This window comes from Petromyzon marinus, chromosome 28 (assembly GCF_048934315.1).
Source record: "Petromyzon marinus isolate PM22_M1 ecotype Great Lakes invasive population chromosome 28, UKy_Petmar_22M1.pri1.0, whole genome shotgun sequence".
In the NCBI taxonomy this organism is placed as follows: Eukaryota; Metazoa; Chordata; class Hyperoartia; order Petromyzontiformes; family Petromyzontidae; genus Petromyzon; species Petromyzon marinus.
The window spans coordinates 10639558-10927915 of NC_133694.1; the positions used below are offsets into that span (position 1 = coordinate 10639558).

The 288358-nt window shown below is 41.6% G+C and overlaps 8 protein-coding genes across 9 annotated transcripts; all 8 read left to right on the forward strand.

The window, feature by feature from the left end:
* Positions 1-7327: 7327 nt before the first annotated feature.
* On the forward strand, positions 7328-30396 carry LOC142929271 (uncharacterized). The gene is made up of 3 exons (XM_076070178.1): positions 7328-8205; positions 19947-26496; positions 30264-30396. Exons 1-3 carry the CDS (start codon positions 8142-8144, stop codon positions 30394-30396), a joined length of 6747 nt encoding a protein of 2248 aa, XP_075926293.1. The 5' UTR covers positions 7328-8141.
* A 1673-nt stretch (positions 30397-32069) lies between these two features.
* On the forward strand, positions 32070-36084 carry LOC142929272 (uncharacterized). Its single transcript, XM_076070179.1, has 2 exons — positions 32070-35322; positions 36063-36084. The coding sequence occupies exons 1-2, from the start codon at positions 33017-33019 to the stop codon at positions 36082-36084; spliced, it is 2328 nt and encodes a 775-aa protein (XP_075926294.1). The 5' UTR covers positions 32070-33016.
* A 2917-nt stretch (positions 36085-39001) lies between these two features.
* Positions 39002-49628, forward strand: LOC142929273 (uncharacterized). Its single transcript, XM_076070180.1, has 2 exons — positions 39002-48181; positions 49590-49628. Exons 1-2 carry the CDS (start codon positions 39716-39718, stop codon positions 49626-49628), a joined length of 8505 nt encoding a protein of 2834 aa, XP_075926295.1. The 5' UTR covers positions 39002-39715.
* Positions 49629-49663: 35 nt separating this feature from the next.
* On the forward strand, positions 49664-100130 carry LOC142929274 (uncharacterized). The gene is made up of 6 exons (XM_076070181.1): positions 49664-52402; positions 69441-69611; positions 79187-79631; positions 88782-88981; positions 92996-93575; positions 100120-100130. Exons 1-6 carry the CDS (start codon positions 49940-49942, stop codon positions 100128-100130), a joined length of 3870 nt encoding a protein of 1289 aa, XP_075926296.1. The 5' UTR covers positions 49664-49939.
* Positions 100092-151947, forward strand: LOC116946999 (uncharacterized). Of its 2 annotated transcripts, XM_076070190.1 has the most exons (43): positions 100092-100512; positions 103974-104099; positions 105123-105236; positions 110325-110438; positions 111198-111308; positions 112782-112898; positions 114127-114240; positions 114746-114871; positions 115893-116026; positions 116535-116702; positions 117560-117757; positions 118194-118330; positions 118823-118914; positions 119185-119406; positions 119907-120140; positions 121236-121355; positions 123611-123819; positions 124969-125035; positions 126171-126338; positions 127762-127875; positions 128007-128270; positions 129327-129473; positions 130144-130331; positions 131710-131890; positions 132288-132413; positions 133693-133818; positions 134221-134343; positions 135351-135602; positions 135961-136077; positions 136224-136346; positions 137010-137138; positions 137529-137619; positions 140463-140749; positions 141680-141928; positions 142063-142242; positions 143370-143446; positions 145076-145134; positions 145470-145645; positions 146540-146708; positions 147175-147360; positions 147746-147795; positions 149372-149478; positions 150318-151947. In XM_076070190.1, exons 1-43 carry the CDS (start codon positions 100362-100364, stop codon positions 150381-150383), a joined length of 6309 nt encoding a protein of 2102 aa, XP_075926305.1. In that variant the 5' UTR covers positions 100092-100361; the 3' UTR covers positions 150384-151947. The 2 variants fall into 2 exon arrangements, with proteins under 2 accessions (XP_075926305.1, XP_032818227.2); XM_032962336.2 differs by lacking the exons at positions 100092-100512; positions 103974-104099; positions 105123-105236 and adding an exon at positions 107828-107918.
* Positions 151948-222246: 70299 nt separating this feature from the next.
* Positions 222247-238086, forward strand: LOC116946816 (uncharacterized). Its single transcript, XM_076070182.1, has 3 exons — positions 222247-223209; positions 231792-237930; positions 238080-238086. The coding sequence occupies exons 1-3, from the start codon at positions 223134-223136 to the stop codon at positions 238084-238086; spliced, it is 6222 nt and encodes a 2073-aa protein (XP_075926297.1). The 5' UTR covers positions 222247-223133.
* Positions 238087-238094: 8 nt separating this feature from the next.
* On the forward strand, positions 238095-244883 carry LOC142929275 (uncharacterized). Its single transcript, XM_076070183.1, has 2 exons — positions 238095-244411; positions 244863-244883. The coding sequence occupies exons 1-2, from the start codon at positions 238265-238267 to the stop codon at positions 244881-244883; spliced, it is 6168 nt and encodes a 2055-aa protein (XP_075926298.1). The 5' UTR covers positions 238095-238264.
* A 134-nt stretch (positions 244884-245017) lies between these two features.
* LOC116947013 (uncharacterized) lies at positions 245018-278412 on the forward strand. Its single transcript, XM_076070188.1, has 11 exons — positions 245018-252995; positions 254007-254126; positions 256412-256527; positions 258201-258259; positions 260880-261034; positions 263473-263541; positions 264455-264611; positions 265285-265461; positions 269059-269171; positions 273085-273146; positions 275737-278412. The coding sequence occupies exons 1-11, from the start codon at positions 245090-245092 to the stop codon at positions 275779-275781; spliced, it is 8979 nt and encodes a 2992-aa protein (XP_075926303.1). The 5' UTR covers positions 245018-245089; the 3' UTR covers positions 275782-278412.
* Positions 278413-288358: the final 9946 nt, after the last annotated feature.

Sequence of the window (288358 nt, forward strand, 5' to 3'; positions counted from 1 at the left end):
TTGGTGTACGTGCTTGAGTTCACTGCTTATGTGTTCCTGGTCGGATATGCATTGGGCTCTATGATACAGAGTCTTGATGAGAGAATTCTTCTGTGATGGATGGTGGTGGGAATCCGGTTTCAGATAAGCATCCGTATGGGTAGCTTTCCTGTAGACAGAGTGGCTCATTGAACCATCAGGTCTCTTTTTAATTAGGACATCCAAAAAAGGTATCTTGCCATCTATTTCAACTTCCATGGTAAATCTGATGGCTGGGTGTATGGAATTGATGTGGTCGAAGAATTGGTCTAGAGCAGGCCGGCCATGTGGCCAGATGACAAAAGTGTCATCCACGTACCTCTTCCATAAGGTTGGGCGCAGAGTGGCAGTCTGGATGGCGTCAGTCTCAAATTTCTCCATGAAAATGTTAGCTATAACTGGAGAAAGGGGGGAGCCCATTGGGGTGCCCTCAGTTTGTTTGTAGAAAGTTCCATTCCAAGTGAAGTATGTATTGGTTAAACAGTGTCTCACCAGGGGGGGTACCTCAGTGTTTAGTCCTTGATGAACCAAGTCTTCAATGATTGCAATGGTGTCAGGTACAGGAACCTTGGTGAATAAGGAAACTACATCAAAACCTTATGGAAGAGGTACGTGGATGACACTTTTGTCATCTGGCCACATGGCCGGCCTGCTCTAGACCAATTCTTCGACCACATCAATTCCATACACCCAGCCATCAGATTTACCATGGAAGTCGAAATAGATGGCAAGATACCTTTTTTGGATGTCCTAATTAAAAAGAGACCTGATGGTTCAATGAGCCACTCTGTCTACAGGAAAGCTACCCATACGGATGCTTATCTGAAACCGGATTCCCACCACCATCCATCACAGAAGAATTCTCTCATCAAGACTCTGTATCATAGAGCCCAATGCATATCCGACCAGGAACACATAAGCAGTGAACTCAAGCACGTACACCAAGCTCTTAGGGCTAATGGTTACTCCGACTATACAATCCGCAAAGCTATCACTCAAACCATGAAGAAGAACCCTCTTGAGGAGCCTTTCAAAACCATCACTTTACCCTACATTGCTGGGATCACAAAAAAGATCTCCAAAATCTTGAATAAACACAAGATCCAGGTCCGTTTCAACACATTACATAAAATCCGTGATCTGGTTCCGTCTGTAAAAGATGTGATTCCGGACATACAATACCCTGGTGTCTACAAACTAAGTTGCCTCTGTGGTAGTAGTTACATTGGAGAAACCAAACGCCATATCTCGGACCGCATTCGTGAACATAAAGCAGACCTTAAACACGGTAGGACCAACACCTCGGCCGTAGCAGATCATTGTTCTAATTCAGTAGGCTCACATGCCATTGACTTTTCCAAGACGGAGGTTCTTTGTAAGCCATCTGGCTTCCATGAGAGATTCGTTCATGAGGCTATCCACATATACAAACACAGAGACAATTTCAACCGAGAAGATGGATTCTATCTTAGCAATCATTGGAAAGATTTGATAAATCATTTCAGTTCTTGATTGATTGTTCACGCTTACAGTGGCTTTCAGACAGCATACATAAAAACAAATTTCGTCTCCCCCCTCCTCTTTTCAAAAAATAGATGGACTAGTCCTGGCAAACAGCCAATCGTTGCGCGTGACGCAAACGTTATTTTTATATAAATAAATAAATATGCCGTTTTCAAAATAAATTTATGCAAACCGACACACCTGATGATGACCGTTTGAGTTATGGTCGAAACGTCGTGAGAATTTTTTATTGTTTTATATATATTTTGTTATTTTGTTGTTTCTCTTCAACGTGACTTTACCGAAAAAACTAAGAATATGAATTACTGCAGTCACGAAAGCTTTAAATCAAAAAATACCTTCATGTTATCAATAAACTCTATATTCTCCAATCAACTAAGCTACCAACCATAAGTCGTTATATATCACAATGCTATATGGCGAAAAAATGGGTGGATTCTTACCCTCAAATTTCCGTACCACGGATAGCTACGGGCCCCGTTCAGACGGACGAGTTCGTCCATGGTCGGAACAGAGGAGGGGGAGAGAGACAGCTGCGAAGCCCTAGTATACTCCATGTTGTAAACCATACCATTAACCGTGGTGTGAGAGGTATTAAGAGGCAATGCTGGCGAAAGAGCTGCGGTCTGAAGGTCATCGTAAAATTACAATTAATTAAGAACAGAAATGATTTAACACATCTTTCCAACTGGCTACCATGAGAGATTCGTTCATGAGGCCATTCACATATACAAGCACAGAGACAATTTCAACCGAGAAGATGGATTCAGGCTTAGTAACCACTGGAAAGATGTGTTAAATCATTTCTGTTCTTAATTAATTGTAATTTTACGATGACCTTCAGACCGCAGCTCTTTCGCCAGCATTGCCTCTTAATACCTCTCACACCACGGTTAATGGTATGGTTTACAACATGGAGTATACTAGGGCTTCGCAGCTGTCTCTCTCCCCCTCCTCTGTTCCGACCATGGACGAACTCGTCCGTCTGAACGGGGCCCGTAGCTATCCGTGGTACGGAAATTTGAGGGTAAGAATCCACCCATTTTTTCGCCATATAGCATTGTGATATATAACGACTTATGGTTGGTAGCTTAGCTGATTGGAGAATATAGAGTTTATTGATAACATGAAGGTAATTTATATTTTAGTTTTTATTGGTTCACTATATAGTACTGTGAATAGCTCAATGCTAAATTCGCCTAGTTATTTCAATGCTAAATTCTCCTGTTTTGATTTGTACTAAGTGCCTCGGTGAATGTGTATGCTCTGACTTCAACGTAACTATTTCTGTAGCAGTTACAAGCGAATGCCTTAATTTAGCTATTTCAATGCTAAATTCTATGCTAATTCCTTTTAACAATGGGTGCCTCTGCGGAGGTGTATGCTTTAACTTTTAACATAGCTATTTCTGTGACCAGTCACAAGCTAATCATTCAGCCTTTTCAATGCTAAATTTTATGCTAATTCCTTCGTCAAGGCTCTTTGTTCCTCTCACACAGCTTAAAAGCCGTGATCTGAACGTGGCTCTCTCACTCCAGCGCTGTCCTACCAGACAGTCTCGCTCCCTTCACCTGATGAAGGCCGCTTGTGTTGTGGCCGAAACGTCGTGAGAATATTATTGTGTTATTTTATTTTATCAATTTATTATTTTATTCTCATTCTACGTGACTTTACCGAAAGAACCAAAGAAGGAGAGATGATATAGTCATCCGCTCAGCCGAAAGGACAATTCCACTGTCATCATGGACAAAACCACATATAATAACAAAATTCAGGACCGACTTAATGATGGCAGCTAGACCAAAATTAAGAGATCCTACCAACCACCTGGTTACGAGAACCAACAACATCATCACTGATTCGACATCTTTAATCGAACCAACCAAGCGGCTTTACATAAAACCCTCTGCTGCTAGACCACCCAGATTTTATGGCTTACCAAACATCGATAAAGAAGGTACACCACTTCGTCCTATCATCTCCACCATTAGCTCACCCACCTACAAACTGGCCTGATTTCTGTCTGAGATCTTGCAACCACTCATTGATAAGACCACCTCAGCTGTACTTAACCCAACTCACTTGATATCTTCAATTAAGGACATATCACTATCTCCAGGTGATTTGCTTGTCAGTTTCGATGTGGTATCTTTGTTTACCAAAGTTCCTGTGCCTGACACCATTGCAATCATTGAAAATTTGGTCCAACAAGGACTGAAAGCTGATGTACTGGCCCTGGTTAAACATTGCCTCTACAACACTTACTTCACCTGGAATGGAACATTCTAAAAACAAGTTGAAGGTACCCCAATGGAGTCTCCCTTATCTCCAGTTGTAGCCAATGTTTTCATGGAAAATTTTGAGACAGATGCCATCCAGGCATCCACCATATGTCCTTCCTTGTAAAAGAGAGACGTAGATGATACATTCGTCATCTGGCCACATAGCCTACCAGCTCTGGACCAATTCTTCAACCACATCAATTCCATACACCCAGCCATTAAATTCACCATGGAGGTGGAAAAGGATGGCAAGTTACAATTCTTGGATGTTTTAATCGAAAAGAGACCTGATGGCTCAATGGGACACTCTGTCTACAGGAAAGCCACCCATACGGATGCCTACCTAAAACCTGACTCCCACCACCATCCATCCCAGAAGAATTCCCTCATCAAAACTCTATACCATCGAGCTCGTTGTATGTCCGACCATCACCACCTAGCCAGCAAACTGGAATACGTACACCAAGCCTCAAGAAGAATGGATATTCAGACTACACAATCCGTAAAGCTATCACCCCAACCGTTGGGAAAGAACCATCTGAGGACTCAATCAAAACCATCACCTTGCCATACATAGCAGGGGTCACCAAAAATATTTCCAAAATCATGAGCAAACACAAGATCTAGGTACGATTCAACACAGTACAAATAAATCGTGATTTGATCCCATCTGTGAAGGATGTGATCCCTGACATGCAATACCCCGGTGTCTGCAAACTAAGCTGTGTCTTCGTCAGCAGTTACATTGGGGAAACTAAGCGACATGTCTCAGACCGGGTTCGTGAACATAAGGCGGATCTGAAATACGGTAGGACCAATATCTCAGCCGTGCCTGATCATTATTTTAATGCGGTGGGCACACACGAAATAGATTTTGCTAAGACAAAGGTACTCTGAAAACCCACTGGCTATCAGCAAAGATTCGTTAATGAAGTCATCCAGATATAAAAACACGGACAATTGCAACCAAGAAGATGGGTACAAACTGAGCAATCATTGGAAGGACGTTATTAACCAGTTTAGATCATAACTGGCTGTGATGTTCCCTTCCTACCTACCTATGTTAGCAGTTATTTTCGGCTCTCTGAGTTACATTCACTAACACAGCCACCGTTAGCTGTGTTAGTAAATGGCTGCTTGCCATCCATTTCCACCTCCATGTGGCAATTGCTCTTTCCGAGCTCTCTCCGAGCTTACATTTACAAGCAAATTTATTACATTGACATGCTAATCTCTCACAATACAATGGCCACCCCGACAGCTTCGTTTCTGAGTTACACTCACTAACACAGTCACCGTTAGCTGTGTTAGTAAGTGGCGGCTTGCCATCCTTTTCCACCTCCATGTGGCTCTTTCCTAGCTCTCTATGACCTTACATTTACGCCCATGTCTAAACCTTTATAGACAGCTCTTTCATTGGTGTAGACCTACTGCAGGTTACGGATACCTCTCCTACATTAACATTAGCTGCCCTGCCCATCTCTAAACCTTAATAAACAGCATACCTCAGCAGCTTTCCCCCTCTTTTTTCACCTGATGATGATTGCTTGTGTTGCGATAGAAACGTCGTGATGTTATTATTTTCATGATTTTTTTCTATCTACGTGGCTTTACCGAAAGACCCAAAGAATAAGAGTGGAAATGCTCTTTTGCTCCGTATATATGCACAGTAATCTGCTACCCAGTGCAAGCTGAACATGAACACAGTTCTCAAAAGCAAGAGAGAGAGGGAGGGATGCAAATGGAAACTTCTAATACAGGCACACATCAAATATAAGCAGACTTACTGCTTATATAAAATCCTTGGAAACTACCGTGCTCACTGTTTTCTATGACAGGACTTTTGCACGTTAGAGACGTATAAACCAGCAGAGGGCAGCAAAAGTCATTGTACTGTCATAACCCTCCGTAACTTCTTATATCATTCTCGTCGACTTTTCAACGAAGGGATGGTGGAACTAGCGTGGCGGGATGTACATTCTAAAACTAAACATTTGTTTTTATTTTACCAGGTAAGGCCCACCAAGCTATATAGCTCTTTATCAGAAGCGACTTGGCCACACATGATAACTCAATGTGGCGGCGTATAATGTTGACAAATACTATAATGCATGCTTCTCAATCTGGAAAGAAAAACTGGAGGAACCTGAGAAAAATAAAGCAACCACGGGGAAAGCGATTATGTAAACTCTAAATACACAGGCGTCAAGGTCGGGATTGAACCCACGACCTCCGGCATACCAGGCGAGGAAGATAACATCTCTCCCAGAAGTTGTCCTAGAAACACATCATCTTGGCTTCAAAAGAAAACGATCACGGTTGCTGAACACGGCCCCAAAGTCCCAAACCATCCAACGGCTAAAAACAAACAGCACCATGACACATGTAATAGATAATCGATACGGAGGCTTTGTTTTTTTACAAAAAATTAACAAGGTTATAATCATTTTTGGAAAAAGACGAACGGAAGGAGATTTCTAACCTCGAGCAGTAATAGGACAGAAACAATTGTTTTAATCTACAGTGTGGTGGTTGAACACAGTATAAAGTAGATGAAACAGTCTGGCAAAACTAGTCCTCAACGTGGGTGGAGGAATCAATTAGTTAAGTTCATGGGCATAGTAACCACGGTTGGTAACGATAAAAGTGGGATACAGACACAAGGCATTGCCGGTGATTGACTGGAGTGAATCAGTAAGTTCTGGATCTTTGTGGAGTACTCGTAACACTTGTTCAGAGTTAAAGAGGAAGACTTTGGTATGGGAAATAAAGTCAAGCTTCTTTGATGTCTCCATAGCCAAATTAGTAACGCTGCATAGTTATTGCATGACGGGTCAGATGAGATGGTTGTGTCTAGCAATAAATGGTTTTACTATGGCAAAGAATTATATTATCACTGTTTAATATAAGAATTGCCAGCCTTACATTATATTAACATTGGGGTTTTGTATTGTTGAATGTGACCATTTTTTTGTTATCCCCACTATAAAATGTCAAGAACATAGGTTTTCTTCAGCTGTATTTTTTTTCCAGATAAAAGGAGTTACCCAGAAGTGTGAGTACATTAATTTGCATTGGTAACCAGGCAAAAATGAGTTGTTTATCTGGTGGTTACTGACTCACATATGGTGGTCACTGACCCACTCTGGCTCATCCCTGTGTTGGGCACCCAGAAACTTACAAGACAAAATAATGAATATGTATGCTATTTAAACACAGATAATATCAAAACGTAATTCCCCACAGTAGCGGGAGGCAGAGGTGTAAGAGGGAATAGAAGGCAAGACATGGATATGAGTTGGGATATACAGGAGAGAGAAGGCAAGTGAAAGGTGAAGAGAGACAGTGTTCTATATCAGTTAAAAAAATACTTGTACTGGCTGGCTGGAACGGACGGTAATGTCCAAAGGACATGCATGGTTGCTGGTCTCTCTCTATATAAAAGATAATGCTGCGGCCTGAAACAAATTGAATGATTAAACACAGGGGCGGAGACAGGATTTTCAGCCCGGGGTGACATTCAACAAATTTTTATTTCAAGAATGATTAGAGAGTCAGGCTGTTGAACTGACGCCATCGGTTGGCGACACACTCTGACAATGCAGTTGCACGGAGTCCGCCAGACCGAGTGTCGTACACTTAAACGCAGAATGTCACCCCTATCACCCCCCCCCCCTGGCTCCGCCCCTGATTAAACAGCATTTGTTTTACATTTTCTGAAAACTTTTTAACCAGATTTATTTCCCTCAAGCCATCTGAAGGAAGCAAATATTTCTTCCCCTTTTGGTGAGAACGAAAATTGTATCGGCTTTAAGTAGAGTGGTACTACTCAATGCAGCATTAAGCAGGTGTGTTGCATGGGTTTATATGTGGTACTATTGTACAGCAACCAATAAATAAAGTAAGTATATTTCTTGACATTATACATAAAGCATCTCTAATATTGACATAACAGGTAAGACGCATTAAGGGAACCAAAATAGTTCAGTAATTATAAAACTCCTCCCCCAGCCCATACAGGTGGGTATTTAACTAACAGAGTTGGCAAATATCCATAGTTACTAGCAAGGTGCGTCTCGGCTATTCACGGTGTAAAGTATACCTGGGCTGTCACCAATATATACAGCCCCGTGACAGTTTTGTAAACATTGCGTGGACGCTACCTCCGAAGCACCTGCAGACTTGAGGACACTTCTTTCTGGTGATCGTTTACGTGCTGTTCTGTAATGCCCTTCGTGATTAATACGGTATTTACACTCTTTGGTTAAGTATTTATGTCAAGGAAAAAGAAAATATTTGTGCTAAGAAGAGTGGTCCATGTTAAAATTAAAGACGAATAAAACGAAGATGTTCTTCACTTGGTTACTCATGTTTTATGCCGGTAAGTACTTTGCGCACTCTTTCGACTTTTCATTTGCATCTCAAAAGTTGGATGAATTGCCCAGTCTATTGCCTAGCCTATTGTGTGTGATAAAAAAAAACCCATATACAATTGAATGTTTCATATGTGTAAACACTGGACTAAAAATCTAAACCATAATTATTCCTTGTAGGTATTCAAATAGTGTAACTTTAAATTTGATGACAACGATAGGATGGTTTAATTAATTGCGCATAAACATTGTTTTTCAAATGAAAGTAAGCTTAGTACCGCATTTTACAATGTGTACGATTGTAGGCATTCAATATTAATGAATAGAGACTGAATATTAATGAATAGAGACTGAATGTTTCAAAGCATGTTTTACATGTACGCATTGTCATTCCAGTACGATCTATTAACAATAATGCCTGTGGCCAAATGATACCACAATGTGCCGGAGCTTATCAGATCTCTGAAGTAAAGTAGGTTTGATGGGCATAGCTAGTGAATGGATGGGTTGACCATCTATGCACCAACAGGTTATCAAAAAAGGGGCTGCGAGGCTGCATTGTGGTGGGTAGTCGAGTGCAGTTGCAGAAATAAACATTGTTGTGTTGTACCTCTATGCTCCTACATCTATGCTGGTGTAGTGTAAAGATATTTTTAGATAACGACCCACACGACGTGGAGAGAGGCCCGAATCTATCAGTGGATTGACTCATGGGCTGTACATGGACATAAATGATAATAATGCAGTGTTTATGTATATGAGTAAGCAATGTTAAACCTTAAATTATAAGAATTAATTAAACAAAACATGTACATTATGGATGAAAATCAGCTCGTTGTTAATTAACATTCGATCTGGAGAAATACACGTGTGTTAGACATTTCAGCAATCGTGGTTGTGCACACATGCGTTTGTATATTTAAGTGAAACGGTCAATATTAATAGTTATTATTAGCCTTACAGTAGTAGGTGAAGGTGTAGCTCTGTGTTACAGGGAGCTCTAAACAAAAACTCCGAAAGAAGGTATTTGACCTGTTCTTCCATACTGGCCAGACGTATGGAAGAACCAGCACACGCGACATAACGATACCACCCATTTATACTGCTGGGTCGACCATGGCAGGGTGATTTAATAACCACAATATATACAAGGGAAACAACTGAAAACACATCAGCATATGCTTACATAGTATCAAAGTGACGAAATAACGAGGCGCGGGATAGCAGGTTAGAAGCAAATCTTGACTTGAAGCTTTCGTGACTGCAGGAATACATATTCTATGGGTCTTTTGGTAAAGCCACGTAGATAGAAAAATAATTTTAAAAATATCACGTTTCGATCTCAACCCTTTGCACCACTGATCAACAGCTACCATTATAACACGTAAGCTTTCACGACCAATATCCATAAAAAACACTTTTTTGTTAGATCGCGTGAATATATCGTATCGTTCACCCTCCCATCACCTGAAACAGCCGATTAGTGAGCTTTGTCACGTATACAAGACGTGCCAATTCGTTTCTTAAATCCCTCCACCTCTGTCTACCCAGCAGTAAAAATGAGTACACCACAATCAATCAATTAGCAGATTGCATGCAGTGGGGTAAAATATTGATTTCATAATATACAATTATAGATTTGTGGGGTCTACTCTCCAACACACCGGTTTGCTGAACAAGTAACGAATTTGCATGTTTTGTTTACGCGACGAGCCTTACTTATTGGCTATGTTGGGTGGTGGTGGGTGAACGACACATTTATATTGATGCAATATAACCCAAAAAACTTTTGTTATGAGCTACCATTATATATGGCAGAGATATGGCCCTGTGGTAGTGTGTTTGCAGTTTGTTGCATAAGTTCACGGTCCAGAGATCGACGTGAATAATATTGTGGGTGTTTGTTTATTCGTTTCTCAGTCCACTTGTCCTGATGAGGGTTGTGGCGGCAGCGTGTTGAGTAGGGCGGTCCAGACCTCCCTTTCCCTGGCGACAGACTCTAGCTCTTCCTGAGAATTCCCAGGCAAAAGTGCTTCTAACCTGCTACCCCGTGCCTCATTATTTCGTAATTTTGATCCTATGTAAACATACAGTGAGGGAAAAAATAATTTGATCCCCTGCTGATTTTGTACGTTTGCCCACTGACCAAGAAATGATCAGTCTCTAATTTTAATGGTAGATTTATTTGAACATTGAGAGACAGAATAACAACAAAAACATCCAGAAAAACGCATGTCAAAAATGTTATAAATTCATTTGCATTTTAATGAGGGAAATAAGTATTTGACCCCCTCTCAATAAGAAAGATTTCTGGCTCCCAGGTGTCTTTTATACAGGTAACAAGCTGAGATTAGGAGCACACTCTTAAGGGGAGTGCTCCTAATCTCAGCTTGTTACCTGTATAAAAGACACCTGTCCACAGAAGCAATCAATCAATCAGATTCCAAACTTTCCACCATGGCCAAGACCAAAGAGCTCTCCAAGGATCTCAGGGACCATATTGGAGACCTACATAAGGCTGGAATGGGCTAAAAGATCATTGCCAAGCAGCTTGGTGAGAAGGTGACAACAGTTGGTGCGATTATTCGCAAATGGAAGAAATACAAAGAACTGTCAACCTCCCTCGGCCTGGGGCTCCATGCAAGATCTCACCTCGTGGAGTTGCAATGATCATGAGAACGGTGAGGAATCGGCCCAGAACTACACGGGAGGATCTTGTGAATGATCTCAAGGCAGCTGGGACCATAGTCACCAAGAAAACAATTGGTACCACACTACACCGTGAAGGACTGAAATCCTGCAGCGCCCGCAAGGTCCCCCTGCTCAAGAAAGCACATATACATGCCCGTCTGAAGTTTGCCAATGAACATCTGAATGATTCAGAGGACAACTGGGTGAAAGTGTTGTGGTCATATGAGACCAAAATGGAGCTCATTGGCATCAACTCAACTCACTGTGTTTGAAGGAGGAGGAATGCTGCCTATGACCCCAAGAACACCATCCCCACCGTCAAACATGGCGGTGGAAACATGTTTTGGGGGTGTTTTTCTGCTAAGGGGACAGGACAACTTCACCGCATCAAAGGGATGATGGACGGGGCCATGTACCGTCAAATCTTGGGTGAGAACCTCCTTCCCTCAGGCAGGGCATTTAAAATGGGTCGTGGATGGGTATTCCAGCATGACAATGACCCAAAACACACGGCCAAGGCAACAAAGGAGTGGCTCAAGAAGAAGCACATTAAGGTCCTGGAGTGGCCTAGCCAGTCTCCAGACCTTAATCCCATAGAAAATCTGTGGAGGGAGCTGAAGGTTCGAGTTGCCAAACGTCAGCCTCGAAACCTTAATGACTTGGAGAAGATCTGCAAAGAGGAGTGGGACAAAATCCCTCCTGAGATGTGTGCAAACCTGGTGGCCAACTACAAGAAACGTCTGACCTCTGTGATTGCCAACAAGGGTTTTGCCAGAGGGGTCAAATACTTATTTCCCTCATTAAAATGCAAATCAATTTATAACATTAGTGACATTAGTTTTTCTGGATTTTTTTGTTGTTATTGTCTCTCACGGTTCAAATAAACCTACCATTAAAATTATAGACTGATAATTTCTTTGTCAGTGGGCAAACATAAAAAAATCAGCAGGGGATCAAATACTTTTTTCCCTCACTGTATGCTGATGTGCTTTCAGTTGTGTCCCTTCTTGTATATAGTAAAAAAAATTCAAATTATTAAATTGTGAAAATTATGGACTGTGTTACATTTTTTCAAATGTTAATGTAATTAAGTGTATGATCATTGCGATTCAAAATAAATAAAATAAATAATATGTATACATATGATTCGGAGCGATTATGCATAACGGTATCACGAATTATTATTGTCTCTCTCGTTGTCTAGGGGTATGCATTATCAATAGTGATAATATCCATGATTCTCGCTTCATAATTTACAAATTCTCGCTTATCATTTATGTGTAGTATAATTATGTCAGGTCTCAGAATTCAGAGATCACCGCAGGATACAGTTCTCGCAATTGAGATAAATGATGCATGAGTTTTGGAAGAAGCACTCGGACCCTTCTCAATCTAAGCAACTTTAATATCAACTTACTCTAATATCTAAAAACACTTATTAGAATTGCAACAACAGAACCTGTGCAAATATAAGTACTCAGAAATCCATACTAAACCTTTATAAAAAGCACCAGTGATCGAAACACAAGATTATGCATTGATAACTGAACACCAGGCTAACGCCTAACAACAACAGCATGCATCTAAGCATAATATACGTATGAAATGGTAAGAAAAGCATCAATGATCGAAACACAAGATTATTAATTAAGTCCTTGACAGTGTCAAAGTCCAAAAGCTCATTCCACCTTTGCACATGTGGTATATCCATCCGTTAAGCTTTAGTTCATCCCTGTGGCTGGCTCCGCAGACATTTTGGCACCTGATGTCATAAACCCTATCATACTCCCTTCACCCGGAGGTCATGCCAAGACTTGTGTGAACGCAGACCCACTTGCCCCTAGTGATGTTTGTCGACTCATAAAAGTAAGCCCCTATATGCGGTGTGTGTCGGTGTCTGTAGCACATGTTTTAAAGTCCGGAACAGCCTTCCTTCCTCTCTGGGTGTTCATGTCTCTATGTGTCCCCTATCCTATTGAGCCTGGTTTGCGGAGTTTGATTCCCATTCACAATCAACATGGTGGCGGTTATCTGAACTGTTTCTGGTCCCCCCCCCCCATGTCGACTCAGCCTTAATTTGCATACCTGGTGCGGAATGTAAAGATAGCGACTGGGAAGACAAAGGTGGTCGGGCACGGCTCTGGTTATACATATTATTTTTGGTCGTGGACAATTGGCACGATTAGTATTATGTATCTTATTCTGAATGATCCTTAGGTTCAATACTTCAATATAACTTCCAAAATTCATTATCAAGTTTCATATGCTTAACCCAAACCTCACGGCAATTATGTATGGATAAGTGGGTGTTAATAAAGCATGCAACGAGTCATATTCAAAAGCTCCTGACTCTGTGCTGTATTGTCATGAAACAATATAATTAGATTACCATGTAGATTATTCATATGCGGTGGTTGTCATTTTGAGCATTTCAACTTTCCAGACACCAGTATTTGTTAATTCTCAGACAGTCGTTGAAACAGCATGGGACATTCTTAAATTTGCCCTCGGGTTGTCAGCGAGTTTATTGTATTTTGCCATGGGTTCTCCATTTCGCGTCCTGTTCTACCCTGCTCTTTGGAGATGCTGATACCAGACCCCATCCGTAAACTTATATCTCAGAAATGTCTCTGGGTCACTCTTTGCCCAAGCAAGGGTAATTTCCTCTTTGGCCTGCCATTAACGTCTTCCCCCTCTGCTACATGAGTTGGGTTAATTCCTGGGAAGCAAAATACACTACGGCTTGACAAGACCATTCTTATCACATTTATCTGATCAAAGCCTCTAGTATTCTGCTTCACGCTTCCCATTCTGGTACTGTTTGGCTTTGTCATCTGGTTTTTTCGATTTTCGGTACACAGGGAATGCATATACAGTGAGGGAAAAAAGTATTTGATCCCCTGCTGATTTTGTACGTTTGCCCACTGACAAAGCAATGATCAGTCTATAATTTTAATGGTAGGTTTATTTGAACAGTGAGAGATAGAATAACAACAACAAAATCCAGAAAAACGCATGTCAAAAATTGATTTGCATTTTAATGAGGGAAATACGTATTTGACCCCCTCTCAATCAGAAAGATTTCTGGCTCCCAGGTGTCTTTTATACAGGTAACGAGCTGAGATTAAGAGCACACTCTTAAAGGAAGTGCTCCTAATCTCAACTTGTTACCTGTATAAAAGACACCTGTCCACAGAAGCAATCAATCAATCAATCAGATTCCAAACTCTCCACCATGGCCAAGACCAAAGAGCTCTCCAAGGATGTCAGAGACAAGATTGTAGACCTACACAAGGCTGTAATGGGCTACAAGACCATTGCCAAGAAGCTTGGTGAGAAGGTGACAACAGTTGGTGCGATTATTCGCAAATGGAAGTAACACAAAAGAACTGTCAATCTCCCTTGGCCTGGGGCTCCATGCAAGATCTCACCTCGTGGAGTTGCAATGATCATGAGAACGGTGAGGAATCAGCCCAAAACTACACGGGAGGATCTTGTCAATGATCTCAAGGCAGCTGGGACCATAGTCACCAAGAAAACAATTGGTAACACACTACGCCATGAAGGACTGAAATCCTGCAGCGCCCGCAAGGTCCCCTCGCTCAAGAAAGCACAAATACATGCCCGTCTGAAGTTTGCCAATGAACATCTGAATGATTCAGAGGACAACTGGGTGAAAGTGTTGTGGTCAGATGAGACCAAAATGGAGCTCTTTGGCATCAACTCAACTCGCCGTGTTTGGAGGAGGAATGCTGCCTATGACCCCAAGTACACCATCCCCACCGTCAAACATGGAGGTGGAAACATGCTTTGGAGGTGTTTTTCTGCTAAGGGGACAGGACAACTTCACCGCATCAAAGGGACGATATACGGGGCCATGTACCGTCAAATCTTGGGTGAAAACCTCCTTCCCTCAGCCAGGGCATTGAAAATGGGTCGTGGATGGGTATTCCAGCATGACAATGACCCAAAACACACGGCCAAGGCAACAAAGGAGTGACTCAAGAAGAAGCACATTAAGGTCCTGGAGTGGCCTAGCCAGTCTCCAGACCTTAATCCCATAGAAACTCTGTGGAGGGAGCTGAAGGTTCGAGTTGCCAAACGTCAGCCTCGAAACCTTAATGACTTGGAGAAGATTTGCAAAGAGGAATGGGACAAAATCCCTCCTGAGATGTGTGCAAACCTGGTGGTCAACTACAAGAAACGTCTGATCTCTGTGATTGCCAACAAGGGTTTTGCCACCAAGTTCTAAGTCATGTTTTGCAGAGGCGTCAAATACTTATTTCCCTCATTAAAATGTAAATCAATGTATACAAGTTTTGACATGCGGTTTTCCGGATTTTTGTTGTTATTGTCTCTCAATGTTCAAATAAACCTACCATTAAAATTATAGACTGATCATTTCTTCGTCAGTGGGCAAACGTACAAAATCAAATACTTTTTTTCCCTCACTGTATGTATACAAGGAGCTATGACATTCAAAATGAACAATACCACACTTAATATCATTTTTTTGGAAAAGGCAATACCCTCCATCAGAGAGCCATCAGATATCTTCAATTCCTTAGCGAGCTTGTTTTATTTGGCCTTTTTGCCTCTTGTATATAATCTGACTATGAATAGCCACGATGAGAGTGTAACTAGGTCAGCAAATTTAGTTTCAGTAGCTGGTCCTGCTTCTTTGATAAAGTGATGTCTGTAGTTATTCCATTCCATTGTAAACCGTACCGAAGGGCTTATTCAAAACATATATCTGAAACACCCTCCTATTTATGTTTTTTTTTACATTGTGTATATATTGCCATCGAGATCTACATAAATATTCCTCCACAACATTTTTTACTTATCATACATCATGAATCCACCGAGCAGTATAAATAGAGTATACGATTGTGATTGAATAATAATCACTATCATTTTTTATGCCTTCACGCTGCCAACGTTTATCTTCAACCGTTTTTGTGTGGTGATCTATGATCTATATTCTCATCTGTTTAATAATTGTTTTCCATATTTTAGAGTATGAAAAATTTAGCTGAGGATTGTCACTGTTTTATCATACCTCTCTTTTTATTCTATGATGCACTTTACGGTTTTAGATTAATTATTCTCTTATTGACTTGTATGTGTTGCCACTATCTATGACTATATATACATTTTGATTATTTATAACAAATGCAGGCTTTTCATTATTTGCGAAATTGTACTGAAATTGATTGTTGATAGAGGCTATCAGAATTGGTTAATTTCGTGCGTATTTGTGTATGTTGAACGTCTTTCGCGTCAAATGTAGCCAACCATGCTAATCGTGTAGATGTAAGTCCATATTTTTTGCGTTAAACGCTCCATCCGACAAAGGCAATCAAATAAAGTTATCACGTGGGCTTTGACAACCCATGAGCCTCCCATCCTCAGCTCCCTCCAACTTGTCTATGACACCCCAGGAGCCCCCCACCATCAGATCCTTCCAACGAGACTCTGACATCCCATAAGCCCCCCACCCTCAGCCCCCTCCAACTTGACTCTAACACCCCAGGAGCCTCCACCCTCAGTTCCCTCCAACGCGACTGTCACCCCAGGAGCCCCCCACCCTCAGCTCCTTTCAACGCGACTCTGACACCCCAGGAGCCTCCCACCCTCGGCTCCATACAACTCGACTGACACCCCATTCCCATGAGCCCCCCACCCTCAGCTCCCTCCAACGCGACTCTGACACCCCACGAGCCCCCCACCCTCACCTTCCAACTCGAATTCGGACACCCCATGAGCCCCCCACTCTTAGCTCCTTTCAACTCGACTCCGAGTTGAAGGGAGTCTGCCCGTTGCGCTTAACTGAAATGGGGACTATTTTTCAGATCCCCAAAAAATAGTCGACAATTTTAACCTTCATTTTTCTGAAGCTGGTGACCTTTTTGATAATGTATTGGGAGTCACCCCTGCTCATGCAATTTCCTACACCCATGTCCAAACATTAAAGAATTTAGTTTCCAGCCTATCCACAAAAGTAATGTTCTGAAACAACTGTCCTACCTCAAAGGGTCCTCCTCTACCGGAGCGGATAGTATTCCCGTCTTTGCTCTGCTAACTGTTGGTCACCTAATATACAAACCTATAGCCCATATTTTCAACCTGTCCATCAAAGAATGGAAATGGAAAATTCCTATGTTCGTCCACTTCACAAAGGGGGCCCTAAAGATGATCCAAATAACTACCGACCTATCTCAATTTTTCCCCGTTGATAAACATTTAAAAAAAAATATTAAACTACCAAATGAGCAGTTTCCTGTCCGACAACAATCTATTACATCAAAACCAATATGGGTTCCTAAAAAAATACAGCACCACATCTGCTGCGTTAGACTCTCTAAATCACATTTACAGTAGCCTTGATAATAAGCAGTACTGCTCCAGTCTTTTTTTTGACTTGTTCAAAGCCTTTGATACAGTGGACCACAACACCCCGCTTAGTAAACTAAGTTGCCTCCGTTTCTCCAAACACGCAGTAGAATTGTTTAAAAAATTTACCTCTCTTCTCGCACCCAAACTGCCTTCACAGATGGTTGGTCAAACAGTGTTAAGATAACAAAAAGGGGTTCCACAGGGTTCCATCCTCGGCCCCCTCTTGTTCTCTCTTTATGTCAATGACTTGGGCACTGACCTGGATCATTCCAGGGTAAATCTGTTTGCTTATGACACGATACTGATTACTGCTGGCCGCTCTCCGGATGACGTGATTGCTAAGCTCCAGGGTGATTTCAACAAACTACAACATCAGCTAGTTGCTTTTAAACTAGTCCTGAATACTGTACCTCCAAAACCAAGGTGCTATGCTTCTCACCACGACTAAAGCAGGAAGTTATTTTTCCCCAATTATATTCCTTAAATAATCATCAAATAGAGCAAGTCAAGATCTATAAGTATCTTGGGGTCATCTTTGATTCAAAACTGAATTTTCAAGATCACATTGATTATATTGGTAAAAACACAAAATAAAAAATTGGTTTTCTGTATCGACACAAGCACTGCTTCCCCCCTATGTTCCGCTTGGAATTGATAAAAAGTACCGTACTGACTCGTATATAAAGCAGCCCCCAGTACTTTACTCGGCCTTAAGATTTGCATTGAACTGCCCATATAGGACCCACCACTGCAATATCTACATTGGGTCAAACTTAACTTATCTTAATGATCGACGGCTTGTGCATCAGATCTTATTAATTTACAATGTACTTACGAAAAAATCAGCAGACTGCCTGCTGGATCTCATTACTGTTTCGAAGAACAAATGTGACCTAAGGTCTTCGCTCATTTACCAGCTTCACATTCCTTATTGCCGTACAAATACTGGAGGATGGGCATTTTCTATTGATGCCCCCAGGGTCTGGAATGCTATCGCCAATAAACTGCAACTTGGATCACTACCTGTGAGATCTTCACTCAAAACTGCTCTAGAGGAGTTGTACACCCCTAGCTGCCACTGCTATTCAGAATGGCCTGAAATCAAATGTATCGTTCCGGATGACCGCTGCAAAGTATGATCTTGAGTTTTGATTATAGTGTGCTGATCTTTAAAGGTGTATTGAAAATTGTTGATACTGCTACTGATACTCCTGCTGTTATGGAGTGACTCATGCAGCCAGCTATGGCTGCGAAGTTTGGTCGTACATGTTATGTATATCGTTAATTGTTAAAGTTAAATCACAGTTCCTATGATCACTGTTACATTGTTTTTATAGCTTTATTGTGGTTATTTTGAAAACGTTTTGGTTTAGCCATGTTTGTTTGTTGTAGTACAGAGTTAGCCTGATAACTTTTATCTAAATTATCTTATGGTTGTTATTGTTTGACTTGCATCTCACTGGGATTTTTTGCACACAGCGTTGGTGTACGGTGCTTTTTCTGCAATATTTTGCTGTCTTTTCTTTGATTTTCTGTTTGCACAAAGTCACATAGTCACTTTAAGATGTTTTCTTGTTCATGTTTTTGTTTTTTCTTTGTTGCGGTTGCACCCGATTCAAGAGCCGAATGGCTCACAGGGCTATACCAAATAAATGAAACTGAAACTTGCTATCTATTTCTAGTAGCTACACCTAAGGATGGATACCATCTCATAGTATTCTAAGAGTATCCTTTCTCAGGAAAATAAAGTATACGTTACTGCTAAGAAATAGGGTAAGACCAATGAAAAACTATTGTGTGGCGTTTTGCAAGCATAATCTATTGATTTTCGGGTATGATTCGGGTTAACCAAATATATTTTGAGCCAACAACGATTCAGTTGGTTAAAACAATCTCAGAAAGTACATGTGCAGTCAACGTATTAAAAACACCCAGTTTGAACCTGTTGAAATGTTTATATAAGCTCATCAATGCCGAAGAGGGTGCAACATTTATTGTACAGTAGAGAGAAAGAGATGTATTTAATCACTTCAACTGCATCTCTTTGCGTGTTGCAAATACATACACAGAGATGGATCTACAGAAAAAAATTGAAAAAGAGAGACAAACTGAGATACAGAGAGGCAAATTTAGGTACAACGTTTAAAAAAAGAAAACTCAATTAATACCGTTTTCATTTATTTAATTTTTCAGTCAATTCAACTGTCTGAATTGCATACTATCAAATGTTAGAATGCGTTATAACATAAGGCTCTGCGTTTGAAAATGTGAATGCAATTGCAGCTTTATTGGTCGAGCAGTGGCACAATAATCATTGCACCACACTATGAACGTAGCCACCTGAATCACATTTCCAACTATGGCTAGCATCAAAAGCGAGGTCCAACCCCGATTCCCCCCTTCCAAAGCTCCACTGACAAGTAATGTGAAGTATGGTAAGACAACCCACACGACGAACTGACATAGCATGGAGATGCCTTCATGAGATTGATAAAGGGCTTGAATTTATATTTGTTTATTATTGTTTATCTGCTATGAGTAAAATATCGTAATAAGTGATTATTAGCATGTTATAAAAAAACATTCCAATCATAATAAAAGCAATATACTCAACAATTTGTTTTACATAACCTTCTGTTAATGTTATAATTATCAACAGGAACGATGGCATCCACAACAGCTGCTTGTATGGATACTACATGTACCATTACATCAACAACTTCAATAAGTGAATCAAGTCCTGCCTCATTACTCAAAACAAACATAACTGCATATACAACAAAAGGAAGCGATAGCTTTTCAACATCAATATTCCAGTCATCTACAGAAAATGTTTCGCCATTGTCTACTCCAAGCACGGAATCTGTGTCAACAACGAGAGCACCAAGTAAATTGTCAACAACAACTCTACTATCACATACAGGAACGTTATTTTCAACAACACTTACAAAAGACACTACAACTGTTTCCACATCCACCATTACCTCTGAATTAACAACTTCAAATACTGAATCTGGCTCAACAGCAGCAGAAACTTTTACATTGTCAAAAACACCATTCACATCTGCGACTACAACGTTCTCTACGACAACACCTACGTCAGACACTTCCACTATTTATTCATCCACCATTACCTCAGAAGCGACAACTTCGAGCACTGAATCTGTCTCAACAGCAGCAACAACGCCTACATTGTCAACGACACCATTCACATCTGCTACTACAAGGTTTTCTTCCACCACACCTATTTCAGACACTACAACTATTTCTCCATCCACCATTACCTCAGAATTGACAACTTCTAGCACTGAATCTGTCTCAACAGCAGCAGCAACGTCTCCATTGTCAACGACACCATTCACATCTCCTACTACAACGTTTTCTTCTACAACACCTATTTCAGACACTACAACTATTTCTCCATCCACCATTACCTCAGAATCGACAACTTCCAGCACTGAATCTGTCTCAACAGCAGCAGCAACTTCTCCATTGTCAAAAACACCATTTACATCAGCGACTGCAACAACTACCAGTATACTAACGGTGGCAACATTCGGAGCGACATCTCCATTGTCGACAACATCAATAACATCACCAACAGCGCCGTTTTCTTCGACAACACCTACGGCAGACACTGCAATGATTTCTACATCCACCGTTACCTCAGAAGCAACAACTTCAATTACTGAAACGATTTCAACAGCCGCAAAATCTCCATTGTCAACAACATCATTCACATCACCAACATCACTGTTGTCTTCGACAACCGCTATTTCAGACACTACAACTCTTTCTCCATCCACCATTACATCAGAATCAACAACTTCGAGCACTGGATCTGTCTCAACAGCGGCAACAGCGTCTCCATTGTCAACGACACCATTCACCTCTCCTACTACAACGTTTTCTTCCACAACACCTATTTCAGACACTACAACTATTTCTCCATCCACCATTACCTCAGAAGTGACAACTTCGAGTACTGAATCTGTCTCAACAGCAGCAACAACGCCTACATTGTCAACGACACCATTCACATCTCCGACTACAACGTATTCTTCCACAACACCTATTTCAGACACTACAACTATTTCTCCATCCACCATTACCTCAACATCAACAACTTCGAGCACTGAAGCTGTCTCAACAGCAGCAACAACTTTTCCTTTGTCAAAAACACTGTTCGCATCCCCGACTACAACGTTTTCCTCCACAACACCTACATCAGATACTTCAACTATTTCCCCATCCACAATTACCTCAGAATTGACAACATCTAGCACTGAATCTGTCTCAACAGCAGCAGCAACTTCTCCATTGTCAAAAACACCATTTACATCAGCGACTGCAACAACTTCCAGTATACTAACGGTGGCAACATTCGGAGCGACATCTCCATTGTCGACAACATCAATAACATCACCAACAGCGCCGTTTTCTTCGACAACACCTACGGCAGACACTGCAATGATTTCTACATCCACCGTTACCTCAGAAGCAACAACTTCAATTACTGAAACGATTTCAACAGCCGCAAAATCTCCATTGTCAACAACATCATTCACATCACCAACATCACCGTTGTCTTCGACAACCGCTATTTCAGACACTACAACTCTTTCTCCATCCACCATTACATCAGAATCAACAACTTCGAGCACTGGATCTGTCTCAACAGCGGCAACAACGTCTACATTGTCAACGACACCATTCACCTCTCCTACTACAACGTTTTCTTCCACAACACCTATTTCAGACACTACAACTATTTCTCCATCCACCATTACCACAGAAGTGACAACTTCGAGTACTGAATCTGTCTCAACAGCAGCAACAACGCCTACATTGTCAACGACACCATTCACATCTCCGACTACAACGTATTCTTCCACAACACCTATTTCAGACACTACAACTATTTCTCCATCCACCATTACCTCAGAATCAACAACTTCGAGTACTGAATCTGTCTCAACAGCAGCAACAACGCCTACATTGTCGAGGACACCATTCACATCTCCTACTACAACATTTTCTTCCACCACACCTATTTCAGACACTACAACTATTTCTCCATCCACGATTACCTCAGAATCGACAACTTCCAGCACTGAATCTGTCTCAACAGCAGCAGCAACTTCTCCATTATCAAAAACACCATTTACATCAGCGACTGCAACAACTTCCAGTATACTAACGGTGGCAACATTCGGAGCGACATCTCCATTGTCGACAACATCAATAACATCACCAACAGCGCCGTTTTCTTCGACAACACCTACGACAGACACTGCAATGATTTCTACATCGACCGTTACCTCAGAAGCAAGAACTTCAATTACTGAAACGATTTCAACAGCCGCAAAATCTCCATTGTCAACAACATCATTCACATCACCAACATCACCGTTGTCTTCGACAACCGCTATTTCAGACACTACAACTCTTTCTCCATCCACCATTATATCAGAATCAACAACTTCGAGCACTGGATCTGTCTCAACAGCGGCAACAACGTCTCCATTGTCAACGACATCATTCACCTCTCCTACTACAACGTTTTCTTCCACAACACCTATTTCAGACACTACAACTATTTCTCCATCCACCATTACCTCAGAAGTGACAACTTCGAGTACTGAATCTGTCTCAACAGCAGCAACAACGCCTACATTGTCAACGACACCATTCACATCTCCGACTACAACGTATTCTTCCACAACACCTATTTCAGACACTACAACTATTTCTCCATCCACCATTACCTCAGAATCAACAACTTCGAGTACTGAATCTGTCTCAACAGCAGCAACAACGCCTACATTGTCGAGGACACCATTCACATCTCCTACTACAACGTTTTCTTCCACCACACCTATTTCAGACACTACAACTATTTCTCCATCCACCATTACCTCAGAATTGATAACTTCTAGCACTGAATCTGTTTCAACAGCAGCAACAACGCCTACATTGTCAACGACACCATTCACATCTCCTACTACAAAGTTTTCTTCCATCACACCTATTTCAGACACTACAACTATTTCTCCATCCACCATTACCTCAGAATTGACAACTTCAAGCACTGAATCTGCCTCAACAGCAGCAACAACGCCTACATTGTCAACGACACCATTCACCTCTCCTACTACGAAGTTTTCTTCCACAACACCTATTTCAGACACTACAACTATTTCTCCATCCACCATTACCTCAGAATTGACAACTTCTAGCACTGAATCTGTCTCAACAGCAGCAGCAACGTCTCCATTGTCAACGACACCATTCACATCTCCTACTACAACGTTTTCTTCTACAACACCTATTTCAGACACTACAACTATTTCTCCATCGACCATTACCTCAGAATCGACAACTTCCAGCACTGAATCTGTCTCAACAGCAGCAGCAACTTCTCCATTGTCAAAAACACCATTTACATCAGCGACTGCAACAACTTCCAGTATACTAACGGTGGCAACATTCGGAGCGACATCTCCATTGTCGACAACATCAATAACATCACCAACAGCGCCGTTTTCTTCGACAACACCTACGGCAGACACTGCAATGATTTCTACATCCACCGTTACCTCAGAAGCAACAACTTCAATTACTGAAACGATTTCAACAGCCGCAAAATCTCCATTGTCAACAACATCATTCACATCACCAACATCACCGTTGTCTTCGACAACTGCTATTTCAGACACTACAACTCTTTCTCCATCCACCATTACATCAGAATCAACAACTTCGAGCACTGGATCTGTCTCAACAGCGGCAACGTCTCCATTGTCAACGACACCATTCACCTCTCCTACTACAACGTTTTCTTCCACAACACCTATTTCAGACACTACAGCTATTTCTCCATCCAACATTACCTCAGAAGTGACAACTTCGAGTACTGAATCTGTCTCAACAGCAGCAACAACGCCTACATTGTCAACGACACCATTCACATCTCCGACTACAACGTATTCTTCCACAACACCTATTTCAGACACTACAACTATTTCTCCATCCACCATTACCTCAGAATCAACAACTTCAAGTACTGAATCTGTCTCAACAGCAGCAACAACGCCTACATTGTCGAGGACACCATTCACATCTCCTACTACAACGTTTTCTTCCACCACACCTATTTCAGACACTACAACTATTTCTCCATCCACCATTACCTCAGAATCGACAACTTCCAGCACTGAATCTGTTTCAACAGCAGCAGCAACTTCTCCATTGTCAAAAACACCATTTACATCAGCGACTGCAACAACTTCCAGTATACTAACGGTGGCAACATTCGGAGCGACATCTCCATTGTCGACAACATCAATAACATCACCAACAGCGCCGTTTTCTTCGACAACACCTACGGCAGACACTGCAATGATTTCTACATCGACCGTTACCTCAGAAGCAACAACTTCAATTACTGAAACGATTTCAACAGCCGCAAAATCTCCATTGTCAACAACATCATTCACATCACCAACATCACCGTTGTCTTCGACAACCGCTATTTCAGACACTACAACTCTTTCTCCATCCACCATTATATCAGAATCAACAACTTCGAGCACTGGATCTGTCTCAACAGCGGCAACAACGTCTCCATTGTCAACGACACCATTCACCTCTCCTACTACAACGTTTTCTTCCACAACACCTATTTCAGACACTACAACTATTTCTCCATCCACCATTACCTCAGTAGTGACAACTTCGAGTACTGAATCTGTCTCAACAGCAGCAACAACGCCTACATTGTCAACGACACCATTCACATCTCCGACTACAACGTATTCTTCCACAACACCTATTTCAGACACTACAACTATTTCTCCATCCACCATTACCTCAGAATCAACAACTTCGAGTACTGAATCTGTCTCAACAGCAGCAACAACGCCTACATTGTCGAGGACACCATTCACATCTCCTACTACAACGTTTTCTTCCACCACACCTATTTCAGACACTACAACTATTTCTCCATCCACCATTACCTCAGAATTGACAACTTCTAGCACTGAATCTGTTTCAACAGCAGCAGCAACTTCTCCATTGTCAAAAACACCATTTACATCAGCGACTGCAACAACTTCCAGTATACTAACGGTGGCAACATTCGGAGCGACATCTCCATTGTCGACAACATCAATAACATCACCAACAGCGCCGTTTTCTTCGACAACACCTACGGCAGACACTGCAATGATTTCTACATCGACCGTTACCTCAGAAGCAACAACTTCAATTACTGAAACGATTTCAACAGCCGCAAAATCTCCATTGTCAACAACATCATTCACATCACCAACATCACCGTTGTCTTCGACAACCGCTATTTCAGACACTACAACTCTTTCTCCATCCACCATTATATCAGAATCAACAACTTCGAGCACTGGATCTGTCTCAACAGCGGCAACAACGTCTCCATTGTCAACGACACCATTCACCTCTCCTACTACAACGTTTTCTTCCACAACACCTATTTCAGACACTACAACTATTTCTCCATCCACCATTACCTCAGAAGTGACAACTTCGAGTACTGAATCTGTCTCAACAGCAGCAACAACGCCTACATTGTCAACGACACCATTCACATCTCCGACTATAACGTATTCTTCCACAATACCTATTTCAGACACTACAACTATTTCTCCATCCACCATTACCTCAGAATCAACAACTTCGAGTACTGAATCTGTCTCAACAGCAGCAACAACGCCTACATTGTCGAGGACACCATTCACATCTCCTACTACAACGTTTTCTTCCACCACACCTATTTCAGACACTACAACTATTTCTCCATCCACCATTACCTCAGAATTGACAACTTCTAGCACTGAATCTGTTTCAACAGCAGCAACAACGCCTACATTGTCAACGACACCATTCAGATCTCCTACTACAAAGTTTTCTTCCATCACACCTATTTCAGACACTACAACTATTTCTCCATCCACCATTACCTCGGAATTGACAACTTCTAGCACTGAATCTGTTTCAACAGCAGCAACAACGCCTACATTGTCAACGACACCATTCACATCTCCTACTACAAAGTTTTCTTCCACAACACCTATTTCAGACACTACAACTATTTCTCCATCCACCATTACCTCAGAAGTGACAACTTCGAGCACTGAATCTGTCTCAACAGCAGCAGCAACTTCTCCATTGTCAACAACACTATTTACATCAGCTACTTCAACAACTTCCAGTATACTAACGGTGGCAACATCAGGAGTGACATCTCCATTGTCAACAACATCAATAACTTCACCAACGGCGCCGTTTTCTTCGACAACACCTACGGCAGACACTGCAACGATTTCCACATCCACCGTTACCTCAGAAGCAACAACTTCAAATACTGAAACGATTTCAACAGCCGCAACATCTCCATTGTCAACAACATCATTCACATCACCAACATCACTGTTGTCTTCCACCACACCTATTTCAGACACTACAACTATTTCTCCATCCACCATTACCTCAGAATCGACAACTTCAAGCACTGAAACTGTCTCAACAGGAGCAACTTCTCCACTATCAACAACACCATTTACATCAGCGACTGCAACAACTTCCAGTACACTAACGGTGGCAACATCAGGAGCGACATCTCCATTGTCAACAACACCATTCACATCTCCTACTACAACGTTTTCTTCTACAACACCTATGTCAGACACTACAACTGTTTCACCATCCACAATTACCTCAGAATCGACAACTTCGAGCACTGAATTTGTCTCAACAACAGCAACAACGTCTCCATTGTCAACAACATCATTCACATCTCCGACTACAACGTTTTCTTCCACCACACCTATTTCAGACACTACAACTATTTCTCCATCCACCATTACCTCAGAATCGACAACTTCAAGCACTGAAACTGTCTCAACAGCAGCAACTTCTCCACTATCAACAACACCATTTACATCAGCGACTGCAACAACTTCCAGTACACTAACGGTGGCAACATCAGGAGCGACATCTCCATTGTCAACAACACCATTCACATCTCCTACTACAACGTTTTCTTCCACAACACCTATGTCAGACACTACAACTGTTTCACCATCCACAATTATCTCAGAATCGACAACTTCGAGCACTGAATCTGTCTCAACAACAGCAACAACGTCTCCATTGTCAACAACACCATTCACATCTCCGACTGCAACGTTTTCTTCCACCACACCTATTTCAGACACTACAACTATTTCTCCATCCACCATTACCTCAGAAGCTACAACTTCAAGTACTGAAACGATTTCAACAGCAGCAACATCTCCATTGTCAACAACATCATTCATATCACCAACATCACCGTTGTCTTCAACAACACCTACGGCAGACACTGCAACTATTTCTCCATCCACCATTACCTCAGAATCGACAACTTCAAGCACTGAATCTGTCTCAACAGCAGCAACAACTTCTCCATTGTCATCAACACCATTTACATCAGCGACTGCAAGAACTTCCAATATAGAAACGATGTCAACATCAGGTGCAACTTCTCCATTGTCAACGACATTATTCACATCACCAACATCACGGTTTTCTTCGACAACAGCTATTTCAGACACTACAATTATTTCTCCATCCACCATTACCTCAGAATCGACAACTTCGAGCACTGAATCTGTCTCAACAGCAGCAGCAACTTCTCAAATGTCATCAACACCATTTACATCAGCGACTGCAAGAACTTCCAATATAGAAACGATGTCAACATCAGGTGCAACTTCTCCATTGTCAACAACATCAATGACATCACCAACAGCGCCGTTTTCTTCGACAACACCTACGGCAGACACTGCAACGATTTCCACATCCACCGGTACCTCAGAAGCAACAACTTCAAATACTGAAACGATTTCAACAGCCGCAACATCTCCATTGTCAACAATATCATTCACATCACCAACATCACTGTTGTCTTCCACCACACCTATTTCAGACACTACAACTATTTCTCCATCCACCATTACCTCAGAATCGACAACTTCAAGCACTGAAACTGTCTCAACAGCAGCAACTTCTCCACTATCAACAACACCATTTACATCAGCGACTGCCACAACTTCCAGTACACTAACGGTGGCAACATCAGGAGCGACATCTCCATTGTCAACAACACCATTCACATCTCCTACTACAACGTTTTCTTCCACAACACCTATGTCAGACACTACAACTGTTTCACCATCCACAATTACCTCAGAATCGACAACTTCGAGCACTGAATCTGTCTCAACAACAGCAACAACGTCTCCATTGTCAACAACACCATTCACATCTCCGACTGCAACGTTTTCTTCCACCACACCTATTTCAGACACTACAACTATTTCTCCATCCACCATTACCTCAGAAGCTACAACTTCAAGTACTGAAACGATTTTAACAGCCGCAACATCTCCATTGTCAACAACATCATTCATATCACCATCATCACCATTGTCTTCAACAACAACTATTTCAGACACTACAACTATTTCTCCATCCAACTTTACCTCAGAATCGACAACTTCAAGCACTGAATCTGTTTCAACAGCAGCAGCAACTTCTCCATTGCCATCAACACCATTTACATCAGCGACTGCAAGAACTTCCAATATAGAAACGATGTCAACATCAGGTGCAACTTCTCCATTGTCAACAACATCATTCACATCACGAACATCACCGTTGTCTTCGACAACAGCTATTTCAGACACTACAACGATTTCTCCAACCACCATTACCTCAGAATCAACAACTTCGAGCACTGAATCTGTCTCAACAGCAGCAACGTCTCCATTGTCAACAACACCGTTCACATCTCCGATTGCAACGTTTTCTTCCACAACACCTATTTCAGACACTACAACTATTTCTCCATCCACCATTACCTCAGAAGTGACAACTTCGAGCACTGAATCTGTCTCAACAGCAGCAGCAACTTCTCCATTGTCAACAACACCATTTACATCAGCGACTGCAACAACTTCCAGTATCCTAACGGTGGCAACATCAGGAGCGACATCTCCATTGTCGACATCATCAATAACATCACCAACAGCGCCGTTTTCTTCGACAACACCTACGGCAGACACTGCAACGATTTCTACATCCACCGTAACCTCAGAAGCAACAACTTCAAGTACTGAAACGATTTCAACAGCCGCAACATCTCCATTGTCAACAACATCAGTCATATCACCATCATCACCATTGTCTTCAACAACAACTATTTCAGACACTACAACTATTTCTCCATCCAACTTTACCTCAGAATCGACAACTTCAAGCACTGAATCTGTTTCAACAGCAGCAGCAACTTCTCCATTGCCATCAACACCATTTACATCAGCGACTGCAAGAACTTCCAATATAGAAACGATGTCAACATCAGGTGCAACTTCTCCATTGTCAACAACATCATTCACATCACGAACATCACCGTTGTCTTCGACAACAGCTATTTCAGACACTACAACTATTTCTCCATCCACCATTACCTCAGAATCGACAACTTCGAGCACTGAATCTGTCTCAACAGCAGCAACAACGTCTCCATTGTCAACCACACCATTCACATCTCCGACTGCAACGTTTTCTTCCACCACACCTATTTCAGACACTACAACTATTTCTCCAACCACCATTACCTCAGAATCAACAACTTCGAGCACTGAATCTGTCTCAACAGCAGCAACAACGTCTCCATTGTCAACAACACCGTTCACATCTCCGATTGCAACGTTTTCTTCCACAACACCTATTTCAGACACAACAACTATTTCTCCATCCACCATTACGTCAGAAGTGACAACTTCGAGCACTGAATCTGTCTCAACAGCAGCAGCAACTTCTCCATCGTCAACAACACCATTTACATCAGCGACTGCAATAACTTCCAGTATACTAACGGTGGCAACATCAGGAGCGACATCTCCATTGTCGACAACATCAATCGCATCACCAACAGCGCCGTTTTCTTCACCAAGACCTACGGCAGACACCGCAACAATTTCCACATCCACCGTTACCTCAGAAGCAACAACTTCAAGTACTGAAACAATTTCAACAGCCACAACATCTCCATTGTCAACAACATTATTCACATCACCAACATCACTGTTGTCTTTGACAACAGATATTTCAGACACTACAACTATTTCTCCATCCACCATTACCTCAGAATCGACAACTGCAAGCACTGAATCTGTCTCAACAGCAGCAACAACTTCTCCATTGTCAACAACACCGTTCACATCTCCTACTACAACGTTTCATTACACCACACCTATTTCAGACACAACAACTATTTCTCCATCCACCATTACCTCAGAAGCGACAACTTCGAGCACTGAATCTGTCTCAACAGCAGCAGCAACTTCTCCATTGTCAACAACACCATTTACATCAGCGACTGCAACAACTTCCAGTATACTAACGGTGGCAACATCAGGAGCGACATCTCCATTGTCGACAACATCAATAACATCACCAACAGCGCCGTTTTCTTCAACAACACCTACGGCAGACACTGCAACGATTTCCACATCCACCATTACCTCAGAAGCAACAACTGAAACGATTTCAACAGCCGCAACATCTCCATTATCATTCACATCACCAACATCACTGTTGTCTTCGACAACAGCTATTTCACACACTACAACAATTTCTCCATCTCCCATTACCTCAGAATCGACAACTTCAAGCACTGAATCTGTCTCAACAGCAGCAACAACGTCTCCATTGTCAACAACACCGTTCACATCTCCGACTGCAACGTTTTATTCCACAACACCTATTTCAGACACAACAACTATTTCTCCATCCACCATTACCTCAGAAGTGACAACTTCGAGCACTGAATCTGTCACAACAGCAACAACGTCTCCATTGTCAACAACACTATTTACATCAGCGACTGCAACAACTTCCAGTATACTAACGGTGGCAACATCAGGAGCGACATCTCCATTTTCTACAACATCAATAACATCACCAACAGCGCCGTTTTCTTCTACAACACCTACGGCAGACACTGCAACGATTTCCACATCCACCGTTACCTCAGAAGCAACAACTTCAAGTATTGAAACGATTTCAACAGCCGCAACATCTCCATTGTCAACAACATCATTCACATCACCAACATCACTGTTGTCTTCGACAACACCTATTTCAGACGCTACAACTATTTCTCCATCCACCATTACCTCAGAATCGACAACTTCAAGCACTGACTCTGTCTCAACAGTAGCAACAACGTCTCCATTGTCAACAACACCATTCACATCTCCGACTGCAACGTTTTCTTCCACCACACCTATTTCAGACACTACAACTATTTCTACATCCACCATTACCTCAGAAGCTACAACTTCAAGTACTGAAACGATTTCAACAGCATCAAAATCTCCATTGTCAACAACATCATTCATATCACCAACATCACCGTTGTCTTCAACAACACCTATTTCAGACACTACAACTATTTCTCCATCCACCATTACCTCAGAATCGACAACTTCGAGCACTGAATCTGTCTCAACAGCAGCAGCAACTTCTCCATTGTCAACAACACTATTTACATCAGCGACTACAAGAACTTCCAGTATACTAACGGTGGCAACATCAGGAGCGACATCTCCATTGTCGACAACATCAATAACATCACCAACAGCGCCGTTTTCTTCGACAACACCTACGGCAGACACTGCAACGATTTCCACATCCACCGTTACCTCAGAAGCAACAACTTCAAATACTGAAACGATTTCAACAGCCGCAACATCTCCATTGTCAACAACATCATTCACATCACCAACATCACTGTTGTCTTCCACCACACCTATTTCAGACACTACAACTATTTCTCCATCCACCATTACCTTAGAATCGACAAGTTCAAGCACTGAATCTGTCTCAACAGCAGCAACAAAGTCTCCATTGTCAACAACATCATTCACATCACCAACATCACCGTTTTATTCCACCACACCTATTTCAGACACTACAACTATTTCCCCATCCACCATTACCTCAGAAGTGACAACTTCGAGCGCTGAATCTGTCTCAACAACAGCAACAACGTCTCCATTATCAACAACATCATTCATATCACCAACATCACCGTTGTCTTCAACAACATCTATTTCAGACACTACAACTATTTCTCCATCCACCATTACCTCAGAAGTGACAACTTCGAGCACTGAATCTGTCTCAACAGCAGCAGCAACTTCTCCATTGTCAACAACACTATTTACATCAGCGACTTCAACAACTTCCAGTATACTAACGGTGGCAACATCAGGAGCGACATCTCCATTGTCGACAACATCAATAACATCACCAACAGCGCCGTTTTCTTCGACAACACCTACAGCAGACACTGTAACGATTTCCACATCCACCGTTACCTCAGAAGCAACAACTTCAAGTACTGAAACGATTTCAACAGCCGCAACATCTCCATTGTCAACAACATCATTCACATCACCAACATCACCCTTGTCTTCAACAACAACTATTTCAGACACTACAACTATTTCTCCATCCACCATTACCTCAGAATCGATAACTTCAAGCACTGAATCTGTCTCAACAGCAGCAACAACTTATCCATTGTCATCAACACCATTTACATCAGCGACTGCAAGAACTTCCAATATAGAAACGATGTCAACATCAGGTGCAACTTCTCCATTGTCAACAACATCATTCACATCACGAACATCACCGTTGTCTTCGACAACAGCTATTTCAGACACTACAACTATTTCTCCATCCACCATTACCTCAGAATCGACAACTTCGAGCACTGAATCTGTCTCAACAGCAGCAACAACGTCTCCATTGTCAACCACACCATTCACATCTCCGACTGCAACGTTTTCTTCCACCACACCTATTTCAGACACTACAACTATTTCTCCAACCACCATTACCTCAGAATCAACAACTTCGAGCACTGAATCTGTCTCAACAGCAGCAACAACGTCTCCATTGTCAACAACACCGTTCACATCTCCGATTGCAACGTTTTCTTCCACAACACCTATTTCAGACACAACAACTATTTCTCCATCCACCATTACGTCAGAAGTGACAACTTCGAGCACTGAATCTGTCTCAACAGCAGCAGCAACTTCTCCATCGTCAACAACACCATTTACATCAGCGACTGCAATAACTTCCAGTATACTAACGGTGGCAACATCAGGAGCGACATCTCCATTGTCGACAACATCAATCGCATCACCAACAGCGCCGTTTTCTTCACCAAGACCTACGGCAGACACCGCAACAATTTCCACATCCACCGTTACCTCAGAAGCAACAACTTCAAGTACTGAAACAATTTCAACAGCCACAACATCTCCATTGTCAACAACATTATTCACATCACCAACATCACTGTTGTCTTTGACAACAGATATTTCAGACACTACAACTATTTCTCCATCCACCATTACCTCAGAATCGACAACTGCAAGCACTGAATCTGTCTCAACAGCAGCAACAACTTCTCCATTGTCAACAACACCGTTCACATCTCCTACTACAACGTTTCATTACACCACACCTATTTCAGACACTACAACTATTTCTCCATCCACCATTACCTCAGAAGCGACAACTTCGAGCACTGAATCTGTCTCAACAGCAGCAGCAACTTCTCCATTGTCAACAACACCATTTACATCAGCGACTGCAACAACTTCCAGTATACTAACGGTGGCAACATCAGGAGCGACATCTCCATTGTCAACAACATCAATAACATCACCAACAGCGCCGTTTTCTTCAACAACACCTACGGCAGACACTGCAACGATTTCCACATCCACCATTACCTCAGAAGCAACAACTGAAACGATTTCAACAGCCGCAACATCTCCATTATCATTCACATCACCAACATCACTGTTGTCTTCGACAACAGCTATTTCACACACTACAACAATTTCTCCATTTCCCATTACCTCAGAATCGACAACTTCAAGCACTGAATCTGTCTCAACAGCAGCAACAACGTCTCCATTGTCAACAACACCGTTCACATCTCCGACTGCAACGTTTTATTCCACAACACCTATTTCAGACACAACAACTATTTCTCCATCCACCATTACCTCAGAAGTGACAACTTCGAGCACTGAATCTGTCACAACAGCAGCATCAACTTCTCCATTGTCAACAACACCATTTACATCAGCGACTGCAACAACTTCCAGTATACTAACGGTGGCAACATCAGGAGCGACATCTCCATTTTCTACAACATCAATAACATCACCAACAGCGCCGTTTTCTTCTACAACACCTACGGCAGACACTGCAACGATTTCCACATCCACCGTTACCTCAGAAGCAACAACTTCAAGTATTGAAACGATTTCAACAGCCGCAACATCTCCATTGTCAACAACATCATTCACATCACCAACATCACTGTTGTCTTCGACAACACCTATTTCAGACGCTACAACTATTTCTCCATCCACCATTACCTCAGAATCGACAACTTCAAGCACTGACTCTGTCTCAACAGTAGCAACAACGTCTCCATTGTCAACAACACCATTCACATCTCCGACTGCAACGTTTTCTTCCACCACACCTATTTCAGACACTACAACTATTTCTACATCCACCATTACCTCAGAAGCTACAACTTCAAGTACTGAAACGATTTCAACAGCATCAAAATCTCCATTGTCAACAACATCATTCATATCACCAACATCACCGTTGTCTTCAACAACACCTATTTCAGACACTACAACTATTTCTCCATCCACCATTACCTCAGAATCGACAACTTCGAGCACTGAATCTGTCTCAACAGCAGCAGCAACTTCTCCATTGTCAACAACACTATTTACATCAGCGACTACAAGAACTTCCAGTATACTAACGGTGGCAACATCAGGAGCGACATCTCCATTGTCGACAACATCAATAACATCACCAACAGCGCCGTTTTCTTCGACAACACCTACGGCAGACACTGCAACGATTTCCACATCCACCGTTACCTCAGAAGCAACAACTTCAAATACTGAAACGATTTCAACAGCCGCAACATCTCCATTGTCAACAACATCATTCACATCACCAACATCACTGTTGTCTTCCACCACACCTATTTCAGACACTACAACTATTTCTCCATCCACCATTACCTTAGAATCGACAAGTTCAAGCACTGAATCTGTCTCAACAGCAGCAACAAAGTCTCCATTGTCAACAACATCATTCACATCACCAACATCACCGTTTTATTCCACCACACCTATTTCAGACACTACAACTATTTCCCCATCCACCATTACCTCAGAAGTGACAACTTCGAGCGCTGAATCTGTCTCAACAACAGCGACAACGTCTCCATTATCAACAACATCATTCATATCACCAACATCACCGTTGTCTTCAACAACATCTATTTCAGACACTACAACTATTTCTCCATCCACCATTACCTCAGAAGTGACAACTTCGAGCACTGAATCTGTCTCAACAGCAGCAGCAACTTCTCCATTGTCAACAACACTATTTACATCAGCGACTTCAACAACTTCCAGTATACTAACGGTGGCAACATCAGGAGCGACATCTCCATTGTCGACAACATCAATAACATCACCAACAGCGCCGTTTTCTTCGACAACACCTACAGCAGACACTGTAACGATTTCCACATCCACCGTTACCTCAGAAGCAACAACTTCAAGTACTGAAACGATTTCAACAGCCGCAACATCTCCATTGTCAACAACATCATTCACATCACCAACATCACCCTTGTCTTCAACAACAACTATTTCAGACACTACAACTATTTCTCCATCCACCATTACCTCAGAATCGATAACTTCAAGCACTGAATCTGTCTCAACAGCAGCAACAACTTATCCATTGTTATCAACACCATTTACATCAGCGACTGCAAGAACTTCCAATATAGAAACGATGTCAACATCAGGTGCAACTTCTCCATTGTCAACAACTTTATTCACATCACCAACATCACTGTTGTCTTCGACAAAACCTATTTCAGACGCTACAACTATTTCTCCATCCACCATTACCTCAGAATCGACAACTTCAAGCACTGACTCTGTCTCAACAGTAGCAACAACGTCTCCATTGTCAACCACACCATTCACATCTCCGACTGCAACGTTTTCGTCCACAACACCTATTTCAGACACTACAAATATTTCTACATCCACCATTACCTCAGAAGCTACAACTTCAAGTACTGAAACGATTTCAACAGCATCAACATCTCCATTGTCAACAACATCATTCATATCACCAACATCACCGTTGTCTTCAACAACACCTATTTCAGACACTACAACTATTTCTCCATCCACCATTACCTCAGAATCGACAACTTCTAGCACTGAATCTGTCTCAACAGCAGCAGCAACTTCTCCAATGTCATCAACACCATTTACATCAGCGACTGCAAGAACTTCCAATATAGAAACGATGTCAACATCAGGTGCAACTTCTCCATTGTCAACAACATCAATGACATCACCAACAGCGCCGTTTTCTTCGACAACACCTACGGCAGACACTGCAACGATTTCCACATCCACCGTTACCTCAGAAGTAACAACTTCAAGCACTGAAACGATTTCAACAGCCGCAACATCTCCATTGTCAACAACATCATTCACATCACCAACATCAAGGTTGTCTTCCACCACACCTATTTCAGACACTACAACTATTTCTCCATCCACCATTACCTCAGAAGTGACAACTTCGAGCACTGAATCTGTCTCAACAGCAGCAGCAACTTCTCCATTGTCAACAACACTATTTACATCAGCGACTTCAACAACTTCCAGTATACTAACGGTGGCAACATCAGGAGCGACATCTCCATTGTCGACAACATCAATAACATCACCAACAGCGCCGTTTTCTTCGACAACACCTACGGCAGACACTGCAACGATTTCCACATCCACCGTTACCTCAGAAGCAACAACTTCAAATACTGAAAGGATTTCAACAGCCGCAACATCTCCATTTTCAACAACATCATTCACATCACCAACATCACTGTTGTCTTCCACCACACCTATTTCAGACACTACAACTATTTCCCCATCCACCATTACCTCAGAAGCTACAACTTCAAGTACTGAAACTATTTCAACAGCAGCAACATCTCCATTGTCAACAACATCATTCATATCACCAACATCACCGTTGTCTTCAACAAAATCTATTTCAGACACTACAACTATTTCTCCATCCACCATTACCTCAGAAGTGACAACTTCGAGCACTGAATCTGTCTCAACAGCAGCAGCAACTTCTCCATTGTCAACAACACTATTTACATCATCGACTTCAACAACTTCCAGTATACTAACGGTGGCAACATCAGGAGCGACATCTCCATTGTCGACAACATCAATAACATCACCAACAGCGCCGTTTTCTTCGACAACACCTACGGCAGACACTGCAACGATTTCCACATCCACCGTTACCTCAGAAGCAACAACTTCAAGTACTGAAACTATTTCAACAGCCGCAACATCTCCATTGTCAACAACATCATTCACATCACCAACATCACCCTTGTCTTCAACAACAACTTTTTCAGACACTACAACTATTTCTCCATCCACCATTACCGCAGAATCGACAACTTCAGGCACTGAATCTGTCTCAACAGCAGCAACAACGTCTCCATTGTCAACAACACCGTTCACATCTCCGACTGCAACGTTTTCTTCCACAACACCTATTTCAGACACAACAACTATTTCTCCATCCACCATTACCTCAGAAGTGACAACTTCGAGCACTGAAACTGTCTCAACAGCAGCAGCAACTTCTCCATTGTCAGCAACACCATTTACATCAGCGACTGCAACAACTTCCAGTATACTAACGGTGGCAACATCAGGAGCGACATCCCCATTGTCTACAACATCAATAACATCACCAACAGCGCCGTTTTCTTCTACAACAGCTATTTCAGACACTACAACTATTTCTCCATCCACCATTACCTCAGAATCGACAACTTCAAGCACTGACTCTGTCTCAACAGCAGCAACAACGTCTCCATTGTCAACCACATCTCCGACTGTAACGTTTTATTCCACAACACCTATTTCAGACACTGCAACTAGTTCTCCATCCACCATTACCTCAGAAGCAACAACTTCAAGTACTGAAACGATTTCAAGAGCAGCAACATCTCCATTGTCAACAACATCATTCATATCACCAACATCACCGTTGTCTTCAACAACACCTATTTCAGACACTACAACTATGTCTCCATCCACCATTACCTCAGAATCGACAACTTCGAGCACTGAATCTGTCTCAACAGCAGCAGCAACTTCTCCAATGTCATCACCACCATTTACATCAGCGACTGCAAGAACTTCCAATATGGAAACGATGTCAACATCAGGTGCAACTTCTCCATTGTCAACAACATCAATGACATCACCTACAGCGCCGTTTGCTTCGACAACACCTACGGCAGACACTGCAACGATTTCCACATCCACCGTTACCTCAGAAGCAACAACTTCAAATACTGAAACGATTTCAACAGCCGCAACATCTCCATTGTCAACAACATCATTCACATCACCAACATCACTGTTGTCTTCCACCACACCTACTTCAGACACTACAACTATTTTTCCATTCACCATTACCTCAGAATCGACAAGTTCAAGCACTAAATCTGTCTCAACAGCAGCAACAAAGTCTCCATTGTCAACAACATCATTCCCATCACCAACATCACCGTTTTATTCCACCACACCTATTTCAGACACTACAACTATTTCCCCATCCACCATTACCTCAGAAGTGACAACTTCGAGCACTGAGTCTGTCTCAACAACAGCAACAACGTCTCCATTGTCAACAACACCATTCACATCTCCGACTGCAACGTTTTCTTCCACCACACCTATTTCAGACGCTACAACTATTTCTCCATCCACCATTACCTCAGAATCGACAACTTCAAGCACTGACTCTGTCTCAACAGTAGAAACAACGTCTCCATTGTCAACAACACCATTCACATCTCCGACTGCAACGTTTTCTTCCACCACACCTATTTCAGACACTACAACTACTTCTACATCCACCATTATCTCAGAAGCTACAACTTCAAGTACTGAAACGATTTCAACAGCATCAAAATCTCCATTGTCAACAACATCATTCATATCACCAACATCACCGTTGTCTTCAACAAGACCTATTTCAGACACTACAACTATTTCTCCATCCACCATTACCTCAGAATCGACAACTTCTAGCACTGAATCTGTCTCAACAGCAGCAGCAACTTCTCCAATGTCATCAACACGATTTACATCAGCGACTACAAGAACTTCCAATATAGAAACGATGTCAACATCAGGTGCAACTTCTCCATTGTCAACAACACCATTTACATCAGCGACTGCAACAACTTCCAGTATACTAACGGTGGCAACATCAGGAGCGACATCTCCATTGTCGACAACATCAATAACATCACCAACAGCGCCGTTTTCTTCAACAACACCTACGGCAGACACTGCAACGATTTCCACATCCACCATTACCTCAGAAGCAACAACTGAAACGATTTCAACAGCCGCAACATCTCCATTATCATTCACATCACCAACATCACTGTTGTCTTCGACAACAGCTATTTCACACACTACAACAATTTCTCCATCTCCCATTACCTCAGAATCGACAACTTCAAGCACTGAATCTGTCTCAACAGCAGCAACAACGTCTCCATTGTCAACAACACCGTTCACATCTCCGACTGCAACGTTTTATTCCACAACACCTATTTCAGACACAACAACTATTTCTCCATCCACCATTACCTCAGAAGTGACAACTTCGAGCACTGAATCTGTCACAACAGCAGCATCAACTTCTCCATTGTCAACAACACCATTTACATCAGCGACTGCAACAACTTCCAGTATACTAACGGTGGCAACATCAGGAGCGACATCTCCATTTTCTACAACATCAATAACATCACCAACAGCGCCGTTTTCTTCTACAACACCTACGGCAGACACTGCAACGATTTCCACATCCACCGTTACCTCAGAAGCAACAACTTCAAGTATTGAAACGATTTCAACAGCCGCAACATCTCCATTGTCAACAACATCATTCACATCACCAACATCACTGTTGTCTTCGACAACACCTATTTCAGACGCTACAACTATTTCTCCATCCACCATTACCTCAGAATCGACAACTTCAAGCACTGACTCTGTCTCAACAGTAGCAACAACGTCTCCATTGTCAACAACACCATTCACATCTCCGACTGCAACGTTTTCTTCCACCACACCTATTTCAGACACTACAACTATTTCTACATCCACCATTACCTCAGAAGCTACAACTTCAAGTACTGAAACGATTTCAACAGCATCAAAATCTCCATTGTCAACAACATCATTCATATCACCAACATCACCGTTGTCTTCAACAACACCTATTTCAGACACTACAACTATTTCTCCATCCACCATTACCTCAGAATCGACAACTTCTAGCACTGAATCTGTCTCAACAGCAGCAGCAACTTCTCCAATGTCATCATCACCATTTACATCAGCGACTACAAGAACTTCCAATATAGAAACGATGTCAACATCAGGTGCAACTTCTCCATTGTCAACAACATCAATGGCATCACCAACAGCGCCGTTTTCTTCGACAACACCTACGGCAGACACTGCAACGATTTCCCAATCCACCGTTACCTCAGAAGTACCAACTTCAAGTACTGAAACGATTTCAACAGCCACAACATCTCCATTGTCAACAACATCATTCACATCACCAACATCACCGTTGTCTTCCACCACACCTATTTCAGACACTACAACTATTACTCCATCCACCATTACCTCAGAAGTGACAACTTCGAGCACTGAATCTGTCTCAACAGCAGCAGCAACTTCTCCATTGTCAACAACACTATTTACATCAGCGACTTCAACAACTTCCAGTATACTAACGGTGGCAACATCAGGAGCGACATCTCCATTGTCGACAACATCAATAACATCACCAACAGCGCCGTTTTCTTCGACAACACCTACGGCAGACACTGCAACGATTTCCACATCCACCGTTACCTCAGAAGCAACAACTTCAAATACTGAAACGATTTCAACAGCCGCAACATCTCCATTGTCAACAACATCATTCACATCACCAACATCACTGTTGTCTTCCACCACACCTATTTCAGACACTACAACTATTTCTCCATCCACCATTACCTTAGAATCGACAAGTTCAAGCACTGAATCTGTCTCAACAGCAGCAACAAATTCTCCATTGTCAACAACATCATTCACATCACCAACATCACCGTTTTATTCCACCACACCTATTTCAGACACTACAACTATTTCCCCATCCACCATTACCTCAGAAGTGACAACTTCGAGCGCTGAATCTGTCTCAACAACAGCAACAACGTCTCCATTGTCAACAACATCATTCATATCACCAACATCACCGTTGTCTTCAACAACATCTATTTCAGACACTACAACTATTTCTCCATCCACCATTACCTCAGAAGTGACAACTTCGAGCACTGAATCTGTCTCAACAGCAGCAGCAACTTCTCCATTGTCAACAACACTATTTACATCAGCGACTTCAACAACTTCCAGTATACTAACGGTGGCAACATCAGGAGCGACATCTCCATTGTCGACAACATCAATAACATCACCAACAGCGCCGTTTTCTTCGACAACACCTACAGCAGACACTGTAACGATTTCCACATCCACCGTTACCTCAGAAGCAACAACTTCAAGTACTGAAACGATTTCAACAGCCGCAACATCTCCATTGTCAACAACATCATTCACATCACCAACATCACCCTTGTCTTCAACAACAACTATTTCAGACACTACAACTATTTCTCCATCCACCATTACCTCAGAATCGATAACTTCAAGCACTGAATCTGTCTCAACAGCAGCAACAACTTATCCATTGTCATCAACACCATTTACATCAGCGACTGCAAGAACTTCCAATATAGAAACGATGTCAACATCAGGTGCAACTTCTCCATTGTCAACAACTTTATTCACATCACCAACATCACTGTTGTCTTCGACAAAACCTATTTCAGACGCTACAACTATTTCTCCATCCACCATTACCTCAGAATCGACAACTTCAAGCACTGACTCTGTCTCAACAGTAGCAACAACGTCTCCATTGTCAACCACACCATTCACATCTCCGACTGCAACGTTTTCGTCCACAACACCTATTTCAGACACTACAAATATTTCTACATCCACCATTACCTCAGAAGCTACAACTTCAAGTACTGAAACGATTTCAACAGCATCAACATCTCCATTGTCAACAACATCATTCATATCACCAACATCACCGTTGTCTTCAACAACACCTATTTCAGACACTACAACTATTTCTCCATCCACCATTACCTCAGAATCGACAACTTCTAGCACTGAATCTGTCTCAACAGCAGCAGCAACTTCTCCAATGTCATCAACACCATTTACATCAGCGACTGCAAGAACTTCCAATATAGAAACGATGTCAACATCAGGTGCAACTTCTCCATTGTCAACAACATCAATGACATCACCAACAGCGCCGTTTTCTTCGACAACACCTACGGCAGACACTGCAACGATTTCCACATCCACCGTTACCTCAGAAGTAACAACTTCAAGTACTGAAACGATTTCAACAGCCGCAACATCTCCATTGTCAACAACATCATTCACATCACCAACATCAAGGTTGTCTTCCACCACACCTATTTCAGACACTACAACTATTTCCCCATCCACCATTACCTCAGAAGCTACAACTTCAAGTACTGAAACTATTTCAACAGCAGCAACATCTCCATTGTCAACAACATCATTCATATCACCAACATCACCGTTGTCTTCAACAAAATCTATTTCAGACACTACAACTATTTCTCCATCCACCATTTCCTCAGAAGTGACAACTTCGAGCACTGAATCTGTCTCAACAGCAGCAGCAACTTCTCCATTGTCAACAACACTATTTACATCATCGACTTCAACAACTTCCAGTATACTAACGGTGGCAACATCAGGAGCGACATCTCCATTGTCGACAACATCAATAACATCACCAACAGCGCCGTTTTCTTCGACAACACCTACGGCAGACACTGCAACGATTTCCACATCCACCGTTACCTCAGAAGCAACAACTTCAAGTACTGAAACTATTTCAACAGCCGCAACATCTCCATTGTCAACAACATCATTCACATCACCAACATCACCCTTGTCTTCAACAACAACTTTTTCAGACACTACAACTATTTCTCCATCCACCATTACCTCAGAAGTGACAACTTCGAGCACTGAAACTGTCTCAACAGCAGCAGCAACTTCTCCATTGTCAGCAACACCATTTACATCAGCGACTGCAACAACTTCCAGTATACTAACGGTGGCAACATCAGGAGCGACATCCCCATTGTCTACAACATCAATAACATCACCAACAGCGCCGTTTTCTTCTACAACAGCTATTTCAGACACTACAACTATTTCTCCATCCACCATTACCTCAGAATCGACAACTTCAAGCACTGACTCTGTCTCAACAGCAGCAACAACGTCTCCATTGTCAACCACATCTCCGACTGTAACGTTTTATTCCACAACACCTATTTCAGACACTGCAACTAGTTCTCCATCCACCATTACCTCAGAAGCAACAACTTCAAGTACTGAAACGATTTCAACAGCAGCAACATCTCCATTGTCAACAACATCATTCATATCACCAACATCACCGTTGTCTTCAACAACACCTATTTCAGACACTACAACTATGTCTCCATCCACCATTACCTCAGAATCGACAACTTCGAGCACTGAATCTGTCTCAACAGCAGCAGCAACTTCTCCAATGTCATCACCACCATTTACATCAGCGACTGCAAGAACTTCCAATATAGAAACGATGTCAACATCAGGTGCAACTTCTCCATTGTCAACAACATCAATGACATCACCTACAGCGCCGTTTTCTTCGACAACACCTACGGCAGACACTGCAACGATTTCCACATCCACCGTTACCTCAGAAGCAACAACTTCAAATACTGAAACGATTTCAACAGCCGCAACATCTCCATTGTCAACAACATCATTCACATCACCAACATCACTGTTGTCTTCCACCACACCTACTTCAGACACTACAACTATTTTTCCATTCACCATTACCTCAGAATCGACAAGTTCAAGCACTAAATCTGTCTCAACAGCAGCAACAAAGTCTCCATTGTCAACAACATCATTCACATCACCAACATCACCGTTTTATTCCACCACACCTATTTCAGACACTACAACTATTTCCCCATCCACCATTACCTCAGAAGTGACAACTTCGAGCACTGAGTCTGTCTCAACAACAGCAACAACGTCTCCATTGTCAACAACACCATTCACATCTCCGACTGCAACGTTTTCTTCCACCACACCTATTTCAGACACTACAACTATTTCTCCATCCACCATTACCTCAGAAGTGACAACTTCGAGCACTGAATCTGTCACAACAGCAGCATCAACTTCTCCATTGTCAACAACACCATTTACATCAGCGACTGCAACAACTTCCAGTATACTAACGGTGGCAACATCAGGAGCGACATCTCCATTGTCTACAACATCAATAACATCACCAACAGCGCCGTTTTCTTCTACAACACCTACGGCAGACACTGCAACGATTTCCACATCCACCGTTACCTCAGAAGCAACAACTTCAAGTATTGAAACGATTTCAACAGCCGCAACATCTCCATTGTCAACAACATCATTCACATCACCAACATCACTGTTGTCTTCGACAAAACCTATTTCAGACGCTACAACTATTTCTCCATCCACCATTACCTCAGAATCGACAACTTCAAGCACTGACTCTGTCTCAACAGTAGAAACAACGTCTCCATTGTCAACAACACCATTCACATCTCCGACTGCAACGTTTTCTTCCACCACACCTATTTCAGACACTACAACTACTTCTACATCCACCATTATCTCAGAAGCTACAACTTCAAGTACTGAAACGATTTCAACAGCATCAAAATCTCCATTGTCAACAACATCATTCATATCACCAACATCACCGTTGTCTTCAACAAGACCTATTTTAGACACTACAACTATTTCTCCATCCACCATTACCTCAGAATCGACAACTTCTAGCACTGAATCTGTCTCAACAGCAGCAGCAACTTCTCCAATGTCATCAACACCATTTACATCAGCGACTGCAAGAACTTCCAATATAGAAACGATGTCAACATCAGGTGCAACTTCTCCATTGTCAACAACATCAATGGCATCACCAACAGCGCCGTTTTCTTCGACAACACCTACGGCAGACACTGCAACGATTTCCCAATCCACCGTTACCTCAGAAGTACCAACTTCAAGTACTGAAACGATTTCAACAGCCACAACATCTCCATTGTCAACAACATCATTCACATCACCAACATCACTGTTGTCTTCCACCACACCTACTTCAGACACTACAACTATTTTTCCATTCACCATTACCTCAGAATCGACAAGTTCAAGCACTAAATCTGTCTCAACAGCAGCAACAAAGTCTCCATTGTCAACAACATCATTCACATCACCAACATCACCGTTTTATTCCACCACACCTATTTCAGACACTACAACTATTTCCCCATCCACCATTACCTCAGAAGTGACAACTTCGAGCACTGAATCTGTCTCAACAACAGCAACAACGTCTCCATTGTCAACAACACCATTCACATCTCCGACTGCAACGTTTTCTTCCACCACACCTATTTCAGACACTACAACTATTTCTCCATCCACCATTACCTCAGAAGTGACAACTTCGAGCACTGAATCTGTCACAACAGCAGCATCAACTTCTCCATTGTCAACAACACCATTTACATCAGCGACTGCAACAACTTCCAGTATACTAACGGTGGCAACATCAGGAGCGACATCTCCATTGTCTACAACATCAATAACATCACCAACAGCGCCGTTTTCTTCTACAACACCTACGGCAGACACTGCAACGATTTCCACATCCACCGTTACCTCAGAAGCAACAACTTCAAGTATTGAAACGATTTCAACAGCCGCAACATCTCCATTGTCAACAACATCATTCACATCACCAACATCACTGTTGTCTTCGACAAAACCTATTTCAGACGCTACAACTATTTCTCCATCCACCATTACCTCAGAATCGACAACTTCAAGCACTGACTCTGTCTCAACAGTAGAAACAACGTCTCCATTGTCAACAACACCATTCACATCTCCGACTGCAACGTTTTCTTCCACCACACCTATTTCAGACACTACAACTACTTCTACATCCACCATTATCTCAGAAGCTACAACTTCAAGTACTGAAACGATTTCAACAGCATCAAAATCTCCATTGTCAACAACATCATTCATATCACCAACATCACCGTTGTCTTCAACAAGACCTATTTCAGACACTACAACTATTTCTCCATCCACCATTACCTCAGAATCGACAAGTTCAAGCACTGAATCTGTATCAACAGCAGCAACAAAGTCTACATTGACAACAACATCATTCAAATCACCAACATCACCGTTTTATTCCACCACACCTATTTCAGACACTACAACTATTTCCCCATCCACCATTACCTCAGAAGTGACAACTTCGATCGCTGAATCTGTCTCAACAACAGCAACAACGTCTCCATTGTCAACAACATCATTCATATCACCAACATCACCGTTGTCTTCAACAACATCTATTTCAGACACTACAACTATTTCTCCATCCACCATTACCTCAGAAGTGACAACTTCGAGCACTGAATCTGTCTCAACAGCAGCAGCAACTTCTCCATTGTCAACAACACTATTTACATCAGCGACTTCAACAACTTCCAGTATACTAACGGTGGCAACATCAGGAGCGACATCTCCATTGTCGACAACATCAATAACATCACCAACAGCGCCGTTTTCTTCGACAACACCTACAGCAGACACTGCAAAGATTTCCACATCCACCGTTACCACAGAAGCAACAACTTCAAGTACTGAAACGATTTCAACAGCTGCAACATCTCCATTGTCAACAACATCATTCACATCACCAACATCACCCTTGTCTTCAACAACAACTATTTCAGACACTACAACTATTTCTCCATCCACCATTACCTCAGAATCGACAACTTCAAGCACTGAATCTGTCTCAACAGCAGCAACAACTTATCCATTGTCATCAACACCATTTACATCAGCGACTGCAAGAACTTCCAATATAGAAACGATGTCAACATCAGGTGCAACTTCTCCATTGTCAACAACATCAATGACATCACCAACAGCGCCGTTTTCTTCGACAACACCTACGGCAGACACTGCAACGATTTCCACATCCACCGTTACCTCAGAAGTAACAACTTCAAGTACTGAAACGATTTCAACAGCCGCAACATCTCCATTGTCAACAACATCATTCACATCACCAACATCAAGGTTGTCTTCCACCACACCTATTTCAGACACTACAACTATTTCTCCATCCACCATTACCTCAGAAGTGACAACTTCGAGCACTGAATCTGTCTCAACAGCAGCAGCAACTTCTCCATTGTCAACAACACTATTTACATCAACGACTTCAACAACTTCCAGTATACTAACGGTGGCAACATCAGGAGCGACATCTCCATTGTCGACAACATCAATAACATCACCAACAGCGCCGTTTTCTTCGACAACACCTACGGCAGACACTGCAACGATTTCCACATCCACCGTTACCTCAGAAGCAACAACTTCAAGTACTGAAACTATTTCAACAGCCGCAACATCTCCATTGTCAACAACATCATTCACATCACCAACATCACCCTTGTCTTCAACAACAACTATTTCAGACACTACAACTATTTCTCCATCCACCATTACCTCAGAATGGACAACTTCAAGCACTGAATCTGTCTCAACACCAGCAACAACTTATCCATTGTCATCAACACCATTTACATCAGCGACTGCAAGAACTTCCAATATAGAAACGATGTCAACATCAGGTGCAACTTCTCCATTGTCAACAACATTATTCACATCACCAACATCACGGTTTTCTTCGACAACAGCTATTTCAGACACTACAATTATTTATCCATCCACCATTACCTCAGAATCGACAACTTCAAGCACTGAATCTGTCTCAACAGCAGCAACAACGTCTCCATTGTCAACAACACCGTTCACATCTCCGACTGCAACGTTTTCTTCCACAACACCTATTTCAGACACAACAACTATTTCTCCATCCACCATTACCTCAGAAGTGACAACTTCGAGCACTGAAACTGTCTCAACAGCAGCAGCAACTTCTCCATTGTCAGCAACACCATTTACATCAGCGACTGCAACAACTTCCAGTATACTAACGGTGGCAACATCAGGAGCGACATCTACATTGTCTACAACATCAATAACACCACCAACAGCGCCGTTTTCTTCTACAACACCTACGGCAGACACTGCAACAATTTCCACATCCACCGTTACCTCAGAAGCAACAACTTCAAGTACTGAAACGATTTCAACAGCCGCAACATCTCCATTGTCAACAACATCATTCACATCACCATCATCATCACTGTCTTCAACAACAACTATTTCAGACACTACAACTATTTCTCCATCCAACTTTACCTCAGAATCGACAACTTCTAGCACTGAATCTGTCTCAACAGCAGCAGCAACTTCTCCAATGTCATCAACACCATTTACATCAGCGACTGCAAGAACTTCCAATATAGAAACGATGACAACATCAGGTGCAACTTCTCCATTGTCAACAACATCAATGACATCACCAACAGCGCCGTTTTCTTCGACAACACCTACGGCAGACACTGCAAAGATTTCCACATCCACCGTTACCTCAGAAGCAACAACTTCAAGTATTGAAACGATTTCAACAGCCGCAACATCTCCATTGTCAACAACATCATTCACATCACCAACATCACTGTTGTCTTCGACAAAACCTATTTCAGACGCTACAACTATTTCTCCATCCACCATTACCTCAGAATCGACAACTTCAAGCACTGACTCTATCTCAACAGTAGAAACAACGTCTCCATTGTCAACAACACCATTCACATCTCCGACTGCAACGTTTTCTTCCACCACACCTATTTCAGACACTACAACTACTTCTACATCCACCATTATCTCAGAAGCTACAACTTCAAGTACTGAAACGATTTCAACAGCATCAAAATCTCCATTGTCAACAACATCATTCATATCACCAACATCACCGTTGTCTTCAACAAGACCTATTTTAGACACTACAACTATTTCTCCATCCACCATTACCTCAGAATCGACAACTTCTAGCACTGAATCTGTCTCAACAGCAGCAGCAACTTCTCCAATGTCATCAACACCATTTACATCAGCGACTACAAGAACTTCCAATATAGAAACGATGTCAACATCAGGTGCAACTTCTCCATTGTCAACAACATCAATGGCATCACCAACAGCGCCGTTTTCTTCGACAACACCTACGGCAGACACTGCAACGATTTCCCAATCCACCGTTACCTCAGAAGTACCAACTTCAAGTACTGAAACGATTTCAACAGCCACAACATCTCCATTGTCAACAACATCATTCACATCACCAACATCACTGTTGTCTTCCACCACACCTACTTCAGACACTACAACTATTTTTCCATTCACCATTACCTCAGAATCGACAAGTTCAAGCACTAAATCTGTCTCAACAGCAGCAACAAAGTCTCCATTGTCAACAACATCATTCACATCACCAACATCACCGTTTTATTCCACCACACCTATTTCAGACACTACAACTATTTCCCCATCCACCATTACCTCAGAAGTGACAACTTCGAGCACTGAATCTGTCTCAACAACAGCAACAACGTCTCCATTGTCAACAACACCATTCACATCTCCGACTGCAACGTTTTCTTCCACCACACCTATTTCAGACACTACAACTATTTCTCCATCCACCATTACCTCAGAAGTGACAACTTCGAGCACTGAATCTGTCACAACAGCAGCATCAACTTCTCCATTGTCAACAACACCATTTACATCAGCGACTGCAACAACTTCCAGTATACTAACGGTGGCAACATCAGGAGCGACATCTCCATTGTCTACAACATCAATAACATCACCAACAGCGCCGTTTTCTTCTACAACACCTACGGCAGACACTGCAACGATTTCCACATCCACCGTTACCTCAGAAGCAACAACTTCAAGTATTGAAACGATTTCAACAGCCGCAACATCTCCATTGTCAACAACATCATTCACATCACCAACATCACTGTTGTCTTCGACAAAACCTATTTCAGACGCTACAACTATTTCTCCATCCACCATTACCTCAGAATCGACAACTTCAAGCACTGACTCTGTCTCAACAGTAGAAACAACGTCTCCATTGTCAACAACACCATTCACATCTCCGACTGCAACGTTTTCTTCCACCACACCTATTTCAGACACTACAACTACTTCTACATCCACCATTATCTCAGAAGCTACAACTTCAAGTACTGAAACGATTTCAACAGCATCAAAATCTCCATTGTCAACAACATCATTCATATCACCAACATCACCGTTGTCTTCAACAAGACCTATTTCAGACACTACAACTATTTCTCCATCCACCATTACCTCAGAATCGACAAGTTCAAGCACTGAATCTGTATCAACAGCAGCAACAAAGTCTACATTGACAACAACATCATTCAAATCACCAACATCACCGTTTTATTCCACCACACCTATTTCAGACACTACAACTATTTCCCCATCCACCATTACCTCAGAAGTGACAACTTCGATCGCTGAATCTGTCTCAACAACAGCAACAACGTCTCCATTGTCAACAACATCATTCATATCACCAACATCACCGTTGTCTTCAACAACATCTATTTCAGACACTACAACTATTTCTCCATCCACCATTACCTCAGAAGTGACAACTTCGAGCACTGAATCTGTCTCAACAGCAGCAGCAACTTCTCCATTGTCAACAACACTATTTACATCAGCGACTTCAACAACTTCCAGTATACTAACGGTGGCAACATCAGGAGCGACATCTCCATTGTCGACAACATCAATAACATCACCAACAGCGCCGTTTTCTTCGACAACACCTACAGCAGACACTGCAAAGATTTCCACATCCACCGTTACCACAGAAGCAACAACTTCAAGTACTGAAACGATTTCAACAGCTGCAACATCTCCATTGTCAACAACATCATTCACATCACCAACATCACCCTTGTCTTCAACAACAACTATTTCAGACACTACAACTATTTCTCCATCCACCATTACCTCAGAATCGACAACTTCAAGCACTGAATCTGTCTCAACAGCAGCAACAACTTATCCATTGTCATCAACACCATTTACATCAGCGACTGCAAGAACTTCCAATATAGAAACGATGTCAACATCAGGTGCAACTTCTCCATTGTCAACAACATCAATGACATCACCAACAGCGCCGTTTTCTTCGACAACACCTACGGCAGACACTGCAACGATTTCCACATCCACCGTTACCTCAGAAGTAACAACTTCAAGTACTGAAACGATTTCAACAGCCGCAACATCTCCATTGTCAACAACATCATTCACATCACCAACATCAAGGTTGTCTTCCACCACACCTATTTCAGACACTACAACTATTTCTCCATCCACCATTACCTCAGAAGTGACAACTTCGAGCACTGAATCTGTCTCAACAGCAGCAGCAACTTCTCCATTGTCAACAACACTATTTACATCAACGACTTCAACAACTTCCAGTATACTAACGGTGGCAACATCAGGAGCGACATCTCCATTGTCGACAACATCAATAACATCACCAACAGCGCCGTTTTCTTCGACAACACCTACGGCAGACACTGCAACGATTTCCACATCCACCGTTACCTCAGAAGCAACAACTTCAAGTACTGAAACTATTTCAACAGCCGCAACATCTCCATTGTCAACAACATCATTCACATCACCAACATCACCCTTGTCTTCAACAACAACTATTTCAGACACTACAACTATTTCTCCATCCACCATTACCTCAGAATGGACAACTTCAAGCACTGAATCTGTCTCAACACCAGCAACAACTTATCCATTGTCATCAACACCATTTACATCAGCGACTGCAAGAACTTCCAATATAGAAACGATGTCAACATCAGGTGCAACTTCTCCATTGTCAACAACATTATTCACATCACCAACATCACGGTTTTCTTCGACAACAGCTATTTCAGACACTACAATTATTTATCCATCCACCATTACCTCAGAATCGACAACTTCAAGCACTGAATCTGTCTCAACAGCAGCAACAACGTCTCCATTGTCAACAACACCGTTCACATCTCCGACTGCAACGTTTTCTTCCACAACACCTATTTCAGACACAACAACTATTTCTCCATCCACCATTACCTCAGAAGTGACAACTTCGAGCACTGAAACTGTCTCAACAGCAGCAGCAACTTCTCCATTGTCAGCAACACCATTTACATCAGCGACTGCAACAACTTCCAGTATACTAACGATGACAACATCAGGTGCAACTTCTCCATTGTCAACAACATCAATGACATCACCAACAGCGCCGTTTTCTTCGACAACACCTACGGCAGACACTGCAAAGATTTCCACATCCACCGTTACCTCAGAAGTAACAACTTCAAGTACTGAAACGATTTCAACAGCCGCAACATCTCCATTGTCAACAACATCATTCACATCACCATCATCATCACTGTCTTCAACAACAACTATTTCAGACACTACAACTATTTCTCCATCCAACTTTACCTCAGAATCGACAACTTCTAGCACTGAATCTGTCTCAACAGCAGCAGCAACTTCTCCAATGTCATCAACACCATTTACATCAGCGACTGCAAGAACTTCCAATATAGAAACGATGACAACATCAGGTGCAACTTCTCCATTGTCAACAACATCAATGACATCACCAACAGCGCCGTTTTCTTCGACAACACCTATGGCAGACACTGCAAAGATTTCCACATCCACCGTTACCTCAGAAGTAACAACTTCAAGTACTGAAACGATTTCAACAGACGCAACATCTCCATTGTCAACAACATCATTCACATCACCAACATCACCCTTGTCTTCAACAACAACGATTTCAGACACTACAACTATTTCTACATCCACCATTACCTCAGAATTGACAACTTCAAGCACTGAATCTGTCTCAACAGCAGCAACAACGTCTCCATTGTCAACAACACCATTCACATTTCCAACTGCAACGTTTTCTTCCACCACACCTATTTCAGACACTACAACTATTTCTCCATCCACGATTACCTCAGAAGCTACAACTTCAAGTACTGAAACGATTTCAACAGCAGCAACATCTCCATTGTCAACAACATCATTCATATCACCAACATCACCGTTGTCTTCAACAAAACCTACGGCAGACACTACAACTATTTCTCCATCCACCATTACCTCAGAATCGACAACTTCAAGCACTGAATCTGTCTCAACAGCAGCAAAAACTTCTCCATTGTCATCAACACCATTTACATCAGCGACTGCAAGAACTTCCAATATAGAAACGATGTCAACATCAGGTGCAACTTCTCCATTGTCAACAACATCAATGACATCACCAACAGCGCCCTTTTCTTCGACAACACCTACGACAGACACTGCAACGATTTCCACATCCACCGTTACCTCAGAAGCAACAACTTCAAATACTGAAACGATTTCAACAGCCGCAACATCTCCATTGTCAACAACAACATTCACATCACCAACATCACCGTTGTCTTCCACCACACTTATTTCAGACACTACAACTATTTCTCCATCCACCATTACCTCAGAAGTGACAACTTCGAGCACTGAATCTGTCTCAACAGCAGCAGCAACTTCTCCATTGTCAACAACTCTATTTACATCAGCGACTTCAACAACTTCAAGTATACTAACGGTGGCAACATCAGGAGCGACATCTCCATTGTCAACAACATCATTCAAATCACCAACATCACCGTTTTATTCCACCACACCTATTTCAGACACTACAACTATTTCCCCATCCACCATTACCTCAGAAGTGACAACTTCGAGCACTGAATCTGTCTCAACAACAGCAACGTCTCCATTGTCAACAACACCATTCACATCTCCGACTGCAACGTTTTCTTCCACCACAACTATTTCAGACACTACAACTATTTCTCCATCCACCAGTACATCAGAAGCTACAACTTCAAGTACTGAAACTATTTCAACAGCAGCAACATCTCCATTGTCAACAACATCATTCATATCACCAACATCACCGTTGTCTTCAACAACATCTATTTCAGACACTACAACTATTTGTCCATCCACCATTACCTCAGAAGTGACAACTTCGAGCACTGAATCTGTCTCAACAGCAGCAGCAACTTCTCCATTGTCAACAACACCATTTACATCAGCGACGTCAACAACTTCCAGTATACTAACGGTGGCAACATCAGGAGCGACATCTCCATTGTCGACAACATCAATAACATCACCAACAGCGCCGTTTCCTTCGACAACACCTACGGCAGACACTGCAACGATTTCCACATCCACCGTTACCTCAGAAGCAACAACTTCAAGTACTGAAACGATTTCAACAGCCGCAACATCTCCATTGTCAACAACATCATTCACATCACCAACATCACCCTTGTCTTCAACAACAACTATTTCACACACTACAACTATTTCTCCATCCACCATTACCTTAGAATCGACAACTTCAAACACTGAATCTGTCTCAACAGCAGCAACAATTTATCCATTGTCATCAACACCATTTACATCAGCGACTGCAAGAACTTCCAATATAGAAACGATGTCAACATCAGGTGCAACTTTTCCATTGTCAACAACATTATTCACATCACCAACATCACGGTTTTCTTCGACAACAGCTATTTCAGACACTACAATTATTTATCCATCCACCATTACCTCAGAATCGACAACTTCCAGCACTGAATCTGTCTCAACATCAGCAACAACGTCTCCATTGTCAACAACACCGTTCACATCTCCGACTGCAACGTTTTCTTCCACCACACCTATTTCAGACACAACAACTATTTCTCCATCCACCATTACCTCAGAAGTGACAACTTCGAGCACTGAAACTGTCTCAACAGCAGCAGCAACTTCTCCATTGTCAGCAACACCATTTACATCAGCGACTGCAACAACTTCCAGTATACTAACGGTGGCAACATCAGGAGCGACATCTCCATTGTCTACAACATCAATAACATCACCAACAGCGCCGTTTTCTTCTACAACACCTACGGCAGACACTGCAACGATTTCCACATCCACCGTTACCTCAGAAGCAACAACTTCAAGTACTGAAACGATTTCAACAGCCGCAACATCTCCATTGTCAACAACATCATTCACATCACCAACATCACCCTTGTCTTCAACAACAACGATTTCAGACACTACAACTATTTCTACATCCACCATTACCTCAGAATTGACAACTTCAAGCACTGAATCTGTCTCAACAGCAGAAACAACGTCTCCATTGTCAACAACACCATTCACATTTCCAACTGCAACGTTTTCTTCCACCACACCTATTTCAGACACTACAACTATTTCTCCATCCACGATTACCTCAGAAGCTACAACTTCAAGTACTGAAACGATTTCAACAGCAGCAACATCTCCATTGTCAACAACATCATTCATATCACCAACATCACCGTTGTCTTCAACAACACCTACGGCAGACACTACAACTATTTCTCCATCCACCATTACCTCAGAATCGACAACTTCAAGCACTGAATCTGTCTCAACAGCAGCAAAAACTTCTCCATTGTCATCAACACCATTTACATCAGCGACTGCAAGAACTTCCAATATAGAAACGATGTCAACATCAGGTGCAACTTCTCCATTGTCAACAACATCAATGACATCACCAACAGCGCCCTTTTCTTCGACAACACCTACGACAGACACTGCAACGATTTCCACATCCACCGTTACCTCAGAAGCAACAACTTCAAATACTGAAACGATTTCAACAGCCGCAACATCTCCATTGTCAACAACATCATTCACATCACCAACATCACTGTTGTCTTCCACCACACCTATTTCAGACACTACAACTATTTCTCCATCCACCATTACCTCAGAATCGACAACTTCAAGCACTGAAACTGTCTCACCAGCAGCAACTTCTCCACTATCAACAACACCATTTACATCAGCGACTGCAACAACTTCCAGTACACTAACGGTGGCAACATCAGGAGCGACATCTCCATTGTCAACAACACCATTCACATCTACTACAACGTTTTATTCCACAAAACCTATGTCAGACACTACAACTGTTTCACCATCCACAATTACCTCAGAATTGACAACTTTGAGCACTGAATCTGTCTCAACAACAGCAACAACGTCTCCATTGTCAACAACACCATTCACATCTCCGACTGCAACGTTTTCTTCCACCACACCTATTTCAGACAAAACAACTATTTCTCCATCCACCATTACCTCAGAAGCTACAACTTCAAGTACTGAAACGATTTCAACAGCAGCAACATCTCCATTGTCAACAACATCATTCATATCACCAACATCACCGTTGTCTTCAACAACAACTATTTCAGACACTACAACTATTTCTCCATCCACCATTACCTCAGAATCGACAACTTCAAGCACTGAATCTGTCTCAACAGCAGAAACAACTTCTCCATTGTCATCAACACCATTTACATCAGCGACTGCAAGAACTTCCAATATAGAAACGATGTCAACATCAGGTGCAACTTCTCCATTGTCAACAACATTATTCACATCACCAACATCACGGTTTTCTTCGACAACAGCTATTTCAGACACTACAATAATTTATCCATCCACCATTACCTCAGAATCGACAAGTTCAAGCACTGAATCTGTCTCAACAGCAGCAGCAACTTCTCCAATGTCAACAACACTATTTACATCAGCGACTTCAACAACTTCCAGTATACTAACGGTGGCAACATCAGGAGCGACATCTCCATTGTCGACAACATCAATAACATCACCAACAGCGCCGTTTTCTTCGACAACACCTACGGCAGACACTGCAACGATTTCCACATCCACCGTTACCTCAGAAGCAACAACTTCAAATACTGAAACGATTTCAACAGCCGCAACATCTCCATTGTCAACAACATTATTCACATCACCAACATCACCGTTTTCTTCGACAACACCTACGGCAGACACTACAACTATTTCTCCATCCACCATTACCTCAGAATCGACAACTTCAAGCACTGAATCTGTCTCAGCAGCAGCAACTACTCCATTGTCAACAACACTATTTACATCAGCGACTTCAACAACTTCCAGTATACTAACGGTGGCAACATCAGGAGCGACATCTCCATTGTCAACAACATCAATGACATCACCAACAGCGCCGTTTTCTTCGACAACACCTACGACAGACACTGCAACGATTTCCACATCCACCGTTACCTCAGAAGCAACAACTTCAAATACTGAAACGATTTCAACAGCCGCAACATCTCCATTGTCAACAACATTATTCACATCACCAACATCACCGTCGTTTTCTTCGACAACACCTACGGCAGACACTACAACTATTTCTCCAACCACCATTACCTCAGAATCGACAACTTCAAGCACTGAAACTGTCTCAACAGCAGCAACTTCTCCACTATCAACAACACCATTTACATCAGCGACTGCAACAACTTCCAGTACACTAACGGTGGCAACATCAGGAGCGACATCTCCATTGTCAACAACACCATTCACATCTCCTACTACAACGTTTTATTCCACAACACCTATGTCAGACACTACAACTGTTTCACCATCCACAATTACCTCAGAAGTGACAACTTCGAGCACTGAATCTGTCTCAACAACAGCAACAACGTCTCCATTGTCAACAACACCATTCACATCTCCGACTGCAACGTTTTCTTCCACCACACCTATTTCAGACACTACAACTATTTCTCCATCCACCGTTACCTCAGAAGCTACAACTTCAAGTACTGAAACGATTTCAACAGCAGCAACATCTCCATTCTCAACAACATCATTCATATCACCAACATCACCGTTTTCTTCGACAACACCTACGGCAGACACTACAACTATTTCTCCATCCACCATTACCTCAGAATCGACAACTACAAGCACTGAAACTGTCTCAACAGCAGCAACTTCTCCACTATCAACAACACCATTTACATCAGCCACTGCAACAACTTCCAGTACACTAACGGTGGCAACATCAGGAGCGACATCTCCATTGTCAACAACACCATTCACATCTCCTACTACAACGTTTTCTTCCACAACACCTATGTCAGACACTACAACTGTTTCACCATCCACAATTACCTCAGAATCGACAACTTCGAGCACTGAATCTGTCTCAACAACAGCAACAACTTCTCCATTGTCAACAACACCATTCACATCTCCGACTGCAACGTTTTCTTCCACCACACCTATTTCAGACACTACAACTATTTCTCCATCCACCATTACCTCAGAAGCTACAACTTCAATTACTGAAAGGATTTCAACAGCAGCAACATCTCCATTGTCAACAACATCATTCATATCACCAACATCACCGTTGTCTTCAACAACACCTACGGCAGACACTACAACTATTTCTCCATCCACCATTACCTCAGAATCGACAACTTCAAGCACTGAATCTGTCTCAACAGCAGCAACAACTTCTCCATTGTCATCAACACCATTTTTATCAGCGACTGCAAGAACTTCCAATATAGAAACGATGTCAACATCAGGTGCAACTTCTCCATTGTCAACAACATTATTCACATCACAAACATCACGGTTTTCTTCGACAACAGCTATTTCAGACACTACAATTATTTCTCCATCCACCATTACCTCAGAATCGACAACTTCGAGCACTGAATCTGTCTCAACAGCAGCAGCAACTTCTCCAATGTCATCAACACCATTTACATCAGCGACTGCAAGAACTTCCAATATAGAAACGATGTCCACATCAGGTGCAACTTCTCCATTGTCAACAACATCAATGACATCACCAACAGCGCCGTTTTCTTCGACAACACCTACGGCAGACACTGCAACGATTTCCACATCCAGCGTTACCTCAGAAGCAACAACTTCAAATACTGAAACGATTTCAACAGCCGCAACATCTCCATTGTCAACAACATTATTCACATCACCAACATCACCGTCGTTTTCTTCGACAACACCTACGGCAGACACTACAACTATTTCTCCAACCACCATTACCTCAGAATCGACAACTTCAAGCACTGAAACTGTCTCAACAGCAGCAACTTCTCCACTATCAACAACACCATTTACATCAGCGACTGCAACAACTTCCAGTACACTAACGGTGGCAACATCAGGAGCGACATCTCCATTGTCAACAACACCATTCACATCTCCTACTACAACGTTTTCTTCCACAACACCTATGTCAGACACTACAACTGTTTCACCATCCACAATTACCTCAGAAGTGACAACTTCGAGCACTGAATCTGTCTCAACAACAGCAACAACGTCTCCATTGTCAACAACACCATTCACATCTCCGACTGCAACGTTTTCTTCCACCACACCTATTTCAGACACTACAACTAGTTCTCCAGCCACCATTACCTCAGAAGCTACAACTTCAAGTACTGAAACGATTTCAACAGCAGCAACATCTCCATTGTCAACAACATCATTCATATCACCAACATCACCGTTGTCTTCGACAACACCTACGGCAGACACTACAACTATTTCTCCATCCACCATTACCTCAGAATCGACAACTTCAAGCACTGAAACTGTCTCAACAGCAGCAACTTCTCCACTATCAACAACACCATTTACATCAGCGACTGCAACAACTTCCAGTACACTAACGGTGGCAACATCAGGAGCGACATCTCCATTGTCAACAACACCATTCACATCTCCTACTACAACGTTTTCTTCCACAACACCTATGTCAGACACTACAACTGTTTCACCATCCACAATTACCTCAGAATCGACAACTTCGAGCACTGAATCTGTCTCAACAACAGCAACGTCTCCATTGTCAACAACACCATTCACATCTCCGACTGCAACGTTTTCTTCCACCACACCTATTTCAGACACTACAACTATTTCTCCATCCACCATTACCTCAGAAGCTACAACTTCAAGTACTGAAACGATTTCAACAGCAGCAACATCTCCATTGTCAACAACATCATTCATATCACCAACATCACCGGTGTCTTCAACAACAACTATTTCAGACACTACAACTATTTCTCCATCCACCATTACCTCAGAATCGACAACTTCAAGCACTGAATCTGTCTCAACAGCAGCAACAACTTCTCCATTGTCATCAACACCATTTACATCAACGACTGCAAGAACTTCCAATATAGAAACGATATCAACATCAGGTGCAACTTCTCCATTGTCAACAACATTATTCACATCACCAACATCACTGTTGTCTTCGACAACAGCTATTTCATTCACTACAACTATTTCTCCATCCACCATTACCTCAGAATCGACAACTTCAAGCACTGAAACTGTCTCAACAGCAGCAACTTCTCCACTATCAACAACACCATTTACATCAGCGACTGCAACAACTTCCAGTACACTAACGGTGGCAACATCAGGCGCGACATCTCCATTGTCAACAAAACCATTCACATCTCCTACTACAACGTTTTCTTCCACAACACCTATGTCAGACACTATAACTGTTTCACCATCCACAATTACCTCAGAAGTGACAACTTCGAGCACTGAATCTGTCTCAACAACAGCAACAACGTCTCCATTGTCAACATCACCATTCACATCTCCGACTGCAACGTTTTCTTCCACCACACCTATTTCAGACACTACAACTATTTCTCCATCCACCATTACCTCAGAAGCTACAACTTCAAGTAATGAAACGATTTCAACAGCAGCGACATCTCCATTGTCAACAACATCAATGCCATCACCAACAGCGCCGTTTTCTTCGACAACACCTACGGCAGACACTGCAACGATTTCCACATCCACCATTACCTCAGAAGCAACAACTTCAAGTATTGAAACGATTTCAACAGCCGCAACATCTCCATTGTCAACAACATCATTCATATCACCAACATCACCGTTGTCTTCAACAACACCTACGGCAGACACTACAACTATTTCTCCATCCACCATTACCTCAGAATCGACAACTTCAAGCACTGAATCTGTCTCAACAGCAGCAAAAACTTCTCCATTGTCATCAACACCATTTACATCAGCGACTGCAAGAACTTCCAATATAGAAACGATGTCAACATCAGGTGCAACTTCTCCATTGTCAACAACATCAATGACATCACCAACAGCGCCCTTTTCTTCGACAACACCTACGACAGACACTGCAACGATTTCCACATCCACCGTTACCTCAGAAGCAACAACTTCAAATACTGAAACGATTTCAACAGCCGCAACATCTCCATTGTCAACAACATCATTCACATCACCAACATCACTGTTGTCTTCCACCACACCTATTTCAGACACTACAACTATTTCTCCATCCACCATTACCTCAGAATCGACAACTTCAAGCACTGAAACTGTCTCACCAGCAGCAACTTCTCCACTATCAACAACACCATTTACATCAGCGACTGCAACAACTTCCAGTACACTAACGGTGGCAACATCAGGAGCGACATCTCCATTGTCAACAACACCATTCACATCTACTACAACGTTTTATTCCACAAAACCTATGTCAGACACTACAACTGTTTCACCATCCACAATTACCTCAGAATTGACAACTTTGAGCACTGAATCTGTCTCAACAACAGCAACAACGTCTCCATTGTCAACAACACCATTCACATCTCCGACTGCAACGTTTTCTTCCACCACACCTATTTCAGACAAAACAACTATTTCTCCATCCACCATTACCTCAGAAGCTACAACTTCAAGTACTGAAACGATTTCAACAGCAGCAACATCTCCATTGTCAACAACATCATTCATATCACCAACATCACCGTTGTCTTCAACAACAACTATTTCAGACACTACAACTATTTCTCCATCCACCATTACCTCAGAATCGACAACTTCAAGCACTGAATCTGTCTCAACAGCAGAAACAACTTCTCCATTGTCATCAACACCATTTACATCAGCGACTGCAAGAACTTCCAATATAGAAACGATGTCAACATCAGGTGCAACTTCTCCATTGTCAACAACATTATTCACATCACCAACATCACGGTTTTCTTCGACAACAGCTATTTCAGACACTACAATAATTTATCCATCCACCATTACCTCAGAATCGACAAGTTCAAGCACTGAATCTGTCTCAACAGCAGCAGCAACTTCTCCAATGTCAACAACACTATTTACATCAGCGACTTCAACAACTTCCAGTATACTAACGGTGGCAACATCAGGAGCGACATCTCCATTGTCGACAACATCAATAACATCACCAACAGCGCCGTTTTCTTCGACAACACCTACGGCAGACACTGCAACGATTTCCACATCCACCGTTACCTCAGAAGCAACAACTTCAAATACTGAAACGATTTCAACAGCCGCAACATCTCCATTGTCAACAACATTATTCACATCACCAACATCACCGTTTTCTTCGACAACACCTACGGCAGACACTACAACTATTTCTCCATCCACCATTACCTCAGAATCGACAACTTCAAGCACTGAATCTGTCTCAGCAGCAGCAACTACTCCATTGTCAACAACACTATTTACATCAGCGACTTCAACAACTTCCAGTATACTAACGGTGGCAACATCAGGAGCGACATCTCCATTGTCAACAACATCAATGACATCACCAACAGCGCCGTTTTCTTCGACAACACCTACGACAGACACTGCAACGATTTCCACATCCACCGTTACCTCAGAAGCAACAACTTCAAATACTGAAACGATTTCAACAGCCGCAACATCTCCATTGTCAACAACATTATTCACATCACCAACATCACCGTCGTTTTCTTCGACAACACCTACGGCAGACACTACAACTATTTCTCCAACCACCATTACCTCAGAATCGACAACTTCAAGCACTGAAACTGTCTCAACAGCAGCAACTTCTCCACTATCAACAACACCATTTACATCAGCGACTGCAACAACTTCCAGTACACTAACGGTGGCAACATCAGGAGCGACATCTCCATTGTCAACAACACCATTCACATCTCCTACTACAACGTTTTCTTCCACAACACCTATGTCAGACACTACAACTGTTTCACCATCCACAATTACCTCAGAAGTGACAACTTCGAGCACTGAATCTGTCTCAACAACAGCAACAACGTCTCCATTGTCAACAACACCATTCACATCTCCGACTGCAACGTTTTCTTCCACCACACCTATTTCAGACACTACAACTATTTCTCCATCCACCGTTACCTCAGAAGCTACAACTTCAAGTACTGAAACGATTTCAACAGCAGCAACATCTCCATTCTCAACAACATCATTCATATCACCAACATCACCGTTTTCTTCGACAACACCTACGGCAGACACTACAACTATTTCTCCATCCACCATTACCTCAGAATCGACAACTACAAGCACTGAAACTGTCTCAACAGCAGCAACTTCTCCACTATCAACAACACCATTTACATCAGCCACTGCAACAACTTCCAGTACACTAACGGTGGCAACATCAGGAGCGACATCTCCATTGTCAACAACACCATTCACATCTCCTACTACAACGTTTTCTTCCACAACACCTATGTCAGACACTACAACTGTTTCACCATCCACAATTACCTCAGAATCGACAACTTCGAGCACTGAATCTGTCTCAACAACAGCAACAACTTCTCCATTGTCAACAACACCATTCACATCTCCGACTGCAACGTTTTCTTCCACCACACCTATTTCAGACACTACAACTATTTCTCCATCCACCATTACCTCAGAAGCTACAACTTCAATTACTGAAAGGATTTCAACAGCAGCAACATCTCCATTGTCAACAACATCATTCATATCACCAACATCACCGTTGTCTTCAACAACACCTACGGCAGACACTACAACTATTTCTCCATCCACCATTACCTCAGAATCGACAACTTCAAGCACTGAATCTGTCTCAACAGCAGCAACAACTTCTCCATTGTCATCAACACCATTTTTATCAGCGACTGCAAGAACTTCCAATATAGAAACGATGTCAACATCAGGTGCAACTTCTCCATTGTCAACAACATTATTCACATCACAAACATCACGGTTTTCTTCGACAACAGCTATTTCAGACACTACAATTATTTCTCCATCCACCATTACCTCAGAATCGACAACTTCGAGCACTGAATCTGTCTCAACAGCAGCAGCAACTTCTCCAATGTCATCAACACCATTTACATCAGCGACTGCAAGAACTTCCAATATAGAAACGATGTCCACATCAGGTGCAACTTCTCCATTGTCAACAACATCAATGACATCACCAACAGCGCCGTTTTCTTCGACAACACCTACGGCAGACACTGCAACGATTTCCACATCCAGCGTTACCTCAGAAGCAACAACTTCAAATACTGAAACGATTTCAACAGCCGCAACATCTCCATTGTCAACAACATTATTCACATCACCAACATCACCGTCGTTTTCTTCGACAACACCTACGGCAGACACTACAACTATTTCTCCAACCACCATTACCTCAGAATCGACAACTTCAAGCACTGAAACTGTCTCAACAGCAGCAACTTCTCCACTATCAACAACACCATTTACATCAGCGACTGCAACAACTTCCAGTACACTAACGGTGGCAACATCAGGAGCGACATCTCCATTGTCAACAACACCATTCACATCTCCTACTACAACGTTTTCTTCCACAACACCTATGTCAGACACTACAACTGTTTCACCATCCACAATTACCTCAGAAGTGACAACTTCGAGCACTGAATCTGTCTCAACAACAGCAACAACGTCTCCATTGTCAACAACACCATTCACATCTCCGACTGCAACGTTTTCTTCCACCACACCTATTTCAGACACTACAACTAGTTCTCCAGCCACCATTACCTCAGAAGCTACAACTTCAAGTACTGAAACGATTTCAACAGCAGCAACATCTCCATTGTCAACAACATCATTCATATCACCAACATCACCGTTGTCTTCGACAACACCTACGGCAGACACTACAACTATTTCTCCATCCACCATTACCTCAGAATCGACAACTTCAAGCACTGAAACTGTCTCAACAGCAGCAACTTCTCCACTATCAACAACACCATTTACATCAGCGACTGCAACAACTTCCAGTACACTAACGGTGGCAACATCAGGAGCGACATCTCCATTGTCAACAACACCATTCACATCTCCTACTACAACGTTTTCTTCCACAACACCTATGTCAGACACTACAACTGTTTCACCATCCACAATTACCTCAGAATCGACAACTTCGAGCACTGAATCTGTCTCAACAACAGCAACGTCTCCATTGTCAACAACACCATTCACATCTCCGACTGCAACGTTTTCTTCCACCACACCTATTTCAGACACTACAACTATTTCTCCATCCACCATTACCTCAGAAGCTACAACTTCAAGTACTGAAACGATTTCAACAGCAGCAACATCTCCATTGTCAACAACATCATTCATATCACCAACATCACCGTTGTCTTCAACAACACCTACGGCAGACACTACAACTATTTCTCCATCCACCATTACCTCAGAATCGACAACTTCAAGCACTGAAACTGTCTCAACAGCAGCAACTTCTCCACTATCAACAACACCATTTACATCAGCGACTGCAACAACTTCCAGTACACTAACGGTGGCAACATCAGGAGCGACATCTCCATTGTCAACAACACCATTCACATCTCCTACTACAACGTTTTCTTCCACAACACCTATGTCAGACACTACAACTGTTTCACCATCCACAATTACCTCAGAATCGACAACTTCGAGCACTGAATCTGTCTCAACAACAGCAACGTCTCCATTGTCAACAACACCATTCACATCTCCGACTGCAACGTTTTCTTCCACCACACCTATTTCAGACACTACAACTATTTCTCCATCCACCATTACCTCAGAAGCTACAACTTCAAGTACTGAAACGATTTCAACAGCAGCAACATCTCCATTGTCAACAACATCATTCATATCACCAACATCACCGTTGTCTTCAACAACACCTACGGCAGACACTACAACTATTTCTCCATCCACCATTACCTCAGAATCGACAACTTCAAGCACTGAATCTGTCTCAACAGCAGCAACAACTTCTCCATTGTCATCAACACCATTTTTATCAGCGACTGCAAGAACTTCCAATATAGAAACGATGTCAACATCAGGTGCAACTTCTCCATTGTCAACAACATTATTCACATCACAAACATCACGGTTTTCTTCGACAACAGCTATTTCAGACACTACAATTATTTCTCCATCCACCATTACCTCAGAATCGACAACTTCGAGCACTGAATCTGTCTCAACAGCAGCAGCAACTTCTCCAATGTCATCAACACCATTTACATCAGCGACTGCAAGAACTTCCAATATAGAAACGATGTCCACATCAGGTGCAACTTCTCCATTGTCAACAACATCAATGACATCACCAACAGCGCCGTTTTCTTCGACAACACCTACGGCAGACACTGCAACGATTTCCACATCCAGCGTTACCTCAGAAGCAACAACTTCAAATACTGAAACGATTTCAACAGCCGCAACATCTCCATTGTCAACAACATTATTCACATCACCAACATCACCGTCGTTTTCTTCGACAACACCTACGGCAGACACTACAACTATTTCTCCAACCACCATTACCTCAGAATCGACAACTTCAAGCACTGAAACTGTCTCAACAGCAGCAACTTCTCCACTATCAACAACACCATTTACATCAGCGACTGCAACAACTTCCAGTACACTAACGGTGGCAACATCAGGAGCGACATCTCCATTGTCAACAACACCATTCACATCTCCTACTACAACGTTTTCTTCCACAACACCTATGTCAGACACTACAACTGTTTCACCATCCACAATTACCTCAGAAGTGACAACTTCGAGCACTGAATCTGTCTCAACAACAGCAACAACGTCTCCATTGTCAACAACACCATTCACATCTCCGACTGCAACGTTTTCTTCCACCACACCTATTTCAGACACTACAACTAGTTCTCCAGCCACCATTACCTCAGAAGCTACAACTTCAAGTACTGAAACGATTTCAACAGCAGCAACATCTCCATTGTCAACAACATCATTCATATCACCAACATCACCGTTGTCTTCGACAACACCTACGGCAGACACTACAACTATTTCTCCATCCACCATTACCTCAGAATCGACAACTTCAAGCACTGAAACTGTCTCAACAGCAGCAACTTCTCCACTATCAACAACACCATTTACATCAGCGACTGCAACAACTTCCAGTACACTAACGGTGGCAACATCAGGAGCGACATCTCCATTGTCAACAACACCATTCACATCTCCTACTACAACGTTTTCTTCCACAACACCTATGTCAGACACTACAACTGTTTCACCATCCACAATTACCTCAGAATCGACAACTTCGAGCACTGAATCTGTCTCAACAACAGCAACGTCTCCATTGTCAACAACACCATTCACATCTCCGACTGCAACGTTTTCTTCCACCACACCTATTTCAGACACTACAACTATTTCTCCATCCACCATTACCTCAGAAGCTACAACTTCAAGTACTGAAACGATTTCAACAGCAGCAACATCTCCATTGTCAACAACATCATTCATATCACCAACATCACCGGTGTCTTCAACAACAACTATTTCAGACACTACAACTATTTCTCCATCCACCATTACCTCAGAATCGACAACTTCAAGCACTGAATCTGTCTCAACAGCAGCAACAACTTCTCCATTGTCATCAACACCATTTACATCAACGACTGCAAGAACTTCCAATATAGAAACGATATCAACATCAGGTGCAACTTCTCCATTGTCAACAACATTATTCACATCACCAACATCACTGTTGTCTTCGACAACAGCTATTTCATTCACTACAACTATTTCTCCATCCACCATTACCTCAGAATCGACAACTTCAAGCACTGAAACTGTCTCAACAGCAGCAACTTCTCCACTATCAACAACACCATTTACATCAGCGACTGCAACAACTTCCAGTACACTAACGGTGGCAACATCAGGCGCGACATCTCCATTGTCAACAAAACCATTCACATCTCCTACTACAACGTTTTCTTCCACAACACCTATGTCAGACACTATAACTGTTTCACCATCCACAATTACCTCAGAAGTGACAACTTCGAGCACTGAATCTGTCTCAACAACAGCAACAACGTCTCCATTGTCAACATCACCATTCACATCTCCGACTGCAACGTTTTCTTCCACCACACCTATTTCAGACACTACAACTATTTCTCCATCCACCATTACCTCAGAAGCTACAACTTCAAGTAATGAAACGATTTCAACAGCAGCGACATCTCCATTGTCAACAACATCAATGACATCACCAACAGCGCCGTTTTCTTCGACAACACCTACGGCAGACACTGCAACGATTTCCACATCCACCATTACCTCAGAAGCAACAACTTCAAGTATTGAAACGATTTCAACAGCCGCAACATCTCCATTGTCAACAACATCATTCACATCACCAACATCACTGTTGTCTTCCACCACACCTATTTCAGACACTACAACTATTTCTCCATTCACCATTACCTCAGAATCGACAACTTCAAGCACTGAAACTGTCTCAACAGCAGCAACTTCTCCACTATCACCAACACCATTTACATCAGCGACTGCAACAACTTCCAGTACACTAACGGTGGCAACATCAGGAGCGACATCTCCATTGTCAACAACACCATTCACATCTCCTACTACAACGTTTTCTTCCACAACACCTATGTCAGACACTACAACTGTTTCACCATCCACAATTACCTCAGAATCGACAACTTCGAGCACTGAATCTGTCTCAACAACAGCAACAACGTCTCCATTGTCAACAACACCATTCACATCTCCGACTGCAACGTTTTCTTCCACCACACCTTTTTCAGACACTTCAACTATTTCTCCATCCACCATTACCTCAGAAGCTACAACTTCAAGTACTGAAACGATTTCAACAGCAGCAACATCTCCATTGTCAACAACATCATTCATATCACCAACATCACCGTTTTCTTCGACAACAACTATTTCAGACACTACAACTATTTCTCCATCCACAATTACCTCAGAATCGACAACTTCAATCACTGAATCTGTCTCAACAGCAGCAACAACTTCTCCATTGTCATCAACACCATTTACATTAGCGACGGCAAGAACTTCCAATATAGAAACGATGTCAACATCAGGTGCAACTTCTCCATTGTCAACAACATCAATGATATCACCAACAGCGCCGTTTTCTTCGACAACACCTACGGCAGACACTACAACTATTTCTCCATCCACCATTACCTCAGAATCGACAACTTCAAGCACTGAAACTGTCTCAACAGCAGCAACATCTCCACTATCAACAACACCATTTACATCAGCGACTGCAACAACTTCCAGTACACTAACGGTGGCAACATCAGGAGCGACATCTCCATTGTCAACAACACCATTCACATCTCCTACTACAACGTTTTCTTCCACAACACCTATGTCAGACACTACAACTGTTTCACCATCCACAATTACCTCAGAATCGACAACTTCGAGCACTGAATCTGTCTCAACAACAGCCGCAACATCTCCATTGTCAACAACATTATTCACATCACCAACATCACCGTTTTCTTCGACAACACCTACGGCAGACACTACAACTATTTCTCCATCCACCATTACCTCAGAAGCTACAACTTCAAGTACTGAAACGATTTCAACAGCAGCAACATCTACATTGTCAACAACAACATTCATATCACCAACATCACCGTTGTCTTCAACAACACCTACGTCAGACACTACAACTATTTCTCCATCCACCATTACCTCAGAATCGACAACTTCAAGCACTGAATCTGTCTCAACAGCAGCAGCAACTTCTCCAATGTCATCAACACCATTTACATCAGCGACTGCAAGAACTTCCAATATAGAAACGATGTCAACATCAGGTGCAACTTCTCCATTGTCAACAACATTATTCACATCACCAACATCACTGTTGTCTTCGACAACAGATATTTCAGACACTACAACTATTTCTCCATCCACCATTACCTCAGAATCGACAACTTCGAGCACTGAATCTGTCTCAACAGCAGCAGCAACTTCTCCAACGTCATCAACACCATTTACATCAGCAACTGCAAGAACTTCCAATATAGAAACGATGTCAACATCAGGTGCAACTTCTCCATTGTCAACAACATCAATGACATCACCAACAGCGCCGTTTTCTTCGACAACACCTACGGCAGACACTGCAACGATTTCCACATCCACCGTTACCTCAGAAGCAACAACTTCAAATACTGAAACGATTTCAACAGCCGCAACATCTCCATTGTCAACAACATCATTCACATCACCAACATCACTGTTGTCTTCCACCACACCTATTTCAGACACTACAACTATTTCTCCATCCACCATTACCTCAGAATCGACAACTTCAAGCACTGAAACTGTCTCAACAGCAGCAACTTCTCCACTATCAACAACACCATTTACATCAGCGACTGCAACAACTTCCAGTACACTAACGGTGGCAACATCAGGAGCGACATCTCCATTGTCAACAACACCATTCACATCTCCGACAGCAACGTTTTCTTCCACCACACCTATTTCAGACACTACAACTATTTCTCCATCCACCATTACCTCAGAAGCTACAACTTCAAGTACTGAAACGATTTCAACAGCAGCAACATCTCCATTGTCAACAACATCATTCATATCACCAACATCACCGTTGTCTTCAACAACAACTATTTCAGACACTACAACTATTTCTCCATCCACCATTACCTCAGAATCGACAACTTCAAGCACTGAATCTGTCTCAACAGCAGCAACAACTTCTCCATTGTCATCAACACCATTTACATCAGCGACTGCAAGAACTTCCAATATAGAAACGATGTCAACATCAGGTGCAACTTCTCCATTGTCAACAACATCATTCACATCACCAACATCACTGTTGTCTTCGACAACAGATATTTCAGACACTACAACTATTTCTCCATCCACCATTACCTCAGAATCGACAACTTCGAGCACTGAATCTGTCTCAACAGCAGCAGCAACTTCTCCAATGTCATCAACACCATTTACATCAGCGACTGCAAGAACTTCCAATATAGAAACGATGCCAACATCAGGTGCAACTTCTCCATTGTCAACAACATCAATGACATCACCAACAGCGCCGTTTTCTTCGACAACACCAACGGCAGACACTACAACTATTTCTCCATCCACCATTACCTCAGAATCGACAACTTCGAGCACTGAATCTGTCTCAACAGCAGCAGCAACTTCTCCAACGTCATCAACACCATTTACATCAGCGACTGCAAGAACTTCCAATATAGAAACGATGTCAACATCAGGTGCAACTTCTCCATTGTCAACAACACCATTCACATCTCCGACTGCAACGTTTTCTTCCACCACACCTATTTCAGACACTACAACTATTTCTCCATCCACCATTACCTCAGAATCGACAACTTCGAGCACTGAATCTGTCTCAACAGCAGCAGCAACTTCTCCAACGTCATCAACACCATTTACATCAGCGACTGCAAGAACTTCCAATATAGAAACGATGTCAACATCAGGTGCAACTTCTCCATTGTCAACAACACCATTCACATCTCCGACTGCAACGTTTTCTTCCACCACACCTATTTCAGACACTACAACTATTTCTCCATCCACCATTACCTCAGAAGCTACAACTTCAAGTACTGAAACGATTTCAACAGCAGCAACATCTCCATTGTCAACAACATCATTCATATCACCAACATCACCGTTTTCTTCGACAACAACTATTTCAGACACTACAACTATTTCTCCATCCACAATTACCTCAGAATCGACAACTTCAATCACTGAATCTGTCTCAACAGCAGCAACAACTTCTCCATTGTCATCAACACCATTTACATTAGCGACGGCAAGAACTTCCAATATAGAAACGATGTCAACATCAGGTGCAACTTCTCCATTGTCAACAACATCAATGATATCACCAACAGCGCCGTTTTCTTCGACAACACCTACGGCAGACACTACAACTATTTCTCCATCCACCATTACCTCAGAATCGACAACTTCAAGCACTGAAACTGTCTCAACAGCAGCAACATCTCCACTATCAACAACACCATTTACATCAGCGACTGCAACAACTTCCAGTACACTAACGGTGGCAACATCAGGAGCGACATCTCCATTGTCAACAACACCATTCACATCTCCTACTACAACGTTTTCTTCCACAACACCTATGTCAGACACTACAACTGTTTCACCATCCACAATTACCTCAGAATCGACAACTTCGAGCACTGAATCTGTCTCAACAACAGCCGCAACATCTCCATTGTCAACAACATTATTCACATCACCAACATCACCGTTTTCTTCGACAACACCTACGGCAGACACTACAACTATTTCTCCATCCACCATTACCTCAGAAGCTACAACTTCAAGTACTGAAACGATTTCAACAGCAGCAACATCTACATTGTCAACAACAACATTCATATCACCAACATCACCGTTGTCTTCAACAACACCTACGTCAGACACTACAACTATTTCTCCATCCACCATTACCTCAGAATCGACAACTTCAAGCACTGAAACTGTCTCAACAGCAGCAACTTCTCCACTATCAACAACACCATTTACATCAGCGACTGCAACAACTTCCAGTACACTAACGGTGGCAACATCAGGAGCGACATCTCCATTGTCAACAACACCATTCACATCTCCTACTACAACGTTTTCTTCCACAACACCTATGTCAGACACTACAACTGTTTCACCATCCACAATTACCTCAGAATCGACAACTTCGAGCACTGAATCTGTCTCAACAACAGCAACAACGTCTCCATTGTCAACAACACCATTCACATCTCCGACTGCAACGTTTTCTTCCACCACACCTATTTCAGACACTACAACTATTTCTCCATCCACCATTACCTCAGAAGCTACAACTTCAAGTACTGAAACGATTTCAACAGCAGCAACATCTCCATTGTCAACAACACCATTTACATCTCCTACTACAACGTTTTCTTCCACAACACCTATGTCAGACACTACAACTGTTTCACCATCCACAATTACCTCAGAATCGACAACTTCGAGCACTGAATCTGTCTCAACAACAGCAACAACGTCTCCATTGTCAACAACACCATTCACATCACCGACTGCAACGTTTTCTTCCACCACACCTATTTCAGACACTACAACTATTTCTCCATCCACCATTACCTCAGAAGCTACAACTTCAAGTACTGAAACGATTTCAACAGCAGCAACATCTCCATTGTCAACAACACCATTTACATCTCCTACTACAACGTTTTCTTCCACAACACCTATGTCAGACACTACAACTGTTTCACCATCCACAATTACCTCAGAATCGACAACTTCGAGCACTGAATCTGTCTCAACAACAGCAACAACGTCTCCATTGTCAACAACACCATTCACATCTCCGACTGCAACGTTTTCTTCCACCACACCTATTTCAGACACTACAACTATTTCTCCATCCACCATTACCTCAGAATCGACAACTTCAAGCACTGAATCTGTCTCAACAGCAGCAGCAACTTCTCCAACGTCATCAACACCATTTACATCAGCGACTGCAAGAACTATAGAAACGATGTCAACATCAGGTGCAACTTCTCCATTGTCAACAACATCAATGACATCACCAACAGCGCCGTTTTCTTCGACAACACCTACGGCAGACACTGCAACGATTTCCACATCCACCGTTACCTCAGAATCGACAACTTCAAGCACTGAAACTGTCTCAACAGCAGCAACTTCTCCACTATCAACAACACCATTTACATCAGCGACTGCAACAACTTCCAGTACACTAACGGTGGCAACATCAGGAGCGACATCTCCATTGTCAACAACACCATTCACATCTCCGACAGCAACGTTTTCTTCCACCACACCTATTTCAGACACTACAACTATTTCTCCATCCACCATTACCTCAGAAGCTACAACTTCAAGTACTGAAACGATTTCAACAGCAGCAACATCTCCATTGTCAACAACATCATTCATATCACCAACATCACCGTTGTCTTCAACAACAACTATTTCAGACACTACAACTATTTCTCCATCCACCATTACCTCAGAATCGACAACTTCAAGCACTGAATCTGTCTCAACAGCAGCAACAACTTCTCCATTGTCATCAACACCATTTACATCAGCGAATGCAAGAACTTCCAATATAGAAACGATGTCAACATCAGGTGCAACTTCTCCATTGTCAACAACATCATTCACATCACCAACATCACTGTTGTCTTCGACAACAGATATTTCAGACACTACAACTATTTCTCCATCCACCATTACCTCAGAATCGACAACTTCGAGCACTGAATCTGTCTCAACAGCAGCAGCAACTTCTCCAACGTCATCAACACCATTTACATCAGCGACTGCAAGAACTTCCAATATAGAAACGATGTCAACATCAGGTGCAACTTCTCCATTGTCAACAACATCAATGACATCACCAACAGCGCCGTTTTCTTTGACAACACCTACGGCAGACACTGCAACGATTTCCACATCCACCGGTACCTCAGAAGCAACAACTTCAAATACTGAAACGATTTCAACAGCCGCAACATCTCCATTGTCAACAACATCATTCACATCACCAACATCACTGTTGTCTTCCACCACACCTATTTCAGACACTACAACTATTTCTCCATCCACCATTACCTCAGAATCGACAACTTCAAGCACTGAAACTGTCTCAACAGCAGCAACTTCTCCACTATCAACAACACCATTTACATCAGCGACTGCAACAACTTCCAGTACACTAACGGTGGCAACATCAGGAGCGACATCTCCATTGTCAACAACACCATTCACATCTCCTACTACAACGTTTTCTTCCACAACACCTATGTCAGACACTACAACTGTTTCACCATCCACAATTACCTCAGAATCGACAACTTCGAGCACTGAATCTGTCTCAACAACAGCAACAACGTCTCCATTGTCAACAACACCATTCACATCTCCGACTGCAACGTTTTCTTCCACCACACCTATTTCAGACACTACAACTATTTCTCCATCCACCATTACCTCAGAAGCTACAACTTCAAGTACTGAAACGATTTCAACAGCAGCAACATCTCCATTGTCAACAACATCATTCATATCACCAACATCACCGTTGTCTTCAACAACAACTATTTCAGACACTACAACTATTTCTCCATCCACCATTACCTCAGAATCGACAACTTCGAGCACTGAATCTGTCTCAACAGCAGCAGCAACTTCTCCAACGTCATCAACACCATTTACATCAGCGACTGCAAGAACTTCCAATATAGAAACGATGTCAACATCAGGTGCAACTTCTCCATTGTCAACAACACCATTCACATCTCCGACTGCAACGTTTTCTTCCACCACACCTATTTCAGACACTACAACTATTTCTCCATCCACCATTACCTCAGAAGCTACAACTTCAAGTACTGAAACGATTTCAACAGCAGCAACATCTCCATTGTCAACAACATCATTCATATCACCAACATCACCGTTGTCTTCAACAACAACTATTTCAGACACTACAACTATTTCTCCATCCACCATTACCTCAGAATCGACAACTTCAAGCACTGAATCTGTCTCAACAGCAGCAGCAACTTCTCCAACGTCATCAACACCATTTACATCAGCGACTGCAAGAACTATAGAAACGATGTCAACATCAGGTGCAACTTCTCCATTGTCAACAACATCAATGACATCACCAACAGCGCCGTTTTCTTCGACAACACCTACGGCAGACACTGCAACGATTTCCACATCCACCGTTACCTCAGAAGCAACAACTTCAAATACTGAAACGATTTCAACAGCCGCAACATCTCCATTGTCAACAACATCATTCACATCACCAACATCACTGTTGTCTTCCACCACACCTATTTCAGACACTACAACTATTTCTCCATCCACCATTACCTCAGAATCGACAACTTCAAGCACTGAAACTGTCTCAACAGCAGCAACTTCTCCACTATCAACAACACCATTTACATCAGCGACTGCAACAACTTCCAGTACACTAACGGTGGCAACATCAGGAGCGACATCTCCATTGTCAACAACACCATTCACATCTCCGACAGCAACGTTTTCTTCCACCACACCTATTTCAGACACTACAACTATTTCTCCATCCACCATTACCTCAGAAGCTACAACTTCAAGTACTGAAACGATTTCAACAGCAGCAACATCTCCATTGTCAACAACATCATTCATATCACCAACATCACCGTTGTCTTCAACAACAACTATTTCAGACACTACAACTATTTCTACATTCACCATTACCTCAGAATCGACAACTTCAAGCACTGAATCTGTCTCAACAGCAGCAACAACTTCTCCATTGTCATCAACATCATTTACATCAGCGACTGCAAGAACTTCCAATATAGAAACGATGTCAACATCAGGTGCAACTTCTCCATTGTCAACAACATCATTCACATCACCAACATCACTGTTGTCTTCGACAACAGATATTTCAGACACTACAACTATTTCTCCATCCACCATTACCTCAGAATCGACAACTTCGAGCACTGAATCTGTCTCAACAACAGCAGCAACTTCTCCAACGTCATCAACACCATTTACATCAGCGACTGCAAGAACTTCCAATATAGAAACGATGTCAACATCAGGTGCAACTTCTCCATTGTCAACAACACCATTCACATCTCCGACTGCAACGTTTTCTTCCACCACACCTATTTCAGACACTACAACTATTTCTCCATCCACCATTACCTCAGAAGCTACAACTTCAAGTACTGAAACGATTTCAACAGCAGCAACATCTCCATTGTCAACAACATCATTCATATCACCAACATCACCGTTGTCTTCAACAACAACTATTTCAGACACTACAACTATTTCTCCATCCACCATTACCTCAGAATCGACAACTTCGAGCACTGAATCTGTCTCAACAGCAGCAGCAACTTCTCCAACGTCATCAACACCATTTACATCAGCGACTGCAAGAACTTCCAATATAGAAACGATGTCAACATCAGGTGCAACTTCTCCATTGTCAACAACACCATTCACATCTCCGACTGCAACGTTTTCTTCCACCACACCTATTTCAGACACTACAACTATTTCTCCATCCACCATTACCTCAGAAGCTACAACTTCAAGTACTGAAACGATTTCAACAGCAGCAACATCTCCATTGTCAACAACATCATTCATATCACCAACATCACCGTTGTCTTCAACAACAACTATTTCAGACACTACAACTATTTCTCCATCCACCATTACCTCAGAATCGACAACTTCAAGCACTGAATCTGTCTCAACAGCAGCAGCAACTTCTCCAACGTCATCAACACCATTTACATCAGCGACTGCAAGAACTATAGAAACGATGTCAACATCAGGTGCAACTTCTCCATTGTCAACAACATCAATGACATCACCAACAGCGCCGTTTTCTTCGACAACACCTACGGCAGACACTGCAACGATTTCCACATCCACCGTTACCTCAGAAGCAACAACTTCAAATACTGAAACGATTTCAACAGCCGCAACATCTCCATTGTCAACAACATCATTCACATCACCAACATCACTGTTGTCTTCCACCACACCTATTTCAGACACTACAACTATTTCTCCATCCACCATTACCTCAGAATCGACAACTTCAAGCACTGAAACTGTCTCAACAGCAGCAACTTCTCCACTATCAACAACACCATTTACATCAGCGACTGCAACAACTTCCAGTACACTAACGGTGGCAACATCAGGAGCGACATCTCCATTGTCAACAACACCATTCACATCTCCGACAGCAACGTTTTCTTCCACCACACCTATTTCAGACACTACAACTATTTCTCCATCCACCATTACCTCAGAAGCTACAACTTCAAGTACTGAAACGATTTCAACAGCAGCAACATCTCCATTGTCAACAACATCATTCATATCACCAACATCACCGTTGTCTTCAACAACAACTATTTCAGACACTACAACTATTTCTACATTCACCATTACCTCAGAATCGACAACTTCAAGCACTGAATCTGTCTCAACAGCAGCAACAACTTCTCCATTGTCATCAACACCATTTACATCAGCGACTGCAAGAACTTCCAATATAGAAACGATGTCAACATCAGGTGCAACTTCTCCATTGTCAACAACATCATTCACATCACCAACATCACTGTTGTCTTCGACAACAGATATTTCAGACACTACAACTATTTCTCCATCCACCATTACCTCAGAATCGACAACTTCGAGCACTGAATCTGTCTCAACAGCAGCAGCAACTTCTCCATTGTCATCAACACCATTTACATCAGCGACTGCAAGAACTTCCAATATAGAAACGATGTCAACATCAGGTGCAACTTCTCCATTGTCAACAACATCAATGACATCACCAACAGCGCCGTTTTCTTTGACAACACCTACTGCAGACACTGCAACGATTTCCACATCCACCGTTACCTCAGAAGCAACAACTTCAAATACTGAAACGATTTCAACAGCCGCAACATCTCCATTGTCAACAACATCATTCACATCACCAACATCACTGTTGTCTTCCACCACACCTATTTCAGACACTACAACTATTTCTCCATCCACCATTACCTCACAATCGACAACTTCAAGCACTGAAACTGTCTCAACAGCAGCAACTTCTCCACTATCAACAACACCATTTACATCAGCGACTGCAACAACTTCCAGTACACTAACGGTGGCAACATCAGGAGCGACATCTCCATTGTCAACAACACCATTCACATCTCCTACTACAACGTTTTCTTCCACAACACCTATGTCAGACACTACAACTGTTTCACCATCCACAATTACCTCAGAATCGAAAACTTCGAGCACTGAATCTGTCTCAACAACAGCAACAACGTCTCCATTGTCAACAACACCATTCACATCTCCGACTGCAACGTTTTCTTCCACCACACCTATTTCAGACACTACAACTATTTCTCCATCCACCATTACCTCAGAAGCTACAACTTCAAGTACTGAAACGATTTCAACAGCAGCAACATCTCCATTGTCAACAACATCATTCATATCACCAACATCACCGTTGTCTTCAACAACAACTATTTCAGACACTACAACTATTTCTCCATCCACCATTACCTCAGAATCGACAACTTCGAGCACTGAATCTGTCTCAACAACAGCAGCAACTTCTCGAACGTCATCAACACCATTTACATCAGCGACTGCAAGAACTTCCAATATAGAAACGATGTCAACATCAGGTGCAACTTCTCCATTGTCAACAACACCATTCACATCTCCGACTGCAACGTTTTCTTCCACCACACCTATTTCAGACACTACAACTATTTCTCCATCCACCATTACCTCAGAAGCTACAACTTCAAGTACTGAAACGATTTCAACAGCAGCAACATCTCCATTGTCAACAACATCATTCATATCACCAACATCACCGTTGTCTTCAACAACAACTATTTCAGACACTACAACTATTTCTCCATCCACCATTACCTCAGAATCGACATCTTCGAGCACTGAATCTGTCTCAACAGCAGCAGCAACTTCTCCAACGTCATCAACACCATTTACATCAGCGACTGCAAGAACTTCCAATATAGAAACGATGTCAACATCAGGTGCAACTTCTCCATTGTCAACAACACCATTCACATCTCCGACTGCAACGTTTTCTTCCACCACACCTATTTCAGACACTACAACTATTTCTCCATCCACCATTACCTCAGAAGCTACAACTTCAAGTACTGAAACGATTTCAACAGCAGCAACATCTCCATTGTCAACAACATCATTCATATCACCAACATCACCGTTGTCTTCAACAACAACTATTTCAGACACTACAACTATTTCTCCATCCACCATTACCTCAGAATCGACAACTTCAAGCACTGAATCTGTCTCAACAGCAGCAGCAACTTCTCCAACGTCATCAACACCATTTACATCAGCGACTGCAAGAACTATAGAAACGATGTCAACATTAGGTGCAACTTCTCCATTGTCAACAACATCAATGACATCACCAACAGCGCCGTTTTCTTCGACAACACCTACGGCAGACACTGCAACGATTTCCACATCCACCGTTACCTCAGAAGCAACAACTTCAAATACTGAAACGATTTCAACAGCCGCAACATCTCCATTGTCAACAACATCATTCACATCACCAACATCACTGTTGTCTTCCACCACACCTATTTCAGACACTACAACTATTTCTCCATCCACCATTACCTCAGAATCGACAACTTCAAGCACTGAAACTGTCTCAACAGCAGCAACTTCTCCACTATCAACAACACCATTTACATCAGCGACTGCAACAACTTCCAGTACACTAACGGTGGCAACATCAGGAGCGACATCTCCATTGTCAACAACACCATTCACATCTCCGACAGCAACGTTTTCTTCCACCACACCTATTTCAGACACTACAACTATTTCTCCATCCACCATTACCTCAGAAGCTACAACTTCAAGTACTGAAACGATTTCAACAGCAGCAACATCTCCATTGTCAACAACATCATTCATATCACCAACATCACCGTTGTCTTCAACAACAACTATTTCAGACACTACAACTATTTCTACATTCACCATTACCTCAGAATCGACAACTTCAAGCACTGAATCTGTCTCAACAGCAGCAACAACTTCTCCATTGTCATCAACACCATTTACATCAGCGACTGCAAGAACTTCCAATATAGAAACGATGTCAACATCAGGTGCAACTTCTCCATTGTCAACAACATCATTCACATCACCAACATCACTGTTGTCTTCGACAACAGATATTTCAGACACTACAACTATTTCTCCATCCACCATTACCTCAGAATCGACAACTTCGAGCACTGAATCTGTCTCAACAGCAGCAGCAACTTCTCCATTGTTATCAACACCATTTACATCAGCGACTGCAAGAACTTCCAATATAGAAACGATGTCAACATCAGGTGCAACTTCTCCATTGTCAACAACATCAATGACATCACCAACAGCGCCGTTTTCTTTGACAACACCTACGGCAGACACTGCAACGATTTCCACATCCACCGTTACCTCAGAAGCAACAACTTCAAATACTGAAACGATTTCAACAGCCGCAACATCTCCATTGTCAACAACATCATTCACATCACCAACATCACTGTTGTCTTCCACCACACCTATTTCAGACACTACAACTATTTCTCCATCCACCATTACCTCACAATCGACAACTTCAAGCACTGAAACTGTCTCAACAGCAGCAACTTCTCCACTATCAACAACACCATTTACATCAGTGACTGCAACAACTTCCAGTACACTAACGGTGGCAACATCAGGAGCGACATCTCCATTGTCAACAACACCATTCACATCTCCTACTACAACGTTTTCTTCCACAACACCTATGTCAGACACTACAACTGTTTCACCATCCACAATTACCTCAGAATCGACAACTTCGAGCACTGAATCTGTCTCAACAACAGCAACAACGTCTCCATTGTCAACAACACCATTCACATCTCCGACTGCAACGTTTTCTTCCACCACACCTATTTCAGACACTACAACTATTTCTCCATCCACCATTACCTCAGAAGCTACAACTTCAAGTACTGAAACGATTTCAACAGCAGCAACATCTCCATTGTCAACAACATCATTCATATCACCAACATCACCGTTGTCTTCAACAACAACTATTTCAGACACTACAACTATTTCTCCATCCACCATTACCTCAGAATCGACAACTTCAAGCACTGAATCTGTCTCAACAGCAGCAGCAACTTCTCCAACGTCATCAACACCATTTACATCAGCGACTGCAAGAACTATAGAAACGATGTCAACATCAGGTGCAACTTCTCCATTGTCAACAACATCAATGACATCACCAACAGCGCCGTTTTCGTCGACAACACCTACGGCAGACACTGCAACGATTTCCACATCCACCGTTACCTCAGAAGCAACAACTTCAAATACTGAAACGATTTCAACAGCCGCAACATCTCCATTGTCAACAACATCATTCACATCACCAACATCACTGTTGTCTTCCACCACACCTATTTCAGACACTACAACTATTTCTCCATCCACCATTACCTCAGAATCGACAACTTCAAGCACTGAAACTGTCTCAACAGCAGCAACTTCTCCACTATCAACAACACCATTTACATCAGCGACTGCAACAACTTCCAGTACACTAACGGTGGCAACATCAGGAGCGACATCTCCATTGTCAACAACACCATTCACATCTCCGACAGCAACGTTTTCTTCCACCACACCTATTTCAGACACTACAACTATTTCTCCATCCACCATTACCTCAGAAGCTACAACTTCAAGTACTGAAACGATTTCAACAGCAGCAACATCTCCATTGTCAACAACATCATTCATATCACCAACATCACCGTTGTCTTCAACAACAACTATTTCAGACACTACAACTATTTCTACATTCACCATTACCTCAGAATCGACAACTTCAAGCACTGAATCTGTCTCAACAGCAGCAACAACTTCTCCATTGTCATCAACACCATTTACATCAGCGACTGCAAGAACTTCCAATATAGAAACGATGTCAACATCAGGTGCAACTTCTCCATTGTCAACAACATCATTCACATCACCAACATCACTGTTGTCTTCGACAACAGATATTTCAGACACTACAACTATTTCTCCATCCACCATTACCTCAGAATCGACAACTTCGAGCACTGAATCTGTCTCAACAGCAGCAGCAACTTCTCCATTGTCATCAACACCATTTACATCAGCGACTGCAAGAACTTCCAATATAGAAACGATGTCAACATCAGGTGCAACTTCTCCATTGTCAACAACATCAATGACATCACCAACAGCGCCGTTTTCTTTGACAACACCTACGGCAGACACTGCAACGATTTCCACATCCACCGTTACCTCAGAAGCAACAACTTCAAATACTGAAACGATTTCAACAGCCGCAACATCTCCATTGTCAACAACATCATTCACATCACCAACATCACTGTTGTCTTCCACCACACCTATTTCAGACACTACAACTATTTCTCCATCCACCATTACCTCAGAATCGACAACTTCAAGCACTGAAACTGTCTCAACAGCAGCAACTTCTCCACTATCAACAACACCATTTACATCAGCGACTGCAACAACTTCCAGTACACTAACGGTGGCAACATCAGGAGCGACATCTCCATTGTCAACAACACCATTCACATCTCCTACTACAACGTTTTCTTCCACAACACCTATGTCAGACACTACAACTGTTTCACCATCCACAATTACCTCAGAATCGACAACTTCGAGCACTGAATCTGTCTCAACAACAGCAACAACGTCTCCATTGTCAACAACACCATTCACATCTCCGACTGCAACGTTTTCTTCCACCACACCTATTTCAGACACTACAACTATTTCTCCATCCACCATTACCTCAGAAGCTACAACTTCAAGTACTGAAACGATTTCAACAGCAGCAACATCTCCATTGTCAACAACATCATTCATATCACCAACATCACCGTTGTCTTCAACAACAACTATTTCAGACACTACAACTATTTCTCCATCCACCATTACCTCAGAATCGACAACTTCAAGCACTGAATCTGTCTCAACAGCAGCAGCAACTTCTCCAACGTCATCAACACCATTTACATCAGCGACTGCAAGAACTATAGAAACGATGTCAACATCAGGTGCAACTTCTCCATTGTCAGCAACATCAATGACATCACCAACAGCGCCGTTTTCTTCGACAACACCTACGGCAGACACTGCAACGATTTCCACATCCACCGTTACCTCAGAAGCAACAACTTCAAATACTGAAACGATTTCAACAGCCGCAACATCTCCATTGTCAACAACATCATTCACATCACCAACATCACTGTTGTCTTCCACCACACCTATTTCAGACACTACAACTATTTCTCCATCCACCATTACCTCAGAATCGACAACTTCAAGCACTGAAACTGTCTCAACAGCAGCAACTTCTCCACTATTAACAACACCATTTACATCAGCGACTGCAACAACTTCCAGTACACTAACGGTGGCAACATCAGGAGCGACATCTCCATTGTCAACAACACCATTCACATCTCCGACTGCAACGTTTTCTTCCACCACACCTATTTCAGACACTACAACTATTTCTCCATCCACCATTACCTCAGATGCTACAACTTCAAGTACTGAAACGATTTCAACAGCAGCAACATCTCCATTCTCAACAACATCATTCATATCACCAACATTACCGTTGTCTTCAACAACACCTACGGCAGACACTACAACTATTTCTCCATCCACCATTACCTCAGAATCGACAACTTCAAGCACTGAATCTGTCTCAACAGCAGCAACAACTTCTCCATTGTCATCAACACCATTTACATCAGCGACTGCAAGAACTTCCAATATAGAAACGATGTCAACATCAGGTGCAACTTCTCCATTGTCAACAACATTAATCACATCACCAACATCACGATTTTCTTCGACAACAGCTATTTCAGACACTACAATTATTTCTCCATCCACCATTACCTCAGAATCGACAACTTCCAGCACTGAATCTGTCTCAACAGCAGCAGCAACTTCTCCAATGTCATCAACACCATTTACATCAGCGACTTCAACAACTTCCAGTATACTAACGGTGCCAACATCAGGAGCGACATCTCCATTGTCGACAACATCACCAACAGCGCCGTTTTCTTCGACAACACCTACGGCAGACACTGCAACGATTTCCACATCCACCATTACCTCAGAAGCAACAACTTCAAGTATTGAAACGATTTCAACAGCTGCAACATCTCCATTGTCAACAACATTATTCACATCACCAACATCACCGTTTTCTTCGACAACACCTACGGCAGACACTACAACTATTTCTCCATCCACCATTACCTCAGAATCGACAACTTCAAGCACTGAAACTGTCTCAACAGCAGCAACTTCTCCACTATCAACAACACCATTTACATCAGCGACTGCAACAACTTCCAGTACACTAACGGTGGCAACATCAGGAGCGACATCTCCATTGTCAACAACACCATTCACATCTCCTACTACAACGTTTTCTTCCACAACACCTATGTCAGACACTACAACTGTTTCACCATCCACAATTACCTCAGAATCGACAACTTCGAGCACTGAATCTGTCTCAACAACAGCAACAACGTCTCCATTGTCAACAACACCATTCACATCTCCGACTGCAACGTTTTCTTCCACCACACCTATTTCAGACACTACAACTATTTCTCCATCCACCATTACCTCAGAAGCTACAACTTCAAGTACTGAAACGATTTCAACAGCAGCAACATCTCCATTGTCAACAACACCATTTACATCTCCTACTACAACGTTTTCTTCCACAACACCTATGTCAGACACTACAACTGTTTCACCATCCACAATTACCTCAGAATCGACAACTTCGAGCACTGAATCTGTCTCAACAACAGCAACAACGTCTCCATTGTCAACAACACCATTCACATCACCGACTGCAACGTTTTCTTCCACCACACCTATTTCAGACACTACAACTATTTCTCCATCCACCATTACCTCAGAAGCTACAACTTCAAGTACTGAAACGATTTCAACAGCAGCAACATCTCCATTGTCAACAACACCATTTACATCTCCTACTACAACGTTTTCTTCCACAACACCTATGTCAGACACTACAACTGTTTCACCATCCACAATTACCTCAGAATCGACAACTTCGAGCACTGAATCTGTCTCAACAACAGCAACAACGTCTCCATTGTCAACAACACCATTCACATCTCCGACTGCAACGTTTTCTTCCACCACACCTATTTCAGACACTACAACTATTTCTCCATCCACCATTACCTCAGAATCGACAACTTCAAGCACTGAATCTGTCTCAACAGCAGCAGCAACTTCTCCAACGTCATCAACACCATTTACATCAGCGACTGCAAGAACTATAGAAACGATGTCAACATCAGGTGCAACTTCTCCATTGTCAACAACATCAATGACATCACCAACAGCGCCGTTTTCTTCGACAACACCTACGGCAGACACTGCAACGATTTCCACATCCACCGTTACCTCAGAAGCAACAACTTCAAATACTGAAACGATTTCAACAGCCGCAACATCTCCATTATCAACAACATCATTCACATCACCAACATCACTGTTGTCTTCCACCACACCTATTTCAGACACTACAACTATTTCTCCATCCACCATTACCTCAGAATCGACAACTTCAAGCACTGAAACTGTCTCAACAGCAGCAACTTCACCACTATCAACAACACCATTTACATCAGCGACTGCAACAACTTCCAGTACACTAACGGTGGCAACATCAGGAGCGACATCTCCATTGTCAACAACACCATTCACATCTCCGACTGCAACGTTTTCTTCCACCACACCTATTTCAGACACTACAACTATTTCTCCATCCACCATTACCTCAGATGCTACAACTTCAAGTACTGAAACGATTTCAACAGCAGCAACATCTCCATTCTCAACAACATCATTCATATCACCAACATCACCGTTGTCTTCAACAACACCTACGGCAGACACTACAACTATTTCTCCATCCACCATTACCTCAGAATCGACAACTTCCAGCACTGAATCTGTCTCAACAGCAGCAGCAACTTCTCCAACGTCATCAACACCATTTACATCAGCGACTTCAACAACTTCCAGTATACTAACGGTGCCAACATCAGGAGCGACATCTCCATTGTCGACAACATCACCAACAGCGCCGTTTTCTTCGACAACACCTACGGCAGACACTGCAACGATTTCCACATCCACCATTACCTCAGAAGCAACAACTTCAAGTATTGAAACGATTTCAACAGCCGCAACATCTCCATTGTCAACAACATTATTCACATCATCAACATCACCGTTTTCTTCGACAACACCTACGGCAGACACTACAACTATTTCTCCATCCACCATTACCTCAGAATCGACAACTTCAAGCACTGAAACTGTCTCAACAGCAGCAACTTCTCCACTATCAACAACACCATTTACATCAGCGACTGCAACAACTTCAAGTACACTAACGGTGGCAACATCAGGAGCGACATCTCCATTGTCAACAACACCATTCACATCTCCTACTACAACGTTTTCTTCCACAACACCTATGTCAGACACTACAACTGTTTCACCATCCACAATTACCTCAGAATCGACAACTTCGAGCACTGAATCTGTCTCAACAACAGCAACAACGTCTCCATTGTCAACAACACCATTCACATCTCCGACTGCAACGTTTTCTTCCACCACACCTATTTCAGACACTACAACTATTTCTCCATCCACCATTACCTCAGAAGCTACAACTTCAAGTACTGAAACGATTTCAACAGCAGCAACATCTCCATTGTCAACAACATCATTCATATCACCAACATCACCGTTGTCTTCAACAACACCTACGGCAGACACTACAACTATTTCTCCATCCACCATTACCTCAGAATCGACAACTTCAAGCACTGAATCTGTCTCAACAGCAGCAACAACTTCTCCATTGTCATCAACACCATTTACATCAGCGACTGCAAGAACTTCCAATATAGAAACAATGTCAACATCAGGTGCAACTTCTCCATTGTCAACAACATCAATGATATCACCAACAGCGCCGTTTTCTTCGACAACACCTACGGCAGACACTGCAACGATTTCCACATCCACCATTACCTCAGAAGCAACAACTTCAAGTATTGAAACGATTTCAACAGCCGCAACATCTCCATTGTCAACAACATCATTCACATCACCAACATCACGGTTTTCTTCGACAACAGCTATTTCAGACACTACAATTATTTCTCCATCCACCATTACCTCAGAATCGACAACTTCGAGCACTGAATCTGTCTCAACAGCAGCAGCAACTTCTCCAATGTCATCAACAGCATTTACATCAGCGACTTCAATAACTTCCAGTATACTAACGGTGGCAACATCAGGAGCGACATCTCCAATGTCGACAACATCACCCACAGAGCCGTTTTCTTCGACAACACCTACGGCAGACACTGCAACGATTTCCACATCCACCGTTACCTCAGAAGCAACAACTTCAAATACTGAAACGATTTCAACAGCCGCAACATCTCCATTGTCAACAACATCATTATTCACATCACCAACATCACTGTTGTCTTCCACCACACCTATTTCAGACACTACAACTATTTCTCCATCCACCATTACCTCAGAATCGACAACTTCAAGCACTGAAAATGTCTCAACAGCAGCAACTTCTCCACTATCAACAACACCATTTACATCAGCGACTGCAACAACTTCCAGTACACTAACGGTGGTAACATCAGGAGCGACATCTCCATTGTCAACAACACCATTCACATCTCCTACTATAACGTTTTCTTCCACAACACCTATGTCAGACACTACAACTGTTTCACCATCCACAATTACCTCAGAAGTGACAACTTCGAGCACTGAATCTGTCTCAACAACAGCAACAACGTCTCCATTGTCAACAACACCATTCACATCTCCGACTGCAACGTTTTCTTCCACCACACCTATTTCAGACACTACAACTATTTCTCCATCCACCATTACCTCAGAAGCTACAACTTCAAGTACTGAAACGATTTCAACAGCAGCAACATCTCCATTGTCAACAACATCATTCATATCACCAACATCACCGTTTTCTTCGACAACAACTATTTCAGACACTACAACTATTTCTCCATCCACCATTACCTCAGAATCGACAACTTCAAGCACTGAATCTGTCTCAACAGCAGCAACAACTTCTCCATTGTCATCAACACCATTTACATCAGCGACTGCAAGAACTTCCAATATAGAAACGATGTCAACATCAGGTGCAACTTCTCCATTGTCAACAACATCAATGACATCACCAACAGCGCCGTTTTCTTCGACAACAACTCCGGCAGACACTGCAACGATTTCCACATCCACCGTTACCTCAGAAGCAACAACTTCAAGTATTGAAACGATTTCAACAGCCACAACATCTCCATTGTCAACAACATTATTCACATCACCAACATCACCGTTTTCTTCGACAACACCTACGGCAGACACTACAACTATTTCTCCATCCACCATTACCTCAGAATCGACAACTTTAAGCACTGAAACTGTCTCAACAGCAGCAACTTCTCCACTATCAACAACACCATTTACATCAGCGACTGCAACAACTTCCAGTACACTAACGGTGGCAACATCAGGAGCGACATCTCCATTGTCAACAACACCATTCACATCTCCTACTACAACGTTTTCTTCCACAACACCTATGTCAGACACTACAACTGTTTCACCATCCACAATTACCTCAGAATCGACAACTTCGAGTACTGAATCTGTCTCAACAGCAGGAGCAACTTCTCCATTGTCAACAACACCATTCACATCTCCGACTGCAACGTTTTCTTCCACCACACCTATTTCAGACACTACAACTATTTCTCCATCCACCATTACCTCAGAAGCTACAACTTCAAGTACTGAAACGATTTCAACAGCAGCAACATCTCCATTGTCAACAACATCATTCATATCACCAACATCACCGTTGTCTTCAACAACACCTACGGCAGACACTACAACTATTTCTCCATCCACCATTACCTCAGAATCGACAACTTCAAGCAATGAATCTGTCTCAACAGCACCAACAACTTCTCCATTGTCATCAACACCATTTACATCAGCGACTGCAAGAACTTCCAATATAGAAACGATGTCAACATCAGGTGCAACTTCTCCATTGTCAACAACATTATTCACATCACCAACATCACGGTTTTCTTCGACAATAGCTATTTCAGACACTACAATTATTTCTCCATCCACCATTACCTCAGAATCGACAACTTCGAGCACTGAATCTGTCTCAACCGCAGCAGCAACTTCTCCAATGTCATCAACACCATTTACATCAGGGACTGCAAGAACTTCCAATATAGAAACGATGTCAACATCAGGTGCAACTTCTCCATTGTCAACAACATCAATGACATCACCAACAGCGCCGTTTTCTTCGACAACACCTACGGCAGACACTACAACGATTTCCACATCCACCATTACCTCAGAAGCAACAACTTCAAGTATTGAAACGATTTCAACAGCCGCAACATCTCCATTGTCAACAACATCATTCACATCACCAACATCACGGATTTCTTCGACAACAGCTATTTCAGACACTACAACTATTTCTCCATCCACCATTACCTCAGAATCGACAACTTCGAGAACTGAATCTGTCTCAACAGCAGGAGCAACTTCTCCAATGTCATCAACACCATTTACATCAGCGACTTCAACAACTTCCAGTATACTAACGGTGGCAACATCAGGAGCGACATCTCCATTGTCAACAACACCATTCACATCTCCTACTACAACGTTTTCTTCCACAACACCTATGTCAGACACTACAACTGTTTCACCATCCACAATTACCTCAGAATCGACAACTTCGAGCACTGAATCTGTCTCAACAACAGCAACAACGTCTCCATTGTCAACAACACCATTCACATCTCCGACTGCAACGTTTTCTTCCACCACACCTATTTCAGACACTACAACTATTTCTCCATCCACCATTACCTCAGAATCGACAACTTCAAGCACTGAAACTGTCTCAACAGCAGCAACTTCTCGACTATCAAGAACACCATTTACATCAGCGACTGCAACAACTTCCAGTACACTAACGGTGGCAACATCAGGAGCGACATCTCCATTGTCAACAACACCATTCACATCTCCTACTACAACGTTTTCTTCCACAACACCTATGTCAGACACTACAACTGTTTCACCATCCACAATTATCTCAGAATCGACAACTTCGAGCACTGAATCTGTCTCAACAACAGCAACAACGTCTCCATTGTCGACAACATCACCAACAGCGCCGTTTTCTTCGACAACACCTACGGCAGACACTGCAACGATTTCCACATCCACCGTTACCTCAGAAGCAACAACTTCAAATACTGAAACGATTTCAACAGCCGCAACATCTCCATTGTCAACAACATCATTATTCACATCACCAACATCACTGTTGTCTTCCACCACACCTATTTCAGACACTACAACTATTTCTCCATCCACCATTACCTCAGAATCGACAACTTCAAGCACTGAAACTGTCTCAACAGCAGCAACTTCTCCACTATCAACAACACCATTTACATCAGCGACTGCAACAACTTCCAGTACACTAACGGTGGTAACATCAGGAGCGACATCTCCATTGTCAACAACACCATTCACATCTCCTACTACAACGTTTTCTTCCAAAACACCTATGTCAGACACTACAACTGTTTCACCATCCACAATTACCTCAGAAGTGACAACTTCGAGCACTGAATCTGTCTCAACAACAGCAACAACGTCTCCATTGTCAACAACACCATTCACATCTCCGACTGCAACGTTTTCTTCCACCACACCTATTTCAGACACTACAACTATTTCTCCATCCACCATTACCTCAGAAGCTACAACTTCAAGTACTGAAACGATTTCAACAGCAGCAACATCTCCATTGTCAACAACATCATTCATATCACCAACATCACCGTTTTCTTCGACAACAACTCTTTCAGACACTACAACTATTTCTCCATCCACCATTACCTCAGAATCGACAACTTCAAGCACTGAATCTGTTTCAACAGCAGCAACAACTTCCCCATTGTCATCAACACCATTTACATCAGCGACTGCAAGAACTTCCAATATAGAAACGATGTCAACATCAGGTGCAACTTCTCCATTGTCAAAAACATCAATGACATCACCAATAGCGCCGTTTTCTTCGACAACACCTCTGGCAGACACTGCAACGATTTCCACATCCACCGTTACCTCAGAAGCAACAACTTCAAATACTGAAACGATTTCAACAGCCGCAACATCTCCATTGTCAACAACATCATTCACATCACCAACATCACTGTTGTCTTCCACCACACCTATTTCAGACACTACAACTATTTCTCCATCCACCATTACCTCAGAATCGACAACTTCAAGCACTGAAACTGTCTCAACAGCAGCAACTTCTCCACTATCAACAACACCATTTACATCAGCGACTGCAACAACTTCCAGTACACTAACGGTGGCAACATCAGGAGCGACATCTCCATTGTCAACAACACCATTCACATCTTCTACTACAACGTTTTCTTCCACAACACCTATGTCAGACACTACAACTGTTTCACCATCCACAATTACCTCAGAAGTGACAACTTCGAGCACTGAATCTGTCTCAACAACAGCAACAACGTCTCCATTGTCAACAACACCATTCACATCTCCGACTGCAACGTTTTCTTCCACCACACCTATTTCAGACACTACAACTATTTCTCCATCCACCATTACCTCAGAAGCTACAACTTCAAGTACTGAAACGATTTCAACAGCAGCAACATCTCCATTGTCAACAACATCATTCATATCACCAACATCACCGTTTTCTTCGACAACAACTCTTTCAGACACTACAACTATTTCTCCATCCACCATTACCTCAGAATCGACAACTTCAAGCACTGAATCTGTTTCAACAGCAGCAACAACTTCCCCATTGTCATCAACACCATTTACATCAGCGACTGCAAGAACTTCCAATATAGAAACGATGTCAACATCAGGTGCAACTTCTCCATTGTCAACAACATCAATGACATCACCAATAGCGCCGTTTTCTTCGACAACACCTCTGGCAGACACTGCAACGATTTCCACATCCACCGTTACCTCAGAAGCAACAACTTCAAATACTGAAACGATTTCAACAGCCGCAACATCTCCATTGTCAACAACATCATTCACATCACCAACATCACTGTTGTCTTCCACCACACCTATTTCAGACACTACAACTATTTCTCCATCCACCATTACCTCAGAATCGACAACTTCAAGCACTGAAACTGTCTCAACAGCAGCAACTTCTCCACTATCAACAACACCATTTACATCAGCGACTGCAACAACTTCCAGTACACTAACGGTGGCAACATCAGGAGCGACATCTCCATTGTCAACAACACCATTCACATCTCCTACTACGACGTTTTCTTCCACAACACCTATGTCAGACACTACAACTGTTTCACCATCCACAATTACCTCAGAATCGACAACTTCGAGTACTGAATCTGTCTCAACAACAGCAACAACGTCTCCATTGTCAACAACACCATTCACATCTCCGACTGCAACGTTTTCTTCCACCACACCTATTTCAGACACTACAACTATTTCTCCATCCACCATTACCTCAGAAGCTACAACTTCAAGTACTGAAACGATTTCAACAGCAGCAACATCTCCATTGTCAACAACATCATTCATATCACCAACATCACCGTTGTCTTCAACAACAACTACGTCAGACACTACAACTATTTCTCCATCCACCATTACCTCAGAATCGACAACTTCAAGCACAGAATCTGTCTCAACAGCAGCAACAACTTCTCCATTGTCATCAACACCATTTATATCAGCGACTGCAAGAACTTCCAATATAGAAACGATGTCAACATCAGGTGCAACTTCTCCATTGTCAACAACATTATTCACATCACCAACATCACGGTTTTCTTCGACAACAGCTATTTCAGACACTACAATTATTTCTCCATCCACCATTACCTCAGAATCGACAACTTCGAGCACTGAATCTGTCTCAACAGCAGCAGCAACTTCTCCAATGTCATCAACACCATTTACATCAGCGACTGCAAGAACTTCCAATATAGAAACGATGTCAACATCAGGTGCAACTTCTCCATTGTCAACAACATCAATGACATCACCAACAGCGCCGCTTTCTTCGACAACACCTACGGCAGACACTGCAACGATTTCCACATCCACCGTTACCTCAGAAGCAACAACTTCAAATACTGAAACGATTTCAACAGCAGCAACATCTCCATTGTCAACAACATCATTCACATCACCAACATCACTGTTGTCTTCCACCACACCTATTTCAGACACTACAACTATTTCTCCATCCACAATTACCTCAGAATCGACAACTTCGAGCACTGAATCTGTCTCAACAACAGCAACAACGTCTCCATTGTCAACAACACCATTCACATCTCCGACTGCAACGTTTTCTTCCACCACACCTATTTCAGACACTACAACTATTTCTCCATCCACCATTACCTCAGAAGCTACAACTTCAAGTACTGAAACGATTTCAACAGCAGCAACTTCTCCATTGTCAACAACATCATTCATATCACCAACATCACCGTTGTCTTCAACAACACCTACTGCAGACACTGCAACTATTTCTCCATCCACCATTACCTCAGAATCGACAACTTCAAGCACTGAATCTGTCTCAACAGCAGCAACAACTTCTCCATTGTTATCAACACCATTTACATCAGCGACTGCAAGAACTTCCAATATAGAAACGATGTCAACATCAGGTGCAACTTCTCCATTGTCAACGACATTATTCACATCACCAACATCACGGTTTTCTTCGACAACAGCTATTTCAGACACTACAATTATTTCTCCATCCACCATTACCTCAGAATCGACAACTTCGAGCACTGAATCTGTCTCAACAGCAGCAGCAACTTCTCCATTGTCAACAACACTATTTACATCAGCGACTGCAAGAACTTCCAATATAGAAACGATGTCAACATCAGGTGCAACTTCTCCATTGTCAACAACATCAATGACATCACCAACAGCGCCGTTTTCTTCGACAACACCTACGGCAGACACTGCAACGATTTCCACATCCACCGTTACCTCAGAAGCAACAACTTCAAATACTGAAACGATTTCAACAGCCGCAACATCTCCATTGTCAACAATATCATTCACATCACCAACATCACTGTTGTCTTCCACCACACCTATTTCAGACACTACAACTATTTCTCCATCCACCATTACCTCAGAATCGACAACTTCAAGCACTGAAACTGTCTCAACAGCAGCAACTTCTCCACTATCAACAACACCATTTACATCAGCGACTGCCACAACTTCCAGTACACTAACGGTGGCAACATCAGGAGCGACATCTCCATTGTCAACAACACCATTCACATCTCCTACTACAACGTTTTCTTCCACAACACCTATGTCAGACACTACAACTGTTTCACCATCCACAATTACCTCAGAATCGACAACTTCGAGCACTGAATCTGTCTCAACAACAGCAACAACGTCTCCATTGTCAACAACACCATTCACATCTCCGACTGCAACGTTTTCTTCCACCACACCTATTTCAGACACTACAACTATTTCTCCATCCACCATTACCTCAGAAGCTACAACTTCAAGTACTGAAACGATTTCAACAGCAGCAACATCTCCATTGTCAACAACATCATTCATATCACCAACATCACCGTTGTCTTCATCAACACCTACGGCAGACACTACAACTATTTCTCCATCCACCATTACCTCAGAATCGACAACTTCAAGCACTGAATCTGTCTCAACAGCAGCAACAACTTCTCCATTGTCATCAACACCATTTACATCAGCGACTGCAAGAACTTCCAATATAGAAACGATGTCAACATCAGGTGCAACTTCTCCATTGTCAACAACATTATTCACATCACCAACATCACGGTTTTCTTCGACAACAGCTATTTCAGACACTACAACTATTTCTCCATCCACCATTACCTCAGAATCGACAACTTCGAGCACTGAATCTGTCTCAACAGCAGCAGCAACTTCTCCAATGTCATCAACACCATTTACATCAGCGACTGCAAGAACTTCCAATATAGAAACGATGTCAACATCAGGTGCAACTACTCCATTGTCAACAACATCAATGACATCACCAACAGCGCCGTTTTCTTCGACAACACCTACGGCAGACACTGCAACGATTTCCACATCCACCGTTACCTCAGAAGCAACAACTTCAAATACTGAAACGATTTCAACAGCCGCAACATCTCCATTGTCAACAACATCATTCACATCACCAACATCACTGTTGTCTTCCACCACACCTATTTCAGACACTACAACTATTTCTCCATCCACCATTACCTCAGAATCGACAACTTCAAGCACTGAAACTGTCTCAACAGGAGCAACTTCTCCACTATCAACAACACCATTTACATCAGCGACTGCAACAACTTCCAGTACACTAACGGTGGCAACATCAGGAGCGACATCTCCATTGTCAACAACACCATTCACATCTCCTACTACAACGTTTTCTTCTACAACACCTATGTCAGACACTACAACTGTTTCACCATCCACAATTACCTCAGAATCGACAACTTCGAGCACTGAATTTGTCTCAACAACAGCAACAACGTCTCCATTGTCAACAACATCATTCACATCTCCGACTGCAACGTTTTCTTCCACCACACCTATTTTAGACACTACAACTATTTCTCCATCCACCATTACCTCAGAATCGACAACTTCAAGCACTGAATCTGTCTCAACAGCAGCAACAACTTCTCCATTGTCATCAACACCATTTACATCAGCGACTGCAAGAACTTCCAATATAGAAACGATGTCAACATCAGGTGCAACTCCTCCATTGTCAACAACATTATTCACATCACCAACATCACGGTTTTCTTCGACAACAGCTATTTCAGACACTACAATTATTTATCCATCCACCATTACCTCAGAATCGACTAGTTCAAGCACTGAATCTGTCTCAACAGCAGCAGCAACTTCTCCATTGTCAACAACACTATTTACATCAGCGACTTCAACAACTTCCAGTATACTAACGGTGGCAACATCAGGAGCGACATCTCCATTGTCGACAACATCAATAACATCACCAACAGCGCCGTTTTCTTCGACAACACCTACGGCAGACACTGCAACGATTTCCATATCCACCATTACCTCAGAAGCAACAACTTCAAGTATTGAAACGATTTCAACAGCCGCAACATCTCCATTGTCAACAACATTATTCACATCACCAACATCACCGTTTTCTTCAACAACAACTATTTCAGACACTACAACTATTTCTCCATCCACCATTACCTCAGAATCGACAACTTCAAGCACTGAATCTGTCTCAACAGCAGCAACTTCTCCACTATCAACAACACCATTTACATCAGCGACTGCAACAACTTCCAGTACACTAACGGTGGCAACATCAGGAGCGACATCTCCATTGTCAACAACACCATTCACATCTCCTACTACAACGTTTTCTTCCACAACACCTATGTCAGACACTACAACTGTTTCACCATCCACAATTACCTCAGAATCGACAACTTCGAGCACTGAATCTGTCTCAACAGCAGCAACAACGTCTCCATTGTCAACCACACCATTCACATCTCCGACTGCAACGTTTTCTTCCACAACACCTATTTCAGACACTACAACTAGTTCTCCATCCACCATTACCTCAGAAGCAACAACTTCAAGTACTGAAACGATTTCAACAGCAGCAACATCTCCATTGTCAACAACATCATTCATATCAGCAACATCACCGTTGTCTTCAACAACACCTATTTCAGACACTACAACTATTTCTCCATCCACCATTACCTCAGAAGCGACAACTTCGAGCACTGAATCTGTCTCAACAGCAGCAGCAACTTCTCCATTGTCATCAACACCATTTACATCAGCGACTGCAAGAACTTCCAATATAGAAACGATGTCAACATCAGGTGCAACTTCTCCATTGGCAACAACATTATTCACATCACGAACATCACCGTTTTCTTCGACAACAGCTATTTCAGACACTACAATTATTTCTCCATCCACCATTACCTCAGAATCGACAACTTCAAGCACTGAATCTAGCTCAACGGCAGCAACGTCTCCATTGTCAACCACAGCATTCACATCTCCTACTACAACGTTTTCTTTCACAACACCTATGTCAGACACTACAACTTTTTCCCCATCTACCATTACCTCAGGATCGACAACTTCAAGCACTCAATCTGTATCAACAGCAGCAACAACGTCTCCATTGTCAACAAAACCGTTCACATCTCCGACTGCAACGTTTTCTTCCACAACACCTATTTCAGACACTACAACTGTTTCACCATCCACAATTACCTCAGAATCGACAACTTCGAGCACTGAATCTGTCTCAACAACAGCAACAACGTCTCCATTGTCAACATCACCAATCACATCTCCGACCACTAAGATTTCTACCACAACAACTACTCCAGGTACTGCACAAATTTTTAATCCACCATTACATCACACGCCTTCTTTATATAATAATCTTGCTATCCATATTCCACGGAATTATATAGCGACAGTTGCACTCGAATTTATAGAGAATGGGCTTCGTTAAAGCTCTCAGCATTCCATTCTTAACCCATTTTCACCGAGTGAGAATTACATCATTCCACACAACGATGCAGAGTTTACACATAGAAGCAGAAACTTTATGCCATAATTGCTTCCACCATTACCCCAACCCAACCAAGCCCACTTTGGATCATTCTGCAATTGTGAAATGCATTAGTGGCAGATACAGGTGCATTTCTCTAAAGTATCCATCATAAATAAATTTCAAATGGTGGAATGACAGAAATTTTTCTCATGTAATGGCCCTCACTCCACCAAAAGTGGCAGAATGAATAATAGCCATAATAGGTACATTACTCGGGCCCTGTAGCTTATTTCCAGTATATCGTACAAAAGTAGAAGGGTACAAGAATGAGGATGTCAAATAAAAGTAATGCTAGGAAGCCTAATGTGAATATTGTATTGCACAAACATAAATTTTACATTTCAATTTGCTTCATGAACTTAAGTTTATAGGTAAAACAGGATTTATAGACTTGTATGATGTAAATGTTTAATTGTGTATGTATTCTTGTTTCATTTTTACTGCAGCTAACACACCCTGTTCTCTGCCTTGCACCAATGGAATGTGCTTCATTGATCCCAGCACAAAAAACTCCACCTGCCAATGCAATACAGGATTCGAACTACATGAAGGTCAACCCAACTGCTTCGGTAAATATTGCACGAGGAAATGCTCTTACGTAACCTTTTTTAAACGTTTTGCAAAGCCTAGTGAAGTCATTGAAATCCTGTATCATATGAGGTGTGCCACAGTGGCGAGATGTTACCTCCCTTGCCTGGTTTAGAGAAGGTCGTGGGTTCGAACCCAACCCTGAGGCCTGTATATATGGACTTTCCGTATTGTCCCTGTGGTCGCATGGATTTTTCACGGGGTCCTCCGGTTTTTTCCTCTATATTTAGAAACATGCGTTTCGAGTATTTGGCAGCTCTAAATGTACACATGATTTGTTGCCAGGTCGCTTCTGAAGAAGAGCTATATAGCTCAGTGGGCGTTACCTGGTAAAAAAAAATTAGTTTAATATTAACATATCTGTACACATGGCTGTACTTGATAAAGAGCCTGCAATCTTATACCGGTGTGTTTAGCACAGATATTTAAAGTTTAGTTCACCAGTTAAGAATTCATCAAAATGTAAGCGGGACGTGGATAATGTTTTTAAAAAGAGAATTCGAATAAAAAACATATCGTGATTTTTTTTCGAAAAATTAGCAAGACTGTAAAAATGCCAGCTCCATATTGAACATGATATAAAATAATCAGAAAAGTTACATATACAAACATTAAATATACAACGAAAATCCAATAATCTGTAAATCCCTGTAATCCGTGGGGCAATCCAAACAGCCACATTTTCGTTCATCCTCCATAAAACTACCATAAACCTAAACATGTTAAATGCCAAAACCACACATTTCAAGGCAATTTTTTTTTTATCGCGTCACGTGTATTGCCGGTTCAATCTCCTGGCACAGCAGTCTAAACATCAGGGCAAGTTTATTAAGTATCCCCACCCCTGTCCATCCAGCAGTATAAATGGATACACCACAGTTCGTCGATCAGCAGATCACATGTGGTGGAGTTAAAGTGTGGGTACTCCCATAATTTCTAAAATGTCGAGCCGGTATGGAAGAGTAGGCCAAATATCCTTGAGAGTGTTTTCTAGTGCTTCCTCTCGTGTATGCCCTTTCACCAGCAGCAGCATGAGCAATACATTTCAGGGCTGACCGGCATAGCAGACAGGAGATGCCAATCCATTTACAATTATACTTTGTCGCGGTTAACTGTATTCCGAACTGAATTTGTATTTGTATAATGCAAATACATGTTGTGTGGCACACACATGTCTTCGCATCATACAAAGTTAATTGGTTTCACCTCCTACTCAAATAAGTGCAAGGTGGTATCCATCTTGTATATATGTACAGCGTATGTTGAACTTATTTCGCACCATACATAGTCAACCATGCTGATTGGAGGTGGGGGTCTTGAGGTGTGGGGTGTTCATATTAGAAAAAAATCAGCAGACTACCTGCTGGATCTCCTCACTGTTTCGAAGAACAAATGTGACCTAAGGTCTTCGCTCATTTACCAGCTTCACATTCCTTATTGCCGTACAAATACTGGAGGAAGGGCCTTTTCTATTGATGCCCCCAGGGTCTGGAATGCTATCGCCAATAAACTGCAACTTGAATCACTACCTATGAGATCTTCACTCAAAACTGCTCTAGAGGAGTTGTACACCCCTAGCTGCCACTGCTATTCAGAATGGCCTGAAATCAAATGTATCGTTCCGGATGACCGCTGCAAAGTATGATCTTGAGTTTTTATTATATTGTGCTGATCTTTAAAGGTGTATTGCCATTTTTTGATACTGATACTCCTGCTGTTATGGAGTGACTCATGCAGCCAGCTATGGCTGCAAAGTTTGGTCATACATGTTATGTATATCGTTTATTGTTAAATTTAAATCACAGTTCCTATGATTGTTTTTATAGCTCTATTTTGGTGATTTTTAAAACGTTTTGGTTTAGCCATGTTTGTTTGTTGTAGTACAGAGTTAGCCTGATAACTTTAATCTAAATTATCTTATGGTTGTTATTGTTTGACTTGCATCCCGCTGGGATTTTTGCACACAGCGTTGAAATACGGTATTTTTTCTGGAAGACGTTGCTATTTTTTCTGGATTTTTCTGTTGCGTGTAGTCACTTTAAGATGTCTCTTGTTCATGTTTTAGTTTGTTGCGGTTGCACCCGAGTTAAGAGCCACATGGCTCACAGGGTTATACCTAATGAATGAAAACTGAACTGAAAACATTCCGTGATTGGTGCAAAGCAGGACAACCACTTCTAGATTTGAAGCTTTCGTGACTGCAAGGATTCATACTCTTTGTTTTCTTCGGTAAAGTCACGTAGATAAAACAAAATAAAAATAAAAGAAAACAACTAAATCAAATCACGATGTTTCGGAGGCAACACAAGCTTCCGTCTTCAGGTGGAAGTCACAGCAAGGGAGCTGCATCAAGTGGTGAGCTCTGAGACCCTCGAGCTTATATACAGGTTAAGGTGGGGGGGGGAGGAGCCAAGCAGGGAACGCCGACAAGGCTAAGTTAATCCGTCTTTTGTTATGTTGAGGGTTCGGGGGAAGCGGTGGTTCACTGCACGGGGGCAATGAATCCAGATCTACAAACATAGACACAACTTCAACCGAGAGGATGGTTTTAAATTAAGCAACCACTGGAAAGATGTCATAAACCAAGTAAAAACTTCAGCTACCTTATAAGCGCACAGCCTTTTTTTTTACCATTTTTCATTGCCCCCGTGCAGTGAACCACCGCTTCCCCCGAACCCTCAACATAGCAAAAGACGGATTAACTTAGCCTCGTCGTCGTTCCCTGCTTGGCCCCCCCCCCCCACCTTAACCTGTATATAAGCTCGAGGGTCTCAGAGCTCACCACTTGATGCAGCTCTCTTGCTGTGACTGTTCCACCTGAAGACGGAAGCTTGTGTTGCCTCCGAAACGTCGTGATTTGATTTAGTTGTTTTCTTTTTTATTTTGTTTTATCTACGTGACTTTACCAAAAAAAAAACAGTAGGACAACCACTGTTATGAAATGCCAGGAGCGCAAGAGATTATTAAGTTTAACATCTCTTACAAAACAGAGAGCAAGGTTCAATGCTATACATGTTGACTATTGTTGTGGTTGTTGAACATAAATTAGCTTTTGTCCAACCATGTAGGGCTATAGTATTTAAGTAACCTCAAATGTTTGACAGCTGTCCGGATGAATACGAATTAAAAAAAACAGAAAGATAACTGTTTAAACCGATGTCAAAACACGTTGCTTTACATGTCTAATTGTATGGAATACCCTAGCAAACAAGACTTTCAAAAATGTCCAACTTCAATGATTTTGCAAGTAAGATAGCTTGTAATATGTTTTACTAAGTTAACCCACTTTTTTATTTTGCTATCGGTTCTTTGCTTTATAATACATTTTTAAAATCACTACCTCAGTTGACCTGAGAAAGTGAATGTGTATAAAACTCGTGTGCCATTATTACTTTGATTTTATATGTAAATGCTCCCTCATTGTTTTTCACTTATTATGTAGACATCAATGAATGTGCGACACTGCCTCAACGGTGTGAGCAAGACTGTGTCAACACTGTTGGAAGCTACATTTGTTCTTGCTTCCCCGGGTTTGAAGTGAACTCCACTAACATTCACGGATGTGTAGGTATGTGAGTGCGCTACTGTAAACTGCATTACGTGTTGGATAAAGCAGGTTTCACAGCTTTTATGGAATGTATTCAATGAATGCATTTTTCAGTCAATTCCATTTAGCTCACTGATTTTCATGTCAATATTTACAAAACCGGTCCACACTATACAAACATTTTTGAAAGGCAATTGATTCTTCAATTCTCAGCTGTTGCTATTTGACCAAACAAAGCCGCCTCGTAGGCAAACGCCTACACTACGTCTGCGTTATTGAGCTGTTCATTATTAACATTTACCCTTATATGTGAATTACATTTCTCGTAAATACATTTTTTAAATAATAATGAATAAACAAAATTTACAAATATTATTGCACTGGACTGAATAATTAAATAAACCTACAAATGCGACATGTACATTTTATATTCTGGAAAATACATTAGCGTAACGTAGCACATATGTCCATCCTTGAGACACAAAGGCATATTTCACAAATCACAGAGCCCAATTGTGCTCGACAATAAATATAGTCCACTGAACATGATTCATATATAGCTATTCACGTATGTAACAACACGACCAAACACAACAGGCAAATGATTCGGGTTTCATTATTTGAATTTCAATTTCGTTCCAAAAAAAATGTGCAGCTATTTTGCATTAGAACATGCACCCCCCTCTCTCCTCCACCTACCCCTTCTGTGCTCACACTAAATTAGTGGAAGGAATGCAAGACAATTCTTCTTAATTTATGTTGTTATTGACGAGTGTGTTGGATGTTTTTGTTAATTGTACGTGTATCCCACTTCTAATGCAGCATCATAAAATAATTTATTTCAGAGTAGTGTTCCAATGGTTTTTTTAAGTATGATTATTCGTCATTCCATACCATGCAATTATTGTGCAGTACAGTATATTATTGAAAACAATACTGTATATCTTGATACATTTTCCTCTTGAATCAGGTTCTTTTAAACATGCGTCAATATAAACATATCATAAAAATGCAGTATTTATCATTTCTCTATGTTTTGTACAGATATCAATGAATGTCTAAGCAAACCTTGTAAAAACAATGGGACGTGCCAGAACCTGGATAATGCCTTTTCCTGTCAGTGTGCTCGTGGATGGACGGGCACCAACTGTGACCAAGGTGAGTGTGAATTGTGAAAAGATCCCACCTCAGTGGAGCAGCACTGGATATTTCAACAGAGAGTGTACATTGTTAGTCAAGCAGTTTTATAAACCATTTTATAGCACATACATTTATTTCCGCCGTTGGCTCAAGGTCAGGGCACTGAGCTGACTCTATAGAGGTCCTTGAGTTTGGAACAGGGCAGCCGCCTGTGAATAAATCTGGTTCTCAAGTGTGGTGAGTTGATAGTCGCAGTCATCACCAATCATGTAAGAAATTGGTTCTGCAATAACTGTTGCTATATTCAGGTTCTGAGAGTTCAAAAAAACCCATCCGTTTGTCACGTGAACATTGTGGCGGTACCCCGGGGCACCATAGTACCCCGGCTCTCACATAATGTCCATGATGCAGTCATTTTTAGTCTGTTGATGGTCGGCGATGCGGCAATCGCCTCATCTCGACGAGCTGTACACGATGCACCGCCACGGTGCGTACGAGCGTTCAGGGTTTCAGCGCAATCGTCCTCGCTGCGTTTCGACATCGCGGAGTAGCACTGAGTTCGGATTGATTTGTACCCCAGTCGCGGAGTTAAGTACACCCCTGGAAAAAATAGTGTCCCAGAAATAAAATATTTAATTGCCTCGGCTATTTTGTATTATTTGGTACCCCGGGGTGCCGCCATAAGGTTCACGTGACGAATATTTTTGCAGTGCATCTCTTTTGTCTGTCTACGTTTCTCTGTTGCTTCATGTCTATGTACGTATGTTTTCGTTGTCTGTGTTTCTTGACTATAAGTATCTCCATGTCTCTCTGTTTCTGGGTCTCTTTGACTGTATTCATGTCTTTGTGTGTCCGTGTTGTCTCGTCCGGTGTGATCAAAGCAAGTACCCATGCACTTGCTTTATTCACACGGCATTTTGTTGAATTAAAGAAAATCTGGGATAACCAACAAATAACAGAACATTTACTGAAAATAGGTTTTCCCATTTTTTTCTGGCAACAAAACAGGTGTTAAGATGTTAAAACACCAAACTGAAACCTTTTACAAGGAATCACGTCTGCATTAACCACAATGTGGTCAGAATCCAAACAAAAAAAACCCGATAATATATGCTTTGTCTTTGAAACTGATTGGTCATTTACATTTACTGCCATGAACCTGCTTAAATGCGAAATTTATTATATGATAGGATATCATTCCCCAATCACTTATGGGAAAAGTCGCAGATTCACAAATGATAGCGTTTTCGCTCTCCTACAGCTGCTGCAGAATATAAGAGTCGCGGATACATTGGACCGGCGGATAATAGGCGCTTTCTAATATACACACAATGTATGTAATTCCATTCCATTTGCTCATTTACTTTTGTCATTTTAAAGAATGTGGAACATTGGCATATACAGTACTAGCTTTACTACCCGGCTTCGCCCGGGACTTGGATTCACGACGCCCGGCCGCCTTTGGCTCCCCAGTGGCGATGTTCACACACCACACCAGTTACTCGTTTGAGGCTGAGTCGACCTAGGGGAGGCCCAGGACCGGTTTGAATAATCGTCACCGCTGGTGGCCGTGAGCAAAAATCAAACTCGGGTCGCCAGGTTCATAGCGCAGCGCGCTAACCACTACACTACTGCTCCCCCCACACACACGTGCGCGGGTCCATAGGTACACATACACGCGCTTGCTGCAGACACACACAACTTTCAGGATGTGTACGCAGTAAACGACTCAAAAAAGAAACCAACGCTGCACGAAGAACGCCTTAGACCTGCAATACATTTGTATGGCACTTTACTCGCGGAGGGTTAGGGGGGATGCGTGACATCAGCAGGCACACTGCGTTACGCTTCCGCATGTGCGGGTGCCGTGACAGAGATGTGACGTCACAGCTCACTTGCCGTGCAAAATATATCCATTATTGCCCCCCCCACCCCCAAAAAATGCAAAAGTCTATTTTTATGTTTTCGTGGTGTACAGTCTGGAAAGTACCCACATGCCAAATGTCAAGTTTGTTGCATGTCGGGAAGTATGCTAAACATTTTGAACAGACACACAATCACAAATTTCCCTTTTATATATATTTGAAAGTAACACACAGGGCTCTATATAATGTCTAATTTTCAACTTAAATTACATTCTGTAAACATTATGGAACGATATATGATCTACTGAACCTTTTCAAACGAGTACCAATATGGTAAGCAAGCCCGATGCATATATTACACATTCCTGCGGAGGGAGCTGGTAGGAACGTTGGGTTGCTCGGTCAATGGCCAGGGTCAACGGCGGCACCACGTGGTGTATTCCGCAAATATGCCCGACTGTGAGGGCGGGCACAAGCCGGCGTGAGTAGGTTAAACGTTGAGTTTTATAAGGGCACCACGGGGTGACCAGCCCCTCCCCACCCAGCCCCAACCCTCCCACCCCCAACCCAGCCCCACCCTCTCCACCCAGCCCCTCCCCGCCCTCCCCTCCCCACCCAGCCCCTCCCCACCTTCCCCACCCAGCCCCTCCCCACCCTCCCCTCTCCACCCAGCCCCTCCCCACCCTCCCCACCCAGCCCCTCCCCACCTTCCCCACCCAGCCCCTCCCCACCCTGCCCCTCCCCACCCATTTTTGGATCCACGACGGACGGACACAATAATCCCCTGTGGGCTGGTGTAACCAGGAGGTTCCTACCAGTATCACCGTTCATTCGAGTAAGTGAAAACTAAAAAAATACCCGTTTTTTAACAATGCAATAGGGTGTAGTTAATCGCCTTTTGAACGATGACAAAAAGAAAGCAGTCAGAAAATAGTAGCTCTTTTATTAGAATGTATGCAACTGTAATTACATTTGCATACATTTACGACACTTGGTTATGGTGTGTACCAAGGCAACGTATAACTGAATACGACCACATAAAGTCATAAATTGTACGACCAATGGCGTGTTCAAGCAGAAACCAGTTCGTCCACACATAAAGCGAATGCGTAACAGGCGCTTGGGTGGAGTCGCCCAACCTTTGTGCTGCCATTACAACTGGCTTCCTACACTAGACGATTATAAAATCACTACTGTTGCCCATTGTTCTAATTCAAAGTGGTGTTAACGACAAACAGCGTACATGTTTTTTTTTTATATGGGCTCTTGAGTCATTGCTGATTTTATATGATGATGGCTGGTTCATGTAACAAACGTATCTGTGTATTATAAAAATACAAAACGTCTCGAGGGATGAAGCCATCCCAAAGAATTGCGCAAACTTTGCTGACACGTTAGTATTCACTGATAATCTTGCCGTATTTGAACAAACTCGTTACCTGCCCTTTATTGCAACAGTTTTTAGTTTCGGGTAGCGTGACTTTTGCTATTTGAACTCAGCTGGGGGATATGATAACGTGTGGGTTCCATCACCACCCTGACGCCTGTATATTTGGAGTTTGCATGTTCTCCCCGTGGTCGCGAAGATTATTCTCCGGGTCCTCTTGTCTTTTTTCCTCACCACATTTGGAATCGACATGCGTTTAGAATATTTGGCTGCTATAAATTTCCACACAATCAACTTTGAGCTATCATTTGTAGCCAGGTTGCTTATATGAAAAGTAAATATATAGCTCAGTGGGCTTTACCTGCTAAAATAAAAAGTTTAGGCTTCGTTTTAGTATTGATTAAAGACCCTTCTTCCATAGCAGATGAAGTGTGCTATGGAAGAATGGTCATTGCCTAAAACGTGAACGATTATATTTTTTTATAATTTTAAGGCAATATTGTTGACGAATCTTTATTTTGTTTAATGTGGATGTGCACCACTGCCAATGGAGCATCACCAAGTAACATGTAAGATTAAAAGCACAGTTATTTATTCAATTCACGGTGCTTAGTAATGAGTTTTTGCAGTGACCTTTAAAAAATACATAACTCAAAAAATAAGCATTAGTGTCATGGAGAATATAAATAACAAATTAGATAAGCAAGGCAATATGTATAAGCAAGACAATACTGACATTGAATGATTTCAGTAGCATTCTTTTTATTTAGCGAATGCTTTTACACAAAGTACCAGATACCCAAGTTAAATAAATAATAAAACTACTACATATCGATGTCAATGTTACGTGAGTGAACGTCAGCCCACGTAGCCACAGTATTGATTCAGCACCAGAAACGCTGTGGACCAGTCCCTACACAAAGCATCCCACTGGGAGAGCCAGCCCTGCCTGAACCGACACTGGCGAACTTGCCAGATGCTGTAAGCAAGGACCCTTCTTTAAGATATGTCCGAGTTCAAATTAAGCAAAATTTACAAAATACAAACTAAAAAATAAGAATGAGCGTCGTTATATATAATAACAAAATAGATAAGCATACAATATATCTGAGAGACACTTTAAAAAATAATAAACAAAGGTTGTGGTGAACCCAGTTTTAAGCAAATGCTTTGAGGCCTTTAGCATTTGAATGCCACCGCGTTTCCTACTGGTTGTATAAACTATGATTTTTTTTTCTGGTTGCTTAAACATCAATATTTGTGCAATCACTCTCAGTTCTTCTATTTGTCGTTACTCATCATTGAAAATATAATTTAGCTGAAGACACTGCGTACATTTACTCATTGGTAAATATGACAACAAATACCATGAAGAGGTACAGTTGCCTCCTTTGAATTTAACAAATGTGAACAATGACCACGCATAAAAGTGTTTTACTTCAAAGTCGTATGCAGTTGTAAAATAGCACAACCTACTAAACAAGTCACATAATTCAGAGGAGATCAAGATGTCATCATGACCAAAGCCATTTATGCCCTGCACTTTGCCAATACTTTGTACCTTCTACCAGATCCCACATGTGCTGCATATTAGACATGTGCTCCTGAACATCCGAGGAGATCCATATGAAACCTGTACTGTATACGTATTGTCCATACTAATCATTTAAGGCCAAGGTGTTATTGATTAATTTGTTTACTGTTTTGCTTTTTGTGCTCATGCACCGCTGCCAACACAGTGTAATCAAATACTCACATCCAGGTGTAAACACTATGGAGAGGTGGCAGTGCTATTTAAATCCAATGTTGTGTTCACAAATAATTTACACTAACTTTTTTACCCTTTTGTCACAGATATAAATGAATGCCTTACAAGCCCTTGCAAATACGGGAGCAGCTGTAATAATACCCCGGGGTCATTCACCTGTGAATGTTTAACAGGCTGGACTGGACTCCTCTGCTCAGAAAGTATGTTGTTGCTCGGAATGTGTTGGTCGGTATCATGATAACAACATTTTAAGATGATGAAATTTTCTCTTTAAGGTATTCCATAAACCTGGTGTGTAAAAAACATATCTGAAAAGCCCGAATGTTGTGATTATCAGTTTCTGATTCATACTCTTTGGTTCTTTCAGTAAAGTTATATTTCCACTGCTGTGGAATTGAACAAATGCTTAAAATTAAGTTGCTCTCAATATACTATGTACAATTGTTTTTGTATTCATAATAAAGGTTTTTGGGTTAGATCGCGTTTATTTATAAATGTGTCGTAACCCTCCACCACCCGACACGGCCAATCAGCGAAAAAAGTGTCACGTTGACAAAACATGTAGGCGAAAGACTACATGTTAAACTGTTTTTGTATTTTGATTTAAAGCTTTCGTGACTGCAGTAATTCATATTCTATTTTGTTATTTTGTTGTTTCTCTTCAACGTGACTTTACTAAGAATATGTTTTTGTATTCTTGGTTCTTTTGGTAAAGTCACGTAGAAGGGAAACAATAAAATAATAAAAATATAAAACAATAAAATTCTCACGACATTTCGACTGCAACACAATCAATCATCATCAGGTGTGAAAACCACAGCAAGAAAATTTGAAAAAAAATCGTAAAAAACCGCCACTTTTTTCAAAATAAGTCTGCAACAAATCTAATTTATTGTAATTTGCAGAGTGATCTGTTTGTTTGATGCCTGGATTAAGTTAAAATAATGCGTGTTTTTCAGATGTTAATGACTGCATGTCAAATCCTTGCATGCACGGTCAGTGTGTGGATGGAGTCAATGTATTCTTCTGTGAATGTGCCAAGGGATGGACAGGAAACTTCTGTGACAAAAGTAAGTTCCTTAAATTCCTACATACTCTATGCCGGCACATTCTCCTTTATCTTACCAATGAGTCTGTGGTGTATGAATTGATTAAGCTGTGGGAAAACATTAAATCTGCATCAAGCAGAACAAATTTTAAGACAGGCAATCAGCAGGGGAAACCGTTATTATATTATAACACTGTTATTAATGGTGATTTACATATCTTCATACATTATCTGCTGGATGAAGGCCCACATCACTGCTGTTTTGACCATACTTCACCAAAGTGGGCAGTGCAGGTTTGTAATTTGCCACTCATGTTGCCATGACAGGGAACTTACGTATCTTGGGTTGCCAGGTTCTTTGTTAATGCGCAAATACAGTGCCACCGCCCCTCACTTTGATGTCACACCTGTGTATAATGCACACACTTTAGTATTAGCCAAGCATATTTGATTTAAAGTCATAGCTGCGCCTATTTTGTAATCCAATCAAACCGTCGAGAGCCAAGTGAGATCACAGTGTTGTATATTGTACAGTATTTGCAAACTACACATTTCCTTTGTCCGCTACCTTACAACTTTTTTTTAATGTGTGTGGTTTTTTTCTGCCGTCTGTACGCTTACCCTTTTTTACAACAGTCCAAAGTGTTGTGTAAAGGTACAGCAAACATGGCAAGATGGATCAATCAATTCAACAATGATGGACACTGTAGTAATACACTTATATACCCTAGTGTAACCTATACTGCTGCACTAAATCAGTGTTGAGTAATGTCGTTATCTTGCTTGGAAGTGTGTAGATTATACAAACATTCCACCATGCTATAATCCACAACCATGGTGTTGCCAAATCATTGCAAATGATTAAGAAGACTCCCATTGCTTGTCAAGCAATCCCTCTTAAGATTAATTTTGACCCCGTCAATAGCTTGGAAATTGTTATATACTGTGCTTTCATGGCATATAGAGGGGAATTTGAATGTACCACAATTTCACACAACTTTAGCTTCTTCATGATGAAAGCTACCTTGACAACTAATTTACTAATAGGGCACACTGTAGCATATTGCATAACGTATGTTAATCGCATTCAAATCTCATTAAGAAATTAGGGGAAATGTTAATAGGGCACACTGTAGCATATTGCATAACGTATGTTAATCGCATTCAAATCTCATTAAGAAATTAGGGGAAATGTAAACGTTTACGTAAATAATTGTTTACGCTTAATTATTCTACTTCACTCATGATTTACACTGATAATAAACAGTTCAGTGTTACATTATTTGAAACTCCAGGCACTAAATATACACATCTACATAAGCGCGATACATGTATACTTGTCGATCTTGTGTGTTGGCATATGCCATCGGCCTATTTATGAACTATAAATGCTGAACATTTCAATTTTAGTTTTTTTACTGTTTCACAAGATGTTTAAAAAGTATTGGTCTCACATGTAACCCTTCATCTGCAACAATGTATTGTTTTGATGCAGACGTTGACGACTGCAATGACATGCCGCTGTGCCTAAATGATGGAACTTGCAACGATCTTGTCGATGGAGTCAACTGCACTTGTGCCCCAGGGTTCATGGGAGAATTCTGCGAATATAGTAAGCGCTCATGTGGTCAAGTGTGAGATGATCACACGTTGTTTTCTCCCCAACGTTATGCACTTTCCAGTTTGAAAATGGGCAGCACATCGTCGAAGTGAGGTGATGGAGGACTGTTCTCAGTGTCAAAAGCCAACGCAATATATTTGCCAACGTATCTGAATTAGAAGAACAAAATATATATGGGGAATAATAACTATTTTCTATACTTTTGAGGCATAAGCAATTAGAAAATAACACTTACTAACCAGGAACAAAAATCGTGTTACATAGTGTGATATATGTTCAAGGCGGTGTTCATTGTACTTGCGCACCACGGCTTCCAATACAGCATTACTAAATCATTCTCAATGTCTTATCGTTTTGCTGCTTTAATTAGCCCACTAGACACTGAGCAGCAGTTGCAGATACAAACCAAGGCTGTGTATTGTGGGCTGACTGAAACCAAGGGTGCCATGGTGGTGTGATGTTATTTTCCTTGCCTGGTATGCAGGAGGTCAGGGGTTCTATCCTGGCACCTGTATTTTTGTAATTTGCAAGTTTTCCCAGTGGTGGTGTGGATTTTTTCTCCAGGTCCTCTGGGGTTTTCCTTCCAAATTCAGAAACATGTGTTTAGATTATTCAGATTATTTTGCTGCTATAAATTTCCACATGATAAGCCACTTCGTTGAGCTATTATTTATGGCCAGGTGGCTTCTGAAATAGCTCAATGAGCTTTACGTGGTAAGATTTAAAAAAAAAACAGTTTAGTTTTATTTGTATTTTTTAAGTGATTTCTTTACTATTTCTATACTTTTCACTTCAATTATGTTTTTGTATTGTTTATTGTTGTAACGTTCTGACCTGCCTCTACTGGACATCTGCGAAAAGGAGCTTTATATCTCATCAGACACCTCCAGTTTAAATATTCTGACTCTAATTTAATTCTTCGATTATGAAAAAATCAATCCTCTATTATCCAAGCGTGACCTTAAGGCACTGTGCTATCGTGATAACTACCAGTCATTGTGGTACTACTTCCCTTCAATTCACACCTGGTCCCGGTTGGGTAAGTGAGAGACTGCTGTCTATTCATCAGTATTGTTTAACATGGATGTCATTTTTTTTTATATATTGGAAAAACATTGTGACGAGTTTCATATATTTGGCCGATGCCAAGTTTTTTTTTTAAATCAACAATATTGTCGAATATTTGAATTATGTATTGTTTTCCTTTTTCCCCTCAAAGATATTGACGACTGCCCTGGAAATACATGTCAGAATAATGCAACATGTGTGGATGGCATTGGCAATTTCACATGCAGATGTTTAGATGGATGGAGTGGTGATACCTGTTCCATTGGTAAGATATACTTTTTTACATGCTTAATACAATTCAGATCAATTTCACGTAAGTCTATCATTCGGTCCTCTTAGTAATATATTATTGATTTCAGAAAATTAATTGCTACCTTGAAATTAATGCCATGACAGTAAAATGATTTTAATTACATCGTGATAATTACTAATCAAATTGCCAATCAATTTACATCCTTAAAAGTGATTTGTTTGCAATGTGTTATCCACAAATGTTCAAATGATTTCATATTTGATGTTTTCATGCATAAAAGTTACGGAAAAGTAATTATGTGAGCATTCCTAAAACATGTCAGCATCACTGCCTGTTGATGTCACCATCTGAATATGCCACGTTTTTAAACTGCCCAGAATGATCAGTAATATGGAAATATAAACTCATTCCATATGTTGGCTGTAACCTCCTTTAGAAAAGATGTAACATTTCTGTTCATGTATCCAGGAAGCAATCATAACAAAAGACCTATTCACGTGTGCATTTTTATGTGCAGATACTAACGAGTGCGAAGGAGGGTCCTTCCGGTGCCATAGAACCCTGGGGGTCTGTATCAACACACCTGGCTCTTACAGTTGTCAGTGTATCGCTGGCTATTCTGGAGACGGCATCGAATGTTATGGTAAAATTTACACAACTACTGTATTTAAAGCAACCTTTTACATTTGCTTATCAATTGACTAATATATTCTTTGGTTCTTCCGGTAAAGTCATGTAGATAGAAACATAATAATAAAAAAATCAAAGTTAATACAAATAATAAAATAAAAATTATAAAAACAAAAACGACTAATGTCATTTTGTTATAAAAACAAAAACGACTAATGTCGTTTTTGTTTTTATAATTTTTCTTTTATTAGTTCTTAATCAAAGTGAGCGTATTGGCAGTCTATAATGTAGACTGTAGCAATGGTTATTAAACTGAGTGAACGTACTGGCAGTCTATAATGTAGACTTATGACTGGTTCTTAACCTGAGTGAGCACACTGACAGTCGATAATGTAGACTGTAGCAATGGTTATTAAACTGAGTGAGCGTACTGGCAGTCTATAATGTAGACTGTAGCCTGGTTCTTAACCTGGGTGAGCGCACTGACATTCGATAATGTAGACTGTAGCCTGGTTCTTAACCTGAGTGAGCTCACTGAACGTCGATAATGTAGACTGTAGCCTGGTTTTATGCTGGTTAGCGTATTGGCAGTCTATAATGTAGACTGTAGCAATGGTTATTAAACTGAGTGAGCGTACTGGCAGCCTATAATGTAGACTATAGCCTGGTTATTAACCTGAGTGAGCGCACTGACAGTCGATAATGTAGACTTATGTGATCACTCAGGTTAAGAACCAGGCTACAGTCTGTATTAGTGTTTTTTTTGTTATTATTTAGATTTGTTTTCTATTCACTTATTTTTTTATATTATTTTTCTATCTACGTGACTTTAACGAAAGAATCAAAGAATATAAATTCCTGCAGTCACAAAAGTTTTAAGTCAAAATCGACTTTTAATTTATGCTTGGCGCATTAACCTTTTAATCCGTTTTTGAGAAAGGTGATTGAAATAATGCAATATTATTTCAGTGAATGTATGTCAGGTGTGATATGTATATAATTATAAATATATTGCATTCTCCCCCATTTCACAGAAAACAGACTTTTTGATTATGGTCCAGAAGTGAATGACCGAGAATTAAAAGTCAGGTTAACAGATTTCGTGTCTCCTTCCTTCACACCTCCCTATGGGTTTCCATTTTCTTCAAAGTTCTACCAACAGTTGTATGTGAGTAATTATGGTTATGTTAAAATTGTCAAATGTTGTGGTCTATTACCAAAGTATGTAAAATACCAGATTTAAAAAATGTCATGGTAATAATCATGTAATATGTTTAGACTACCCATAGCCGTCATTCATATATACAAGCTCACTTGTAAATTATTCATCACACTGCCATTCTTTGCAGTCTGCATGTAAATAGGAATGCACAAAAATAGATATGTACCCACTTTACGCTGTTGTGAAATGAAACATTGGCATAATAATGTATTTAAGCAGCTCTGAGCTTGTTGCTGAATGAAGAATGATAGCCAGTAACATGCCCAACTATTTAAAAGTCAGTCAATTTACATACATTTCTCTGAAACCATCATGCACTTTTAAAGCAGTTATTTTATCTATTACTCATAATAGTATTAATATTTGTAATATTTTTTATATTGATGTATGCAAGTTTTGCACTCGTGTGAACCTATTTGTTATTTGATCTTTGTATATTTATTTTCAACCACAGTTTTCAGACAATGGGTTGATTGTGTTCAAAGAAGGTGACAATCCTACACGGTTCGCCTTTCCCAACCCCATCAAAAATGGATTTACGAGTTCATTCACTGTTCCCATGGTTGCTGTTTTCTGGGATGATTCCGATTTTTCATCAGACAATGGGACGATGTATTTCCAGGTGCGTACAGGATTTCTATGTACACATTTACGTTTTAAAAAAAATGTATTGACCAGAAAAAAGTCAGGCTTTAAAAACCACTGTGCGGTAATGCAATGGATTATAGAGCATTCAATAAAAAAACAATGAAAGAGGAGAACGTATGCAGCCATACATACACGAAATCTTGTGGGACATGTCTGACATTCTATACCCCATAAGTCCACGTGAAAAGAGGTACCAGAAAAATGTGTAATTACATAATAGTTGGGTGTTGGTGGCAAAAGGTATTTATAGAATTTTCACTTTGGAATCTTTTAATTAAGACAGAGCCAGTGAATCATCCTTTCACACTCACTACAGAAGATGTCTGGTGGTATGCTAAATTGGTTACAGTAGGTATATGCAATGGCTTATTGTTATTGACCTGATAAGTCTTATTATAATTTGTTTGTATCAATTATACGAAGTAAAGGATGTCGTGTTTCTACAAATGCTATAATTAATAAATGTGAACCGGGTCACCCTTGCAAAAAATGTAATATCTCAATTGTTTGTTTAACCCCTGGTTAAATAAAGCATATTGACTTCTTATAGGATATTGACTTTTCAAGGACTTACTACATATCTTCAGTATTTTTTAATCGACTGTATATCCTGTCGCTTACATCTCAGATTTGTTCAATGAAAATGTTGAGAATGCTCATGTTGTTGAGACAACTCTTGTTTTTTAAATGCATGATTTTGCTGTTGTTGAAAAGTCACATTTGAAATATTGTTTGTATCTGGTGATGATGTTATTTAAATAAATATTACATGTATAAATAGAACCAATAACACAGCTACTGATTCCAACTGCAACTGTGGTCTGTTGGCAGGAGTACGATTTTACAAAAAACAGCAACCCCCCGACCATGCACGCCCAGGACCTCCGTGAAAGAGTGAAGGCCCAGATCCGGGCCAACTTCAGCAGCAGCAGCAGTCAACCAGACTTACAGAACTATGATCCCACTTGGATGCTGAAGATCACCTGGAAGGAGGCCCCAGCTGTACCTGCCAGGAATAACTTGGCAAATGTACGGCCTTTCTTTGATAACACATCTAACCTGTCCATTTTGAATGTTTTATCCTTTTTGAAGGATAGCACGGTTGGCTACGTATGGTGTGAAAGAAGTTCAACATACGTGCATACATCAGATGCTCTTTTTCTCTCCGTGACATAAAATAACAATCCGTTAAATTTTAAAAAAATGTGTTACCGTGTAGCATGACAACAATTAACCAGTTATCATCAAATAGAGCTCATGTCCTCAATTTCATTCCAATTTTTTTAGAGTGATATAGAATATATATTTATTATATAATATAATTGACTGTGATATAACCTTAGATAGACTTTGTCCATTATTACATTCTGCATTACATGCAGGAGACCTTTCACCATCACTGGAGTGAGCAAGACATTGCAGGGCTGCATAATTACATTTTTACTTGCTTTTATTTCTATTTCAGACAAATACCTTCCAGGCTGTCCTGAATACGGATGGCGTCTTCTCATTCTGCCTAATAATGTTTAAAGATGGAGGCATGCTGTGGAGGCCAGAGACCAGAGACCCAAATACCAACAATGCACTAATGGGATTTCACAGGTGAATGGATATGGCAGCATGAAGGCATTTATCACCTTTGATGCACTGATTTATATTTATAACATTAAGGTTTTGATTTAAAGCTTTCATGACTGCAGTAATTCATATTCTTAGTTTTTTCAGTAAAGTCACGTTGAAGGGAAACAACAAAATAATAAAATATATATAACAATAAAAAATTATCATGACGTTTCGACCATAACTCAAATGGTCGAAACGTGAGAATTTTTTATTGTTTTATATATTTTATTATTTTGTTGTTTCCTTTCAACGTGACTTTACCGAAAAAACTAAGAATAACACGAAGGTTATTTATATTGGCTTCATGAATGGCAAACATACATTTTGTATAACGATATGTGCTGTTAAAAGTGACATTGCCTGTGACAAAATCACCCAGAATGGACCCGATCTCAGATCTTAAAAGTGGATTAATAGTTTCTCATTCATTCACACATTTCTGTTCTACCTATTCTACCCTTTTGTGTGCAGTGGAACCAAGGAGCTCTACTATAATCATCCACTTTCGAGGGGAAATATTTCGGTTCGTTATCGTCCAGACCAGGCTATTGGACTAGACACAGGTATGTAATTCGGTAACATTTCAACACCAAAGTTAATATGTACATTTTTTATTGTGTTGCACCATGTGTACACTAGGAGTAGGAATAATATTCAGCCTCCTATTAATTGCTGCATCACATCAATAAGGGGTGCTTACATTAAATTTTGTGAATCACCCTTTGATATGTTTGATGATTTTTTTCATGACAATATTAATCTCAGCAATAAATATTTTCACCTGTTCATAAAGTTACTGTATTTTTTACATTGAGCAAAATTATGTATTGCAGGTTTAAAGGGAAGGTGGGCTTACAGGCTGGAAAATAACTCACTCAGCATAACCAACCCAAAGCGTCAATGCCTAGAGTGGGTCAGGAATGAGACAGCCCTTCCTCCCTTGGCCTACTTCACCTCTTGTCCCTGCTCCTATCAGCAAGGAGTGTTTGACAGTAACTACATTGATGGCAACCTAATAAGCCTCTACTACTCCTTTGATGTTCACTACGTCCCAGGTAATCTACTAGCAGCATGGCTTCTGATACACAATTGTAAACTGCACCATATTAAACATAGCTTTTGCAAAGTCTTACTTTCAATACATTTGTCTAATGGTATTAAGTGAAATGCAATCGAGCACACTGCAAATAAAATACTGAAATTAGTCACTGTAAATTAAGTTTATTATTTGTTGCATAGAACACTACTAAATATACAGATAAAATGACTAAGGCAAAAAAAAACGTAACCTGACCCAAAAAGCAAAAGTAATGTAAATGTTTTGGCATGTTTTCTACTCTTTCTCGCATGACATAAAGTTTCAAATCGGTCCTGTTAAATTACGTGCAATTTAACGCCGCAGGCTTTGTTTAAAAGTACGATGCCGAACTTTCAAAGTCATGAAACGTGTATCGAAATTAAATGTAATACTGCGGCGTGCATTTTTTGTATCAATCTGATTTTTGTAAAAATTGTGATGGATTTTTTTTGCTGTTCACTTTTGCGTTATCATTAGGTGCGCGCTGGATCTTACAAAGCTTCAGTAAAAACCGTTTTGGGGGAGGCGTGAGGTGCTACTACAACAGGCTGGGGGCACTCATGTCCGGGTGGTATGAAAGGCATCTACCCACCCCGTGGAATCCTCCCGTCAATGAATGGTCTCTCTATGTCATTAGTAATTACCAAAGGGCCGGATTCTACGATTGGATGCACAATGTCTGGTTACCACAAGAGAGGCAGCACTATCTAGGTGAGTCATGTTTTGGTGTAATAAAAGCTTCGAAGGATGGATTTAGAGAGAATGTTTCATAAACTGTACCTCAGAGTTTCCCAAGTATATATTGTAGATGTATGCCTCCTCTCTTTCAACAAAATAGAATCTTTTTCAGGCCTATGTCTGTAAATATATCCAACAATAACCCACTTGTGCCAAGGCATAAAATATCACAAACATACAACAATGTTTTTCTATAGTAGGTGTAAAAAAGGAAATATTTCAAATGTTGCACCGAAACAACACCTCAAGAAGAAACAAAATGTTCAGGTTTCTATGTCAAGGGTTTGTTAAGGGTTGGGTTATTTATGTTGAGCGCTGTGAGGCCTTGTATGAATGGCGCTGTGTTAAATCAAGTTTTAGTGAGTCAACACTATAAAATGTCCTTCTCTGAACCCATGGTAATGCTACACATTTACAAGATGGGAGCATCTTAGGTACGTTATAAAGTAAACCAACACCCCAACAGGGCAGTTTAACGTCACTCTTTGAATAGTGTAGACGATTCATTGCAACGATCATCTTGACAAACCAAACATAGCTCCTGTGTATACCTTTTCAACGAAAACTGGATGTAGCTTTACAGAGATGTCACCTTTGAAGTTCATATGCTATCACTGTTCACAGCTAAAATTGGGAAATGATAGAGTGAAGAATGTACTCAGAATGCCCACAAAGAATGTTGTTGTAGGATTGCGTGTACCGAGTTTAATGTCTTTCTGTTTTGACAGTAAAGTACAAGAAGCAATGTGTATTTTTTCCATATTTTTTGTGCAGTAGGTTTGTTAACATTGCACACTGAATCAGTTCAATCGATATTTTCTAGAAATAGCCCAGTGGTATGTTAAACTATACCAGCGAGTTTAAGTAACTGTTGAAAAATACACGTGAAAGACCAACAAATGATGTATGAAATGTAGATTTGATTGGCTTTCTGTGGGGCATGCTTTCTAAATAAAAATATGCCCACTCCTTGTGTACAGCATCTAAAGATGCAGTCACAATTCCAGAGTCTACATACATTTAAATTCTCCATTTTCTTATGTGTGTGTGTCTTTGTACTCCTTTTAGCAAACGAACTGGAACCCTACAGATCCTGCTGTCAAAAATCTGGAGAGAGCAGGCTGTGCGAGCTATATCAGCAAAGGCGCCCTCGTAACCAGTGTACTTTCTATAGGCCACCCATCTCTGGTGAGTTTCATTAGCTAAAGCCATATGTGTCTAACATACATTGCATGCAATTCAATTGGTGTTCTGTGTACACTGGTGGGTGCTAGAAAGAAATAGTCTTTGCTCCTTTCTCCAAATGTTATGCTTTTGCTCTTTCTTTACATGTCTCCTAATTCATCCTTCCATTCTTCAGCTTCTACAACATTATCGTCCCCTTCTTTCCTCTTGCTCTCTTTTCTTGCCTTTCATACATCTCTCTGCCAAAAACTTGTCATCAAGCTTTTACCTCGCACAGTGTTGAAGACATCTCTCCTTCAATTGCTGCATTAATTAACACATTATATAGCTCTATAATTCATACCATACTGCTTTTGTCATGAGAGTCACTCAGGTTTTGCGGGAAATATGAACACTGAGTTGTATCAGTAAGCACCACAAGGCGTGCGATTCATTAAAACATTCAAAACACTGGCTCATATTTCTTCTTAATCATAGATGCTATGCAGCTCGTCATAACATGCTATTCTGAACTGAATGTTGCTGTGCTACTTTTAAAAGGACCTCGACAACGTGATTACTGAAAGGGCTTCTTTATTATGCCGAGCGACAAAGTAACACCACACTTGTAGAGAACCGATACTCAAAAGCACTCTGACCTCTTGTAATGTGTCCTTAAATGATTTTTTTAAATGGTTCTTGATTCTTCCTAACCGCCGCATCATGCAAAAACAATCCTGCCTTCCTTTCGATGAATGGTCTCGAACCGACCCATGACTTCTGTTGAGCATTTCCCGGGTCCTTAGCTCCATAGCTGTCTGCCAATCCAGTTAAATCCATGGGACCCATTTTGCCACTATCAAGATGATGAAAAAAGAAAAACCTTTACCCTTTCAGGCAATAATAGTGTAAAAATGTTTAACCACCAAAAAGACACCCATTACTTGGCATCAAGTCTGCATTAACCTCACATACCTGTGGTGAAACATGCAAATAAATATGCTTTGGTAATGAACGCATTGTCATTTAAACTGATTGGCCTACACAAGAGACAGACTGCTTTATGGCTTTATCTCACCAACATAACAGAAAACGCCATAAGGCGATCAATGCAAGGACAATGTATCGCCAAAGTATAAATACCTCAGGTTAAGCAGTTTATATCTATGGGACCTTTTTGGCCAGTACAGTATCAAAATGATAAACACAGGAAAGGCTTTCCTTTTTATTTCCACAACTATCGGACAGTTTTGTTTAAAGATGTCCATTGATAAACAATATTTAACTGGTTTGAGAGGTGTGACTTGGGCCTGTGATCGATGTATCCCGATTTGAACCATGCACACTCGATGCAGTTCTTGAACTGAGGAGCCGAAAACGAATTGTGTGCGAGGGATAGCATCCACCCGTTGGAAGAGACTGACATCCATATGATCCAAAATAACAGATATGAATCTTTCCCGACAATTTATTTCCGAATGTATAAGAAGTACACCTCTCATGGCTGGACATCAGCTTCTGATGGCACTGATGTCCTAGTTCAACAGGGAATTTGGCCTCCAAAAATGAATCACATCGAGAGGGTTGATCTCCACGGTGAGTTAAAGAAACAGCACCAGCTGCAACAATGCGTGGTGTATGAAGGGATGTGGATGGTCTGCGTGGTTGGGGGTAACTCTGTTGCTGAACCTGAAAGAGGCAACGAGGGCACATGGAATTTTAGCAATCCTGTCACATCACCGTGCACTGTTAATGTACAAAAAACTTTGGTTCTAATCGAAGCGTCAAACTATGAATGTGCCTTGTAATCGTTGCTCAGAATTGCCTTATGGCTTTAGCTACCACACATTTTGTCACGTATCTTTCCTATGTTCCCAAAAATGCTCGTTATTATATTAGCTTCCTATGTAAGTTCATGCTACAAAGTTGCCAAAACAGTATTTCCTCTTGTAATAGGGATTTCATTACATATATTGTATCTGGTCATACACTAAAAATACATTTACAATCCTATAATGTAATTTCAATCCACTTCTGCTGCATAAAGACATCCACCTACTGACACTATAACTTTGAGGCACGGGCATCTGTAAAAGCAATATATTTAGCCGTAATATTGATTCACTTATTTTTTTCCAATTAACTTCGGTGCCTACATTGTGCCATCATCACACTTTTGTACATTTGTCAATGCGCAGTACTCAAGCGTTGTGCTATACTACCGTGCATTGGACATCAACTGGGGTCTGACACTGTTTTCTGTTTAATTTCCGTTTCAGCATTCCTAATCGGTGACCCCCACATTACGACGCTGGACAACGTCTCGTATACCTTCAACGGCCTCGGGGAGTTCACCGTTCTTCACGCATTCGGAGAGAATGGCAGCGAGTTAATCCTGCAGGGCCGGACTGATGTTGCAGGCACCAATGGGACCTTCAAAGCCACCTCCTTTGTAGCTCTTGTCGCGCACGAGACGGGGGGAGCCAAGGTATGCATGGCCAGTGTGATTTACAATGGTGTAAATCTCCCTGTAATGCACATGTATAGGGTTACACGGTACTTTATCTGCAATATGTCTGCACAGATTGTAAAATAACTGTGGTCTTGCTGTGGTCTATGTTACTCCATACGTTCACATGCATTTCCAGTCTCATATAGTGTCTACCAATGAATCACACTGTTAAGAAGATAGATATAAACGTGTACTATGAAGGAACTGTTACAGTAACTGTAACTGGGTGCGAAGTAGTGCAGGTGATTAGCACAGCGATATGAAACACGAGTTACCTGGGTTTGACTCCTGGCTATAATCAACGTTAGTAGCGAGTGATATATGAATACATTCTGGCCCACATTCACCAAGCAGTACAGTACTGAACCAGCGTGGAGAAATATGAAACATCTCCCACAACCACATGGCATGGGAAGGCCCTCACCCAGCAGTGGATTGACAAAAAAGGCTGTAAATGCACTGCATGTTAAACAAGCAGTATGACATTGCCGAGTTAGCTTACTAATTCATGACCAAACTTATTTCCAAAGTCCCATATGACTTTCTTTGCAAACACACTAAACTGCTATGGCACATGATGGACATACCAACAGGTGTACCATTATACTGTCGTACCAAAAATACTGAGGACCTATATGAAGGGTCTCGCAACAAAATGACATATACGGTATGAGGTAGATCATAGAATATCGATTTTCGGGGGAGGGAGCGCCGGATTAAAAAAAAAAACGCCGGATAATCACTAATAATCATGATTTAAAATAGCTTATTTTTCCACATCCTTGAAAACCATTGTTTTTAGGTGTCATGTGTATGTTATTTTTTGTTTAAAATTTGTTTGAAATTGGCATAAATAAACGTACAAAGAGTGAAAAATAAATATCCTGCTGTAAAAGTTACCGTTTTTTACTGTTGTACTTACCACTCCAATCTCGGAAGGGTGGCATGGGGCTGATGTAGTACGTACTCCTACGCTCTTGTTTCATCAACATGATTGTGTTTGACGGTCGTTATTATTTGGTTATTATTATTTTTAATCTATTATGGACTGGGCCACAGCCTCCGGAGCGGTTTTTGCCGGATCATGTTTCTATGTATGTTTACAATTATTATTAATTTAAACAGGTGCAGTGGATACTCGGAGATAACAGCACTGCAGTCTTTTTAAACGACGAAGCTGTGAATGTAACAGGTAACTTTTGGAGCAGTACAGTTTATCATTATTATTTGTATCTTATGAGGCACACATTATAATGTGTAATTCACATTCAAAGTAGTGTACTGTATGTGACAATGCTGTCAATATATAAATGCATCCTTTTGGATGTGAGGACGTATTTTTTTAATGATATATTAAATAAAGTTATAATTGTATTGTGTGTGTAGACATTTACATGCATCCTCAGCCTAGATAAAAAATAGTACATATAATTTACAACCGACGTGTATGCTTACTTTCACACATACATAGAGATACTTTGCATAAAAAAACACACTAAAATATAATACTGTAATCGTCATCAGCATAATTATAGAGAATATAAGTAATAAAAATAATTAAGCGTAAAATTTTCCTTTTTTTATACTTTTGACTGTCCGCATAAAGAATTGCCCTTCATTATCATCCATAGACACATATGTACTGTAGTAATAGGTTTTACCCTTTTAACTGGCACAAAAACTGACACCTTTATTCAAGGCATCATGTTTGCAATAACCACAACACAAGCAGTCAAAATGCAAACAAAAGAGACAACTCTGATAATATGCACTGTCCTTGAATTTGATTGGTCCACACCCGAGACGGCTTTTCTTAGAGCCTAGTCTCCACTGGTGTTGGACCAGAAGACGCCAAAAGGCGTACAACTCAAAAACAGCGCACTATCAGAGTATTGAGGGCTCGGGGTGAGCATTTACATTATGAGACCTTTGCCAGTAACAAGATATAGTAATAGGTTTTACCCTTTTAACTGACACAAAAACTGACACCTTTATTCAAAATACATATGTACACATGTACTGATTAATCTCCCAGTGATTGATGAAATGTCACTATTCAGAGTTGTAATTCAGTTCAATAATCAATAGTGTTTCCCCTCTTGTATTGTATGCTGTGATTGATGTGTAATTTTGTATATATTTATTAATAATATTAAGTCAATTAACTTAAATGCAAGCATTTGCATGTGATGTGCTTGTCAATTTAATACATCTTAAATAATAAAAACAAATCAAACTATTCCAAGTGTAAAATTTCATTTTAATTGATGATTCTATATATTGTGACATGCCCTAATTGTTGTATTCTGCTGCCGCTGTCTTGGCAGATGTTCCATTCATAAAAAACTCAACATCAATTCAGCGGTCAGGAATTTCAGGCCTAATGGCCTCATTCCCGTCGGGCATCTCCGTGAACGTGTCAGGGGTTTACGGGGCCCTCAGCTTCATCATTCTGCTGCCAGAAACGTTCATCAACCGCACACTAGGCCTACTAGGTGAGACATCACTGATGGCATCTCACATCTTGACCCTTCATCGTTCGTCAAATGGCACACGAAATTGTAGAATGTCAGTCCTAAATAATAAAACAACATGTGCCTTCTTAAAACGTATCAACTTAGCAAGCATTGTGTTAAATACATTTTTTTTAACTGCCTTGAGTTTCAGTTTGACACTTCGGCTTTCACAACCAATATTATTCATATTAAAGGTTTTTTTGGGTTAGATCGCATAAGTATAAATGTATTGTTAACCCACCACCATCCGACACAGATAATTAGTAAGGTTTGTCACGTAAACTAAACATGCCATTTAGTTACTACTTCAGCCCACCGTTGTCAATTCTGGAAAAATCACCCGATGATGCTGGATGTAATTACCAGCGAAACGTCCTACTCAAATGATAAATGTGCATTTACTCTCCAACACACCAGTGTTCTGAAGTAGTAACTATTTGGCATGTTTTGTTTACGTGACAAACCTGACTAATTGGCTATATTGGGTGGTGGTGGGTTTATGACACATTTATACTAAAGTGATCTTACCCAAAACATTATCTTTTTTTTATTTTCCTTATTTATTATTTTTGTCATTCTAGTGACCCAGGTCACTTTGACATGTAACTTTCCTGGTGTGCTGAGTTTTTACCTGGTCAAATAAAAAAATGTCACACGTGCATACCGAAACTCCATGAGGTTAATTTTACCGAAAAACATATGCGGCGAGTACAGTCACCTTTGTCCAGCATGTTTCTCAGTTGGTTGCAATGCTGCAGTGCCGTCTAGTGTCGTGTATAAGCTGCACAGAGGCTGCCACTACAAGAGCAAAGAAAAGTGTCACGCAGAAAGCTATGATCGGATTTTTAGTGAAAGGTGCTGCTAAGATGTATGGCTGTACGTGGGGACACACAGCAATTCAGACAACATTTATTGCACAGCATGGTGACCTATCTGCAATACACCTGTGTTTTGTCTGTAACTCTCACAGGTTGGCATTAATTATTTCATCACCGTCGTGTGTTAATTAAAGTTGCTGCCACTTTTGTTCTGCCACTCCTAGGCTTGATATAAATGTTTGCATCACCATGCTTGAATCTCTTGACCAACGTGCATGAAATTGCTTTCACACATGCAGGTGTTCTTGTATAACTGTATGAAATCTGCCATACATCTGATCACAGCCTTTTACTTGAATGACACATCCACTGTTACAGCACCTCCGATGAGTACGGTTGGCTACGTATGTTGCGAAATAATTTAAACAAACATGCATACATGCAGCGCCTCTTTGCAGACAAAAGTAGTACCTGTACTACACATGACAATGCAGTCTGGAAACATTGAGGAACGTTCTACATATAAACGGCATGCTCTGGGGGTTATAGATTCGCAACACTTACTTTAATTATTTTCTACACAGGTGTTTTCAACAAGGATCCCACAGATGACTTTCAACCTTCAAATGGCACTGTGCTGCCATTCAATGGAACATTACCACCAGAATCTACAATATTTTATGAGTTTGGCATGACTTGTAAGTTGTCCTGTAGTGCAACGTGTTTTTGTAAATTATACTTATTGCTTTGAATATGACGTATCAAGAATGAGCATAATGATGGGTACTGCTTGCATATTAAAAAGCACCGTTTCCAATTACCTTTGCAGGGAAAACTACACCAAGCACAAGCCTGTTTTCCTATAACAGCAGCACTGGGGAGAGCTGGTACACCTTCAACAACAATAGCTTTGTGCCACTGTTTTTTGAAGAACTCGTGAATCAAACGAGCCCAGAAAATCTGGCAGCAGTTGAAAGTACCTGTGAAGGGCAGAAGGATTGCATTTTTGATGCACTCAGCACTGGAAACATACTATTCGGACTCGCCACGCAAACCAGTGCTAACGCGTTTATCAAAGTGGGCCAAGAGCTAAGTATGTGTGCACGTTTTTGATGTTACATCCTCAAAAACATGCAGTGAACCTGTGTTCAACTTTGGTTAAACTTAACTTGCAGTAACATTATTTTGGTGAGTTGGAGGTCATATTCCAGTTATCTTTTTGTGGAATCACATATATGACCTGCTGGCTGGTAATACTGCATTGCTCATTTGTGTGTTGTGTAGGCATTTCAACAGTCTTCATTATGACTATTATATATACTAGCTTTTTTTGCCCGTCCAAGGACGGGTGTATATTGCAGTAAATCTGAAATATTCAATATAAATATTATTCAGCTCATGATTATTAATGAGGGGGGGGGGGGTTGCTCCATGTAGAGTGACGTCACCCGCTCATGATTATTAATGAGGGGAGGGGCGCGGCATGTGGAGTGCGCGACCTTGTGCGTTAGTGTAATTTTGCACACGGGCATGAATATTCATGAAGGGGGGGGCTCTTTTTCAGTGACGTCACGCATGGATGTAGCACTGTGCTGCGTAGATTATTTTTTTCCCGTCACATTCTGTAAAGAAACGTCATATTTGAAACGACTTTGCGTAATACATTTAATTGAGCTCGACCTTCCTCTGCGTTAGTTTAAAAATCCACCCACTCATGAATATTAATGAGGGGGGAGCCTCATGTGGAGTGACGTCACGCGGGGGGTGGGCCTCATGTGGAGTGACGTCACGCGCGGGACAGACAGACATTTCTGGGTGATTATAGTAGGTAATAATAAAAAATACTCATAGTGTGTAGAGAATATGAGAGCACAAGAAAAGAGATCTAACACATTGCCACAAACATTTTCCAGAAAGATTTATAAAAGGTCATCAGTGACACATAGGTTATTATAACACACAACATAAATAATAAATAAAGGCCTTGATAAACTTCTGAACATATAAATTAGGTGGTTGAATGTCATGTTTGTTTTATCCCTGGCAGAAAATGCTTAGAAAATTAAAAAAGCCTGAAGTCAGCATAAATTATTCAACCAAGGTGAGAAGTTTTCCATAAATATTAAATGTTGTGTTGTTCTTGTTGCAGAAAACTTCCCACCAAACATTACTTCCGTTGGACAGATGAATTCCAAACTGAATGAAACAGTGTTCTTCCAGCTGATTGCAGTGGATTTAGAAAATGACCCCATTGACTTTAACATCATAACTAACTCCTCAGACCTCAGTATTACAAGTAAGTGTCCATTACATGCCAATAGTCATGCACTGAGAAATAATTGTAAATGTACATTATAAATGAAACATGATTACCATACAGATATTGTATTCTGTCCAGAATTGAGAAAAGTAAATATTACTTCGGTTTAATTACTTGATCAAAATGACATGAAAATAGATTGGGAAAAAGGTCCCACTTCTATTCCCACGCTTGTGGCCCTGGACGGTAGTGTGAAGGACGGGGATTGGTGATGTTATCGGCATCAGCAGTCACATTATGCTGGGTGGGGCTTATTTGGGGAGGTTTCCCACCTTCAAGAGGCAAGGTGTGGAGGATGGCCAACATTTTTAAAGGGGCCTGAGTAATGGACTGCAAAAAGTAGTGGTCGATTGAAATTATTAGTCGATTTATTTGCTTAATTGACTAATCGCCACAGTATGTAATCAATAAATATTGAGCAGTTGTCTTTAAACTCGGAGTGCTTCATTGTAACAGGAACATGAATGAAACCACGATGCATGACCTTTAAAATAACAAACTTCAATATCGAGTGGCACCCACATGTCTTTGTATGAATGCACTCGTAAGGTAATTGACAAAATCCACTTTAAAATAACAAATAGCTGTAAATGTTTTATGCAAAATTACGATCAGCGATTGCTGCTGCTGCCTGTGGTTGTTGCAGGTGATGGGAATTTCACATGGAGTCCCAGAAGCTCAGAGCCAGTGTTTGGCGTGGTGAGCGCCAGCGACGGCAAGGCCTCCTCTGTGCTACTGCTCAACCTCACTCTTTGCAACTGCAGCGCCCACTCCACGTGCCTCTACAACCAGACCACCCTGAGCATCAACGGCAGAGATGGATCCACTTACCAGGTCAGCTGCAAAAAATATGTAAAAATTTTGTACAAATCAAAATTTGTGGGGTCATAGTTTCTTAAACGCCATGTGAATACATTGTAATCATTTAATACAGTTGAACTCCATTTATTTGTGACGCGAATATCTGTGAATTTGTTTATCCGGGGCCCTCAAAATCTGGTTCTTTCTTCTAAGTATTATAATTACTGTCCTATGGTGTATTTCACTGCTCAAAATGTCCATTGAGCCTGTGAATGATTTAACTAGCAACAACTGACAACATGGCACTTGGTATGAATGCGTTATTTTTTACTCCAGTAATTGTAAACGACATCATAAATACAATTGTAATGTATCACTCAGAGACGCTGTCTTTCTTAAGTTAAAACATATTTATTATATATTACAGTCGACCCGACTCGATGACATGTTGTCAGGTGGACACAGGTTGACTATATACAACTGGGTGACTCTACGTAGCTGCTACATGACGTTCACTACATAGCTGACTGACTATATAAGAGCCGTCGATGTAGTAGCCACGGCGAAGATATATAACTTTTTCCTAGCCTTCCAAGATGATGAGGGCAATCCACCGTGATGACTGCGACGACGGTCTGGAGCCCGACTTCCCACAGCAGCCCTGAGCCCCGCTCCGTGCTGCCTTTTATTTCCCCTTGGCTCTGCCACGCCCCTTTTCCCGAACTCTCTCCTTTGCCTCACTATAACACCCCGGAGGTTCTATCTCTACCCCCGCGTTGACTCCTCACCCAGTTACCTCACTTGACCCTGCCTGTCCTCATCGCTGCAATCATTATTTAGGGCCACTAGGCCCTGTACTGTCCTTACACAATGATGCAGTTCAAGTAGAAAAATAAACACATTAAAAAAATTATGCACGTTATTGTAAACAGTATGTGCTCAATTTTTAAGTCTTGAAATAGCCTTGTATGAAATATGTTGACAAATTTAGTGATTACCAAAAGATGAAGGTGGAACCCTGGAACTGAATTTCACTGTGGGTGGACAGGTCTCCACTCAAGGAGGCTCTAGAGAGCCCTGCTAGAGAATATTTGGCCTACTCTTTCATCCTGGCTAGACACCTTGGAATTGGTGGCAGTACCCACACTTTTCCCCAACAGGCACAACCAACTGTGGTGGTGTGCTCACATATACTGCTGCTGGGGAGGGACAGAGGGGGGATTTAAGAAAATGCATAATTATTTCAATTTCTGTCCCAAGAGAACAACCAGGCGACTTCTGGATCCCAAGTCCAATGTGCTAACCGTTGTACCGAAGCGGCATCCCCATTACAACGCTATAAAACTAATTTTAATTTAATGTTGTTCAGTAAGCTTTGTGTTTTTGCCGCCTATCATGCCTGTGCTTGAAGGTTGCTGGCTGCCTATGTGAACCTGGGTACACGGGGACATACTGCGCAGAAGATTTTAACGCGTGTGCAGACAACCCCTGTCACCCTGGCGTGAATTGCACTGATTTCCCCCCTCCATCCATGAATTTTACATGCGGGCCGTGTCCAGCACATCTAAAAGGCGATGGAACAAAGTGTTATGGTATGTGAATTATTTTCTCTGTGTAGATTATATCATCCTCTCCTAGTTGAGGGCAGTCACATTTTGATGCTATCAGCTACATCCTTGTACATCAGTCTGTATCGCACCTCCAATTAGCGTGGTTGGCTACGTACGATGCGAAAGAAGTTCAAAATACATCCATGCTTGCGTGTTTGGTGACTGTGGTTAATTAATCTAATTCCAAAATATGTGTGTTTTAAAATAGTGAACATGTATTTATGCATCATTATATACACAATTCCATTTACTGTGGTAGTGAACAATTCGCGAAATGTTTATTTACATGTTCTAATCCACTTTGTATAATATTGTAGCGAATTCATGTTGCTTGGCATTCTCTTCTATCAAATCATCTGTATTTGTTTTTGTTCGACAGATGAGAATGAGTGCTTGGCGCAGCCACGGGTGTGTGATCAGACATGTGAAAACACGCTTAGTGGATACGAGTGCAGCTGCACAAAAGGCTACAGAATCAGCCCCACAAACAGCTCCCAATGTGAAGGTGCTGTATGGATATATTGATGAGAAGTTTCATTGGCAAGAAAATGTTGCATATGTCAAAAGTTGGATGACTGCTTATTTGCTATGAAGTAAACGTTTCTGGATAAATATATGAATATTGTTAGTTTTACAAATCAAGGTCAAGGGCTATAGCTGTATTTTATCTGGTATGCTCACAGATGTGTGTCTGTTTGTGTTTTATGACGTGTGATCTTCTTAGTTAAACATACAACAAAAAGTTAAATAACTGTACGATACTTTATTGCATGCTCTCTTTACTGGACGTCAAGCAAGAGCAGCTTTTGGCGTGTGTATTATTAACCATTGGATGTACTGAATGTTTCTTGTTCATGTCATTTTACAAAACGTGTCTATGAGAATAAAACACCCAATATTTACGTAAGGCATTTGAAAACAAGATATAGACCACATTCACATGTTGTTCCCACACACACAAACAAATACATACACACATAGACACCTATGTATGTTCTAAGTGACCAACTTTCGAGATTGCACAGCACACAAGGAAATGGCAGAGCCATTTACACACCAGCCTGGATGCCTTTCTTTCCACAATGCTGTGTATGACAGTGATTCGTATGATGCACTGACAAACACACCATGAGTTTCAAACAACACACAAATATTTGTAAAAAGCTCACAGCCTCCGTGAAAAAGAAAATACCATCTGCATTTCCTGAAATTCGTTGCGGTCCTCTTACTTTAGGTCACCAACAAAATAAATATGAACAAATGTGACAGGTGACAGTGATAGACAACTGTGGACAAATTCAATCACTGCTGCCTGTAGCACTCCCATGCTTATATATAAAGTACCACAAGGAAAGTATTGTCCTCTTAAGCCAATAAGAGTGTTACGTGCTGTCAGTAAGGTTGGAATTCCACTAGAAAAGGCATGTGAGCCCCACTTGTTTCCTCCCCTGCTAATGATAATGTATATTTTAGGTTCTGGTGAGCCCAACTTTAAGTACAGATCCCAGAAATGTACACATGCATATGAGATGCATGCATCTACACAGAGAGATCCATAAATGTAATACTGACGAGGGAAGTGCATCACAAACCAAGACTTAAGTGATTTGAAGAATCTTGACTTAATGCATTCGTGACTGCAGAAATTTATATTCTTTGGGTCTTTCGGTAAAGTCATGTGACTATACCGAAAGACCCAAAGAATATGATTTGAATAAATTAAAATGTGACCCGATATGATCACTAAGTGCCATGGCTAAAGAGTGGTGTCTCCTTGTGTGCAGACATCAATGAGTGTGCACTGAATTCTTCTCTTTGTGCAACGAATGGACACTGCGTCAACACACTTGGGAGCTATATGTGCAGATGCAATAATGGATTCCAAGGAGATGGCGATAAGTATTGTTATGGTAGGAAAATGCTTACATTTGTTTGGGAGATTTTATCTTTACTTGGATTTTATTTGTACACCTATTTTAAAAAGACCATTGTACAAATACACTGTGCCTTATTTTAATATGACACCATTAGGCCAACATTGCTTGATACTGCCATGACAAAAATCAGTCGTTTAAAAATGTACATACTAAATGGAATAAATTCAGCAAGAGCTGTTTATGGCTGAGCTCCGTAAAAAAATACTCCCTGGGAAATTGAGAAAATTAATCCCTGAATGTACTATTCATATATTTGTTATATTATAAGTTATTTTTTATCATAAGTCATTTTTTTACACAATGGGGTTTTATATTTCAACATCACAAAATGAAATTGTTTCAAATTGTTATAAGCCTTGTGTATGTTCCCTACAGATAACTTTGAGTGTCGTATCAATGACGATCCCTGCCGCTTTTGGAATAATTCCATTTGTAACAACACTGAGGGGTCCTTCAACTGCATCTGCAAACGTGGATACGCAGGAGACAATTGCACAGGTTAACAAAAAAATGTATTCTTATATATCTCACTTGTCTATGGATGTCTGCATTTGTACCCCGTTTGTGAGAATTCAACAATGGTTCTCCTTGAGAGAATCTCCTCACATCAGTGGGAAAGCGAAATGTCCTTTTCTGGCTCACGGCCTACAATAGTGATGAGCACTGCACCACTTCTGATTGAGCTTGGAGAGACTTTGACTCGGTTTGAATAAACGTCCACAGATAATGATATTTTACTATATCTGACAGATTATATTGATCCCGGACATGCACGTATGGCTGAGGTTCAGGTTAATGATATATATTTTAATACATTGGATAATATTATGAATCTGAAATTTGAGTTGCAACCCAGGCACTTTCAACAAAACCCGTAGAAGGTGGCCGAGTCAGAGCACTGAGCAAGCACTGCTGAACAATCTGGGTTCCAATTGGTGCAGCCTCCTGTAATTGAACTGGGGTTTCAATTGTAGAAACGTTATTGTCTTAGCTCAGTGTCACCAATGATGGAAAAAAAACATCACATTTGATAATAAAACAAATATATACACATTTTTTATTTGAAGCTTTCATGACTGCAGGAATCCATACTCTGGTTCTTTCGGTAAAGTCACGTCAGTATAACATAAAATAAATCACGACGTTTCGGGTGCAACACAAGCATCCGTCATCATGCTTTCCCACCTGATGATGGACGCTTGTGTTGCGCCTGAAACGTCGTGATTTATTTTATTTTATACCTACGTGACTTTACCGAAAGAACCAAAGAGTATATACACATTTGTATAAAGTACAGCTCTAAAACAAGCATTGTTCTGTAGCAGGTGATGTGAGAAAATGCATCTACCATTGGGAGAATATCAGAAGTAGTTCTATAAATCTCATTCCATGCTCCGTTCTCCAATACACGGGGTATGCACTGCTCCAAATACATTTTTCGTATAATGACATGACACCGATATCACTGTTGGAATAATTCAACAAAATTCACTTTTGTTTTACAGACATAAATGAATGTAACACCAACAATAACACGTGTCACAGTGATGCCGAATGCATCAATATGGATGGCTCGTACGACTGTAGATGCAAAACAGGGTTCGCTGGAAGTGGCAAAATATGCTCCGACATTGACGAGTGTGGTAATAATAGCCTTAACAACTGTGACAGGGCAAGTACAGATTGTATGAACATTCCAGGTTCTTTCTATTGTACTTGCGCCAGAGGATATACAGGAAATGGAACGCATTGCAATGGTAAGTAATGCCACTATGATTCAAAACAGAAAACATTTAAAGTTAAAATACTTATAATAACTATACTTTAGGACTCGTATAAGCTTTACTACTTACATTCTAATAAGTGATATTAGTAGCAAGAAGGAAGGAATGTGTTTTTGCCAACTCTCCCTCCTCTTACAAAAAAAATGTGTTGCATATCTCTCTATTCTAGGAATACAGTTCAGTTATTTTAACACGTTTAATTGTATATTAAAATACGTGTGATGTGTTGGTGGTATTTTATTTGTTGACGTCACCACTCTAGTGTTTTGACTGTTGTAGTGAACTTACAGCATGCCCGTAATGTGAATGTATGATTTTTATTTCTGTGCAGACATTGATGAATGTTTGAGTAACCCATGTCAGGAACTGGAAAAGTGCATAAACAAGAATGGTACTTTTAGCTGTGAATGCAAAGCAGGATACAGAATGAAAAATGGAACTTGCACAGGTATTGTGATGATAAATATAGCACACTAACCTAGTCACAATAATAAACCTCATTATATTTGACGATGCCTACTGTTTGTATGAAATAATACATGTTTACATTTTTTGGGTGTTAAATGTGAATGAACCACGTTTGTCATATCTCAGACATTGACGAATGCACGGAGAAGCATCCCTGTCCAGTAAAAAAGGATTGTGCCAACACGCTGGGCTCATACATATGCAGCTGTAAAACAGGGTACCAGACTGACATGGACAGAGATTGTTCAGGTAATTCAATGGCACCAGTATCACATGTAACCTACATCTGCACTTGCTGAGAAAATAGTCGCCCAAATAAAATTTAAAAAAATGTACATTGTAAAGATCTTATAAGTTTCATAATTGATGTATTGGGTTATACCACGCAAATAAATGTGTCGTATAAGAGTTCATGCTCATTTATTTCTCAAGACCACACTGCACATTCCACTTCAAGTTTCATTTATTAGGTATAGCCCTGTGATCCATGCGGCTCTTAACATTCTCATCAAGTCCTAAATCATACCCTAAACAATGCCTTCCAATTCAACATCACAACTAAGGGAACTAATCGCAGAGATGCTTATGTCAGAAAACAGCATCAGTCCATGCGATATGGTATAATATTGAAAAGGCATGTGCTAAGCTATGCTTTTAGCGGAGGTTTAAACTTTGCAGCAATGCTACCCTTTATTGTTTAGAGTATAAAAAGTCAATATATCCCACTTATTTGTCCTTAATTTCAATATAAACAAATGCCACTTTAGTTGTTCTTTGAAATACATTTTACTCCACAAGGTTTAATTTCAATAAAAGCACACCAAAGATACGTTTTCCCAACTTAAAGTGTTTTACATGCCAATGCTCATCATGGTTCACATTTGTTTCATTGTATATGTTTGTCATGTGAAGACATCAACGAGTGTGACCAACCAGATCAAAACAACTGTTCGAAGAAGGTTGGGCTCTGTCAAAACTATGATGGCGGTTTTCAGTGCCAGTGCCAGACTGGTTACACAGGAAATGGGGTCATATGCATCGGTATGTTCTTAACAGACACAGCTACACTTCTAAGCCAGTAAAACATCTTTCCACTAAAATATACACTACTAGTACGCCTTAAACCTAGTTTAGTGGCCTTTGCCACATCAGTGCAAATGTTAATAAGTGAGCAATATACAATTTTTTAATGTCATCCAATGTCGACCTTTATAATTTAAATATTTTCTGAAAATTATAAGAATAACAAAATCACAACAGCAAAACATGTACTTTAACCACTTTGCCACCAACTTTTGTCCTAGTGTGCATATTTTAATCAGCGTATAAAACATCACTAGGTGTTTGCCTGATCTCCCATGCATAACATAATGCACTTCAGCATACAAATTAATTCCATACTTCTTAACAATAAGAATTTTATCTTTGCAGGAAATAATACCTGTGAGACAGATATATGTGGTGTAAATGGGACCTGCCACGTAACTGCAGAAAAAAACATAACCTGTGTCTGCAATGAGGGGTATGTATCTTGTATCTTTGCATGACGTATTCTCCCAGCACATATAAGTACAGAGGCATATATTATTAGTTTGTATAATGTAATTTTAATAACGAAAAAGCTAAATGTTAGAATTTGTGCAGAGTAGTTATTGCATAATCAGGGGTGATGTAGATACATTCATTGGCAGGTTTTTGTTTTCTGGATATTACCAAAAGTTCACACAAAATGGTTAAGTTTTGTGAACATAATTTGGTGATTCTGCTGCATTGGCACTGGTGCATAAGCACAATTAACATTCATTAATAACAATGCCTTTTCAGAAAACATTTAATTCGTGATGTTCTGGGCACTGGCCCTTCTTTTATTGGTCTATGTGCGATGAAAAAGGGCCAGAGCCCAAATTGTTGCCAATTATATATATAGTCGGTCCCCGACTTACGGAAGGGTTAGATAAGGGTTAGATAAATCCCATAGCCGGAAATAGTTGTGCCTCCCCTACCCGATTAATAGGTTCGTTTTCTCTCAGTACCGTATCGCGATGTCCGTTTTCTATCGCTACCTGTATCGCGTATCGCTGTACATACGCTCTGCACTTCTTATGATTCTTTCATTTCATCGAATATCTACCCTAACACTACCAATTATTAAACTAACGGAACATATGCTGTATCCAATTGTTGATTTTAATAGAAATCGTTAACAGAAAGCAGTCACTTCCGAATGGTTACCGTGCATTCGGCTAGGCCTAGACTTCACAAACACACACGTACACCAAGACAAAGGTGGCGTAGGCTCATCTACACAAACGTGCACACATACATAAAGATCACCCCATATAGCCTTAACATGTTGGGACAAGTGCTGTTAGTGAGTGGCACCTATGAAGGACGGCACAGCACATGAGGGGGTGGGTGGCCAGAACCAAGCCCGGCCACCTTTGTCTCCCGAGTGGCGATGTTTACACACCGCACCAGGTACTCATTTGAGGCTGAGTCGACCTAGCGGAGGCCCAGGATCGGCAGGTTCGTAGCGCAGCGCGCTAACCACTACACTACCGCTCCCCACCACACATGCATACATACACACACAAACACACACAGACACACAGTACATACCATACAGAAAACAAACAATTACGTAATGCTTCAAAAGGAAAAGAATTGCGGAACGGTACAAAAAATTCCATTGACCTTAATCCTCGTGAAGCTTGGGCTCTGTGAAGGGGGCACTTTGGTTGAGCGAGGCCGCCTTACGCCTCGCTCCGCGGTTTTCATCCACAACCTCACCGCGCCTCACATTATTTTTTACATAATTTATGGGACCATTTCCGTAAAATCGAATTTCCGCAAGTCGGGTCTTCCATAACCCTTGGACCGTTTGTATACAGTATTTTCCCTATAACGCGTGTTTTCGTAATGCAAATTGGATATAACGCGATTAATGTATTAGGGAACATATTTTTTATAACGTGATTGGGTGAACATAACTTCGTTGAGTGAGTAGGAATACGCGATTGTACGGCTGCCTCGGTGTAGCATCACAAGGCGGGATGCTGCTGTATGCTTATATATGCTAGCCACTCACCGCAGTATTTGTTTAGACTGTGTACACATTTCATGTGTTATCGGGTACTTGCTTTACCCTATAATATATATTATTTATTATAACGCAATTTTTCCTTAACACGGTGTTCTTCAGGAATGCAACTACCGCGTTATTGGAGAACACGACTGCAATTTGTTATATTTTAAGGCAGTGTTTTTGACGAGTGTTTGTGAATACAATGTATATCCCACACGGTAAATTCAAATTTGTTTTAATATGTAGTGGCGTAACGCGCGCAGGGTTTGCAAACAGCAGTTGCATTATGTACGGGGTTGCAGTGGTGTCAGCTAAGGATAAGCAAGTGCAGGCGGGTGGCCTGGGTGACAGCACACAGAGAGACGCCAGCAATTAGCGAAAGAGGCAGTGATTGGCTGGCTGCAAATACAAACGCGGAGGAGACGCCACGGAGGCGAGAGATAGTGGTGTTTTAAGGAGGAGAACACGTGCGAGGCATAGGGAGGACGCCGGCTTAATGAGGGCCATCTGGGGGCACTTAATGAGGAGGATAAAAGGGGAACGTGTGAGGCAGAGGAGTTGGGTTGGTTGGAGTGAAGACAAGAGTGAATTCAATGGAGGTTCGGGACCCCGCTCTCAACACCTCGTCCTCTCCAGCGGTGTTGGCTGATTCCCCACTGGAGGCAAGGGCGAGGTCGGAGGAGTGAGGGTAGAGAGGCTAGCAGTAGAGAGGCTAGCGAAATCCTAAGTGTGAGTGTGAGAAGGCTAGCAGTAGAGAGGCTAGCAGAATGTAACATAGCAGGCTAACGAGAGAGAGCGAGCGGGGCGTAGCAGACGAGCAGCGCAAGAGGAAGAGTTGCGACGGAGTCACGTGGTGTTAACCACGATGAGTTCTGCACGAATAACGTGACACAGGATAAAAAGACGTTGTCCGTGTGAAATAACACCACTACAAATACAATTACGTACCAGCAAAACAATTATGATTAAATATAAACGTCACCTCTAAAGTACTGGATTACAGGCATGTGGCTCTTTGCCAAATGGTTTCAAATGGTTTAATAAATCGTATTCCACATGAGAACTACAGCATTTACATCTTGCATGTCATTGGTACCTTCGTGTTAATTTCCAGTTCCACTAATATGTTTTACATAGTATTGCTGCAATTATATTTGCTTAAAGCATAAATATAACTTGCAATATGTAACGCTTTGTTGTCGCTGTGGCTGGGTGAGTCACCCTTCAAATAGTGCTGCAAAGCTCAATGGGGGAAATAAACTTCCAATTCTGATTTTCAGATTCATCCTGAATGGTACAAGCGAAACGCCGTGTGTCAACATCAATGAGTGCAATTCATCAGTAGGGGCTGACAATAGGACACCGTGTGATCCATTGCATGGGTTATGCATGGACACAGTGGGCAGCTACAAGTGTGCGTGTAAGCATGGATATGAACTGGACCCGGATGAGCGCACTTGCAATGATATCAACGAGTGCCAGAGTGGCACACCTACATGCTTGGGAAACTCTACTTGTGTGAACACAGAGGGCTCCCACAACTGCACTTGCAGCATCGGTTATACATGTGAGTGCATGTGAATTGTGTTTATTGCTGATGAAATACAACCTTTTTCTTGATCTACGTAAAATCAGCTTAATTTCATTTTTGTTTTACATACACGGCAAAAGCGCCGTCACATAAATACTCAACATAAATTGAAAACAATACAAAAATAGAAAAAAATACATATTTACATACTATTTATAGTTGTTTAAAATATAAAAAATATATAAAAGCAAGTTGTGACAAATGGAGATTTTTCTGAGCACATACAAGTATGCGAATATGTAATTCAAATTGTCTTTTTCACTTTCTTGAAATTGTTTTTTCTTGTAAATTAGATGTAATTACAATACTGTATGGTAATATATAGTCCAAGCAGCCTATGGTATCTGTTATGCTTTGGTGGCTATCCAGGCAAGTACTATCCAGGCTCAACCTCGAGTATCTTCAGAGATGCTATGGAAATGGGCGCATAGCGATTTTGTTATCCGCTTCATTGTCGGCAGCAGAGGCAATGTATTGTGGTACTGCCTTCGCCAGCAAGTGTTGACCAACAAGCACTGACCAGCAAGAGTTGTACATGATACACATAATGTCCATACATGCCTGTGAATGAACACAAAACTACGTTATTTGGCATACTATGTATTTGTACATAATTTCTGATTGTAGACATTGAAGAAAACACTTTGTAATGCTGTGAACGCTTCAGTACCAAGGTGGGGCGGGTGGGTCGGGAGAGGTGGCCAGCCTGAGCACCCCTTCTGAGGGATGCATCACCTGAATGTGGAGCCAAATTGTTTCAAACAAAACAAGCAGTGGTGGCTAGAGTCTGAAATTCCCTGGTGGTGCAGTGGCCAGTGCCGGTGCAGTGGGGGCTGGTGTGTGGAAAGAATGGCACAGCACGTCGAGCTTATGGCTTTGGAAATGTATGTTTCTTTTGTCTCGCAGACAATGGATCATTTTGCTTTGACGTTGACGAATGTCAACCTGGGGACAAGCAAGCCTGCGGCGAGGCGGCCGTGTGCCATAACACCGTGGGCTCGTATTCTTGCTCGTGCATCGCGGGATACAAGCTCGTCAATAAAGCATGCGTGGACGTGGATGAATGTGTGTCTGGGAATTCCCCATGCCCTCTGTTTGAAATCTGCGAGAACCTGCCGGGTTCATTCAAGTGTGTCTGCCAGGATGGATACAACTGTAAGATATAAGGCTGTACTGTGTGCACAATTGACTTTGCATTTCCCATAGATTAATCCATTAAATGTATCAATGACAACGTGGAGCAGGTATACTTGCAGTAAGTGACGTTTGGCATGTCTGTAACTTCTCAGACAATGGGCAGCAGTGTGTGGCAGATAATTGCAAGGAAGCTGCCTGCACTCCTGGATACTGCAAGAACGAAGGAGTGTGTGCCAACAATGTCACCTGTACCGCCACCTGTCACTGCCCGATTGCTTACAGAGGTGACAAGTGCCAGTATGGTGCCAGCTCCGTCGGTGCCACTTTTAAAGGTAATCCATGGGCTGTTTCTTTACAGATACTGAAGCTAAAATGTTAGGACAGAAATGCTCGGAATTACATTGAGGGACCATAAGAGGTACAAGACATTTTTGACTGTCAAGAGAAGTGAGCGGGCTTGTTTCCCTTCTACGTGACTTTACCGAAAGAACCAAGAATATGAATCCCTGCAGTCACGAAAGCTTTAAATCAAAATCTTAACACCTGTTTTGTTGCCAGATAAAAGGGGAAAACCTATTATATTTTGACACTTGCAAAGGAGGTCCCCACGGAGCGTGTTGCCTGGTTAGTCTGGCTCTCCGTGAGATTTAGGAATTTCCACCATTGGCCTCACATCCCAACAGAAAATATAGTTACCCTCATTGTGTGTTTAGCCGGGAGATACTTTTATTTGTTTGGACTTTTATATCATATACGTCTTATATGGTATTAGCACAAGCATACAAAACCCTTATTCGAGAGCGTCTGCTCCTGAATACATTTCTTTAGATTATCTCTCCATGTGACCATTCAATTATTATTATAGCTTGAAGTTTCGACATTTTCAATTGCTTTAAAGTTACTTATTCACGTTTATATTCGTGGAATGTTCATGTAACTTATTTATGTATACGTATAGTGGATACATCTTAGAATACTGTTCGATGTATGCTGTGTGTAGATATATGCGTGTTGATATGGTGTATTCATAGACCCTACAGTTGATGTTACATTTTAAAAATGGGTTGATACAAAAATAACAACAGGTTTATAGCTTCCACTCACAAGAAAGGAAGATCTCGGCGTTTCAGGATTGGCCTTCTTTGGGAAAATTTGATTAAGAATTGTTTTCTGTTGTGCTCGGTATATTAAATATAGAGAAGTGAAAGCTGAAGGTGCGCCGTGTAGTCGCTAGCTCACGCCACTGCTGGAAGAGGACCTCCACTAGAGGGAGCTCTAGAGAGGGTATTTGGCCTGGAAAGATGTGGGGCTAAACCACACTTTACCCCGCCACACGTGAATCGAACCCATGACCTCTGGATTTCCAAGTCAGCATTTCTGTATTAAACATGTGATTGCGTTAATTATACTGTTGAATCATTAACGGTGCTAATATGTGCGTACGTATATTTTATTGAAGGCACACAGAAGGCGGAATTCACTATGTGGTTTAAGAATCCTGACATAATAAATGATACAGAGTCATTCCGTGATCATGTGAGTAACTTTTTTTTTATTGAATATACCGTAATCGTGATGTGCAAATGTTTTAAAAGCAAGGTGAAACCTAAAAAAGCCACGCTATCTTGTTCGCTATAGGTTTGTAGGGTGTTTAAAACAGCGCAAAATTTCATTTTTAAGAAGAATAAAATGTAAACTGATTTTCAGCCTGGTGACATTTCTGTGGTGTGACTGCGGTAGTGCAGTGAGGTTACTACAGTGAGGTTACTGCAGTGAGGTTATTGCAGTGAGGTTACTGCAGTGAGGTTACAGTGAGGTTACTACAGTGAGGTAAACTACAGTGAGGTTACTACAGTGAGGTTACTGCAGTGAGGTTACTACAGTGAGGTAAACTACAGTGAGGTTACTGCAGTGAGGTTACTGCAGTGAGGTTACTACAGTGAGGTTACTACAGTAACGTAAACTACAGTGAGGTTACTGCAGTGAGGTTACCGCAGTGAGGTAAACTACAGTGAGGTTACTGCAGTGAGGTAACTACAGTGAGGTAAACTACAGTGAGGTTACTACAGTGAGGTTACTACAGTGAGGTAAACTACAGTGAGGTTACTGCAGTGAGGTTACTGCAGTGAGGTTACTACAGTAACGTAAACTACAGTGAGGTTACTGCAGTGAGGTTACCGCAGTGAGGTAAACTACAGTGAGGTTACTGCAGTGAGGTAACTACAGTGAGGTAAACTACAGTGAGGTTACTACAGTGAGGTTACTACAGTGAGGTAAACTACAGTGAGGTTACTGCAGTGAGGTTACTGCAGTGAGGTTACTACAGTGAGGTTACTACAGTGAGGTAAACTACAGTGAGGTAAACTACAGTGAGGTTACTGCAGTGAGGTTACTACAGTGAGGTTATTGCAGTGAGGTTACTGCAGTGAGGTAAACTACAGTGAGGTTACTACAGTGAGGTTACTGCAGTGAGGTTACTACAGTGAGGTTACTACAGTGAGGTAAACTACAGTGAGGTTATTGCAGTGAGGTTATTGCAGTGAGGTTACTACAGTGAGGTAAACTACAGTGAGGTTATTGCAGTGAGGTTACTGCAGTGAGGTTACTACAGTGAGGTTACTACAGTGAGGTAAACTACAGTGAGGTTACTACAGTGAGGTTACTGCAGTGAGGTTACTACAGTGAGGTAAACTACAGTGAGGTTACTGCAGTGAGGTTACTGCAGTGAGGTTACTGCAGTGAGGTAAACTACAGTGAAGTTACTACAGTGAGGTTACTGCAGTGAGGTAAACTACAGTGAAGTTACTACAGTGAAGTTACTGCAGTGAGGTTACTACAGTGAGGTTACTACAGTGAGGTTACTACATAGTGTTTTGGTGGTGCACCCGGCTTAAAGAAGCCGAACATTATTTTCAAACCGCCCGCGACACAGCCTAGGCAAGTAAAGGCGCAGCCCTGCAATTGCTCGCTCACGCCACTGCTGGGAGAAAGGCCTTCGACAGGGAGCTCTATAGAGCCCATATAGGGGTTATTTGCCCTACTCTTACACCCGGCTGGACACCTAGGTAATATCTACAGGTTGAGAGATATTAGTAACATGGTTGGAGATGTTAATAATTATACCTTCAATGGACTTTTTGCCATTTTCTTTGGTGATTTCAACAGGTTTCCAATACATTAGACACAATACCCAATTACTACGACTGCTCTGTGGAAAACATGAGGTAAGCAGAATGCCATCATTTAAAACAAAGCCGTTATTATCAATGTTACGCACATTTAGTTGTCAGACATTTGTAACAGTAATCAGATTTAACCAGTTTTAGTGTAAACTACCAGAATAACTGTCATGGATCGCCACTTAAATGTCATTGCAGCATTGTTCTTGTGGTACTGTGGGCAGTATTCATGCTTAACGCATTTGCTATTGGGTGAATGCAACTCTGGTCCAGGGAATATATTTACCTTCCACAAAGAAAGTTCTCATCATATACACGCCTGTAACCAGGTCTGCTCTGAGATATGTTCATTGATATGTTGCATTTTTTGCCTTTTTCAGCATAATAAATACAACCACGTACGTGAACAGCACAGCTAGATTCAATTACACAACGAGTGTCCAGGTCTTCTCCATTTATAACGGGTCTCTTGAGAAAAAAATGTATGCGTTATTCACTACAAATAAACGCATGTTCGAGGGCTTACAATTACTCAACATCACTGTGCAACAGATACGTAAGGATTCGTCACTTGTCACAACACAGTATTTTAAAACTTACGTATTTCTATTCTTGTTTTTTTCGGTAAAGTCACGTAGAAGGGAAACAATAAAATAATAAAAATATAAGAAAATTTTCTTGCTGTGGTTTTCACACCTGGTGATGATTGCTTGTGTTGCAGTCGAAACGTCGTGAGAATTTTATTGTTTTTTTATTTTTCTTATTTTATTGTTTCCCTTCTACGTGACTTTACCGAAAGGACCAAGAATATGAATCCCTGCAGTCACGAAAGCTTTAAATCAAAATTTACGTATTTCTCACAAGTAAACAGGTTACGCCTCCCTTCTGGCTTCAGGCTAATGATATGCCCTGTAGGACGTGTCGTATATTGATTGACTCTATTGGTTAAACTTATTTTATTCATTATATTTCCAATATATTATCATTATAATCATAGCCTGTATAACCATATGAGAGCCCACTGAGGCTACAAATGTATGTTTACAGGGGGTGCCTGGGTTAAAGGCATGAGTAGCAGCGCAAAATGCATCAGCACCTCCGAGTTCTCAATCAATGTCTGATTCGCGAAATATGCGTGAATTATTAATTGTTTGTATCATGAGTAACACAGGAAAACAACGATGATAACAATACAAGATGAAGACTTATCAAATCCTGTGCAAAAAGAATAATAATCAAAGTGTTTTGTTACACAGCATCCTTGCAATAGCAAGGTCAAATATTTATATATGTATAATCTATTCTGGATGTATATGCTTTAAATATATTTTGAAAAACCATTACATTCTTACTTTGCAAATAATGAATGCAAAAGGAATTGAGACGGTATACATTGTAACACAACAATGAAGGAGCTTGGTTTTAACTTTTGGAGGGAAATGTGTTACAGTTTCATTGGAGGAGCTGTTGAAGGCTGTGGTGTGCGAGACGGCATTGCCTGGATACCAGCCTTTCACCGATCCCAATGACGGCATCCGGTGTCAGTCCCCCTGTGCCAAGCAGAACAACTGCTTGAATGGGGGGAAGTGCGAAAGCACAGAGACTGGGCCAGTGTGCTTGTGAGTTTCACTGTGAAAAATGTTACTTCAATTGTGTATATCATTACATATTCCTAAACAGTAAGGAGAAAGCGCACAGATCCATCCTTGCAATGTCTTGCCCCAGCCACTGTTACAGGCAGCTCTAGAGAACCACTGTAAAAGGTGTTTGGACTCTTCTTCCACCCTGACAAAAAATATAATGTATCTGACAGCTGAATATAAAAAAAATTAAAAGGTTTAATGTTCGTCAATAACACTGTCTTAAAACAAACAAAACATTTAACATCATCACCAAATAATGTGTTTCATATAAAAATATAGTTTTGTTGTGCACAAAACTAAATGTTTTAATGCTAGTGGAGTGGTACACATAAAGTGGTACACATCTTAATTTTCTTGAAACAATGTCCCAAAAGAATTATAAACAACGTGTAATCGTGTCAATATGCGCATTTTACTCATGCCGCTTACTTCATTTCTTTAGCTGCAACCAAGATGGTATTTACCATTATACTGGGACCAGATGTGAAAACCTGACTATCACATCACCAGCCTTTTTTGGGATCTTGTTCGGAAGCCTGGGCGGCCTGCTCCTCATCTTAATAGCCATCATTGTGTTCTGGAGACATCGAGTTTCTGGATCCTACAAGATGTTTAAAAGTGGAAACAGGTTTGTATAAATGGTTATTTCAACTGAATTTCTGAATGCGTGGTGGAAACGCAAATACAACACAATTTTAATGCGCACAATTTTCACTCAACTCTCAGAGAGAATGATTCAGAGCGAGAGTATATTTAATATACTGTAAAGTAATAATAATGTACAGCTCTTTGTTTGGATGAGACATCCATACTTTACCCTGCTGGTTTGTGCTGTTTGGTGAGGGAAGCATAAACCAGGCTTGCCCCCCCCCCCCCCGCCTTTGCGAGACGTGACATGGTCAGGCTCATGCAACGTGACATTCTTGTAGGAAACACAATTATTAATATGAACAGGTGACACAATTCTGGATAAAACAAGCGTTTTTAAACTATTGTCATGTTTTTTCATGTAGTGATTTTGGAGACGAGGAGAGTAGTGAAGGGAAACTCCCCTACTTCAAATGTAAGTAAATCAAATCTAAATTAATTTGTTGTTCATTCTGTTTTCTAAAATATATGTAATAGTGCTTGAGATAACATATATGCTTTCCTTTGCAATAAATGGTCAATTGCTAGGGCTAGATCAGTCCTCACCGTAGGGCACGTTTCTGCGTTAACGTTTTAATTTGTATTCAAAATCGATTTTTTTTTTAACTGCGGGAGACACACCGTGGTAGATTGCGGGAACTGGAGTTTGAAAGAGTGGTGCAATTAATGCAATTCCACCAAACCAAGTTTTTTCAGGGGTCCACATAACCTTGCACTGGGTATAAAGGTGAGAAATCCCTCACCATGGAGTGCTACGTCACTGATTCTCCCTAATTGGTGAAATGATTTGAAATCAAAGTGTCTCCCTGTATGCAGTCTCAAAATAAAATAATTACATTGTACCCATTTCACCATTGTGGAAATGAAGGCAAACTGCGGTATAATATCCAATTTTGTAAACGGTGTGACTTTCAACATGATTTTAAATTGTCTCAGAACAATGTTATAATTAACTTTGCCATAATGTTATATAATTTTCTAAACCAATATTCTATATAAAGACTGCTTTTATAAATTATATTACACCTCCAAGCACCTGACCAAACCACATAGAGTAGCTGGTTCAATTTCCAAATCGGTGGGCCACATTGTAATATTTGTAAAAGCGACATGTCTTAAGATAGTAAAATTTATGCCACGGCCAATAGTATTTTAATGTTGTGTACACTTATTTCTTTATATCTGTGTCGATTATATTCGTGTTATGCTTGTGAACAACAACATTCTACAATCGTTAAAATGCATCTGGGCTCTCAATCTCTCCTACTCCGAACCTGTTCCCCCTCTCCTTGTGCACAATCCACCGTTTCCGCTCCTTTTCACTACTTGCCCCCTTGCACTGGAACAAACTTCCTCTCCACATTAAGCAAACATCCTCCCTCTCTCGTTTGCGCTCCTCCCCCAGACGCACCTTGTCACCATTGCCCCATCCTTCCTTCCATCCCTAGGTACCCCCGTAAATCCAGTAACCAATAAACCTCCCTCCCCATACTCCATCCCTATCCACCATATCACTTTTAGCTACCCTCATTATACCACTCATAACCCTTGTAAAGCGCTTTGGATAAAGGCGCTGTATAAATATAAGATACGACTGAGAACATTAGCTTGCAAAAGTGTATTTAAATATACCTCCTTTTGTTCACTCTTTGTGAAGTCATTGCTGTTTACCTCACTGTGTATTTGCCATTCCTTATCCTCACTTTCTCTGTCTTTCCTTGTCTCTTCTCCCTTCCCTCTGCTATTCTTTATTTTCTTAGTTTGCAAATAGGGGCTCCTTTATTGCCACTCCATTGTATCAGTCGTGTTCATCCCATGAATCCGAGTTCTGTTTTTTTCTATTTGTGTTGTTAAATATGTAATGTTTGTTTTATAACTGGACCTCCATCAAATATAAAGTAAAACAAGTTTTTTTGTGCTGCATCCTAGCCAGTTCAGTATGGGAAGTGTTAAAAAAGTGACGGATTATTTTGTTGTATTCATATTTTCAGCATGGAGAACACAAAGTGGTATCGAAGACAGCCAGTCAAGCAGCAATCTTTCTCATATAATTCCCTCAAACTGGAGCCCAGTGCTTTACAATATTAGCAATACTAAGGTGAGATAAGCCACAATATGTTACATAGTTCATACAGATAAAAGTAATATTCTATAATAATGCATTGAGATAATTTTTCATCCACTACACAGGATGATTAAAAGTTGTTCTTTATGAACTTGCAGCTACACTGCTTTAATAATCGCTGAAAATGCCAAGCACTGATTCATATGGCTTAGCTTTCTTTACATACTGTGATATTTGTGTTCAACATTTTTTTATTGCGATGCGGTTGCATCATAATATGGTTAAAGAGAGGTAATCCTGTACAGCTCTCAAAACTTACAAGTCAATACAAAACATACGGTTTGACATGACTTTCGTGAAGGGAGTAATTATGGAGAAATGTGAATGTGTATATTAAGTTTGTGCTGAAAGCTACCATTTTGAATTTAATTCTGTGAAGCTGAAGCTAAAACAGAAATACATATTTTGAAACCATACTTTCATAATAAATCCAAATGTTCTACTTAATAACGTTTTTGTGGTTAGATTGTGTAAATATAAATGTTCTTCTTGCATCAATGAAAGATACTGTGGCCCAGGTCCAAGTCCCTAATGAAGCAGGTTATTACGTCACCTTGGCAATTTAACCCATTGTTAGTTATGCTTTGGCACACTTTAGAGTTTAGATGTAAAGAGACATTCTCTATCATGTGAACTGGACCATACATATAGGAATTCAAGTCTCCAAATACAAATAAAGTTCTAGTGTATTTTTCATTACATATGTGGCACTTTACATCGCTGTAGTCACATGGAAAATTAACTTTATATGAATGCGTTTCTTATTTATAGCTTAATAAATGATACACATTTTATGTCCTTTTTTACAACAGATGACACTTCCAAGACCATCACTTATGGAAAAAAGTGAATCGGATACATCGAAAGAGAAATTATAAAGAAGATATACGTTTTAAAGTGTGCTTTAATGGAAAAAAATGTCTCATGAATTTAAATATATTAACACGTGCAGTCAGTACATATTACAGTTTATGAAATAGACTCGGTATCTGTAGTCCATCGTCACTAGCATGGTACTAACCGATGGGGATTAATGTTTTACCACCACATTAAAAAATTATTTATGATATCAATATGGACAAGTGCATATATAATTTGATTGCACAACCTAATATTTTGCATACAATATTAATGTCAGAAGCTTGCCGCACGCCTGACATCTGTATACCTTGTTCTCAGAAAACGCTTATGGAAATAGATAATTCCAATAATGAGATGCCAATTTTGATATATATATTTTTTATGGTGATGGGTTCTAAACGTTACATATATTAACTGAAGAGAGGTTCTCGAGAGCTTCCTCTAATTGAGGTCCAGCAGTGGTTTGAGGAAAACATTGCATGGTTGCACCATTACCTTTTAGATATTTAAAGACACATTTATTGCACTATGTTATAACTATACAGTTGAATAAGCAATTGGTTGACACATTTGCCCTGGGGTTTAAGGTTTGCAGGTTCAAATCGAATCTCAGCTACAATAATGGCAATGTTGAGCAGACTAAATAAAGCAATTTTAAAATAGGTTGATATAAAAGATCCCACCAATATACAATTTGCATTCGCAGGTCACAGGTACAAGTAATATATTCCATCAGACACGAAATATATACATTGCTGCTTTCCGAATTATTGACGCCATTGTCTTAAGCTGGTTACGTTTGGACTAACACGAATGGAAAGACAATAGATAAGGCGGAGAGAAAGCATAAACCTCAAGTAATCATCAGCAGCATGCATGTTCTATCCACTGCTGAATGAAGGCCTCTCTTTGCCGCTACCATTTCCCACAGTTCCCCGATGCCACAATCCATGCCACTCATGCACGTGAGCCAATCTCATCACTCACGCAGTAGTGAACAGATCATGACTTCATAATGGTGACGATTTTACAGGATACTATATGTATCCGTGCCTAAAAATATTCTGTTTCACATGGATAGCATATAAAAATTGCATACATTGTGGAGACCAGGATTCCTTTTGATAACTGCAGTAAGTGCCTGAGTATTTTCTTGTTCTAAATAACGTGTCATATTGTGTTAATGTTTATATTTATGTCAGTGTAATAACATGCATGTATTTCTCTTACAACACACCTCTCACTTTGAAATGTTCCATATAGGATTTATTCGTATTGTATACATTCTTAAACTCTATAAAACGTAACAACCACAACTTCAAATAAATATTCTGAAAGCGCGGCCTCTCCACTTAACAATTTATGATAAGCTTACACAAATACACACACGGAAATGGACAACATTACATATCTTGCAACTTAATGTTTTTTAAAGAAAATTACACAACACACACATTATCACGTCAGCAAATTAAACTTTACTTTCAAAATGTGGCATCCATTATTGTGATAATTTTTTTAAACATCTATTTCAGTCATGTGATTCTTGTATAATTATAATAATAAAATTATTGGATTCTGCTGGCTGTTTCTGAATGTATTGCTTTTAACATAACTGAGTTCTACTGATCGTATCTGAATTCGTATTCACAACATACATTTCGCCCAGATGACGGTATTAGTTGTGTTTAAGGTAACACGAAAACTTGTGATAGGTGGGCTACAGCGGAAAGGCTACAGTTCATTTGAGACCCAACCATTGCGCCTCCTGGTTTTGACATTCCTCGAAAACACTTGTAACCATCAACCGCATCATAACATTAGGTTGATGAGTACTGAAAGGAAAATTCATGGCACATAAGTGCAATTGTGGCCATGCAACCCAAACTATGGACCATGTAGTAAACCACTGTAGTCTGCGCTCGTTCAATGGAGGAATAGCAAAACTACACGAACTCTCTATCCTGAAACCCTCTCGCGGTTAGCAGCAGACATTGGCATCTAGTGGCATCTAGCTCAACATACTGCTGCCAAGTGCAAGAATAGAAACATAACTGAGTGCATTTCATACACGGTGTAAAACGTAAAACGTGACTGCTCTATTGGTAGAAAAATGTAATACTGTAATGGAATATTTTTTTAAGTCTCCAAACTGCACAAAAAGTCTAATGTTTTGATAGCGAAACGTGGTATGCCCGTGTGATTCTAACATGGATAAGCTCCAAAGAAAATGTTTGCAATACATGGGTGCATTGATTTGTTCCAAGTGGCAATACGTTCACCCAGTTGAGGTGTGAAGACATGATGTATTCCAAAAGCAAGTTCACTGCAAAATGTGCAGATTTAAAGTAAATTAACTGCTTATATCAAGCATTATTTGTAGAAACAAATGCGAACTTAGATTTTTGTGTGTCACATAAACACAATTGTTCTTTTTCACTGACATTTGTAAGAGTTGACATTTCAAAGTATAGCGTAATAATAATATACCTCAATATTAAAACAGTCGTGTTTTTGTTCTGTGCCACAGCACAGTTATCGCACGACTACTGCAGTTGTATTGAGTTGAGTTTTATTGCTATTATTTCCAAGAGGTGCCTCTCGTTCAACATTATAGTACACTTTTAAAGTGATTAAATTACATAGCAATCTAAATGTGTATTAAAGAAATTTCTACCCAACATTTGCACTGTTTTTTTGCTCCATTATGTGCCTAAACGAACTGAACTTTTCAGGCAATTTCACATGCAATTCACACATGATTGGGTTACTCCCTAAAATAGAGGCTTCTTTCACAGTGAAATGTGATCGCTTCTTTCGCTCATTCTGTACCACGACATTCAGTATTTAATTCAAGAAGCAGAACGCCTCTTTTAATTTCCACATTTTGTAAAAAATTACTTTGATAGCAACAAAAAAATCTCAATCACAGCGCAAAACAGTATTGTATTACCAGGGCCCATGTTTTTCGCTAAACACATGCTACATTACTAACTGTCGTTTGTGCACCTTGTGCAAAGAAGGTACATTTACGGGGCTCTGTGCACATTGTGAAACAGCCTTTCCCCAAGAAAATTGCGTCAGATCAATTTCCGTGGGAAACGGTTGTGCAATTGTTCACACATTTCGCTACGATTCCTAAAGCGGCCAGGTGCCGTCATCATCAAGGGCAATTGCAGTACCTATCCTGGGGTGACCCAGTCCTAAAATTTGACTCAGTATTAAATTATTCAGTGATAGACTGTGTAAATATAAGTAATGGGGGAGTCGAAGACAGTGGTCCATTGTGACGGCCACTCTTCATCCTAGGTACCGACCAATACTATGCTCTAGTTGCTGCTCGCTAACTTCAGTTGCCAGTCCAGTTTGTGTAAGTCAAATGGGGATTTTTGACTTTTTGTGAAGTTTAATTTCCTTAGATGAAGAGCATTTTCCAATAAGTTGCAAGTAGTAATGGGGTAATGATCACCATTTCGAGAGCAAAAGAGTGAATGACCTTGCATGAATTAAGAATACAAAAACTAAGTTTTTCTTGGCGTCCAATCTTTATGCATTTATATTTTTATGAATTTAGATCATATAGCCATGTTTAGCGGTAATGGATAAGGAACAAAATATATGCATTCATTAAATACCCATTGACAATGTATTTGAATCCAGTGCATATGTGGTTATAATAAACTAACTGCAGTAGTGTGTTGATTTAGGTCATTTAGCAGTAGAAAGAATAATTACATAACCTCTCCATATATCCATAAAATAAATGCATGCTTATATAATCCACCAGTTAAAATCTTTTTTTCACGTGAAAAGACGGATGTGTGAAGGAGACATTGCTTGTTTAATGTATTTATATTCTCCAAAACAACGATGATAATTAATTTAACTGAAGTAGTAGTAGTTGACAGAATATAATTATAAACCATAGACTAAACTAATGCTTATTCATTAATAAATACTGCCATTGTTTGTCTGGTCAAACACGGTAGAGCGAGACCTACATTGATATAGTTTGTCGTTATATATTTAAACAATGAGTATGTTGACTTTTCTCAAGTGCCACTCAAATGATTTCACAAAGTCTACTCAACTTCAGTTACATTCCATAAATGCCAACACGTGACTTATCAAACACGTCCCATACGGGGCATGCAAGGTATTGTTCACACGTGCGCGGCTGTCGCAATGCCAAGAGCAAATTCGGAATGCGTCCTTTGCGTCTTGGTTTTAGTGTGTTATAGCTTTGGTCTCGCATTGTTTGCTTGCGGGTTTTTGCGTTGAGAGTGGAAGCTTCTCCTGCGGTCACTGCATTGAATAGTTAACAAAAAAAAGCTTTCAGCTCCATTTTACAAATACGACAAATATAACTGAAATTGTATACGAGCCCTGCCTGTATGTATTGCATTGTTCGTTTGGTCGCTACGATCTGTGAGATAGGTTACTAAAGGTATGTGAGAACCTTCCCTTTAGAAGTACTTGTAACAATGCAATACCTGCTCATGGCTGACATTATTAATATTTAGTTTGGAATACCGGTATTTGAGGTTGTTTTACCGTGGCTACGTTACGTCTCATTCGCGATTTATTTTTACATTCCATGAGTAAAAGGCAACTCAGCAACACCCACTGCATCATAAACAAGGTTGCTTGTTTCACTTTTCAATGCAGGGAGAATAGCTTATTTATTATTAACCATTATCTTATTTGTATTCAATCATGTATTTTTCTCTTCATTGGTCAAATAGGAGCAGTGGTAGAGCACTTGGCTCATACCCAGAAGATTGTGAGCCATGTTGGATTGAGGCCTTCCGAAACTCTGCCATTGTAGATATTTGTCCATAGTTCACTATGCTGGGAGGGCTGAGGATGAGTTCAGACATCATTCGCCACTGAAGTTAGCCACAGCCAGGAATGGAACTCAGGTTGTTTGGTTTATAAGCACAGTGCCCAGAACACTCTAACACTGGGTTCACCTGTGTGGGAAGGCCTCGATCCAACAGTTGACTTAACAAAGGGGTTCGACATTACTTTTACCATGTCGTGTTCTTGTGTCCAGAAAAAAACGCGTGGTTGGATGTGTCGGTTGTGTCTCTGCAAGCACTCTTGTTTCAATTTAACACGTAGGTTTTAAAACACACAATGGCCTGCTTCTAAAAACATGACATTGTGCTTAGCATGTTTTTACAGCAGATGACGTACCTGAGTAGCACGCTGCTGCTTCATGAACATTCTTCTGCGTGAGCTAAACTGTCAACCCCAGCAGCCGTCTTCTCTCTCACCTAAAGACGGTTGCTGCTTGTGTGGCGATCGAAACGTCGTGATCTAGTATTTTTTCTACCTACGTGACTTTTCCGAAAGAACTGAAGCGTATGAATTCCTGCAGTCACGAATGCTTCAAATCAACCCCATGCAAGCACATTTACAACAAAATAGAGTGTTTTGGGTTAGATCGCGTAAATATAAATGTGTTCATAAGGCTATCCACATATACAAACAAGGAGACAATTTCAACCGAGAAGATGGATTCTGGCTTAGCAATCATTGGAAGGATTTGATAAACCATTTCGGGTCTTAATTGTTCACGCTTACGGTGGCTTTCAGACCGCATCCATTATTTTCGTCTCCCCCCTCCTCTTTTCCGAACATAGATGGACTCGTCCATCTGAATAACTGCAAAACCGCTCTCCGTGGTGCTAACGTTAAAAAAACGCCACTTTTTTCAAAATTTCTTGCTGTGGTTTTCACACCTGATGATGATTGCTTGTGTTGCAGTCGAAACGTCGTGAGAATTTTATTGTTTTATATTTTTATTATTTTATTGCTTCCCTTCTACGTGACTTTACCGAAAGAACCAAGAATATGAATCCCTGCAGTCACGAAAGCTTTAAATAAAAAATATAAATGTGTCGTTAAACCCACCATCACCCGACAGCCAATTAGTAAGGTTTGCCACGTCAACAAAACATGCCAATTCGTTCCTAGTTCAGCACACCGGTGTGTTGGAGAGTAAACCCACAACATCTACAATTCGAGTACGTTTTGCCGGTGATTGCAACCAGCATCATCAGGCGACAGCCATAGTTATGGAGAAATCCCCCTGCTTCAGTCTTAGAGGGATAAATGTTATGTCGTCACCTGTGACCCAATCAGGTGCGAAGACCAGAGGGGTGGGGGCAATTAAGGTATGTATATAAATAACAATGTATGCATACATGTAAATTACAAAAAATGCATTAACCCCCCCCCCAGTGACAACTTACTAATTTATTGTGTCGGGTGGTGGTGGGTTTAACGACACATTTATATCTAACCCAAAAAAACCTCTTATGGATATTGGTCGCGAAAGACTGTGTTTAACTGACATTTACTGCTATACAATAATATCTTAATGCCTGAATTACAATACAACTTTAGCAAACTGTAAGTTTAAAATGTCCATCTTTTAGTCGCAGGTACAGAGTATCTAGGAAAGCATGTCAAACGGCCATGGGAACCAATGATGGCTATCAATTGGCAACACTTCATTACTGATGCGTCCTGTCCGAAAGTTGTATGGGCAGCTTCTCACCTGACTCGTACATTGCCACACCTAAGTTTACTTAAAACCCTTTCATGTAAGAACGATTAAAAGCGAAAGCCAACACTGTTTTTGGTTTGCGATGTTACATTAAGGAACTCCACCCCACACGACCTCAATAATGTTGGGATTTTTGTTTCTTCATATTAATTACAACATTCTGATCGCGTCTGTGAGAGTGGCCACAGAGCTTCCACCAGCAGCTGCCCTCTCGACTTTACCCAGAGTTTATGCCGTCGGTAGTCATGCTGCCCAACACCAGAGTACTAAACCGAACAGATTTCCGGCATATGGACCAGACTAAAGGCATCACGGTAGAGACACGTTCACTCCGGCTGAAATGTCAACAAATCATAGCAGTCCACCACAGAAATGCATTCGGGGAGTTAAGTGGTTCAGTACTAAAACAGCATAAGCCAGTTACCATCACTTCATGTACACTTACCTACTTCCTCATTTGTACAGAGATATTCTTTGCGCATTCCACTTTTAGAATTACCGATAAGTTGACCTTTTCGAACTAAAGCTGTGCAAGCTGGGGGAGAATGCTTATTTTACGCAAAGCATGCTGTAAAAACACTTGTAAGACAATTTATTTGTGGTGGTGCAGTGCAGCTGTCTATATCTGGAAAGAAAATTGTGATCCTACCCAAAACTAGCTGTCACGTTTTTATGAATCTCAAATACATTTTACATGTCACTATGGTTTAAATATGTGTGATAATAAAACAATACTTCTACAGCTGTTCTGTAGATTTCACAATTGCACATCTATAGTAATATGTAGAGATTTGTGAGAAGAGTGGCTTATGTACATTCTATATCTTCGAGGGCTAGGTATTGAAATTTTACATTTTTGTACGGACTATACTATGGAATACATTATAGATGACTGGAGGTCCATTCTATACTTATAACTAAAATAATCCAAATAACTAAATATATTAAAATTTTGATTTAAAGCTTTCATGACTGCAGGGATTCATATTCTTGGTTCATTCGGTAAAGTCACGTAGAAGGGAAACAATACAATTATCACGACGTTTCGACTGCAACACAAGCGATCATCATCAGGTGTGAAAACCACAGCAAGAAAATTTGGAAAAGTGGCGCTTTTTTTCAAATGTATGTTGGTAAAACAATTACGCATTGAAAATTACATTATGGCTGATGAAGAAGTGAGAGGACAACAGCCAATCTTGGGTTGCCAGCTGTCAGTATTTGACCCAGTTAGTCTGGGAATTGGGTTTTGGGTTCGGGTGGCAGGACTTCATTGGTCCCGAGATTTTGTGATATTGTGTTAAACTGCATTCCAGTATAATGCACTGAATTGATAGACCTAGGCTGATTGATAAACATGCCTGAGTTTGGTCTTTGAAACCGATGGAACAGATGGAAACCTGACTGCTAGATCAGGGGTTGGCAACCAAAATAACAAGAGCTATTTTTTTCGAATTAGATTAACCAAAAAAACCCCCAATATTTCAAGAGCCGCACAATGCACGTGAATACAAGACTGTGGTTCCTAATAAATGTCACGAAGCAGTCCCTTAAAGAGCTGCCCTTGGCTCCGGAGCTGCAGGTTTTTGCCGACCTCTGTGGAAGATTCAACCGGTCCACAGTCAACACCTGAACATCAACGCATAGGCCTGGATTCCCGTTAGTTTGGCGCTCACGCCAGTTGCTGGCAATTTTTATCTGTGCACAGATTTCACCACCAGAGTGCGCTCTTGTCGCTTGTCCATGACAAGCACTCCAATCTGCTCTCATCCACTTATCTCAAGTAAAAACATATTCCGCCTTCAATAACCGTCTCAATAAACATGGAACACTGGGCTAACATTGGTCCAGCTACATTGTTGCATGATTATTGGGTGTCCTTCGTATATTGTCCTAATGGACATCTCAGATACTTCATATTCTGCTTTGACTGGCTCAGTAGATTGGGGTGGTGTGGGCAGAAACACGCCCGGCCGCCTTTGTCTCCTCAGATTTGATGCTGAGTAAACCTAGAGGAGGCCCAAGACCAGCCTAGATAATCATCACTGGTGCTGGTCGTGAGCGTGAATCGAACTGTTTCCGGGTTCGTAGCACAGCACGATAACAATTCGACTACCGTTCCCCACATATATAACCCATACAGTACTGGATAACACAACAGTCGCCCATAATAAAGGTTTTTGGGTTAGATCGCGTTTATTTATAAATGTGTCGTAACCCTCCACCACCCGACACGGCCAATCAGCAAAAAAAGTGTCACGTTGACAAAAGACAAATAATTCACTACTTTAGCCCACCGGTGTGTTGAAGAGTGAATCCACATTTACAGTTTGAGTACGACGTTTCGCTGGTAAATACATCCAGCATCGTCGGGCAATTCGGCAGAATGGTAAAGCCCTCGCTTGCTCCCGGTTTTATATAGAGCAGCAGGGTGACGTCATCACTTAACTCATATCAGGTGCATGATTAGAGGCGGAGGGGGGGTATTGTAATTATATAATCGATTAGTAATCAGTCATTGGTTATGATTAGTAATGAGTTGTAGATTAGTAATTATTTAAATCAAAATGTAATGTGTATTATTTAATAATACGCTTCCAGGCCGCACTAAGCCGGTAGCTGTCAGAGCGATTAAAGTTATTCTTGTTCCTCTCAATTTCAATGGATTCTCTAATTAGTCTTTGCCAGTAATAATTAGTCTTACACACCACTGCAACATTGTCAAAATCAATTGAGTGTCCTTGTTGACAAGCATGTTCTGCCACTGCCGACAGTTGTGTTTGAGATAATTTAATATTTCTCAGATGTTCTTTTAGTCTTATGCTGATGTTACGTCCCGTCTGCCCAATGTAGCAGCTGCCACATGAACAATTAATCCGATATACACCTTCCGTTGATAGTTTAGGTAATGCGTCTTTAGTGCAAGATACTAGTTTTTGAATTTTGTGTACTGTACCAAATTTTACTGTAATGTTTTGCTTTTGCAAAACACGGGCTAATTTGTCAGTTACTCCTGAGATATATGGAATTTTTTATTGTTTTAACAATCTGGTCGCTTTCAGCAGTATTGCTTTGCGATCGTGATTTGGCATTCAGTGCTGTTAATTTGAGCATGATTGTAGCCATTCTGTCGTAGTGCGTCTTTAACGTGTTTAATCTCTCTCACTAGACTCTCACCATCTGACACTGTTTTAGCCCGATGTATGAGCGTATTGATAAGAGAGGATTTCTGAGCTGGATGATGATGTGATTCTGCATTCAGATAGGCATCAGTGTGCATTTGCTTTCTGTAAACGCTGTGTTATTTTACCGTTTAGGCCATGTCCAAGCAAAATATCTAGGAATGGGAGTGTGTTATTCACCTCCATTTCCATGGTGAACTGGATGGCCGGGTTTTGTGCATTGAGATGATTTAAAAAATCATTAAGTGTATCTTTACCATGTGGCCAGACAACCAAAGTGTCATCCACATACCTAAACCAAAAGGATGGTTTTAATGTGCTCGAGGCAAGTGCTCTTATTTCAAAGTTTTCCATGTACAAATTTGCTATAGCAGGGGATAAAGGAGAACCCATTGCTGCTCCTTCCTTTTGTTTAAAGAAATCCCCTCTCCATAAGAAGTAAGTGTTATTTAAACAATGGCCAGCAAGTTTCGGAATAACTTTTGGTAAACCGGTATTCTTTACTAGTGTATCAAGTAATTTAAGCGATTCGTCCACTGGAACCTTAGTGAATAGAGAAATCACATCAAAACTTACCAGAATATCATCAGGAGTAAGTTTAATATCTTTAATCACATTCACAAGATCACTGCACCTGATATGAGTTAAGTGATGACGTCACTCTGCTGCTCTATATAAAACCGGGAGCAAGCGAGGGCTTTACCATTCTGGCGAATTGCCCGATGATGCTGGATGTATTTACCAGCGAAACGTCGTACTCAAACTGTAAATGTGGATTCACTCTTCAACACACCGGTGGGCTAAAGTAGTGAATTATTTGTCTTTTGTCAACGTGACACTTTTTTTGCTGATTGGCCGTGTCGGGTGGTGGATGGTTACGACACATTTATAAATAAACGCGATCTAACCCAAAAACCTTTATTATGAATAATATTGGTCACGAAAGCCTACGTGTTAAACTGACAACAGTCGCCATTCACCACAAAGTGGCGGTGACGTCACCACCGCGCCTGTGCCAGGCTAGGTTCACTTTGAGGCCACGTGAAGTGTCGAAGGCTTGCTGACGGGTGATGGGTCAGACCCAGGTTCCATGGGTTGACTGACTGAGATGACTGAGAGATGGACCAGCAGTGCCCCCTACTGTGCCAACTTGCTGCGTTTTATCTGCCCTGCGCTCCGCTCGTTGTTGTGAACGTCGCTCCTCTGCCTTCCGTTGTTGCTGGAGGGCGACTGCCTCCAACGGCTCAGTAGCAGCAGCATCCTTCACGAGCCTCCTCCATTGAGGCCTATCTTAACACCTGTCTCGGCCTCGCTGTGCGCTGCGTTGCACCACTATCCGAGTAGATAACCTCGCATTCAATAAATCTTCAGAGCCAGGATGAGCATCCGACTCCAAACGTATTTCATGAATTGAACGAGGTAAAACTGATGGAAAAACACAACACAAGTACAGCATCTCTTAATAATCGGAAATATCAATACAATGAATGAACACTACAGCATCATAACATTGTCTTCGATAACATGAAACTCAACAATAGATCCGGGATGGTCCAGGCACCTACATTAGTACTAAATAGCTATACATGAGAATAAGCTACTGTGTTAAATAAGGGCACATCGTGTAATCACCATGCTGCAGTCTAAATGTACAGCACTAAACATAACACTGAACTGTGGATGAGATATTTCGTCATCCTTGCTCTCAAGATCGTAATAAGGTTACATGGGTACAAGTCTGACTTGACATTCAATTACAAGTAACATTCACAATAAGGTAAGTGGCAGGCTTCATTGTTAACTAGGCCTCATATTTATCATAACAATTTAACAGCATTATAAAGGCATTTTGCATCATTATAACGGTCATTCTAACATTAAAACAGCATCCCCAGTATTATAAGAACATAAACGAACTTACAGACAATGCTTCTTAAAGTCCCACAATGAACAGATGCACCTGTGGTCACCGAGACGTTATTTGTGCCTCCATTTTGTACCCTGTGTAATGGCTGACACCCGCGTGGTTGAGAGGGAATCTTAAATCGTAACTTCCTGGTCACGTGACCAAACTCAACCTCAAAACCGGAAATTCCTGTTTACACACACCCCCCACATCTGCTGTGAGGCAAAACACCTGCCGTGAGGCAGAACAACACCGCTGCTACCAGTCGTCAGCAAGCCCATTAAGATCCACATCCTCCCGTACTGCATCAGCTCCATCTCTTCTCCATCCCATTTCGTGTCCGTTTAGCCCCCTATATGCGGCCAAACAGAAGCATATTGGGCATGCGGTGGCTGGGCATGCGGGCAAAATGACCCAGCCAACACAGCCTTGCCCGCCCTAGGGGTTCACTGATGGGAATGTGTCCAAATCTGGACATATAATACACACACATATGTATACCGTACAAGCGCGCAGACACAGGTGTGAAAAAAATAAAGAATAGGTTTTACCTTTTCTGGCAATAAAACAAGAGGTGTTAAGATGTTCAAACACCAAACATAAACCTTTTGCAAGGAATTTCGTCTGCATTAACCACATGTACTTGTCGTGAACATGGAAACAAAACATGCTCTGATAATATAAAGGGTAAAACCTATTCTTATGTTTTCATACTAAGACACAGGTCTCGCTGTTGTTGCCTTCTAAATCGTTGGGCCAAGTGTGCACTGCTCTGTGAACCCAACAGCTTGAGTTTCACTCTAGCTTCAGTAGCAAGCGGTGTCTAAACCTGTCAGGTTTCCCCTTCACGGTCAACTTGTCATTTGTTAAGGCTTGCAAAAAGCAGTGCCATCTCTTGGGAAGCAAGGAGTGAGCTTTGTGAGAATTGATGTTGGCCAGCAGATGGCAGTAGAGTGAGCTGAGCTTTAAATGGTCAGCTGAAAGGGTAAAACCTATTCTCATACTTTGATACCGACAAGAAAGGTCCCATGTTGTAGCTGCTCACCCCAAACTATTAATGCACTGATAGTGCATTGTCTTTGTGCTGTTCGCCTTTTGGCGTTCTCTTGTCTACCACTGGTTGAGACTAGGCCCTAAAGAAAGCTGTCTCTGGTGTTACCCAGCCTCGGGGCTTCAGTAGCTTGCCCCAAACACAGCGCTCTACAAGTGTTGTGTAAAGGCGCTGCATTCCCGGGACCTGGTCGACCTACCGGACACAAAATGGAGAGACCGTTTCTCCCCCATCATTGCACCGCCCCTCAGTGGAAACAAATGTACAAGTCTCCCGTAGCCAAACGCTGCGGTGACCTCCGGTGGAGGTTGGCACACTGCACGTTGCCATCGGCCGTGTGGCTCAGCCGAATCTCGCCAGGGGTAACAGACTTGGTGCATCTCCTGCGGTGCCAGGGAGGATCTGCCCCACCAGTACTTACACTGCCAGCGGCTCAAACCAATGTTCCGCCTTTTGGGTGAAATCTTCAGGAAACTGGGGGTGCCCTTCTACAACAGCAGCTTCGTATATGGGGTGGTGTACAGAACGAGAAAAAAGATGCTGGAAAGTGACACTGACGGCTGCTCCGTGCTGCTTCCTGTGTTCAGGGGCCTGCTTAAGGCGCGGCTCCGGCTGGAGCACGCCACGTACCACACACATGTCGGTGATGTGCACGTCTTCTTCGAACGCTAGGGAGCCGTAAAAGCCCTCTGTACTCATATTCACCTTCTGAAGTGCTCGCTTGTCAACGTGGCGTGCGCTAATGACCACCACAACCACGTGACTTTTCTTTCATGTTGTGCGCGGCGCTTTTTAGCACCACAGCGCGTGGATTTGTAACGTTTATTTTAATTTGTTTGCTGGTGACTTTGTGTGTTTCATATCGAAATCGCCTCTAGTGCTTTTGCTGCTGGCGGCAATAAAAGTTGTTTAAAAGTCAAAGTCTGGTGTTACCCAATCAGTTTCAAAGACAATGCATATATTACCAGATCATATTTTTGTTTGCATGTTCACCATCAGTATTTGTGGTTAATGCAGACTTGATTCCTGTTTGAACATCTTAACACATGTTTTATTGCCAGAAAGGGGAAAACCTACTCTTATGGGTAGTTTAGCGGTTAGCGCTCTGTGCAACCAGTGACGATTTTCTAGCCTCCCCTAGGTCGACTAAGCCTCAAATGAGTACCTGGTGCGGTTTGTAAACATCGCCACTGGGGAGACAAAAGCAATCGGGCGTGGTGCTGGCCACCCTTGTGTGCCGTGCCGGTTTCATAGGTGTTCGCTAACAGCACTTGCCCCTACAGTCTGTTCAGGCTATACGGGGGATCTTTGTTTTTGTGTTCCCTCCAGCTGATAGCTCATTGGGCTTTTCCTGGTAAAACAGAAAGCGTTTATTTATTTTTAAGTGATTTGCTCACCTTTCCGATACTTTGCACAACAACAAATGTGTTTTTTGACATTGTACCGACTGGACGTTCGTGAAAAAGAGTTTTATAGTCCATCGGATTCCTCCAGCATGAATAAATATATTTTGATACGTAATCATTTGGTTTTTTTGCTCTTTCCCTCCACCCTGCGGTGTCCCGTAACTGCCGCCGGTGCCGACGATCTCAATGAGCCTCATCAGCTGAAATGACGTCTGAGTCTGGATAAATAAGCCTCTTGAAGTGACTTCAGAAATAGTTCTTGGCACTGCAAGCCGTGGAGCTCCAAACAATATGCAGGGTTCTTAAAAAAAATGGAAACACTTCTATGGGACTATCGTTTTTAATAGAAAAAGAACGGATAATACACTAACATGATAACAAATGTATGTTAATACTCTTTGGTTCTTTCGGTAAAGTCACGTAGGTATAAAATAAAATAAATCACGACGTTTCGGGTACAACACAAGCGTCCATCATCAGGTGGGAAAGCAACGTCGTGATTTATTTCATGTTATACCTACGTGACTTTACCGAAAGAACCAAAGAGTACTGATTCCTGCATTCACGAAAGCTTCAAATCATGTGTGTTAATAGCTTCAAAAAAATACAGTCTCCAATTCTTCGCCATCGTTGTCAACGCGTGCCTGGAATCTTCTCCAGGTGGTCTCCAGGCAGCACATTTGTTGTGGTGTTGTTGCAAATTCTTAGAAATGTAAAAAAAAATTAAGCACCCTGTAAGGAGTATGGCGTAGCCATTGATGCGACAGACTTGTGGGTGTCCAAGTGCTTTGTAAAAGCCTTCATGCTGCTGATTCTATTTCCAACATCCTTTCAGTCTTCTCCCCTCTTTCATTTCCCCTTTCTCTCTCCTTCTTAACTCCTTCTTCTCTACCACTCGTCTCACCTCTGGTTTCCTCCCACCCGCATCGACCATTCCACACAATCCTGAAATTCCTCACCTCCCTCTCACCCCCCTCTCTCTGGGATGTGCGTCCCATCCCACCTCGCGCTGCCTTCGCTCTTCTGCCTCTCATCGCAATCCTCTCCCCTCACCCCACAACCTCCTTCTCACCTCTCACCCGACCTCTCATCCACCTCCGGCCTCACCTCTTCTCCCTCTTTTTTTACGATCAGAGGAAACAAGAAGATACTCGGTGTAGTCGGCACTTTGCCTCGTTCATCATTTCGGGGTTTTTTTTGTTTTTTTAATGCTTTGCTTCATGTAACCCTCCTTTTTAAATGAAAGCTTTCACAATAGATTGCATGCTCTGCTCTCATTACCCCTTCCCTCTCTCTCTACTCCCTCTCTCTACCCCCCTCTCTCTCTACCCCCTCTCTCCTTACTCCATGTCTATGTTCCCCCTATGTTTTCGATGTAACATTTGTAATATATAACAAAAAAAATCCTGCCCTCTCTCTCCTGCTCTCTCCTGCTCTCTCCCCTGCTCTTTATTTTTTTTTACGATCAGAGGGAACAAGAAGATGCTCGGTGTAGTCGGCACTTTGCTTCGTTCATCATTTCGGTTTTTTTCAATGCTTTGCTTTATGTGCCCCCCCCCGCCCCCTTTTTAAATTAAAGATTTCACCTCCCTCTCTCTGCCTCTCCCTTCTCCCCATCTCTCATCTCCCGGTCTCTCTCTTTCTCCCCCTCATCCATCCCTCGTCCATTTCTCGCTCATCAGCAGCTCAGCTTTGGCCTCTTAGAGCCTCTCACTTCTCTCCTATCCTCAACCTCTCACCTATATCTCCCTTCTCTGCTAAATAGATGTCCACTCTCTTGTGCGGATCTTTGTGTGAGTTTGTGAGTCTTCATGTGAGTTTGCGGGTGTCCATGTGAATCTATGGGTCTCTATGTGGGTCTATCGGGTCGCTGTTTCTGTACAGTGTCGAGCTATAGATGAGGGTCGCATTTAGACGCTGTATGAATCCAAATTGAATTTCCTCATATTGCTGCTACTGCTGCTGACAGAGGCATCTCCACCACCTGCCACAGACTACTCGTTCGAGAACCTCAGCACTGGGCACACACCACCGCCACCACTAGCAAAGACAAATACCCCCGTGTAGCCTTAACAGACTGCAGGGGCAAGTGCTGTTAGCGACCACCTATGAAGGCTGGTACGGCACACGAGGGGGTGGATGGCCAGCACTACACCCGACCGCCTTTGTCTTCCTAGTGGTGATGTTTACACAATGCACCAGGTACTCATTTGAGGCTGAGTCGACTTAGGGGAGACCCAGGACCGGTTGAGATCATCGTCACTGATGTTGGCCATGAGCGGGAATCGAACTCGGGTCGCCGAGTTCATAGCGTGCGAGCCGCTACTACACCGCCACCACTACCACACGACCACCACCGCCACCACCACCACCACGACCACCACCACCACTACCGCCAAGCAGGCATCATGGATGCACATTGCCCACAGGGCTTCACTTATGGGCAACTCATTGCCAGCGCTGTTGCTCGGACGGGGCGGACGAGTCAAAGCGATCTGGGGAGATTGGAGGGCAGAGCAAGAAGGGTGACGTCGATGACATCTTAACTGGACGCAATTTAACAGACAGCGGAGAATGCCTAGCGGCACTTAGAGACGCAACAAGCAGAGCTGCTGATTGATTGGCACGCGAGGGCACGCGCGGAAGCCGCGGGCTCGTCTATTGTTTGACTGAGCGTCCCGACAGTTTTGTTCCTTCACCTGAAGAAGGCTTCTTGTGTTGTGGCCGAAACGTCGTGAGCATTTTATTGTCTTATTTAATTTTATTATTTTATTCTAATTCTACGTGACTTTACCGAAAGAACCAAAGAAGATGAATCCTTGCAGTCACGAAAGCTTTAAATCGAAATTTACTCCCACAATGTACGGTATTTTAAAATACGAATGATGTCTTACCGAAGCTATCAACAGAAGGTGTGTACCGGATTAATTGCACTTGTGGCACATGCTATGTTGGGCAGACAGGACAGCATGATTATGCTCAAGTTCTGTGCAAAATTAGTTAGTACTGGCCAAGACTAATGAGAGAATATATAGAAATTTAGAGAAATAAAAAATATTGTAAATGTTCCGATAGCTACAGACTCAGTGCTGCTTGGAAGCGAATAATCAAATAATACATTGTATAAATGCATGCCTATACAGGTCACCATATGTCAATTGGGATTACCTGTGAGCAGACAATAACTGGTACTGATATTTCAGTGCACAAAAACGACAGGATGTCCAAGACCAATGTGCATGCATAATGTACATTCATAATGTTCGTTGATTACCATATGAATAATCCAACCGGCCGTGGATAACCATTGTTATATATGCATTCATGAATCCCCCATGCCCCCCTCTAGCCTCCGCACGTGAAGGGCTCACAGGTGACGCCATCACATCTATCCCTTTAAGGAACGAAACAGGAGGATTTCTCCACAAATCTGGCTGTTGCCTGATGATGCCAGTTGTATTTATATGCCAAAAACGTCGTACTCAAATTGTTAGTCTTGTGGATTTACTCTTCAACACACACCGGTGTGCTGTACTAGTGAATATGCATGTTCTGTTTACGTGACAAACCTTACTTATTGGCTGTGTCAGGTGGTGGTGGGTTTAATGACACATTTATATTTACGTGATCTAACCCAAAAAAACCTGTGTTAGGGAAGGTTCTTGTTGGCAATAAAATCTGCAAACTCCCTTGCAGTTTGCATGTCTCTGGCTATTTGGTGGCAGAATGTTCATCAGAATAGGAAATTGGTTGATTGGTGTCAGTTTGAGTGCTCCGTTTATGATGAACATTGTGCTATTTAGTTGTGCATCTATGCAATTTAATGTAGGAGCTCCTGGACTATGATGGAGTACAATACTATGCCATTGACGAGATAAAATAAAGGGCAGCAGTTTGCAGCACATCAGCTGAGCTGCTCCGGGTCGTTTCTGCAAGTGTCTGCAGCAGGGCGATCCTTGATTTGGTCTTTTCACAAACCGTGGGGCTTGAAGATCAGGCTTCTATCCATTATGGGGGTTGACAATGAGAGAAAGTCTGGCAAGCACGGCACGTTCTATCAGCTTGGAGATGATGGACAAGAAGGATATTGGCCTATATCTGAAGGGTGAGTTTTTGCAGCTTCCCGGTTTAAAAATGGCAATAACTTTGGCTTGCTTCAATTCTGTCCGGAATTTGTCTGTCCCGTGTATGACTGTGAAGTTGTTTGCAAGCCATTGTTGTCCTATGTAGTCTGAGGTTTTTTAGGAACTTGGGACACAGTCTCGTTAGGAACCCGGTGCCTTGTTGGACGGTGTGGCCCTGAGGACCACTTCATCAATAGTGCATGTTCTGATTAGATCTGTTTCTTGCAGTCATTGACTCAAGGTGATGGCTAGTTGTTTCCGTACAAGGTGACTAATACGAACTTATGAAACCTCCCCGCGTGCTATAGTGAAGCAGTTCTGGCAATCAATAAATACATTTATTTCCATTTAATATCTCCAAATAATAACTACGTTTTATCTTCTTTGGTTCTTTCGGTAAAGTCACGTAGAATGATAATAAAATAATAAATTGATTAAATAAAATAACACAATAATATTATCATTCTACGTGACTTTACCGAAAGAACCAAAGAAGATGAATCATTGCAGTCACGAAAGCTTTAAATCGAAACTACGTTTTAATCTATCAGTCTGATAAACAGAATTTGGTTAAACGCACAACCTTTGCACTGCATTGTTTTTTTTTCTGTAGCTTATCAGCAGTGTCAGAGCTGTTAAAAAAATACTGCTGTCACCAGATTCTACTGATAAGTGTGCCCTCCCTGTAGATCACAGCTCATAATACCTCCCTGAGTGCTATCGTAGAACATTGCGAGTAATACATTTTACTTAATTCCATTCACTGATCATTCATCATGCATGCATCCATTCAACAGCCCTTTGTCAATCCACTGCTTGATCAAGGCCTCCACAAGCCTTGTGACTATACTTCACTGCAATGGTCAGGAAGGTTTGATGAAGCAACAGCTCCAAGCCTGGCTCAATGATCATATTAGTTGTGGTCAGGAATCTAACGTGTTGTCCTTTCATAGCACAGTGAGCTACCCCCCCCCCCCCGCAATAGTTCCACTGAAATACTTGATCAGCGTTGTTTTTTCAGTCTTGTGCTTGCACTGACAGCCCATGGTGTAGAGCAGTGCTGACTCAACTTGTTCTATTCCACGGGGCTTACACTTTTGAGCTCAATCTTAGCAGCCACACGGAACGAAAAGTTCACTGCGGGGCCCGGGTGGATGGGTAGATGAGTGGGAATGCGTTGTAGCTGAGATCGAATTCACGATACCTTGCTTACACTATGCGTGACACATTTTTGGCCAAATTTGAGTGTTATTCGTGTCTGTGTGTATCTCCGAGTTTCCATGCCTATGTGTCTCCATGTGTGTATTCATGTATGTGTGTGTGTGTCTCCGTGTCCGTGTGTCTCCGTTGGTGTGTGTGTTTCAGTGTCCGTTTGCCCATCTGCGCTTTGAGAGCGCCGGGAGATGGGGGCTGATGGCTGTCTGCTGCCGTACTGCCCTGCGTCCAATGGAGAAGGGTTGGAGGGCGGTAGGTGGAGGGTGGGGGCTTGAGGTTTACTTCCTTTCCTATAATTCCGACAATTCCTTGTCACACCTGGTGATTTGGTTGCAAAGCACTGGTGTCGAGAGAGAGCATTCACGAATAATAGCTGGAAAACCAGAAGTAGTTTCATATATACAACTGACTGCTGAGATCCGTAAGGATGTCTGTGGAAAAAGAGCATCATAGCTCATCGGATTTCTCCAGAATAAATAAAATAAAAATTCTGAACAAACCGGTCCACAGTTTACATGCTTAAGCGAATACTGCTGGGTGACAAAAGTCTGAAAGGCCGATACACTAAACACATTTTACTTTCGTATGGAGTTTTAAAAGGAAAGGTATTTGACATTGACTGTATTCATATGGTTAATGAGATGCAAAGTTTGAGTTTCAAATTGCAAAAAAAATGTCTGAATTAAAATAAAATAACCATTTATAACATACACCAATTTTTTTTCCAATCACCAAACTTTTTAAATTGAAGAATTCTAAATCTGCCTCTGACACACTGCAGTAGTAAAGTGTAGCTGCGATCATACATTATATGTTCTTAGGTTTTTGCAGAAATTTGTTTATATTTCTCTACAGCCAGTACACGAGGTGAACGCATGCAAATTTTTAAACAATTACTGTAGTAAACCATTTCCTTTCTTTCACAACACAATGACGTGCAATTCAACATATTTGCGTTCAACCAAAATAATAAAACTATTTTTAACATTTACAACCATAAAACCCCAAAATCCCCTTAACTACTGATTGAATGGGCACAGTTTATTGCCCCACTGGAGTATATAAATGTCTAAAGCACGGCAGATCACACACACACAACTTCAACCTCAACATTTGAGTGTTTTTTTCTCTCTATCTCTCTCTCTCATATAAGTTGGCTGTATGTAAGAAAGCGTATCTGTTCTGACAAAAGAGCTACATTTTAATCAACGTAAGAAAGGCTTTTCAATCGTTTTGGTTTCAACAAAGGAATTGATAGTTTAGTGGGGTTTTTTCACGGGAGTGCTTTCTCATCTGATCATTACAATGGAGAAGCAATTATTCACTTTAAGCATCATCACCATATTGGCATTGCTTATCGTCGGATCGACAGCTCAGAGTAAGTACATTTTACCTCCAATGAACAAAAATACATTCCGTATTTCACTCTAATGTGGTTATTTCAAATCCTCAGTATTTTTATTTTATTTTGACCAGTGTATTCAATTCAGCACTGAACTTATTTTATATAATTACTATGTGTAATTATGAACACTAAAACATGTAATCACACTCAAGTGTGCTTTATTTACAGCTGCAAGGATGTGTTTTTCTGCTTATTTAAAGATGTCAGTTTACAATTTTAATTATGAAAGGTTAAAGTTGTTCATGCTATTGTTTGAGAAAAATGAAAATATGTTCAGTATAGTTTTTAATGAAAATGTGGCAAGTAAGGATTATAACATTCCCAAAGGTGCATAATCTAAATGTATTTAAACTCGTTTTCAGCATCTACTGAACCTACTACACTCACAACTACAACCATTACACCAACAGCTACAACGACTACAGCGACAACTCCATTTACACGGACACTGGCAAGTACATCGACAGAGCCATCAACAACTACATCTACAGGGACATCAATAACTACATCTACAGGGACACCGACAAGTACATCTACAGGGACATCAACTACACCTCCAGGAACACCAACCAGTACATCTACAGGGACATCAATAACTACATCTACAGGGACACCGACCAGTACATCTACAGGGACATCAACTACATCTACAGGGCCATCAACAACTACATCTACAGGCACATCAACAACTACATCTCCAGGGACATCAATAACTACATCTACAGGGACACCGACCAGTACATCTACAGGGACATCAATAACTACATCTACAGGGACACCGACCAGTACATCTACAGGGACACCAACGAGTACATCTACAGGGCCATCAACAACTACATCTACAGGCACATCAACAACTACATCTACAGGGACATCAATTACTACATCTATAGGGACATCAACTACACCTCCAGGAACACCAACCAGTACATCTACAGAGACATCAATAACTACATCTACAGGGACATCAATAACTACATCTACAGGGACATCAATAACTACATCTACAGGGCCATCAACTACACCTCCAGGAACACCAACCAGTACATCTACAGAGACATCAATAACTACATCTACAGGGACACCGACCAGTACATCTACAGGGACACCGACGAGTACATCTACAGGGCCATCAACAACTACATCTACAGGGCCATCAACAACTACATCTACAGGGCCATCAACAACTACATCTACAGGGCCATCTACAACTACATCTACAGGGACATCAATAACTACATCTACAGGGACACCAACAAGTACATCTACAGGGCCATCAACAACTACATCTACAGGGCCATCAACAACTACATCTACAGGGGCATCAACAACTACATCTACAGGGCCATCAACAACTACATCTACAGGGACATCAATAACTACATCTACAGGGACACCGACAAGTACATCTACAGGGCCATCAACAAGTACATCTACAGGGCCATCAACAACTACATCTACAGGGCCATCAACAACTACATCTACAGGGCCATCAACAACTACATCTACAGGGCCATCAACAACTACATCTACAGGGCCATCAACAACTACATCTACAGGTCCATCAACAACTACATCTACAGGGCCATCAACAACTACATCTACAGGGCCATCAACAACTACATCTACAGGTCCATCAACAACTACATCTACAGGGCCATCAACAACTACATCTACAGGGCCATCAACAACTACATCTGCAGGGGCATCAACAACTACATCTACCGAGGCATCAACGACTACATCTACAGGGACAACAGGGACAACAGAGTCACAAGGGAGTACTCCTCCGGCAACGACACCACCGTAAGAATTAAAACTAATCACTGAATTTATTGTTAAGATGGTTCAAGATCAGCTATAATGTTCACAAACAGCCATTTAAAAGTATACAGCACCGTATACGCTCTTAAACGATATTTTGTAAACATTAAAAAATTTTAATTTCAGCTTAATGTCTTTTTTTTCAAGACTCTAATAATGTCCAATTTCAGGTGCCCGCATGAAGACGCGGATTACTGGTACAACAGTGACTGCTCGAAGATCTCCAAGGTAGCGGTGATCGTTGGGGTCACGGTCCCAGCGGCTGTCCTGCTCATAGTCGGCGCATCTCTGCTGGTGTGGCGCCACTTCCGAAAATCATCGGCGGTCAATGACGGGTAAAGCACGTGACGTTACACATTGCCACTTCATACCGCTGACTTTCCATGAAATGGAGGCAAAGACATTGGTTCAGTAAAATATGAATCTGTCACCCAGTCAAAAGGTGGTGGGTGAGATTGGTTAACAGGGGGTACTATGTTCGTTGGGTGGCCAATAATCAGCAGAATCTGAGGCAATTACAACCCATTCAATAGATAACCACCAGAAATACATTTCAGAAAAGTCGTACATTTACTTGCCTGAGAGGACATCAATGAGTTACACATTTGAAGTGGAGCTGAACTTTTACGAAAATATACGACAGTCACGTGTTTACGTTCATCCATGAGCAAGTATATTCATATATATTGATTGCTCTTTGCGAGGAAGCTAAGGTCTTCACTATATTACAGTTATTTTATAATTTGCAATCATTAAAATGAGTCGTGATCGTTTCTACCTAGATGTGGAATTATTGGAGGAATGCATACGATTTGATATTATGCAAGATCTTTTGATTCAAATAATCTTTCTTCAAATAAAATGCACATCTTTTACGCAGACAATACATTTATTAAAATTAGGTATCAAGACTTCAGTTGTCTTTTTTCAACTGTGATCAGCATGATGTACCTGTGTGTTCTGCCAATATACAAATCAGGATCTCTCTGCGCAATGAATACAGAACTGTGCTTTGGAGTATGTGAGATACCAGTGCAGTATATGAACATGTTCATTTTGAAAACCACGTTTTTTTATGTTTGCAGTTACGCGATGTACAACTTTGACCGTGATAGCTCTTATGAAAACAATGTGGATGTTTACAACGTACGCAAACTTGGTAAGTTAACAATGACACAGTCTTCATATGCAGTGGCTCACCTTGACTATGCTCGTCTCGATAATACTTTATAAAGTTGTTTATATGTATACCTGTACAATAAGTCAGTGTGAGTGTAATGGCATTGAGTGTCATAGGTAAAACACACACACATGCATCTTGACAATTAATCAAGCCTCCATGTGAATGCTTTTGGGATAAAATTAGGATTTTTTTGTATATAATGTGCAGCTTTAACTTTTAAAAAATATGTTTATGTTTCTATACAGATTTGGACCAAATTGACACCAACACACCAGTAAGTATGACCACAGTTGCTCTTTTTCTGTCATCATAAATGCAGACTAGAATGACCACATATACACAGTATAAACAATATATACCTTTTAAGGGGAAAATGTATAATCATGTCAACTGGTAAACAAAACAATGTATCCTTTTTTCTTTAGACAGTCATTGGAATGCCAAGTATCACGCTCAAGAATGCTCTATTTAACATTACATCTACGCAAACATAGTCTAATGTGAAATATTAAATTGTGAATGATACTGATAGTAACATTTGTATTTGTGTTGCGTTTCATTTCAGGTGATACTAAAAAGGCCCGAGATTATATAAGCCATGAAGAAGAACTAATCGCACTTCTGTGATGTTCACTGTTCACATGGACACACGCCTTTGGTGATCTTGACAAGAATCTCAATGGGTTTCCATGTGCAACAAAAAGCCAGATGCGTGTAAATCAAAAATATAAGAATGTAAAATGTAGGAGGTGGCTGGGTTGCCCAGAGATCAGAGTGGTGAGCGAGCACCGCTGATACCCTGGATTCAAATCTAGGATTTGGTTTGCAAGTAATGTATTAGTGAGTTGATGGTCTCAACCGGGTCACCAATGAATGCGTCTAAACAATGTCACATCATTTTGCATGTTTCAATGGGCTAAAATTTCAGCTCTGAATATAAAATAACTGGATTGACTGCCATACACCGAATATTATTCCCTGTAACATGACAGGTGTGAAAATTCATTGCCCTAATGTGTGGACTCAGAGGTCACATGTAGAGATCTCAGCAGTTATTCTGTGATATCCTCTTCTGTGGGACATTCTTTAACAATTTTTCACCTACTCATCGTGCGCTGGTAGCATGTTTGGGATAACATTGTTGGGGGAAAAAAATAATTAGCAGCTTTGAGTGAAAAAATGCACTATATTAATACTATATAAAAATCTATTTATATATTTTTTTAATCCAAATAATATAGTACCTAATCAAATACAGTTAGGTTAACCATAGTACAATTCCTTTTTCAATTAAATATTTTCTGAGTGCAAGTTTCATGCAAGCGTATTTTTAAATATGCTCACATGAAATTAGCACAGCATATATAAACATTAACGCGCACTTAATTCAAATGGAGGTCATAAGTCTAAAACAAGTAATTTCTTATAAATTGACATTTGGTACTTCTCAGAATTAGTTTTACAGAATATAGACTGCATACTGCGTTTCATGTCATTTGCTTGTACCAAAATGTATAAAGTACTGAATGCATGTCCTTTATGTAAAATAAAGTTGCATTTTTTAAAATAAATGGCACTCAACATGATGAATATTGTGAGCTGAGCACCTTCAGCGGTAAATTTCCATTCGCTGCTGGCTATAATGATCAGAAATTGCACTTTGGTTCATGTATATGTAGTAGTCGACTTCACGCGGACAACTTTATTATTTTCTCCGACACCACTTTTATTACAACTCTCCACATTACGTCTCTAACTTCACAGTTCCTCTGTTTGCCGCAGCTCGCTCGCCGCGTTCCGCCCGTCTCGCTCGCTCCGCTTCCTCCCCTGCCTCCCACTGTCTCTCTCCGTCACTCGCTGTCTCTGTCTCTCTCTCCGTCGCTCGCCGTCTCTCTCTCTCCGTCGCTCGCTGTCCCTCTCTCCGTCACTCGCTGTCCCTGTCTCTCTCCGTCACTCGCTGTCCCTGTCTCTCTCCATCACTCGCTGTCCCTGTCTCTCTCCGTCACTCGCTGTCCCTGTTTCTCTCCGTCACTCGCTGTCTCTGTCACTCTCCCACTCTGCATCTGTCTCTCTCCGTGTCTCACTCTGTCTCACTTCATCTATCTCTCCCTGTACTCTCTGTCTTCCTACGACTCACTCTGGTTATCTCTCCCTGTCTCTATCTGTACCCTCTCCGTATCTATGTCTTTCTGTGTCTCTCTGTGTCTCACTCTGCTTATCGCTCCCTGTCTCTCTCCGTACCCTCTCTGTATCTATGTCTCTCTCTGTCTCTCTTGGTCTCACTCTGTCTCTGCTTCTCTCTATCACTCTCAGTCGCTCCTTGTCTCTGCTTGTCTCTGCTTGTCTCTGCTCCACTGCTAGCTGTTCTGTCTCCTATGTCTTCTCCCCGTTTTTCCCACACCTCCATCGTTCCAATCCCAGCGACAACTCCACTCGTTCTTCCTGTCTCCCGAATATATCCCCGTTCTCATTACCAACCAATTAATTAGTCCGCGTGCCACCGACGCCCCGCGTCCCCCCACCCCCGCACCTGTTACCTGCCCCCCTCTATTCCCAGACATCCTGGCACCACTCCGCCCTTGACAACAAATCCAGCCAATCACAGCCGTGCATCGCTCCCTGGCTTAATTGGCCCCTCATTACCGCACAGTTTACCGCCGCCACACCTGGCCGGCCCGACGTAACCCCGCTGTCCATAACTCGCGCGTCTTTACCATTCCCCCCTGTATGCGCGTGTTAATCCACTACATATATACATATATGTGACGTTAACTTACCCAGAACATAATTTAAACATTAATATATTATTACAAGACATTGGTGTACTGTATTTCGATACGCATGCAACATATGTTCCCTGTCCTAAGACAAAACATTTAAGAATGCTTAACTAATAAAGATTACATCTTTACGGCTGCAACAAAGTGATTAGTACACTGCACTTTGATCCTATCTACCTGAATGATTTCAGGCCACGGCTAATATGAGTGGTGTCTGAACTAGTCCTGGATATCCTGCCCCTTTACCAACCGACACCATTCAGTCTGGTGAAGTATGGTCAAGCAACCTTCTTGACCAACATGGCTGGGGAGACCTCCAACAAGACCTAAATCTCTGCTTTATTGACCTGGTCAAGGCCTATGATACCATCAGTAGGCCTGGGTTATGGGCTGTTCTTAATGCTTTCAGAGTCCCTGACCCTCTGCTCACGATCATTAATGACCTTCATGATGGTGAGCGGGCCCAGGGAAAACTATATGGCTGGGAGTCGCAGCCATTCCCTGTTCACCTAGGGGTGCGACAGGGATGTCCTTTGGCTCCCACATTATTGAACATATATGTCGACCACGTAGTTCGTGAAGCCTTCAATAGCTGCACCGGGGGAATCTCCATATGGTACAGATATAATGGGAGGCTGATCGATGCCCGGGTGCGGTCAAAGGATGGATCCGTATTGCTCAACCATGGTATGTATGCCGATGATCTGGTAATTGCTCACTCAGAGGCAGAGTTGGAGGTGCTGCTGCTGAACATGGAGCTTGCCACTAAGAGGTGGGGCCTTACCATCAGCCCCACCAAAACTAAGCACCTGCCTGGGTATTTTGTACCATCGGACACTCCACCCCCACAACTCCCAATTGGTGATAGGGCAGTTGTGGAGAGATTGGAGAGTTTCCCATACCTGGGCAGTGTGCTCATGACCGGCTCTGGTTTGACAGCAGAGGTCTCACTCCGAATGAGTCGAGCGGCATTATCTTGCGTAACGCTGTATGGAAGCTACCTGGTCTGTCGCCCCGCACGAAGCTTCAGGTCTTCTCGGCCACAGTCATTCCCTCCCTTCTCTACGCTTGTGAAACGTGGACCCCCCTAATATAACATCTTAGCCGGTTAGAAACATTTAGGCTGGCCTGCCTACGAACCATCCTGGGTTTAACCAGGATGGATTGTGTGAGGAGTTCACAAATCTTTGAAAGATCCGGACAAGGTCCCATTGGTGAGCTCCTCCGGCAGGCAAGGCTGCGTTGGCTGGGTCATGTAGCCCACATTCCCAGCCACCGCATGCCTAAACAGCTTTTGTCTGGCCGAATCAAGGGGGCTAAATGGGCATGGCACGGGCTAGAGAAGAGATGGAGTGATGTGGTACAGGACGATGTGGAGCTGAGTGGACTTGTCGGTGACTAGTACCAGCGGTGTCAAGATCGGCCTCTGTGGAGGAGGCTCGTGAAGAACGCTACTGGGCAGTTGGAGGCAGTCGCCCTCCAACAACAACAGAGGGCGGAGGAGCGACGCTCATAACAGTGAGCGGAGTGCCGGGTGGCTAAAGCACAGCAAGTTGGCACAGTAGGGGGCACAGGTAGTGCATCAGCCAGTCATCTCAGTCAGTCGACCCGTGGCACTTGGGTCTGCCCCGTGACCTCCTGCCAGCGGGTGTTCGACACTTCACGTGGCCTCAAGGTGCACATGGCCTGGCACAAGCGTGGTGGTGGCGTCACTGCCACTTAGTGGCGAATGGCGGTTGTTGTTATTGTTCAGCTACATGGAGGAGACTATTGGGTAGTCTGGCTCATCAGGCTACCCGTAGTCTATGCTTAGAGTTATTGAGGGATGATGGTATTTTGGCATTGTGAAGATAGGAATTCCAGAGTACGGAACCTCTGTATCTGATAGAGAATTGACTGTGTGTGTGGTGCGACAGTAGGCAGGGTGAAGGTTGTCAGAGTGTCTTATGTTGTACGCATGGATTTGGAAATTAACCTGGAATAATACTTCCAGAATATTTCCAAGAGTTTCGGTATGTCACCGAGGTACGTGTATTTATAGATAAAGGTGCATATTTGGAGTATATTAATGTTGTAGATGGACATGATATTGAGTTTCTTAAATATTGGGGCAGATGGAGCCAAGTTCTTCCAAATTGATTTTCTGTGATGTGTAATTTATGTAGGTAGGAAGCATATGTATTGGCCTAGACAATATTGTAGATGCGATATGAGTAAATTAAGCTGTAGTATTAGGAAGAACTGAGTTGGTCAGGTTCAAATAAAAAGCAGTGCGGCTAATCACACACAATGTATTGCATTTCAATATATCTTTATTACTAATGTATTCTTAAATAATGTTTGCGTCTTTAAATAATACAAATAACACAATCTACCGAGTGATTATACATATACAGACCGATAAATGTCATGCAATAAATGTCAATGCTCTGTAGGCTAATTTCGTATGAAGAGTTGATAGTGTACCAGTGTCTTTGACATTCATCGACACTGGTGTAACCATCAACCGTATCGTAACATCAACAGGCAGATGCGCACATCTCCTTCGTAAATGGAAAATTAAAGACACAAGCCACAGTGGTGCAATTATGGCCTTACAACCAAAACGATGGACCGCATAGTAAACCACTGTAGTCTGCACTACTTCAGTGAAGGAGGAACAATAAAACTACGCGAACTCTCCTGACTGAAGCCCTCTCATGGCTATCAGAGATTGGCGTTTAGCTCCTGTATGTATTATCATACGCAAGAACATAACCATACATTATGGTAACAGCTCTCCATTTGAACTGTGGGATCCCATTCAACGCAAAAAAGCAATACCGTACACAAACTATGCGTTGCCGTGCAAGACTAGAATGTATATACAGTATACAAGAAGCCAATTGCAAATTGTGGGAATTATCAGTTTCAAATCAAATTTAAAAATTCCACAAGGTTATTTATGTAAAATGGTTAATTCCAACACATCGACTGCTGTTTCCTTTAAAATACATCTTTATTCTGCATTATAACAGAAATACATTTTGTGCAAATACATATTTGCTGCATACAGCTATAATGAATATAGTAAGTGGTCTATATTTATGTGGATGTGACAGCATTAATCAAACACTTATTATCACCAAATATCAACTTATAGCAACATGCCATAAATAGGAGTTAATTGCATTTAAAGCTCATGTTTTGACGTCAACTGAATCCATTAGCCTTTGTTGTATCTGTATATAATACCCAAATTTTATATAATTAGTTTCATAATTTTAATTTAGCAAAATATACCTAGTTAACTTAGAAAACAATTATATAAAAACATTATTTGTTTTAATAAATAAATGTAACATGCATTGTATTGTAAATTTTTAAATATATAATAAATGTATATAACACAGCCGCATAGTACAATTATATAACATGAAGCTATTCATTATTTTATAGGGGTTTTATAGGGGTTATAGGGGTTTGACACCAATAACACAATTGTATTACAATTGTGTTATTGTGTCTTGTCATGAGATGAAGAATCCATTCAGATCTTTGACAGAGCAGTGTGATCCACTGTGACAGAATATGACGGATTTTACAGAATGCTGAGATCTCTTCCAGTGATCTCTGCTCCGACGAGTACAGATAATTATTCTTGCATATTTATAAAAAAATTTAGACACACGGGTATATATATTTCTTCTCAGATATGCAATTGAGCCAAAATTAAATGCAGCATAAAATATCACGTGATCGATATCAATGCAGTCATTGGTTACTGGGCTTCGTCCACAATCTCACAACCCATTTTAATCACAGACAGATCCCTGGATTTGAATCCACAATTGCAGCAGAGCCAGATCGTTGGTCTGACCTCCAAAACATCCACGTAAAAAAAAATCATTTCCACACATCTAACTTATTATTTAATATCAAGCAACTCGAGTTTGTTCGTAAGATTATTGAAGGTGTACAATATATTCACATGGACACGGAATATCATAGATGTGCATTTAGTGGTGGTTCGTCATCCCTTATACAAGCTCAGGCCTTCTAATTTTCACCTGAAAATGAAACATAACATTCAAAAGTTAGAATTCATGCTCATGAAAAATGTTTATATTTCACATGAGGCTGTGTTGTGGTCAAAAAAAAAACTACTTAAATATAGCATTTAGTGTGAGGCAGTGACATTGCCTAGCCGTAACACGTCCGCACGCTTGTTGCAGAGGTTCAATGTTCCAATACAGCGGCCTGCCTCGGTTATTGTTGCAGCCGTATCTACCGTAAATATAAACGCCGTTTTCTTCAGGGTGAGCGATTCTTTTTTACATAAGCAGACCATTGTGTGCTGGAAACATGGCCCGAAGTTTCCAATTTCGAAAATTACCCACAAGTTAATGAACTGGGATCGTGCACAGCCCCTCTTGGCCTTGCGGCTTTGTCTGTGGCTTCCCGCACCTCTCCGGTACAACGTTTTAAGATGCAATTTGTAAGACTCACGCTGTATGAAAATAACATTACGTGACTTGGTACTCCAATGCTTGTGCAACTTTAAAACATGTTTAATTATGTTGACCAGTTTACATTATAACATACTTTGTACTATTATATATACAATATGTGATTATTCTACAATGCAATTATTATATATACTTAGTTCTTTCGGTAAAGTCACGTTGAAGGGAAACAACAAAATAATAATATATATAAAACAATAACAATTCTCACGACGTTTCGACCATAACACAAACGGTCGTCTTCAGGTCAACCAACACACCTGAAGACGACCGTTTGTGTTATGGTCGAAACGTCGTGAGAATTTTTATTGTTTTATATATTTTATTATTTTGTTGTTTCCCTTCAACGTGACTTTACCGAAAGAACTAAGAATATGAATTACTGAAGTCACGAAAGCTTTAAATCAAAATTTAATGCAATTATTATTACAGAATAAACAATTAAACTCATACTTACTGATGTAGTGGTATCAACTTTGTCAAAATCTGTAAAAAAAACAGCATATTTAAAATGTTTAAGCTGCACATTATATGCATATGTGGTCTCATTGTTCTATCCCAATAGTATTCACATGGAGACTTTATTCAAGTTTATAGTTAGGAATGACAATATAAACAATACATATACAGGATTCCATTGTATGTTTAATTTATTTTACACCGTACATAGCCAACCATGCACGTCACTATTTATGAAGACATATCAATTGGTCACTTACCGATTTTTTTCACATTCAAAATTTCAACAGTGTCTTCATATGTGCCGTCTTTGTTCACAAAATAACTGGAAACGTAAAATAAAAACATTGTCTTTGTTACATGAAAATGTGCAAATGAAAATGTTAATTTAATGCTGACATCTCCCATACCCCGAAGCACATATCTGTATTAATTGCAAACAAATACAAGTCGTGATTTGTGTATTGTGGCGAATTGCATTTTTAAATGGCATTAGTGTCTGAATGCCTTATGCTTTTTCTGTCGTCAAGTACTGTTTTAATTTGAAGGTATGTTGCACAAATTGAAATACTATACAGCACTATATTTGCAAACCAAAAAAAAGTATAAATGAATGTAAGTTATTTTAATCACAACCATTAAAAGTTATATGAATGCACTGAAGCTGCAATTTAATGAAGATTTAAGCTTCAACACAAAAAGCTAATTCTTTCTATTTACATTATACCCATGGGCAGCTAGTGAAATTTCCACTAAGCGGGGCTGTTGTGAGTGACCTCTAAAAATATGGCGTTCTAAGAAGAACCTCGTCATGTTATTGGCCTTCCCGTGAAAGTCATATACCTAACTGTCTTATCTACCAACGATATCCATTAATAAACAATACGAAACAAAGCACTCAAAAGCACTCCTCATGACCCTCAAGTCCACACTACACAACCACTTTGACCTTGCCAAAAGCCTAGAGCGTGTAGGCCGTGGCTTGATGTATTTTGCACAGTGCAACCTCGCGTTGTGACGAAGTCATTAGTGCCATGGGCGCCTTTTTCACCAACGTGAATGGGTCTCAAACGGCGTGGCTAAAATGCGAAGCAAATCGCAATGAATGAAGGGATTTCTCAAACTCGGACGCTTTCACATTCGCCCCGAGACCTCCCCAAGGCACAAATCAGACTGCGTTGCAGTGCTTTCTAATATAAACAACTTAAAATGTTATCTTCGTTAGGGAATTCACATGGAAAGAATAACTATATATATATTTTTTAAACACAACAAAATAATTTTGAGAAAAATCAGTGGACGAACCACTCCTGATTTTGCCCATGAGCTAAAGTGAACACATCACTGCCATATATTTTCCTACAAGTTCAGTACCAAGTCAAAAGTGTAACTGCAATGCTACAATGCAACCTGGATATTTATAATCATGAATTAAACACTGGTGTGCTCTCAGCCAAGTCAATGCATTATTATTTTTACAACATTCCCTGCTAGTGGTGAATCATCCATTGGGTTGGAGTATCTATATTTAAATTGTTTTAAATTTGGACTTATAACTTTCGTGACTGCAGAAATTAATATTCTATGGTTCTTTCGGTAAAGTCACATAGACAGAAAAAATTATAACAATAAAATAATGAAAATTAAAATAAGGTGAATAAAAAATCATAAAAATATCACGACGCTTCGATCTCAACACAAGCGGTCGTCATCAGCACTATATTTGCAAATAAAGCTGTTTATAAAGGTTTAGAGATGGGCGGGGCAGTTAATGTAGGAGAGGGCCCCGACACCGGCAGTAAGTCTACACCAATCAGAGAGCTGTTTATAAAGGTTTAGAGATGGGCGGGGCAGCTAATGTTAATGTGGGAGAAGGCTCTGACACCGGCAGTAGGTCTACACCAATCAAAGAGCTAATAAAGAATTAAAGCTTTCGTGACTGCATAAATAACTCATTGTTTTTTTTTCGGTAAAGTCACGTATGTAGAAATACCATAAAATTATATTAAAATAAATCTATCACGACGTTTCGACCGCAACACAAGCGATCTTCATCAGGTGTAAAAAACAAACAGCGAGGGAGCATATAGGGCGACACCAACACAACACAAAGAGAGCGCCAAACTGCACGGAGGTAAATACAACAAGAAGATGAGAGACGAGAATTCAACAAACCTAAGAAAAAATTACGTGATGCAAAACCAGTCAGGCCAACAACACAGTTAGACACTTGCCTGGTGGACCACGAATTTCAGAAGAGTGCTCAATTTCGTGTTCATCCTCTGGATTGAACATACCAGCATAGACAGAGTGAACAAATACGAGGTACAAGTCAGCAGAAATACATATACAGGGACACCAAGAGGCAAGGAGAGGAAAGACGGACAGAGAAGCAAGGAAAAAGAAAAAGGGCCAGAGGGATGAACAGACAGAGGCCTTAAATAAGAAGTAGAGGTGGGGGGGAGGGGCCGAAGAGAGCAAGGGGGCATGGCAGCAGAGGGGCGGGGTAGGAGAAAGCAAGGGGTGCACTATGTTTAAGACAGAATTGTATTTACCTCCGTGCAGTTTGGCGCTCTCTTTGTGTTGTGTTGGTGTCGCCCTATATGCTCCCTCACTATTTGTTTTTTACACCTGATGAAGATCGCTTGTGTTGCGGTCGAAACGTCGTGATTGATTAATTTTAATATAATTTTATGGTATTTCTACATACGTGACTTTACCGAAAAAACCAATGAGTAATCAAAGAGCTGTTTATATTCTTGGTTCATTTGGTAAAGTCACGTAGAAGGGAAACAATAAAATAATTAAAATATAAAACAATCAAATTCTCACGACGTTTCGACTGCAACACAAGCAATCATCATCAGGTGTGAAAACCACAGCAAGAAAATTTGAAAAAAAGTGGCGTTTCTTTTTTTTAACGCTAGCACCACGGAGAGCGATTTGGCAGTTATTCAGATGGACGAGTCCATCTATGTCGGAAAAGAGGAGGGGGGAGACCAAAATAATGGATGCGGTCTGAAATCCACCGTAAGCGTGAACATTCAATTAAGACCCGAAATGGTTTATCAAATCCTTCCAATGATTGCTAAGCCAGAATCCATCTTCTCGGTTGAAATTGTCTCTGTGTTTGTATATGTGGATAGCCTCATGAACGAATCTCTCATGGTAGCCAGATGGCTTGCAAAGAACCTCTGTCTTGGAGAATTCAATGTCATGTGAGCCTACTGAATTATAACATTGATCTGCCACGGCCGAGGTGTTGGTCCTACCATGTTTTAGGTCTGCTTTGTGTTCACGAATGCGGTCCGAGACATGTTGTTTGGTTTCTCCAATGTAACTACTACCACAGAGGCAACTTAATTTGTAGACGCCACTTTTTTCAAATTTTCTTGCTGTGGTTTCCACACCTGATGATGATTGCTTGTGTTGCAGTCGAAACGTCGTGAGAATTTTATTGTTTTATATTTTTATTATTTTATTGTTTCCCTTCTACGTGACTTTACCGAAAGAATCAAGAATATGAATCGCTGCAGTCACTAAAGCTTTAAATCAAAGCATAGCTGCATATAAAGGTTTAGAGATGGGCGGGGCAGCTAATGTTAATGTAGGAGAGGGCTCCGACACCGGCAGTCGGTCTACACCAATCAAAGAGCTGTACATAAAGGTTCAGAGATGGGCGGGGCCGCTTATGTTAATCTAGGAGAGGGCTCCGACAACGACAGTAGGTCGACACCAACCAAAGCAATTGTTTGTAATTACCTCCCCAGTGCCCCTTTATTGCCACCAAATGGGCAATGTTCACTCCATTACCCATGCTACCTACCACCTTTTAACTCAAATCTTTGCCCACGTTCGATGGAGAGTTAAGTCTGCGAAATAGGAATGTAGTACACGATGTGCTCACCTGTCATACACCGGTGTTCTCCTGTATTTGCGCCATACCAGTAGGATCACACCGACAATGAGGAGGACTGCAAGCGGTACAGTGATCCCTACGATCACAGCTATCTTGGAGATCTTTGAACAGTTGCTGCTGTACCAGTAGTATTTGTCTTCGTCCGGGCAGCTGAAATTAAAAGTTATTAGAGTGATGAAAGATTGAGTTGAAATGATAACTATCTCAATACTCTTTGGTTCTTTCAGTAAAGTCACATAGGTATGAAATTAAAAAAATCACGTTTCGGGTGCTTGTGTTGCGCCCGATTGTGTTGCGCCCGAAACGTCGTGATTTATTTTATTTTATACCTACGTGACTTTACCGAAAGAACCAAAGAGTATGGATTCCTGCAGTCACGAAAGCTTCAAATAAAAATTGAACTGTCTCAATACTTTAATAAAATTTGCTTTAGTTGCCGTCCTACATATATGTAGAACAATAAATTAATTTAAAGTGTTGATTTAAAGCTTTCGTGACTGCAAGGATTCATCTTCTTTGGTTCTTTCGGTAAAGTCACGTAGAATGAGAATAAAATAATAAAATAAAATATTGTATTTATTGTCTATTGTATTTATTGTCTTATTTATTTTATTATTTTATTCTCATTCTACGTGACTTTACCGAAAGAACCAAAGAAAATTTAAAGTGTGTTTTTCGGAAAAATCGAAGGAACCGGAAAAGGAAGAAGACGTAACAGAGAATGGCTTGACCACATAAGAGGTTTGTGCCAGAAAGATGCGGCACAACTTAAGCATATTGACACAAGACAGAGGAAAGTGGAAACAAATGACGAAATGTGCCCTGGACACCGATGGGCTATCTGCCCATGGATCGTGATGATGATGATGAATTTAGTCACACATTAATGCTTTAATGATTGATCCATTTTTCATGTTATTTTCTCAATAGTCAAACTCTATGTTTACAAATGGACACAAACATATACATGCAACTTATATATTCAAGCATTCTGCGTATAGCATTAACATAATATATACATGTTTCAATAAATACATACACATATACAGTGATTATAATCATACACGAGAGATATGATGCAGGATAAATATAAACACTCACAACGTGAAAAATGCATATTATTAAATCTGATCCATATATTGAGTTGTAAAATGAATCACAAAAATGCACAATATTAATAAGGCATCAATGTGAACATTAGATATCACAATGAATGACTGAACTTTAAACTTTCTAATAAATAAGATCGTAGCTAATTTTGAGCCATATTGAAATTAATTCTTACTCTTTTATAGGTGGCCCTGTTGTTCCTGGTGTGCTTGTTGTTCCTGGCGTCCCTGTTGTTCCTGGCGTCCCTGTAGTTCCCGGTGTCACTGTTGTTCCTGGTGACCCTGTTGTTCCTGGTGTCACTTTTGTTTCTGGTGTCCCTGTTGTTCCTGGTGTGCTTGTTGTTCCTAGTGACCCTGTTGTTCCTGGTGTCACTGTTGTTCCCGGTGTCACTGTTGTTCCTGGTGTCCCTGTTATACCTGGTGTCCCTGTTGTTCCTGGTGCCCCTGTTTTTCCTGGTGTCCCTGTTGTTCCTGGTGTCACTGTTGTTCCTGGTGTCACTGTTGTTGATGGTGTCCCTGTTGTTCCTGGTGTCCCTGTTGTTCCTGGTGTCCCTGTTGTTCCTGGTGTCACTGTTGTACCTGGTGTCACTGTTGTTCCTGGTGTCCCTGTTGTTCCTGGTGTCACTGTTGTACCTGGTGTCACTGTTGTACCTGGTGTCACTGTTGTTCCTGGTGTCACTGTTGTACCTGGTGTCCCTGTTGTTCCTGGTGTCACTGTTCCCGGTGTCCCTGTTGTTCCTGGTGTCACTGTTGTTCCTGGTGTCACTGTTGTTCCTGGTGTCCCTGTTATTCCTGGTGTCACTGTTCCCGGTGTCACTGGTGTTCCCGGTGTCCCTGTTGTTCCCGGTGTCCCTGTTGTTCCCAGTGTCCCTGTTGTTCCTGGTGTCACTGTTGTTCCTGGTGTCACTGTTGTACCTGGTGTCCCTGTTGTTCCCGGTGTCCCTGTTGTTCCCGGTGTCTCTGTTGTTCCTGGTGTCGCTGTTGCTCCCGGTGTCCCTGTTGTTCCCGGTGTCCCTGTTGTTCCTGGTGTCACTGTTGTCCCTGTTGTTCCTGGTGTCACTGTTGTTCCCGGTGTCACTGTTGTTTCCGGTGCCCCTGTTGTTCCTGGTGTCACTGTTGTCCCTGTTGTTACTGGTGTCACTGTTGTTCCTGGTGTCGCTGTTGTTCCTGGTGTCACTGTTGTTCCCGGTGTCACTGTTGTTCCTGGTGTCACTGTTGTACCTGGTGTCTCTGTTGTACCTGGTGTCACTGTTGTTCCTGGTGTCACTGTTGTTCCCAGTGTCCCTGTTGTTTCCGGTGTCCCTGTTGTTCCCGGTATCCCTGTTGTTCCCGGTGTCACTGTTGTACCTGGTGTCACTGTTGTTCCTGGTGTCACTGTTGTTCCTGGTGTCACTGTTGTACCTGGTGTCCCTGTTGTTCCTGGTGTCACTGTTATTCCTGGTGACCCTGTTGTTCCTGGTGTCACTGTTGTACCTGGTGTCTCTGTTGTTCCTGGTGTCACTGTTGTACCTGGTGTCACTGTTATTCCTGGTGACCCTGTTGTACCTGGTGTCTCTGTTGTACCTGGTGTCACTGTTATTCCTGGTGACCCTGATGTTCCTTGTGTCCCTGTTGTACCTGGTGTCCCTGTTGTACCTGGTGTCACTGTTATTCCTGGTGACCCTGATGTTCCTTGTGTCCCTGTTGTACCTGGTGTCTCTGTTGTTCCTGGTGTTACTGTTGTACCTGGTGTCACTGTTGTACCTGGTGTCACTGTTATTCCTGGTGTCCCTGATGTTCCTGGTGCCACTGTTGTACCTGGTGTCCCTGTTGTTCCTGGTGTCACTGTTGTACCTGGTGTCTCTGTTGTTCCTGGTGCCACTGTTGTACCTGGTGTCACTGTTGTTCCTGGTGTCCCTATTATTCCCGGTGTCCCTGTTGTTCCCAGTGTCCCTGTTGTTCCCGGTGTCCCTGTTGTTCCCGGTGTCCCTGTTGTTCCCGGTGTCCCTGTTGTTCCTGGTGTCACTGTTGTTCCCGGTGTCCCTGTTGTTCCTGGTGTCCCTGTTGTTCCTGGTGTCCCTGTTGTTCCTGGTGTTACTGTTATACCTGGTGTCCCTGTTGTTCCTGGTGTCCCTGATGTTCCTGGTGTCACTGTTATACCTGGTGTCCCTGTTGTTCCTGGTGCCCCTGTTTTTCCTTGTGTCCCTGTTGTTCCTGGCGTGTCTGTTGTTCTTGGTGTCTCTGTTTTTGTTTGTGTGCCTGTTATTGCTAGTGGATCAGTTGTTTCTGGTGCGCCTGTTGTTGCTTGTGACCCTGTTGTTGTTTCTGGCTCTGTTGTTGCTTGTGACCCTGTTGTTGCTTCTGGCTCTATTATTCCTGGTGTCCTTGTTATTCCGTCCAAGCCTGTTGTGGTCACCGACCCTAAAAGAATATATTTTTTTACATTTAGATGCATATATATTTTTTTTTAACCAAAGTGCATATAGATTTTTCTTCTCTCTTTTCAGCAATAAATCTATCAGGACAATTATCATTTAAACATGCATTAAACACACGCATGTATTATTTAACAATTAACTACAATTAGCATCAACAGAAGGCACACTTCTATTGAAACAAATTTAACCACAGTACATAAAATAAATACAAAGTTTGCTCCTTTTTCAAACCAACACTTGAAAAACGTTTACCTTGCACAATTTAAATTAAATACCGTCTTTGCAAAAAACAAACAAATCCTTTAAATGTAGGTGTCCAATATGTTTTCGTATTTATAAATACAAATAACATGTACTGCACATTATATGAAACGAATTCATTACTCAATTGAATACACTGTGAAATAGAACATGTAAATATATGTAACATAAAATAAACACATGAGAGTGAAATATTGAAATTTAGAAAAAAATATTAATTCGAAGTAATATTTACTTACCCTGAGCTTTTGATCTGACAGTGAGAAATGCAAACATGACGCAAGTGATCACTTTTAATCTGAAAAATTGCTGCTCCATTACAGATAGCAGATAAGAGCACTTCCAGTGAAAGAAAATCCTAAATTCTCAGCTCCTTTAATAAAATCACGAAGGTAAATCCCCTATTTTAGCTTGAGTAAACTATATCTTCCAATGCCTTTGTACGAATAACTATGCTTGTTCCAGGTAAAACTTTGTTTTCTACTTTTCCAATGTTTCCACGAAGAAACACCTCTTGAAATGTAGAGATGAAGTTGTGTGTCCGCTGCTCTGCTGGAACTCTTAAATACTCACAATGGGGCAAACATGATTCAACTCCAACAGTATATAATTTTATTGTTGTCAAAGTGCAAATGTTTCGCCCATATTTTTATGACAATTGTTTGTTTTACAATGCAATTGCCGTTATCATCATTATAAGCCAATGCCAAACCACATTTTTTTTAATCCATGTCATCGCAGGTAGAGTGCACCGATTGAATTATTTCATGTTTTGGGCACATTGGTTTGTTACTCATCACACTCAGGTTCAGCTTTTAAAAAAGCACTCCAACCCACTGTATTTCGTCTATATATTTCACTAATTTAAGCTGTCCACCTTTGAGGGCCATCCTAGGTAAACAATCTGCTTTGTTTAACAGTATGTTTCTTCGATTGTTATCGCTGGTTGCTTAGGAAACATGTCCACGTCCTTAGCTTTCGTCATAGTTATTACCCTGAGCTCAACCTTTGCAGTCTTTGCGACGTTCTTATACCATGTCCAGCAGTTCATTCATATCGAATGTTATCATGACTATGTTGTCAGCAAATCTGAGATGGTCAATGGTTTGTCCATGTATTAACGAAATAGTTAATGTCATTAAACGTTTGTTTCCCTAATCTAATGTCTTTGATGGGAGTACCCATCAGCCGTAATAAGCTCACTGGGTGATTCTGCCCCTTCTCCTGAGCTGCCTCATTGAGGGACTGTAACTCGTAGCTTCCCGCATATTCCTTGCCTACCACCTCGCTGCCCATCGCCATTGGACTGTTAGGTCATGTGAGTTTCCACGAAGAAACACCTCTTGAAATTTAGAGATGAAGTTGTGTGTCCGCTGCTCTGCTGTAACTCTTAAATACTCACAATGGGGCAAACATGATTCAACTCCAACAGTATATAATTTTATTGTTTTCAAAGTGCAAATGTTTCGCCCATATTTTTATGGCACCCCCGAACGACTAGTCACAGAATCGCGTACGTCATGGGATCCATGTTCGGACTCAAGATATTGAGGTTGATGAACTGCTGATTGGCATTCTGTGGATTCCTCGGGTAGATGAGAATGTTATGCTCGAATGGCGGCTCGCCATTCTTGTTGACGAAGACCATCGCGACTTCGTTTGATGTTGGTGCGTTGTATCGTCGTTGATCCGACTGACAATCATGTCTCAGCACCATGCTGGCCAACGGAATTTTTCTCTCGCTTGAAGTGCACGGTCAGCTACTTCTCGTGCTTCGACTTCGCGCATCAACTGGTAGCTGTTGGCGAATCTGTTGTGCCGGCGGAAAAAGCGATCAATTTCGTCCGGGATAGGTTGACGACACTGAGAATTTGCGGTGTGCTGTTGACGGATCTCCGTTGCTTGCGTGCTGTCAAGCACGTACATCTGCGCATACTGCGCTGCTTGATTGTCATGCGGCTGCAGGTGAGATGTGCGGTGATATGTCTGGCCGTGGACCTTGAAGACATATGGGCCTCGTCCGGGAAAATCGACGATCTTCGCTTCCATCGACGCGAAGGAAACTGCGCTGTTGTAGGATGGTATGTGATCGCGGAAGTGAGCATGATTCGGATGAGTTGGGTCAGTCAGCAATGCGTGGAGAAACTCAGGATGTTCCAGCTCAACTCCGTTGATGTCCTTTTGCTTTGGCAACTTTAATTTGCCCTTACGGCAGCACGAAGTGAATTTGCGATCAACAGGGCATTCTGAGATGAAGTTCCTCGAGCCGCAGAACTGGCAGATGATGTTCATTGGACTGCAATTGTGCGCCTCTACTCGAGTGTCGTCGAAATTTATAGTTTCCATTGCAGAACGCTTGTCTCTGACGCTCTGTAATTAAGCGCTGACTCTGAACGACCGCTGCACGCCGCGACTGGGATTGCTCAGCAGTTTGTCGATTGATGTAACATTGTTGAGATTGACAATGTGCTGCACGAATTGTCTCGAGCGACTCCTGACTTTTCTTGGCCAACCATCTTTGCTTTCGTTCGTTAGCCTTTCGATGCTTTTTGCGAGGGGATCTTCGTCCTCGTCCATAATTTGTTACTGGAAGTGAAAAAAATCTTTAAAGAACATTATGAAGGCAAATAGAGAGAGAAGAGTGGGCCGCCTCTCCTTGGCCTCTCCTCGCTCTTCTCTCTCTCTCGCAAGCGTGCATCATATGCATCATACAAAGATAGATAAAGTAGTGCGCTTACCAACGTAATCAAACGTCTGTTCCTGTGACTTGTTGATTGTGATAGCGTATGCGGGGAGAATGGGAAATTTTCGTCGTCGCAAAAGAAATGCCAAAGTCGTGTCGGTGGGGGCCAAGTCGAATCTGGGAATCGATTCTGCGAATGAAGACCGAATCGCCTCGTTCTCTCTCAAGCACTCGTCCATTTCCATTTATTAGTTCCATTTATTTTGGTATAGCCCTGTGAGCCATTCAGCTCTTGAATCGGGTGCAACCGCAACAAACAAAAAACACGAACAAGAAAACATCTTAAAGTGATTATGTGACTGTGTAAACAGAAAATACAGGGAAAAAAATATCAAAATATTCCTGAAATAGCACCGTACACCAACGCTGTGTGCAAAAATCCCAGTGGGATGCAAGTCAAACAACAACAACAACAACCACAAGACAACTAAGATTAAGGCCATCAGTCTAACTCCGTACTACAATAAACAAAAACATGGCCAAACCAAAAAAAAACGTTTTCGAAATCACCAAAATAAAAGCCATAAATGCAATGTAACAGTGATCACAGGTAAGTCGGCGTCAACGATTGCTGGAGCTCTGTGTTCCCCTGAATATTAAGGTGTGTTACACTAACGAGGAGTGGTGCAGAGAAGATCGGCTGAACATTCTAATCCTAATTTAAAAAAAAAACACGACGTATTTTAAATACAAAGCCGCGTAATTGACGTCCAAGTCGGATTGCGAGCACGCACGCGGGTCAAGGGACTTCAGTGCTTATCAAAGGTCACATTCTTGATGATCCCCAGGTAACGCTAAGAGGTCACACAGCAGGTCGCCCACGCTCCAGCAGACTCCCCTCTCTCTTATCCCCTTTCTGCACCCCCTACTTCTGCCCCCCCCCGCCATCTCCACTCACCAAATCCCCTCCTTCTCTCTTCTTCCAACTGTCCTACCCTTACCCTGTACAGTTTCCTCTCCTTGCCCGTTAATCGTTGTCTCAGGGCTATTGACTGCCCCCCCCCCCCCGCCGCACGCCTGACGTCTGATCAGAGTGGGCTCAGGAAGGTGCTCCTCTATCTCCCCTACACACAAACTGGTTCCCCCTCGTGGGGGTTAACCTCCCACCCCCCCCACCAACAACAACGCATGGATCGGACGAATCGACCAGGACAGCGGAACTAGCGGCAGTCACAGCGCTTGGACGTATTGGCGGCACGCCAGTGCAGCGTGCCGCACCGGTCCTCACAAAACAGTCTGATGATGTCGCTATTTGCCCCTTGAGTGAGCCGCAGGACTCTCGGTCAGAAGCTGCACTCATCGTAGACAGATAAAGGTGTGCGCTTACCAACGTTATCGAACGTCTGTGCCTGCGACTTGTTGATTGTGTTAGCGTATGCGGGGAGAATGGGAAATTGTCGCCAAATAAATGGAAAAGTCGTGTCGGTGGGGGCCAAGTCGATTCTAGCAATCCATTCTAGGAATCAACACAGAATTGCCTCGTTCTGCAGATCGATTCCAATGTAATCGAACGTCTGTCCGTGCGCCTCCGTCGTTCAAACCTACGCGCCCCCTGCATGAAAACGACGAGAAGTGCAGCGTTAATCACAGATAAAGCTGGGCGTTTATATATAAGATGACAATTAAAATCTTTGTCTTTCATTTATGAGAGGCTAACGTGTAAAAAAAACTTTTTCACATTTGGTTTTGAAGCTGCCATTTATGTGCAGTGTTGATTACACAATCCGTGGCATACTTTCATCAGCGGAAGACGATGAATTTTCAGCGTTCACTTATTGAAAGTATTTTAATAATTGAACATTTCTTGTAATCACTGAAAAGGGCCGATCTTAGAACGACAGAGCTGAAAAGGGCCGATCTTAGAACGACAGAGCTTGCCACAGTTGCCGTGTCTGTAATTGACTGTGGTCCTGTCATGGCCAACTCTCTTGAGTGACAGGGCTGGTGCCCTGCTCTGTACTCCACAAGCGCTTGTCCCTGTGCTGCTGAGACCATCTCACGCCATAGTCCCATGCATCTATTCAGAGTGCTGTGCCAGCTTTCCCTTTCTTCCCAGATGTTAGCCTTTGCGATCGAGTTTTTTTTTATTACACAATACTGCAGCAGCAATCATAACCGCTATAATATTTTTGCACGCACTTTAGACCCCACCGAAGGATCGTAACTTATCGTAGTGGTGGGGTTTGTTTGTTCCAATGGCCCTCAGATGTATGTCGCCTGGAGTCTTGTGCTCCTGGTAGGATCTCCCTTGTCGAACAGGTTCGGGGGGAGGTTCCAGACCAATAATAGTCCGACCCCTCATGAATGATTCTGAAATATAAAATCAGAGAACCTTGCCCGGACAAGGTAAACCGGGACACCCCCCTGGAGCCAGGCCTGGTGGTGGTGTTCGTCGGCAGGCGCCTGGTGGCCGGGTGACCCACGTAATCTGGTCGGGCCCAGCCCAAAATGGCTACGTGGCCCCGTCCGGTGGGCCCACCATCCACAGGACGAAGGGTGAGGGGCAGTTGCGATGCCAGTATGGCAGGTAGAGGGATGGTCTCAGACGGACTGGACCTTAGCAATGGACACTAGCTATTGGGATGTGGAATGTCACGTCACTGGGGGTAAAGGAGCCAGAGCTGGTGGAGGAGGTGGAAAGGTACCAACTAGATATAGTTGGTCTCACCTCCACACACAGCATTGGCACTGGAGCCAAACTTCTCAATGAGGGTGATCTCTCTCCTATTCCAGAGTAACCCCTGGTGAGAGGCCCTGGGCGGGTATGGGGATACTCACAAGCCCCCGGCTGGGTGCTGTTCAGCTGGAGTTTGTCCCAGTGGATGAGAGGGTCGCCTCAATGAGACTTCAGGTCTCACAAAGGAAAACTCTCACTGTTGTCTGTGCTTATGCACCAAACATCAGTTCAAAGTATCGACCTTCTTGGAGACGGTGGGTGCAGTGCTCGACATAGTGCCACCTATCCACTCCACAGTCTTACTGGGCGACTTCAATGCTTAAGTAGAAAACGATGGTGATACCTGGACAGGCGTGATTGGGAGGAATGCCCCCCCTGATCTGAACCCGAATGGTGAGATGTTATTGGAATTCTGCACTAGTCACGGAATGTTGATAACAAACAACACGTTCAAACACAAGGATGCTCACAAATGTACTTGGTACCATAACACTTTGGGCTGAAGGTCAATGATTGCCTTTATAGTTGTATCATTGGACCTAAGGCTCTGTGTTCTAGACACTCGGGTGAAGAGAGGGGCAGAACTGTCAACTGATCACCACCTGGTGGTAAGTTGGATCCGACACTTGGAGCACTGACCAGAGAGACATGGAAGGCCCAAGTGAATAGTGTGAATTTTCTGGGAACTTCTGGTAGAAGACCCAGTGTAGAAAGATTTCAGCTTCCACCTCTGGGAAAACTTATTCTACACTCCAGGGGAGGTCATGGACATTGAGTCCGAGTGGATGATGAAAATACAGGGAAAAAAATATCAAAATATTCCTGAAATAGCACCGTACACCAACGCTGTGTGCAAAAATCCCAGTGGGATGCAAGTCAAACAACAACAACAACCACAAGACAACTAAGATTAAGGCCATCAGTCTAACTCCGTACTACAATAAACAAAAACATGGCCAAACCAAAAAAAAACGTTTTCGAAATCACCAAAATAAAAGCCATAAATGCAATGTAACAGTGATCACAGGTAAGTCGGCGTCAACGATTGCTGGAGCTCTGTGTTCCCCTGCATATTAAGGTGTGTTACACTAACGAGGAGTGGTGCAGATAAGATCGGCTGAACATTCTAATCCTAATTTTTAAAAAAAACACGACGTATTTTAAATACAAAGCCGCGTAATTGACGTCCAAGGCGGATTGCGAGCACGCACGCGGGTCAAGGGACTTCAGTGCTTATCAAAGGTCACATTCTTGATGATCCCCAGGTAACGCTAAGAGGTCACACAGCAGGTCGCCCACGCTCCAGCAGACTCCCCTCTCTCTTATCCCCTTTCTGCACCCCCTACTTCTGCCCCCCCCCCGCCATCTCCACTCACCAAATCCCCTCCTTCTCTCTTCTTCCAACTGTCCTACCCTTACCCTGTACAGTTTCCTCTCCTTGCCCGTTAATCGTTGTCTCAGGGCTATTGACTGCCCCCCCCCCGCCGCACGCCTGACGTCTGATCAGAGTGGGCTCAGGAAGGTGCTCCTCTATCTCCCCTACACACAAACTGGGCCCCCCTCGTGGGGGTTAACCTCCCACCCCCCCCACCAACAACAACGCATGGATCGGACGAATCGACCAGGACAGCGGAACTAGCGGCAGTCACAGCGCTTGGACGTATTGGCGGCACGCCGGTGCAGCGTGCCGCACCGGTCCTCACAAAACAGTCTGATGATGTCGCTATTTGCCCCTTGAGTGAGCCGCAGGACTCTCGGTCAGAAGCTGCACTCATCGTAGACAGATAAAGGTGTGCGCTTACCAACGTTATCGAACGTCTGTTCCTGCGACTTGTTGATTGTGTTAGCGTATGCGGGGAGAATGGGAAATTGTCGCCAAACAAATGGAAAAGTCGTGTCGGTGGGGGCCAAGTCGATTCTAGCAATCAATTTTAGGAATCAACACAGAATTGCCTCGTTCTGCAGATCGATTCCAATGTAATCGAACGTCTGTCCGTGCGCCTCCGTCGTTCAAACCTACGCGCCCCCTGCATGAAAACGACGAGAAGTGCAGCGTTAATCACAGATAAAGCTGGGCGTTTATATATAAGATGACAATTAAAATCTTTGTCTTTCATTTATGAGAGGCTAACGTGTAAAAAAAACTTTTTCACATTTGGTTTTGAAGCTGCCATTTATGTGCAGTGTTGATTACACAATCCGTGGCATACTTTCATCAGCGGAAGACGATGAATTTTCAGCGTTCACTTATTGAAAGTATTTTAATAATTGAACATTTCTTGTAATCACTGAAAAGGGCCGATCTTAGAACGACAGAGCTGAAAAGGGCCGATCTTAGAACGACAGAGCTTGCCACAGTTGCCGTGTCTGTAATTGACTGTGGTCCTGTCATGGCCAACTCTCTTGAGTGACAGGGCTGGTGCCCTGCTCTGTACTCCACAAGCGCTTGTCCCTGTGCTGCTGAGACCATCTCACGCCATAGTCCCATGCATCTATTCAGAGTGCTGTGCCAGCTTTCCCTTTCTTCCCAGATGTTAGCCTTTGCGATCGAGTTTTTTTTTATTACACAATACTGCAGCAGCAATCATAACCGCTATAATATTTTTGCACGCACTTTAGACCCCACCGAAGGATCGTAACCTTATCGTAGTGGTGGGGTTTGTTTGTTCCAATGGCCCTCAGATGTATGTCGCCTGGAGTCTTGTGCTCCTGGTAGGATCTCCCTTGTCGAACAGGTTCGGGGGGAGGTTCCAGACCAATAATAGTCCGACCCCTCATGAATGATTCTGAAATATAAAATCAGAGAACCTTGCCCGGACAAGGTAAACCGGGACACCCCCCTGGAGCCAGGCCTGGTGGTGGTGTTCGTCGGCAGGCGCCTGGTGGCCGGGTGACCCACGTAACCTGGTCGGGCCCAGCCCAAAATGGCTACGTGGCCCCGTCCGGTGGGCCCACCATCCACAGGACGAAGGGTGAGGGGCAGTTGCGATGCCAGTATGGCAGGTAGAGGGATGGTCTCAGACGGACTGGACCTTAGCAATGGACACTAGCTATTGGGATGTGGAATGTCACGTCACTGGGGGTAAAGGAGCCAGAGCTGGTGGAGGAGGTGGAAAGGTACCAACTAGATATAGTTGGTCTCACCTCCACACACAGCATTGGCACTGGAGCCAAACTTCTCAATGAGGGTGATCTCTCTCCTATTCCAGAGTAACCCCTGGTGAGAGGCCCTGGGCGAGTATGGGGATACTCACAAGCCCCCGGCTGGGTGCTGTTCAGCTGGAGTTTGTCCCAGTGGATGAGAGGGTCGCCTCAATGAGACTTCAGGTCTCACAAAGGAAAACTCTCACTGTTGTCTGTGCTTATGCACCAAACATCAGTTCAAAGTATCGACCTCCTTGGAGACGGTGGGTGCAGTGCTCGACATAGTGCCACCTATCCACTCCACAGTCTTACTGGGCGACTTCAATGCTTAAGTAGAAAACGATGGTGATACCTGGACAGGCGTGATTGGAAGGAATGCCCCCCCTGATCTGAACCCGAATGGTGAGATGTTATTGGAATTCTGCACTAGTCACGGAATGTTGATAACAAACAACACATTCAAACACAAGGATGCTCACAAATGTACTTGGTACCATAACACTTTGGGCTGAAGGTCAATGATTGCCTTTATAGTTGTATCATTGGACCTAAGGCTCTATGTTCTAGACACTCGGGTGAAGAGAGGGGCAGAACTGTCAACTGATCACCACCTGGTGGTAAGTTGGATCCGACACTTGGAGCACTGACCAGAGAGACATGGAAGGCCCAAGTGAATAGTGTGAATTTTCTGGGAACTTCTGGTAGAAGACCCAGTGTAGAAAGATTTCAGCTTCCACCTCTGGGAAAACTTATTCTACACTCCAGGGGAGGTCATGGACATTGAGTCCGAGTGGATGATGTTCAGGACCTCGATTGTTGATGCAACTGCAAAAAGCTGTGGCTTGAAGGTAGTTGTTGCCTGTCATGGCGGCAACCCTGGGACCCGCTGGTGGACAACAGTGGTGAGGGAAGCTGTCAAGATGAAGGAGGATTTTTTCCGAGCTAAGCTCGAAAAAACATCTCCCGATTGAAAAAGGCTGTCAATTGAGAAGTACCGGCTTGCCAAGAGGGTGTCAGCGGTAGCAGCCATGTAGAGGGACTACCAGGCAGCCTCAAAGATGTTATGGAAAACCATCCGATGCCTTAGGAGAGGTCGACGAGATGTGGCCCAGGCTGTTCTCAGTAAGGGTGGCATAACATTGAATTCAACTAAAGAGATAGTCGAGAGGTGGAAGGAACACTTTGAGGAACTCCTCAACCTGGTGGACATGCCCTCCTTTTAGGAGGTAGCCCTGGAAACAGATGGGGGTCGGATCCATCATGGCTGCTGAAGGCACTGCGGCGGTCAAGGGCCTTCATAGCAGCAAAGCTGCTGGGGTGGACGAGATTCAACCAGAGTTGTTGAAAGCGCTGTGTAGGAGTGTCGTGGTTAACATGTCTCTTCAATGTTGCATGGAAGGCGGGTACAGTACCATCTGGATTGGCAAACTGGGGTCGTGGTCCCCATTTTTAAAAAAGGGGACCAGAGGGTGTTCTCCAACTACAGAGGAATCACACTCCTCAGCGTCCCAGGTAAAACCTATGCCGGAGTGCTGGACAGGAGGCTGCGCCCGGTGGTCGAGCCTCAGATTCAAGAGGAACAAAATGGATTTCGTCAGGGTCATGGAACAATGGAACAGCTCTTTTCCCTCTCACGGGTAATTCGGGGGTCATGGGAGTATGCTTCTCCAATCTATCTCTGCTTTGTGGACTGGGAGAAGGCATATGACGGTGTTACCCAGAATGTCTTGTGGGAGGTGCTGCGGGAGTATGTTGTACTGGTGCCACTTTGTGGGCTATCTAATCCCTCTATTCCCGGAGTGAGACTGTGTCCGTATTCAAAGTCGTTCACTGTGGGTGTTGGACTCTGCCAAGGGCGCATCTAGCCTCCACTCATGTTTGTGATTTTCATGGACAGGATATCAAGGCTAATATCGGTAAAACCACTATATCTAAGTAGGTACTATGCACACATGTCAACGTAGCTTGTTGTAGGCGTTTCCTATGACAGCTGAGCCGCTGATATTTTTAGCAAAGGTAAGGTTGAAAAGAAGCTCATAAATGTAGACAATTGTGCAATCACAAGGTCAAAGATGTGAAAAGACGTCATTGTGACGTTGGTGCAATATTTAGCTTGTTTATCGCTTGGCTGAAAGCAACCACATAAGTGAGTCTTTGAACAGTGGTGGCTCTACACTTATTGTTGCTGCGTGTCTCAGGCTGCTATGTGCATCACATTTAACAACATGTGCAATATAATGAAATTCGTAATGTACTTTGACTTGCACATTATAGTACTCAACGCGGTATATTATTGTATGCCATGGCATGCCTGTGAAAAGCAGGTTACTTACATTGGCAAAAAAATAAAACTGCTTTATTCCCTGCTCGTAGGAAAATATGTAGAGAGTAAATGTCAGATGGTGTGTATTCAGTGATCATCCCAACAAGGTTAATTAGGCTTGATGAAAAAAAATTTGGTGATGTTGCTACCTTTAAAGAGGCCACGCTTTTACACGACCTTCTATGAGGCAGGTGAAATAGGAGTGCAATGGGGGCAGTACGTTATATGAACAATGTGAACTGCAGGGATGGGGAATTCTGGCTCGCGTTGCTGCATAAGGAAAAAGAGGCAGTGGTGACAAGCCAAGGGAACCCTTGTGGACACGAGGGGGGGAGGGGGGGTGGTGGGAAGGTGTGAGGTGTGCAGCGAGCGTATGATGTGACAGACATGCTCGCTTTTTAATGTTGGCAATTGCGACTTTGGGTTTGAGCATGTTACGTGACAGACATGAGCACTTGTCAATTTTGGTAACTGGCACTTTGGGTTTGGGCAGAAAGGCATCCTCACTCGACCAACCAAGTGCTCAATAACAATATGTCATCGCCATCTCAGAGATTCATGATGCATCCACGGCCAATGTTGACTACAGCCACTGCAGATACTCTGGGCATGTAGAATAGTTAGCACTCCCACCTTGATTATTGCAATACCGTCCTTATTTCGACCTCAGGAAAGTATCTCAACAAACTACAGTGGCTCCCAAACAACCAGTCTCGTGATGTCCTTAACAATAGGCCCCAGTCATATGGCTCTCATGGCTATGCTTAAAAACCTTGCACTGGCTCCCCATCACCTAAAGGATACACTACAACTTCGTTATCCTGTGCCACCAACCTCTCATTCAAGGTCTCCCACCATACCTTTCCACCCTTCTCACTCCACTGACCACGGCAAAACCACCGTGTCCTCCGGAGTTACATCTAATCACCTAACTTATTGTATCCAGAACCAGGGCTGTCCTGGCAGGGCAGCGTTTTTGTGTAGCTGCACCAGCAGCCATCTGGAACTCTCTCCCACGGCACACACAATGCTGCATCCGAGCACCATCATCCACCTTGAAACAGTCGCTCAAGGCCCTCATCCATTCAGGTCCACACCTATCCAGGCTCTTGTCTGCCCAGGCTAGAATATGAAGGACTGTGAGGTCCTTCATATTCTTTCCATCCAATTCACGAAATATACACATGCTACGAAATTATTTTATTATCTTGAAAAGTTTGGTGAAGTGTTTCATTAAGATAGTTAATATTTAATTGGAGGTCATGCTCCTTGTTATTTTACAAACTAACATATTTTTGTCATTGTTAATCATTTTTAAATATAGCATGGTTTATTTATTCAATATTCAATAGTTCTGCTCATCAGAATCTTACTTGAAGCTTCGGTTCTGAGTGTAACTTCTTCAGCATAATCTTTATTTGACAGACATTAGGGGCCGTCCATAAATGACGTCACGCACCTATTGGGGGGGGGGGGGGGGTCAGACATTTGTGACGATGTGTGACGAGGGGGAGGGGGGGGTTTGAGAAATGTGACGTCACATAAAATGCGCAACTTTAAATACACTTAATAAATATAATTGTTATAACAACACTAATTTTGATTGTCATTATTAACTATTTGATTATTAAAATTTACTAAGGTAACCTTTTATTTATTCGATGAAGGAGAATTTTGCTTCTCGATGGGAGAATGGAGAAGCATACATTTTGTCAAACTTTTGAATGATTGTTATTAAACATTTTAATCCTAATGATTCTACCAGGGCTTTTCATTCTGTAGAATGAATGTGATTGTTACAAAGTACTACAAAGTTTCAAGTATTTTTACAGTTATAATTACTTTAAATATTTTATAATTATAAGAGAATTTCAATATAATATTCTGAACATATGCAGTTTTAGTTAGACGTTGAATATTTTCAAATGAATTTTATGCTAAATTTCAGCTTTCCAATGCCTCCTTTTTAATAAATGTTTTCTCCTCCAACATCAGAGTGCAGCGCCACATTAAATACGCACTACAATGACAATAGTTTAAAGTGATTTGAAGCGTGTTTTATTTTCAAAATGGAAATATGGTTTTGGGGGGGGGAGCAGAGCTTTGTGACGTCATATTTGATGGGGGTCTGACTTTTTGTGATGCCGTGTGACGAGGGGGGGGGGGTCAAAAATCCGCTAAAATCGCGTGACGTCAGTTATGGACGGCCCCTTACACAGGCACATGTTAGATGCCTCAGTCTTATTAAAGTAAGGTATTCTATTAATAGTAAACTGGCTACAGTCTTGGGAACAAAAATATCTTAAGATCAGTGGAAGCTCATGTGTTGCATTATTTACGGGTTGCCCATTGAGGTATTACATTTTGTAAAAGATAAATTTTGTGGTTGGAGTGGAGCAGCGGAGACATAAATAAAGCGGCAGATATTGCCGTGAACCCAGCGACGTGATATCTAAACCGGCCCTCTGGCTTGCCTTTCACCAACATGCACTGACCAGCATGGAGAAATGTGGTAAAGCCACTGCCACAATATGGGGATGCTTTCATCCAGCAGTGGAATGACAAAGGGCAGTAATGTATTATTATTATTAGAGGGCAGTTTGAACTGCTTAGTTGAAATATTGGTAACATATCCCGTATGGTGGATACCTCAACATTTTCCAACAATACGGCATGCCAAAAGACTCAGCAAGGGATGGCCTTACTCGACTGCTCAACAGACCTTCACGTGACGACCTCCTGTGAGCCGGGGTGCAGCTGTCCCATTGACACTGAACTCGCGAGACTTGACGCCAATGGACTTCTTGGTGCAATAAAGTATTTGTTCTTAACATAACACGCATTTAAATGCCTGGAGCTCTCTGAAATCTCCATACAATGTACGTCACTCACACTGTGGAGGACACGTGGAGGTTTAGAGGGCGGAGGCTAATACAATAACAATTATATTGCCAAGAGTGTGTGTGTGCGTGCGCTTTTATACAACTCGCTAAAACTGCCGTTTAATATAATTCTCTAAACATTTATTGTTGGTGCCTTTATGTGCACACTGCACATATACTCGTGTAAAACATGAAGAGATAGATACATTTATATGAAGGTGAATCTTTAAATAAGTATTTGATTATTTTATGTTCATTACATACACCAACATTCCTCTGGGTTATTCGTTTTTATTTTTTACAGTTGCTCATAAATCAGCACACATGTCTTTAGTCAGAGGAGAGAAATGCTATGTCTGTTTAAAAACATCATGACTAACATTCATTACCCTATCTATGTTTCTTGGCAGGACGTTATATATTAGTACCTGTTCTACTACCCTATGAAAAAAGTTAACTCCCATTTCATTGACACGAGGGCAAGCAATGTTGCTCTTGGACTTGTCTGGTAGAAATGTATTTCTGCTGGGGGCAAGGATATTACAGGACAAATCCTGTGCTCGTGGAATTCTTAAAGCTAAATCCTCTTGAATTGTTAACTGTAAGCACTGGAATGTTCTCTGTGGTTTTCTGGTTGTACCGTATGCATGTAAGAATGTCGAACTTCTTTCGCACCGTACATAGCCAACCATGCTTCTACGAGGTGTGGGGGAAGGACAACAAACTCAACACAAAAAGCAAAGTGCCGCGCGTAGTTCAACAAGGTGTTCATTGTTTCGCTGCAGGTGCTGGGAGCTTCTTTAGGAACTGAATTATTTCAGCACATAGAGTGAAGTGGACATCATGCCGAGTAACATCCTGTCCAACCCTAATACACAACTGACAGTTACACAGTATAACCTATGACACAGTACATTATGATGACATGTTCGTGCGTTTATATCGCCATTGTGAGCTTAAAGTCCTCCAACTCCTCCACTCATTCTTGGTGGAGAGATTGTTTACTGAAGGTGCCCACCAGATTTAATTATCTTCATCAGAAGCACTGATCAATTGTTCATAGTTTTTTCTTTGGTGTTGACTGTGTTAGACCCTTTACTATGTCTGCATCAATTGCTCTGATTCATATAATAAAAGGGTTTTCAATCACAGTAATAAACTATAAACATTTTTTTTATTTTACCATGAAAGGTCCACTAAGCTGTAGAGCTCGTTTTCAGAAGCGACCTGGCTACAGATGATAGCTCAACGAAGTGGCTAATCGCGTGGAAATGTACAGCAGCCAAAAATACTCTAAACGCGTGACGTTGATTCTAAATGTGGAGGGAAAACCAGTGGACCCAGAGAAAAATCCACGTGACGACGAGGAGGACATGCAAATTCCAAATTTGCAGCAGGCGTCAGCGTCATGATAAAACTCACGGACTCGTCATCGCGGCGCCCATACATAATAATTACATCATAATGTAATGCCACTTACTGTATTCACCCAGGATGACATTACTGAGTCTTAATACTTTTTTCATGAGGGTCCTGTACCGGTATATTTAGCAAAACTCATTTTGCCCCTTTGTATAGGTATAGGCTGTAGGATAATTATAAATCCTGTTCTTTTTTTACCAAAAGCACATTTTTGTCACTTAATTATTTTTTCAGGGGATTTTTTGGGGATATTTGGCCAGCTATCCGTAGCACTAAATGCTTGATTTAAAACACAAGATTCAGTGTAAATTAGGGCTGATAAACTTTCTATTCACAAATTATTTGTACCTTAAGCTAGACCCCTACTCTACTTATTCCTGCGTTAGTCATTGATGACACATTTCTTTAGAACCGCTCTATGTGTTTAGTTTGTTGTCCTTCCCCCGCACCTCCGATTAGCACGGTTGGCTGTCTACGGTGTGAAAGAAGTTCAACTGTCGCTCTTCGCTCAACAAAGAAATTGACAGTTCACATGTCAGACTATTTATCCACACTCTCCCACTCCCTAACCGCCATTGCATAGTGAGTGACCAATACAGAAAGCACCCTTCCTTGGCAGGACACGAGAGCTAGATCAGGGTATTGACCGTTGGGAAGTAGGTAAATGTGACGGCCAAAAGGCTTGTCAAGTGTAATATAATGGGATGTTGGGTTGTGCAGTGTAGTAGAAAAGCATCATGATCAGTCACATTTGAAAAAACAATACGACGCAATGTCTCGGCTATTCCCTTGTTTGTCATTGATTTAAAAAAAACACAGACAATAAGGAGCATTCACCAACATATCTACATGTACGTCTTCTTCATATTCTTTTAGAAGTTTTGCGAAATGGTTGAGCAGAGTGAGTAGGTCACGAGCCACACCGTCCAAATCATTGTGTATTCGTATGTCACGACTGTTGTTTCCTTGGTGGACCAAGGAAAGGTTAGTCGTTTCACATCCATCGGGAACCAGGATCTGCCAGGCTTAGAACAACCTCGGTGTAGCCCAAGAACTGTGGCATAGCCTCGGTTTGTGTTCCCAATGCTCCATGAGGTTCCGTGAGTTTGACTGCTCTGTTCGCAACAACCCATCGATGAATATTCGGTGAAGAGGTCCTCACATGTCAAGGGGAACTCTCCTCTCGAGAGGAGTTATTTTCCCACGCACATTGCCCAGAGCTAAGCACCTACGCTAGCACCACACAGGGCACCTACTGAACACTCACTAAACTATGAGACCCCTGTCCGACTCATGGTGTGTGTGTCTGGGGTGCATTCAAATATAGCTTCGGTAGTAGCAGCAAACAGGTAACTGGCGCTGTGACAGGCAGAAACGACAGGGATACCCCGACCACCATGATGCCCTTCATCAGTCCTTTCCTCAAGCCACCCGTGACCACCACCACCACCTTCCACAGTCCCCAGCTAGAAAATCAGAGAAGCACTGAAATCATCTCTAACCATGCTGACACCATGGGCGGAGATGGAAGGGGGGGACACGGGAGGCCAATGACCCCTCCCCCCCCAAACTGGACACCTTAAAAAACATATCTTCAGTCGTTTACAATTAAGATAAAATAAATAAATAAATAGATTTGCGCCCGCGATTCCTAATGTGAGGGACAAAGCGAACCCCTGCCACCCCCCTCCTCCCCCAAATATAGAAGTCAAACTCTGCCAATGGCTGACACCCATGGCCTCTCTTCAGCTGGATGTTACTGGCGATGGTAGCCCTCAGCAGCCCACCCCGACTTTTCACGGCAAGGAACCCACAGCGAGCATCTTCCATCACGTCCACCACCTGTCCCTATCTTTATCTAGCGAGTGGTTTGTTTAATCAACCTCACATCACCCTCTCTGTACCATGCACACGTCTGTTTTTTTGTATTGACTCTTTGCTGCTTGTGTTTTTCCATCCACAAGTGGCTTTGCACAGGTTAACACGATGTTAAAATGAGCACACATTATTGCAGTAAACGTCAGCTCTGTGGCTTTTAAAGCAGCATTAAAGTTAACCACACCCTATACTTCTCACTACATATCATCAGTCCAGTGATATACTGGTGTCAACAAAGAAAAACTTCAAAAAGTAAATTAAGCTGTCGTGTAGAAGAGAAAAATCAAGTCAAGTCAAAAACCTCAAAAATTCATTTTGCATAGTATTCTTCTAATTGTAATCATATAAATCGCATTATAAAATTGTATTTTTTGTGGACCACTATATTTTAAGCAGGTAGCTTACTTCGTTCAGTTTTCTGATCTATGTGTCAATCAATACTTCAACGGTGGTCAACTGCAATTCCATTACATAATAGTCTCAATCCGCTGATATATAGAATCATGCAGAGACTAAGTAGAAACTTAAATAAGGACCATTTGTGGAGTTCAAAATTGCGCGATCTCTTTTTAAAACATTGAAACTACGTAATGGTACCTTCTCAAGGTGAAATACTGCACACAGTGTTACGTTATTTCTCATGTGTTCAGCTAAATTAATTGAAAAGTTGTTGAACACGTCGTCTAGAACACATTAAGAGTAACGATTTGGTCAAAAAAACATGATTAACTCCAGTAGTAACCTTCTTTGACATGCAGAAAAGTTGACGGTCATGACAACGGATTTATACCACAAAGCAATACCTGACAAGGGGATTTACGAAGGGGCACGTTATCTCTTTGCACGATAAGCAGACCAAGTTGACTTGGAAGAGAATGAAAAAAACAATAATGTCAGATAACCACTTGGGTCACTACTAAATGCAAGATAAAGTTGTCGTTGAATTAGACTTTGCTTTTAAAAACAGTATATTTGTATACATCAATCGCAGAAAACAACCTTTAAAAAGCTCAAATTTGGTTTTGCGGATACTTTGGTGATGGCCTTACATATTCAAGTTCTCATTTTGACCAAAAAAGTGAATACATCTGCATTGTGCACGCGGCCACTATTCCAGACACGTGTGTGTGTTGTATTGCTTGCTTTAATACACGTGGATTGCTTAATCGTCATGATATGCTCACAAAGATCCACCGATGAGCACAAACACAACTTTATCTGGGTCTGGTGGTGCCCACCTATAACCCAGGACTTTGTAAAACTCCCTAACACACCGAGCTGAGGCGGCCAGGCAATGGCAGTACAGTGAATGGGTTTATTAACCAGACTATGTGGAACTCTTTGTTTTTCTCTCATATGCATGGCTATTCTCTGGATGCTCCGCAAAAAGGAATTGGCCAAATATCCTAATGCAGGACCCTCCTTGAGAATACGCGAGGGAGGGCGGCCGTACGTAGAATTTTAGTGGCAGGCTCCTCATGTTGTACTGGCCAGGTTTCCAATCAGAGCCCCTATGATTTTTGTTTTTTCGCACACGTTTTCAATGTGCTTTTTCAATGTGAGCCTTCGATCTAATAGACAAGTCTTCCGTGAGTGTGTCGCGAATGGACGTCAGGCTTATTCCCTGAGTAGCTATTGCTATGTCGTCTTAACAGACAATTTTGCGGGATGACATCTTCAGCAAGTTGCTGGTGAAGATATTAAACAGGATCGGAAACAGCACTGATCCCTGTGGTAAGCCCTCGATTACATTTTGTGAATTTGAAAAAAGAGATTATTAAGAAAAGATGATAGTCTGACTTGAACGTAACAAATCAGCATGTACTGTATGTGGCAAAGTGATTTACAATCGCCCACGTGTTTCAAACTTTGGGAAAATATTGACAACCGAAATTGGAGAACTCAACAACACAGTGATTTTCGATGTCATGATAAACTATGGGAAAAGAAAAGTGGCTAAAAGGACATTGGTAATTGGGAAATGAAGAATGCTCGTTCCAAGAGAAGGTAAAACCACGTAATGTATAAATAAGAGATAAGGATAAAAATAGTGGAGGAATTTTATCAAGATCATAATACAGGGAAAAAAAATCACATGCCCCAGGAAATAATTGTACTTCTTCAAGATGGTGCATTTAAATAATTAACAACTGCCCTTCTCAGTATGAAAACAAAGATAAAAGCTCCCAAACTCATGTGAATTTAACTGTGGAGATCAAATAATCTTGAACAGCCGTTTAAGATATTCAAAAATATGTACAAGACGGTCAGGAACCTAGTTTGAAAATAACCTGTCTTGACTCTAAACAGAACACAATACGTGCTAAAGATAGCCCTTGCATATTTTTTTAAAGTTATGAGGCCTGCTGAATTTTACAGTTTTAGCTGTAAACGAATGATCGGTAAAGGAAGGTGCAATATAACCTCCAAAAGGCTGAAACTACGTCAATGGGAACAACCTTTACATTCTATTAATAAGTGTTAAAGTACCGTATAATGTTAACGATCTTGATTTGAAGCTTTCGTGACTGCAGGAATCCATACTCTTTGGTTCTTTCGGTAAAGTCACGTAGGTAGAAATAAAATAAAATAAATCACGTTTCGGACGCAACACAAGCCATTTTTTCGCCTGATGACGGACGCTTGTGTTGCGTCCGAAACGTCGTGATTTATATTATTTCGACTTACGTGACTTTACCGAAGGAACCAAAGATAATGTTAACGATTTTAAAATAGCCATTCAGTGTATGTAGGTTGTGATATAATAAAGCGAGTTACAGAATGTGCTTGTCCTAAGCACGCTATTTGAGAGTATATACAAACGTATAATACTTTTTATCTTAAAATACTATAGGTCAAAACTGGCCCAGAGTGTAAATCTTGACTTAAAGCTTTCGTGACTGCAGGAATTATAATTCTGTTCTATGTGACTTTACCGAAAGACTCAAAGAATATGGCCCAGAATGTATTTGAAGTGTCGGTTAACGTAAATCCGTGAGCGCAATACGCCAACAGATAAAAAAATATTTTACTTTCATGAAGACATCCGAAGCAAAGGTCTGTTTGACACGTAGGCTTTCGCGACCAATATTATTCATAATCAGTGTGTATTTTTAACGTACCATCACCCGATGATGCTGGATGTAATTACCAGCGAATGTGATTACCAGCGTACTCAAATTGGAAATGTTGTGGATTTACTCTCCAACACTCCGGTGGGCTGAAGTAGTAACTAATTGGCACGTGTTGTTTACGTGACAAACCTTACTGGTTTGTTGTGTCTGGTGGTAGCGGGTTTAACGATACATTTATACTTACGCGATCTAACTAAAATTTGTTTTATTATGATACAGAGGTCGATATGTTTATTATAATGCCATACACACTTCAGCTATGTCGAGAGCCACATCAACAGAGTGAAGGGAAAACATTTAAATTCGTGCATAAAGTAATGTGTACAGTACACATTACTGTAATGAGTCGCCGCTGTCAAAAATTGTGTAAATGCAACCTAAACCGAATGTCTGCTGTCTCCCTTTCATGTGGGAATCAATTCGGTAACAACATAAAATTGATGTTTAAATTGTTTAATCCAGCTGTACGTCTGCTGACCACATAGCACTAGTGATATGCAGGATCCACCCACTAAAGGTGTACCTCCCAAAATAAGAATCACTTTTGTGTCGTTGGACACATTCTCAGAGACGAAAGCTTGAAGCAAGTTCTGGAAGGAATAGTATTGGGACAGAAGCCAAGAGGAAGAACAGGAAAGAAGGAAGGATGAAACAAAATTAAAGAGAAAGGGAGGTCTGGACTGCCCTACTAAACACGCTGCTGCCGCGACCCTCAAATGGACACGCGGATTGAGAAACGAACGAGCGAGCGAGCTCCGGGTCGGACATTATAGATTGGGAAGTTTGAGCTATTAGCCTGCCCAATGGGCTTATTAAAAAAAAGGTGTTATTTACATGTTTGTAGATGGAGCATATCCCACCTAACAGAGTGTAACGCCTTGGTGTGGATAATATGAAACGTTCCTGTGGCGTGTAGGATTCTGCACGCTTGTTTGGAGGTCTATTGACAGCCGAACGAGCCAGCGGTGGCGAATCTACAATAATCATGGTGTGGACTACTCCCTCTATAGGTTCACCACTGGTGACGTTCAACAAAGTGGTACTCGATTTATCCAACAGCCATAATTGGCTGAGTCAACCCCCCAGACTTCGTCTTTGAACGCACACATTTCTAAATGCGAGTCAACAGCCCTAACCACGATACCAACCAGCCAGCATGCATAAAATTAGCTCCCAGTACTTAATCTATACATTAGTAGTATATTTTAGTTGCTGATATTTTGTGCTGTGTAACTACATTCATATTTAAAGTTCACACAAATACCTTAACATATAGCGGTATATATATTCTTAGTTTTTTCGGTAAAGTCACGTTGAAGAGAAACAACAAAATAACAAAATATATATAAAACAATAAAAAATAAAAAATTCTCACGACGTTTCGACCATAACTCAAACGGTCGTCTTCAGGTGTGTTGGTTTGCATAAATTTATTTTTAAACGGCACATTTATTTATTTATTAAAAAACGTTGGTGTCACGCGCAGCGATTTGGCAGTTTGCCCAGGACTAGTCCATCTATTTTTTTTTAAAAGAGGAGGGGGGAGACGAAATTTTTTATAATGTATGCTGTCTGAAAGCCACTGTAAGCGTGAACAATCAATTAAGAACTGAAATGGTTTATCAAATCTTTCCAATGATTGCTAATTACTGCAGTCACAAAAGCTTTAAATCAAAATATAGCGGTATGTTTTCGCGACCAATCTTATCGACAATAGAGGGTTTTTTTTGGGATATATCACATAAATATAAATGTCCTTAAACCCGCCACCACACGACACAGCCAATTAGTAAGGGTTGTCACGTAAACAAACATGCCAAATCGTTACTAGTTTAGCACTCCGGTGTCTTGGAGAGTAAAATCACAACATTTACAATTCAAGTACGACGTTTCGCTGGTAATTTACAACCAGCCTCAATGAATTGGTATGTGTTGTTGACATGACGAACCTTACTAATTGGCTGTGTCGGGGTGGCAGCGGGTCTCACGACACATTTATATTTACGCGATCTAAACCCCGCCAAAAAAACCTCTCTTGTGGATAACATAAGCATGTTACAGTTAGTTTCCCAACAAACACATCGTAGAGTGCAGTGAGTACCATTCAATGATTGCAGCCTGCACGTCTTGGGGAGGCATTCATCCTGCAGTGGACAGATCATAGCCGATGATGACGATGATGTTGCAAGTCGTAGAAATAAAAGATCGACAATGATTTCCTACATACCCAGTCAATGACGTCATTTTCCGACCTTCGACAATATATGAACACGATGCTATTTTTACTACATGTGCCAAAGTACATAAAAATTTCCAATGACGCTGTGGGTGGTGATCTGGAACATCATTTGAGTGCCACCCAGTGCGGAATGTATATTTAGCTAAGTTATACAACACTGTTACATAAGTTCCTATTCATTTTATATTCTCTTCATTGCTGTGACGTAAATACTGCATGACGGGTGAAATATCTCACGAGTTTTCAACGTCATTTGTTTATATGTTGTGATTTTTACGTGATTTTCGTATCCATACCTCGACATTACACGGTACGATGTAATAGTGTTACCTAAATACCACAATAAATCTAGAAGCTCTTTTCACACTCCCTAACATCTACTTCACGCTGGCTCCATGATCAGTCTTTCAAATCATCTGCAAATCCGTGGTATCACCTTAGACTCCACATTCTAAATTGACAAGCACGTGCTCAGCAGAATACAGACATATAATCACCATCCCAGGGCCTTATGGCACATCCGCCCAATTATGACTACAGCCACTACCCACAGTCGAGTTTCCAGAATTATTGGCTCTCACCTTGATTTATGCAACGCCATCCTTACTTGGACATCGGGCAAATACCTCAACAAACTACTGCGGTTTCTAAACAGTCTGTCTCGTGGTGTCGTCATATGTCTTTAGGTGTGGTCATATGTCTTCCATGAATATGCTAAAAACAACATTGCACTGGCTTCCCATCACATCCAGGATAGAGTACAAAATCGCTATCCTGTGCCACCGAGTTACCTTACAAGAACTCCCGCCATACCCCTCTACTGCAATTACCACAGCTAACTTACGCATCCTATGAAGTAACACATGCTCATCGTACCCAGAACCAGGAATGCCTTGGATGAGCAGAATATCTCCATCGATGCAGCAAGCATCTAGAACGCTCTCCCACTCCACTTTATGCAGCATCAAAGTACCGTCCACCTTCAAGCGACAGCTCAAGGTTCTCACCTGTTCAGCTATGGTCCCGTGCATCCAAGTTATCGATTGAACATTGCGTCCGATGCATGAATATACATGCCCGTTTTATAAATTACGTATGTTATATAAATAGCTATCAATATTCAACATGTTAAAATATCCTGTTATATATAATGGTTCAGTGATATTAATTTTTAAAAATTCAAAGCAACATTTACGTAAAAAATTAATGTCAGTTCCAAAATTCTTATGGAAGATCCTGCATTGTGTTAGAATGGATGTCTGCTGCTGCTGACACCGATAATGGTAATGAGAACAATTAACTCAGACATTCCGTTGAGTGAGGTCACAGAGGCATGTTGCAGCAGGGTTGATTTTGGACATGCTATTCTTTTTTTATTTAAAGCTTTCGTGACTGCAGGGATTCATATTCTTGGTTCTTTCGGTAAAGTCACGTAGAAGGGAAACAATAAAATAATGAATATAAAACAATAAAATTCTCACGTTTCGACTGCAACACAAGCAATCATCAGGTGTGAAAACCACACCTGATGATGATTGCTTGTGTTGCAGTGCCTAGAATGGCTTAGTAGGCCAATCCTTAAGTGGCAATCCTTGCCACAGCAATTGCCAGTGAATGCGATGGCAGCTCCAGAAGTATGTATTGCTCTTTCTTTACGTCGCTCCCTCTTGGTCTGCCAAGCAGTGTGTCTTTTCTCCTCCCCTCTCCTGAGGCCTGTTTTCACAGCCTGCTGCCAGCTGATTCGGTCGCCGGCAGTTTGCTCCCAGTCACCTTGGTTGATGTCGCAGCTCTTCATGTCCCGTTTACAGACATATTTGAAGCGCAGGACTGGGCGACCAGTCTGCCTGATGCCAGCTCGCCGTACAAGACATCCTTGGATATTCTGCCATCCTGCATGCGACGCACGTGTCCAAGCCATCTCAGGCGCCTATGACTGAGTAGAGAGTACATGCTGGGAATGTTGGCCATGTTGAGGACTGAGGTGTTGGGAATGCGATCTTGCCATCTGATACCGAGGATGCGCTTGAGACCGCAGAGGTGGAATGTGTTTAGTCGATGTTCTTGATGGGCGTATGTTGCCCAGGACTCAGACCCATAGAGGAGGGTGCTAAGGACACAGGACCGGGACACTTGTACTTTGGTGTTGAGCGTTAGGGATTTGTGCTGAGCGTTAGGGATTTGATATTTATATTATTTATACGAATCGCAATGAATTTGAACGCATTTCGTGTGCAGTTTGAATGCTCTCCCCCTCGTTCGACGTTGATTTACGCTGAGTTCTGCGGTTCTCTTCCATCGCTTAAAAAACCCAATACTCTAATAACTGGTATTGACCAAATATTCCAAACCTGAGAAATCACCTGCAAATTGTCTCGAATGGGATACACGCAGCATCCGGCAGGACCCTCCTGAAACCAAGCACTCATGTGGGCATCACTTCGGGTTCTGTCCTAAGCCACCTACTGTGTGCAGCCTACACATCTCCCGTTTGCTGCCTCATTGAGCCCAATCCTACACAGAAAATGCCCTACTCTTCAACTCTGTTAATTCCACCGACGTCTTCTGGATTTGTGGGGGCTCCCAGAGTGCACCGCCACCCAAAAGCAGTGGTTGTGAACGCTTCCAAATCCCAAATCATCCTGATCGGCACCAGGCAGCGAGCAGGTCTCACCGTGTACGCGCTCCCTTCCAGCATATTAATCGCTAGCTCCGCGATCCACGTCTCCAACCGCATCAAGCTCCTTAGCTTCACTCTCGACTCCACCTTATCCTTTGACACCAACCGCATAATCAGATCCCGCAAACTGCCTTCCTCAGTGCACTCCGTCATTTACACCTGCGCATCACCACCGACATCACCGATACTCTCGTCTGCAGCATACCCGGGACTCACCGCGACTATTTGCGACACCAATCCTGTGCCCAATCTCCACCAAGTAACCTCAATGAGCTGCAATGGATGCCAAACCATCTCGCTCGCATCGTCGTGAGCGCCTGTCACCCTCGACTGAATTCTCACGTCTCCCTCCGCTCCCATCGCAACTCCTATAATTGTTGTTGTTGTTGTTGTTCACTGTAACTTTGGTATAACTCTCGGCAGGACGACTCGCAACCTGAACAAGGACCATTGCCCGAAACGTCGACGATTATATATTTATTTTCAGGCAGTGTTGTTGACGAGCGTGTTGAGTTTTTGTTATTACTGTACAGACGAACTAACACTATCTGATAGTGCCTACTTTCATACTCGATTTTTTTGTTTTTATTAATGTAATACAATAAATAAGCTTGTGTGCGGATGCTTGGTGGATTAATACACCAAACAACTGTGAGAGATGGTGATGACTTGGGGAGGCCTTCATATAGCAGTGGATAGATCGTGGCTGTTAATGTTGTAAAATGGTCCCGTAAATGATTATCAACATGTTGTTGAGAATTAAGTAGTTATTCCAATTGTCACTGGATTATTTTTATTACAGTATATACGTTGAGAAAATATATTTCAGCATACTGTGGTACCATTAACAATTAAATATAAGTTTCGGGCTATGGTACGTAAATGTGCTATGCAGAAGGTCCATTGCCTGAAACGTGACCCATTATATATTTTTTGTTCATTTTAACACAGCGTTATTTTGACGTACGTGTTGTTTTTTTGTTGCTGTTCATTGTGCTGAGTGCATCACTGCCAGCAGCAGCAGCAGTGTCATAAACAAATAATTTTAGGTGCCGTTGGGAAATCACTTCGTGCTTCTTTGTACAAGCGCGCCACCGTGTGTTACTCATCATGCATGCTGCAATAAAATAGGAGAGACCTGCAACCCTTGCAACACCTGAGGTTCCCAATGTATAATGTTTATAAATACAAAGGGTTTGATGAAACAAAGTAGTAGTGCTTACGTGCACGTGCTGAATTTGTGTTTTTCGATGATCTACCTTCAAACAAAAAATCTGGCCATTTTTCGCAACCCTAGAAAGTACATCACGCACCCTTAAGGGGTGCGTGCACCCCATGTTAAGAAGAACCACTGCAGTAGATGATCGATGATTCGGTGGCTTCGGGTTGGGGTGCGCTGGATTTTCAAAAACGCCGGATAATCACGAAGCATCATTATTATTTTAAATAGCGTATTGTTTTATATTTTGTATGACTTTACGTTTGTAGGTGTTGTGTTTTTTTGTCGTGTTTAAATATATGAAATCTGCATAACTAAACATACAAATAGACAAAAATAAACATCCTACTTTAAAAAAAAATACTTTATTTAATGTAGCTTGCTAACCACTCCAATCTCGAAGACTCTACATGGGCTGATGTATATACGTGCATTATTTTAATTGTTTCAATGATATGTAGTGTATAATGTATTGTATATAATATATAACACATCTACTTTTTTCTCATAGCCTTTGGAGCAGTGTTGCCGGTTTCGCCGAATTGGCCCGGGACCAGCGGATAACGTTGGAAAGCAGCCGGATAATCAGATGGTCAAACTGTAGTTGCGGTTGCATTGCTTACTCTCACTAAATAGTCACTAACCCTAATTGCACTGGCCCAAAGAGTAGCACCAGTTTAGTGCTCTTCGTATGAACAAATTACAATGTACTCCATTTATATTGTGTGCAACATCATTGATGCTATAACAGATAAGGTGAGGAAATGGCCAGAGTTGACTGAGTGGAATAGGGGTTATTAACATCGTCTTTCTGTATCATCGGTAACAGCATCAGAGAGAAACACGGTTACCGGGTTTCTACACTTGTAGAACTGTCTCGCATTGAACTTTACATTTAACCCCTGCCAAGTCGGAAACGTCAGGAGCTGCTGTGGCGTAATGGTTTGCACACACTAAATTTTCAATCCAGAGATATTCCGTTTTAATGAGACCGGCCGTCTGTCCATGCCGGTCTGATTCCTACCAGATATCAAGACAAGGCCCACGTGTCGACACGTCACTGGGGCTATGGTCCCCCATCTGTTGAAGTGACGAGCCACTGCTTAGGATCATGGTCTGCCCGGCGAGTCGACAGGAGATTGTTGGGAAAAATCGATCGCCCGAGGCTTTTTCCATCACCAACTGCCAAAGCGTAGATATAGCCGACTTAGCCCAAATCGATTCCCGTGTACACTCCACCTGATGAAGATTCAATCAGTTTTGAGCGAAACGCAACATATTGATGTCAACTTTAGACGTTAAAAGATTTAAGCCTCCGATGAACTTGATCAATGTTGTCACGTATAAATTAATGCCTTTATTAACGTGACAATCTTTGTCAGGTGGTGGAGGGTTAATGACAAGAATGTTGGCATAAAACGACCACGTGGCCAAACCCCAAAAACTAATAGTAATGCATCGGCTACGATCATATTGTTCAAACAATTAAAATACCATATATCTCAGGAGTAACTGACAAATTAGCCCGTGTTTTGCAAAAGCAAAATATTAAAGTAAGATTTGATACAGTACACAAAATTCAAAAACTAGTATCTTGCACTAAAGACGAATTGCCTAAATTACTAACAGAAGGTGTATATTGGATTAATTGTTTATGTGGCAGATGCTAAATTGGTCAGACGTGATGTAACATCAGCGTAAGACTAAAAGAACACCAAAGAAATATTAAATTCTCTCAAACACAACTGTCGGCAGTGGCAGAGCATGCTTGTCAACAAGGACACTCAATTAATTTTTATAATGTTGAAGTGCTGTGTAAAACTAATTATTACTGGCCAAGACTAATTAGAGAATCCATTGAAATTGAGAGAAATACAAATAACTTTAATCGCTCTGACAGCTACAGGCTGTGCGGCCTGGAAGCGTATTATTAAATAAAATATATTACAATTACAATTCCTTATAGGGGAAACAAATACCAATGAACAACAATTTAATGATGACCAATCTATTATATAATTACAATACCCTCCCCCTCTGTGCCTCGAATCACTGCATCAGATTGGGTTAAATTATGACGTCACCCTGCTGCTCTATTTAAGACCGGGAGCAAGCGGAGGGCCTCACCATTCTGGCAAATTGCTTGATGATGCTGGATGTATTTACCAGCGAAACGTCGTACTCAAAATTTTAAATGTTGATTCACTCTTCAACACACCGGTGGGCTAAAGTAGTGAACTATTTGTCTTTTGTAAAGGTGACACATTTTTTACTGTTTGGCCGTGTCGGGTGGTGGAGGGTTACGACACATTTATAAATAATGCGATCTAACCCAAAAAAACCTTTATTATGATTCTTACTTGTGTAGTGACTAACTCAGAGACGTTAAGACTTGGGGGCACTTCTTTTAATTAACGAATACCATCGGGATAATACACACCCTACGTGGGTACACACTGTAACTGTTGCTAGCCTACACACAACTCTAACCGTCGAACATTCACAGCGCTGAATGGAGACAGCCAACAACTATCTAGCAACGCAATATCGAGTGAAGACGACAGCGACGATGGCAACGAAGACAAGAAGAATGGCGACGATGGACTTGAGCAGCACAACGGGGATCCCACTCCAATAACAGCCACGAGGTCCCTCACAGGGGCCCCTCTTATACTCTCAGCGTGGCCTTGCTCCGCCCTGGCCACGCCCCCTCACTGGAACCTACCAGCGGGTTCCCGAGGCTTCCCGATGCCCCTCCCCCTCTGTGACCTTTCCCCCCTAGATGTGCCCCTCTCGTGTCTATCATGGCCTGCTGACGTCAGTACTGCTGTACACCGCAGTTACCCTTTTGTGCCAGCAGCATGCGCTATGCCCCTACACTTGTGTGCACGTATATTAATAGATGAATATATGTAATGCATAACTGGACATTATCCATCATAAACCCTCTCAACACCCACTGCCATATCGCTGTGAATACATTTTCAGTATGACTGCTGGCTTAAATAACAACTATAAGGTGTGATCGGCCATTCACTGGTTTATGTATGCATGGATGTCCCACATCTCCGATTAGCACGGTTGGATATGTACGGTGCGAAAAAAGTTCAACATATATGTAAATGTGTATGGTGGTGCACACACACGATCTGTTGACTTGGGGGAAATCTGTGGGCAATTATAATTACAGCAGCTTCCTTTAGCTGAGATTCCAATCACATTTTACATTTTGATACAATACAGTAAAAATTTACACTCCCGTATTACAATTGCAATGTAGCGCCAGGTCTGGCCAATGAAGTGATTTAGTGAAGCTAAGCCAAACAGCTGAACTGGTGCAACGTTTGCTTGTATTGGACCAATGCTGCTGAAATTATGCACTCATACAAGGCTGTGTGGGTGATCAGATTTGTATAAAAAAAAATTGCGGAGGTGAAGGGACAGGTATCGGAAGGAGGCGCATTGTCTGCGTATTTATTTTTATACTCAGATTCTTCATGACGGGAAATTAACATTTTGTAATTAAATCGATGCGGCCACCAGATGGCCCACTTCTCACAGCGGTCCCCAGGCCTGACTTGGCGGGCAAGGTTGGTGGTTCACAATGAGACGCAACTAACTTCGTGTGCGGATACCCAATCAAACCGACTGGGCGACAAAGTGCCAACAAGATTCAGTTTTCAGTTTCATTTATTTGGTATAGCCCTGTGAGCCATTCAGCTCTTGAATCGGGTGCAACCGCAACAAACAAAAACAAGAAAACATCTTAAAGTGATTATGTGACTGTGCAAACAGAAAACCCAGGAAAAAACATCAAAATATTCCTGAAATAGCACCGTACACCAACGCTGTGTGCAAAAATCCCAGTGGAATGCAAGTCAAACAACAACAACAACCAAGATGCAGCGCAGCACAAGTGGAGCGTCCTCTCCTCCCGTGCGTGTGCACATTGCTCAACGTTGAGCGGACGTTCGCTTTAGGTTGTAACCGCGGGACCAACGTTGGCCCAACGTTTCGTATTTACTTCGTGTGGGCTTCAAACCCCCAAAACACTCAAAATGCATCCGGGCAAATATAAAAAAAGTTATAATCTAAGTCGGGCTTTCCTGGCCAAACAGAATGTTTGATTACATGTTACAGCTGTTTCGTGTCAAGTGTTGTAATATACTTCTTGTAATTGCAGACATGCAAATAATTACAGTACACTTGTGTACTTACTTTCAATCTTGATTTGGAGCTTGTGTGACTGCAGGAATTACTCTTTGGTTATTTCGGTAATCGAAACGTCGTATGCTATTATTTAATTTACTTTCAATGTCCTTATAACATGCAATGTTACCGTGTTAACATTACAAACAACTACAGTCCTGTATTTCATAGTACTGTACTGTGCTAACGTATCTAAGTAATGTTGCATTAAACACGTGTTTTTCGTATTCAACACAGTATACAGTAACTATACATACATACAAACAAAATAAATCCAGCCCTTTGTCACTCTACTGCTGGATGAAGACCTCCCCGCGCAGAGTCGGTCATGGGGGGGGGTTCTTTTTTGCCTCCTGAAGTTCGCTACAGCGCTAACCAAACTGCGCCACCGTTTCCCACAGGATTTCGTGGAGTTCAGAGGAAATCGCCTCCCAAATCCATCCACCCACCCTGTTTGTTGCGTGACGATAGGACGAGAGCACTTCTAGGCCACCAGATGGCACAGTTCTTACGTTGAAGCGTTTCACAGGAATTATTTAAGCTGTACGTTGTTGTTATTTTTTTTTATCACCGACAAGTGGCCCGTGAACTCGTCTGACTTTGAAAACGTGTTTCCACTTATAGTCAATCTGAATATACTGTATGGATGTATAACACGAATACTGTAGGACAGCAGAGCTTTACAGAGTACATTTCACCTTTACCCATTGTGGTGAGATCATGAGTGCTCCGATTTAGTTTTCATCTTTGCAGCATTCCCCGTTTATAAGAATTGTAGCCGACAGGATTCCCCCCTCGCACACGTGGCTTTTCTCTGGGTGTTCCGGTTTCCTCCCCTTATGTCAGCACTCATTCATTGTCCGATAACAGCTTAATATATAAAGGGCCAGAGAGCTTGGGCAATCATTGGTGCTGGTGCTTGTCTGTGGTTCCTCCTGGCGCCTGAGTCGTCCCCTGTCTCCGAATACCGACCGAATATATAATTCTTTACAAAGTAAACAAAGGCACACGTTATTTTAATTCTATTTTGCGATGGTGTCTGTGTGTCTGATTTGTGTTCTGATAAAATGACATTTTAACCAATGTTTGTTTAAAAAAAACAGTAACATTTCCATTTCGTTGCTAATATAGTCAGAATGCAATTTCAAAGCACAAAGTAATCTGAGTTTTCTTTTTTCCGGCACTCTGGTTTTCTCACATGCGCAAACCCCTCCTTAAATAGGATTGACTTAAATTTTGAGTCCATCTATGTTCTGAAAAGAGGAGGGGGGAGACGAAAAATGTAATGTATGCTGTCTGAAAGCCACTGTAAGCGTGAACAATCAATTAAGACCTGAAATGGTTTATCGAATCTTTCTAAATAAACTTCCAAATCGCTGCGCGTGGCGCTAACGTTTTTTTTTATAAATAAATAAATAAACCGTTTAAAAATACATAACTTTATGCAAACCGACACACCTGATGACGACCGTTTGTGTTATGGTCGAAACGTCGTGAGAATTTTTATTGTTTTATATACATTTTATTATTTTATTGCTTCCCTTCAACGTGACTTTACCGAAAGAGCTAAGAATAGGATTGACTTACCCATCCTAGTTCAGTACCCTGTTTAAAAATGCCTAAGACTTTTGACTTAATTCAATTTACAAATATTTTAAACTTTTGGGAATGATCATAGCGATTTGAGCACATTTTTAATTCAAGATAACAAATCTGTTCAAAGCAACATTTTGCCTAAACTGTTTTAAATTTCTTAAATACTGCAGATAATGCTGACTATTCACGGAGCGCAATTCTACACTCATAAACCTCAATACGACATTGTAATGTTGTTTTTTGGCCTTAAATATCCTATTGAAGTGTGTAAAATATGTGGAACTGCTATCGTTAACGAAAAAAGTTGGACAATTTAACAAAGAAAATAACATTGCTATATTGAGTATTTGTTTAAAATGTGTTGCAACTTAACTGGCAGTGTCTGCAATTTTCTTTGTAAGCAGAAGTGCAATCTGCAGGTGGTAAAAAAACGTCAGTGTGACGTAGCACATATAAGGAGGGTTCTAAATATACCTACTGCAGTTGCACTTGAGTATTTAGTCACACGAGAAGAGGCTGTCACCTGCATGTTAATAAATCGACTTGGAAGGGTTTTTTTCTCCTTTGAAAGTAAAAAATTGCAGTATAATTTAGCATTACGATTCCGTGTTCTGTTTTGGTTGGCTGAGATAAAATAATCATTGCCTTTGCTTCTTGGGTCGAAGATTTTCCGAGTTGTATCCAGTCCTCATCACTATCAGAAGAGGCTGCTGAGAAAACAGTTAAGTTTTGTCAATGTGTGAACGAACGCAATAGCTATCGATGGTGTTGATGATTAGAAGTATGCGCTCTATGCCAACCTGGCGAGATTATCTCCATTCATTAAATCGTAATGTTTATGTAGTATAACTTCTAGGATAGATGTTGATGTTGGTTAATATTTATTAATCTGTAACCAAAATGGAAACAATATATATTTACAGTGGGAATGTATAGCAAGTTGTTATCCCGTAATTTTTTGTATTATGTAAGTTTATTGATAAAGTAGAATAATTGCCAAAGTAACGGGTGATCAGAAGGACATTGAGAGCGCTTTTTATGATTTCCGTGAAACAGAAATGCGAATTTTCATATCACCATCGCTACTTTTGCCATATATTTGTGTTTAATGTAGATTGTTGTTGTAATCTGTCTAAATGCATGGCGTTTCTTTATTTTGCCCTCAAGAATACCGGCCAGCCGAACCTTCAGGATTTTCAATCCTCTCTGCAAAAGGAAAGAAAAAAACTAGATTCTGGCCTTCCTTCAATTGGGGCTGAATGTCCTTTAAAGCAGCAAAAATTATACTCAGAAAATAACCGATGATGCAGCCTCTTAAGAGGAACGCCATCATATTGACACTTCTTGTTGTACATATGGAAACTGCAACTACTACAGGTAAGTCGGCCGCAAATGTTACTTGGATTCCTGAGGCACTTAAAGATGCATGTATGCAACGTGTGCAATATTAACCGTTTAACCAGAATATTTAGGACGATATTATTAATGTGTTTTTTTTAATGAGTTATGATAGAAATCGGTTTGGTTATGCAAATGTAGGTTAAAAAAATACTGATTTGGTGGAAAATCGATGTGGTTGAGTAAAGTAGGATTATTTTGGTATTGGATCTTGTAACATGATCAGTAATTTACTACGTTTATTATAAATCTACTTTTAGCAACAATCTGGCTGACAGATCAATTGACTTAACAATCAGAATTCAGAAAAGCGAATCGTGATCGAACATTGAATAAGCCAATCATCCCTTCAGGGTTGGCACAATGACTACAGTACCACTGTCGGAAGCTATTAGTTACTTCCCTTTATAAATCTTGCTTCAGGGTTTCCAATGACATCTGGTAATGCAACGATCCTGACTGCAAATCCTGACTGCTAAGCATGTTTGGCTGCGTAGTGTGCGAAACAAGTTCTGCATACATACATTTGATATTATGGGCAGTGTAGTGAATCAGTGCAAAGGCGTTACCTATCATACTTCATCGAATTAAATAATCTGCACAGACAACACATCTTACAATACTCCATTATTAAACTACATGTTTGTCGTACTGTACATACTGTACATACAGACCCAAAATGTCAAAACCGGTCCAGTGTTTCCTTGCTTTAAAAAAATGCTGCTTGGTAATATTGTTCTGGAAATTCGGGAGCCTTATGGAATAAATTTGTGCTATGTGTAGACATAGAGTGTTGTTTATATTTGCATGTACCCATAATTTTCCATAGCAACGCATACTCCGTTTGTGTTATGGCATTGCCTTTAGCGTTGAATAGAGAGCCATAATCAGGCAGCATGTCGGTTAACAAGCCGTGACTGCTGATGAGATCTAGAAAGTCAAGACCAGTCCAGAGTTTGTGTGTGTTAAACTAATTCTGCTTGATGTTGGTCTGGAAAGCCAATCATCATCACGATTCATGGGCAGGTAGCCCGTAGGTGTCCCCTGCACATTTCGTGATTTGTTTCCACTTCCCTCTGTCTTGTGCCAACATGTTCAAGTAGTGGCCACATCTTTCTGGTACCAATCTTCTTCTTATGTCGTCGTCGTCGAGCCATTCTCTGTTAGCTGCTCTACTCTTTCCTGCTCCTTTTTTTCCCGAACAACACACTCGTAATTTTCACGTTGTCCATCCTACATGTGTGTCCAAATAGTGCCAGTTTCATTCTAATTACTGCCTGCATCATCGTCAGGGTCTTCTTCTATGGCCAAGCTTTTTCATTAAAAGGTATTTTTATTGGGAGGCACAGCATGGAGTTCTGATTATATTTGCTCCAACGCAGCATGCTCCAGGGCGACGCATAATGAGTTTTATTACAACAAAATGGTCATTTGAAATTGGAGACATTTTAAACTGTGATATCAATACTCAAATCGGACAAGTCAAAGGCAAACGTTTATCCTAGGGACCAAATTACCCGGAATGTTCCCGATCTCATATTTAAGTCTGATTTGAAAACCCATCTCTTTAAACTGAACGTTACCTCTTTAGTTTGGTCGGTTGTCCTGGTTTTGTTTCCTGCTTTCCATGCATTGTGCATTGGGATCCCAGGATTGAATGCGCATGATAAATTTGAATTATTATAGGATTAAGGCAGCAGGGTTGAGTCACATTACAAATTATGTTTCCAACCCTGCTGCTGAAACAATAAATCACGTCTTAATATCATCATTACTGTCATTCTCATTCGTATATCGTCTTCCTGAGTTTCCATCCACCATATTCAGTATGTTCAAAATGCTGCTGTTATAAGCATCATCACATTACTCCCCATATTGTGTTCCCTTCATAGCCTTCCCATTCACTCTCAAGTCAAGTTTAAAGTCGCACTTACTGTTTACAACATTCTGTATGGACTGGACCCTGCTTATCGTTACCCTCTTATTTCTACCTAATCCCTTTCCCGAGCCGCTTCTTTCATCTGGCCTAGAGTGGCTCACTCCACCCAACATAAAGTGCAAAAGTGTGGGTGGATAAGCGCTGACTTTCGCAACTCCCACAGTCCGGAATACACTCCCACGACACACTCGTCAGATCAATTCCGTTTTATAGTTCCAATCTCAGTTAAAACATTCTCTTATACCTGTATCCATTTGATCACTAAGATAGTGCTTCAGGGGTTTTATTTGGTTGAAGACGTCAAAGTCGATTGCCACTCTTAGACATGTGAGCAACTTACTGGCTCAGGTGCCTTGGCTCGTCCATAATAGTAAATGTTGTGGGTTTACTCTCCAACACTGGTAACGAATTGGCATTTGTTGCCGACGTGACAAACATTACTAATTGGCTGTGTCGGGTGGTGGCAGGTTTAACGACACATTTACGCAATCTAACTCAAAAAACGTTATCATGGATAATATTGGTCACGAAAGCCTACGTGTTAAACTAACTTTTTTGGCTTGCGTGGGGCGTCGCTCAATGGATTTGACGCTCATGGCTGGTGTAGGAGCTGAGAGTTCGCCCAGGTCAACATGATAACAAAAATCATTTTGTCCTGTATGCAGTGGACTCAACGGCCTGTTTCAACAGCGCCATGCAAGATACGACTTTGGGGCCCCCTCTCCGATCTCCCGACTCACTTTTAGTGAAATAGCTACGGATGTTTTTTTTACCCGTATATAAAAATATGTAGGCCATAACGATACTCTGTATATTATTGTTCTATAATTGAGACCCTGCTTGTATGTATTCATTTGTTTGCATACAGTACCTTTTGGTGATTTTTTTATTCTATATATTTCTGTTGAGAAATGTGACGCCACATCAAAATGCGCAACTTAAAATAAATATAGACAATACGTTCTATTTAATTAAATAGACTTTTTAGTAAATGTTTTCTTCTACAACATCAGAGTGCAGCAGCACATTAAATACGCAATACAATGACAATAGTTTAAAGCGATTTTAAGCTTTTTTTTGGGGGGGGGGGTCAAAAATCGTCCAAAATCGCGTGACGTCATTTAATGACGGCCCCTTAGCAAACCTTGTTCGAGGATTAGTCCCTTCTTTCTGCAAATATTGTACAACGTTTTAAGAGGCAATTGTATGAATGACGAGATTTACATTTATTATTTGAATGAAAGAAAGCCACCGACTACCAGATGTTGTAGGCTTGGGGTCTTTGATGGCCAGGAGGTGGCTGCACAACTGTTGATTGAATCTCACTGTGTGGATCTTTGCATGTTAAGCGGTGCTTGCATGTGTATGGGGTTTCTCTCGGGCACGCTGGTTGCTTGCCACAGGCCCACACTCTCGTTCATGTAATTGGCCAAACACCCAAATGTAGCAAGACCCCCGGCAAACGTTTCCTGAAACTCAGAGAGGCTTTCCGAGATGAAAAGACATTTTATTTTTTTAGTGTCTTTGGATTGGGGATGTAAATTTGAATGTCATCAGCATGACAATGGAAGCTAAGACCGAGTTTGCGCAACATATGGCCAAGTGGGGTCATATATAATTAAACTAAACAGCAGTGGGCCGATGAGAAAGTCCTGAGGCACACCAAAGGGAACAGAACGTGGTTCAGATCATTGCCCTCCAAGGCTGACAAACTGCTTTCGATCAAAAAGGTGGAAAGTGAACCAGTGGAAGGCAATGCCAGAAATCCCCATGCAGCCTCCCGATCGCTCGAGCAGGACGGGGATGATCGACAGTGTCAAACTAAGCACTCAATTCCCAATGGACAAGAATGCTAGGTAGGCCTGTATTTGCAGCAACCAACACATAATTCATAACCTTCACCAGGGCTGTTTCCGTACTCGAGGCATGAAACCAGAATGAAAGGATTTATTAGATCACTGACAAGCAAGTAGTGTTGGAGCTGCATGACGACTGCACACTCTAGGACCTTGGAGAGATAAGGCAGATTTGAGATGCGACGGATCAAGGCCAGGGCTTCTTAAGCAGCGGGGTAACAGCAGCAAATTTGAAGATCAAAGGGACAGTACCGGAATGGGGAGAATTGTGAAGAAGATTAGTGATAAGTACAGTAAAAAAATGGAAAGTTGGCATGGATGATCTTCAAAAGAAAATAATCCAGAGGCCAGTAATTGCGCCGGGATCTAGCTACCAGTGATGAAACCTCAGACGTATGTGTGTACATATTTTGAACTTCTTTCGAACCGCGCATAGCCAAACGTGCTAATCGGAGAAGTGCGAACCGTGCTCGGAGATGCAGACAAGTAAAGTTCTGAAAATAGAGATATGAGAAATAATTGGAGTGGGAACAGATTTAATGGCGAGATGAATAGCGTTGATTTATTATTTTATAAAATAACTGAAGAAACTGGTCAGCTTGTAATGCATTATTCGGAGAAAAAGAACGGGGAAATAATGAATGGAGAAGCCTATGAACAGGGGCTGGCAAGGGAGCTGGACATGTGGCTCACCGTGAGGAATCTTAGGAGCTAGAGCCGGTGGCGATACGCAGTCACGCACCATGTAGGCATATGCACCCACATGTAATCTGATCTTAATTTTATTTCCATACTCTGCAAAAGTAAGAAAAAAGGGTAAAACAAATTACGGTCAATATCATATAAGTAAGTTGGCTTGAGCAGGGACATGTGCTAAAAATGGATGATGGCTGGTGGTCTAGACTAATGATGGTGTATCATCTAAAGGAGAGGACACACAGAAGAGATGGATCAATGAATTCAGCGCGCGAGTGGGTGTGAGATGAATCGTCACATTGGATGATTGTGAGGGGTGGCAAAGGCTTAGGGAGGCCTTCATCCAGCAGTGGATTAATCACAAATGATTAGGTTGATAATTGTAAATGTTGCGTACTGTATATGTACATTTGTGTAGATAACCTATATTAACAATATGCCCATCATCAGCGACTTTATTTCATAAGATGAGGCAACAAGTGGCCTGGGTCAAAAGATAGCAGCAGTACAATGTAGTTCTGACATTTAGAGCTAAACCAGAATTTAATATCAAAGATAAGTCTGATTTAAATTTAAGAGTAAAACTATGGAATACATATCAGAAACATTAAAAATACATTCACATAATTTATTAAATAATGCTTATAAAATGCGATCATAAAACAAGGTGCACACACAAATTATATGAGATAGACATGTGATTAAATAGTGCACTCAAATTTTGATTTAAAGCTTTCGTGACTGCAGGGATTCATATTCTTGGTTCTTTCGGTAAAGTCACGTAGAAGGGAAACAATAAAACAATTAAAATATATATGAAACATGTTTTATATTGTTTTATTGTTTCCCTTCTACGTGACTTTACCGAAAGAGCCAAGAATATAGTGCACTCAAACTTAAAAAATAAATACTTTTGGTTTTTCACACGGGATAAATTTTTAGTGGAAACTGAAGTGAACTACAAAAGGGACACCGGATGGTTTTCCCCGAACCTGGTGTGAAATGTTTGCGCACTGGAAATCGAATTTTAGTTAATATAAAATGACAAGAATAGACATTTAGTATAAGAAAAACGATTAAATATAAGAGAGAGCTCACGGTTTTCTACATCTTGAAATGCAGTCACATTTAGACCATGCATATTTTACAGATGATCATTTTGTATGGCCTTCTTTTTCTTTCGCATGGCTGATGTAGATGGAGAGCAACAACTACGATTTAACTTGCAGGCGATCAAGCCAGATAACCGCATCAGGAACAGCGGAGTGTATATCGCTGTTATGTCTCCTTCGTATTTGTGGATCGGGGCATTGCGTCGTTATACGTTGTATGTGGTCTGTTCTGGATGACCACAGTCGCAGACTGCCAGAGAGTTTTGACATTCCCATTTGTGCATCAGGTATCCGCGTCTGCCATGGTTTGTGCAGTGGATGCGATTTATGGTGGACCATGAGCTTCGTGGTAGATCAAACACAGGAATCGTGTATGGCCAATGCAGAGCAACGATTTTAGATTTAGTTCTGAGTGATTTAGCCATCAGTTGCTTTGAGAGTCGGTGAATTGCTCGTGCATTGCCTTCAAATTTATTTTTGGGGGAGGTGCGAAGTTATATGGTTCATCATTTAATGTCCGTAGCCGCAGTTGCAAACAGTAAAGTATTTTATTTTCCACTAGTACATTAGGTATATGCATCTTCAATGGTTTGTGCGGCTCCAGTTAAGTGCTGCTGTAGAATTACCCACTGGGATAGAGGTTACCTGCTTTAGATTAGGCTCACAATGATAAACAAAGCAACCCTTGATTAGAACAGAACAGCAAGGCATAATGGAAAACAGGGTCTAAGCTATTCAGAGCTACGCTATGAGTGTATTTATGAATCTCAGTGTCATTGTCAAGTATATATCTGCATATTCATCATTCATGGTCATGCAAATGTTATGTAGAGTTTAAAAAGGGTATCACCAGCAATGTCTTTAACATGTAACTAAATATATAGTGAGAACGAACTTTCATGGCCCTTTAGAGAAAACCGCGATCGAAACGTCGTGGGTTTTTTGCCTTTCATTTTGATTTTTGTTATCTATCTACATGACTTTACCGAAAGATCCAAGAAATAAGAATTCCATGCAGTCCCGAAAGTTTTAAGTCTACAATGTTACTATTTGGAGTTGGATATACAATGTGAAGTTGTCAAAAAAATAACTGTAACAACTCTAGAACGCTTGCACTAAGAGGATTGTTACATCATAGAACTTGAAGAGATTGTGATAACTTAGGGACGGGGATGATGATAATGGCAGTGGAGTATATGAACCTTATGGCGGTACCCCGGGGTACCATCGTGCCCCGGCTCTCGCATAATGTCCGTGATGCAGTCATTTTCAGTCCGTTTATGTTCAGCGATGCGGCAATCGACTCATCTCGACGAGCTGTACACGATGCACTATTCAAAGTTGAATTTTCCGAGAACGGATTTTTATGCTGTTTGACGTTTCGACATCGCGGAGTAGCACTGGTTTCGGATTAATTGGTACCCCAGTCGCGGAGTTCAGTACACCCCTGGAAAAAATTGTGTCCCAGAAATATTATATTTAATTGCCTCGGCCTATTTTGTATGATTTGGTACCCCGGGGTACCGCCATAAGGAGCATATACTCCACTGCCATTATCATCATCCCCGACCCTAAGTTATCACAATCTCTTCCAGTTATATGATGTAACAATCCTCTTAGCACCTGCACACAAGCTGATAACGAATAATCAATTTCACTCAATTTAGTATTACATTTTCACTCTTTAATATATAGCGTATATTTATTGAACACCATTGAATGTTTACTGCTCATACGTATGTTGTTATTACGTCACTGCTCAAGCCATAACGCTTAAACGTGATCAATACCTGGCCAAGCACTGACTGAGCAGAGGTTTCTTAAATTTGTATTGCAAAAAACAAGAGATTGTGATGAAGGTTACTTTTATATGCTGCTTAGCTTGTAATTACGTGAATTTTTTCATGAAATCACAATGCGCATATGTGAATTTTTAAAAACTTTTATTGAACTTCAATATTTGTGAAATTAAAATGAGATACAATCCTCAAAGATGAGTCTGATTGGGCCTTTTTTTCATTTGTCTAAAGTTATGCATTTGGGACAGAACTTAAACAACAAATTTCAGTGTCTAATATCTGTTCTTTTCTTTTACAATAAATATTGTAAATTGGTGACTGTAAAACATATTTATTTAGATTTTATGACTGTGGCTTTGGTCTGTGTATACGAATAGTTTAATTTCAGCAAAAAAGGTTTATTTTTAATTCAGTAATTCAGCTCTACAAAGGCAAATGGCTAATCCCTGAGTTTTATGATTTGGTAACATTTTTTGTATTATTTAAATTGATGATATGCCATGTCAGTAAATTGTGATCCACATATAATCAGGATTTGTTTAATGTAAGGGCCACAGTTAACTGAAATTAGAGGTTATTTTCTATAACAACGAATGGGTGAAATGAAATAGCAGCTAATCTTTGAATAAATCGTCCTTCTAGATTAGTGTAGGCCACTGCAAAAGATAAATTGTAAATATATATGGCATAATCTGGATCAATTTAGACTTCGCTTAGTCTCATTATCAGGTTGCGATCACTTAAAGCAATGGTTACATTATGGACAAGAGTCATTGATAAATCGTGTGGAGCACGCGAAAAATATTTTTTTTCAAAAGTAGAAAAAAGCTCAATTTGTAAAGCAGCTGGCTCAGAAGAAAAGGATTACGAATAATGACGTTGTTTCTCCGAACAAGATATTCCAGAATTAAGTCCAATTTATATTGTCATTAACCTGAATATCCTGGAATAACTGTTGGGGCTTTGTAATCTAAATGTTTGATGTGAATAACAAAGGTTATGTGGGGTCATTGAATAACTTTAAGCAGAAATTGTCATTTATGAGGGCCAATTAAATTAAAGTTATGTTCAGAACTCACTTTTTATCAACTGTTTTCAAGTAATTTTAGCTTTAAACACAATGTGAAAGTCTTATTTGAAACGTCTTTCTAATCAACAGCATCAACATCTTCAGAGACAACACAATTTTCTTCAACTTCAGAAGTTCCATCAACTACATCTGCTGAATCAAGACCAATTGCATCTTCTACCCTGTTAAATATCGCTTCGTCACCATCATCGGAAATGACAGATATTATTTCCTCAACTCCTGTTGGGTCCACATTAGGAGACACGACACAAATTACGTCTACATCTGATATTCCGTCCTCCTCACAAGTTATGCCAAACACAACTTCAATAGAATCCACAACAGTAACTCAAACTGAATCTACTACATCTCCATGGACTTATGTTCCTTCCACAGCTGCTGAAACAACTTCATTAGTGTCCACATTGGCAACGGAAAGTACAACATTGTTTGTCACAACACCAGTAGCCACTACACTGTCAAATATTTCATCAACATCTTCAGAGACAACACAATTTTCCTCAACTTCAGAAGTTCCATCAACTACATCTGCTGAATCAACAGCAATTACATCTTCTACAGCATCAAATATCCCTTCCACACCATCATCAGAAACTACAGAAATGACTTCCTCTACTCCTGTTGGGGCCACATTAGGAGACACGACACAAATTACGTCTACATCTGATATTCCATCCTCCACGCAAGTCATACCAACCACAACTTCATTGGAATCCACAACAGTAACTCAAACGGAGTCTACTCCATCTGTATGGCCTTCTGTTCCGTCCACAGCTGCTGAAACAACTTCAATTATATCCACATTGGCGAGAGAAAGTACAACATTGTTTATCACATCACCAGCAGCCACTACACAGTCAAATATTCCATCCACATCTTCAGAGACAACACAATTTTCCTCAACTTCAGAAGATCCATCAACTACATCTGTTGAATCAACACCAATTGCATCTGCTACCACATCAAATATCCCTTCCACACCATCATCAGAAACTACAGAAATGACTTCCTCTACTCCTGTTTGGTCCACATTAGGAGACACGACACAAATTACATCTACATCTGATATTCCATCCGCCACGCAAGTTATACCAACCACAATTTCATGGGAATCCACAACAGTAACTCAAACGGAATCTACTACGTCTCTATGGACTTCTGTTCTATCCACAGCTGCTGAAACAACTGCAATAGTGTCCACATTGGCATCTGAAAGTACAACATTGTTTGTGACAACACCACTGGAAACGACTCAGTCAATTATTCCATCCACATCTTCAGAGACAACACAATTTTCTTCAACTTCAGACGTTCCATCGACTACTTTTGCTGAATCAACAGCAATTGCATTTTCTACCCTGTCAAATATCGCTTCCTCACCATCATCAAAAACTACAGATATTATTTCCACAACTCCTGTTGGGTCCACATTCGTAGACACGTCACAATTTACGTCTACATCTGATTTTCCATCCTCCTCACAAGTTATACCAACCACAGCTCAATTAGAATCCACAACAGTAACTCAAATGGAATCTAATACATCTCCATGGACTTCTGTTCCATCCACAGCTGCTGAAACAACTTCAATAGTGTCCACGTTAGCAACGGAAAGTACAACATTGTTCGTCACTACACCACTGGAAACGACTCAGTCAATTATTCCATCCACATCTTCAGAGACAACACAATTTTCCTCAACTTCAGAAGATCCATCGACTACATTTGCTGAATCAACACCAATTTCATCTTCTACAGCATCAAATTTCCCTTCCACACCATCATCAGAAACTACAGGAATGGCTTCCTCAACTCCTGTTGGGTCCACATTAGGAGACACGACACAAATTACGTCTACATCTGATATTCCATCCTCCACGCAAGTTATACCAACCACAATTTCATTGGAATCCACAACAGTAACTCAAACGGAATCTACTACATCTCTATGGACTTCTGTACCATCCACAGCTGCTGAAACAACTTCAATAGTGTCAACATTGGCAACTGAAAGTACACCATTTTTCGTCACAACACCACTGGAAACGACTCAGTCAAATATTCCATCAAGATCTTCAGATACAACACAATTTTCCTCAACTTCAGATGTTCAATCGACTACTTTTGCTAAATCAACAGCAATTGCATCTTCTAGCTTGTCAAATATCGCTTCCTCACCATCATCAGAAACTACAGATATTATTTCCTCAACGCGTGTTGTTTCCACATTAGGAGACACGACACTAATTATATCTACATCTGACATTCTGTCCTCACAAGTTATACCAACCACAGCTTCATTGGAATCCACAACTGTAACTAAAATGGAATCTACTTCATCTCTATGGACTTCTTTTCCATCCACAGCTGCTGAAACAACTTCAATAGTGTCCACATTGGCAACTGAAAGTACAACATTGTCTGTTACAACACCACCGGAAACGACTCAGTCAAATATTCCATCCACATCTTCAGAGACAACACAATTTTCTTCAACTTCAGAAGATCCATCGACTACATCGGTTGAATCAACACCAATTGCATCTTCTTCAGCATCAAATATCCCTTCTACACCATCATCAGAAACTACAGAAATGGCTTCCTCTACTCCTGTTGGGTCCACATTAGGAGACACGACACAAATTACGTCTACATCTGATATTCCATCCTCCACGCAAGTTATACCAACCACAAGTTCATTGGAATCCACAACAGTAACTCAAACGGAATCTACTACATCTCTATGGACTTCTGTTCCATCCACAGCTGCTGAAACAACTTCAATAGTGTCCACATTGGCAACTGAAAGTACAACATTGTTCGTCACAACACCACTGGAAACGACCCAGTCAAATATTCCATCCACATCTTCAGAGACAACACAATTTTCATCATCTTCAGGAGTTCCATCGACTACATTTGCTGAATCAACACCAATTGCATCTTCTACAGCATCAAATATCCCTTCCACACTATCATCAGAAACTACAAACATGGCTTCCCCTACTCCTGTTGGGTCCACATTAGGAGACACGACACTAATTACGTCTACATCTGATATTCCATCCTCCTCACAAGTTATACCAACCACAACTTCATTGGAATCCACAACAGCAACTCAAACGGAATCTACTACATCTCTATGGACTTCTGTACCATCGACAGCTGCTGAAACAATTTCAAAAGTGTCCACATTGGCAACTGAAAGTACACAATTTTTCGTCACAACACCACTGGAAACGACTCAGTCAAATATTCCATCAACATCTTCAGAGACAACACAATTATCCTCCACTTCAGATGATCCATCAACTACTTTTGCTGAATCAACACCAATTGCATCTTCTACCCTGTCAAATATCGCTTCCTCACCATCATCAGAAACTACAGATATTATTTCCTCAACTCGTGTTGGGTCCACATTAGGAGACACGACACAAATTACGTCTACATCTGATATTCCATCCTCCACGCAAATTATACCAACCACAACTTCATTGGAATCCGCAACAGTAGTTCAAACGGAACCTACTACATCTCTATGGACTTCTCTTCCATCCACAGCTGCTGAAACAACTTCAATAGTGTCCACATTGGCAACTGAAAGTACAACATTGTCTGTTACACCACCTCTGGAAACGACTCAGTCAAATATTCCATCCACATCTTCAGAGACAACACAATTTTCCTCAACTTTAGAAGATCCATCGACTACATTTGCTGAATCAACACCAATTGCCTCTTCTACCCTGTCAAATATCCCTTCCACACCATCATCAGAAACTACAGAAATGACTTCCTCTAATCCTGTTGGGTCCACATTAGGAGACACGACACTAATTACATCTACATCTGATATTCCGTCCTCCTCACAGGTTATACCAACCACAACTTCATTGGAATCCACAACAGTAACTCAAACCGAATCTACTACATCTCTATGGACTTTTGTTCAATCCACAGCTGCTGAATCAACGTCCAAAGTGTCCACATTGTCAACTGAAAGTACAACATTGTTCGTCACAACACCACTGGAAACGACTCAGTCAAATATTCCATCCACATCTTCAGAGACAACACAATTTTCCTCAACTTCAGAAATTCCATCGACTACATCTGCTGAATCAACACCAATTGCCTCTTCTACCCTGTCAAATATCCCTTCCTCACCATCATCAGAAACTACAGAAATGACTTCCTCTACTCCTGTTGGGTCCACATTAGGAGACACGACACAAATTACGTCTACATCTGATATTCCATCCTCCACGCAAGTTATACCAACCACAATTTCATTGGAATCCACAACAGTAACTCAAACGGAATCTACTACATCTCTATGGACTTCTGTTCCATCCACAACTGCTGAATCAACTTCAAAAGTGTCCACATTGGCAACTGAAAGTACAACATTGTTCATCACAACACCACTGACAACGACTCAGTCAAATATTCCATCCACATCTTCAGAGACAACACAATTTTCCTCAACTTCAAAAGATCCAACAACTACTTTTGCTGAATCAACACCAATTGCATCTTCTACAGCATCAAATATCCCTTCCACACCATCATCAGAAACTACAGAAATGGATTCCTCTACTCCTGTTGGGTCCACATTAGGAGACACGACACAAATTACGTCTACATCTGATATTCCATCCTCCACGCAAGTTATACCAACCACAACTTCATTGGAATCCACAACAGTAACTCAAACGGGATCTACTACATCTCTATGGACTTCTGTTCCATCCACAGCTGCTGAAACAACTTCAATAGTGTCCACATTGGCAACTGAAAGTACAACATTGTTCGTCACAACACCACTGGAAACGACTCAGTCATATATTCCATCCACATCTTCAGAGACAACACAATTATCCTCAACTTCCGAAATTCCATCGACTACATCTGCTGAATCAACACCAATTGCCTCTTCTACCCTGTCAAATTTCCCTTCCACACCATCATCAGAAACTACAGAAATGGCTTCCTCTACTCCTGTTGGGTCCACATTAGGAGACACGACACAAATTACGTCTACATCTGATATTCCATCCTCCACGCAAGTTATACCAACCACAACTTCATTGGAATCGACAACAGTAACTCAAACGGAATCTACTACATCTCTATGGACTTCTGTTCCATCCACAGCTGCTGAACCAACTTCAATAGTGTCCTCATTGGCAACTGAAAGCACAACATATTTCGTCACAACACCACTGGAAACGACTCAGTCAAATATTCCATCCACATCTTCAGAGACAACACAATTTTCCTCAACTTCAGAAGATCCAACAACTACTTTTGCTGAATCAACACCAATTGCATCTTCTACAGCATCAAATATCCCTTCCACACCATCATCAGAAACTACAGAAATGGCTTCCTCAACTCGTGTTGGTTCCACATTAGGAGACACGACACTAATTACATCTACATCTGATATTCCGTCCTCCTCACACGTTATACCAACCACAACTTCATTGGAATCCACAACAGTAACTCAAACGGAATCTACTACATCTCTATGGACTTCTGTTCCATCCACAGCTGCTGAATCAACTTCAAAAGTGTCCACATTGGCAACTGAAAGTACAACATTGTTCGTCACAACACCACTGGAAACGACTCAGTCAAATATTCCAGCCACATCTTCAGAGACAACACAATTTTCCTCAACTTCAGAAGATCCAACAACTACTTTTGCTGAATCAACACCAATTGCATCTTCTACAGCATCAAATATCCCTTCCACACCATCATCAGAAACTACAGAAATGGCTTCCTCAACTCGTGTTGATTCCACATTAGGAGACACGACACCAATTACATCTACATCTGATATTCCGTCCTCCTCACACGTTATACCAACCACAACTTCATTGGAATCCACAACAGTAACTCAAACGGAATCTACTATATCTCTATGGACTTCTGTTCCATCCACAGCTGCTGAATCAACTTCAAAAGTGTCCACATTGGCAACTGAAAGTACAACATTGTTCGTCACAACACCACTGGAAACGACTCAGTCAAATATTCCATCCACATCTTCAGAGACAACACAATTTTCCTCAACTTCAGAAGATCCATCGACTACATTTGCTGAATCAACACCAATTGCATCTTCTACAGCATCAAATATCCCTTCCACACCATCATCAGAAACTACAGAAATGGCTTCCTCTACTCATGTTGGGTCCACATTAGGAGACACGACACAAATTACGTCTACATCTGATATTCCATCCTCCACGCAAGGTATACCAACCACAACTTCATTGGAATCCACAACAGTAACTCAAATGGAATCTACTACATCTCTATGGACTTCTGTTCCATCCACAGCAGCTGAAACAACTTCAATAGTGTCCACATTGGCAACTGAAAGTACAACATTGTTCGTCACAACACCACTGGAAACGACTCAGTCAAATATTCCATCCACATCTTCAGAGACAACACAATTATCCTCAACTTCAGAAATTCCATCGACTACATCTGCTGAATCAACACCAATTGCCTCTTCTACCATGTCAAATTTCCCTTCCACACCATCATCAGAAACTACAGAAATGGCTTCCTCTACTCCTGTTGGGTCCACATTAGGGGACACGACACAAATTACGTCTACATCTGCTATTCCATCCTCCACGCAAGTTATACCAACCACAACTTCATTGGAATCCACAACAGTAACTCAAACGGAATCTACTACATCTCTATGGACTTCTGTTCCATCCACAGCTGCTGAAACAACTTCAATAGTGTCCACATTGGCAACTGAAAGTACACCATTTTTCATCACAACACCACCGGAAACGACTCAGTCAAATATTCCATCAACATCTTCAGAGACAACACAATTATCCTCATCTTCAGAAATTCCATCGACTACATCTGCTGAATCAACACCAATTGCCTCTTCTACCCTGTCAAACATCCCTTCCACACCATCATCAGATACTACAGATATTATTTCCTCAACTCGTGTTGGGTCCACATTAGGAGACATGACACAAATTACGTCTACATCTGATATTCCATCCTCCACGCAAGTTATACCAACCACAATTTCATTGGAATCCACAACAGTAACTCAAACGGAATCTACTACATCTCTATGGACTTCTGTTCCATCCACAGCTGCTGAAACAACTTCAATAGTGTCCACATTGGCAACTGAAAGTACAACATTGTTCGTCACAACACCACTGGAAACGACTCAGTCAAACATTCCATCCACCTCTTCAGAGACAACACAATTTTCATCATCTTCAGGAGTTCGATCGACTACATCTGCTGAATCAACACCAATTGCATCTTCTACAGCATCAAATATCCCTTCCACACCATCATCAGAAACTACAGAAATGGCTTCCTCTACTCCTGTTGGGTCCACATTAGGAGACACGACACTAATTACATCTACATCTGATATTCCGTCCTCCTCACACGTTATACCAACCACAACTTCATTGGAATCCACAACAGTAACTCAAACGGATTCTACTACATCTCTATGGACTTCTGTTCCATCCACAGCTGCTGAATCAACTTCAAAAGTGTCCACATTGGCAACTGAAAGTACAACATATTTCGTCACAACACCACTGGAAACGACTCAGTCAAATATTCCATCCACATCTTCAGAGACAACACAATTTTCCTCAACTTCAGAAGATCCAACAACTACTTTTGCTGAATCAACACCAATTCCATCTTCTACAGCATCGAACATCCCTTCCACACCATCATCAGAAACTACAGAAATGGCTTCCTCTACTCCTGTTGGGTCCACATTAGGAGACACGACACAAATTACGTCTACATCTGATATTCCGTCCTCCTCACAAATTACACCAACCACAACTTCATCGGAATCCACCACAGTACCTCAAACGGAATCTACTATATCTCTATCGACTTCTGTTCCATCCACAACTGCTGAATCAACTTCAATAGTGTCCTCATTGGCAACTGAAAGCACAACATATTTCGTCACAACACCACTGGAAACGACTCAGTCAAATATTCTATCCACATCTTCAGAGACAACACAATTTTCCTCAACTTCAGAAGATCCAACAACTACTTTTGCTGAATCAACACCAATTGCATCTTCTACAGCATCAAATATCCCTTCCACATCATCATCAGAAACTACAGAAATGGCTTCCTCAACTCGTGTTGGTTCCACATTAGGAGACACGACACAAATTACGTCTACATCTGATATTCCGTCCTCCTCACAGGTTATACCAACCACAACTTCATTGGAATCCACAACAGTAACTCAAACGGAATCTACTACATCTCTATGGACTTTTGTTCCATCCACAGCTGCTGAATCAACTTCAAAAGTGTCCACATTGGCAACTGAAAGTACAACATTGTTCGTCACAACACCACTGGAAACGACTCAGTCAAACATTCCATCCACATCTTCAGAGACAACACAATTTTCATCATCTTCAGGTGTTCCATCGACTACATTTGCTGAATCAACACCAATTGCATCTTCTACCCTGTCAAACATCCCTTCCACACCATCATCAGAAACTACAGATATTATTTCCTCAACTCGTGTTGGTTCCACATTAGGAGACACGACACTAATTACATCTACATCTGATATTCCGTCCTCCTCACACGTTATACCAACCACAACTTCATTGGAATCCACAACAGTAACTCAAACGGAATCTACTACATCTCTATGGACTTCTGTTCCATCCACAGCTGCTGAATCAACTTCAAAAGTGTCCACATTGGCAACTGAAAGTACAACATTGTTCGTCACAACACCACTGGAAACGACTCAGTCAAATATTCCAGCCACATCTTCAGAGACAACACAATTTTCCTCAACTTCAGAAGATCCAACAACTACTTTTGCTGAATCAACACCAATTGCATCTTCTACAGCATCAAATATCCCTTCCACACCATCATCAGAAACTACAGAAATGGCTTCCTCAACTCGTGTTGATTCCACATTAGGAGACACGACACCAATTACATCTACATCTGATATTCCGTCCTCCTCACACGTTATACCAACCACAACTTCATTGGAATCCACAACAGTAACTCAAACGGAATCTACTATATCTCTATGGACTTCTGTTCCATCCACAGCTGCTGAATCAACTTCAAAAGTGTCCACATTGGCAACTGAAAGTACAACATTGTTCGTCACAACACCACTGGAAACGACTCAGTCAAATATTCCATCCACATCTTCAGAGACAACACAATTTTCCTCAACTTCAGAAGATCCATCGACTACATTTGCTGAATCAACACCAATTGCATCTTCTACAGCATCAAATATCCCTTCCACACCATCATCAGAAACTACAGAAATGGCTTCCTCTACTCATGTTGGGTCCACATTAGGAGACACGACACAAATTACGTCTACAACAGATATTCCATCCTCCACGCAAGTTATACCAACCACAACTTCATTGGAATCCACAACAGTAACTCAAACGGAATCTACTACATCTCTATGGACTTCTGTTCCATCCACAGCAGCTGAAACAACTTCAATAGTGTCCACATTGGCAACTGAAAGTACAACATTGTTCGTCACAACACCACTGGAAACGACTCAGTCAAATATTCCATCCACATCTTCAGAGACAACACAATTATCCTCAACTTCAGAAATTCCATCGACTACATCTGCTGAATCAACACCAATTGCCTCTTCTACCATGTCAAATTTCCCTTCCACACCATCATCAGAAACTACAGAAATGGCTTCCTCTACTCCTGTTGGGTCCACATTAGGGGACACGACACAAATTACGTCTACATCTGCTATTCCATCCTCCACGCAAGTTATACCAACCACAACTTCATTGGAATCCACAACAGTAACTCAAACGGAATCTACTACATCTCTATGGACTTCTGTTCCATCCACAGCTGCTGAAACAACTTCAATAGTGTCCACATTGGCAACTGAAAGTACACCATTTTTCATCACAACACCACTGGAAACGACTCAGTCAAATATTCCATCAACATCTTCAGAGACAACACAATTTTCCTCAACTTCAGACATTCCATCGACTACATCTGCTGAATCAACACCAATTGCCTCTTCTACCCTATCAAATATCCCTTCCACACCATCATCAGAAACTACAGAAATGACTTCCTCTACTCCTGTTGGTTCCACATTAGGAGACACGACACAAATTACGTCTACATCTGATATTCTGTCCTCCTCACAAATTACACCAACCACAACTTCATCGGAATCCACCACAGTACCTCAAACGGAATCTACTATATCTCTATGGACTTCTGTTCCATCCACAGCTGCTGAAACAACTTCAATAGTGTCCACATTGGCAACTGAAAGTACACCATTTTTCATCACAACACCACCGGAAACGACTCAGTCAAATATTCCATCAACATCTTCAGAGACAACACAATTATCCTCATCTTCAGAAATTCCATCGACTACATCTGCTGAATCAACACCAATTGCCTCTTCTACCCTGTCAAACATCCCTTCCACACCATCATCAGATACTACAGATATTATTTCCTCAACTCGTGTTGGGTCCACATTAGGAGACATGACACAAATTACGTCTACATCTGATATTCCATCCTCCACGCAAGTTATACCAACCACAATTTCATTGGAATCCACAACAGTAACTCAAACGGAATCTACTACATCTCTATGGACTTCTGTTCCATCCACAGCTGCTGAAACAACTTCAATAGTGTCCACATTGGCAACTGAAAGTACAACATTGTTCGTCACAACACCACTGGAAACGACTCAGTCAAACATTCCATCCACCTCTTCAGAGACAACACAATTTTCATCATCTTCAGGAGTTCGATCGACTACATCTGCTGAATCAACACCAATTGCATCTTCTACAGCATCAAATATCCCTTCCACACCATCATCAGAAACTACAGAAATGGCTTCCTCTACTCCTGTTGGGTCCACATTAGGAGACACGACACTAATTACATCTACATCTGATATTCCGTCCTCCTCACACGTTATACCAACCACAACTTCATTGGAATCCACAACAGTAACTCAAACGGATTCTACTACATCTCTATGGACTTCTGTTCCATCCACAGCTGCTGAATCAACTTCAAAAGTGTCCACATTGGCAACTGAAAGTACAACATATTTCGTCACAACACCACTGGAAACGACTCAGTCAAATATTCCATCCACATCTTCAGAGACAACACAATTTTCCTCAACTTCAGAAGATCCAACAACTACTTTTGCTGAATCAACACCAATTCCATCTTCTACAGCATCGAACATCCCTTCCACACCATCATCAGAAACTACAGAAATGGCTTCCTCTACTCCTGTTGGGTCCACATTAGGAGACACGACACAAATTACGTCTACATCTGATATTCCGTCCTCCTCACAAATTACACCAACCACAACTTCATCGGAATCCACCACAGTACCTCAAACGGAATCTACTATATCTCTATGGACTTCTGTTCCATCCACAACTGCTGAATCAACTTCAATAGTGTCCTCATTGGCAACTGAAAGCACAACATATTTCGTCACAACACCACTGGAAACGACTCAGTCAAATATTCTATCCACATCTTCAGAGACAACACAATTTTCCTCAACTTCAGAAGATCCAACAACTACTTTTGCTGAATCAACACCAATTGCATCTTCTACAGCATCAAATATCCCTTCCACATCATCATCAGAAACTACAGAAATGGCTTCCTCAACTCGTGTTGGTTCCACATTAGGAGACACGACACAAATTACGTCTACATCTGATATTCCGTCCTCCTCACAGGTTATACCAACCACAACTTCATTGGAATCCACAACAGTAACTCAAACGGAATCTACTACATCTCTATGGACTTTTGTTCCATCCACAGCTGCTGAATCAACTTCAAAAGTGTCCACATTGGCAACTGAAAGTACAACATTGTTCGTCACAACACCACTGGAAACGACTCAGTCAAACATTCCATCCACATCTTCAGAGACAACACAATTTTCATCATCTTCAGGTGTTCCATCGACTACATTTGCTGAATCAACACCAATTGCATCTTCTACCCTGTCAAACATCCCTTCCACACCATCATCAGAAACTACAGATATTATTTCCTCAACTCGTGTTGGTTCCACATTAGGAGACACGACACAAATTACATCTACATCTGATATTCCGTCCTCCTCACACGTTATACCAACCACAACTTCATTGGAATCCACAACAGTAACTCAAACGGAATCTACTACATCTCTATGGACTTCTGTTCCATCCACAGCTGCTGAATCAACTTCAAAAGTGTCCACATTGGCAACTGAAAGTACAACATTGTTCGTCACAACACCACTGGAAACGACTCAGTCAAATATTCCATCCACATCTTCAGAGACAACACAATTTTCCTCAACTTCAGAAGATCCATCGACTACATTTGCTGAATCAACACCAATTGCATCTTCTACAGCATCAAATATCCCTTCCACACCATCATCAGAAACTACAGAAATGGCTTCCTCTACTCCTGTTGGGTCCACATTAGGAGACACGACACAAATTACGTCTACATCTGATATTCCATCCTCCACGCAAGTTATACCAACCACAACTTCATTGGAATCCACAACAGTAACTCAAACGGAATCTACTACATCTCTATGGACTTCTGTTCCATCCACAGCAGCTGAAACAACTTCAATAGTGTCCACATTGGCAACTGAAAGTACAACATTGTTCGTCACAACACCACTGGAAACGACTCAGTCAAATATTCCATCCACATCTTCAGAGACAACACAATTATCCTCAACTTCAGAAATTCCATCGACTACATCTGCTGAATCAACACCAATTGCCTCTTCTACCCTGTCAAATTTCCCTTCCACACCATCATCAGAAACTACAGAAATGGCTTCCTCTACTCCTGTTGGGTCCACATTAGGGAACACGACACAAATTACGTCTACATCTGATATTCCATCCTCCACGCAAGTTATACCAACCACAACTTCATTGGAATCCACAACAGTAACTCAAACGGAATCTACTACATCTCTATGGACTTCTGTTCCATCCACAGCTGCTGAAACGAATTCAATAGTGTCCACATTGGCAACTGAAAGTACACCATTTTTCATCACAACACCACCGGAAACGACTCAGTCAAATATTCCATCAACATCTTCAGAGACAACACAATTATCCTCAACTTCAGAAATTCCATCGACTACATCTGCTGAATCAACACCAATTGCCTCTTCTACCCTGTTAAATTTCCCTTCCACACCATCATCAGAAACTACAGAAATGACTTCCTCTACTTCTGTTGGGTCCACATTAGGAGACACAACACAAATAACGTCTACATCTGATATTCCATCCTCCACGCAAGTTATACCAACCACAATTTCATTGGAATCCACAACAGTAACTCAAACGGAATCTACTACATCTCTATGGACTTCTATTCTATCCACAGCTGCTGAATCAACTTCAAAAGTGTCCACATTGGCAACTGAAAGTACAACATTCTTCGTCACAACACCACTGGAAACGACTCAGTCAAATATTCCATCCACATCTTCAGAGACAGCACAATTTTCCTCAACTTCACAAGATCCATCGACTACATCTGCTGAATCAACAGCAATTGCCTCTTCTACCCTATCAAATATCCCTTCCACACCATCATCAGAAACTACAGAAATGACTTCCTCTACTCCTGTTGGTTCCACATTAGGAGACACGACACAAATTACGTCTACATCTGATATTCCGTCCTCCTCACAAATTACACCAACCACAACTTCATCGGAATCCACCACAGTACCTCAAACGGAATCTACTATATCTCTATGGACTTCTGTTCCATCCACAGCTGCTGAAACAACTTCAATAGTGTCCACATTGGCAACTGAAAGTACACCATTTTTCATCACAACACCACCGGAAACGACTCAGTCAAATATTCCATCAACATCTTCAGAGACAACACAATTATCCTCATCTTCAGAAATTCCATCGACTACATCTGCTGAATCAACACCAATTGCCTCTTCTACCCTGTCAAACATCCCTTCCACACCATCATCAGATACTACAGATATTATTTCCTCAACTCGTGTTGGGTCCACATTAGGAGACACGACACAAATTACGTCTACAACTGATATTCCATCCTCCACGCAAGTTATACCAACCACAATTTCATTGGAATCCACAACAGTAACTCAAACGGAATCTACTACATCTCTATGGACTTCTGTTCCATCCACAGCTGCTGAAACAACTTCAATAGTGTCCACATTGGCAACTGAAAGTACAACATTGTTCGTCACAACACCACTGGAAACGACTCAGTCAAACATTCCATCCACATCTTCAGAGACAACACAATTTTCATCATCTTCAGGAGTTCCATCGACTACATCTGCTGAATCAACACCAATTGCATCTTCTACAGCATCAAATATCCCTTCCACACCATCATCAGAAACTACAGAAATGGCTTCCTCTACTCCTGTTGGGTCCATATTAGGAGACACGACACTAATTACATCTACATCTGATATTCCGTCCTCCTCACACGTTATACCAACCACAACTTCATTGGAATCCACAACAGTAACTCAAACGGAATCTACTACATCTCTATGGACTTCTGTTCCATCCACAGCTGCTGAATCAACTTCAAAAGTGTCCACATTGGCAACTGAAAGGACAACATTGTTCGTCACAACACCACTGGAAACGACTCAGTCAAATATTCCATCCACATCTTCAGAGACAACACAATTTTCCTCAACTTCAGAAGATCCATCAACTACATCTGTTGAATCAACACCAATTGCATCTGCTACCACATCAAATATCCCTTCCTCACCATCATCAGAAACTACAGAAATTGCTTCCTCTACTCCTGTTGGGTCCACATTAGGAGACACGACACAAATTACGTCTACATCTGATATTCTGTCCTCCTCACAGGTTATAGCAACCACAACTTCATTGGAATCCACAACAGTAACTCAAACGGAACCTACTACAACTCTATGGACTTCTGTTCCATCCACAGCTGCTGAAACAACTTCAATAGTATCCACATTGGCAACTGAAAGTACAACATTGTTCGTCACAACACCACTGGAAACGACTCAGTCAAACATTCCATCCACATCTTCAGAGACAACACAATTTTCATCATCTTCAGGAGTTCCATCGACTACATTTGCTGAATCAACACCAATTGCATCTGCTACCACATCAAATATCCCTTCCACACCATCATCAGAAACTACAGATATTATTTCCTCAACTCGTGTTGGGTCCACATTAGGAGACACGACACAAATTACGTCTACATCTGATATTCCATCCTCCACGCAAGTTATACCAACCACAACTTCATTGGAATTCACAACAGTAACTCAAACGGAACCTACTACAACTCTATGGACTTCTGTTCCATCCACAGCTGCTGAAACAACTTCAATAGTATCCACATTGACAACTGAAAGTACAACATTGTTCGTCACAACACCACTGAAAACGACTCAGTCAAATATTCCATCCACATCTTCAGAGATAACACAATTTTCCTCAACTTCAGAAGATCCATCGACTACATTTGTTGAATCAACACCAATTGCATCTTCTACCGCAACATATATCCCTTCTTCACCATCATCAGAAACTACAGATATCATTTCCTCTACTCCAGTTGGGTCCACATTAGGAGACACGACACTAATTACATCTACATCTGATATTCCGTCCTCCTCACAAGTTATACCAACCACATCTTCATCGGAATCTACCACAGTAACTCAAACGGAATCAACTACATCTGCAGGGACTTCTGTTCCGTCCACAGCTGCTGAAACAACTTCAATTATATCCACATTGGCAACTGAAAGTGTAACATTGTTTATCACAACAAAAGCAGCTACTACACAGTCAAATATTCCATCAACATCTTCAGAGACAACAGTTTCACCAAATGCTACAACCGCATTCACAGGTTCCCAAGCAACCACACTTACCTTGTCAACATCCTCAACAGAAGTGTTACCAACAGCATCACAGGGTGTAACAGCAACAGGCACAACAGTATCACCAATATTCCAAACCTCAAGTGCAGCCGTACCATCAACCTCACCATTGACAGCATTGACGTCTTCACAAGCGTCATCATCATTACCTTTGACATTGCCACAAGAGACTTTAACAACAGTTCCAAATGAGTCAGCGCTAACTCTTTCATCCTTGACAACTTTATCGCAAGGTACAACCACAACCGGATGGACAGGATCAACAGACACCACAACCTCATTCACCAACTCCCAAGGCACCACGCTTACTCTGTCGACATCCTCAACAGAGGTGTCACCAACAGCATCACAGGGTGTAACATCAACAGGCGCAACATTATCACCAATATCCCAAACCTCAAGTGCAACCAGACCATCAACATCACCGTGGACAGCATCGATATATTCACAAGCGTCACCATCATTGCCTTTCACGTTGCCACAAGAGAGTTTAACAACGTCAGTTCCATATGAGTCAACGCCACCTCTTTCATCCTTGACAACTTTATCGCAAGGTACAACCACAACCGTATGGACAGGATCAACAGACACCACAACCACATTCACAGGCTCCCAAGGAACCACACTTACCCTGTCAACATCCTCAACAGAGGTGTCACCAACAGCATCACAGGGTGTAACATCAACAGGCGCAACAGTATCACCAATATCCCAAACATCAAGTGCAACTGTACCATCAACATCACCGTTGACAGCATTCCCATCTTCACAAGCGTCATCATCATTACCTTTGACATTGCCACAAGAGACTATAACAACAGTTCCAAATGAGTCAACGCCAACTCTTTCATCCTTGACAACTTTATCGCAAGGTACAACCACAACCGTATGGACAAGATCAACAGACACCACAACCACATTCACAGGCTCCCAAGGAACCACACTTACCCTGTCAACATCCTCAACAGAGGTGTCACCAACAGCATCACAGGGTGTAACATCAACAGGCTCAACAGTATCATCAGACACCACAACCCCATTCACAGGCTCCCAAGGAACCACACTTACCTTGTCGACATCCTCAACAGAAGTGCCATCAACAGCATCACAGGGTGTAACATCAACAGGCGCAACATTATCCCCAATATCCCAAACCTCAAGTGCAACCAGACCATCAACATCACCGTGGACAGCATCGACATCTTCACAAGCGTCACCATCATTGCCTTTCACGTTGCCACAAGAGAGTTTAACAACGTCAGTTCCATATGAGTCAACGCCACCTCTTTCATCCTTGACAACTTTATCGCAAGGTACAACAACAACCGGAACGACAGAATTACCATCCACTACAACCGCATTCACAGGCTCCCAAGGAACCACACTTACTCTGTCGACATCCTCAACAGAGGTGTCACCAACAGCATTACAGGGTGTAACATCAACAGGCGCAACAGTATCACCAATATCCCAAACATCAAGTGCAACCGTACCATCAACATCACCGTTGACAGCATTCCCATCTTCACAAGCGTCATCATCATTACCTTTGACATTGCCACAAGAGACTATAACAACAGTTCCAAATGAGTCAACGCCAACTCTTTCATCCTTGACCACTTTATCGCAAGGTACAACCGCAACCGTATGGACAGGATCAACAGACACCACAACCACATTCACAGGCTCCCAAGGAACCACACTTACCCTGTCAACATCCTCAACAGAGGTGTCACCAACAGCATCACAGGGTGTAACATCAACAGGCTCAACAGTATCATCAGACACCACAACTCCATTCACAGGCTCCCAAGGAACCACACTTACCTTGTCGACATCCTCAACAGAAGTGCCATCAACAGCATCACAGGGTGTAACATCAACAGGCGCAACATTATCCCCAATATCCCAAACCTCAAGTGCAACCAGACCATCAACATCACCGTGGACAGCATCGACATCTTCACAAGCGTCACCATCATTGCCTTTCACGTTGCCACAAGAGAGTTTAACAACGTCAGTTCCATATGAGTCAACGCCAACTCTTTCATCCTTGACAACTTTATCGCAAGGTACAACAACAACCGGAACGACAGAATCACCATCCACTACAACCACATTCACTGGCTCCCAAGGAACCACACTTACTTTGTCGACATCCTCAACCGAGGTGTCACCAACAGCATCACAGGGTGTAACATCAACAGGCGCAACAGTATCACCAATATCCCAAACATCAAGTACAACCGTACCATCAACATCACCATTGACAGCATTCCCATCTTCACAAGCGTCATCATCATTACCTTTGACATTGCCACAAGAGACTATAACAACAGTTCCAAATGAGTCAACGCCAACTCTTTCATCCTTGACCACTTTATCGCAAGGTACAACCACAAACGTATGGACAGGATCAACAGACACCACAACCACATTCACAGGCTCCCATGGAACCACACTTACCCTGTCAACATCCTCAACAGAGGTGTCACCAACAGCATCACAGGGTGTAACATCAACAGGCTCAACAGTATCATCAGACACCACAACCCCATTCACAGGCTCCCAAGGAACCACACTTACCTTGTCGACATCCTCAACAGAAGTGCCATCAACAGCATCACAGGGTGTAACATCAACAGGCACAACATTATCCCCAATATCCCAAACCTCAAGTGCAACCAGACCATCAACATCACCGTGGACAGCATCGACATCTTCACAAGCGTCACCATCATTGCCTTTCACGTTGCCACAAGAGAGTTTAACAACGTCAGTTCCATATGAGTCAACGCCATCTCTTTCATCCTTGACAACTTTATCGCAAGGTACAACAACAACCGGAACGACAGAATCACCATCCACTACAACCGCATTCACAGGCTCCCAAGGAACCACACTTACTCTGTCGACATCCTCAACAGAGGTGTCACCAACAGCATTACAGGGTGTAACATCAACAGGCGCAACAGTATCACCAATATCCCAAACATCAAGTGCAACCGTACCATCAACATCACCGTTGACAGCATTCCCATCTTCACAAGCGTCATCATCATTACCTTTGACATTGCCACAAGAGACTATAACAACAGTTCCAAATGAGTCAACGCCAACTCTTTCATCCTTGACCACTTTATCGCAAGGTACAACCGCAACCGTATGGACAGGATCAACAGACACCACAACCACATTCACAGGCTCCCAAGGAACCACACTTACCCTGTCAACATCCTCAACAGAGGTGTCACCAACAGCATCACAGGGTGTAACATCAACAGGCTCAACAGTATCATCAGACACCACAACCCCATTCACAGGCTCCCAAGGAACCACACTTACCTTGTCGACATCCTCAACAGAAGTGCCATCAACAGCATCACAGGGTGTAACATCAACAGGCGCAACATTATCCCCAATATCCCAAACCTCAAGTGCAACCAGACCATCAACATCACCGTGGACAGCATCGACATCTTCACAAGCGTCACCATCATTGCCTTTCACGTTGCCACAAGAGAGTTTAACAACGTCAGTTCCATATGAGTCAACGCCAACTCTTTCATCCTTGACAACTTTATCGCAAGGTACAACAACAACCGGAACGACAGAATCACCATCCACTACAACCGCATTCACAGGCTCCCAAGGAACCACACTTACTCTGTCGACATCCTCAACAGAGGTGTCACCAACAGCATCACAGGGTGTAACATCAACAGACTCAACAGTATCATCAGACGCCACAACCCCATTTACAGGCTCCAAAGGAACCACACTTACCCTAGCAACATCCTCAACAGAAGTGTCATCAACAGCATCACATGGTGTAACATCAACAGGCGCAACAGTATCACCAATATCCCAAACCTCAAACGCAACCAGACCATCAACATCACCGTGGACAGCATCGACATCTTCACAAGCGTCACCATCATTGCCTTACACGTTGCCACAAGAGAGTTTAACAACGTCAGTTCCATATGAGTCAACGCCAACTCTTTCATCCTTGACAACTTTATCGCAAGGTACAACAACAACCGGAACGACAGAATCACCATCCACCACAACCCCATTCACAGGCTCCCAAGGAACCACGCTTACTCTGTCGACATCCTCAACAGAGGTGTCACCAACAGCATCAAAGGGTGTAACATCAACAGGCACAATATTATCCCCAATATCCCAAACCTCAAGTGCAACCGTGCCATCAACATCACCGTTGACAGCATCGACGTCTTCACAAGCTTCATCATCATTACCTTTGACATTGCCACATGATAGTTTAACAACAGTTCCAAATGAGTCAACGCCAACTCTTTCATCCTTGACAACTTTATCACAAGGTACAACCACAACCGGATGGACAGGATCAACAGACACCACAACCACATTCACAGGCTCCCAAGGAACCACACTTACCCTGTCAACATCCTCAACAGGAGTGTCATCAACAGCATCACAGGGTGTAACATCAACAGGCGCAACATTATCCCCAATATCCCAAACCTCAAGTGCAACCAGACCATCAACATCACCGTGGACAGCATCGACATCTTCACAAGCGTCACCATCATTGCCTTACACGTTGCCACAAGAGAGTTTAACGACGTCAGTTCCATATGAGTCAACGCCAACTCTTTCATCCTTGACAACTTTATCGCAAGGTACAACAACAACTGGATGGACAGGATCACCATCCACCACAACCCCATTCACAGGCTCCCAAGGAACCACAGTTACTCTGTCGACATCCTCAAAAGAAGTGTCATCAACAGCAACACACGGTGTAACATCAACAGGCTCAACAGTATCATCAGATACTACAACCCCATTCACAGGCTCCCAAAGAACCACGCTTACTCTGTCGACATCCTCAACCGTGGTGTCATCAACAGCTTCACAGGGTGTAACATCAACAACCTCAACAATATCCCATACAACATCTATTGCACTTGGACCATCAACAGTATCAACCGTTTCACACAGCACAGCATCTCCATCATCAGTATCAACATCACAACCAATGTCTACTTCATCAACAACAATATCAGGACTATCTACTTCCTTAACATCGACATCATCGAATGGTTCTACACCTACTACATCAACATCTACTTTAAGGTCAACTCCCAAAATTACAACAACCACTTTACCAGGTACAGTAATAATCTCACTCACTCCAATTCTATCCCAATAGCCCACACAATGTTAAGAGACAATATTGTTTATTAGCCATATTTACAGCTTCAATGTTCATCATAATTGCAATACCGTACACAGAAGATATAATATCATCCCCTGTGTCACGCATTACAAATCCAACAGCATCAATCCACCTTTGTATGGGAAAGGCCTATTTTCGTTTAACTCACTTGGATTACAGTTGGCTTTCATGGGTAAATGCAGTAAATTACAGGCATTAAGTTGATTCTTTTTTTGTTTTGGCCAAAACCAGCCAATGACTGCACACTTGAAACCCCAACAATTGTCCACTCGATTTCAAAATTGCCCGCTTCCTGAAAAGAGAATATCATTAGATCATTGCATCATTGTGGATAGTCTTATGGCAGTGGTCTGCAATGCTGTTGGGAAGTTGTCTACAGAACTGTTTCAGATTACGAAGGAAAAACATGTGAGGGTCGTACAGTGATTCCCTGGGTACAGTGGGTGTCACGGTGGCCAGATGTTAACTACCTCGCCTGGTATGCAGGAGGTTGTCGGTTCTATTCTGACCCTGACGCCTGCTGTATATTTGGAATTTGCATGTTCTCCCCGTGGTCAAGTGGATTTATCCCCGGGTCCTCCGGCTTTTCCCTCCACATTTGGAAACATGCGTTTAGAGTATTTGGCTGAAATAAATTTCGAAAAGGTTCAGCTACATTGTTCATCTATCATTTGTGTCCAGGTCACTTCTGAAAAAGAGCTAGAAAGCTCAGTGGGCCTTACCTGGTAAAATAAAAAAAAATGTATTATTTTTTGTTTACAGAAACGTTGAGAACTGCTGCTCAATGGGATTTTAGTTATGTTGTTTTAATAGCCAAAAGTATAAATTGAAAATCACTATAAGAATCTGCGCTGATGTCCAATCGTATCGTGACAAAAAACACCAGCATTCGAAATGTATTCACCACATAATATGCAAAATGTTTTCATGATTTTATCTTCAGCGTCATGCATCGTTTGTCAAAATGGAGGAGAACCAAATTGCAATTCTAATATGTGCACGTGTAATCTCCCCTTTACCGGAATACACTGTGAGTCGATTCAACCTGTGATCATCCCAAACAGTAAGTACAGTATTGCACATGGATACTTGTCGGAAATGCATAACATACAGTTACACTTCTCAAGGAGATGTTGATGCAACAGCATTTTTTTACGTGCAATAATGTCTATACGGTATTACAAATAAGATTTTTTTTTACGAGGTGACAACTCAATAGATCAGTAAAGTCACCTTTACAAGAGTGACCTTGGGCATTAGTCTGCCAGTAGGGGTGATGATTGATATGTACAGTAAAATACTACTATTAAAATGTAGCTAATTATCATAATCAGAATCGTTATTTATACTAAAGGAATCTGATGAGCTCTTTTTTACAGATGTCCGGTAAAATGGGACCCAGACACCAGCACACAATGGCTTACTCTTGTAAATGGCATCAGGGGCGCCGCGGTGACGAGATGTTAACTACCTCGCCTGGTATACAAGAGGACACGGATTTTATCCCGATCCCCGGCCATGCTATATATTTGCATGTTTGTGTGTCTTTCTCCCCATGGTCGCGTGGATTTTTCTCTGGGTCCTCCGGTTTTTCCCTCCACATCAATATGCGTTCAGAGTAATTGGCTACTAGAAATGTCCACGTGATAGGCTATTTCATTGAGATATCATTTGTGGCCAGGTCGCTTTTAAAAAAAAAGCTGTATAGCTCAGTGGACTTTACCTTTTGAAAATAAAATAAACTTTTTATATAGTTCAAGATCTTTGACGTCAACTGTAAGGCAGATGGTGTGTAGTATGAATATGTTTATTACACCCACAGTGATAATCAGGGCAGCTGTTGGATTGGAACCTCTGCAAGAAGTGGCGAACCTGCTACCACTGGGCTGTGTCACCACCCAATTCGATTTCATTGTGATTTATTGTGCATATTGTTTTACCATAGCTTGGGTATTGCCCACATGGTACAGACAAATCTGAACCTGTGTGTCAATTAATCTCAATGGTGGACAGTGATTACGGTGTCTGGTGAAACAAAAATGTGGAGACGTACCATATGTCTAAATAGGGTCCGCCGCCTACCCTGGTTTGCCCAGGATCATTCTCTTTTTGAGGCCTAGAAATTGTTTTGTCAATTGTCAGACACTGCAATACCCCACTCAAGACAATGCATTTACACATAGTTCTCCATTCTTATTCCCATGATAGTCTCAGTTTTTGTCCCTCAACGATGATCCTCTATCTAAATATCTCATTTTGCTTCTGTGTGTATGTGGAGCATTGCAGTGTTAATGCAGCTTAATCCCTGCATGCATTGTTGATGCCCATGACAAGATATACATGTTCTAGAATTGCAATATGTGCTACTATCACTCTGGACACCTGTAATCTTATACATATGTATTGACGTAAATGGAGTCACAATAGCGTTTAGCGCCAGCTACTGTCTCTGGCACCAGAGTAGGTATGGCATGGAAGCGGGCTCTCAGGGGCATGGTTCTGGTGATGGTCAAAGAGAGGGCAAGAAAGGACGCGACAGTCTGGATGAACCCGAGAGGGCACATGACCGGGACAGGGTAGCGATGGGGCCCAAAGGATGGCTTGAGGGACACGTGATGTTCAGTCGAGAACCTTCTGCTGAGATCCAGAAGGGGGCGTGGCTGAAGGCGGAGCCAGGCCACGCTCGGGAGCATAAAAGGGAGGTCCCGAGAGCAATCGCGGCTGTCTTCTGGAATCAACCCGCCGTGCTACGTCTCTTCAGTCTTCGGTCGTTATGCTTGGATTCGTGGGTCAGGCAGTGCGTTACTGACTGGCCCGGTTATGTAGTCACCCATTGTGGTCTGAGTTACTTGTGGTAGTCACCACCTATGTCGTTATCTGGTACATTTATGCAGTTACCCTGTTGGGGTGTTAGAATAAACGTGTTGCCTCCGATTTCAAGTGTGCCTCCGTAAAACCCACTACACATAGATACATTCCAGGTAAACATGGCACTTTGGGCCGACATTGAGCCAAAGTTGGTCTTACGGTTCCAAGCACATGGAAACGTTGGCCCAACATTGGTATTTTTTACTGGTTTACTGAGTATTATTTTATGTTTCTGTCTCCGTCAGTTAATTCCGCTTAGAGACAGTAATTATACATCGTTATTTACATACTGTGGTATGAAATATGGTGAAGAGTACTGTATGTGTAAATTAATTACTATAATTACAGTACATAATATGATACTGTACTGTATACATTTAAGGCATTAAAGTAAAACTAATTCAACTGCATTTTGTTAAATAACATAAGAGTTTGCATTAAATAACTACGGTATGTATTGTTGTTTTTGTCATACTGCAGACGCCACAAAGACAGCTGAAGTTAGAATTAGGATATTAAATGAATTTTATGACAAAGACTATGACAATAATTTGTCATCAAAATTCAAAGACTTTGAGAAAAGATTTCAAGGCATTGTAAGTATTCAACTTTGGTGTCATCATTTTGGCCATGTTTATCGCACAGCATTCCACCAACAAACAGTAGTATGCCTTTTTAGCACATAGGCTTTCGTGATCAATATAATGATACACAAGATATGTTTGGGATCAGGCCACGTGGGTAAAATGTGTGTTGTACAACCCCTCCTCTACCTGACACAACCAATGAATAAAATTGTCACGTGATGAACAAACGTGCCAGTTTATGACTGCATCAGAACACCGGGGTGTTGGAGAGCAATTCACAATCGAACCCAATTGTTTAAATGCTGTGTATTTCTGTCCAGCTTACCGGCGTTATGAAGCAGCAATACGTTGGCATCCGCCAATTTTATTAATTCACTGTTGGGTGGCGGACTTTGTACGACTCACGTTTTACTCGGGCGATTTGACTCATGTAAATTACGATGTAGCATGCCTTACGTGTGGCATGTAGCCATTTCCGCACCTCTGATTAGCACGGTTGGCTACGTATGGTGCGAAAGAAGATCAACTTACAAACATACATTTGACATAGCCAGTGAACTCAAGCACGTACACCAAGCTCTTAAGGCTAATGGTTACTCCGACTACACAATCCGCAAAGCTATCACTCCAACCATGAAGAAGGACCCTCTTGAGGAGCCTTTCAAAACCATAATTTTACCCTACATTGCGGGGATCACAAAAAAGATCTCCAAAATCGTGAATAAACACAAAATCCAGGTCCGATTCAACACGTTATATAAAATCCGTGATCTGGATTCGTCTGTAAAATATGTGATTCCGGACATACAGTACCCTGGCGTCTACAAACTAAGTTGCCTCTGTTGTAGTAGTTACATTGGAGAAACCAAACGACATGTCTCGGACCGCATTCATGAACACAAAGCAGACCTAAAACACGGTAGGACCACCACCTCGGCCGTGGCAGATCACTGTTATAATTCAGTAGGCTCACATGACATTGACTTCTCCAAGACAGAGGTTATTTGCAAGCCATCTGGCTACCATGAGAGATTCGTTCATGAGGCTATCCACATATACAAACACAGAGACAATTTCAACCGAGAAGATGGATTCTGGCTTAGCAATTATTGGAAGGATTTGATAAACCATTTCAGGTCTTAATTGATTGTTCACGCTTACGGTGGCTTTCAGACCGCATCCATTATTTTCGTCTCCCCCCTCCTCTTTTCCGAACATAGATTGACTCGTCCATCTGAACAAACTGTCAAACCGCTCTCCGTGGTGCTAACGTTAAAAAAACGCCACTTTTTTCAAATTTTCTTGCTGTGGTTTTCACACCTGATGATGATTGCTTGTGTTGCAGTCGAAACGTCGTGATAATTTTATTGTTTAAAATGTGTATTATTTTATTGTTTCCCTTCTACGTAACTTTACCGAAAGAACCAAGAATATGAATCCCTGCAGTCACAAAAGCTTCAAATCAAAACTAAACATTGGTTAAATTAACAGCCAGGGGGTCCTGCATCTAGATTTGTAATTAGGTAGAGGTCATAAGCGTCATATATGGTTTAATCTCTCGCGATACAGGTTGTTAGTTTTAACATTAGTGTCCGTTAGCACTTTTTCAAGTTACGGTTACTGTGTGTTTCAATGTCTATGAGAGAAATACTCATTCCTAATTTCGTGTCATTCACTTTCAGATGAACCCCACTTATAAACAAATCCCTGGGTTTAAAGATATACGTATTTTATCTATAAGGTAAGGTCTTGTTTTTGCTTTCATTTACCACAATACAGTTAGTTATGTTTATACAATTCTACAATTACCCAGAAATGCGATATCTATGGATTACATTTTATGCTAGACTAACTACATTATTGTGTTGTATTTGTGGTTATGCAAAATAAAATAACTTATAAAGTAAGGTATCATTCAGTACGTGATGAAATGCTTCATTGCTTATTCAGATATAATGTAAATGCATATCATAGTTTTAATATCTATTGCATTATTCAATGAAATGTGAAGATGTATTGCTTGCTAGACAATATAATACATTACAGTACATTATAATGTATAAATCTCATCAGATCTCAGAAGATACGCAGGAATGAGCCTGGATAGTACTAAGATTGAATCACCACAATGCACAGCAATTTTGTCAGAGCTCTTCTACGTGGTGGTGGTCAGCAGAGGACAGGGCAGCAAAATCCATTATTGCACTGTACTTCTATTCTTCCGTGCATTCGCTCTCAAACCAACACTAACCCGCACCGACCACTGTGGTAAAATATGGTCAAATATACCTCACAAAAAACCCTCAACCACATGGAGAGACCCACATCCAGCAGTGGATTGCCAACATTTCTGTACATTTACATTGTTAGAATAAAAATGTTTGATTAAAAATGTCTTTCGTTTTTTAAAATAAATATAAAATTCGCATGAATTATGTAATAATGTACACTTTTATTCGAAGAGGTAAACATCCAATATCGATTGTTAAAATGTAAATTTTATTGCAGAATTTTTATTTTAAGAAAACAATAAGCAATGAAAATAAACAATCGGAATTTATACATTTTCGTCTGAAGACACAGCAGACAATACCATGCATGTGTGCATTCACAGCAGTTTGTTAATATTACAGCAAAGACAAAGATCCCCCATGTAGCCTTAACATGCTGTTGGGGCAAGTGCTGTTACCAAGCACCTATTAAGGCCGGCACGGCACATAAGGGGATGGCTGGCCAGCACCACGCCCGACCGCCTTTGTCTCCACAATGGCGATGTTTTTACACACCGCACCAGGTACTCATTTGAGGCTGAGTAGACCTAGGGGGAGGCCCAGGACCGGTTCAGATAATCGTAACTGGTGATGGCCGTGAGCGGGATCTCAACTCCGGTGCCTGGGTTCGTAGAACAGAGCGCTAACTGCTACACCACCGCTTTCCGCAATATTACAGGACACAGTGTAATACATACTGCATATAACTGAGTTGCTGCCAATGGTAGGGTAATTTTAGTCGAACAAGAACACCTTTGTGATGATCTGTTTAACCTTTAAAAGCATGCGACAGTCCACTGAGATAACAGCGTCCTTAGAATGTTAGGCTCTGCCTGAATTGCTTGTGCGTATGACTTTGCAATCCAAAGGTCGCCAGATAAATATCCACAACCTCTTTCCACCCGGCAGCATAAATGAGTACACCAAAGTCAGTCAAAAGGCATGTGGTGTGTGTTTAGATAAAGTGTACTTACGCAATTTGTACTCACACACTTTATTTATTTATTTGAGTGACTAGCTTACCTTTTTATACTTTGCACTCCTTATCGATTTTGGCATTATTTGTTGGTGTAACTTTCTGACCCGCCCCTGATAGAGGGTGCCAGGGTGGTGAGATGTTAACTACCTCGCCTCGTATACATAGAGGTTGTGGGTTCTATCCCGACCCTGACGCCTGTATATTTGGAATTTGCATGTTCTCCCTGTGGGCACGTTGTTTTGTCTCCAGGTCCTCCTGTTTTTCGTTCCACATTTAGAAACATGCGTTTAGAGTATTTGGCTGTTGTAAATTTCCACATGATAAGCCATCCTGTTGAGCTATCATGTGTGGCCAGGTCACTTCTGAAAAAGAGCTGTATACAGTAGCTAGCGGGCCTCACCTGGAAAAATACAAAATAGCTTTAAAATAACATGTAAAAAAGAGCTTAATTACTCATCAGATTCTTCCACGATAATTAAAGATTCTGATTCTGGGTACTCAAACATCTGCCAAAATGTTTGGCCAGCGTGGAGGAATAGGCCAAAATACCCTCAAGATGGCCTGCCTAGAGTTCCTACAATTTGAGGCCCTTCCGCCAGAAGTGACGTGAGCACGGAATATCAGGATTGCACCTTAACCTTCATTGACCTGCCAGGTGGCTCAGCTGCAGAGCGAGTGACTCGCAATTGGAAAGCTGTAAATTCAGGTCCTGGTTGGGAGTTGATTCAGCCCATCCCGTCGCTCGGGTCGATGAAATTAATACCATTTCATATGGAAAATAAAAGTGGTTATGTTATGGACAGTCACCTCCATAGGAATGTGGAATTTCCACTAAATGGCTCATGATTATACACAGGAGATGATTCTCATATGAGCAGGAAATAATTGTAACTTTTTGGACTGCGGTATGTGTTTTCGAGGTTTTTCTTATTAATTGGCAAAAACGGAACAGCGACAACTGTAGCCACTCGTTGAGAGCAGTACGATTCTAATTTCCATCATGGTGTAACTGTTATTAATAAAGTGTATCGAGTTATTATTGGTGCAATTGTATCAAGTAGTTTTAATCAGTGCAATGCATATACAAATGTGTTTTTTCTCATTATTTACAGGGAAGGAAGTGTAAAAGTGGATCATATTGTCACCTACACATACAGCACTAGTCCGTTAGTAATTGGCATACTTAACAATTTGCAACAGCATCTTCAAGACCTTTTAATAGACACAGAATGTGTGACTAACAACACCAGCGAGAGACTTACAGCAGGTAAGAGCATCAGCAACCCCTAAGCATTACAGGTGAATGCATCTGTCACCGCTGTGTGGTCGGAACTATTAAAAACAGACTTTATTGCCCTAACATAGCCATTATATTTTGCTGAAGTACATTTTCCTACTTGGGCATAACTTGAATGCACTGTTTATTTTAAGGTTACATATTTATGTTGCCGTTCAGTATTAAATTTGAAATAGTTAATTGCTGAGGCCGTTGCAAACTCTAGAGACAGTCAGTCCTATTGGTATTTGTTTCAGTACACACCGATACTACATTATAAATTCCTGAAGATAACAGTAGAGTAACCACAAATCAGGTCCGTTTATCCTTCAAAACCAAAGCTTTACTCGAGATGTCTAAGATGTCTCTAAACGTGCCTCAATTCTACATAGAGGAGAGTCAGGCCACTACAGAAGGATCGCCAATAACTTGTTGTGAAATAGTATCAAGGTAGAATGAGCAATGGCTGGAAGAAGGCCATTGGGCTGAATGTAACACAATAATCATCTCTTTGGTTCTTTCGGTAAAGTCACATAGAAAGAAAAAATTAAATAATAATAGTACTGTACTCTATAGTACTCTATTATTTAAGTTCATTTATTTATTTTCTACGTGACTTCACCGAACGAACCAAAGAGTAATTCCTGCAGTCACGAAAGCTTCAAATCAAGTTATAATAATCATCATTGTAGGAATTTTTCCCCGACCCTGACGCCTGCTGCTGTATATTTAGAGTTTGCACGTCTCTCTCCCCGTGGTTGTGTGGATTTTCCTCAGGGTCCTCCGCTTTTTCCCTCTACATTTAGAAATGTGAGTTTACACTATTTGGCTGCCATACATTTCCACATGATAAGCTACTTGGTTGAGCTATCATTTGTGGCCAGGCTGCTTCTGAAAAATTGCTATATAAAGCTCAGTGAGCCTTACCTGGTAAAATACATTTTTGTTTGTTTTTTAGTATAGTTTTAAACAACTCATGAGCCGCACATTCTTCTGGGAGTGCATCTTATCAGCAGCATTGGTTCAATAAAAGCAACCTCTAGAGCAGTTTTGACAGTCATTGTCTCTCATCAGCAGAGCCTTGAACCAATCAATACTGGTGAATTGCATGACGTTTATAAGCAAGGACTCTTTATTTAAGCAATGGGCCCTAGTTTGTTACACAAGTAATCACAGATTGTCCATCATAGTTATCACAGAAAAGTCACACCTCTTTTGAAATATCGGCAACACTACGCACAAAGAGGAATGGCACGTCCACACGCCAGCAAAGGTGTTTTGCGAGCTTCCCAGTTTATATAGTGAGAGCAGAGCAGAATTCTTGGCAACAATCACTTCGTCGTTTTGAAATATCGGCAACACTACGCACAAAGAGGCACGTCCACACGCCAGCAAAGGTGTTTTGCGAGTTTCCCAGTTTATATAGTGAGAGCAGAGCAGAATTCTTGGCAACAATCACTTCGTCGTTGTGATGTAAAACGGCTATTTTTGGACGAAGATTAAAAATAGCTAGTTAGGATCCATAATAAAGGCTATTGGGTTAGATTGCATAATTATAAATGTGTCGTTAAACCCGCCACCACCCGACACAGCCAATTAGTACGGTTTGTCAACACACCGGTGTGTTGGAGAGTAAACCCACAACATTTCCAATTTGAGTACGACGTTCCGCCAGTAATAATTGGCTGTGTCGGGTGGTGGTGGGTTTAACAATGCGTTTATATTCACGCGATTTAACCCGAAAAACCTCTGTTATGGATACAATTGGTTGCGAAAGCCTCCTACGTGTTAAGCTAGTTAGGAGTAACATATTATAAATGGCACAAAGGTCATGGGGTTCAGCAAAAATATCAATCACACCACAGTACATTGCAGGTATAGTACCTGCTATGCAGCATCACAATAGGATTACGTTATCGTGTTGACACATTTTTATCATTAAACAAAAATCCCACTCTCCTCCTTCCCACCTGCACCTTCACAATTAAATACATTTGCACCGTTCAGGGGTCATGACTGCATTCAAGAATTAATTATTGATTTCATCAGTACTGTCCCATCTTTACTGCCTCTTTGTCTGTCTCGTTTGTGCTGTGTTGGCTGTGCTGTAGGGCTTTGCCTGTTTCATTCCTTCTTGCAGATGAACAATGCGCATACATTACCATGCATCTGTGCACGTATTGCGAGCATACGAATTGGTTTTCATCTATTGAATAAATTAATTGTTCCATACCTACGTCGATTTAATTGATATACAATGCAATGCGCACCTTACTATTTTGGTATAAGGGAAGAAAAAAGTGTCTAGGATTGTAAAACTTTAATTGTTTTTGTACGCACGATAGAGTTCACTATTGTCGAATTAGACGTAAAAAAACAATCACGATTATAACACCATGTTTCGTCTCCATCCTGAACGTGTGTAACAGAAAATTGTACAGGATTCCTCTTGGACATGGAAAACGTTACAGTGATTGCCGATAATACAACAATCAACGGTACGTATTGAAAACAGATTCGGTATCTTCAAGGCCATAATACAACAGACAATTAAACGTGTAAAACATTTCTCCACTATTTAAAACGTATTAATGATGCGTTTAATATCACTCTATTATTGATTATATGTACAGAATCAGAATATTGATTTATTACTGGAGGAATCCGATTAGCTTTAAAGCTCTTTTTCACAGATGTCCAGTCAGGGCGGATGAGAACGTCAGAACAACAAACAAACAAAAAAACACGATAAAAATGTAAAGTATAGGAAATGTAAACAAATCACTTTAAAAATATATACAAATAGAACTAAACTATTTATCTTACCATGTAAAGCCCACTGGGCTATTCGCTTCTTTTTCAAAAGCGACATGGCCACATGTGATAGCTCAACAAAGTGGCTTATCATGTGGACATTTATATCAGCAAAATAATTGAAATAATCTAAATGCGTGTTTTTAAAAGTGGACGGAATCAGCCAAGTGGCTTAGCGGTAGGTAGAATGAGCTGCTTGCATTTGGAAGGTTGAGAGTTAAAATCCGAGTTGGGGGCTTGACTCAGCCCATTATCATGTTGGGGTCAATATAATAGAGACCAATTTATCGAGGAAATTAACAGCTGGTTGTCGTATGGGTAGATTCGCCCTCACTATAGAAGGTGTGGAAAATCCTACCACCACCCAGGGCCGTGAACAGAGAATGACCACCACCTCAATGCTTATTTGAACGGAAAAGATGTAATTTTGTATATATGTACTGTACAGTGTTATTACACAGGTACGACTGTAACGTCCCCGCAACATTACTCGTGTAAACATAAAGCTGAATTGTGCGATTAACTATCGATGCAGTTGATTTTTTTGTGTGTCAATTACTCATGTTGCAGCTTCTAATATTGATCCCTTTTTTCCAGATTTGGATGACTTCTGCTCCGACTTTGAGTATTACACAATATCGATTATAAATGACTCGTCATTTTCCTGCATACATAGGTGCGATGCCAACTCTCCAAAACCTTATTGTGCCAACGGTGGGGAATGTAACGCAACTGTTCTAACCCCGGAGTGCGTGTAAGTAAACTTCATCTTCATCAAACTCGACGGGAAGAAAGCCCGTTAGGTGTCCACTGCAAATTTGTGTCACTTGTTTCCACTTTCCTTTATCCTGTGCCAACATGCTGAGGCTATGTACATCTCTCTGGCATCACTAGACATCGTTATGTTTATAGACTCTTATATAAGACTCTGTGACTGAGATAAAGTCGTTATACTAGAATATAACTTTGGGACTAATGTCATCAGTCTTGGTATTTGCTAAGTTCTGTAAATGGTCACAGAAGTATTTCAGGTTTATCAACATTTTAGTAAAACGATACGCCAATGTTACACTTGGGCTAATGGCGGGAATGCCTGCATGTATACACACTTTTTAAAATGAGAAATTACGTGTTTTTTTACAAAAACAAACACTATTATAGATACACACAATATGTAAAAAAATTCGATGCAAATAATAATTGTTGAATGCAATTGTGACGCCTATCTTGATAATCCATGGAATAACTGGATGGGTAAATAGTTACAGGCCAAGATAGTTGCCACATCATGTATTATTCATATTAATTCGTAATACTGTGTAAATGTTAGCAACATTCTGAACAGTTATTTTTTTTATTTAGCGTTTCGATAAGTTTGCTTAAACAATAATCTGTTTTGCATTTTTGTCACTTTATATGGTTTGCAGTTGCCTGCCGACCTCGATTTTCTGGCACAGAGACAGTCAATGCAACTTGTTCGCCAATGCAGCGGCAATTGCAGGAATCACGGTACCGCTCGTCTTACTGCTCATCATCATCGTCATTGTTGTGGTCTTGATGCTCATGAGGCGAGCGCACACGAAAACGTTTTCAGTGGAATCCAGGTAGGAGAGTTGTGCCCATTCACTCACCGATTTCACACCAGTCCACTGGCTCACCAATAGTCGCTTCCTGATCACTCTCGTCTACAGCTAACACCGTGGCTTCGTTCCAGCGAACTTCACCGATTGATTCCTCTGATTGTTTTGTTTTCATCACATCCATACCGTGTTTAATGTTCACATTGAAAGATCACGCCACCGAGAATCAATCAAATGCATTCCAAATGAGACACCGGAGGCAATCATCACTTGAATTGCTGGAACTGCACAACTGTAAAAACACAACCAGATTCTCACACCGCGTAATTCTCCGTTGATGTCACGCGATGCATGTAATAAAACCACGAAGTAAAGGCCACTCTTTGGCAATACGTCTCTTCAATCAGAAAGAGAAGATCGTTAATACTGCGAAAGTTAGCACCGATTTTAAAATACTCTACACATTTGTGACGCAGGTGTCTCTCAATTTACGAGCGTTCGTTTTTTTTCTTTTCACGAAATGTCGCGTTGACGCAATTGACGAAAAGTTTACACTTTTTGATTTACAAAATCGAATTTCCACGTCAACGATCAATTTTATTTCGACACGCACCAAGAGATCAAACAAGAACAACCAAGGAGGCTGCATCATCCATCCTTGGCAGTGTCACGGTGTCCCTGCAGTGCAACAGTAACGCCTTCACATCACCTTTCTAGTCATTCTAAAATGCAGCAAGATCTTTTGATTGAGTTCATTGATTTTTTTTATCAATTACTATTCAATAACTTTAGTAATTATGCTCTTTAATGTTTGTGTGAAAGAGATATATGTGGTATACATTTCTAGGTTAGGAGTAGAGTTGGAATGACACACATTCCAATTTTTTTTATGTATAAAATTAAGCCATTCCGATTTACTACATTTCGTTTTTTGCGTGTTTTTTGAGGAACACTTCCCTTTCGCAAGTCGAGGTATACTTGTACATTCCATACACATCAAGTCAGTCTTATTGGCCTCTTTAAATAATAAAAAAAAGAAAATAAGTAAGACATCATTCCACGATTGAAGTATTTAATATATGTGTAAAAAAACCGGAACTCTGTAACAACGACTGGTCTCACTACTTCTTTGTACCCACCCAGCCCTGCAATCACCCTTCACCGTTTGACCACACGCCACCATAAAATGCATTAACTGTTGCACACTGGAGACAAGAATTACTTTCGGACTCTTTCGGACGTTCGACTGTTAAAAGATAGCGATTGTAATAAACCACATGCGGTGGTGGTGATTATAAAAGGCTTTGGAGTGAGAAGAATATGAGAAAAATGTGCGTGGGTGTTTTTTTGGTTACTTTTGACATCAGTATATTTTATGAAGCGAATGGCATTGATTTATCTTGGTATTGGAATGAACCTTGGCATTGGAATGTAAGATACAAGCAAAGCAAACTGCCTTTTGTATATACATATTTTCAATTGAAACTAAACCGATGATGGAACACTCCCACTTGCAACTTTGGTACTAGCCGGCATCACTTTTAGAGAAACTACAGGCTACATACGACATCCTGTTGGATTCTTCTGCTGCTAAGTACATATTGTTTCAAATGCTTAATCATTGATGCTCATTGATAAATTTTAAGTACAAATATTTAAAAGGGTACTATCAGCTTCATGAATAATATCACTATCGTTTAGGGCTGCTTATTTTAACACAGTAGGGCTCAAATTAGCTTTGACTAAACCGGTAAACACTACTCGTAGGTGTCAGTACAAAGTAATTTAAGACAATAATTTGCCCATTACTCTCATATGCTTCTGAAAATAGAAATGCTCTTCATCCACTGCAGTTTTTACCACACATTGCCTTTGCGTGTACTGTCAAGAAAGGTGCTCTTTGACATTAAAAAGGCAAACTGCCAAACGAGATAGGAACTATTCTTGATTTGAAGCTTTCGTAACTGCAGGAATCCATACTCTTTGGTTCTTTCGGTAAAGTCACGTAGGTAGAAATAAAATAAAATAAACCACGACGTTTCGATCGCAACACAAGTGACCGTCATCAGGCGAACCGATACAGCACGACAACAGATGACAGTGGCTTGTGTTGCGATCGAAACGTCGTGATTTATTTTATTTTATTTCTACCTACGTGACTTTACCGAAAGAACCAAAGAGTAAATTTCGATTTAAAGCTTTCGTGACTGCAAGGATTCATCTTCTTTGGTTCTTTCGGTAAAGTCACGTAGAATGAGAATAAAATAATAAAATAAAATAAGACAATAAAATTCTCACGACGTTTCGGCCACAACACAAGTAGCCTTCTTCAGGTGAAGGAACAGACCTGTCGGGACGACAGTGCTTCAATGAACGCTGCTAAGATTCGTAGCGTCTTTTTAAGCTCAGTGAGAGGCGTTAGGCGCCTTGACAAAGGAGTTTACATATTAAAACAGGATAATTTAGCATTTAAATAGCTGAGGGATTAGCTTGTGACAGAAATAGCTATGTTAAAGTCAAAGCTAATCCCTCAGCTATTTCAATGCTAAATTATCCTGTTTTAATATGTAAACTCCTTTGTCAAGGCGCCTAACGCCTCTCACTGAGCTTAAAAAGACGCTACGAATCTTAGCAGCGTTCATTGAAGCACTGTCGTCCCGACAGGTCTGTTCCTTCACCTGAAGAAGGCTACTTGTGTTGTGGCCGAAACGTCGTGAGAATTTTATTGTCTTATTTTATTATTTTATTCTCATTATACGTGACTTTACCAAAAGAACCAAAGAAAACCAAAGAGTAGAGATAGGAACTGTTTTGAGTAGAAATGCACATTTTTAAAGAAAGTACGTTACTTTGTTCGAAATATGTTCATTATCATGCACTGCAAGTCATAATTCCGTGGGTTATGTGATGGCGATTCAATGGATCGTCACGATTCAGTCAAGATGAGACGAATTCTTATTGTGGTGAAAATTAGCGGCCGGGAGTGTTGCGGCCAGTGGTCATTGTGAACCCATTTACGTGGCAACGTATACGGATTAAAAACACTGCTTCTTCCAAATGACGACTCGGTGTGCATGTACCATGAGCTTTTACAAGCAATATAAATTCATGCATAATAAAAGAAACAAATGCCTCTGAAAGTGATACTACTGTTGGCTTACGTTGCTCTGCTTCAGCGGTATTTTATTTATGATCACACAATTCAAGCTGCAGATCATAAAAAGGGTGTTACATTTTATAGTTATGGCGAGTCATGAAACCCATAAATGGCACGTGACGTATGAGCCCCAATGCCAAAACAAATTATTTCAGTGAGTTTAGTAAATATATGTATATTTAACATTTTTTTTATTTAACACCGATATAGAGTTAAGCATGCAGCTGCAATAGAAGACATTCTTCCACGTTATGTATATTTTTCTCTGGTCTGTTAATCACCAGTTCTGCTTTATTGCAATGCTGCCACAAGGTTATCTTGTCGACACTAAATTTTACTCACAACTTTCCAGAAGCAAAATTACCATCGTTGTTTTCCGGAGAGATTAGCAGAACATAAGCAATAACATGTGTGTCATATATACCGAAATCAAATGTATTAACATATGATTTTTATATTTTCAGCTGTTCTTCCTTCAGTAGACACTCAACCTTAAGTTTTGGAAGCTTTAAGGCATTGCCTGAATGGCAAGACAACCCGAACTATGATGTTCACGTCGAGGATGTTCGTGAAGAAGGTACATCGCACATGGCGAGCTGCAATTGTTTGTGGACACTGTCAGAGTGAATTGTATCTCTTTTATTATATTTATTACGTTTAGCTAGGAAAGCCTCACTGAGTCTCAATACTTTTTTTTATCAGGGGTCCTGCCAAGTTTTATTTTTGCAGTCGGGGGATGCATTACTGCTGTGTGGCATCCTAATTGAGTAATATTGCGTGTAATTCTTCAGTATTGGGATACTTTGCCCAATACCGGTTACATTGTATTATATATTAGCTTTGGGGAAAAAAATCAATGACCCAGAGACAATCCAAGCCAAACAGGGGGAGAAGATACAATCTGGACACAGAAAGGCAGCCGCATCGGGAATTGAATCCAAGTGCTTCTTGCTGTGAGGCACAAGGGTTGCACCACCCTTGCCAACCAATGCACACATGGTAGCAGGGATACGATCACAGTAGAAGCTGGATATAAGCCAAGGCTGTAGCCATGGAGTCAATATTGGGGGGGACCAAATCTTCCAGGAGGTCTGGGGGTCCCCCCCCATTAAAAAAATCTAAATTTGAAAACTAATTTCCTGACATTTCCCGCCTAAAATAAAAAAAACACTAACACGTAGGGTGGACTTTTTTTTTACAATAATGTCTAATAGTGTTATTGTATTACATTGCTCTGTTTTTTTTTCTGTTTTACCTTTTCTTGTTTCATTGTATGTAATGGCAGAGATTAGGGATTAATAAAGTACAACCATAACCACAATCATATAAACAGAAATATATTTTATAGCTATATATTGGGGGGGGGGACAATTTGAGCATATTTGAATATTGGGGGAGGGGATGTGTGTCCCCCCCCCCCAATATATATTATAATTACGGCCTTGATATAAGCACACCTAATATGAGCAGAGTTCTGATATACATAACACATCCTTACATTGCACCTGTGGGGAAAGGATAAAGGGCAACTTCTGACGCACACTACTTCGGATAAAAGCATACCTGGCTTTGTTCGAAATGGGTGTGCTTGCATCCCGATTCTACTATACCCCTGACAGCTTTGGGCGAGCGAGTTTTGTTTTGTTCTTTAAGCAAGACGTTTCAAAAAGAGCAAGGAGAGCATGATCATATCATCATTAGTCTGGCGTTTAGACAACGTCCTCTGTAGGCCTAAGTGGGCACAGAAACTATCGAGAAGAGGCTAATGGGATGGACCGTGTTTTGTACAGTCTCAATGCGCCATCTGATCCAAGGACCCACTGCTTTCCACAGGAGATCTCCTTGCCTGTAGTTGAGGTATCTCTATTGTTAAATGAAAGGGCGGTTCAATCCCAATTCGTTGTCATAAGATTGTTCATATGACAATGGCGAAGGTGGAAATCATTCATAAACTGCATTAAAATTACAAAGTAGCATATGTAATGTATATGCATGTATGTATGCTGTCTTTGTTTATCATTTAATGGACGTTTTCAATAACAATGACGAATATTTCGATTTAAAGCTTTCGTGACTGCAGGGATTCATAGTCTCGGTTCTTTCGTTAAAGTCACGTAGAAGGGAAATAATAAAATAATAAAAATATAAAACAACAAAATGCTCACGACGTTTCGACTGCAACACAAGCAATCATCATCAGGTGTGAAAACCACAGCAAGAAAATTGGTTTTCACACCTCAGGATGATTGCTTGTGTTGCAATCGAAACGTCGTGAGAATTTTATTGGTTTATTTTTATTATTTTATTATTTCCCTTCTACGTGACTTTACCGAAAAAAACAAGAAAAATGACGAATATTTTAACTGGTCCTGGGCCTCCCCTAGGCCGATGGGCTGGACCTTTCCGATGTTTTAAAACACTTTAAATGTTTAATTCACAATATATGGGGTCTGCATGTTTCACACAATACAACGGATATGTTTTTTTTTAAGCTAAACGTATTATGTTCGCGTAAGCCCAATCGTACATAATAAAAACATATGACAGACTGTCCACAAACTGTAATACATTCAGAATCTGGTAACGGTTGTCTGGAAACATCATAAAAAGGGAAATAAAGGTTTACTTGATTGTCAGTGTGATAGTTTTAGCTGGGGAGTAAAATCCCCTTAGGCAGGCCAGAGGACCTTCGCTAACCCTCGTTGACGTACATTCAAAACAAACAATAATCTCAGCCCTCTGTCAAACCAACTCCCCGTGCCTGCCTATTGAGTCAAGGTGTAAGTTTGATCGTGCCTAACCATGCCGGTGATGTCAGTTGGTGATAAGGTGGGACAGAGTTAAATATGACTCAACCACAGACTGTTGGTAGTCAATGAAGCTCAGTTGGCCACCAGGTTCATAACACAGCACAACCACTGATGCTGCTCTGCCCTGGATTATAACGGAAGAGACACAATCCCTATTAAACACACACAAGTTATTCTCCAGCCAATGAGCATCCCCAACAACTACTGTTTAACGTATGACAAAAAAAATTGTTCTGACATCGACATTTGATGTCTTTACATATGACAATATTATCTCATTTCACACACTATCACATTGCGAAACCCACAAGGCTCTCACATTCACCTTTCATCTTTGAGGTGAAACCTGCCGTGATAACCGAGTTGTTTTTATTGACGCAGAGTGTAGTACTTTTATCAGCTGTTGTATTTATGCAACACAGTGCATACCAATCTAGATTTGAAGTTTTCGTGACTGCAGGGATCCATACTCTTTGGTTCTTTCGGTAAAAAAAGTCACGTTTGTATCAAATAAAATAAATGTAATCACGACATTTCGATTGCAACGCAAGCAATCATCATCAGGTGGGAAAACCACAGTGGTTGTTCTGTTTGATTCCCGTGAGGTTCGCTTGCGAACTAGCAAGACCGGCGTTTGAACGGCACATCTCGCCGCATAGATCACATGCATAGTGGGCTGATGGGTAACTGAACTGGTAACTAATTTTTCTTGAGTTACCAGTTCACCACAACAAGAAAATATGAAAAAAAATTGAAAAAAAAAATTATTGTTGTGGTTTTTCACACCTGATGATCATTGCTTGTGTTGCAGTCGAAACGTCGTGAGAATTGTATTGTTTTATATTTTTATTATTATATTGTTTCCCTTCTACGTGACTTTACCGAAAGAACCAAGAATATGAATCCCTGCAGTCACGAAAGCTTTAAATCAAAATGGTAACTAATTGGCATGTTTTTGTTTACGTGACAAACCTTGTGTCGGGTGGTGGCGGGTTTAACGACAACGTTTATATTTACGCGATCTCACCCACAAAACCTGTATTAAGGAGAGGCTTTAACTGTATTGTGCTATGTGCTGTTGGACATGCTATTATCATTGACATGTAGTATTCATACTGCACTGCGTCGAGACACACCCTGACGCTGTAAGCTAGTCTTACGACGCTTGCCTACACGGTGAGGGTCATGAGGGTTAATTAGCCATACCTCACCAAATTCATTCGTGGAGATTGAAGCTTGGGAACATAGACGAGTGTGAGCAAAGGTGTACAGTACAACAGCGATTGTTTTTGTTTTGCTGCGCCGTCAGCCGCTGCCCTACAACATAACTCTGCGCCTGTAACAACACAGTGAACGCACGACGTTGCCTCGACGATAGCATGTGTGTTGAAACCGTTGGACTAACGTTGACTCAACGTTGGCGCAACTTTCTATGTTTACTTGGAACCTGTCGTGCATGGTGGTGGCCCATCCAAGCACTATCCAGGCTAAAACCCCGCTTAGCCTGCAACATCGGATGAGGTCGGCCACATACCTGGTTGATTTGGTCAAATCGCGTCGTACAAGTGGGGTAAAATGGAGATCAAGATACGCACGCAGAATGGAACCATCTCTGTAGGGGTTGCAGCTTTATTTACGTTTTATATATATATCATGTGTTGCATCCTTTGTTTTCCACAGATAATTTCGCGATTCCTCCTGGAGTATTCAACCCGACCCTTGAAAATATTAGCCAAGAAGTGGTGAGTGCTCTGCGTGCAATTTAAACAATATCAGTTCTATTTATATTGCTATAAATAAACACGACCTCTAACATGCAAGTCCATTTTAATGGAAATGCCGAAACCTTGACAACAAATTACATTGCAAAGTATTAATTACATTATGTGACTGATGAAAGATACGATTCGTTGAGTGGGGTAGAGCTTGGAATAACATTGAGAGGACAGAAAGAGAAACACGCAGATTAGAGAACATACATTGGCTTGGGTAGGACCCGTCACTGGAAGGGATGATGGGACCTATGGTTCAAGATATGGAACGCGTCTTGAGAGTACGTACAATGAGGAGATGGATCAATGAAATCAGCTCCTGTTTAGGTTCTAGATAGATGGTTGCATTGTGGGGTCATGAGAGATGGTATTTTTTAGATCCGTTGCCACCCATATTGCTGTGCCAAGTGAAAATAACAATGCCACTTACTCAATGTTCTGGGGCGTTGTTTTATGACTGTGGTAACTGGCCGCACCATCGCCATTGACACAATCACTTTAGAATGAATGATAGGACTTTTATCTTGTGTTTCTATGGATAGCAAGGTTCTTGTTTTTTCCATTCCTTTGCACAAATGTGTTTACTCAAGTTGCAAGATTGCACTTTATTTTTTTTATTTTTTTATCAAACTGAATGACTTTTTTTTTTTTAAATGTGTTGATTGATATTAAAGGGAACCCCATTTAAATGAACACTCAATGTTATGCTGTCCCCCAAGCGTTGTGGTTTCCAAGGGAATATACCCTTTAGGGGCATTAAAAAGGGAATGACGACTGTTTAAAAAAACACACACCGAAAGCTTTATTTTTTTTTACACTCGCATGTAAATGTACCCAGGACAAAGGAAAATAACTGGAAATGACGCAAGTAGTCTGATAAGATTGAACAACCCATCTTAAATGCGGAAAATAATATGCCTTTCTTTATTTGCCTGTCAGTATCCGCGAGTGGTAAAGTTTATACGGGGCAGAACATGCAAGGAAACGTGATGAGACTCAGTGTGAACACAGTGAGTTAATTGCGGGTCAGGCCCATTGAAATGAGAAGCTCTTTTTTTCAGTGACTACCAGGCCAAAATGGTTTATACATCTGTAGTGGGTCCAACTGAGTCGCAGACGTTGTTCCTTTTAGAGGCAACACTTTTATTTGTAACACCCTAACACCGAAACACAAAGGGGTAACTGCCCCTTTACCAGACTACAGCGAGTTACTGCTACGAAGGGTCGATCCCTCACTCGGGTCTCCGACCACGTGGTTGCCTCGTAAGATGAAGAGCTTCAGCTTGAGACGTTGAGCTTCCCACTTGTAGATGTTGAGCTTCCAGCTTGTAGAGTGCAGCGACCCCGGTCCCTCCCAGTGACCCGCCTTATATCCCTCTACGGCCGGGGCTGCTCCGCCCTCGGCCCCGCCCTCCTTCCTGAACATTCTCGTTCCCTCTCGATCCTTCTCGAGAGCTCTCTCTGGACACGTGATCACCCCCGAGTCCCCCCACCTGGGGCCCCCTGTATGGACATTCCAGATCACGTGTCTACGGCGTCAACCAGAGTGCCATGGCCCGGGGTAACCCTGCTCCTGGGCTGACAATCACCCCCTCCCCCTCGGGGGAGCCCCCACCACACGCTGTGCGTGGTGCCCGCACTATCCCAGTGCTCGCCAAGCCCTGCTAGGGCTGGTACTACACACAGCCACCCACACGGTGCTGTCCACGGTGTAGGAACATTGAACGGCACGACCCTTCCAGGCCGGCACCATACAGTGACATCCCCGATGTCGCTACACATCCACTGCATTCATAGTTCTGCAACGTGCCTTCCGCACAATCATAAAACTGTTCCTGTCACCCGGGACGGAATGATGCGTCCTTTATTCAGTTGTACCGTTCAAGCTCACAACACAAGCGTAGTGTAAAGGATCAATGTGTTTTTTTTATTCGTACCTGTTGTATGTAATGGGCTCACGTCACCCCTGCAGCCACTCGAGGCACTACCATTCACCACAATGTAAAATAAAATCAATTGTTCATTGAATTTAATTCCAAGCCTGAATAGTGACGATTCAATTGAATCGTCAAGTGTGTGGATCGTTCCATCCCTACCTGTCATTGTATGTTGCCTTCAGTTAGACATGTAAATCCAAGGCATTTGGCAATAGTATGGAACAACGCATGCAAATTATATTTCGTTAAGGCATACCAAAATTCAATTGTCGTATTAAATTTTAGTTTTCAAACATGTCACACATTTTCTTTTTGTTATGGGAAAGAGAGTTCACAGTCAATAGTTGTAATTCATGTGTTTGTGTAGCATCAGTGTCAGCTAAAGTTTAAAGTGATGTTGCTGCTCATTGTGTCTGATATTCATCCTGCAAAGTGCTAACCCCGTAACACAATGGACTGTGCATGCTGTAGTACTTAGCGGTTTATGTAGACGTATTTTGAGTGCGGTATGTTTATGTGAATAAGCTGTCTTAAGATCTCAGGTTGTTAATGAGATATTGTTTGTTGCTTATTGCAATGATGTCTTAATGTTACCATATTTACTGTTTCTTTTTTTCTTTCAGGTTGTATTCCAGAGGCCACATATTCTATCTGAAAGCCAAATTTAGAACACTCCGTTTTTGTTTTTTAACGCTCCACCAACTACCTACAATCACGTATTGCCTGCACAGGCAATAATACAAATATATGCATGCAACACTTGGCTATGATTTACAGGTTAAATTTTACCTTCATCCCCCGTCCTCCCACCCCCATTGTTAAACTTCACTGACATTTATTAAAATTATTGCTAATCATTGGCGACGGGCGGGGGGGGGGGGTCTAGAGTTACGAGAAATAACAGGGCCTTAGTCCCCCCTTATGAGATCTATCTACCAGATTGCTTTCAAACATGTCCTACTCAGAAGGAAACCCCCTCTTGAAGCCACACTCGGCTGAAGAGCGAAAGGCCAGCACTTAGTACAGCGCGTGGAAGACTGCTGAGGTTGGTGACAAAGTGGTCCGTGGACCTTTCAGTCTACCAAGCCTGCTGCTAGTGGCATGTTTGCGCTCTCGTTTTGGGACATTACTCTTATTTTTATTTAAAAAGGAGACTCTTAATTGTAAAAAAATGTATTTCAGCACCCCCCCCCCCGCCACCACCAATATTATATTTTAACATCATGTCCTATATTGCTGCTTTGGGATGCTATCATCGTGTAATGGTTTTAGCACACCCGACTTGGAATACAGAGGTCGTTGGTTTCATCTCCTGGGTGCAGTCGTTAAAACGAATGGGATTTGTGTTTCTTAAACCCAAGGATTAATGGGTACACCACAGTTAACCCCTTGGAGGGATTGTGTGTATTCCCACATGTTCCAAGGTGCCTAGCGAGTGTGGAAAAGTAGGCCAAAATCACATCGAGAGGAAGCTGTCTTAGAACAAAATACTCCCCAGTGGAGGTCCCTTCCAATTTACCTCCTGTGCTGACCGTTTCAATTTACCTCCTGTGCTGACCGAGAGAGGCCAGCATTATCACAGGACAGCAACACTTGGCAGTTCCCATATGGAAGAGAAGAAATTATGAAAGTTACGTCAAGTCAACTCTCGCTGGGTCTCGAGCAGAACATTCCATTGCTAGCTCGTCCAGCTCTCTACACAAAACACGAATCAAACGAAAGTTGGACAATATTCCTCTTAAGTGCTCTACAATTAAATGAATGCTAATGCGTACTGCAATGACAATTTCTAACAATACCAATCTCGATTGATGTATTGCATAAAAAATAAAATTAGGTATACTACCGACATAGACTATTGCAAAACAGTAGAGTACGGATGTATTTTGAATCCATCAGATGTAAATGTACTTTAGAATGCATTAACAAGTGCATTGTGAATTACATTGTCCACGACCAGTGCAGTAACTTAACATTATTCTTTCACTGAGAACAAATTAAGTCAATTTAGAAACATATTTGACCAAGGAGACCTGATGTGTGTAACCTTTACTTAACCAGGCGATTAAATAACAGCATTACCTCTTTTCCAAGGGTGACCTGTTGCATCACGATACAATTTAAGAACACAATATTTAGAAAACATTTGCTCAAACGAATTTATACTAATTTTGACAAGAAATTAAGACAGTACATTATGACTAAAGGCAAGTAAATAGGTACATGCAATTGGACTTAAAAACGTTACTTTTTTAAATGAAAGTGACTAGTTTTATGAAGCAGAGGCAATGGATAAAAATGCATAAAATCTGATCAGACGTAAACAGACAAGGCTGATGTTGTTAGGAAACATTAAAACAAACATATACAAGTTTTTACGTCAAGCCTCTCCAATGGCACACATCACACCACTCCCATTTCTATAATTCACCGGCAGCAATTGAGATATTTACAGGCTACTCGTGAAGCCATCATCTACTGGCTCACTCACCAACCATGGTAACAATGGCTCAGTCACGTGTAAACAATTGCCATGAACATTGACAATGCTGATCAACTCATCACCTTACGAACGAAGATATATTTTAACATACACGCATTTTATTTATACACAGCTGATTACAGGGCTCCCACACCGTGTTCTGCTACTCGTTGCTGACCACTTGACATTTTGGACCTTTGGGCCCTCTGCTCAGCAACTATATTAATAACAATAAAAACCCACGTGAATCGATGCATTATTTGATCATTCCATCTGAATGGCCGATTGATCTCCTCACTGTTTGCACACGTCAGACGTGTGCAAACATTCCTTTCCCCGGCTGGTGCAACTTTGGAGTCAACAGTACAGTCATACATTGATGGTTCAAAGATAATTTAGATATATACACAATACTGTGTACAATACGTAAAACGAAACAATGGTGGCAATTTCTCATTCATATGGTAATTATTAACATGGAAAGGATCCATTTCTCCATGACATAGTGATCCACCTACGAGTAGTATTCATTTCATTTATTCATGGACAGCGATGATGAGCTGTGTAAATCCCCGACTGGGGTAACGTCAAGAATTCTGCCAACAGTCTCAACCGATGCAAATATATCAAATATATTATCAGAGAGCATATTGTGTGTACCCTGTATACAAAGTATATCTTAGTGTGATATGTGTAGTATGATCCATTTCATACTGGCTTAAATGATACTTCATTCGCAAAAGCATACAACTTTAATTTTCATAAAATGCGTTAACATTGTAAACCACGAAAAATAAACAAAAATATGAATAAAAACACGTGTGTGACGTCCATTTTTTTGTTTACTTTTCGGAGCACTGAAATGGTGTTGGTTTTCACTTGAAGGCATGCATTGTGAGTCTAGGTATTCACGCATCGTGGTCTCATTGCATTATCAATGGCATTCCTTTTGAGATGTGGCCAGGTGGCTACAAAGGTCAAACCGCTTGTTTAGCACTGCAAGAGACCCTGGATTTGGAATTAGTAACGGGCTTCTTAAGTGTAGCGAGTTCATCGTCTCAGCCCGTCCACCAAAGATTAGACCAAACTAACCCATAACCTTGAATATGGATTATGTCGGCGGTTAAGCCTGCAGAAACCGCCTCTGATTAGCACGGTTAGCTACGTACGGTGCGAAATAAGTTCAACATACGGCACGAGAAAGGATTTGCCAACACTTCCAGGGCCACTTCTCTTATCGATGCAACGGCTGGGCTAATCGTAAAAATCTAGCACACAGATAATATGAAGGTGTGTGCGGATCACATCGGGTTTTCAAATTTTAAAAAGGCTGGGTACAAAGCACTCGCGTGAGAATTGTGACAAATAATAATGATAACCAAAAATAACACGTGACAGTAAAGGTAAGTTGCCAATTACAATCTAACAGTACGGACATATAAAAGGAAATTACTTTCAATGGCTGCAACTTGTTGCCTAACCTAGGTTTACTTGCCTTGTAAAGGTGCGAGAAACATCTTATTTTCAGTAAAAGTAGTAAAAGAGCCAATTACACAATCTAATGCCCATTCTTACCCGGTGGTGAATAGATCCATTGTTACCACTTAAGTGTGGTCAGCCAGTAAAATAACTGTGGTGGGTTGTTATCATTGTGAAATAGATTGCAATACACTATTACTGAATGTCACTCCTTTGTCATTACACTGTTGGATGAAAGTCTCTCCACACCGTGTTGGTAATGTATGTACTGTAGGTATGTTGCATATCCTTCACACCATGTTTATAAAACCGTGCTCATCAGAGGTGCGGCAGAAGGACAACAAACTAAATATAAAAAGCAGTTTGAAAGAAATTAGTTTTCATTGTTAGCTCCAATGGCTTTCTAATATCGGAAGGTAGAGCGTTCCAGATGGCCGCAGAAATGCATCTGAAAGCGCGTGATGCGGTGACCGTCTTTGTTCGGTGGCCAGCCAAAAGCCACTGCGAGGATGACCGGAGTTCGCATGATGGTGCATGCTCCTTGACGAGATCAGCAATGCATTGTGGTTCATTTGTGGCAAGCACTTTGTGTGTAACGGGTGCGACCTCATCATGTATTCATTTGGCAACCGGGAGCCAATGCAGCTCGGCGAGCACCGGACGGACACGATCGGATCTTAAACTGCCCGTCACGACACGCGCCAGAGAGTTTTGTACACGTTGCAGCTTGGTAATGTTTTTTTTCCAGACGTCATGGGGGCTGTTGAATGATACTTCCCAAGGCTGGTCAGTATAGGTTCGTGAAAATGGACTGGTTAAGATGCAACTCGCCATCGATGTTATGCCAGTGGATTTCACTCGCCATGAACGGGTGACATGGACTAGCGGTCGCGCATTCGCCGCTTGTTGCAGAGGCTCACGGTTTGAATCCAGTGGCTGTCCTGATTATTACCGAGGATGTAATCGTCGTAACATTACATGCTGTCATTTACAAAGCAGATCATTGTGTGCAAGCATGAGGGTTCACATTTTCCCAGTGCGAAAATTACCCACAAATTACTCAAACTGGGATTATGCACAGCAATCATCGACCCCTCGACTGGCAGACTAAGGCTCCAAGTAACTCTTGCAAGTGAGACTATCCTGGTCTATTGATTTCTCACCTGGTTTGTCAAATTAAACTTGAAATGTGATGTTAGCCATGGCCAAGAATCCAAATTGGGTCGCCGAGATAATAGTAGAGTGTGAGAATCACTGTGCCACTGCTCCACCCACTGCACCATAACACGCTTTAAAAAACAACTCATTGTGGATAATATGAAAACAATGTATTTCTTATATCGCACTCCACATTTGAACACATTATTAGGCGGCATTATCGATTGATGGCACATTACAATGTAATGGTCTAAACAGAAAAATGTAAAATAAAATCATCTTACAGTAGAATAATATATAAGCAACACTCAGTTGTTTCTCTGCATATATTGAACTTATTTCACATCATACGTAGCCACTAAAAACACTGAACAATTTTTATTTTACAAGGTAAGGCCCACTGAGCTACAGTATATAGCTCTTTTTTAGAAGCAACCTGGCCACAAAGTTACGGCAGCCAAATAATCTAAAAGCATGTTTTTAAATGTGAAGGGAGGGTATTCATTCAGTAAGGGACTGACCAAGGCTGATAATGATGTTTTTCTGAAGGTACTGGGACTCCAGTGTGACCCTACTTGGGGTGAAGTTGAGGTATTGTTAAAGGCTTCACTGTGCTATGCTATCTTTAGGAAATAATCTTTGTAATTCATAGACACATTATCTTTCTCGTTGTCATTCAGTTCCATGATCAACATCATCACCCTCAAAATTAGACCCATGGTCGTCATTCAAAGTGTAGTACTATTATTTTAAGCGGCACCGCAATTACAATTAGTGAAAACATAACGGGCCGTCCATAAATGACGTCACGCACCTAGGGGGGGTCAGATATTTGTGACGATGTGTGACGAGGGGGGGGGGTGAGAAATGTGACGTCACATCAAAATGCGCAACTTTGAAGCATGTTTTATTTGGGGGAGGGGGGGCAGAGCTTTGTGACGTCACATTTGAGGGGGGGTCTGACTTTTTGTGACGCCGTGTGACGGGGGGGGGGGTAAAAAATCGTCCAAAATCGCGTGACGTCATTTATGGACGGCCCCTAGGTGCGTCCAATGAAATCATCACTACGTGCAACAATAATTTGTCCCACCATTATTATTTTTCCCATCATAATCATCAGTAGACCCATCATTGTAATGTGCGATGTACTGACGTCAGTGGGAATCGCATCACATTTGAGCAGCTCAGGTGAGTTGCACGCTGCCCACCTCTTCTATGAAACGACATCAGTGCTCAGCTGCGGCTCAACTTTAGCGCAGAGCCGCGAAGATGTGACTGCGAGCATGGATCGTCGTGATCTGGGGAAGATTTACAGATTACCTGAGACAGCTTACCTCAAAAAGAGGGTGATACTGGGAAGAAGGAAAAAAACGAGGAAAGGTGGCGACGCAATGTCATACACTTTATTGGTCGGAGAGTTGTTTGCCCCACGTGGCCCAGCTGGTGAGAGCGAATGGGTAAATCAGGGTGTGCAACTGCAACAGTTATTGCTCGCCATTAAAACATCACAATAAAAAACACATTGCTGAACTATTTACGACGGGTGAAGGTCATTTAGTCACGCTGTTTGGTGTTGAAATTACTAGCAAGAATAAAATAACGAAGGGCCATGCCACCAGAAACGACGTTGATACATGACTCACTCAAGGACTGCAAAACGAAATGTTACGTTGCATGCTGCTGAATTACAAAACGTTTATGGGTTTTACAATTGCATTGTAAATGGCTACATACTTAAGTCAGTATGTGTTGATATTTATCGCCACCATAAACGATTATCAATCCTCTGCTGGATGAAGATCTCCCCAGGCCACCACCTCCTCACATGACTGTGAGATTTACCTTCCGATATTAGGAAGTCACTGGAAGCTTATGTACTTTTAAATCTAGATTGCAAACTCATTTGTTAGGAACTGCTTTTTTGTGCTTAGTTTGTTGTCATTCCCCCTGCACTTCCGATTAGCACGGATGGCTACGTACGGTGCGAACGAAGTTCAACATACACACAAGACCACATTTGTGGAGTAAGGTGTAGGCATTCCCACCAGTTTCGGGACACCTGGCCAGTGTAGAAGAGTAGGCCAAATACCCTCTAAAGAGCTCCTTCTATTGTGGAGGTCCTTCCGTCAGCAGCGGCGTAAGCAATTTTACAGTTGAACCTTTGCCTTTTTAATAGGATTATGTAGGCTGTTCGTTTATTTACGAAGATAACTGCTTTATGTGTTAAGTTTGTTGTGTCCACACCCCGCACCTCCGATTAGCATGATTGGCTACGTACGGTGCGAAAGAACTTCAACAGACGTATATACAATCCTCCTAGAACCTATTAACCAGCCAATTTCTTCACTCCATCTCCTCGGTAGACTCCTCTCTGGCGGGTTCCATCACTGTAACTTGGCTACACAAGCCGTCGTTATTTACGGCGTGCTCTGCCCAAGCACACTCACTCTCCTTTATAGACAAAACAACTTAATGCACTTGTCAACAACACTGTCTTAAATTAAATACATATATAAACAATAATATTACGTTCTATGAGCGAGGAACATTGGCCAAAAAGTTGCTGGTTATATAGTTATTTTCAAGGCAGTGTTGTTGGAGAGTGCTTATTTTGCCCATCACTTTGTATGCCCTATGAAGACAACCCCTCTTCCTTGACGAATAGGTAGGCCCTAAACTCGACGTAAATAACAATTGCCCCCCCGCCTCTTCATCGTAACTTTGTAGTGTTAACGGAGCGGGACACAGGATTCTTGAGGAGGCACCTACTTTATTTAACACCTTCAGGTTCATATGTTCGCCCTCGCTTCTCCCAAGTCATATAGTCTAGCCGACACACAACCCTGACTGTGTTACACTGACGGCGTCAACCGAGACAGCCAACAACTATCACGCAGTTATCTAGTGAAGATGGCAGCAACGAAGGCGGCGAAGATGACAGTGACGACGAGACGAGCCCACTTCCCAGAATTGCACAGCACACCGGCGGCACCACCCGCGAACCGTCACCCCGCAACACAACCATGACGTCTCCCGCGGACCGCCACCACACAACACAATAGCGGTGCCTCCCATGAACCGACAACACAACCGCGGCATGGACAAGAATTCCCGTCGGGGACCGAACAGCCGTGATGCCCCCCCCCCCCCCCCCCGCGAACCGACAGCACACAACACAGCAATCACACAACTTTCCCCCCTGAATCCCACCTTGCAAGGGAGAGTCCGCTATTACCGTACGTAGCTCGCGTGAACCAGTCCTTGACACCGGTCACCGCCGCCTTGGCAGGGGTGTGGCCCTTCTCGGATTTCCCCCCCCCCCCCCCCCGCATCCAGACCCTGACATTTCGCGTATGGCGGTCCCGGTAAATGTCAGAGACTCGGATCCAGCGGACCTTGGGACGACGTTGCCGGCGGGTTGGAGGACGTTGGTGGCACTTCTGGCGCCCCCCTGACACCCCGGCACTCTATAGCAATGTGGGACCCCAGGGCAGACTGGGGAGGAGACTGCCCTGGTTGCCAATTTACCCGCAGGGACCAACTCCCGCCACAGCCATCATGTCCTCCATCCGCCATGGCCCAGCCTCTACTGTTGGCCAATGCTGGTGGCCCTCGTAGACCTGAAATTCTTGGGCTACCTTTAAGGACGAGATCTCTGCGTCATTGGCAAAGGGCAGGGCAATCTCCAACTGCCGCGCCAGCGCCCTCAGCCTTTCTGCCGCCAGGAAGTCGAGCGCTCCCTCACCCATGTGAGGGTATGCCTCCCATCCCAGCACCAACAGCACCTCCCGGAAAGCGTAGGGCGTCTCGGCGTCCCTTCGCTTCCTCTGGAGGAACTTCGTGTGGGCGTCTTGTGGCAGGCCAAAAATGGCCCCTTGCAGCGCCGCCAACATCGGTGCCCATCCCGTGCGGTCCCACGCTCGCCCCAAAATGGCGCCCGCCGGCCACGTCAGATCTTGTAGGGGCAAAACGGCGCCCACCATATGCATGGTCTCTGATCCGGGATCCTCCGCTCCTGCTCCAACGAAAGCTACAGTCAGGGCCTCCCCGCGACTACTCTCCGCGCTGCTGACCAAGGCATGCCTCCCGCAACGTCCCGCGCCCCCCTCGATACGGCGGTCCTTGGCAATGCCACGTGGTCGGCGTGCGCCCTCGGAAAATCACGCCGCTCTTCTGCAAATGGGCAGTCGCTCTCCCGCTGCTGCCCACGGGCTTTGTAACTGGGGCCTGGGTCCCGGAGCTGCCGGAGGAACGAATATTCTGCTGCTCCCGTCCTCCAAATGACAACACTACACCAGATGTCGTGTCAACGGAGCGGGAGACAGGATTCTTGAGGAGGCACCGTCTTAATTTAACACCTTCAGGTTCACAGGTTCGCCCTCGCTTCTCCCAAGTCATATAGCCTAGCCTATACACAATCCTGACTGTTACACTGATGGTGTCGACCGAGACAGCAAACAACTATCCGGCCACGCAATTATCTAGTGAAGACGACAGTGATGAAGGTGGCAAAAATGACAGTGATGACGAGACGAGTCCACTTCCAGAACTAGCAGCCACGAGCTCTCGCTCTCCACTACTTTTATCCTACTCGGCACGGCCTGGCTCCGTCCTGGCCGCGCCTCCCTTCTCGAACCCACTAGCGGGTCCCAGGGGCTTCGTGACAGGGTCTCTGTGACCCTTGCTCAGTTCCTCTGCCCTGCTGAATCACCCGCGAAATGCTCACCTGCGTGTGTACTACTTGTCCACCGCAGTTGCCGTTACTGGACAACAGATGGCGCTATTATACTACACATTGAATTAATAACCCATTGCAAAACAAACACAATACCCCAACAATGGTTTAAACGGCTGCAAAACTCCTGCAAGCAAAATACAACTTAGGAAATAGTAACGTGAAAAAATCAACCCAGCCATACAGGTTAGAAGAGTCCCAACGAGAACCCTTTTGGTTCGCCATCGAACAAAGACTGTGGACGGTCACTGCATTGTGCATGTTCAGATGCCTTTCTGCGGCCGTCTGGAACGCCCTTCCTTCTGATATTTGGAAGCCACTGGAACTATGCACTTTCAAATCGTCTAGATTGAAAATAAATTTCTTTAGAACTGCGTAGTTTGTTATCCCCCCCCCCCCCCACCTCCACCCCGATTAGCATGGTTGCCTACATACGGTGCGAAAGAACTTCAACATACATACATTACTGGCATTGCAGCGTGGTCTTGCGACAGTCACTGCGTGAGTCACTCTGGTGTTCATTCCCAGTCGTCTCTCGGGGTTTTCAGAGAGCTGCATTGTTGTTGTTTCATGTTGATTTGTAGAGAAGTACAGTACAATTTCAGATGTAATTGTCTTCCAAATGAGGGGTAATCTGCTACAGTTGAAGACAGCACCAGAGTGAGAGATGCAATAATTAGGCCTTAAAAAAGGGATAACATTTCCTTTCATCGTGTAAATTGTATATTTTGCTGTAAGCACTTAAATTATATTTTGAAAGTCAACAAAGAAGACGTTTTGCATGTTGTCCTCTTCAAAAAACTCACCGATGAAACTCACCAATGAAACTCATTGATAAATCTCACCGATAAAACTCACCAATAAAGACTCAACGATAAAACTCACCAAAAAAACTCACCGATAAAACTCACCAATGAAACTCATTGATAAATCTCACCGATAAAACTCATTGATAAAACTCACCAATGAAACTCATTGATAAATCTCACTGATAAAACTCACTGATAAATCTCACTGATAAAAACTCACCAATAAAAACTCACCAATAAAAACTCAACGATAAAACTCACCGATAAAAACTCACCAATAAAAACTCACCAATAAAAACTCACCGGTAAAACCGATAAAACTCACCAATGAAACTCATTGATAAATTTCACCGATAAAGCTCACCAATAAACTCAATGATAAAACTTACCAACAAAAACTCACCGATAAAACTCATTGATAAATCTCACCGATAAAACTCACCAATAAAAACTCACCGATAAAACTCACCAATAAAAACTCACCGATAAAAACTCACCAATAAAGCTCACCAATAAAAACTCACCGTTAAAACTCGCAAACATGGGTCAAACATCCCAATGTGAAGCCTAACAATGGGGCCTGGAGGAGGTCACATAATTTAATATTGCAGTCATTTAAAATATTGTTATCACTGATTTGAAGCTTTCGTGACTACAGGAATCCATACTCTTTGGTTCTTTCGGTAAAGTCACTTAGTTATTTTCTTTTATTTTTCTACCTACGTGACTTTACCGAAAGAACCAAAGTGTACTGGTATCACTATTTCAGAAACCGAAATTCATTCAAAGTATGCACTTTAATACATTGGGAGGTCCTTTGTGGTAATTTTCAGCAAATGTACGGTTCTATGTATTTGTATTTCATTACACTCTTCCATCTTGTGTGCGAGACCCTACAACCATGTCCGGTAAACAGGCCGTTAAGGTGAAGAGGTCATGTAGGGCAATTGGCAGACTTGCTACAGTATAAGCAATATACTATATAACCAGGATTCAAAGAAATAATGATTTTGTTAAACAAACCACATTATATAGCTTTTACAACAAAGAGGGGTCTGTGGGGGCACGGCGGGGTCAGTGTAGGTCAGACATGGGCAAAGTACGGCCCCTGGGCCGTATACGGCCCGTTGGGTTTTTTAATCCAGCCCGCCGAACTTGTCCAAATATTATTATTATTATTAAATAAATCTTTACCTTTCTCCTGTAATGCCCCCATTTCCCCATTAGATGGCGCACTTTGACCGGGAGTTACGACATGTTTTTGTATTGTTCATGTTCGTGCAATTTGTTAAATTGCCTTGCAAATAAATGCTTTGCTACCTGTTAAAGGCCGAATCCTTTCATGTAATGATTTTTACATGTCATTTATATTAGTTCACACAAACACTCCATCTATTTGTTCCTGGCCCGGCCCCTCTATCAAATTTTAGAACCCATTGTGGCCCGCGAGCCAAAAAATTTGCCCACCCCTGGTGTAGGTCATGGGCTCGAACCGGACCCTGATGCCTGCTGCATATTTAGAGTTTGCATGTTCTCACCGTGGTTGCGTGGATTTTTCTTCGGATCCTCCGGTTTTTCCCTCCACATTAGAAACATGCTTTTGGGAGTATGCGGGTGCTTTAAATGTCACGTGATAAGCTCTTCGTTGAGCTATAATTTGTGGCCAGGTCGCTTCTGAAAAATAAGCTTATTGCTCAGTGGGCCTTATCTCATCAAATAAAACATCTTTAAATAGTTTATGTGCTGCCATTTTACTGTTATTACTATTTTTTAAGAGGGTACTGTCTAGTTTTTTGCATTAAGAGGGGTGGGAAACATCCGGCCCACGGGCCATATAAGGCCCGCGAAATCATTTTGTCTGGCCCTGCCAAGGCAACCGCACGACTAGAAATTCAATAAGTCTAGGCGCTTTTTTCATAGCAACATAAATGTAATTGTGTATGGCCCGCGAATGATGTTATAAATATCCAAATGGCTCTTGGCAGAAAAAAGGTTCCCCACCCCTGCCCGATTAAGGAGAGGGTGGGCTATTTTTTATTTTCCAACTTGGCAAACTTGGACCATGACGCCAGCACACGATGCCCTGCTCGCGTATTTCTGCGGTAAGACACCGGCAGTAATAACCAGGACGGCTGCTGTATTTGAACGGTGAACCTCTGCAACAAGCGAGTGATTCATCGAGTGATTCATCGTCGTCCGGCAATAATGCGCAACTGATGTAGAAGGCTTGCAAGTACATAGACGATGTATTTACACTGCTGCAGTCTTTCACATCATATGATCGTGGGGACAATCAGTTGCTCATGTTATCACCTGAGATTATATGTGAGTGGTTTTTTTAATCCCCTTCCTTTCATGGCAAGTGCAGAAGTGAACTGTACTAACACGATAGTCAGGGATTTGTTACGGGGTGTTAAGATACTAAGTAGTACAGCATCCTTCAAAACACTTTGATCTCACAACTTGCAGTCCTTGGCAAGGTCATGTTCAGTGGGGGTTTTAGAACCTCACAATTGTGAACAAAGGTTCTAGAGATACCCTGCTTCTGATGCGAGTGGAATCCGCCCCCCCCCCCCCCCCCC

Bases quoted from the DNA above. Each gene is read 5' to 3' on its own strand.
- LOC116947013 (XM_076070188.1), top strand. From the start codon at position 245,090: ATGACTTCCTCTACTTCTGTTGGGTCCACATTAGGAGACACAACACAA. The intron at 256,528-258,200 runs GTAAGTATTCAA...ATTCACTTTCAG, and splicing joins AGAAAAGATTTCAAGGCATT to ATGAACCCCACTTATAAACA. The intron at 273,147-275,736 runs GTGAGTGCTCTG...TTTTTCTTTCAG, and splicing joins AAAATATTAGCCAAGAAGTG to GTTGTATTCCAGAGGCCACA.
- LOC142929272 (XM_076070179.1), top strand. From the start codon at position 33,017: ATGTCAACATCAGGTGCAACTTCTCCATTGTCAACAACATCATTCACA. The intron at 35,323-36,062 runs GTTTTCTTCGAC...CCGTTACCTCAG, and splicing joins ATAACATCACCAACAGCGCC to AAGCAACAACTTCAAGTACT.
- LOC116946999 (XM_076070190.1), top strand. From the start codon at position 100,362: ATGTATTCTTGTTTCATTTTTACTGCAGCTAACACACCCTGTTCTCTG. The intron at 104,100-105,122 runs GTATGTGAGTGC...TGTTTTGTACAG, and splicing joins TAACATTCACGGATGTGTAG to ATATCAATGAATGTCTAAGC. The intron at 117,758-118,193 runs GTACGGCCTTTC...TTTCTATTTCAG, and splicing joins CCAGGAATAACTTGGCAAAT to ACAAATACCTTCCAGGCTGT.
- LOC142929271 (XM_076070178.1), top strand. From the start codon at position 8,142: ATGTTAAAATTAAAGACGAATAAAACGAAGATGTTCTTCACTTGGTTA. The intron at 8,206-19,946 runs GTAAGTACTTTG...AATTATCAACAG, and splicing joins GTTACTCATGTTTTATGCCG to GAACGATGGCATCCACAACA. The intron at 26,497-30,263 runs GTCAACAACACT...TGGCAACATCAG, and splicing joins GCAGCAGCAACTTCTCCATT to GAGCGACATCTCCATTGTCG.
- LOC142929273 (XM_076070180.1), top strand. From the start codon at position 39,716: ATGTCATCAACACGATTTACATCAGCGACTACAAGAACTTCCAATATA. The intron at 48,182-49,589 runs GTGGCAACATCA...CCATTACCTCAG, and splicing joins CAACTTCCAGTATACTAACG to AATCGACAACTTCAAGCACT.
- LOC142929275 (XM_076070183.1), top strand. From the start codon at position 238,265: ATGTCAAATTTCCCTTCCACACCATCATCAGAAACTACAGAAATGGCT. The intron at 244,412-244,862 runs GTAACTCAAACG...TTCCATCCACAG, and splicing joins CTTCATTGGAATCCACAACA to CTGCTGAAACGAATTCAATA.
- LOC142929274 (XM_076070181.1), top strand. From the start codon at position 49,940: ATGTCATCAACACCATTTACATCAGCGACTACAAGAACTTCCAATATA. The intron at 52,403-69,440 runs GTGGCAACATCA...CACCTACGGCAG, and splicing joins CAACTTCCAGTATACTAACG to ACACTGCAACGATTTCCACA. The intron at 69,612-79,186 runs CCATTACCTCAG...ACATCTCCATTG, and splicing joins TACAACTATTTCTCCATTCA to TCAACAACATCATTCATATC.
- LOC116946816 (XM_076070182.1), top strand. From the start codon at position 223,134: ATGATGCAGCCTCTTAAGAGGAACGCCATCATATTGACACTTCTTGTT. The intron at 223,210-231,791 runs GTAAGTCGGCCG...TCTAATCAACAG, and splicing joins GGAAACTGCAACTACTACAG to CATCAACATCTTCAGAGACA.